A 288,358-nucleotide genomic window follows, 5' to 3' on the forward strand; every position below is an offset into this window, starting at 1 on the left:
GCTTTTCAGGGCAAGGAAGCCTGCACAGTGTGCCACAGGCTTCTCCTCACTCTGGTCTAGCCCTCTAACTAAGGAGATGTTTCCTATTCAACAGTCGGTGGTAACATAGGAGTTTCTAATCAGCGAGCGAAGCGTGCACCTGACCGTCAAGGTCTGTGCACATGGTGGAGCTCAGCAAGCATTTGTCTAATGTCCTCTGTCAAGTTCCTGAAACTGCATCAGCATGGTTTCTGCTCCATACTTCCTTTTATGGAGAGATCTACAGCTGCCTCACAGATCTCCTCATCACACTGCTAGTCCTTAAGTTACAAGTTGTTCTCCTGCTGAGAGGGGTGGGGGGAGCGGTTAGGCAAGTTTGTGACTAAATTTTCTGCCCTGAAAGTTGAGGGCTTGGCAGCAGGTTAGATCATCTAAAAAGATCTCCAGGATCAAGCAATCAGCCTTCAACCTAACAGTGCTACTTTGTCCTGCTTTTAAATTACCCCCCTTCTTCATTTTACTTTAGCTCATTCATTCATTCTCTCACTTTACATGTCTATTGCAGCCCCCTCTCCTTCATTCATTCACTCACTTTACATGTCTATTGCGGCCCCCTCTCCTCTCCCACCCAGTCCCACCCTCACACCCCCCCCCCCCATGGGTACTGAACCTACACTCACACATTAAGTCACAGCAGGACCGAGTGCTTGCTCTCCCACTGAGGCCAGACAAGGCAGCCCAGCTAGGGGAAAGGGATCCAAAGGCAGGCAGCAGAGTCAGGGACAGCTAGGGCTTCAGTTGTTAGGGGACCCATGTGAAGACAACTGCTACACATGTGTAGGAGCCTAGATGCAGCCCAAGCAAGCTCTATAAGTCCCACGAGCTTAGGCTTTTTGCAAGTATATAAAGCTTAGATTCTGTAGTGAGTTTAGTTTATGCTCAGGAGGAGGAGGAGACCTGTGTCCTGTCTGGAGGAGACCTGTGTCCTGTTCTAAGCCATTTCTCACTTCCCTTGATTTGGAGAAGGGCACCTTTTTTTTAAATTTTCCTGAGAAGTGGGTACAAAAATCCATATTGTTATATATGTCCTATTTGTGATGACTCTGTGATTTTCATATACTAAATATACCACGGTGTTCTTTGAGAGTCATGCATTATCCCATTGTTGGATAAAAGGGTTTGAAAAGAAAGCAAATAAAAATCATTATCTTGCTTTAAAAATATTTATACATATATAGCCATATACTCACATACGTGTGTATATGTGTGTATGTATGCGCACATACATGTGAATATGCATGTATGTACTACAGTGTGCATATGGAAGTCTGAGACAAATTGTGGGCTTCAGTTCTTTTATCACATGTGGGATCCAGGGTTCTGTCAGTGTTGGGGGCAAGACCCTGTACCACCTCTCTGCTCCCATATTCTGCTATTTGAAAGGCGCAGCTAGCTCTCTACTTCCCCTTTTACATCGCTGGATATGTTTTTCAGAATCAAAATTCCTCCCATAGAGTGGATTCTCTTAGTATTTATATCTTCAATAAGGAAATAAAATTTTGTTTATAAACCATACTTTACAATTATTTAGCACACTGCATTAATTATTCTGCCTGTAACATCATGTTCTCACTGGGTGACCAGGCCATGCCAAGACATTTTCTTGTTTAGGGATGAGGGCATTAAACCATAGGGGAGGGTCCATAAGTCATCTAGGCTGGGATAGGATAGTTATCTATGCATTGATTCCCAATTTTTAAATTATTTCTTATTAATTAGTTACTCTTCACCAAGTTAATGCCCTAACTGAAACACAGTCTCAGGTTAGCACCAGGAAGAACTGCCACATAAGGGAGCAACTCAGTTTGATTCTCTTGTAGAGTGATGCAAGTTCTGTTGTGGTGTTTATTAACACCTCATCGGTGGTGGTGGTGGTGGTGGTGGTGGTGGTGGTGGTATGCCTGCCTTTGTATGTGTGCACATTTGCCTTACAACACAGTACCAGAAAAAGTAAGCTATCTAATTTCATATAAACATAAAAATCTAGACCATTTCTTTTCCAAGCTACTGAAATTCCTTGTGTTCTGAATCAAAAGTCTTAGCTGATTTCTGGTTGAAGACATTTGTATCTGACAAAATCTTAGGATTAATTCTGACCTATGAAGTCGATTGTAGTTTGTTTTTTCATGATGGGAGTTTTATTTCAATAGTGTGAGAGTTGTATCCTTTGGCAGGTTAATCCATATTATCCCTTGACAATTTGATTTGTTAGCAATGGAGTGAAAAGTGTTGTAAAAAATTTTTTTAAGCCTGAAGTTGATGACACAGTTTTCCTGCATTCAGACTTCTTTATCTGGTGTGTCTTCTTGTTTAAACTTTGAAAATATAGAAAAACATGATTGTACAGATACATAGAAAAGCATAGTTCTTATCCAGTGAAGATCTAAGTGTCCTTTATATATTTTATTAGAAAAGGTATTAATTTGATGTGAATTCTCAGAAAGGCTTTAAAATATGATACATATATAAACAGATACATAAACATACAACCCACACATGCATGTATGCATATATATTATTTTTCATAAGCAAACTTTGTTAGAAAATATTGTGTAGAAGGCATAGTTTATACATCTACTCACAGATCTTTACTGTTTTCATTCACATGATGCCTCATATTTAAATCATAAACAAATTGCAAGTCTACTCAGAAGGAGACTTGCTGGGGTGTCTGCTGTGTTATGTTGCAGTGATAAAATATTCTCCCTTATACAGAAGGGGTGGAAAGAGCCTTCTAGGTATATGGTATGTGTCTGTTTTACTGTGTATGCTGCCGATAGATTGGTAAATGACTCTGCAAGTCAACAGATTAAAACAAATAGAAACTCAATTTTTTAATCCTTTGTTGACAGGTTAGAGTTCAAGGCACTTGTTATATGTGACAGGAAGTGAAGCTCGTTCAATGCCTTGCTGAGAAAGGTAAGGTTGTGGTAATTATTAAAGAGTTCAGGACACTTGATAGTTGGCATTATTGCCTTTTGACATTGACTTTATGGTCTTCTGAAATCAAATAGAAAGATATAATTTACACAATGACTGGAATGTGTGATTGTTCCTCTAATTATCACCAAAAGTACACAAGATAAGGGAAGCTGGTGTAAATCAGCATGTCAGCGTGGATGTGGACTTGTCCTGGAGGGAGCAAGAAGTTCATTTCTTTCCCTTGTAATGTTGGCTCACACACTTAGTCTGTACCTCAAACATTTACACTCTCAGTGATAACTTTCCTGCCATATTGACGACTTCCTATGATAACATTTTTCAGGTTAGTACAAACTAGCTTACACAATTATTCTTCCTTCCAGCAAACTTATTCCATCGCCCTTTTAGGGGTAATGGTTCTATTGGCTTTACTGACTTGAGAAGGAGATGTGAACTGGGTGGCACACGCTTCATGTGGAGTAGGATCTGCTGAGGAGCTGGAGGCTGAAGGAGCATGAATTTGAGGCCAGCTTGGGCTATACATTCAAAAGGGCTAAAGAGAAGGCTTACGATTAAGGGTTCTTGCGGCTCTTTTAGAGGACTTGGGTTCAATTCCCAGCACCCACATGATTCCTTACCACTGTCTAACTCTAGTTCTGGAGGATCTGATTCCCTCTCTGGGTACCAAGCACACGTGCAGGTAAAATACCCAGCATATAAAATAGAAGAAGAGAGAATGAAATAAAGTTAAATACAATCAATGATCAAAAACATAGCCCCTTGCCTTCGTTCTTTGTTTAACAACAGTAGCCATGGTGGACAACTCTGCAAGTCTGTTAGGGAGAGGAAATAAAAGGCTCAAGAAAGCTGCACATCTAAACCTCACACTTTCAACCAACTATACTACAGGTGAAAAAATATCTACAATGCAGTATAGTTTAAGAACAGGGCATGTAAATGTGAAACTTTGTAAGGATCTGGAAGCCAGAGTCAATTTAGAGGGGGTGCTTGATTTTTTTTTTCTCCAGGGAGAGAGGATTAGGGAATAAGTGAACTCTATTATGAGTCCCCTCCCCAAAAGAACCAAATAGAAAAATGCAAATATGTGCTTCAATGAGATTCAACCAGTCTGTGTTTCATTAAGAGAAATAGAAGTGAGGGAAAGAGGTCAGGAGCACGTCCACTGACTGAGGCGTGTTTTGTGTGAAGGCTGTGGGGTGACCTGGTTCACCATATTGAAATAAAAATGCACTTTCTATTTTTATTTAAATATCTATTACAAAAAGAAATAAGCAAGAACAAGAATAGAAGCCCCCCACTCCCCAAAAGTCCCATAAGCCCCCTTCCCTCCCCCTGTTTTCCCACCCAACCCTTCCCACTTCCCTGTTCTAGTTTTGCCGAATACTGCTTCACTGAGTCTTTCCAGAACAAGGGGCCACTCCTCCTTTCTTCTTGTACCTCATTTGATGTGTGGATTATGTTTTGGGTATTCCAGTTTTCTAGGTTAGTATCCACTTCGGTTTTTCAAATGTGGAAACTGTGGTACATGGAAGTTAGGAGGTTTGGCTAAAGTCTGAGAAAGTCAGAGCTGGCATTTGAACCATGTGGTCCCATTCCTATGCCATTTGACACTGTCCCATACTTCCGCAGAGTAGTGCATTTAAAAGATGCCTTAACATAATCCACACATCAAATGAGGTACAAGAAGAAAGGAGGAGTGGCCCCTTGTTCTGGAAAGACTCAGTGAAGTAGTATTCAGCAAAACCAGAACGGGGGAAGTGGGAAGGGGTGGGTGGGAGGACAGGGGGAGAGAAGGGGGCTTACGTGACTTTCAGGGAGTGGGGGGCTAGAAAAGGGGAAATCATTTGAAATGTAAATTAAAATATATCGAATAAAAAAAGTGGAAAAAAAAAGATGCCTTAAATATAAAACTTATCAATGGAAACCATCATGGAAAACACCTGATGCTTGCAATGCTTTCTTAAAATTTAGTTTAATCAAATCTATAATATTGATTCCCTCTTTATTACTCAGTTATCCTGTTCATCTGATGATTGGTCAGATGCTTTCCATCATTACAGACTCAGGCCAACATTTTGGGATTGTATTTTTGCCTAGCCATACATAGCTAACAGTATATGTCAAAGTCTTTGCACATGTGGGCAAGGCTATATTAAACAGTGAAAAGGTAGTTTTAAATATACTTTGATAGTGTTGTAGCTACTCTTGTCAGGATAGTCCCAGTTAGAGTCTCTATTGCTATGATAAAACATCATGACAAAAATCAGCTTGAAGGGGAAGAATGGGTTTATTTCATCTTACAGTTTATAGTTTATCACTCAGGGAATTCAGGATAGGCACTAAGGCAAGGACACATGCAGAGGTCCTGGACAAATGCCCGTTACTGGCTTGCTCATAGTCCTGTGTAGTTTGCTTTCTTCACACTCTCAGGACCACCACCAGCCTAGGGGTGGCAGCAGCCACTATGGGCTCAATCACCCTTACCGCAATCACCAATTAAGAAAAGGCATCAACAGGCTTGCCCACAGGTTCAGCTGATGGGAGCATTTTCTCCATTAAGGTTCCCTCTTCCCAAACGAATTTAGCATGTGTTAAGGTGACATAAAACTTTCCAGCACAGGGATTATTTCAACTTATTACACTAAGTGTAATAAATTGCAGATTTACTCCTTATGGTCTTTATCTAGTACCTAAGAGGAGGAATGTAACTGGAAGACAATTATCTTACTATATGACAAAACAATAAATATAATCATGTCAGTGTACTTGGACTTTTAGAGAAACATTTAAATTCTGTTTATATATATGTACACGTCTCACTCAGACAAAATTTTCCAAGCAGGAAATACACTTCTAAAGTTAGATGAATATCATATACCTTTTATTTATTCAAGAGCTATCAGAATATCAGAATACTTTCAAACTCATCTCTGGAGTGTTCACTCAAGGCTGAACAATTCGCCTCCGAAACAAAGAATTAAAAGGATACTGTAGCAAACATTTAAAGACAGCAGAATCTCACTTCCATGATTCAAGGGCTTTTGGTTGGAAAGTATACTGCATGAAGATTTGTTCACGAGAACAGTTGGGCACAATGTCCGGGTCTAGGCAAGTGTTTGACCCTTACTGAAGGAGTGAAACGTGGCTGTGGGGGATAACTTGAATGCAGGCTGCAGGAAAGCTCAACTCTAAAAGCAATCTCTGTAAAACAGGCTGATCTATGATGTGGCTTCAGTAAGTGAGAAGAAAATAGATGTCTTACTCTAAAGGATAAGTCAGTGGCTTAAGCCTGGCTGTTCATCTGAGTGAATTTGTAAGGCTTTGAAAAGTATGTTTCCTTCTCTAGAACATGGCTCAGCTCCAGGATATATTGCCAAGAAGCAGTGTAGTGGATTTAATGGATGTTCAGGTTTTGATACTGGTATGAAAAAAAAAAGGCCCCTGCCTTGCTGTCTTCTACTATATTCTCTACAAGGAAGATTTGGAGAAAGAATATTTTTTCCATCAATTAAATTTCAAAATGGCTTAGTCTCCTTTTCCATAAAGTATGGAAACATGGGAATATTCTGTATCTCCTTTTAACTTTAGGATTTACTAGCTGTTCCTTCATCAAATATATTTTAGGTTTCCATATGGAAACAGATATATGCCTGCTTTGTCTTTAAACAACAAAATAAAAGGTTACCCTCTTCATCAGAGAATTGGCAATAGGAGTGGAGACCACATAAATACTCAGCTGGCAAATTGCTCTGCTGGTCCTTTCCATTCTTGTCATTATTGTAGCTTCTTCCTGCAGTCTTGTCAAGTGCTGTACTGAACACTCAACATACTCTTTGGTAATTCTTCTTGAAAGCTCTACAGGAGAGCTATTTCATAGCCCTGATTTTACAGATTAGCGAACCGAGGATGTCAGGCTTTTCTGTACCTGGTCCAGGACACTCAGTCTAGAATAGGTAGGGTAGAGATGTGCACTGGGTTTGTACTGCAGATGCAGGGCATTTAAAAAAAGCTACATTGTTGTCTAGTTAGCTATAGCTATCAACTTGATATGGCTTGAAGTCATTTGAGGGAGATGAATTGGGGAATTGTCCACATCAGGTTAGCCTGTGGCCATGTCTACGAGGATTTGTCTTGATTAATGATTGGTGCAGGAGGACCTAGGCCACTGTGGGTGGTTCTAACCCTACACAGTGGTCCTGGGCTGTATATAATGCTCACTAACCAGAGAACCCAAGAGCCAGTAAGCAGCATTCCTCTGGTTCTGTTTTAGCTCCATGCAGGTAAGCTTTTCTTCAGATTCTCTTGATGCTGAACTAAGACCCCGTAAGGTAAAGTGAACCTTTGCCTCCCTAGTAATTTTCTTTGTCATGATGTGTATCATGACAACAGAAAACCAAACATAGCACATGCATAAATTTTCACATGGTGTTTAATTGCTGAGTAGTATTCCATTGTGTAAATATACCATGTTTTCTGTATCCATTCCTCCATTGAGGGACATCTGGGTTTTTTCCAGCTTCCGGCTATTATTAATAAGACTGCTATGAACATAGTGGAGCATGTGTCTTTATTGCATGCTGGGGAATCCTTTGGGTATATGCCCAGGAGTGGTATAGCAGGGTCCTCCGGAAGTATCATGTCCAGTTTTCTGAGGAACCGCCAGACTGATTTCCAAAGTGGTTGTACCATCTTACAGCCCCACCAGCAGTGGAGGAGTGTTCCTCTCTCTCTACATCCTCGCCAACACCTGCTGTCTCCTGAGTTTTTAACCTTAAATTAAAAACAATGAATTCACAAAATTTTTAGGCAAATGGTTGAATCTGGAAAATATCATCCTAAGTGAGGCAACCCAATCACAAAAGAATACATATGGAATGCAATCTCTGATAAGTGGATATTAATTAGCCCAGAATACCCAAGGCACAATTAGCATAACAAATGACTCCCATGAAGAAGTAAGGAGAGGGTCCTGATCCTGGAAAGGCTTGATGTAGCATTGGAGGGGAGTACCAGGACAGAGAAAAAGGAGAGAGGTGATTGGAGAATGAGTGGAGAGAAGAAGGTTTATGGGACATATGGGAAGGGGGGAACTGGGAAAGGGGAAATCATTTGGAATGTAAACAAAGAATATAGAAAATAAAAATATATAATTAAAAAAATAAATTTTCACATGGGATTCCGCAGATCTCTTCTACGGGCTTGAGGCAAAGGTAAAATTAATTGCGTTTCTAAAGAGCATTTACTAGATATCATGGTGATTGATATTAAATTATGATTGCCAGTATTGTTTTCCTTGCATTTTAGTGACTGGTACAAGTGCATAGTGTACTCTCAGAGAAACTTACAGCTAAGATCAGAGCTTTCTCTGGGCACACTTATGAAAGAGTGGGGCTGCCTCCACCACGCTCTGCAGGTCACCTTGTATTTTTAGCAGGTCCTCAGTGTGCAGTGTGCTGCTGTTTTCGTTTTCTTCCCTTTTTTGGTGAAATTTCACAGTCATTGAAAGTGTCTTCCCTGGATAAGGGAAGGGCCTCAGCTGGACTTCAACCCACAGCTCCTTGTTTTAAAAGGTGATTATGCATCTAAGGTAGCTCTTCTGGGAAAGGGTAGCTGTAGGCTGTGAAGTCGCACGCCATATTTGTGTGTGTGTGTGTGTGTGTATGTGTGTGTGTTTATGAATTTTCTCTCTGGTCCTTGACTTTGTCCAAGTCCCCGGGGAGACTATTTAAATATGATGCAGTGGTGTTTTGTACCCACAGCACAAGCACTCTAGGTTCTTTCATCTTAGTTTCTATCTCTGTTGTCAACCATTGCTGCTGCTGTAACTCATTCCTGAATGGCTTCTTAATCATTGGAATAATGTTCACTTATCTGTGGCTTACATTGTTCTCTTTTCACAAAGAATTTGAGGTTGTCAACACCAAATTACTGATGAGTAATTAAAAACATATCAATGCATTCATCTTTATCCAAAGGTAATACATTTCAATAGAACATGTATTAATGAATATGCGGTAGACGTCTGTTATTCTAACAGTGATTGCAATAGATTATGTAATATATATGTCATTGTATTTTGAGATGTAATATAATTATATAGTCACATTATAAGTAGATATTTCTTATATTTAATGCAATCTTTCTATATTTCATAACCATATTATATAGCTGGAAAGTTAGATGAAAGGTAGATGTAAAATTATTGGTTAGCTCTCACCAGTACATATAAAATACAGAAAACTGTAAGGTGTAGAATACAGTATGTGTGTTTACATTGATTTTTTTTCCTGCATAAAATATTTTAGCCTCATTGTTGTGATTGTAACAAGTTTTTATTTTCATTGCTTCTCAAATGTAGTGATTAAAATTTAAACTTGCCAACTTCTAATTCATCATACTCTGGTAATAGAGCAGTTAGGGAAATATAATAGGAATTAGGTGGAGTTATTTTATTATAGAAAATAATTACAATCATGTTGTAGCTCAACAGATATATACCTGTGTTCCCTGTTGTATGACTACAGACAATGTAAACACATTGGATGCCTTTGCAATGAAGTTAAAGACCTTGCGGAACTAACTTACCCCTGGGCAGAGCTCAAGGCTAACTACTAAATGTCTTTAGTTTATATAAGACATAGGCTCCAAGTTACTTAACTACAGCATTTCCTTCAAGAAGTGTTGCCATGACTCCAGTGGAATTTCAGAAACTGTACCTCATCTTCATTGGGTGTTACAGAATTTTCAGGTATAAAGACATTGACATTTTATGAAACAATACTGCAAATGTAAGTTTCACATGTGCTTATTATCGCATTGGCAAAACATTTTGGCCGTTGATCTCAACGTTTTGCAGTGTTACTTGTGTCTCTATTAAGATCTTGAATGCTCGTCGGACCTGTGATTTCTTTAGCCGGTAGGCTAGCATAAGTGATGGCCTGCCTGTTTCTAGGCCCCTAAAGATTCCATTGCTTCTGTTTCCTTTTGAAATTCTGCCACTGCCATGAAAGAACAAGACCAGGCTAGCCTGATACCGGCTCAACATCCAGGTGGAGCAGAGTCATGTTCATCCATTTGAGGTCAGCCTGAACAGAGCAGCCACCAGCCAGCTGACCACCAATCATCTAAGAGGACCTGGTGCGGGTACAGTCAGCAGCCTGCACCTCATTGAGGATGCTTGAGTGAACCCAGCTGGAACCCGAGATGACACCCAGCTGTTGTGGCTTTTTCCATTTGGTCTTTAAACAAATTCAGTAAAACCATCCAATTGAAGATATTTTATTTTGAAAGTCATAATTATTGATGTTCAAAAGCATTGAACTAGTTCTTCATTCCTAAGAACTCATAACTACTAGTTGTTGTTGAGAATTGTAAAGATTGAATATTTTTCTATTCTGAATTGTTTTAAATAGTTTTAGTGAGGGAAGGCAGTATATGTTTGTTTTTAAATAGAGATAACATTTATAATTTGGGAAAGAGCCTGGCTGTTTGAAGGAATTATGATATATATGTATATAAACATATATATATATATATATACACACACACACATATATGAACACAACCTAGATTTTTGACTTTATGTAGAGTGAGTTTTAAAATTTTTCCTGTGATTGAAAACATCTAAAGTAAAAGGTCAAATTAACATTAAATGTAATCTTAAATGTATTACTGAGCTGAAAAGATACCAAGGGAGGCCAAATATAAATTTAGAGGCCAAATATAAATAAGTGAGCAGTCCAGAGAAAAAGAGAATTTTGTATTGAGTGAGCTTTAGTGACACCACTCTGGAAATGTTCTCAAACTGAAAGGTTATAAGGAACCAATGCCTCCCCTACAGAGGAACCTAAGTATATCTTGAGGACTAGAGCACAGATCCATCTACTCAGTAAAACTCAGTAAAACCATCCACTTGAAGATATTTTATTTTGAAAGTCATAATTATTGATGTTCAAAAGCATTGAACTAGTTCTTCGTTCCCAACAACTCATAACTACTAGTTGTTGTCGAGAATTGTAAAGATTGAATATTTTTCTATTCTGAATTGTTTTAAGTGGGTATCATTGTAAGTAGGTATAAACATACCTGTGATCACAATAAACATTAGTGTGATTTTGGTTCAAAGACAAGGATTGTAAACTGAATAAAGAAAAATCAGTTATATGATGCATACAAGTTGAGTGCCTGAAATGTAAGTCCTCAAGTGGTTAAAAGCAAAAAAGAAAAAAAAATTACTAGCCTCTCTGTCAAAGATGAGAAAACATTTCTAGAGACTTAAAAAAGGTCACTGCAACTTGGAAAGGTATTTAAATATTCTAAGAGATACAAAAATTCCATATTTTATGTGCTCCAAAATATAGTTTAAAATTTTTGGAATAAAGTTAAAATTAATTGAATTAGAAGGTAAAAGTTAACAAATGAAGCTTACAGTGCATTTGAACATGATTGCCTTTTTCATTGATTAACCAGTAGCAGCCAGCATGCTGAGGATTTGAGCCACAGCTTGTAGAGGTAACAACTTTATGCTACATAGTATAACTCTTTTATTGAGTACACAAAGTCTTGAATATAATTTTTAAAAACTAAGGACGTACTTTCCACATAGATAATGCTGATTGTACCAAGAATTTTTTTTAAAAAAATGATATGATAGAAAATTACATTGAATAAAATTTAGTATACAACCTCTCTTATCATCATGAGAGACTCAGAATACCATCAACCCCTTTGTCCTCTCGCATCCTGCTGACAAGAGTGTACAGTGAAGAACACAGACAGGGGAATGGTGGGGAGGAGAACATCAGGTAGCACTGCAGTAATCCCAGCACAGGTCATATGTGTCAAACTCACAAAACACTGGGAAGGGAGCTGGGGAGCTGGGGGATTTCTTTAGGAGGAAAGATTCCAAGGTATGGTTAAACCAGAACAACAATTGACTCTATTATCCTTGCAAATACAGAGCTTCCCTTGAGAGGAGAGAGGAGGGGAGGGGAGGGGGGAGGGGAGGACAGGGGAAAGGAGGGGAGAGGGAGAAGGGGAAGGGAAAGAGAATTCTTGGCACTTGGATGGTGTTAATCCAGAATGTTCTCTAACAGCCCATGAGTAAAAAGCTTCCTGCCCAGATTGGTGCTATGTGGAGTAGCAGGGCCTGGTGAGAGGTCTTAGGTCTCGGGTACTGTCCTGAAAAGGGAACTGTGGGACCCTACCTAGTCTCTCCTCTCTACTGTTTGCTTTTGAGCGCCAGGAGGTGTGGACAGCTTGTTCTCTACATACTTCACAAATGAAAGTAATAGAGTCTTCAGGCCATGGGGGCGGGGGACCTGTCAATGGTGAACCCAAACTTTCCCCCTGTTAAGTGAATTAGCTCAGATATTTGTTATAGTATCAGAAACCTGACTAACACACAGCAAAGGAGAAAAGGGTGGAGCTAATTATAAGAAATTATAAGATTCTATAAAACAAAGGACAGCGACAACTCTTCTTGCAGCTAAGCAGTAGACCTGAACACCCACCAATGTCTCTTGACATTTCCTAGATGACCAGAAATGTGGGCCTTTAAACTATACATTTTGTCAAATACCCAACATCACAAACTGAACAACAAGAGTAGTGCCTTATAATGGAGTCATGAAGTTTCATACAAGTCAATGAAAAGAATATCCTACCCTGAAAAGTAGAAAGTAGGAAAAAAAAACAGTATTTACACTTTAAACAAAATGAAATATACTTAAACACTTGAGGAACAGGAACTTAATATTTAAATGAGAATTCAGAAGGGAAAAATGGAAAGGGTGGAAAAAGTCATGTGTAGACACTAAATTAATGAAAGAAAAACATGAAATTATTTGGGTAATGGAGATGTGTGGAGGACACAGGAGGAATAGACTCAAACTGAGTGATAGGCATCAAGGAAACCGGAACCTACTGCACACCACAGATCATAGCCACGCAACAAGCCACACACTGAAAAGAGGGATGAAAGACTAATGTCTGTATTGTTCGACTCTAAAGAAGGAAAAACAATTATGGAAGTAGTATTTGAAACTCTACCCCCCCCAACACCCTAAAAGTAGAAAAACCAAACCTCACATTTTGCATGAAAAATTAATTTGCTACTATCAGTTTACATATTTAGCCCATTTTAACAATAAATCCTCAAGGATGATGTAGTTTATGATCAAGGCATCTTTGAAGGCCAAACAGAGAATAGGATCCTATTTACCCATATTTGAGGCAAGGCAACCACAGAACCAAATCTGTGGCCATAATTTTCAGGGAAACATAGGATGCACTATTCAAGCCAGATGGCAACTCTAAGGCCTCAGAAAGCAGAGGTTAGCAGACAGGAGTATGGTGCATGTTACGGGTGTTTTTCAGGTGTCCACCTAGTTCTGAGCTAAATTCACTTGATGCCTGGAGACACTTCAGTTAAGGGATTGCTGGAGAGTGTTTAAATAAGTAAATGAATATGGCACGATTCAAAGGTAGTGATTAAATATCCCAACTAAACTAGCCCGATGAGAGACAAGAGCAAAGTGAGGAAAAGTGTTTGTCGTACAGCCAACAGAAATAAACAAGGCCAAAGCACTCGGTGAGTGTTCAGGACAACAGCAAGAGTCACGATTCTAAGCACTTCTGTGTGTCAGGCCCTGGTCGGAGTAACCCATGAAGTGCTTAAGTTCTCACAGTTGTGGTAGGATGCAAATGCTGTTCTTAATTGTGTTACAGAGAAGAGACTGGAGCTTAGAGAGACGGCGGAGTAACAGTCTGAAGTCGGCAAGAGGTGGGAGGGGAGAAGAGGAGGGCCATCTGCAAATATTTGCTTGTACCCATAAATCATGGAGCCCAGTGACCAAAATGTCCTAGGATTGTACTGACTCCAATTATTTCGTTGCAAGTCTATTTACGTGGGACTAAATTATCTTATTGGATTTTATCTTGACATGCAATAATGATCCGTCCTATTAAAAGGAAACCGTATTCCAAGGGAACCATTGTTTCTTAAACAGAAAACACAGGATGTTTTGTTAGCATTAAGACATTTTAAATTGTGTACCTGTAAAACTTGAAACGGGAGTAGTTTTAATATTTTTTCTTTTTTAATTGGTGTAAGAACATAAGCGCACGTGACTATGGCTGCAGGCATGCATGCAGAAACCAGGGCACAACTGTGTAGTTCTCTCCTTCCTCCTCTCTGGATTTTGGGGATCAAAGTCAGGTGTCAGGCCCTTGCAATGTCTTTACTCACTGAACTGAACTGCTGCCCCTAAACCTCTTTAGCTTTTTTTATTTTTTTCCCTCTTTTTTGGGAGGGTGATGGGGAGAAAATAGCCTTTAAAGAGAATAAAGTGTAGGTTTTGGGAGTCTTTTTTTTTCCTGTTGTAGTTATATACAAATCTTTGGAAAAGTTGTAAAATATTAATGTTTTAGGGTCCAGTACCAGAAATCTCTTGAAAGGGATCTGAGAGAAATAGCCTAAGACATCTTCACTGGAAATAGCACAGTAGTGGTATTCAAAATGTATTATGCAAAAGAAACTCAGTAGAGTTTTAATAAAGATATGTTCCCCAATCCTTTAAAATTTATTATAATTTACTTGTGACTAAAATATTCTTTATCTAGGTCCGCATATCATAATCAAAGATTTCCAAAATTAATGATCTTGTACATTCTCAAGCTATTTCACAGAAAAAGAATAGAGTTGCTAAGTAGCCAAATAAAAAGGAGATTGATACAGAGTTTTGGGCAACATCAAGCCACGCCCCCTACCCTCCAACAGGGCTATTGTTCTGATTATTTTCACTAACTGCGATCATTGAAAACCACTAGAAGGTTTGATTCTTTGCTGCGGCCTGAAAAGAGGAAGCACTCATTAATTCCGTACAGAGATGGTTTCCCACACAGTCACCATAATGTGCCACAGCCTTCATGTTCCAAAGCTGGAAACCTGAGAAGAAGCCTAGTCCTCCTGCCAGCAACAGATGGTTACTGTTTAAATGAGGGTAAACGCTGCCTCTCCTCTGTGAAGTGACTTCAGGTTGCGGTGGGGGTGAGGGACCGGGTCTGCAGGGTTAGAGCCAGAGAAAGAGCTAGTAGCCAGATGAAGCCTAGGGGGAAAGTAAGCCAAGGGTCCTGCTCTGTTTGTTCTTGTGCACTCCTTAATCACACTGCCATGACAGGTTGTGTTTTTTTCTGTCTCCTTCTCCACCTCATGGGGAGGGGGAGGGGGAGAGGTGTAAGGAGGAGGGCAGGGCCCACTGTGGAAATGTGTTGCGTGTTGGCATCTAGGAAGCACATTTTGCTGTGGGATAAGTTTGTGGCTTCTTTTCTGCTTGCTTGAATAGAGCCTTTCCCAGTTTGCCAAGACCAAAGTTAATGTGGTCAAGGGATTTATTACGAAATGTACTAAGTCTTGGCATGGAGCTAATTGCATAGAACAAGAAGCGTGTTAGAGGCCTGGGCCTGAGAAGGGACACATGCAGGAGGCCTTCTCTTTCTGATGCTGATGAAAGAGGTTTTGTGTGGGGGAATGTCTGCATGTCTGCACTTATTGCTAATGAGGTGGCCCCCGCCTCAAAGTGCATTTCTGAGTCACTTGTTAAAATAATTGTGGTGTTTTTTTTCTCTTTCTCTTTTGTATTTTTTGTCCATGACTGGCAGTTGAAAAATGAATATATACCAACTACTTCTAATCCTCTAACTGTATCCTAAATACTGTATGGTACACACACACACACACACACACACACACACACACACACACACATTACGATTTAGAATGATTCTTATAGAAAGATAAAGGCAACTATTGGAAAAGCTGTAGTATTTGCCTTGGATTGATAAAATAAATGGGATAGTTTAAAGAATAGAAATTTATTTTCTCACAGTTCTGGAATCCGGAAGGCCAAGATCAGGATGCAACCCAGCTGGCTTGTGGGGAAGGCTGCCTTTGTGGACACACATAGGAGAAGAGACAGAGGATGGGCTGTAGTGGTTACTCTTAGAAGGGCACCAATTCTGACCTGAGGACCCCACTCTCAGTATTTCACATAGACCTAAGCACTCATAAAAGGCTCCTTCCACAAGTGCCCTCCCCTAATGGGAAGGACCCTAGTTCCTGTTAGAGCGGAGGTATTTGAAGGACCAAGTGGTGTCTTCTTAAACCCAGTGCATGCTCCTACACCTTTTTTAAAAAATTCATTTCACAATTAATCTGGTTGAATAACTGATGATTTTTCTGGTACTGGTATTTTCTTGTCTGAGTTTTCCTAAGTTTGTTAGCATATTCAATATATACATTGTGCTGGGTAGGTGCTTAGTGCTCCGTCTATTATTCATCAACCATGTAATGAATGTTTGGTGCCAGGAATGTTTTCAGCACTTTCCAAGTCTACACACAACTTATAGCCTGTCACTCCTGTGTGCAGAGTAAAACTGAAGGGCCTGGTTTAGTGCAATGCCTACATGCTTGCTTGCTTGCTATGCAATTTCTGCTGAAAGCTTGCTTGGACTCTGGTAATAATAGTTTGTTAACAAGGTTCATTAAGGAAATAAATGCAGAGTTTCAGTGATGAAAACTATTCAATGATTCTCAGTTGAGTAGTTTTCCTGTGTACAGAAAGATAAATTTTCTGTGTACTTAAGTAGTAACTGGGAAAGGAAAGTTATTAAAGTGACCTCCACCACTTGGTTAACGCAAATGAATGAATATTTCTATTACTCGTGGTTTTGCAATAGTAATAATCCTGCACTTAAGACTGAACAGTAGTGGCCGCAAACTTCAGTCCTGACACAGCACGAAGGGCATGTGGGGATGAAAGTATGCAGTATTTGAGGGTAGCAAAAGGCAACATTAAAACCCAGCGTGCTTAAGAGTTTATCTGTGGGTCCTCTGCCCCATCACAGCAGATGCATTAACATCCCAGGCCTCCCACATCAGGTGGCACTGTCATCAGAAGCCAGGGCTTGGCACTGAGCAGGGCGGGAAGAAACCTGATACTTTTCAGAGGAAGCATTTGCTTGCTTGGTCCTTCCTTCTCTTTTTATTTACTCCAGTTCTCCTGTGTTGGGGGCACAGTGGCATATACCATGAAGGGAGAGAAAGGGGGAGGGGCAGAGGGAGGGAGGGAGGGAGGGAAGGAGAGAGGGGGTACAGACAAGAGGTGGGGATGGTTATTGCTATAGTCAATATGTAATTTTTGACTTACTCAATATTAAAATGAGCCCTTCCCCACTTTTCTGGCCTCTTAGGAATGAAGATGCTAACCTGCCAATGGGGCTTATTTGAATCAACTCTAATATTGGGAAAAGTCACATGAACACGTAATTGCCCTTAGGTGCCAAGTGTAGTAACTTGAGGTTTCATTCGGATCTGAATAAGGATTAATATACAAGGAACACATGCATTACTGAACAGTCATAAGAGCTCTCATGTCCTCGGAGAGTGTCACTGCCAGTACAAAGGTGGGCTGGGCATCAGGGCCCATGTAATTGGAGTTTCCATCCAGCACAACGGCATCTAAGTTTATACAAGTTCTACATAATTTCGATACATGTTGAAATTAGAGAAACTTCAATACCAAGGTTGGCTTGTGTTTATTTATATGGTGTGAGGCTTTACCTTTTCTCGTAGTTTTTATCGAGCATAAGGATTTATCATTTATGCACCATTCAGGGACCATTCTGAATGCAGAGCATGAATAAGCATAAGTAATTATTACTTATTAAGTAAGTAATATTTAAGCAGCTCCTATAACCCCATGAAGCAGGATTTGCATCAGTGGGGAAAGAAGACATTAGTTTTCAACCACTCCAAGAAAGGCTCACAAGGTTTAATGAGAGGCATCGGCAGGAAATGGCTTAGATTATTTTCTTGGTCTGTAACTTTTGAATAGATAAATTGCTAGAGATAGGCCATTGAAGGCCCAAATGATTTTCAGTAAATCCCTAATAAAGCCGTGGATGCTTTGGTTCATTCTGTTGTTGGTATGCAAGTATACTTTGTTTTAAGTGTGGAGTTCACTGTGTGTGGTTTTCTGTTCTAAGCCTTGGTTTCTTCATCTGGAAAGGGGGAGTGTTAGTCATGCAAAGTAAGATGACAAGAATACTAAAGCCAGCGTGATGATTTCCAAAAGTTTAGCGTTAGTGATTATAAGAACAAATTCATTTTTCTTGATTTGTTATTGCTAATTTAATAAAAGAAAAGCTTAGCAATGCGATTCATGCTTCAAACAAAAAAAAAATCTTTCTCTCTAATGAGTCCAAAGCATGAAGGGCTAAAAGAGAAAAAGTAATGTCATCATGTCCAGACTGAAAAAATATTTTTCCTTTCTTAAAAGAGGAAAATTTGCAAATGGATCATTCTTTTGGCTGCAGACTTTGCGCTGAGTTTACATCAACCCCAAGACAGGCCCTCTCTGTCCATGTAATGGGCCATTTTAGTCTGTAATGAGGCTTCAGCCCAATACCCTTTAATTGGAGGAGCAAGAAAGTTGTGAGATGTGGGGTCTTCACCACACTGTGTACGGGCTTCCTACCAATAAATCAGTGTCCTTCTGCTAGAGAAAACATGGCGTCCTAGTTCTGCTGTATTGTTATTTCCTAAATTCAAGAGCCATATTTCGGTATGCCACTAAGAAAGAGTGTCGACTCTTCTAAAAACAGAAATTAAAATTGGATTTCTCTAATCAGAGAAAAAGAAATGTGCTTTATTCAGGCCTCAGGAAATTGGTTCACTTGTTTTATAGCTGGAGTCTCACTTCAGGAAAAATTCCTTGGTGCCTTTCCATTCTTGTAAAATGGTGCTATGAGAAGCAGCGGCAGTGGAAGGCGCAGGGTAACATGGGAGGCGCTACAGGAAACAGCGTGGCGGGGAGAGCCCACCACCGTGTAGCCGTCAGAGCTGGGTGACAGAGATGTGCCACTCAAGGCAAACAGTCCACGTTTGTTGTCCTTGGCCATTCCCTACCACCTCATGATAATGTAGTTATTGAAACTGAATTTGGAAACGGTAATGTTGTTCTCGTATTTCATGTAAAATCTGGGCTGCCAGCTCCCACCTTGGAGGGATCGCAGACGTTCATAAGCAGGCCACTGCTGGTATTTTAGGAACCCTATAAGAAGGATCACGAAATGAAACCGTGTCAAAGCAAAACTAAGCCAAAACAACCCAGTCTGCATTTTCTTTTCCCGATTCTCAGTGAGATGTGTTATGTAAAAATAGCCCTCACCCCACATTTCCTCACCAATCCTCAGGTTGCACTCTGTGTGTGTGTGTGTGTGTGTGTGTGTGTGTGTGTTTGTGATATCACCCCGGTCTCTGTGACCCTGGCAACTCATCAGGGGTTAACAGTTTCACACAGATAACTGTGGTGGGCTGGGAAACACTTTTCCAGTGTACTGGCACAAACCAGCTTTCTTTCTTTCTTTCTTTTTCTTTTTTTCAATAGTAAGCATTTGTAACCTGTTCCTCCACTCTATTTCCCTCAACAAACATCTGTTATGGCAGATAACACCGTGAGGGTTGGGAGTGGGAAGTGAGAGAGCGCTGTTATGATTCTATGTTGGAATTTCAATAGTCTCAGTAAACGTGGTCCTGGTTAACTTGAGGGCTTGTTTTTTAAGTATCGATTCTCCTAAGAGTTTCCTTTTGACAATACTTGTTTTACATATTGGCCCCAGTGAAACAGTTTAAAAGTCTTCATAAAAATAAGAAGGCATTTTTAAAACTTTCAAATCCCTATTCCAATTTTTAACTCTCTTTAATCCAACATGGTAATCTTGCTCATTCGCTTCTGAGAGAACCCAACTCTTCAACACTAATATTGCTTATTTTTGTCCTTTCTAAATTCACATGCCCTCAAAGTAGCTGTGTAAAAAAAGTATGCTCCTTTGATAATTATCGGAATTTTTTTTTTTGAAAAATTTCATGATGAAGCGATTTTCTTCCTACATTGTCTCCAAGCATTAGGCAGAAAAGTTTTTCTCCAGGTACCATGATGCAGAGTAATAACAACAGAAAAGAAAACAGTTAAAATGAATATCCTAAGTTCTCGAAGGCACCTTCTCTTCTTCTCCCTTGAAAGGCTTGGTAATATCACGTTCAACATTTCCCATAAACGTGTATCACAAGATTCCCCTTTTCTGCTTGGTTTTACAGTTGTACATCTAGTCTGAAGTTGAAAATGTCTTTGTTCGTGAAAGAAAAATACCCAACGTTGCTTAGATTGATGGTACTTTAAGACATGTTTATTCAAAGATGGCAATGAGGGGAGGGAGGGCAAATGCTTCCCATTAGAGACCATTGTGTCTATGCAACAGAGGCAGGCAGTGAGCTGTTTATATAGCTGCCTTCAATTTGCGTTGATTTATAATCTATGAGAGAATTTAAATGCTTGCTCTGTAGTTTTTAAACAAATATGAAGATTTTAGACAAACATACGCATTCTAAAAACCAATTCATGAAGATGATTTAGTCTCCTACAAGTCAGCTCTACTATTGGATTATATGTTTGGATTCTTTCAGGATTTGATCCATGAGGATATTGAATCAAGTGAAATTGTTGAGATCTCAGACATAATCCATTGGTTAAATGAGTACATCTTGCTTCAAAGCAATGTTTGAGCCATTCTATGTGTATTCCAAAATATACCAAATTGACTCCACCATGTGTTTTACCGTTAAAATGTTATAGCAGAATGGAAATCTTATAAGGTTAGGAAATGAACTGTGACTATTTTGGGGATGTCCATAAGAAGCTACTGATTAACACTTGAATTGCATCTTTTAGGGACCAAAATATATTTTCAAAAAAATTATTTGTTTTGTCCATGTTCACCAATGTAACTTCTCAGATGGAAGGAACCAGCAATCCTCTAGCAAGGATAGAAGTTACAGACTTCTTTCATCTAGAAGTCTCCTTACATTCAATCATGCAGTCATAGGTAACAGTTCTTTGGGGATTTATAAAAATATCTCTTATTTCTAACTCTGTGGATAAAAATGAATAGTACCTTTTTCTTGGTGTTTATAAAGTGTTTATAAATGTTAAATGTCTTATTGCTTTGTTGAAGATGATGTAATTTATTAAATTACTAAGACAAAATTGTGAATGTGTAGTCTGTGAGTTCTCACTATTTTTGGCAGTTAAATCAAGGCTTGGCTATCAGAATATCTGGTACAGAGTATCTGTTCTTTACAGAAGTAATATTGTGAAAACGGAGATTTTTAAATCTTGCGCTTGAAAGATGATTGTATGTATCAAATCCCTTGATGTCCTGAATTTATTCTATTCAAATGTGAAAGCTAAAAATTAGCTCTATTTTGACTATGACTTTTCTTCAAGAAATATTTGTATACTTTCCTTGACTATAGTCCCACACTAGAAACTTCTCAAGTTCAAAATTGCTTCATGAGGTAAGTGTTTAAATATAGGCTGCTCATGAATTCATGTTAAAATCCTAAGTGAAAAAACCATTTTTAAAAAAAACTATGATAATCTTTTGTGGATTTTGAAGTGCTCGATCTTTACAGGAGCTGTTCTTTTCCTTTTTCCTTATAATGAAAATTATGGCCATAAGCACCTTTGTAGAAAATTGTTGACTTCTAGAACATTATAATATTCTAAGAAACAATTAGTTGGCCAAACTGAAACCATATGGTGATGTGAGTATCAGTTGTATGCTGCATGAAGCAAAACGTGGCACATATGGTGCATTAAAGATGATCTTGATCTTGAGTATGTTTTTTGAGCAGGCAGTATCTATGATAGTCTAATTCAGTACCTTGGTCTAGTCATAAATCTTGAAGTCTTAGAGGGAAACCTGAGGCATTTGACCTGATGAGCTCTGCAAAGTTACATATGAGCCAGTCACAGTGGGTTCCAGGCCTTCTCCTTGCTCCAAGATTGCTCATTGGAAGTAGTACCCGTTGCCCATGGCACCCCTGGGCTCCGCTGTTGGCTCCTCTGCCATGATAGAGCTGTTGATTGGAGTCTGTCCCAGATTTTCCAGCGCATGTAAAGTGATTGTAGCTGCCTTGGGTGCTCCCAGTTATAAGCTAATGGTAGTAAGGTCTGTTTCTGTGAGGTCCCTGACATGTAAAATCGTTGTAGAGAATGTGGTACCTTTGAAGACAAGGAGTTTTGGCTGGTAAGGTATTATTATGTCTTCCAATCACTGCGAAAGCTTTTATAACTGTCAGTTTTTGTAGCATATTTAAAGACATTAACATACACATTCTTTATTTGATGTTTTTTTACAAAGCACATTATTTTGTGTTTGTTTTGGAAATCATTTCTATAGATGTTTAAGACATCAAGTTAAGGAAACACTTGTTTTCTCTCCTCCTCTTTACTCGATAGTTTGATTATTTCTGTATTTTAATAAAGATAAGTGGTAGTGGGTCATCTAACAAATCTTCGAATCAAGTCTTAGTGGAGGAATTAATGTATGAAAGATGGGTATATTTTAAATGCTGTTGATAATTCCTAGCAACCTATTTCCTGGAAGACCTAAGGGTACTTTAAACTTGCCCTTTTGGACTAGAAGGTTTTCATACTTTAAACATTTTTTTTTACATTAATATCTTTCAAAACTACTTCCCAGACCTCCCAGCATATTCAAATGGAATCCTTGCGTTGATGACTCATTACACAAGTCTCTTCTCATGTCTCATATTCCTTCCAGTTCTGAGCATTCAATCTTCCCTGCTCCTCCATTTCAATAGACATATGAATGGCATTTAGGGTCCACCCAGGAAATTTTATAAATAACATTTCTGTGACTTCATCCTTAACCTCATCATACCAGTAAATATATCTTTAAAAATAAGGTTAAACTTATGGAATCCAGGATCAGGGTCTCTGTATACAGGTAAGATGCCATGACAGCTTGTTCATGATATCAGTTAAATTACGTCAAACAATCACTTGAGGTTTCCTTAAATTTTATCAGAAGAAAATAACTGATTAATTGAAGATAAAGTGATAATATGACCATAAATATCTTTGTTCTCTTTCAAACTCATTCTTATAAATATTATGTGATATTCTATTAAAGGTGGTTTGTAGAGAGACCGAAGTTTGTCTGAATGATAAATCCTGATTCTAGCATGTGAAGAACCCTGAAATGGATTAAAATAAAAATGTAGCATATTGGTGATACAATCAAAGGACAGACCCACCCATGGTTTGTTACATGTGTCTAGGAAGCTTTTTCTATTAGAAATGTGAGATTTTCTAATTTAAACTCATGGAAAAGGAAGAACCTTATTATGGTCTATCTCCCATTAAGTAAAGTATCAACCATTGTCCTTTAGAACTGAGAATTCATTACTGGAATTAAAATGAACATGTGTTCTTCCGCTGTTCCCTGTTTACCCTCACATGCACGGTACAGGCAGAGTTGCAGGGACATTTCTTTTTTCTGTACCTGGCCTGAATTGCTCTTGGAATGGCTGCTGTATGCTGGAGATAACAACAGGTTGTCTCTTCTGCATTCCCGGTGTGAAGAGGAACTCGGGAAAGGAGGAGAAAGGCAAGGGTGCGAACAACCTGAAAATTCTAATCTTCAGACACATTACATAAACAAGATTGGAATGAAAACAGTGTTGCTTTTTTAATTTAGAAATCTGTAACCCATCCAATCATAACATTCCACACCAAGGGCTACACACGTTTAGAAAGACAGCTCAGTGCAGGGCTCCAGGTCCCCGAATCCACTTCAGTGCTGGCTTTGTGTCTAACGTGAACTTAAGACGTCAGTTGGCTGGCTTGTATGTTTTTATATTGGACCCAGTAAAATGGAAATAAAGGACAAAACAACCAGTGAAAATTAGCACGGCTGCAATGCCATAGAACCCTGGCACATGTTAGCTGGATGCTCTGTTCTTTATTTTTAAATGGAAAATTGTAAAGTTTTAACTATTCACATATCTATCTATCTATCTATCTATCTATCTATCTATCTATCTATCTATCTATCTCTATCTCTATCTATCTATCTATATATATATATATATATATATATATATATATATATATCTGTTAATGATGATGTCATGCATTTTCAATGGTTAGGATCAACTAAATATAATAAAATGTGATAAAAGGACAGATGTCTCTGAAGAGAAAAGTTAACAAAAACAATGTAAAATGAGAATGTAATCCTGAACTATCTGTATGTATTCATATACTATTTGGGAAGCATTGAAACCACATGATCTGAAGAATAAGGATAACAGGTAATGTGTTAGTTGACTATTTTTCAGAGGAAAGAAAATTTTCTTATGGAAAATCCTGGGAACTCAAATACCTTACAAAGCAGTGTATGTTTCTTGGGAGATTAAAAATATTCTCCTGGCCTACTTGCCTCGAGAATCAGGTTTTATTTTCTATCAACAGAGCTTAAAAGAAGGTAAAGACAAAATGTCCCCAAGACCTAAAATAACCTTTAAAAATTTCCTGAGAGTTTCAGTTTTCTGTGAAGCTTTACTTTGTATATCCCAATGCAAATTAGACTGAGAGGCTGGTGGCTTTGTACAGGTGACTGCTTAGATAGGCTGACATCAGTACTCTAGGTAGCAGCCTCAGCTATGGGGTGAAAGGCAGAAGAACTGTGTCCTGAGCTTAAGAGAGAGCAAGTGCTGCCAGTGTTAGGAGAGCACTCATTCTTTCCACTTCAGTGTTCACCTAATTGTTTTCACCTAGCAGTGTCATTTGGAAGAAAAAAAAAAAAAGACAGTAGCAGTGTCATATATGAAGGTGACTGGGTTTGGTTCTTTTTGAAAAATTGATTCTTCTCTCATACAATACATTCCAACCACAGTTCTCCCCACCTCCCCACAACCCCTCTTAGCTTTTCTCTACACATGCTTTCTCCCCAAGAAGGAAAAATTTCCTTTTCCTTTTCAGAAAGGTCAGCCACCAAAAGACAACGAAACACAACAAAACAAGAAACAGTAAGGCAAGGCAAGATTCCTCAGATTGAGGCTGGATGGGGAAAACCCAATAGGAGGGAAAACATCTCAAGAGCAGGCAAAAGAGACCTACAAGACACCAGGGGAACAGATACAGCATAAATGTAGAGGGCCTGGTGCAGACCCATGTAGGCCCCTTGATGTCCGTGTCAGTGACTGAGAGCACATGCGAGCCCTGCTTAGTAGGTTCTGTGGGCCATGTTCTAATGGTGTCCTCCTTTAGGAGGTTTATTTTTATGTAGGTTTTATGAATCACACTTTAACATTCATTGCTTTTAAAAATAAGTTCTTTACTCTGGATACAGAAATAGAAGTTTAAACAACATTGAAATATCCCTTTATCGCCCCATCAGAGCCCTACAAATACAGAGGCAGATGCTAGCACCCAACCATTGGATTGGGCGTGGCATTCCCAATGGAGGAGCTGGAGGGGGGTTCAGAGGAGCTGAAGGTGTTTACAGCCCTATGAGAAGAATAATGAATTCATGAATTTGGCCATCCAGATGCCCCAGGACTCCCAGGGACTAAACCATCAACCAAGGGGTACACATGGTCCCAGCCATAAATGTGGCAGAGGAATGCCTTGTTGGGCATTAGTGAGAGGAATGGTCCTTGGTCAGGTAAAGGCTCAATAGATGCCCTAACAAAGGGAAATTGAGGGGGAGAGGTGGGAGTGGGTCAGATGGAGGGGCATATATGTGGAGGCAGGGGGTGGGAGGAAGGGTTGGGGGTCTTTGGAGAGGGGGGAAATCAGGAAAGGTTTTACCATTGGCAATATAAATGAAGATGATATTCAATTAAAAAAAAAAGAAATATCCCTTCATCACATCTATAAGATATATCTGATAGATACAACTGGGTTCAAAATGTGTCAAAAGAGAAATTATGTTCCTCTTCGAAAATACTTTAGAAGACATTTTGACAGCTCCTGGCAAAACAGGGAAACTTTATACATATACATATATATATACACACACACACATATGTATATATATGTGTATGTATATGTGTATGTATATATGTATATATACACATATGTATATATGTGTGTGTATATGTGTATGTATATATGTGTGTATATATATATATATGTATATGTGAAGTAGCTATGGGGCATATAAAACATCATGGATAGCTGACTGAGCTCTTTTCTGCTCTACTTTGATAGTAGAATGTTGGGGGGTTTTGCCAATTGTGTATGTTTTCAGGAATCAATTAACACTGAAAATGAATAACCACTTTCTTATACTATAAATACAGCAGCTGGAGAGAACACATTTTGCCTCTATCTGTACATTTTTGTCACATGGTGAAGTTAGAAATACTATACACTGATTCCTGCCAATATGGTGCTATTTATTAAGAATTTGTGAGCCATAAGACCAAATAATATCTTTTATGTGTTAGGCCTTCATTTATATTAAAAAAATCATTTGAGTACCAATACTCTGATTATTGGTGCTGGAGAGTGAAATACTAAGAATGTATATGGTGGGCATTTAGTGAAGGCATTTAGCTAATGACCATAACATTGAATTCTCAACAAAAAAAATCAGAATATTAAGTGTGGACCACAAAGAGAAAATATTAATATTTACTAGATATTTCTGAACATTTTTGTTTGAAATATTAATGACAGTAAAATATAGTCAATTTGTCAATTCTGTTTGCAAAAAAGACATTTAATCATCAAGTGACTATAAACACCTCTGTAGTAATTTGCATCTCTTTGGATACATTTCAGTTCATATTTAGTATTTGGTGGGAAAGAATGAACTTTATTAATCTTGATATCTTGATAATTTTACTTTTTCACTGCTGTGTTTCAGTGGAGGAATGGTTAAGAGTAACTTGAGTTTCTTTTTTTTCTTTTCTTGCCCATTTTCAATGTAAGTCTACAGACTACTGACTCTACTCTCTGTGCTTTTCAGTGTATGATTGAAGCTCCCTGAGCGCAGGGGTTTTCATTTCAACGGGATGTAGAATAATAAATTCTTGGCACATGGTAGAAGTATGTGTTGAAAGAATAAATAAATGCATAAAGGATCAAACCTTTATTAGTGCTGATCTCTAACGGCGTATTAGTAACTCTACATCATTGCTGTGTCATACCTTCTGGAAAATCAGGTATCACATTAGAGAATGAGAGGCTACTGTATTTTTCTTTCTTTCTTTGTTTTTTTCTCCTACCTACCCCCTAGAATGCCCTGCGACACAGTACTGTGGACTATTTGATGGCTCCCTGAATTCTAAGTCTGGAGCTCCGTTTGTCCCCTCCACTCCCTTCCTTTGCAATATCTCAGTGGTCATTGGATTCCTCTTAGGACCCATCTGTGTGCAGTGGGGTAGGTTGTCCATACCTGTCTCAATATTTGGTTCTTCTTATTTCCTTTTGGTTTTGTTCTTCCTGCTATTCCTTTTTTCTTTTAAATCACTATCTTTCATAATCTTACAAACTGCCTCAAAAATCTTTATGCATAACTTAAGAGGGCAAATGGCTTCTCTTCCAACATACTTGTTTTATCCAGCCCAACTGAAATCTCATACAACTATTGGCTTAAGGCACATCTTAAGTGATTTTGTGTATTGTTTAAGAGAAATAGATAACTTCACAGGAACATTATTTTCCATGAAAAAAAAATTTTTTACTAATTTGTTAGAAATCTTGATTGTTACCTGTCATTTATATCTTATGAAAATATAGCCTGCATATCAAGGAAACACAGAAGCCTTAGGTGCATATTCTGTATATAGTAATCTTTTACATTTGTTAATCTCTCTGCCTTGCATAATCATCATGTATCATGTATGATAACAGTCTGACAGTGACAATGTGCCTGTGGTGCTGGGGACTCCCAGGACAGTGAGCAGAACGGCTCCTGGCCTTGGAGGTTCAGAGCAATTGTGCTGAGGGTGACAATTTCAAAACCATTTCCCCTCCAGCACCCTGCCCCTTCAGTTAAACTTAATACTTTAAGAAGTGGAGAATAGCCCAGAAGTGGTGGCACAAGCCCTTAATCCCAGCCCTTGGGATGCAGAGGCAGGCAGATCTCTGTGAGTTCAACTCCAGCAATGTCTACAGAGTGAGGACCAGGAGAGACAGGGCTACCCAGAGAAACCCTGTCTCAAAAATCAAAAACAAACAAATAAAACAGTAGGGAATAATGTATATTAAGTGGTAACAGTGATTTAGATAAACAAATCTGATCAGCTTCTGTCTTTGTCAAAGTTTTTATTGTAGGTCAGTGTATTGACTCTAGTTAGTTTGTAGAAAAAAGTATCAGACTGAAAGTTGGACGTTAAGAAATATTCTTTAAAAAAAATATTCTCTAGCTTTTTTTTTTCTTTCAAAATGGACTATACTGCAAAACCTTTCCTCTGGCAATAAATGTGGAGATAGTAATTCTGTCATCTTTTAAAGTGTATTAGATTGTGAAGGACATAATCGTGTAAGAGGTTGGTTTTGAAATGACTTTTTAGCATTGACTTGCTTTATTTGTGTGCATAGTAAATGTCAGGGAAATGGTACTTGCATTATTTCAGACTTTTACATTTTTTTTCCTCCTTAAAATTCAATGAGAGGCACTGGGAGGTGGCTCAGTGGGTAATAGCACTTGCTGTGCAAGCAGAAGAACCTGACTTTGAACCCTGGGACCCACCTAAAGCCTAGGCATAGTAGAGGATGCTTGCAGACCTTGTGTTGGAGAGCAGAGGATCATGGGAGCTTGCTGCACAGCCAGGCCACCCAAAGCAGATGGCGAGCTTCTGGTCGACCAGACACCCTGTTTCACAGTAACAAGATGGAGGCAGATGCGACCATCCTCCTCTGGCCACTATATATGTGCAAGGGCAAGTGTATGCACATGCTCAAATGTACATATCACACACCACATGCAGACATACACAGACACAAACACACACACACACACACACAAACACACACACGTCTATTATGGGTCCTCGCTGAAAGAGAAGTTGAAGCAGTGTTTTACAGGACACATTCTACTCTAAGTTTAAAATAGTTTATTTTTAATAGCTTTCAGCTTGAAAAGCTTTGGAATTTTCAGTTCACATTTTGGCAGAGGCCATGTGAATTATTTCCGATAAATGATGCTAGGATAGATTTCTTTATTGAGTCATGCTATGCCTGTGAATCACTCTACACATATTGTTCAAAGATGGTGACAGTTTCTTTAGTCTAAGGTGATCATCTCTGTCACCATAAAGTCTCCATCTGAGGAAAATCACAGGCAGAAATAGCTTTTTTATTTCTTTATTAAATGGCAAATCCTTTTCTCCTGTTCCATTGTACTGCTTTGGACAGACATGGGGTGCTTAGTTTCAGTTGCATTTAGGACTTTCATTGCTGCTACTTCTGTGGTTAAGTGATTACTAATGTAGAGTGAGTTAGGATAGCTTGAAAAGTAGTTTTGTAGGTAAGTTGCAGTCTAAATTTTGTGCTAACTGTCCACATTATTTCACACTTAACTAGCAAACACCTCTTTCTGTTAGCTTGAGTTTTCTGAATATCCCTGTTTTTGACCAGCCAGATCCTACCTTTCTGTATCTTTCCTTGAGTTTCCTCTCTCTGCCCGTATGTTACCCTAAGGGCAGTCACTGTGGTTAAGTTGGGGATTCTGCACTCCTATGCCCAGCAGGTTCCGTGGTGAGGGCTCTTATACAGGACTGCAGGAATCCTGCCCCAATGGCCACCTCGCCTTACTGTTCGCTGACTCATCGTCTCTCGCAGGCTGAGTAGCCCCATTTGTGTATCTTTGAATTTGCCCTGTCTTGGTTTTAAATTTGGTAATGTTATATTTGCTGAGAGGATCTTGATCTGTTTTACCATTTAAACAAATTTTTAGTCTACGTTTTTGGTATTAATGACAGATGTTTATTCAGCTTTGGGGGAGGTCTGAATCATAAAGGAATACTTACTAAAGATAAGGAAAACCATGGTGATGTGTCTCTAAGAAGTGGTTCACAGTTGAGGTTTGTTCCTGTCTAGGATACTCAGTCTCTGTTCAGCCAAGATTTTTCTCTGCTGAATAGTGTTTGGATAGAATTCACATCCTTTGTAGTGACTCCACTTTTTCCTGGCTGAGAAAATCAAATAATTCCTTAGATTGATATTTTCTTTGTGTAGCCGTTTTGATAAATCTATCCCCTTTATGGTCAAGTCTGGTTGACTCAAGAGCCAAATGTCTTGTTAAAAAAAAAGCCTTGACAATACCCTTGAAGAGCAAATTAAAGTGAAAGCCCTTGTCTTGTTTGGTATTTGTTAAATAAAACAGGCCATTCCAAATACTGATAAATTTTAGACCAAACATTTGTCTATGTCTTTATGGGCAGAATTCACATAAACATTTATACTTCAGAGGCAACAAACCCATATAAGAGGATTTCATGATTCATGACCACACACCCTAGTCTTTCTAATTGTAATTATCTCTGGCCAGATAATGACTGTGAAGTACCAAGAGCAACCCTAGAGCCTTCATGGTTTCCTCAGTTGCCGAAGGCTATTCGTTTCCTCTGCTGTAACCTGGTCAGCTTCGTGGTTTTACAAAGCAGCTTTCATCTCTGCCAGGCATGTTCTGCTCTACTCCGCATGTACAGTTCAGACTGTTTCACAGCTGTCAGCCTTTGAGGACCTGTTGGAGAAGTGCTTGTACTCCAGCTGTTCATCACTGACTCTGGGATGTGTAATCTGTCACGCAGGGAGACTCTTCCTGAACGCACATGTCTGTGCTTCTGCCTCAGTGGACCACTTGAGAGCTGGAGGTGGGAGCAGGCTGAGCTTGGTAGAGCTGTTCAGTATCTTTTGGTGTCAGTAGACCTTAGTGAGTACATACTGACTATGACTACATCTATTCTAAATTAGAGGTGACTCTTGAAGCTTACCTATAAACCAGTGGTTGTCCTATGTAGTGTTCCTATCATAAATGACAGGAAAGTCTCTTTGATGGTATCTGACTGTGAATGGCGTTGCATGGTGCGATAAAAGGGAATTGCACTATGTTAACAGGAAATAAAATTACTTGTTCTTCATCCATTCATGTGCCAGTTGTGTGAGGAGCACTTAGGCCACTTATAAGGTGGTTGTCTCTGTATATGCTTGCCCCCCCTTTCATCCCTTCTTTTCCTTGCATCCATTAACATGTAAATTAGATGGCACACTAGAACATGAAGCTCAAAGTAGGGCTTACTTCTGTATATACTCTGGCATCCATGGCTCTTGTGTCATCTGTGTGTCGTCATGTATAATGTGCTGAAACACTTAAGATGACTTACTTGTCTCCCTTGATTCTTGGAACTCAGAGAAGAGCTATTTTTCCTACTAAGCTGAGCCACCTAGTTTATCCACATCACCTGTGCAGTGCTGCCTGTCTGTCCAATTATGCTTCATGGGAATACACATCCGAGCCCTTACAAATTAGAAGGTAAACAGGTTTGTGGGAACTGTCCTCTTGAAAAAGTGACAGAAACCTCAGTCCTGTAACAGGAAGTAAGGTAGGTTCCTTTTGTAAGAATTACATTCTCCCTATTGAAGTCCTTTGTCAAAATGCACTAGAATAAAGTTACCATTTCTCAGTGCGCGAATGATATTTCACACTGCATTTGAACTCCCCTACCAAGCCCTTTGCTGAGCATTGGTGAATCTGATCTGCTTTTGCTCTGCTCCTGGGGCTCTCTTCTCCTCCAGTTAGCTCCTCCCTCCTTTGTACGCATGCCCCTCAGCCCTGTGGCAGAACTCCTTAAGGTTTTCTTCAGATCCTCCATCCTTCTTTCTCTGTACTGTTATCTTTAATATCACCATTCTCTCCCAGGGCCTCTGTGCCATCCGCAAGTCACAGACCCCAACATTTTCATCTTCAGCTCCTGTCTTGAATATAGGTAGCGATTCATTTCAAAAGCTTGGTCATGAGGAGAGGTGACTGATGGGTCCCTGCGGTTGAATGTAAGACTTTTCATCACTCTCTGTGGTGCCTCATTAATACATTCCTGTCCGGAGTCTCTAAAAATGCTATGAAAGCCCCGCATTCTTTTCTTTATCAGCTGAGCTCGGCTCATAGCTCTTATCTGATCTTCGTGACCTTACTCTGTATTACAGTCATATGACTTCAGTGTGACCTTACCAAAAACGTGGAGGCCTAAGACAGACATGTTTTACAGTTTCAGAGTCTGGACGTATACAGTCCAGGTATCATCAGGGCCACCCTTCCTGTAGATACCCCAGGATAGATACCTTCTTGCCTTTCCTACCTTTGGTGGCTCTTACATGCCGCTGATTCTTCTTGCATTGTGCAAACAGTCTCTGCCTGTGTGTTCTCTTTCCTTTTCAAAAGATGATGCAAGCTTCACAGTATACAATATGACCTCAGCTGGGCTAACTGTATCTGCAGACACCACATTTCCATTGTCCTGTGTGGATACAACCTTGGGGAGAGGGGCATTGAATCTACTTTGTAAGTTAATGCTTGCCAAAATGCCCTCCATGTATTCCAAACACATTACAGTGTACACTAGTGTAAAACAACTACTAAATTCTATTTCCTGTGTGTGTGTGTGTGGTGTTGTATAAGTTAGTAATCACTCTATGCTGCAGTTTCCTCTAGACGAGAATGCCCATCTATTGAAATCAGTGTGAGGATTAAAGGAATTTCATGCATGTTGTATGCATAGCATGATGCCCGGCTATAGCACAGTCTGCTATCACAACCACCATGTTTGTTTACAATACACATGATAATGATTGAAAACTTTGTCCTTATTAGTCTCTTCCTGTTCCTTTTCCTGACTTTACATATTTCGTTCCTTGTTTTTCTCACTGTGATCATCTGTGATAGCTACAGGGAACATGGAGTGGTGGAGCAGATGGCCTTGTACGTACTGTCAGGTTCTGCACTGACCCACTCAGGAGCCTTCTATAGTGGAATGGCTATAGCGCACGGGGGCTCTAGTGACTCTTGACGATTGTCGGTGCCTGAAAACCTTGGCATCTTAGTTAATTTTCATATTTAAGCCCTCAAGTTGTAGTCTCATTTGTTAGTGCCCTGTACTTAAAAATCTCTTGTAATATTTACAAGCCTTTACAAAGCCGTCAGTGTCCATAAACCTGTTTTTAAAAAATCAGCTTGTGGCTGCTAGCATTGGAGCCTTTGGTGACTTTTTTACATTAATTCTTTTGGAATTGCTTTTAGGTTGTATGTTTTCCAATAACTACTAAGGTAGGTGTATTTCAGAGAAGCCTGAGGTAAGCAAAACCACTGGGTTGTATATTCTCTGAGTGTCTTCTGGTTTCATCAAAAGTTACTTTGCCTCAACGTATGTCCCATTTTATATTATTATCTGAAGTGTTTTCCCCTATGGTATAACCAGGCTATGTATCTCAGGTGATAGCAGCATTCAGCCGTTGCTTTGGGACTTCAGATGCATCCACGAAGGAACAGAAATCTATTGAGTGCTTTCCTGTTCTTTAATAACCCCTCCTGGTCCTGAATCTGTGGTCTTCTCCCTGCCCCAGTCTCACAAGTGCTGGACTGTATGCATGAACCACAGCCCCCAGCTCTTCTTCTCAGTTTAATAGAATTTGAATAGCTATATGTGCTTGGTGGAAATCTTATGGGGTAATGCAGACCTTCTGGGAAAATAAGCACATTACAGAAGTGTAAAGCTTCAAGTGTTATGAAGGGCTTGTATATGACATTTTTGAGTACCTGTAGTGGCTTATTTGGTTTTATGGGTAAGGCATCATTAAAGATGTAGAATGACAGAGATGGAGATAAATTGATGTTTAGAGGATAAATGCACATTAAAATGACATAGCAGTCATTTAACAGTGAGGTGGAGCTGGTGGGGGGGGGAGGGGGCTGAGAACATGGAAAAAGGGACCAGGCTTGCAGGTACAGCTTAAGTCTTGTCGCATTGGTTTGGTAGTTACAGGCCTAGCACTCAGGAGATACATCTTGGCCAGGCATAGGCTTTGACTAACCAGAGCTGTTAGCAATGTATGTTTACTTAGCTTTATTTAGTTGAGCAGAAGGCTCAGTAATGAACTAAGAAATATGAGTGCTTTGTGTTGGGTAAGTTCACAACAGGAGGGTGATTATGGATGCAGTGAGAGTTAGGTTCCAGGAAGCCATGGGTAGGCTTAGAGGAGACTTTTGGATGAGTGGGTTGAGATGAGAGTCGTTGGTGGCTTCTCTAATATATTTGAATAAGAAAAATATATCTAGTTTTTGTCTCGTGCAGGTGATGAGACATTGGAGTTGTTGGTGAGATTTAGATCTGATTATGAGAATGGGTGACCAGATAAAGTTTAGAGTATAGTGTGGAGATGAAGGACTGTGAAAACACAGGATAATTGAAGGGAAAATATAGTTAATCCTATTTTTAGAAAAAAAAAAGTAATTGATAATTGCCTATATGTCCAGTTAGAATTGTGAAGTGTTAAATGCTTTTCAGAGTTCACATATATTCATATATAGTGTGAAACTCTTTATGGTGCATAGTAGAACTCATGATCACATGATATGTCTTAGGAAGATTTTGATCACCCAGAACCAGAAGATTTGCTATAGAAAGTCACTTAAAATGACTATAAACTCTTACATTAAAAATGAATGTGAGTTCTTTACTTTGACAGTTTCCATAGTGAAATGTCCTGCCATTCACATTTGTAGCTTCAAAGGTGTCATTAGAAATTAAATCACCTACCATGCTTTGAAATTTCTAAAAACTACATATTTGAACCTTTGAAACTGTATTTGATTATGTATCCTTCACAATCTTCAACTTTTTCTAGTTGCTAGTGTTCCTTTTTATAATTAACTAAAATCATAACCTGGAAAGAACATGAATTATTTGACTTTTCAGTGGTACTGAAAAAACCACTGAGGATTAAATACCTGCCCGGAAACAGATAGTTATCACAATCATTTTCAGTCACTGTTGTTAACTAATTCATCTCCTTTCCTCTGTGGTGCTTGAAAGTATACCTAGAGTGACCTTTGATGTTTAGGACAAGTTTCAAAATTTATTCTAAAATTGAATAGAGTTATTCGATCTTAGACAGTTTGACAACTGTTATTACATCTTCTCCTTAAAGGCTAGGATACCTGTAAAATCATGCCATTTCCTCAACAATACGAAGATAATTAAAAGAATGATAGAAATGAAAAAGCCCAGTTCTCAGTTTTGACTGATTAGAAACTCTAGTACAAGCTGGGTGGTGGTGGCGCACACCTTTAATCCCAGCACTTGGGAGGCAGAGGCAGGTGGATTTCTGAGTTCGAGGCCAGCCTGGTCTATAGAAAGAGTTCTAGGACAGGCAGGCTATACAGGGCAATAATTCAAGAGAAATCCTGTATTGAAAAACCAAAAAAAAAAAAAAAAAAAAAAAAAAGAAAGAAAGAAAGAAACAAACAAAAGAAAAGAAACTCTAAACTCTAGTACATTGTTCCCACTTGATTGTGTCTCTGTGTCATCGCAGAGGATTATTTTCTCAGTAACCCACAAAAAGCAGCAGCAAAAGAACATTTCTAATCCAATTATTGTGGGAGGTCAGTTCCTATCCTTTTGAAGCAGTTTTATGAAAATTATCGAAATATATTTGCATCATGGTAGCAATAAGAAATCAAGCTCTTTATTCTCTTGTAAAGATTCATCTTAAATGGCTAGTATCACAAGAGTGGTTCCATTCTTTGAGACTTCTGTATTAATGAATTTAAGCTTCTCTCGAGCTCTCTATGTGGAATAATTCGTTAATAATTAAACCAATACCTTTACTGGTTAGGTGTCTTAGTCTTTTCAGGATTATGCCATCTTTGTGTGGTTAAGTTTCTTTGCTGCAGAATGCTCTTTCCATACTTTGTCTTAGCGTCTCTCCTGGCAGCTTGTGCTCTGACATCTGTACCTGTCCTAGGGAAATTCTATGGCAGCGAGTCCCTTCCCTGTTCATTCCTTCATGGCTTCTTGCTTTGGGGAGCCTGGCTTGATGGGAGCTTAGCTATGTCTGCTGCAGAGTGACTGGGCTTTTCTGGTCTTTGGAGCCATCATAAAGGGACATAGTACTGAAGCCCATGACGTTACTTCTTTGTGTTTAGTTTTGAAAACCTTAAAATAAAAAATCCCTTCTAGCTCTTGGGCCTCTGGGACCCGCCAGCTTTCTCATGCTTTGATATTCTTGGAGGCCACAGGAGATATTCTGAATCCTTTCAAGCCACACCCAAGTCACACTTTTAGATAGACTGTGTAAGATACTTTATCACTCTCTCTTCCAAGCAACCTGAGCATTTCCTGTCCTACAGGGAATGAATTAAACTGATACTCAGTCCTTTCTTAGGACAGTTATTTTCAGAGATGATTATAAGCAATAATAAACCCTCCCAGTTTCAATATAGTATGGTGGCCTTGTACATAACAGAAATAAATTAATCTCAGACTCATCCTTGCTACTTTCATATACCTTTATATTTTCTATTCTAATAATTTTTAAAAAGCTAGATATTTTTACAGGGACAGTCTTCTAGTTCCCACAGAGGTGTGGCTATGGCAAAAGAGCTTTGTGGGAAACACTTAAATTTGATCTCCTTTTCTGTCTGTGGTACTTTCCTATGGTCGCCTTCCTTCTTGCACATCCAGACTTCCATTCTCCACAAGGACGAGCAGTGTTTAGCACAGCATCTTTGCTACGGGGGTGGGGTTGGTATGACTTTAAACTATTATTTTCTAGAAATGCTACCCAAGAAAAATTTAAGATTGTGTTACTATACTAAGATTTCCTAAGTAATTTTTTCAACTCTGCAAAACATAGCTAATAAAAGTAGAGACAATGTTGTCATTTGTCTATTTGATTCTCTGACACCAATAGTCTTTTGTTCTAAGATATTAAAAGTTTCACCCATCTTATAGTATGGTGGAGTATGGCGCCCCTAGTGGAGAATGTATCCGCTTTCATGTTTTCACTGTTCATAGTTGGTAGATTATTCAATTTATGTTTAATAAGGAGTTTAAAACAGATGTGATGGATGTTAAGAAAAGAAGTATTTTTCTATGAGCCTTGTATGATATAAATAAATAGAAGCAAAACCCACTTCTTTTGTATATAAGAAAATCCTTAATTTTCAATGACTATTTGGTGTCTTTTACAAACATAAACATTGCCCAGAGTTTTTGAGGGGGGTTTTATTGGTTTTTGATTATTTTTAAGTGCTTATTGTGTCTTATCAACTACCCATAGTAATTGTCACACTAGTGCGTGTTTCCTCAGCCTTTTCAGAAGTCGTGGGTTTCCATTAAAGAGTTTTACAGGGGCTCCCCACATGTCAATTTTCACACAGTGCGCTATGCTGTTCTATAAAGATCTTTGAGAGCAGTGCCAAGGCCTCCCACTCATTGTTTTATGGGCTCCCTGTGGGATCGGCATCCCCGGCTAGGGAAGCCCTGTGTCCGAGGCGAGGAGCGAGGGGATGTCAGACACTGTGAGAGAAAGTTCCGGTGAATCCCAGAGAGCTCTAGAGCTGTTGCCAAGGAGAGCAAGCAGAGCCACAAAACTTGCCAGATGCCACCCGATCTTAACCAGTGACGCCACTTTCAGAGAAGACGCCCTGGCCTACAGTTCTGGGAGATACTCAAGTCAGAGACTGCTCAGGACTGGCAAGTCATTGTATTCCACATGGTCAAAAAAAAAAATACAACTATCTATAAATATTTTTATGTGTTCCCTCAGTGTGGTTATCAGTGAACATTTAGTCCTGGAACAATGTGTTTAAATTCATGTGTTCCCCTTATCTCTTTCCTTAGAGAAGGTTAAGGAAGCATTTTTTTTTTTTTGCATGTGTTCTCAGTAACCATTCCATTATACAAGTGCCTCCAAAAATAACTTTCTTGAACTTTTAAGGTACAGCTGTAGTGGTCAGTTTGAAATGGGTGCTCTTTGACTCAGCCTAACACTGCATTCCTTCAGGGTACCACGGCAATTATTGGCATTTTGAACCCACCGATGCTCTATGAACCCAGAACAGGTGTTCTCCGGGTGGGAAAGGATGGCACAGAGTGCTGTTGAAGTGTGACCAGAATTTGGGTGCTGCAGTGCAGTAGACCTGTGATAGTGGTGCTGCATCCCCTCAGGGGAGGGAAAACACATGGTCTCCTTATAGGATGCTTGAATTCAAACTAAATTACATCTTGACCCTTTTGTGTAAAGTTTGGTATATTATATGAGGACATTGGTAAAGAAAAAAAGTATAGTTTTATAGTAGCTGAACACTGGCTGGTCTTTACATAATTCTAATATTTCAAATAAATGTTGGATTAGTAGGTATTTATGAGGAAATACCTACAGTTGACATTTCGTTGCCATCCCTTTCATACCTGTATGCCACAGATTCTCTGGGGATATGTGCAGTGCCTTTTGGTTATTTGCCTGTCTACTGCTCTACAATACAACTAACACAATAGAATTGAGTGAGGTGTAAAGTGAACTATAAGTAAAACATATATGTGAAGGGCTAAATTAGTTTGATTCTTCAGACCATAGAACAGACTGAAAAGGTTGGTTACTGTTTCCTTAGCCTAAGTATCCTTTTTTGTCCTTGAAGTTGGTTATAAGATTGCAGGATCTGAACTAGGGAGAGAGCTGACAGTAATTGATGCATCTCTGTGCCCGAGGGAGACTTTCAGCTTAGTTACAGTATACAGCATAATCTCTGCTGTTTATAGAGTGTACTCTTCTTCACTGTATATATAGCAAATTAGTTTGAGAAGTCAAGACTTTATCCCTGGGTGATTCCTTGATATGGCTTTATTTGAATAAGAAGTAACCTCATAATCCAGCCCACAACATGAGATTTCAATAGTCTTTATTAGGATAAAAACTGAGCTTCTTTTCTGATATTTATTAACTTAAATTGGTAAATACCCAAATGTATACTGTCTTTTTTGAATTGTCAATGTGTCTTTTTTAGGCTGTGTTAAACTTTCCTCATTATATTGGATACTATAGGATATTTCAAGAATGCCTTAATGCTACAACTCTGTTGCTTTTGGCTCCATATTCGTGTGTGTGTGTGTGTGTGTGCATATATATATATATATATATATGCATGTATGTATGTATGTGTATAATCACAATGAGGTTAAATTACATGCTGTATCATTGATCCATTTCCAGCCATGCATATCTAGAGTACTATAGTCACACAACTTAGTTTTTTGTATAACTAATTTTATTTACTTTGATTTATAATTATTGACTGGATTTCTGTGCATTGTATGGACATGATGATGAAATTGTATGATGTTTACAAGATTTCATATTGTCAGTGTCTGGATGCATAAACATCTTTTTCAATTAAAATTACCAATTAGAAGAACACATGATATGAGTAATATGTACAAATGTATATGTATATGTCTATACATATAATATCAGGCATTTATTTTATATAGTGTGTTCTCTTAATACTGTATGGGTAGCATATGCTATTCCTATTTGCTAATGAGAAATCTGAGTTTTAAGAGAACTGAATACCTATGTTACAATCATATGTCAAGTCAGGAAAGTCAGCAGCTATTAACTGCTGAGCCAATCCTCTAGCCTGATAAAAAGTATTTAAATTGAAGACATTATTTAGAGACTGAGCTTGGTGACAATTGGGTTTTCAGAACTCACTCTAGGTGGTACCTCCTAATAGCAGGTGGTCAATAATTGTTGAATGAACTACAAAGTCTTGATTTAAAGTTATAAAATTCCACTGGATGAATGTACCTTCTTGGACTTGTTTTCTAATTGAATAATCAAGAGTTTAATTATTCTTTTAGTCTCAAAGCTGTTCAGATGAAGTCATTTGCCGAAGCTATGTATACATGGATAAAATCAGATGTGTTCTCCTTGGAGCTGGAATAGTGGGAGAGGATGTTTCTAGTTGCCACCCCTAGGCACAGTTTGACATGTGCTCGATTAGACTGTCAGTTAGCTTAAAGATAATTCTATGTTCTAGATTCTTAGTAATTGGTAAAGTTCTGGCTCCTGCTCAGACTTGGTCTACAGAAAATCCATAGCATAGAAGTTCCTATAATGATGAGTAAGCTCCTCTGGAGGCCTGCCTTTGGCACTGGGCTGCTGCCAGTTACGGGATCCAGTTTAAGGTTGTTTTGTCTTGACTAGCATATGTTGTTTTGGGGATTCTGGTATTTGCTTTCAGTTTTGGATGAAATCCCTTGCCTTTCTGAGAATGAATTTTCTGTTTCTTTCTGTCCTTAGGCACAGAACACATTTATTTGACATATATGAATTATTTCTATTTGGAAGTTCTAATTGTTTTATTTCATTTTTCGTGGGACACACAAGGTAAAATTAGAACTTTGACTGCACTGTGCCTTATACAGTGACTTCTTCTACCTAGGATTCTAGGCAGAACTGACTCTTATATTGGAGAAAACCAGTCTGAATAACAGGGTGTTTACATTATAATTATTTTCTCAACATTAGCATCTCCAAGAGACTGTGAAGAGTTGAGACTCTAAAGGAACATCTAGAGTCAACTCCCTTACTGTCGGATGAACAGTTCACTGTTTTTCACTCTGTTTCTAAGAAGTGCCTCTCATCACATCTATTAGATCAGAAATGTACCGTGCTTTTTCCTCTCTAGAACACCGCCATCAGGCAGACCCCAGTGAACTTAGGGATGTCTCTCCCTCCCATACCAACATCAGGAGTTGGATACATGTAGACACTTTCATAGTCTGTGTGTACCTTTTCCTTTAGTCCAGAAATACAATTATTGTGTGATTGTGTGTGTACACATGTGCATGAGCCACAAATGTGTGAGGTATGCTCACTCACATGGTCACATGGTCTGAGGTTGATGGCTGGCATATTGTCTTTGTCCTTTGCACCCTACCTTTTGAGATAGGGCTTTTCACTGAACTTGGGGCTGCTGTTTTAGCTAGACAGGATGGCTGTAGAGCTATGGGGGTCATCCTGTCTCTGTCCCATAGTCCTGGGATTACAGGTACATGATATTACACCTTTCTTTTATATGACTATTATGCTCTGAACTTGGGTTCACATTCTTGTGCATCAACCAAACCATATGCCCAACTCTGAGAAATATGATTTTTAATGATGGACATTTTGGGAAAAAAAAGACAAGGGAAAGCAGTACAGAGTAATCATTTTCTCATTGATCTGTAACAAGAAACAAGGCACAAATATAAATAGTATTGAAGATAATTGAAGATAAGTATTTATCTTGGTGAACATACCCCTGCAATTTGCTTTTAAATTTAGGTTTGTGTTCAGGCATGGACTAGCCAGGGCTTGCATGTAGAGAGGTTAGAGCAGAACGCTCTGTTTCCACCATGTGAGTTCTAGAGAGAAGACTCAGGTCAGGCAACAGGTGCCTGTTCTTACTGAGCCGTTTTTCTAGGCTTCAGTCTGATTTCTATTGACTGTATACCTAACGTTAGTCAGCCACATCCCATGTTTCATATGTAACAACATTGTCTGAGCTTAGTTTCAAAGACCAACCCAAAGTTTCGCCCAGTCTTAGAACAAATCAGAAAGGATGCTTTGAAAATTCTAAGCACATATCAAATTCAAATATAAAGAAAATCACAGAAGTGCTTTGCAATGTGGTCACCGCACCAGTGTTGTCTTAATGAGAGTCCAGGTATTTATAAGGACTCTCTATCTTTTCACAAAGATAAAAAATAAAACCCAAGGACTCAAGATTTTAAGAGGTGAACGTGTGTGAGAGTGATGGATGTTGGTGGAAAATAGCTTTTCTCGGTTGTTCCAGATGTTGATTGGCAGTATTCAGAACTACATAATAATTCTGTGACTGTAGCCAGCGGCAGTTTGATTTCGTGCAGCAGAGAGTTCCCTTTAGGCACAAATTCCTCCCTCTTCCCATCTGTGTTTCTGAAAATTACATCTGTGATAAGTATGGCTCAGTGACGAATGCTTGGATGTTCTACCGATGAAAGATAAGTGGGCTCCTTCAAGTTCATCACGTAGTGTGGCCTGTTTTCATCTACATAGATCTCTTATAGGCCTGCAAACTTTTAGCATATCTAGGCATTAGAATTTTCTAATTTTTTTCTTTTATGTTCGATGCCGGCATTATGAGAGGTAGTTTTCTACATTCTAGAGTATTACTTAAATAAGATACTTAAATGTTACAATTTTTATTTGGTGCCAAGCACAATATTAGCCTAGAGGAGTTTGCCCTTGAGTTCAGATACATCTGCCATCTTGAATGGATGCTCCAGGGACCTGTCTTATTTTGTTTCTCTCAGGAACACCTTGTTAAATTTGGTGATCATGTCCAAAGTCAGCAGTGCATGCTGAGTTTTGTGAGCTCTCTGGCTACATATTGGCTTGCATATTTTAAAGCTGTCACTATGTTCATTGAATCTTTTGGTGTTATATTGATTTATTGTGCTTCTCTGTTTATGTATGCATGTGAATTATAAATGGCTACCTTTGCTTTTTGCAGTTTTATAAACATAGTGAAAACAGTATCTTTAACTGGTGAGCCTAGGTGAAAATCCAGTAGATAACTTAAGGAAGACAGATTATCTCTAATTAATGTGCTGGCCCTTTTTTATTTACTTTTTAAAGCTGCAATATAAGCCATTTCATGTTGCTTAGAAAGATTACGGCTATTTTTTTTGCCTTTTTTTTTTTTTTTTTTTTTTTTTAGGATTGTAAGGGTTACTTTTCAAAATGTGTTTCTTTTCTCAAGATCAAAAGTTATTTATGTATAAACCATTTTCTCAGCATTCTTAAGCTACATCGACAATAATTGGTGAACACATATGATCTAGACACAGTACACACCATGGGCTTTGAATACAGAGAAGACAGATACAACTGTTGTGGGCAGACCAGTTTGTTCATTCCCAGTGGGTCACTGATGAATTGATTTGGCTGTAAACCTGCAGGAACACATTAACGTTTTAGTTAAACTCAACAAACACTGAGTGCTTGCCGTGATCAAATCCTCGGGCACGTCTGGATGAGAAATAACTGTGGCACATTTTTCTTCTGGTGGAGCCAACAGATTACTAATGCATAAGGCAACAGCAAAAATAAACAATATTCAAGACATAACACAGGGACCATATAAAGCACAGGCTGTGTGAGGATTCAGAGATGTGCAGAGCCTGAGATCAAACAGGAAAAATAAAACCATGAAGGAATCAGTGTCTGAGATTATGAAGGAACCCAAGTTTGACATTATTGTTGAGAGATGGGTAATCTGAAGGTGAGAATGGGCAGAGAAAGGACTGAGATAGCCTGGATGCTCTTAAGGTGGTCCAAGGATGGGAGGTGGTAGAGATAAACTCTGGAATAGCAGGCCTTGTATTTATACATAAAGAAAATTCTATGTAACCAGTGTTAATCACCTGGCCTGGGGTGTTTAATCTCTTTAATCTATCAGAAGATTCTTGGGACTGAGTTTTGAAGAGAGCATTGGGTACTACACTTCGGCCTACCTGGGATGCACACAGAGTGTGTAACACAGAAGTCTGGAAAGAGGAGGAGCAGTGCTCAGGCCATTAGCCGTGTAGAATCCATTATGTCCACCAGATCATGGGATATGGAGGATCCAGGAGGCTGGGGTTCAGTGATAATTCCAGGATTTGGAAGGGGGAATGTCTGAAATTTTAACAGAAATTAAGAAATCAGAGAGGATAGCTGGTTTGGAGAGGAACACGTGAGAAAGCCATCGCAGGTTCTGTCTTACCCACAGCTCTAGTAAGCACAAATCTCATTTGATGACTAAATGTGTGCTCAGTGCTAGCATCTGCAAGTCTTTCTAGTGACTACGGGAAGTTCACAGATTCCTTGGATTCTTGCAGACAAACTCATGCAGCAAGTCCTGCAGCCCCACAATCCAGGTTACTGTGTGTGTTGTATCGTGAAGTAAACGTATTTTCCTCTTCTCCGTCAGACTTCCTTCTCTTCTCGTGTCACATGATGAATAACCTGTAATGGTGATTTGTTATTTTCCATGATGCCTGAACAGGAGCCTGGACCCACCCAGAAATCTTTGATTACTTTCTGTTTCCCAGCTGGGGATTAGAGTCCTTCCTGTTATATCTCCTCCTCGGTATTTCTCAGGTGTGTTGGCCTTGTTCTCGGCTCCCAGCCAAGGGTGTGTAGGGTTCCGCTGCCCTCACTGGGATCACTGGAAAGTTTTCCTAGCACTGGTTCGTTTTCTTGTATTGTCCCAGTTTACCGCTGCTGTTTCACAGTTAAAATGAGTGTTCCGTACCTTGTTTTGGAGTGGCTAGTCAGAATGCAGCAGTATCCTCTCAGAAGTCTACGTGACTCTTAAACCTGTCACACCACTAGGATGTGCTGGATCTTCTACCCCATAGTCCACTGTTAAACCCAAGCACTGTCAGATGCTAGTGGAAGCTTCCATGGTAGCAGGAACCGTTGCCTGCTAGTGTGAGTGAGCCGGCTCTCAGATCTCCATCCTCCTGTGGACTGTTCCGGTGAACTCCCAAAACCCTCTACTTCAATAGTCTGTTTTCTTGTTCTTGTAATACATTTTTTTTTAATGGCTAGGGATCGTGACCTTTTCATAATATTTACTTAATTATGAGTCTTTAGCATAAAGCTACTTATCATTCTGTAGGAATGTTGAAGGAATTAATGAGTAAATAGAGCCTAGATTTTTATTCTAAGACAGACCCATTGCTTAGTAAAAAGTTTTACAAATAACCTTAAATATAAAGAGCTGTCAATAGACAATTGCAATATAGTGTAGTATAAACCATTAAAACTTATATTCCAGCAGGAAGTAATTAAAGGCTAGATAATATTGCAAAGCCTGTCCTTTGACTCTTTAAAACTAAACCCATTATTCTTTTAGTTTCATAAGAACCTAAAAGAAAAGTCAGGTGGCATGTATTGTGTTTCTGAACATTCACTTACCAGGTTATGAAATTTGGGGACTTTGTTACTTTTTCTTTTCAGTTATAAAATTCTCAAAACAACTTGTATGTCTAGTAATTCTAACTAATTTTTACCTCTTGATTTTCTCTTTTGTAACTGATTTGCAGAAAAGCTAACCACAAAACATATATTTTTTAACATTTAAAACAATTTAGGAGGAAAACCTAACAATTTAGGAGGAACAATTTAGGAGGAAAACATTTTAAGAACTTGAGCCTATAACTTTATGGTCTCGCAGCTATTAGGCACTATTGTAGGATACTTTTCTTCATAATCTAGTATCAAAACAATGTTGAAAATAGCGATTCCTGATTCTAAAGTTATAAAGTGTGATATAGCCTTCATAGTCATCCCTGAGCATTCACCCTGACTCAAGGACAGCCCCTCTTTAACTGTTTAACATTAAAAAAAATAAATATAATTGTAACATTTCACCCTTCCCTTTCCAAAGTTTCCCATATACCTCTCTCACTTTTTTTAAGTTCATGATCTCTTTTTTATTAATTGTAATTGCATACCCACACACACAGACACACACACACACACACACACATATCACCTGCTCAGTCTATACGATGTTATTTGTATGTATGCTCTCAGGTCTGATGGTTTTGTCCCTCAGGGTACTGGGGAGCTCTGCTGGGAAGCTGAGGAGCAGGTAGGTAGCCTCTTGCTGAAGCAGTGGGCATGTCTGCAGCTCTGTTCCAACCTAAGGGAGACACTAAAATTGTTTCCTTTTATAGCAATGAATTTTGAAAACCATTGATTTACATGATGCAGATATTCAAGCAAGTTCCCCTGTAGGCAATGAGGGAAACCTATGGACACAAAATGTGTATACATTAAAGATTATTGTTTATACATATACATATATATATATATATATATATATATATATATATATATATATATATATATATATATATTCTTTTGTCAAGGCTACTCTTCTTAACCTCCACATCACACTAACTGTGGTGTCATCCTTAAAGTCACCTGAGAGCCAAGGCTGCATGTGTTTGGCAGGTTGTATGTCCTATGCTCCATGCCATCTGTTTTCCATCAACACCTGAGTCCCTGCAGAATGGTACCCATGTAGGAACCAGAACCATCGAGGGCACAGCGAGGGAGTAGTGAGAGCAGAGATTTCACACTTGTTAGTGTCAGGGGGATGTTGGGGGTGTTTGCCAGTGTCATGGCAAATAGTGCCAATGACTGGAATGACAAGAAGTCTGAGTCAGGTCAGCGTTTTATAGATTTTGGCCAAAAGGCTGTTTCAGTTGAAACATAAATGTTTAACAGTGTTGACTATTGCTGTGACATCCTCCTGCATTCTTTAGGGCCCGACTCTCTCTCTCACCCTTAAGGAGGCTTAGCCCAGGGGCAAAATTCAGGTCACTACCATAGTAACCACAGAAATGGAGCACAAAGAGCTGTTTGCCCTGATTTCCTCAAGATAGAAGGGAAATGGGAGAACAGGTAACAGAGAGGGCGGTGCAGAAGCCTGTCACTGGAGGATAGGTAGCGTGGCCTTGGCTCAAGAAGCAGTTTGTTTCTTAAAGGCAGGCACAACAAAGCTTCTTGATCAGGGGACTTTAATGCATCTTTGAAATAGTTTAAAAAGTTGGTGGTGTTGATTCGGAACGCTATTTTAAAACTGACTTTCAAAATGACAGTTTTTTTAGAGCAACCATAACTGTCAACTTGAAGGATGGGATTCTATTCAAAAGAGCTAGTAAAAATACCCCTAGCCATATGTGAAACAGGCTTAGGGCAATTTGTCATAAATAAATGAGTCTGTCAAGTGTGCGCGTGCACACACACACACACACACACACACACACACACACGCGCGCACACACACACACACACACACACACACACACACACACACACACACGCACACACACACACACTTTATTTATTTTGCCTGGGAGGGAATCCAGATTCTTAGATAATGAAATGTTGGTATTTTAATAGAATATTTTATATATAAGAAGATGATGCATTAATATTTTTGTTAATAAGGAACTATAGTTTTAAAAGAGAGATTAGTTATACCTGAATGGAGAAATGTTTGTTTTCCTGGAGGTTATCAAGACTTGCTGGATTTGGGTAAGGTTAGGAGTCGTAGAGAGCAGTTAGTGTGAACAGTGGTCTATATTCTGTCACTGAGAACATAAGAAACCCTGTCTTCCATGATGGTTGTCTCATATCATCCATACCTGTGCAGATGTTGTGTTTATAATAGAGATAGCTACTGCTTCAGTTGTATTTAATTCTATATGTAGATAACATTTTCAGCCACTTGGTATAGTTTCTTTCTTTCTCTTTGTTCATATTACATACAAAAGTTTTCTATATAATATATATGTTAAAACAGGATTGTGCATAGTTTGTAAACTGTGCCTTCATTTTATTCCCACTTAACTGTTTTTTATGTATCTGGCATAATCTAGGAATTTGTTAATGTCTCTTAAGTATTTCTCAAAAACAATTGTGGACTAGAATATTAAGTAATTAAATAATATGCTTTTGGGAAATGTCTGCAAGTTCATCTACTTGGGATTTGATATTTCTCTCTTTTTGTAAGACAAGGATTCTCTGTGTATGTAGCCCTGACTGGCTGTCCTGAAACTCTCTCTGTAAACCAGGCTGATCTCACACTCAGTCATCTGCCTGCCTTTACCTCCAGGGTGCTGGATTAAAGGTGTGCGTCTCTGTGGCCTGGCGCTGTCTCTCTTCTTAGATGCCATTCCTTCCACTTTCCTTGTTTTCCTGGCAAAGACTCCTCCATTCATTCATTCATTCATTCATTCATTTATTTATTTATTTATTTATTTATTTATTTATTTGGGTTTTTCGAGACAGGGCTTCTCTATGTAGTCCAGGCTGTCCTAGAACTCACTCTGTAGACCAGGCTGGCCTCAAACTCAGAAATCTGCCTGCCTCTGCCTCCCAACTCACTCTGTAGACCAGGCTGGCCTCAAACTCAGAAATCTGCCTGCCTCTGCCTCCCAAGTGCTGGGATTAAAGGTGTGCACCACCACCACCTGGCAAGACTTCATTTATTGATTTTTCCTTCATAATTCTGTTTATCAGAACTTGCTCCTCCCTCTGTGATATTGTCCCTTAGTTGCTTCCTTGGTCTCCCCATAATTTCTGTAACACAGCTCCACTTTCTCAATAAACACCTTATGGCTTTGCTTCATTGCCCTCTTGCAGTGATTTCCAAACCCTTCATGGACAGACACTGCTTTCTGTTTTTCTCTCTATCCCTAGCTCTCCGCGGAGTAACTCATGGAGGGTGAATCATGATTGTATGAATGAAATGTCTCCTCTCTAAGTTTAGCCTCGTGCCATTTACATAATGAAGAACAATTAGAAAAAAATATGAATTTTCATTTTTTTGTGACACTTCTAGTGTTAAATGTCTTTGAAATTCTACTCTTTTTTTATTTTTGTGTCCCTGATGTAAACTTTAATGAAAATACCTCGTTAATTCATGCTTTAATAGTCTTCAAGATAATGGACCTCAATTTGAGGATTGCTCAATAAACCCAAGCTTTCAAGCCCCCAAATAGGTGGCTTAGGAGAAAGCTTGAGCTGGGGTCTTTGCATCTGCCTCTAGCATCCTTGCAGGTTAGGCGTGCAATCATGCACACTGGGTGGATTTCAAGTGGGATCACTCTATTGTACAGTCTTGCACTGTGTGACCACTGTAAGTATGTAACAGGTATTTGTTGACAGAGACGGTGCCATTGTAATCCAAGTTACTGTTTATTCTGTTATTTTTTTCTCATTGCTGCTTTTAGAGTCATCTGAGAACCCCTGAGCCTTCCATTTTTTTATGTGTAAACTGGCTTTGAACACATGATCCTTTGTGTACCTCTGGGACAGTGACACTCAGAAAACATATCAGTGTGCCATAGCTTTACTCAGTGAAGGAGAAGGGAAGCATTTAAGAGTAAATACAATGCCTACTGATGCAAAGACATTGTGTGGTATGATAGTCAGCAAACATTGCTTTTATTGACTTTTGAACTATGTTTGGTATGTGGTTCATTTTAGGTACATCCTGCAGGAGCTAGTAGTTGGTAAGAGATACCTGATAACTGAGTAACTTTCCTCTCTAAATTTTTTTTGGGTGGGTTGGTGAGGACATGTAGGTGTATGTGTATATAGGTACTTTTTAAACATATGATTTAGTCATCCATAACATCCACAAATATTTCAGTCAAGTGTGTAATCTTTCCGTGTAATGCTTCAGAGTTTGTTATATGAAATCATTTATTCTCCTTGGTGCTAATTCACAGCAAATTATATCATCCTTTTCAGGTTGATTTCATAGAGTGTTAAGTGCTATTTAAATCATTGGTAGATAGGAAGCCATTTATTTTGCCCTAATCACTTTAAACAGCATGAGCTTATCAAGAGGAGTTTTTCTCTATTTTATGTATAGAGCAGTCTGTTCTTGACTCACAGGCATGCTTCTGCCTTTAGGTCAGTGGGCGCTTGTCCCAGCCATGTTTTCTTTTTCCCTTCGTTCCTAATTTCTCTCAGGAACAAATGGCAGCACAGTTAGGCATTAGAAACATGTAGCTGAAGGTGCTAACCTAAACATCAGTGCCAGGATATGAACGAGACTTAATAGACTAATTAACTTGTCTACTGCACCCTGACCTGGGAATTACACACAACAGGCTGTACTTATAGAACCCAGAGCCTGGGACCCAGAGTAGGGAAAAGACAACTTTTGTGTGCTTTCTCTACCAACATACAATGAATACTGGGTTCCTTTTAGAAAACAGGTATTAAGAGTGGAGCCTCATTCCATTGCGTGCCTTTGACAGTACGATGCTGTATGGTTTTGGTTGTTGCTAGTTCCCTTGTTTTACTGGTTATGGTTTTAACAAATAAAACCTTCATGTTTCTGCTCCTAATATGGATAAGGTGCTGACCTCCAGAGGACCACGATCATTACCATGACACCATGGTTTCCATATTATCTGTTCTGATATGGTCTGTTCTCCTAACAATCACCGTAGCTCAGAAGAAAAGTGACTATGAATCTTGATTGACACTTCAAAACGTGTTTATGTTATGCTTTTCTCTCTATGAGATCTCGGAATTCACACTTCTGTCAGCAAGAGGATTGGTTTTGTTTCCTCTTGTGTTCTTTACCTCATTTCTCCATCATAGGAATAGTTCTAAAACTATAGTTCAAGGCAGTTTAACATTTGAGTACCATAGAATTCATGCCCCTGGATGGCAGCTGAATTGGACAAGTCTATTTTGTATCGGCCTGCCATCTTATGGAATCTGTATCTCCCTGTACTGACTAAATCCATTCCTGTTTGAATTTTACTTAGAACATCGACTTGACATTTTAGTAGCTTTGGGCATTGGAGGTGGTCACTAAACCACAGATGTTTCTTGAGCTAGGCACTCTTCCCAGGTATGGTTGATATGGTGGTTAAGGCTGGCATTTCCTGATCCTGCTGTGGCTTGCATAGTAGAAGCCACACACGAAGGAGAAACATAATTTATGATGCATAAGACAAGGCTATGAAGGAAGTAGTGCCATGGATTAAAGCTATAAAGCAATGGGTGTAGGGAATCCTGGAGGAGACAAGCTAGGTCAAATAGATCTGAGGTCTCAGTCAAGAGATGAGAACTCTAGAGATGTTGATCTATCTTATACTGGTGTTGTTAGTACCTTTACTTGAAGAAATACAGAAGAGGACTAGAGAGAGGGCTCAGCAGTTAAGAGGACTGACTGGTCATCTGAAGGTCCTAAGTTCAAATCCCAGCAACCACAGGGTGGCTCACAACCATCCGTAATGAGATCTGATGCCCTCTTCTGCCGTGTCTGAAGACATCTACAGTGTATTTACATATAATAGATAGATAGATGAATAAATCTTTAAAATAAAAGGAAATTCATATCCCTCTCACTATAGGATGAGCATAATATGTATATGGTTGATTTTCTAAATCATTGATGTGAGAATGTACATTAAAGATGTTGAATCATTGACATTAATAGAAATCCATAAATCCACTTTGCATGTGAAGTTTGCTGAAGCAGTTTGCTCATAAAAGTTAGGTAGGGCGTGAGAGCAGCAGTTGGGATGCACTCTGGGGTCAGGAATTTCAAGAGAAGGTAACCAGTTTAAATGCCACAGAAGCAGAGGGACTGAGATAGATTTTCGTTTACTGCTTTCAGATGAAATTTTTTTTTGTTCTTGTTTTTAAAGAAAGTGTGATGAGCAGCTAGATGTGTTTATACTCTTTTGCTTGGACTGGAGTTTTTGGGTGGTGGGGGGAAGAGGTTTCAGAAGATGATCTTTGCTTGTCTCAGATTATGTTTGAAAGACATTCCAAGATCCCTAAGTAGGTAAATGGTTTCTAGGTTGGTCCTTAAAATATTAATCTTGCCCTTTTTCTTCTTGTTAAGAATGGATTCCTCCTAGAGGCTGTTCATGGTGTTCTCATTCTTTGCTTCTTAGACCTTTATGGACAGACACTGTCTTCTCTTTTTCTCTTCACCTCTATCTCGCGGAACACCGGTGATGGGGTTTTATTTCCCATGCATTGAATAAATAAACTCTGTGCTCTGTAGGCTTACTAATTTGTAGTGTGAAAAACAATTATAAGAATATGAATTAGTTTCTATTCTCAGGTTGGTGTGTGAAATAACCTGGGGCCCCCAAACATAGCACAGTATATACCAGTAACTCATTTGAATCCGAACAGTTATATAGACATCTATACAGAAAAATACATTCTTAATGCGGGTGGGGAATGGCAAATAGGCCTTGTGGATTATGTAATGTTTCTGTGCGAGTTGGCAGGACTAAGGTCACCAGTGGTGCTATAGACTGAGGTGTGAGCAGAGTTAGTGCTGTGTGTTAGAAAGAGATTAACTTAGCATGATGAATGGTTCCGCCCTGAAGAAAAAGTCTACACAGGAAAGGGAATAAGGTGACCATTACAAGAACTTTGTATGACATCCAGACTTCTCTTTGACTGCTTTCCAAACAATAGCTGTAAGCAATATTGATTGAGATCAGAAATGCCCCAGCCAGCACATCACTTACTCCCTGGAGAGAGTGGAGAGACAAGCAGATGTAAGGTTAGCAGACACCAGCAGGATCAACGGGGTGTCTGAGGTGCTGTAGGAACAGCCTCCATGGAGTGCAGCATTGGGAAACAGTAGAGGCAAAGCCGTCTCTTTGGCATATTTCCTTTATACAGTTTCCATTTTTTTATTTTTAAATATACTTAGACATTCAAAATTAGAAAAAAAAGCACTTTGAGAGAATTATAGGTTATGTGGGCAATACAACAAATAAAAAGAAAGGTACCCTTTTTGGACACCTTTTAAACGTCAAATATTTTTTAATTACAATCATCCCCCCATTCTCTTTCCTCCCTCTACTCTCCCAGGTCACTTCCATGCCCTGCTATCTGTCAAATTTATGGCCTCCCCTTCTATAATTGTTGTTACATATATCTGAGTGTATTACACATATGTGAATCTGTATTTTGTGTTCTTCATAACACATACGTGTAATATATCTGTCTGTATAATGTTACTTGTATGTAAATGTTTTCAGGGCTAACCATTGGTATTGGATAACCAATTAGTGTACTCTTCCTCAGAGAAAATTATTTCTCCTTCTCTCTGCATTCATTAGTTCCTTGTAGTTCCTTCATAGAGACAAGGCTTAGCAAGATGTCCCCTTCTATGGCAGCCTGACTATTGGTGTCTTATGGGACTTTTTTTTTTTTTAACATAAGTGTGATTGTTGGGAAATGATATGTTTCTAAGGTCCTTTATTTTTTTAAAGGTTTATGTATTTTATGTCCAAGTGTGTTTTCCGCATGTATGTCTGCACACCAGAGGAGGACATCAGATCCTATTATAGATGCACATAAGCTGCCATGCAGTTGCTGGAAATCGATTTCAGGTCCTCTAGAATTGCAGAATGCCAGTACTACCCTTGATGCTGAGTCATCTCTCCAGTGCCTCAGGTCTTAACTTTTAATGGATGCTTTTGTGCTTTAGAGAAGAAAAACAAGATACATATCTAATTCTAATTTATTTTAATTAGTTATTGAAATAGATATTTTACTAATGGGAAACACACTGAAAGTTGCATTAACATTTGCTTCTAGAGTTTTGTGCCATAATCCTCACACTTGTATATAGTAGATCTCATGCCAATCCTGTCCAAATGATTTATTTCAATGGTTTTTGAGTCTTTTTCCAATGCTTGTTGTGTCTTTACTGTGGTTGTTTATGGCAGGAGTTCTCTAATTACATAGTTCTTAAGCATAAGGCAAAACCCAAGGGCAGATGACTGAGCACAACTTGAGCTTTTTCCTGAGCATTTTCAGTGTTTCTGTAGAGGTGTAGAGATGGCGTTGTATGTAGCACTGCTCCAATAAAAGGTTTTTAAAAAGAATTGTATATTCTGTCAGGAGTGTTTATGCTATGTCAAGGAATAATTTAAAATGGAGTCAGAATAATTTTCTTTTCACAGCTACATGAAGATACAATGAAAGACAGCTTGAACTGTCAGATATGTTAGAGGTATATGGTCTATTAAAAGGGAATAGAGATTTTTTCTGCTTTCTATCTTTGCTGAAATAAGCATGTAATGCATTTCCTGTCTGCAGAGTTATATGGCTTATAATCATAAAGGTTGGGAGGAAGTTGGAGGTTTTACGAATGTATCCTTCTTTTGTCGCAGTTTTTAAGCAGATGTCAGAGCTTCTGGGCATTTATGTTTCATGCTTCTGAGATAAAACTTTGTTGTTTGCTTGTAACTAATCAGCAGAGGAATTCTCTCCAGGAACCAAACAAACGTTGTTTCTCATTCTGGTAAAAGGGTTTTCCTTCAGCTCTAAATAAGTATACTTGAAACATTTCATTTTTAAGCTGCAGCTATATAGCCGAAGATGGCGAGAGCTGCCATGTTTAAATACCATCTTACCATGGGTTGGCTGTCAATGTCACCTGTGACATACTGGAATTAATCCGAATTCTGATGTGATCATTCTAAGTGACATTTCAGGTTAAACAATATTGTGTTATAATTACATGTAAAAGCTAGAGTTTACTCAGTCAGATTATTGGGGTCAGGTTTGAGAGTTGCAGAGATATTTGCATATTTGTACAGACTACAACAGGTTAGGATCTAGAGAATTGTCTCAAATCTTCTCTAGGTGTGTGTGTGTGTGTGTGTGTGTGTGTGTGTGTGTGTGTGTGTATGTGTGTGTATCTATTTTTGTAAAATAGCTAGTGGTCCCAAGGTAATACGTTATCCTCAATAGCAAGCTTTCACTGTCACATTTAGTCCCTTACTTTAAAACTTTAAGGTAGAAAGTTAAGGCAAACAATTTTCTCATTCCATTAATGGCTTTAGTATATTTATCTCTAATATGAAAATCTAAATCCTGAAACTTATTTTTTTATGACTCTAGGGCTAAACCCAGTGCTTTGGACATCAGCACATTGTTGATCTGTGGTCTGGTAAAAAGGAACACCCATAGTTTCTAAATCTGATAGCTTTTGAATACCATCAATTGGTAAAATCTATGCAAACATTACAAACCCTGAAAGCCTCCAAGAATAGCATCCATTCTGATCCCAAGCCTTTTGGGGATGTGTGTAGCTGTCATGTGTACTATCTAGTATCGTGTCAGGTTAGTAGGTCCCAGAACCAGCCGGTTACTTGTGGTGTCTTACTCTGCTTTCTGCTTTTGTGGCAGTGGGCGAACTCCAGCTATGAGGCGAATATCCATAGCCAGGGAATTTGTTTGCTTGAAGGTGAAATGGATTAGCATGTTTCTCCTCCTTAAAGCAGTGTCTCGCTTTGGCGAAGTGAAGCTCAGGCATGAACATCCTTTCTATAAAGTCAATACTTCTAATATTTCCAATACCCGCAGACTGGAACCACCAGGTATCCATTGCAATTACTATCATAGGATAGCAGGCATTTTTAACTTCTAAAAATGTTCTTTGTTTGAAGTTAAATGGAAATGGGATTCTATAATTAATTGACTCTTCATTCTCAATATGACCAAGTAATTTGATTTGTATTAAATGTGATTTCAAAATTTATCTTTAATTAATCATTAGATATTTATTGCAACAATACCCCAATAATCCTGACAGCTATACTTTATGTATTTGGCCATCAAATATTCTTTTTGATTCATATACCTGAAACTTTTTGAATTTGTATATAATAAAATAATTAGGGGATAGAGATGGCTCATTTGTTAAGAGTGTATACTGCAGAGACCCCAAGTATGGTTCCCAGCATCCCTAACAGGCTTACAACTGCCTGCAATTCCAGAACCAAGGTATTCTTTCCATTCCGTCATCTCGTCCCCATGGGCACACGCAATCATGGACTATGTATCTACTACATATACATGGAATATGTATCTACTCATGTATATACAAATACACATAAGTAATAGTAATTAAGTCTTCAAGAAATGAATAGTTGCATGTGATAAAGCCATTTAGGAACTCAGACAATAGTTTGTTATGGAAAAATCTAGAATTAGGAGACTAGATTCCTCTTCTACATCAGTATCTGTTCCATGATAGGCCTTTTTCAAAACCAGTAGATTTTTAATGCGTAGTTGTTAGCTCGTGAAATTAATAGTGCATGATTACCTTGCATTTCTTTGGAGATCATGGTTTACTTCATTATTTTTCTGTAGATTTATAATGAAATAATAACTTCCATTTATCCAGATGGCTGTAAACACTCATATTTCAATAGCTTAAGGATTTATATAGCAGTTTGGTTTATCTCTGATCATAGTAGATTATCGGACAATGGAAGTGATTTTTTTTTTTTTTTTTACTTTGAGGCAATAGTTGTGTCCAACTAACTGCAGAGCTATTGAGTGAACCAATTACTTGCTCACAGTGATTTTGAAATGAACTTATTAACTTATTGTATTGCAGCCATAATGTTTATGGTGCAACTTATAGACTTCCACTGACTGGAGGACTGAATGGCCTGACTGTCGGGACATGCAGTAGACTGGAGCCTTTTTCCATGACATCATTATTATAACAGGCAGCTGGCACTTATGTGCATTTTACAGTTTGAACCACAGCAACTTCTCCGCAAAAATAAATTGTAGGATAGCTTGATGCTTAACAAATGAAGCCAGATTCTGTGCTGTGTAAATGTTAACCTATCTAGTTGTATATGGCCCCATGCACGGACCGTATCACAGCACACCAATAGAAGTGGGCAGTGATCATTTAACACAGACCTTAAATCATTGGCTCACAGGTTTTTCCTTCTCTCCTGGTCAGTGTGCCTTCTTGAAAGAAGAGTAGATTATAATTTGTGCCCATGTTGTAATATACAAGTCTGAATGAAGTATATCTTCAGCTTAATTTTATTTGAAAATATTGATGAAGTACTCTATGTATTAATGCTCATTTTCCTTCCTGTAAGCAGAGTAGCAAGAATCGTGCCTTGCTCCATGCCAGTGGAGGCATATATATTCTTGCCATAAATATAATAATATATTCTGGTGATAGGAAAATTATCTTTTGGCTCAACACCTATGGATTGTTTAGATATGGAAGAAGAGACCTACCTTTTCCTGTTTTGCATTATATTAAAGCAAATATAATTTTTATTTTTGGATTTGGTTTTTTTGAGACAGGGTTTCTCTGTATAGCCCTGGCTGTCCTGGAACTCACTCTGTAGACCAGGCTGGCTTCAAACTCAGAAATCCGCCTGTCTCTGCCTCCCAGAGTGCTGGGATTACAGGCGTGCGCTGCCACCACCACCACCCGATACAAATATAAATATTTTAATCAAGAAATTTGTTTACTGGTTATAGACCTGCCTAGAGAGTTCTTTCCATACTAGGTCTGTCTCATCAAGCTTTTCTTTTAGAATAATACCATGATTTATGGTTTGAACTATATGTCATCTGTATGTGGAAAAACATCTAGTGGCAATTTTGTTGTATTAACACTTTTTTCCTGGGGCATTTTAAAATTATGCTGAATATTTTAAACAGATCAAAATTTCTAAGATGGAAAAAATTTTTAGAGGAATACTTTTTTTTGTAATTCCCAATTGAAATATAAATCTAGACTCTTGGAATAAAAGTGATCTTAGCCATCTTTATGTGAGTCCTTGAGGAAGGTCATAACTGTGGCTATGGAATGTTAGCTGAGTTCCTCTGTTGCCTCCAGTGGATCTATCAGAGTGAAGTCTGATTGACTCTTGTTGCTGTTTTTGTTGGGTGGGGATTACATCTTATTTGACAACATCTAAGAATATGAAATTCTTAGTTTCCTTTTTCAGATTTTCATGGAAAATAAAAGGAAACTTGTAAGTTTTAAAAGCATTAAATTTTAGGCAAAGCCACTCGGTGCCCTTGGGAGGCAGAGGCAGGAGGATCAGAAGGTTGAGGCCAGGAGATCTCAAGAATGTAAGGGAAGAGAAGGTCTAAACTTCTATTAGTTGTTCATCATTTTTTGTATGTCATTTGATTTGAAGTAGGGATATTATTTATAGATGAGACATCTAAAACAGAGGAAAAATATTCCAGAAAAAAATGTGCTATAAAAATAATGTCTTAAAAATTTTATAAATTTCATTTTCAGTTACTAATGGTTTATTCAATCAAGTGAAAGCTGACATTGGAAAACTAATGCTCATATTCAAATGATTTGTTTTGAAACTAGAAATTACAGTTTTGTCGTTATAATCAAAGGGGGAAATTCACAGGAAAGTACTAACATTAGTCAACAAGATACAAAGTCATAATTTAAGTGCCCGTGAAGTTAAAATTTAGGTGATCATCAATAAAAATTAGAGATTTCCTGATACATATACTGAGTAAATCTGGAGATAAATTCCAAATACAACAGTTGGGTGACTTCTTTTAATTTCCGATTTTCTTGGTGCTCTTTTCAAGCTTCTCCAGTGATTGATTACTAGGAAGTGATAACTAGGAAGTGATAACTAGGAAGCTTGTTAAGGGAACAGATTAGTGTAAGTTCTTAAGAGGATTGTGCGGAACATTCTCAAATTCATCTGGAATAACAAGAAACCCAGGATAGCTAAAACTATTCTCAACAACAAAAGAAATTCTGGGGGAATCAGTATCCCTGACTTCAAGCAATACTACAGAGCAATAGTGTTAAAAACTGCATGGTATTGGCACAGTGACAGACAAGTGGACCAATGGAATAGAACTGAAGATCCAGAAATGAATCCACACACCTATGGTCACTTGATCTTCGACAAAGGAGCCAAAAACATCCAGTGGAAGAAAGATAGCCTTTTCAACAAATGGTGCTGGATCAATTGGAGGTCAGAAGAATGCAAATTGATCCATTCTTATCTCCATGTACTAAACTTCACTCCAAGTGGATCAAGGACCTCCATGTAAAACCAGACACACTGAAACTAATAGAAAAGAAACTGGGGAAGACCCTTGAGGACATGGGCACAGGGGAAAAGTTCCTGAACAGATCACCAATAGCTTATGCTTTAAGATCAAGAATTGACAAATGGGATCTCATAAACTTACAAAGTTTCTGTAAGGCAAAGGACACTGTTAAAAGGACCATCAAATTGGGAAAGGATATTCACCAACCCCACATCTGATAGAGGGCTAATATCCAATATATACAAAGAACTCAAGAAGTTAGACCCCAGGGAACCAAATAACCCTATTAAAAATGGGGTACAGATCTTAACAAAGAATTTTCACCTGAAGAAATTCGGATGGCTGAGAGGCACCTTAAGAAGTGCTCAGCATCATTAGTCATTAGGGAAATGCAGATCAAAACAACCCTGAGATTTCACCTTACACCAGTCAGAATGGCTAAGGTCAAAAACTCAGGAGACAGCAGGTGTTGGCAAGGATGTGGAGAAAGAGGAACACTCCTCCACTGCTGGTGGGGCTGTAAGATGGTACAACCACTGTGGAAATCAGTCTGGAGGTTCCTCAGAAAATTGGACATGAGACTTCCAGAGGACCCTGCTATACCTTTCCTGGGCATATACCCAAAGGATTCCCCGGCATGCAATAAAGACACATGCTCCATTATGTTCATAGCAGCCTTATTTATAATAGCCAGAAGCTGGAAAGAACCCAGATGTCCCTCAAAGGAGGAATGGATACAGAAAATGTGGTATATTTACACAATGGAATACTACTCAGCAATTAGAAACAATGAATTCACAAAATTTTTAGGCAAATGGTTTGATCTGGAAAATATCATCCTAAGTGAGGTAACCCAATCACAAAAGAATACACATGGAATGCAATCTCTGATAAGTGGATATTAATTAGCCCAGAAGCCCTGAATACCCAAGGCACAAATTGCATAACAAGTGACTCCCATGAAGAAGTATGGAGAGGGTCCTGATCCTGGAAAGGATTGATCTAGCATGGGAAGGGAATATAAGGACAGAGAAAAAGGAGGGAGGTGATTGGAGAAGGGATGGAGAGAAGAAGGTTTATGGGACATATGGGGAGGGGGGAATCTGAGAAAGGGGAAATCATTTGGAATGTAAACAAAGAATATAAAAAATAAAAATATTTAAAAAAAAATCAGTCAGTGCTCACCTCTCAGATACCAGCTCCTTTGAGCTTTTCAGTGGCTATCATTTGTGTGTCCTGATCCTCTCTACTGAAGGGTTCTGAGGGCTTGATTTCCTCTTGTATTCATTACCTTTTGGGATTAAGTCTTACAATGTTAATTGAATAATGTGTTTGATGAGCAGCCAGGGTTTTAGACTAGTCACGCACCTTTGTTTGACAGGACCCACTGGAGGATCCAGGGATGGAATGGTAAGATTTAGTTAGTGCAGTTGTCTGTGGGCTCTGGTCCTTCAGGTTTCATTCATTCTTGCAGTTCATTCAGTAAAGCTAATTCTGTGTCTGTCAAGTGCTAGGCATAAGCATGTTACTTCTGAGACAAAATGACTTGATCTCTTTAGCAGTTGTTTTAGATGGAATGACTGAAACAGACCCGTTTGAATCAGGCAAAGGAAGACAGGTGCTGAGTTTTGTGTCTCTCCTCTTTTCTTATCTCCCGATTTCCCAGGATGTTGCTGAATTTGTCCAGGATGGTGTATTCTGCAGGGACCGGCTACTTTCAGTGATTTGAGTTAGAGATCGACCAGACGAGAGTATATAGAAACATAGTTTCTGCTTCTAAAACTTTCATAACTCGCTTGCTTGTTTCAGATTAACATACAAAACAGGTGCTACCCAGATGAGTCATCCTGGGATGTGTGGGCAGACTTTCAGGAGACAGCAGCTGAGGTCTCACTGTGTCTAAGAGCTAAAGTGATGACCTTCAGTGGCCTTAAGTGCACATGACATTTTGTATGAGCAGATGGAGGTAAACTGTCTTCAGACAGGCTGGTAATGTCAGTCTATATGTTAATTTAAATAGATCAGATGCTAACAGAAAGGATATGGTGTTGGATAATGATCTTGGCATTTTCCATATATTAACACACTTGATTCTCACAATAAGTCTGAGGTGGTAATTACTAATCTCTCCCTACTAGTTGAAATATGGCTGACCTGTCCAATAGATCTGAGTTATACTTATGATTACACATCTTTCCTAAATTCACAATTATATGAAAATCTTTAAATTCCTTGAGATCAATTAAATTGTGTTCTAATATATTTTACCATTGATACCTTAAAATTTTCATATTTAGTTTTAGAGTCTTAAAGATTCCTTTTAACATAAAATTTTAACACTAAACTTCTCCCCATAAATGTATTATAATGTGATTATCTAACACTAAAACATAAAAGGCTCACATGGTTTGTAATGTGGGATTGTTTTCTCTTTTGTATAACCTAGGTCAGTGTGTTAGATTTTAATGGTTTCTTGTTTGTATGATTAAAAATAGTTAATAACTCATCTCCAGATTAAATAGGATAAAATACTGATTTTGCAAATGTTTATATGATTATTTGTATCTGTTTGGATGCCAGCAACATATCTGAATTTCTTTTGTAATGATAAAAATTGAAGATAAAGTGTATTGTATACTTGTGTGAGCTATGACTAAGAAACCCGTTTTCTCCAATCATACTTGCAGCTAAATATAAAAATGCTAATGAATTACAAAACATTTAATGTGTGGGTTTTAAACTCTTCAAAGGGGCTATGTCAGTTTCAATTGGATTTGTATGATGGGGGATTTTTAAAATTATTTCAGGTATATTGGTGTTTTTGCCCACATCTGTACCTCTGTGAGGGTTTTGGATCTCTGGAACTGGAATTACTCAGTTGTATGCTGCCATATGGGTTCTGAGACTTGGACCTGAGTCTTTGGAAGAGCAGCCAGTGCTCTTCACTGCTAAGCCATCACTCTAGTGCCCCGGGAGATCTCTTTCTTATGAAATATATGCTCTACTCTGTATGACAAGAACTTCAAGACTCTGAAGAAGGAAATGGAAGAAGACCTCAAAAAACGGAAAAACCTCCCATGCTCATGGATCGGCAGGATTAATATAGTTAAAATGGCCATTTTGCCAAAAGCAATATACAAATTCAATGTAATACCCATCAAAATCCCAATTCAATTCTTCATAGAGTTAGAAAGAGCAATTCTTAAATTCATCTGGAATAACAAAAAAACCAGGATAGGTAAAACTATTCTCAACAACAAAAGAAATTCTGGGGGAATCAGTATCCCTGACCTCAAGCAATACTACATAGTGTTAAAAACTGCATGGTATTGGTACAGTGACAGGCAGGTGGGTCAATGGAACAGGATTGAAGATCCAGAAATGAACCCACACACCTATGGCCACTTGATCCTCGACAAAGGGGCTGAAAACATCCAATGGAAAAAAGATAGCCTTTTCAACAAATGGTGCTGGTTCAACTGTAGGTCAGCATGCAGGAGAATGCGAATTGATCCATCCTTGTCTCCTTGTACTAAGCTCAACTCCAAATGGATCAAGGACCTCCACATAAAGCCAGATACTCTGAAGCTAATAGAAAAGAAACTGGGGAAGACCCTTGAGGACATCGGTACAGGAGGAAAGTTCCTGAACAGAACACCAATAGTGTATGCTCTAAGATCAAGAATTGACAAGTGTGACCTCATAAAATTACAAAGTTTCTGTAAAGCAAAGCACACCATCAAAAGGACAAATCGGCAACCAACAAATTGGGAAAAGATCTTCACCAACCCTTCATCAGATAGAGGGCTAATATCCAATATATACAAAGAACTCAAGAAGTTAGACCCCAGAAAACCAAATAACCCTATTAAAAATGGGGTACAGAGTTAAACAAAGAATTCTCACCTGAAGAACTTCAGATGGTGGAGAAACATCTTAAAAAATGCTCAACTTCATTAGTCATCAGGGAAATGCACATCAAAACAACCCTGAGATTTCACCTTACACCAGTCAGAATGGCTAAGATTAAAAACTCAGGAGACAGCAGGTGTTGGCGAGGATGTGGAGAAAGAGGAACACTCCTTCACTGCTGGTGGGGTTGCAAATTGGTACAACCACTCTGGAAATCAGTCTGGCGGTTCCTCAGAAAACTGGGCACCTCACTTCCAGAAGATCCTGCTATACCACTCCTGGGCATATACCCAGAGGATTCCTCAGCATGTAATAAGGATATATGCTCCACTATGTTCATAGCATTCCTATTTATAATTGCCAGAAGCTGGAAAGAACCCAGGTATCCCTCAACAGAAGAATGGATGCAAAAAATGTGGTATATATACACAATGGAGTACTATTCAGCCATTAGAAACAATGAATTCATGAAATTCTTAGGCAAATGGATGGAGCTGGAGAACATCATACTAAGTGAGGTAACCCAGTCTCAAAAGATCAATCATGGTATGCACTCACTAATAAGTGGATATTAGCCTGGAAAACTGGAATACCCAAAACATAATTCACATATCAAATGAGGTACAAGAAGAATGGAGGAGTGGCCCCTGGTTCTGGAAAGACTCAGTGTAGCAGTATAAGGCACAACCAGAACAGGGAAGTGGGAAGGGGTGAGTGGGAGAATAGGGGGAGGGAAGGGGGCTTATGTGACTTTTGGGGAGTGGGGACCAAAAAAGGGGAAATCATTTGAAATTTAAATAAATATATATCAAATGAAAAAAATATAAAAAACCACTTAGGATATAATTGAAAAATAAAGTGGAAACATTTTCTGATTAAAAAAAAAGAAAACCACTGTTTCTGATAGAAATAAAAACTACTTAGAAATTATTGAATAATCAAAGATGAATGTTGACTTTAGCGATTAAAGTTGCTAGGCTTTTAAGGAATGGGTTTCTGTGTCTCTACACGCAACCATCTCTGGTTTTTACTGTAGTATTCATTTCACAGAACACCAGATAATCATCAGGGCAAGTGTGAGTTCTTTAACTGGGGCCTTACTGCATGTGGGTATTTGCTATCATTTTCCTTGCTCTTTCACAGATCTTTCTGTGGATTAGTGTTAACAATCTTGTATTTGAGGGTGGCTGTGAAACGTGATGCCTTGTCTAGGAGGCCTGCCCTCCATGGCGGTATATGAGGTGTGACTGTGAAGTGTGAGACTGATTCCACTTTATGGACACACTGTATGAAGTCTGTCTCCGGAGCAGTGCGATCTCATTTCACCGTTCATGGGTGAGAGTGTGTAGAATATCCCTTGTGTTCTCTCATCTTGCCTTTACTCTTAGAGGACTTTGGGATCTAGCTACTCCCTGAGACTTCACTTTTCCCTGGGTCCCTGATTTGGTTTTGCTCTTTAGTTTCTCTGTCTTGCCTGCCTAAGCCATGTTCTTTCATTCCTCACATGGGTGGTTCATGGATGAAATGTGATCACTCATGTGTACTTAAATCGACAAGGGAACACAGAACTTTAGTGAGTTCAATTACTATTAACTCTGCTGAAGATATCTTACAATTTCCCTAAGATTGTCAATGGTGTTACTAATTCTAAGATACCTCCTTTCAAAAGATGTTAAAATCTACAAAACTGAAGAGTTTTGCATCAGTAACTTATGGTAGCCTAAACTTAGCTAGATTCTGTTAATCATATTGATATTTGTAATGAAGTAATCATACTGTGTAATCATATTGATATTTGAAATGAAGTACAAATTATACTTAATATATATCTGGAGTCAAGATCAACACACATGTGTCAACACCCAGTAGCATTATGTTATGTAGCTACTACCTGTGTCCTTTAAAAAACATCTCTTTTATTTTTGAGATTATAATATACTTAGAGCATTTTTCCCTTCCCTTTTCTCCTTCCTTTTCTTGACATCGTTCTTTGCTCTGTTTCAAATTCATGGCCACTTTTCAAGTAATTAATATTTAATATAATATATCCACACACACACACATGTACACACATTCCTAAGTACACAAATACCGTCTGCTCAGTGTGTATTATGTTTCTTGTATATATGACGTCATAGCTGAGCATTTCCATTCATTGTGCTCTTCCCTGGAGAAGACTATTTCTACAACTCTAGGCATTCTTTAGCTGCCTCTAAAGTAAGTAGGGCTGAGGCCTCCTGGGCTTTTCCCAGTTGACATTAGCATGCCTGATGTCCTTGATCAGCCCCTGTTTAGACATGACACGTTGGTGACATTGTGAGTGTAGCTTCTGACATTCCTCCAAGACACAGTCTCACAGCAAGTTCTGGTTCCTGTGGCTCTTACAGTCTCTCCACCCATCCTCTTCCATGAGCCCTGAGCTCCTTGAACTCCTTGGGAACAGGAGTTGAATGGTAGATGTATCCCTGGAATGAGATTCAACAACTCTGCATTTTGCTTGGTTGTGATTTTCTCTCATGGTCTTTGTCTTCTGCAAAGCAAAATTTCCTGTATATGGCTACCTATCCATGATCTTAAAAACAGTTAAAAGGAAAAAAAAGATAGAAAATATTTGAAATTAACTATTACTCAGTAGTCTTCTAAAAGGCAGTATTGATAAGAGTATTAAGAATATTCTATTTGGGCCAATTGCATGTAATAAATCAAACATAACCTAGGTCTGAGATTTGCTTGTGAGATCTTGGACAAAATAAGTAAATTATTTCATTTTTCTCATCCTTTAACAACCATGCCATTCAGAGAACAATGTTGGGGATTAAATTATTTTAATATAAGAAAGAAGTCTTGTTTTTTAACTGTGGTTGATTGACTTGCTTATCATGTATGTGATCCTGGGTTTGATCCACAGATTCACACATATACCTCTGTGTAGACATATGCATACATATACATACACATAAATGCTGCACATGCCTCGACATACATACACACATATGCCATATATCTATGTCTGTCTGTCTCTCTCTCTATCTCTGTGTGTCTGAGTATATGGTGGGGTGTGTGTGTGTGTGTGTGTGTAGTGTGTATATTAGTTTATTGGGTCTGCTGTACTGCCATGAGAAAATGCTACAGATGTCAATTGGAGATAACTCCTTGGTTAGCGATGGGAGCCCAAGTCCTCTTTCCCCTTTCAGACTAAGATACTGTTTTACTTAACCCTGTATCAGCCCTGTGGATGCTAGCATAGTCTCTGTGTGCTCATGTGCTTTTAGGACTCAGCCATTTAGGGCTGGGTGTTCTCAAGTCTTTCACTCTCTGCACATTGTTCAGTTGTAAGTGGTTGGATGGGGAGGTATGGAGGATCTAGGGCAGGTGGCTGGCAGGGGTACAGGAAGCCATGACCAGAATATATGGTTTGAAAAAAATATGAAAACAATAGCAGTGATTTGAAAAAGAAATAAAATGTACAGAGTATGTAGCTTTAAAAATGATTTTTTTTTTACATTTGTGGAGGCTGGATGAGAATCTAGTATTATGATGTCGGGGGGACATATTTTTGTCATATAAAAGGAAGCTCCTTTCCTGCCTCCTGAGATGAGGTCTTCTATCGTTGCATGTGTGTCTCCCTAGCATCTCCAATGAGGTCCTTTCTTTATAGAGACACCAGTAATGTTACTGTGAGCCCATTGATCCTCATCTTAACTAATTACATTTAAAACATTTTCTCTCCAAACCCAATTACATTCTGAGGTAGTGAGGATGTCAATATAAGAATTTTAGGGGAAATTCAGCTTGTAACACTAGGTCATAACCACAGTGTTATTATTCTTTAAAACATGCTTATTAATTAACATGAAGATACTATGATGCTTTAGGTATCTAAATAAGTAATGTATGTAACAAACACCACCATTTCTGGGGGGGAAAAGGGTGGGGGCCGGACTCCAGCTCACATGGCAACATTAGAGGAAGTCACTTATGGTGGTCACATGAATTAAAAAATGGAGTATGGGTAAGGAATATAATGTGTTTCAAATAATGTGGGTGTAAAAGTGGACTGTGTGAAAACATGTGGGAGCAAAATTGGCTGCAAAGAAGTTTTCGCATCTTGAGAGGCTAAGCACCTATGAGATAGAGGACATGTATTCTAGAATGTTTCATAATCTGGGCTGGGCTATTCTGACCCCGAGAAGGACCCGTTGGAGATTATTAAATTATTCAAAAATTTGAGGATGTCACAGTTCCTTCATCCACGGGCTTCTGAGTGCTTGGCAAACTCTGCATTCATGCATTATTCACAAGATTAAAGCCAGTGACTGCCAGTGCACTTGAAATGGTCTTGTTGGTTGTCCATGCTAACAAGTGTGTTAGCATGTATTAGGAGTCTCAAGAGTCCCGGGGAGCCGCACATGTGGACTGTGCAGCCCAGATCACTACGTGCGGTTTGAGGATGCCTGCAGATGCTGTCCTCTGCACCTCAGTGCGCTGGAGAATCTGCAAACATTTTATGGAACCTCCTGAGGTTGTGATTTGGTGCATTAAAATATGTCTTACTTCTCACAGGTCTCTTCAGCGCTGTTGTCATCATTGTGTGTGCCACGTTGGCTATCTTTCTAAGGACAACATTCTTCCTTGAAATGGAATATAAAATTTCTCTAGAAAATATGCAGTTGGGTTCCATTTCATAAAGTTAATTTACTTCACAGAGTTTTGGAAATGTTTCGGCCAGTGAAGTTTTTGATCTTTGATTAAAATGTCAGGTAATAAAAATATTATGTGAGTTGGGCCTATCTGAAATAAAATCTAGACTACAGAGTATGGCTGTAGTTGCAGCTTGGAAAAGTTTTGTGAACTCATTATTTTTGAAGTTCTTCTAAGACTGAAAAAAAAGGGAAAAGGTCAAAATGAGAGATAATTTGAAAATTAATTTTCAAAGATTTAAATGTTAATTGAATTGTCTGTATGCTTTCCCCGTCAAAAGCTTAATAGTCTTTGAAGTAATCTTAACTGCAAGGTTAATGTCTACATGTTGAATTATTACATGGTTATAAAACCCAATAACCTCTTTTACCTCATTAAAATGGTCTGGAATGCTAAATTTGTATTTTCTTTTGCAAATATGAAGGGGTGGAAATGAGACAAATCATTAAGATGTCAGCTTTAGACTGGGGGTGTGGTGTGTGCCTTTGTGAGGCTGAGAGGAGGGGTTGTGAATGCAAGAACTCTGTTACACAGAGAGACCCTAACTCAAACACAGTACAATCACATAAAACCCAACACAGCAGGGGAAACCAACACAGATGGCACTTTTAGTCAGCATTGAGTGATTATTATTATTGTTATTATTATTATTACTACTACTACTCCTAGTAGAAGTAGTAATAGTGGTGCCATTGTGTGTCTCCATCTGAGAGTATATGTGTGTAGCAGCGTGCGTATCTGTGTGTGTGTGCACACAGAGGGCAGGAGAAGCTTTCAGGTGCCATCCTTTGTTATCCCCTGCCTTCATTTTGGGGCAAGATTTTTTTCCTGAACCTGGTACTTGTGGGATTTCTCTTCCCCTGGTTTCACTGAGTCCAGCAACCACCAGTAGTCCACGAGGGTTACAGAGATGTACTGGGTATGTTTCGTAGGGGCTGGGGAATGAAGCCTCCTGTGCCTGATGGCGTGGCATATGCTCTCTTTCTCGCCATTCCTCCATGTCATTTTTGTTTTTGAAAGTCAGATTATGGCTCAATAGAAGTTAACGTTATGTGGCTATTTACTAGATCTGAGTGAAACATCTCATAGCTGAAGTGTGTTAACTCTTGCTTTAGTATACACAATTATGTAGCATATATATACATACATATATATATATATATGTATATATATATATGGCTGTGACCTAGACTGTAGTTTTAAAAGTCTTTATCAATGGGCATGGTATTATGTCTCATTTCTTGTCAAAGGACCCTTTCTTGGGATGGCTTGGAGATGGTGCAATGCATGTCCCACGCAGCTTCACGTGTTTGTAATATGAGATGATCCTGCTAGAGTATAATGAAAGAAAAAATATCTGACATTTTGAGACAAATTAGGCTTTAGGGTATGCTCTGATTTTAACAAAAACAAAAGCTATACTGTTCATAGCCAGAAAACCACATATCTTGGAGTTAAACGTGGAAAATGTTTATAGTGTTGTATAGTTTTATTACTACAGACAGAAGGAAATACTTTATGAAGTACCTTCCAGCCAGTGAGAAACTTTATACAGGCCAACAATAAAGAGGCGTATGAAAATATTTCTTTCTTTAGTGAGAATGGCCGATACAACCTTGAGATACTGAGACATTCACTTTTTAACAAATGGGGTCTTTTTCTGGGTTTTATGTGGAAGCCGACAGCTGGGCGGTTGGGAAGGCTTTGTGAGTTCGAGTTGTCCTTGACCAGAGCTGGCTTGCTTTATTCCTTAACAATCTCCCTTGCTTGGTGCCAGGCTAAGGGAACTCAAGTCGACACCCTGCAACAGTGGCCAAGAAGCCACACAAATCAAGTCTTTGGGGGGACGAGGAAATGCCACAGCAAACCTGTGTGTTCCCTGCAGATTTTGGTTAGTAGGAGAGAGAGCTGAACCCCTCCCCGCCACCACTACAGAAGTACACACAACTTTTCCTTATTCCTGGGGTGGTCAACTGAGAGAGCTCATTTATTTTCCTTGAAAACGCCTCTGAGAGTGTTCCTTCTTTATCCGTGCTGTTTTCTTAGCAGGCTGTTTGTGTTTTTCACATTATACTTAAGCCGCTTCCACTGCCTTATTAAAAACCATTGGATGCCATTCATAATGTTATCACTGTTGATCTGAGAAACTGTAACATGTTAAACTTGCTCAAGCAGGGCTCACAGGATGTCACTGTTCCAGTAAAACCGAAGTGACTTCTGTTTCCTGTACCATTAGGTCACAGTATTCTTTTGCTTGCCTCTGTGATTCTCGGTAATTTGAATATTTTTTTTTAAATTAACACTATCGAGCAATCCCTATGTGTTCTTGGATTTGTGTGTGTGTGTGTGTGAGTGTGTGTGTGTTACTGTGTATATTACAGCACATGGACAACTTTGTAGAGTCAGGGTTTTCCACCTTCCCTTGGCTTCCAGGCACTGAACTCAAGTCACCAGACTTTCGTGGCAAATGCCTTTATTGCTGCGCTGACTGTGGTACAAACGCTCATTGGTATTTCTCTTATACTAGCATGCCAGTGTGATTCCTTCTTAGACTTGTAAGCTTATTTAATGCCTTTTAAATGCCAGTATGTGTTAGAAAATAGTAACATTTGTCTGCAAACTAGTAGCTTCAGACTGGTCATCGTGGACCCTTCTTCCCATCAGTGACCCCTGAAGGGTCTGTCATGCCACTCCTGTGAAGCCTTCGGTGACTCAGTCCTTAACCCTACACATTATGTGTATCAGTATCAGCTTATTGGCACACCCTACAAGCTGTTGTGTGATGAGGTAAACTCCTGTGACATCATTTCTTTTGTGAACTAGTCACGTTTTATTCTGTCCTTGAATAGATAATTTCTTAGCTGATACAGCCTTTTCCCTGACCCTCACATTTTTTGCCAAACCTCTTCTGTCATTATAAAGTGTCTTAAGGCATTTCTGGAAAATGCAAATGTCGATTTCACTTTGAGACAACCTGTCTCCTCTCAGTTCCTCAAGGGCCCTGCTATGTGGCCTCCGTGGTGGTGTTGGGCATTTACATTTATCATTATTTTTGGGTTTTGCTTCATGCAGTCACTTTGTCTCTCCTAGAACCAACTCTTCACACAATATAATTTGGGTCTTGTAACTAGTTCTTGTGCCAGTGAATGTGTGTGTGTATGTATGTGTGTGTTATATGTGTTATGTGTAAATATATGTGTGTATATGTGTGGTCTATGTGGTGTGTGCATGTTTGGTGTATGTGGTGTGTACGTGTGCATTGTATGTGTTGTGTGTGTTATATCTGTGTCTTTTATGTGTTGTGTGTGAGTATGCTGTGGTATGTGTGTGGTATGTGTGTGTGTGGTATGTTATATGTGTGTCATGTGTGGCATAGAGTGGTTATGTGCGTTGTGTGGTATGATATGTGTGATGTTTGTGTGGTATACATGGTATGTGTGTGTGGTGTGTATGTGATATATAGTATGTGTGTGGTATTTTACATTGTGGTGTGTGTGGTATATGTGGTGTATGTATGTTATATGTGTGATGTCTGTGGTGTGCGTGGTATATGTGTGTGTTGTATGATGTGTGTGTGTGGTATGTGTTGTGGTATATGTGTGGTATATGTGTGTTGTGTGTTGGTGTGTGTAATGTGTAAGGGGTGTGTGCATGTGTGTGTGTGTATGGTATGTATGGTGTGTATTAATAGTTGATTGATGACTTTCTACTTTCTAGTTTGCCTCCATCTAACCCTAGAACAGACTTGCATATTTTACTCACCTGATCTATATCTGGGTTTTTAGCCTATACTATTTATACTGAGCATCTGTTACTTGATAGTTGAATTAATTAATTCATTTGTTGAGGGCTTTCATCTTTTGTTATGTCAGTAATTTTGATTATCACTAACGTAGCCAGGAAGAATATTTATTTTTTTAATGTGGAAATATTATTTTCTTTAAAAAATGTCATCAGAGGTTGATTGCATAAAGTAACAGATCAGAAACTTCATATCTGACATCTATGTCCTGGCTTCACATGATGCTCTGAAGATGATGACTGACTTGCAGAACTTCTTAACACTGATGTCTAAAGGTGAATGGGAAATTACAGTGTAAATAGAACTGGTTGCAATGGTGGGAGCCACAAGCCCTGCCCTTGTTATTTGCATTTGTGCAAACCATTTAACCACTTTTGGAATTTGATTTTCCTAACTTTAGAAAGATAGATTCAGTCAGGAAGCAGGAGCTGATGCAGAGGCCATGGAGAAATGTTTCTTACTGGCTTGCTTCTCCTGGCTTGCTCAGCCTGCTCTTACAGAATCCAAGAATACCAGCCCAGGGATGGTACCACCCACAAGGGGCCCTCCCCCTTGATCACTAATTGAGAAAATGCCTCAGTTGGATTTCATAGAGGCACTTCCCCAACTGAAACTCCTTTCTCTGTGATAACGCCAGCCCGTGTCAAGTTGACACACAAAACCAGCCAGTACAAATGGATAAGTTGAATAAATTGTATGCTTAAAAAAAAGAAAGATAGATTCATTCCATACACTTCTTCCTCATTATGTAAGTATACATAATATTTCAAATTTATCTGGGCCTTGTTAACTGAAACTAGGCTACATATTTTTGTCAGCATGGTCTTGCCTCTGCGTCTTCTAATACTAAAATATTTCCTAAGACCAATCTAATTTCTATCTCACAAGAAGTCTTCAGGCCTCTGTTTATCCTTCCCAGCATTCATGTTCATTGTCCTAAGAACATAACTCATACCCTGCTGCACAGAGCTCCTTCATATTCTTCAACAGTTCACACTTTACAGGGCAAACCTCATCGTCTACATGTGGATACTGTAAGCTCCCAATGTCATTTCAAAACATTAAGGTATCCCCTCAGGTGTGTACTTACCTTCTGACAATTATTTGTGTTTTATAGCACTACCATGTTGTGGTCTTTTATTGATGGTTTTGATTAGCTTCCTCTGCTTAACTGTAGCAACCTCATCCTATGTTCAGTCCTAAGTACATCTTACCATTGACTGTTTACTCACTGATTGACTAGCTGAATGTTAAACACCATTTCAGTTGCTCGAATTATAAAAAGGAGAGGAAACTGTGCTTTCAGCTTTTGCTGTAAGATTGTAGTTCAAACCAAGTTGTGCAAGACAAGCAATCTGTTGAGGTCTGCATGCTTTTAGCAAGATCCCCTCCCCCACCCCATCTTTCCTAATAGGGTTTGCTATGTCACATTTGTGCCTGGGATTACAGCTGTGAACCAATTTAGACTCCTTATTTTCTTTCTTCCTTCCTTCCTTCCTTCCTTCCTTCCTTCCTTCCTTCCTTCCTTCCTTCCTTCCTTCCTTTCTTTCTTTCTTTCTTTCTTTTTTTCTTCCTTCCTTCCTTCCTTCCTTCCTTCCTTCCTTCCTTCCTTCCTTCCTTCCTTCCTTCCTTCCTTCCTTCCTTTCTTCTTCAGATAACTTATTGCTTGTAATTTTGACCAGCTCTTAGATTGTGATTCCTCTGCTTTAGTCTCCTAAGGAAGTCTTTGTTTTAAAATGGGGATAGAGACCCCTTTCTCAGAATCACTGTGAAGATTACTTAAGCTAACATACATTAGATGCCGGACCTATTCTAAGAAATTTATCAAAGTTAATTGTTTTAATGTTATCTCTTAAAGCACAAGAAATCTGGGGTGCACTTCCTAAGCTCAAGTATTGAGTATTGGGACAATAGATGTTCAGAGTCTATCCATTTATCTCCTGACCTGAGTTATGTAAGATATTTTTAATTGGATTTACAATTTATACGATGATTTTCTCCAATCCTACAAATTTTCCCCTAGCTCCAAGCACCAAAAGACATTGAAGAAAAAGAAACAAACAAAGATGTAGTGTCTTCAGTCAAAGCCACTCCACTTCTGAGAGGCTGACTTTTCTGGCTTTATCTGGTGGCACACTGGAGAAGTGTTCTTCTCGTTGAATGTGTTTCAAAGAAAACATATTCTGATTTAGTCTTTGGACTGAGAGAACAAATTGTGCATTTCTGTTTTCATGTTTATACATAAACTCACTGAAGTCTTGATACAGTAAACACCTGTTTTGGCACTCATCAACTCTGCCGAGTCCATAAGGAACAGCCTGTGCCCACCAACGAAACATCTGTGGAGCCGGGGAACACAGGAACAATGGGAAGCAAGTTCCTTGGCATGGAGGGACAGTGAGGGGAACACTCAGAGAGGAGAGCTGCAGTCATACAGCTGCAGAACAAACAGAAAACAACAGACAAACAACAAACCAAACAAACCTGAGTCTCTCAACACAAAAACATGGCTTTTTGGTTTGTTTTCTGTTTGTTTTGTTTTTTGTTTTCTTTCTTTGTTTTTAGTTTAAATATTGGTGTGGAAACAGGATGAAATTTGATCTGTGAAAGGTTGCAGTATCTTTCTCACCACATGTGATAACACAATACAACCTTTTGATTCACTAGTATGTGTTTTCCTGGTTTACTGCTACCTTTTCTTATTTGGGGCAAGCATTACATACGATACTTGTTGGAGGTAAAAAAAAAAAAAAGCTTCCAGCTTACCTAATAAGTATGATATTTTTATTTTAAAATTGCATTTAAATGCATATATTTGCCTGTTTTTTTTTTCTTTTCAGAAAATTGCAATCATAGGAAAAAAAAAAAAGACCAGGAGTAATTGTAAGACATGTCAATTAAGTTTATAAGAAAACACGATACTCACACACACACACACACACACACACACACACACACACACACACCCTGAAAACCTATGTCATCATATTTAAATTATAGAGAGAAATTCAGTTTAAATTAGTCATAATATGTTTTCAGTGGGAAATCATTCTTTATGCAGTAGGTATTCTTTGAGTACTGAACTACACAGAATGATGTGGAAAGTGTCCCATGACCTAGGTAATTTCAGAACCTTTACTTGCTGTGTATATGAGGCATAGGTGTCTTCAGTAGGATTTATGACTTGACTTTCATGCATGAAAAAGCACTACAGTTTATGAGTTAAATTTAAAGTGGACATAAAAGTTGAAACCTAAAAGTCTGACGATGACTAACTTCGTTATTTCTAGTTGCTGCAAATATTCAAGATGGCAGATTTATACTGGAAAATGTTCGTGAGCTGAGTCAGCTGTTCCCAAAGAGATAGTATAGGGGAGTTAAAGAGCTGAAGTCCCCTGAAGGGAGAGAGGGACTGTGGAGAGAAGTCAGCTTGTAATGGAAAGATGATTTTATCTGTTAAGGTGACAAGACAAGGCAGGAAGGCGCGAGAGTCAGTGCTGTAGTTTTGTATCTACACTGTGGGGAACTAGGGCCAGGTGATGGAAGTATCTCAGAATTGTCTTGTATGCAAAGTTTTGGGGCAACCACATTGACTGTTAAAGGACAGACCTAGATTATGTTTTTCACCAAGGCTAATTAAGCCTTTTAAGATACATCATATTTTCTTCAAAACTGTTAAACAGAGAATCACTGTTAACATCATCTTGTCTTAGAGTAATGAGGACACACATTTAAATAGGGAAGGCTTCAGAGAACAGGATGGGAAGCAGAGACCACTGCAAGCCAAGCTCTCTTTCTTCACCTGACAGACATCAGCCCTAGGCATTGCATAAAGTTGGAAATTGCCTTGCATTTCTGTGAGCATAGTTAAATCGCTGTTAAATCAGGAGGCATATGCTGATGTGCGCACAGCTCTGAGACCATGAGGGCACACGCATTCTTAAACAATCATTGTTTCCTGTGTGCCTCTGGAAGGACCAACAAGAGGTTGTGGTAATAGCATGCCAGTGTTTTTCATATGTTATCATTCATAGCTACCCACGTATCACCCACTCATGTGACTTTTCATTCTGGAAGCTTTCTTTCTGGAATACTGTGATTCTCTTAATCATATTTCCATAGTTTATTTGGTTTTATTTGCTCAGAAAGCACAAAAACTGACAGTGGAAGCAATTAGCAGTTACTGGCAATGGCGTGCACACATGGTCCTGGGTCCCTCTTTCTCTCCTTGATGAATGAGTCTCCACCTGGAGGAAGATGGGAAGACCCTGCCTCATGGTCTAGAGAGGAATGGTTTTAAAAACAATAAAATTCCAAGTCAACTGAAGATGGAAACAGTGTACTCATATATATGTATATATATAAACAATAAATAAATCTACTATTGAAAAAGAAAAATAATATCTTGAGTTTTGGACAATTTCTTTGTTGTTGTTTAAAATTTAGGCACCCTTCTTCATCAGGCATGTCAGTGCTGTAGTTTTGTATCTACACTGTGGGGAACTAAGGCCTGGTGATGGAATTATATCAGGGTTGTCTTGTATGCAAAGTTTCGGGGCAACCACATTGACTGTTAAAGGACAGACCTAGATTATGTTTTTCACCAAGGCTAATTAAGCCCTTTAAGATACATCATATTATCTTCAAAACTGTTAAATAGAGTTCCAGTAAGAAAATGAGACACACACTTTTTACACATTATTAGCAGAAGCAATAGCATACCCGTCTCTGCCTCCCATCACTGGTAGTTGGTGCCAAAGTAGGCAGCAGTTCATGGAGTTGGTAGTTGATTGACACAACCTGTGGACTGCTAGTGCTTGAGATCCCAGTCCATCCTGAGCTAAGTCAATGAAAGTGCACAAAGCAGGTTTAGTGCTTGTCACAGGCAGTGGTATTATCCTACCTCTTGAGTCCCTAGTAGCATAGAACTATAGCTGTTTGGTGGTCTCACGGTTTCTGTGGTTAGGAGTTGGTAGAGAGTTGGGCTGTTTGCATCTTGTCAGGGTTTTGTGTGCATTCATCTGACACTGAAATGGAGCAGATGAGGCAGGGCCTAGTTTGGAATCTTGTCTCTTCATAGAAACTTGGCTTTGTCTAGTGTGATAATTGAGTTTGCTACTTTGGGTTTCTTCATAGTTTAGGAGTCGGCAGCTATGCTGTGGTTGACTGTTTCAGGGAGAACACTGCAGTGAATGAGAAGAGAACTCTCTGCCTTTCAGGTTGTGTTTATGAAGTCAGAGCACTTCTCCTACACTATGGTCAAGAACTCCAGGCTGGGCAGTGCACATGTCAGGAGGGGAGCACATTATAAGACAGGGATATTACTGTGGTCATCTATGGATATGATAGTCTTCCCTCCTTGGATCACAGCTACTTACAGCACTGCAGACACAGGACTGTGATTGTTGCTCTCATTCCTTCATGAGATACATTTGCTACCCAGTGTCTTGTGTTTAAGGCAAGTATAGGGGCAGGCAAGAGGTAAGTGCCCTTGAATGCTGAAAAACTGAGCCAAAGGGTCTTCCAACAAAACAAGCATCCTGCTTTACACACACACACACACACACACACACACACACACACACACACACACACACACTCAGCATTGGAAAACTGTGGGACATCCCTAGTGCTCTTCCTGATCACAGAAGAACGGGGGCCAGAGCAGTAATCTGATGGCTGTGTAGCCATTCGCTTAACGAGGCTCAGTCCTTCCAGACAGTTGTTCCTGGTGACTCTTGGCTCCTGCCTTGGTCCTCCGGATCCATCCTTTGGGTTATCAATGCTTTCCCAGGTGTGGGCTGTGTTTACAACTGATGACTCCATTTCTTTCTATGCTCCAGTATCTGGGGGGTCCAAAGGGAACTTTTATTTTAACTGTTTTTTTTCTTTCAGTTCTAAATAATATTTTCCCTAACAGTTTCTAGGGTTTCTTATGTATCAATTTATAAGTCACTCTATTAGCTAGTGAGCTAGTGACTCACTCTATTAGCAAAAAGTGACAAGACCCCCCCCATTTAGAGATAATTACTTCTTTATCAGAAATTATTTACTGTGAGGGTGCTGAAGCGACGGCACTGTAGGATTCTGAGTAGACCTTTTCAGTACAGAAAGTCAGCTCTGTGTCTTTAAGAGTCATAGGAGACCTCGTAACTGCATTACAGCACCTGAGTCCAGACTCAAACATCCTCAGTGTAATAAACGCTGTTTTAGTTACTATTTCCCCTTTATTTGTCGTCTGTCGATGCCTAGCTCCAGCTAGTCGGAAACTCACTGTCATTCACAGACAGTTTCGTTTCTGATGTGATAGAGGATGCAGAAAAGTTTTGTTTTTAATCCAGTAAACATGGTCTTTATTTTAATTAGTCCTTTTAAGTTTTGCTAAAAACTATGCAGCTTTTTTTTTAATTTACCCACCTCTATCCATGATTTAACAAACTAAAAGGAGACAGATATTTTTCTTAAATTCTGCTTCAACATGTTTTCAGCAGGATACCTAGAGCCACTAGGTACATATGCTGTCTCAAATATCTCCGGGATGAAGTTATTACTAAATTTTCTTCTACTCTAAAAGATGCCTCACCTTCTAATGTCATAGTCAGGAGGCAGAGCCAGGAGGGGTTGAAGCAGCAAGGAGCTGTCCAGGCATACTGGGACTCAGGGTAGTTGCTGGTTTTTATACCTTGGTAGGTTGGTCTTTGTAATATCATAGTTTCCTCTGGAGGGGAAGGCTGTTCACATAGTAGCTAAAACTTTCCAGAGCTGGGTTATGTTGAATAAGGTGTGACATGAATCAAATTTTATGATCTAGTCTTGGAACTCATAGAATGTCACATTTGCCATGGTCATAAATTCCAAGATTGAATGAGAAGGGACTGACAGCCCCCCTCTGTGGGAGGAGTCTTCAAGGCACACTGTAGCTGTAAGAATGTTCTGGGTTGGAGAGATTGTTTTTTCCTACCTTTAAAAATTCTGCCACTGTTATGGGTTTAAAAAAATGACGATTGAGATTTGGGTGAGTATGGAAGAGGTCTGTAAGGAGTTAGGGAAGGGGAGTAAATATGATCAAATATATTAAATAAAATTCACAGGTGATAAGAATATTTTTAAAAATATGCTGCCTTTATATCCAAGTTTACAAATGAAAGTTTGTATAATGTTGGTACACTTAATTTTGTGTTAAAAGAGAAACCTCTTACATTTTTGCTTTTCACAATCAAATCTTGTTTAAATATTTAGCTTCTATTTATAGCATCTAGTGGTATCCTTCCTTTTATATTTTTCTCTTGCAAAATCTCAAATGATGATTGTGGGTGGCATATCTTTTAAGTTATATAAAGATCTTAGCCACACAGAATTTGTGAATGGTAATAGTTTTGTTTGACTAGGTACTGGAAAAAAAATTTAATAAAAGGGAGAAACTTTCACTTTAAGAATTACATCTCTTCCTAAAATTTACCTATGCATGGCTACTTTGTGAAGATTCCAGTGATTCTTAAAATGAGTCTGGTAAAGTATCAATAGGCATATGATTGAGTCTCGTGAGTGTGAGGCATGGAAACTCCATCTAGCTCACGAAGCTGTAACTGTGCTTTCTTTATTCTCGGCCACACCAGCCTAGCTGATCTTTTGTCCCTAGGGTTATGTGGGCCACGTGTGCTTTAGCAACTTTGGGGCTATTTTGGATGTTTAGTCTGCACAGGCTGGACCCTTCCATTGCATCTTATTGCCCTGGATGCTTCTTCACTTTTAGTAATGGCCTCAACTAGCTTGCTTTTGCGAGTCTGCCAGAATGTAGCAGCATTTATGATCTAAGAGCCAGAGAATGGCTATATGTGTGAAAGATGATCATGACTTCTCTGAGCTTGCAAGGGACTGTGCTCTGTGCAGCTCTCTGAAATGAATCACAGGCGACAGAAATGAATAGAGAAGCAAGGTAAATCACCTTAGCTCACAATAATGCTTGTACCTAAGAAGTCACATATCTTTGCTATTGGAGCGGCTCCTGACAATGAAAAATCCAGCCATCCCAGAAATGAATCACCGTCACCAGGGGAACTAAGGCTGTCAGCTGTAGTTTTAATGTATTCTATAGTTGGAGTGTTGTATAATCTAGTGCAGTACGTTAGGATGTAACTTAATTGTTTAGTCCATGTCATGCTCTGTGACATAATGAGAGCTCTAGGAATTAGTGAATGTAATATGAATGCTAGGAAAGTAGTTGGTGTGGTTTTGTTTATTAATTACTAACTGATTTTTAAGACTTCTGAATTATCTTCAAGCTTATAGGGAATTTGAGCAAAATGTGTTTTGGGTGGATGTCTATAAGATTATCATTGAGTTATCTTGTATTGCATTGACTGGATGAAATTTCAAGTAAGTTTCCTCAAGTAGTTATCTATGTTACCATGATAATAGGAGCTCTAAAAGCCGCTGCTCTGGGGACTTGCAATAGTGAAAGCAGATTTTAGTTGATAGGTCTGTTCCTTGGGATGTGAGCTGTACTTGATATATTTAATCTACGATGGCAGATTTACTCTAATCGGTTATGAACACTCAAAAGTATAGTGTCATGTGCAATCATGGTTCTGGATATTTGAGAAGTTGAGACTGGCCAGGCGATGGTGGCGCATGCCTTTAGTCCCAGCACTTGTGAGGCAAAGGCAGGCAGATTTCTGATGTTTGAGGCCAGCCTGGTCTACAGAGTGAGCTTCAGGACAGCCGGGGCTACACAGAGTATGATCCCATCTCTGAAAAAGTGAATCATAATAAGGAAAATGTATCTTATATTTTTTGTGTGTACTATTCTCATGAGAAAGTTATTTATGAGTTATAAGCCCATGTATTCTAGAACACCACAGAAAGACTACATAAAAGCCATGAGTCACTATACCGAGCATTCCAAAGGAATCAGTTCGCACCTAAATTATTTCATTGTTTTAGAAAAATAGTCAACGATTTATATCATTTTTATTCTGAATGACAAATTGGTTTAGAAAGAAATATATTCCTAAGGTATAATGTTAATTTCAAGCAAATGTCTAGAGAGAGTTTAAATAATTTGGTTACATAATAAATTTTAAGTGGAACTTTTATCTTTCAATGGACAGTTACGTCACTGACCTAAAATCTGAATTTCTTGTGCTGGCGTAAATTAGTATGTCTCAGCTGCACCATCTATCTGGATGCCCCCGGAGAGCTTCAGTGAAGGCTCACATCTGGGATCACTGCATTGACTCTGGGCCTGCTCAGTTAAGGACATGATTCAGATGTATACATTCGTGAGAACCTTCCAGGTGGTTTTAATGTGTTACACATTTAGGAGCCACTAGCTGGAAACGACATCATCTTTCAGCTTCATGCGTTGGACTTTTCCTGTGTTCTTCCACTGGACACCTCAGTGGGGAAGATCTTTTCCTAAATAAACTGTCCATGGGCAGTTGTGTCTGTTTGGAATGCTCTTTCTTGGTATCTTCACCTAGCTGATACCTTCTTGTGCCCTCATGGGTTCAGCTTGAGGTGAGGCTTTCAAAACACAGTATTGTGTTTGGCTTTTATTGTTTTGTGGTTTGCTATGAGCTATTATCATATTATTTGAATTTCTCTCTCTCCCATAATATAAACTCAACGAAACATGCAATCAACATCATTTTCTGAAATCTAAAAGCCACTTAGATTGCAGTTGACAATAAAGGCTTCTGGATAGCTGAATATAATTTCAGATAAGGGACTGGGTGGTGGTGGCACACACCTTTAATCCCAGCTCTTGGAAGGCAGATGCAGGTAGATCTCTGAGTTTGAGGGCAGTCTTGTTTACAAAGAGATTTATTCTGACAGCCAGAACTGCATAGAGAAACCCTGTCTTAAAAACTACTCCCAAACAAAATGTTACCTAAATAATAGCACTAGCATATATAATTGTATTTTTCATTCCTCCAAAACATGACACTTGAACATACTTTAAATGTTATGTAGATCTAGAATGAAATGAGCAGAAATGTGAATATGCAGAGAGCAGTAAGACCTAGAAAACAAGGATAATCTATCACTGGTGATGACCCTGGCTTAGTTACTACCTCTGGACTTTCTCCAATGACCCCATTTTGAATCTTCCCATCCCCTGTAGCATGCTTAATGTTTGAATGTTTCCCTGGCTTTCTCATTGGCTAATGCTGTTTTCAGAGCCTAGATAGTCACATTCTCTTTCAAAAAGTCACCTTAAGCTCTATCTCTAGCAATTTGGTCTTTTCTGTGTTACGCCTTTGCTTGTATTATGTGACATGCTGACTGTTCCGATTAACTCTCTATCTGTCTCCCTTACTGAACTCACTGAAACAGAAGAATGTATCTGTATGGCCAGTGCCATCACAGGCACTCAGGAGGGTTAACTAAATGAAAGCATGAAATAAATACAAGCTTTTTCATAAGAGCCATATTGGACTGCACTCCACTTATTTCCAAGAATTTGTGCTTAGCTCGTGTTATCCTTGATGGCTATAAAAAAAATTAAAAGAGGACACAAAGTTGGGGCTTGGTGGGTCTCCGGAGTTGGGGAAGGATGGTTATAATTAAAGTACAATGTAAGAAATTGTCAGAGAACTAATAAAAAATTTAAAAAAGAAGCATTAGAAGTGGTAATTAAGATTGGAGAAATGGGCTTGTCGGGAGTGTAAGTCAGTCAAAGTAGTTTTTAATAGGATAGTGCAATAAACAGGGTTTCCCAAGCCAAGGAGTCAAGTGTGATGTGTGCACTCTTAGGGAATTAAGGGAACAGTACTGGAGTCAACGAGTCTGCATCCTGGCTGCCAACTGATGGGCAACTTGTCATCCGAATAAGGGTTTCATCACTCACTTGGGGCTTCTTATATAGTATTTACTCTTTTTGATAAACTTTCAATAACTGCTCTTTGGACAGATGCATTTTCCAGTAACACCTGACAGAGGTTTTCAAATGTGGTTTTTCCACTGGTATTGATTGCGCAGAAACCCCACAACGATTTTCAGCACTGCGTTTCAACTTTGTTGCTCCACCTTGCTACTCACAGGCAGCAATATCTACATACATAAATCCTTAACCTTCTCTATAAAGGTGCTCTGAGAGTTTTATGGTATAGTTTTATTGTTTGGGGTATTTAAGTACATCTTAATGTCACCTCACAGTTGGTTTTGTGCCTCAAAATCTCAGAAGCACTGCCTTCATAATTCGAAGATTGCCATATGGCTGAAATGGCCATATTTTTATTGCCTTACTTTTTATACTACTGGGTCCCAGAAAGTCATACCGACAGATACAACTTTGTGAGGACTTCGCTGCTGTGAGCTGGTGAGATGTATGAACTTTCTATTTTTTTTTTTCTTTTGCTTTTGCTCAGGAGGAAATACACCGGGTCAAGTCAAGCAATTTGCCACATTCCTCAGAGGAAAGCAAGAAACCTTGGTAAGCCTTCAGAGCATCCAGGAAAATTAATTCCTCTAATTTCCATCTCTACTCATGCATATTTGAATCTAGTCTTATTCTAGCTTAAAACACAGCCCTAGGAGTGGAGATTAAGTAGGGGCTGTTGTAGGAAGAGTTCCAGAAGTGTGGAAGTGCTGTACATAGCGTTTCAAGTGAGTGTACGGTGGGGAGTGTTACACTGTACCATGGGAGTGATGTCATGGGCACCAAGCAATGAAGCCGAAACACTGGACTCACTTGTGATCCGGGAGAAGGACTTTATTCCACGCTGGCGATGCTCAAACCTCTTATCTTCAAGATGGTGCTTAGTGACAGAATAGAAGGTTGATGAAGAAAAAAGGCGTGCATTGACAGAGGGACCAGCCTGGGGTCATTTCAGTTGTTAAAATTATGGGAAAGTGAAGCCTGAATGTTAGAAATAGAAGTGAGAGAAGGTGGGCGGGGCGGGGGGGGGGCAAAATTCCAGGTAGCTTTTAACGCTTGAATTTTGACTGTTTGGCTAGTTTGAAGTTCAAAATACCCCAAATTGGATGATTTTGTTTTGTCCCCCAAGTATTAATATTGTACCATAAGAAAATACTTCTACTGAGATATTTTTTTCCTACATCAGAAGAATATTTGGGGCTCTATGTTTTTCAAGGTTACCTGAGTTGAGATTCTTTCAATCTTCGACACCATGGATTATTAGTTTGTCTTCTTTGAACTTCAGTTTCTCTCTGTATGAAGCAGAGGTCCGGGCAACTTTGCTTGCTTTGAACCTAAGATGAGATGATATTGGGGCTTACTGCTCTTAATCACATAAAGGGTGACAGATCAGTGGTACTCGAACTTCACACGCCACTTGGAGTTAGCCAGCGACAGAAAAGGTGTTATTCATTAACCTAACACCACACTGAGTTTTCTGGACTTAGAAATAGTTTCTCATATTGTCTCCTGGTATTTTTGAAGTGGCACGTGTGAATAGGACTTGTTTGCTTTCCCAAATGCAAACATTTCTCTAAAATAATTATTGTACTCAGTTATTGAATAAAAAAGGCCCGTAAAACGAACAAAGTGTGAACAAACTGGTTAATAATACGATGGGCTGTTTATTAACGTGATTTTTGTCTTTTGTTGGATCATGGAAAAATAACTATTCATTCTTACATCTGCTACTTCAGCCGAGTGTCAATACCAATCTTGTTGGTTGAGGCTGAAACTCACAGTGAAACCAAGCAAGGGGGGGGGGGTGGGGGGAGGGCCAGAGTGCCTTTGCCCATCATACACACCCTTTCCCATGGTATCTTATGAACATGTCCAGGTAATCTTAAGTGCCTTGAAAACTCAGGAGATCACTTCAGCTTACCTCTCACCCTAATTAGCACTAGAAAATATATCATACACGACATTATTATACGCAACAGTATTCAGCTCTAATGGCGTGTAGACCTATAAGACAGATTCTCCATTTTTACTCTTTTCATTATTCATTGGTCATCTTTAACTATACATCTTAAAGACAGTTTCAGCTTTTGATTGGGAGAGCTAATTTTAAGAAATAACATTTCTTTATGAACCAAAGACAGTCACTAAAAGATGGCTCATTCATTTCTTACTAAAATTGGTTTTCTCTGTTGTTTGGAGGATGCTGTTACCTCCTCTTCCTTTTTGGAGATATATTTTGATTGGAGAACACTGGCCTTGAAGGATGATGGGTCTCACGTTTGTGGTTTCAGTCCCCTCAAAGGAAAGCATTCTTATTATGAAGCAGTAAAATAAACGAGTGTTGTTTTTGTTTGATTTTTGCTCATGAATTATTAGAATTAATTTATGTTGCTGTTTCCACTGCCTAGTTGAATATAATCATCCACTGATATTTTTATGAGGTACTGCCAGATGATTAATAAATAATATTTTTAAAGTGAGCATACTTTGGGTTGATGAGCTTTCCCGAAGACCTGGTGTTATCACTCCTTCAGGGTTGGAGGAGGAAAGGCCAGCTTGGCTTAGGGAAGCCCTCATTGTTTTTCCTCCTTGAGCTGATACAGATCTTTTTCTGTGGGTGGTTTCAGGATGGCCTCAATGACCTTTCTGCTGTTGAAAGGGACACCTGTGGTTCTCCTGGTGTTGATTCCATTTCCTTGTAAAGTGCAGAATATTTTTTTTTTCTAAAAGTAAATACTCTTGTTAAGTTAATGGGTATTTGGCAGGGGCAAGATCTTGGTGGAGATGGGGGAAAGACTATGATCAAAATATACAGTATATTTTTTTAAATTAAAAATAGTAACAAAGATTAATGGTATGTTTCTAATGATGGGTGTTTAATATATGCATGAAAATATCTTCAAATGAGTCAATTCTAAAGAAACAGACATCAGGGTTGGAAGGATGGCTCAGTGGTTAAAAGTGCATGCTGCTTTTGTAGTGGAACTGAGTTAAGTTCCCTGCATACATATGAGGCAACTCAGAAATACCTATAACTCAAGCTTTAAGGGTTTTGATTCCTTTAGTATCCACTGATACCTAGACTCATATGCATAGTCAGTCTCTCTTTCTCTCTCTCTCTCTCCCTTTCCCCCTTTCCCCCCTTTCCCTTTCCTCCTTTTCCCTTTTTCCATTTTCCTTCTCCCTTTCTCTCCTCTGTCTGTCTGTCTGTCTGTCTCTGTTTCTCCCTATTTCTTTCTATCTTTCTCTCCCTCTACCACTCTCTCTCACACACACATCCACATAATTAAAAAATAATACAAACAAGTCTTTAAAAAAGAGCAGATATCAAGACTTGCACTGTAACTTTATGATAAAAAGCAATAGGTCCTCCACAGGCCAGGTCACAATCACCATCTGGACACTAAAACTCTTCCTAGAGACTTTCTCACACATGGACCTAATTTCTATTTTGCAATAGTAGTAGACAATATTCAATTATTTGGAATAATTTGAACAACTTTTTTGAAATGGCTACTTTAGGTAATATTATTTTAAAATTTTAAAATACGAAATGCAATTTTTTTTTAATTGTAGATAAGGGTTAGTATGCTTAACAACATGTTTTAAGACCGTCCTTCATGTTAGTACCATTTTATTCTATAAATTCACACTTTACATGAGAAAATTATATCATCTTGAAATTAGGGGGTGGTTAATAAGCAAGAAGAGAAGATAGTAGGGATACAGGGGTAACAGCAACTGTAATGGTGACAACAACAGTGTCCCTGACGCTCTTTCCCTCTGCAGACCTGCTAAGCTAAGTGCAGCTGAGCGCACTTTATTCTACTTCAGTTTGATCTCTCTACTGTGGAGTTCAGAACATTTTCTATCTGTTAGTGATAAGGTGCTTTATTTTGGTTTGGCATTAGTTTGTTGTGCTGTCACACGGAAAGTTAAAAGGGACACACTTTCTTTGCAATGGCTCGATTATTTAGGGAACTCTTTCATCTCCATTTACGTATGACACTGTTCCAGTTGAGAAGAACAAATGGCCTATTTACAAATTGCGCAGTCAATATTTCTAAAACTTATAATGGATTGGTGCTCAAATAAAGGGCAGCAGTAAAGGTTAGTAGACTTATGTGTGATTTTCCTGTGGGGTCCTGGGAACACAACGTGCTTATTACTTGAGAACAAAGAACCTTAGAGTTAAAGGTAAGTCACCATGTCTATGATTCGACTAATAATAGGTCCCCAAAGAAAAGAAAAGGAAGAAAACACGTCCATAGCTGAGTTTTTAACTAGGTGTATTGTGCATTTTCTTCTTCCTGTCATTTATATTAAAAGTCAAACACTCTCTCAGCTGTAAAATAAGTACGATCTTAGATTATTAATGCTCTGCCTGTAGCTGTTGGCTCCTGAGATATGTTTCATTCCTTTATAGGGTAGACAAATTTGTATTGTTCATATCCAACTAAGTTTGTCAGCAAAATAGTTCAAAATTATTCATTGTTTAGCTTTTCCAGTTTTTTGTTCTTTTTCTTTTTTTGCCTCTAGCTTCAAGGATACATTAAATTTAAGCATTAGTAAAGCCAGAGTGTAATTACCTGCTTCCAAACATTATCTCTTAGGGTATTAGTAAACCAAATGTGTCCATGTAGATGGTTATAGTCCTATAGAGGTAATTAACTCATTTTCTCCATATTTTTCTTTTTCAAAGCCCTTAAAATTGTCCATAAACTTTACTATGAAAAAGAAAACTTGAAAATAAATAAAAGCCACATCTTTGTCAAAGCTTTTTCTATTAAAATTTTTTATTAGATTGTAAATATGAGAGTTTTGAAGAAGATTGCATTCCCTTTTTGTTTTTTACAGAATAGTATATTGAACCTGTCGGTGAATATAAATTTAGTTTTAAACCTGTACAATGACACACAAGTAACAGTTCTAATTGTTGATTTGCCTACAAGTTTACTTATCAAGTGAGTGTTGATGTCTATGCAAAGTCAGCTTTACAAGATAAAAATCCACTTGTTTGGTCTGCATTTTCTGAACTATGCAGTGGATATCTAGTATAGCAAAAGATGCTTAATTATTATTAGCCACTATAGAAATGACAATGACCTTGGACTTCAAATTTACCAGTGTCACTATGTAAAAAGATAATTATGGATCTTTTAAGGATGGGCAAAATTTTAAACCTTTATACGTTTGCTGGTCATGCCGTGAAATGATACAGCCTAGTTTGAGAACAATTTGACATATTTCTAAAATGTTGCAATACAAGATGAGTTTATTCCCAAGCAATTTCACTCATTGGTATTCACCAAATATCAATGAAAATATAAGTTCAAGAAAAACATCTATGTGAATGTTTATAGCATCCATATTCATGATGGTTCCCAATTCAAAAGGAATCCAACTCAAAAGTCCATCAGGAATGGATATGCAAACTAAGCCATATAAGCAGAATGGAATGCTATTCTATAGCAAAATGCAATGATCTCGAAGACTCTCACATGATCTTAATCCCAGTTGAATAACAAGGAAGCAAAGGCATAGTCCCAGCTCACCCTTCACCTCGAGAAAGGAGCACAGGCTTGACACCTTCCCTCTGGTAAATTCTGCTTCTGTTGCTATGTTTGCTTGCTACTTTAAAGCATCAGCCACCCTCCTCTCTCTTTGATGTGGGTAAGGCTTTCAAAAGGATCATGTTGCTCTTGTCCGGTTTTGCACATTGACCTCTCTCCCATCCCTGGGGAAACAGCTTAGGCACCAATGCTTTCTCTTTGATCGCTCCTTCACTAAGGACAATTCATGTAGCATGTTCGTACCTTTTACGTTGCACATGCTGTGGCTGCACTGCCTCGAACCTCTCTGCTTCCTGTGGGGATCTCTCTTTAGTTCCTGCCATGCTTGCTTCTTCTGAAGCGCTTACTGCTGACTTCTCTCTCCTGCTTACTAGTCCAGGTCATGAGCTGTTCTTTTTCTCCTTGGGCTTTCGGTGTCTGTGGACGTCTCTTCCTTGGCAAACCCTTGAGATAGTGATTTTGGCTGACTTCTCACTGAGAGAGCTCTTGAGTATACAGCTGCCCACTGTCTTTTCAGCCATGTATCCAACAATTTCTGTGCATTTATTATAATTAAGGATCACTTTGGACACTTGAAACCCACGCTGTTATTGGGCGTGTTTTTTATTGGTCAGAGAACAAAGTTTAGCATTTTAGGGAGCATTGCAATGATAGGTTTTGCTGAGAAGGTATAGGAAAGACACTCAAAAAGGTGAAAGCAAGTAGACATTTATGGAGGGAAAACTTACCAAGGGAGAGGTGTGTAAGGAATATCCAGAGGGGTAAGTAAGTTGTTCAGTTGAGACAGAGAGGGGGTTGTAGTGGCTACTGTGTAAGGCATACTGGTGGAGAAGAAAAATGGATTTCAGACCATTGCTTCTTTTGAGTAAGATGAGGAGACAGTACAGATGTTTACCAGGAGATGAATACAATCTGGGTAGTGTTTTAAATAAATTCTATGGCTTCTGTCAGGAGATTATATGATCATGGTGTTTGTATAGCAAAAAACAGATGTTTTCTTGTATCAAGGGGTAGTATATTTTAACAATCTACTGAACATGTTCACTAGGGTTAAGCGCACTCCAAGCTCATTGTGTCTAAAACTAAAACTACCCACTCTTCCCAGGGCTCTGACATGAAGCTACTCCTTTTCCTGTAACCCAGCTTGACAAAGCCCAGGCTGTCTGAAGAAGAGCCAGTGTAGACTTTTCAGAGGCTTTCTACCCATTTGTTGGCCAAGTTGAAGAGAAGGCATTTTATTTAGTCCTTTTGAGCCGCCCCTAATCTGCTAGTCCCTCCTTCTATAGCACCTTTGACTACTCAATATTAAAATTCTCTTCATTCTCTGAGAGTAGTTCAGAAGGCTCATTTGGTCCTGCCTGGCATGACCCTTGTTCTTCCTGGTCTGGGTAGTAAGTGTTCTTAGTTAAACAAGTGATACCAAGGCAGCATGTGGTACTATAGTCCAGTCACAGACTGTGGCTCATTGCCAATTCTATGACTGATTTGTTATGTGACTTCCGTCAAATCAACTAATGACTTAGCTTTATTTTCTTTATGATAAAAATAGCAAAATCATTTAGGGCTGCCTTTACTGTTAAAATATTTCTAAATCTCTTGTTAGACAAACATTGCCCAATAAACAATGTCACCTCCAGGCTGCACACTTCAACAAGGTGTGCGCAAGAGGCTTCACACTGTTTATACTTTACATGGGAGTTTCTTCTTCTTTTTTGTTAAATGAAAAATTACATGTAGGTATGTGCCCGTATTTGTTCATGTGTGCATGTGTGTGTGAGTACAAATATTCCAGAAGACCAGCAATGTCAGTTTCCCCCCGGAGCTGGAGTTAGAGGTGATTATATGCACCAGAAATGGGTTTTATAAGCCAGAGTCTACTCATCTGCTAAGCCATCTCTCCAGGCCAGGGCTTCATTCTCTGTGGTATATAACTCTGGTCATTTGCCACACACATGCCGTCATGCCGTCATTCCAGCTTTCTAAGTGGTTGTGAATCCTCCTTGGTACCCTTTGTCCTCCTACCCCCCAAATCTGTAACCCAGGTAACTGTTTCCCATTCCCAGATGTCATGCAGCTGGAATCACATGCAGTGGCGCCTTTAACATGAGTTCTTTCCACTCAGCGGGTGAATGGATAGTTTTACTGGAGTGTCTGCCTCCTCCTTCTCTCTGTTACTATTGATCTTGCTAAGACAATGCTTTCTTAATGGCGGCATTTGTCTTGCAGAAGCAACTGCCCACCCTCAGCCATCCTAAATCATACTATACTGTTATGGAATGCTCACCACAGTCCTGGAATATTTAATAACTAAAAAAATAATCAATGCATTTAGTTTTATCAAAGTAACCAACAAAAATATGAAAGAACCATTAAAAAGTTTGCAGTGTGTGTCTTTCACAAAAGTTCTCTGAAGAAATGAGATAGGCAAAAGGTAAATAAAATATAAAACAATTTCCAGCTGTTAAATGGATGCTTATCTTTATATTTCTAAACAAGTAATGGTTACTTTAAATTACAATCAGTTATGTGTTGTTGCCGAATTTTATTTTTAAAATGTCAGGATTTCTAAAACAGTAAAATGTCAGTTTTCTGTGTGAACTTAGGCAATTACTGCCTAAAATTATAGATATAAGCTTGGTGATTGTGTGATGATTACAGAATTTGCCAAATTCTTTTCTTTGTGAAAAATATCAGAGGCCTGGTAGCCTCCATTGAACAGAAATCCCGAGCTTGCTAACATGAGTCCACACCTCTTCTTTCTCCATTGCCTGGTCTCCCTAAATGCTTTGTCATACCTGTTTGTAATCCAACCAGAAAGAGCAGATTGCAGGTGCAGGGGCGCGCTGTTCCTTTCCGGCCCTCCCTCACCTTGGTGTCCTGTCTGTGTGCCTCAGAAACCTCCTGGAGTCTCTCTCACAAGACAGGCTTGTAGTGCATGCTGACTGGGCTTCTGCTTCTTCCTGTTCCTCTCTGCCCTCCTCTCCGCTTCCTTGGCTAAGGAATGCACTACCTAGCGATTAACCACTCTTCCAATCCAACCTATACAATAAGGCCCTTGAGAGTTGCCTCTTCAGTATCTGTAAGTCTCTCCCAGCAATAAGTTAGCTTAGTGAAAATGTTAACTGCCGAATCAAGCACAGGGGATTTGTTTTCACCAGTTCAAAACCCAACTGTATCTAGCAATTTTAGGCATTTTACTCATAACAAATTTTCTCGTTTCCATTAATTTTCTGCCTGTGAATTTTTGGTTTGATTTGTGCTTTCGAGATAGGGTCCCACTAAGCCCTCTCTGGTTGCTTTGGAGCTCGCTGTGTAGTCCAGGCTAGAGTCAAATTCAGAGAGATCTGCCTCCCTCTGCCTCCTGAGGACTGGGACTAAAGGTGCGTGAGAATGTGTATTCTTATGGGTGAGGCGAGTTTGCACATGGAGCTGAAGCTGAGTATAAGGATCACTGTCCAGGAGGACGTTGCCCAGCCGCGGAGTGGTAAGGAAGGCTGGCAGTGTGGGTTTCGGCTCTGCTACAACAATGTCACCTGACCCCGAGTCATCTAACAGCAGAGCTAAGGGTGCATCTCTCAACTCCTGCACCAGATTATGTCCAAAGATTCCTTCACCTGATTCGATCAAAAAATACAATTTAATAAAGCAAACGTGTAATTACCATTGGCAAAAGCATGAAAATACAGAATAATATATTTTCTAAGCCTTTCTTATGTAAGTATTATAAAATACAGATAAGGGGAAATGTATGTTGCCTACAATCTACATATTGGGATGGCTTAGTTTATCCTTAATCTAAGAACCCAGATTAAACTAATTCAAGTTGTCAGGATTGTAAATCTCTAAGTTAATATAACATGTTGACTCATAATGCTTAGATTACATTTTAGTTACTTTCACCAAATACATAATTTATCTATTTAATATTATACATTCCAATGCATTTCTATCATTCTGCAAGTGAATATAGGTAAAAAAATAAATAAAAGTTCTCTGTGGCCAATTACTCATTCCCTGCAGCATTTTTAAAATAAGAAGCAATATTAAAACAATTATCAGACTGCTTTCCTATGATTTAGGTCATTCATAATATATATAACCAAGTTTTGCAAAGCTTAATGGGTTGGCATTTAGGTAGAAATTTTATAAAGGTTTGAGATGTCATTGTTTGGACAAAACAAAGACAGTATTTCCTCTCTTGCCTTCCCCTCCTCCTAGCCTACTTCTCTCCACCTGCTTGAGGAAAGCTGTATTTCTTCAGACAAGCCTCATAATTGCCCCTCTGTGCCTGACCAGGGGCTCAGGAAAGGCCCATAGCATCTGTAAAGCTGGCAGCGAAATGGTATTTCCAGGCAAGCACAGGGTTGCTGGGTAGCGAGCCAATCCACTGCTTTGTCCGAGCAGCTGAGAACCTCGCCGGAGTATTACCACGGTGTTCAGTAACAGACCTGTGCCATGGGCAAGGAGAGCTCTTAGCAAGTGTGAGGGTCAATATTTATAGACCACTACGTAGCTGCCTTGCAGAGACACACAGAGAAACACGCGCACAGAGCCAGGCAGGGAAGAAAACAGTGGCGAGAACTTTAATTTTGAGCGTTTGTTCTAAAAAAGAAATTTCTTTCTGTCAGGTTCAAACTTGGGCTGAATCGCAACCGTTTGGCGCCGAGCTATGACAAGAGAGCAAACAAAAGTTAAAGGAGCAACCCGGCCATAAGTGAAGAGGTAAGGGGATTAACCAGTTCAGGCTGGCTTTTACTTGTAAAGCCCACCTCCCTCCCGGTTGGCTGCTCTGCTTCAGTGGGCAGAGGGCTGTGCGGCTTGGTGCAGCTGTAAGGAGGGGCCGCCTGCTCCTGTGACTGTTCCTGGAGGCGGTGGAGGATTGTGGACTCCTGTGGAGAACGCCTGGACCTTCTTAGTGCCCCCGAGTGTGGGTGGGTGGCAGCCGCAGCCGCCCTCAGACACTGATTTCATGCTCTCTCGGCTATCAGACTGAAGCCTGCCTATTGGTAACTTCCTATTTAACTTGGTATAAATAGCAAGGCGCTAGTGTTAGTTAATTTTGTGATATAAAGATGGAATGTAGAAAGTTCACATCAACTTGTAGAGATGTGCTTACTAGGCGATATCAGAATGTGGGAACAGGGAATATGACCGATATAGAGTCTTTTTGACAAAACAAAACTTCACTGGGCAATAGACTGAAATAGTTACTACTACTTTGGGAAGGGATAAAGCTGGAGTGAGAAAACAGTGTTCTCTGTACAAGGATTCAAAGACAGAATTTAGGAGGCAGCCAGATAGATGCCTATGCTTGTCCAGATGACTAGCAGTTGGGTTTTTATGAACTATGTACCTTTTCTTAATATTAAACCCAAGTCAGCATCTCTGGCTGTGCACTGCATTGGTGTTTTCCTATCACTGCAGGTAGCAGGTCAAAGGCTTCTCTGTGTTCAAGCATTGCTGTGCTGTGCTCGACCCTGCCTATCTCTGATCATCCTAAAAGCAGTAACGCTGAAGGGCACAGAAACCACTCTCTGCTCTGTGTGCGTCCTTGTTTAGAATGCTCCCGAAACTTTTATTATTCATGTACTTTTATTAGTCATGTCTGCTGTATGTGATTTAGGAAGTCAGTATTTTGCTTACCTAGAAATAATGCATTAAGTACATGGAAACTGCCTAGCAAAAGAGAGTTAACTTGTTTGATGCTTCAATGATTGTGTGATATTCAAACATTTTAGGCTATGTTATAGGTGATTTTGCGTTCCAGAGTTTTCTGTACTACTGCTGTACGTATTTAAGTTGAAAACAAAACGTATTCTGCCATGGAATTTAAATGATGGTCCAGTAGCGATACAAGGGAAAGCTACTATGTGACACAGGTTTATATAGGGTTATCAAACAGAAAGGAATTAATTTTGAAATATGATATCAATATCAAAATTGCAGCTGGAATAGCTCTAAATGAAAAGCTCTTTGAACGAGGCCACAACTTACACAGAATCACTGAAATTGATTGATGTGTAATTTTTTGGGTGTGTGTGTTTGCTGGTATTGTTGATACTGGGTCTTTTATGTAGCCATGACTGATCTGGGACTCGGTGTTAATGCCACACTAATTTCCAACTCACTTCCTATATGAAGTGTCAGTGACTATACCCAAAGTGCATTATTTTGGTAGGGGTGACTAGATAGTGCTTCTCTATGTCACCCTGCTGTCCTAGAACTAGCTCCGTACACTAGGCTGACCTTAAACTCAGAGATCTGCCCGCCTCTGCCTCCCAGAGTGCTGGGATCAAGGCATTCTCTACCACTGCCTGGCTGTATGCATAATTTTAAAAAGATTTCAAAATCATCAGTTGCGGGATACATAGGCTGTTCCCATATTCTGCCTGTTGCGAGAAAGCATTCCTGAACATGAATTAACACATGTCTCTGTGGTAGGATACAGAGTCTCTTGGGAATATGCCCAGGGGTTGTGGGCCTGGATCATGTGACAAATGTCTTCCTTGCTCTTTGAGGAACCTCAGTACTGATTTCTACCATGGCGGCGCCAGTTGGCATTGCCGCTAACAGTGGACAGGTGTTTCCTTTTTCCACATTCTCACCAGCATTTTTTTAAGCTTGCTTAGCCATTCTGAATGGAGAAAGAGCAAATCTCCAAGTAGTTTTAATTTACATTTCCCTGATTGGTAAGGATTATGAATATTCAAAATATTCCGTAGCTATTTGTATTTCTTCCTTTGAAAACTATTAAGTGCCGCACCCTATATTTTAATTGGGTTGTTTGTCTTTGTGGTATTTAATTTTTGGGTTTTTTGGGGGGGGCGGTCGTTTCTTTGTTTAGTTTTGGGGGTTTGTTCGTTGTATATATCGCTAGCCCTTTGTTAGCTTTGTAGCAGGTAATGATTTTCCCAGTCTTGAGGCTGCCTCTTCAATTGAATTATGTTCTTTTCTCTACAGAAACTTTTGTTTCATGAGGTTCCATTTGTTGATTATTGGTCTTAATGCCTGTACTTCCAGAGCTCTGTTTATTGGTCCTTTATTAATTTTAAGGCTGAGCTAATCCACCTCTTTTCTTAAAGTTTATTTTGACATTTAATGCTTGTTTTGTTCTCAAAATCAGTGATTTTTGTTTTTTTTATTTGTTTGAGAATTTTCCTTTCAGTTTGAGAATTTGTTTCATTTATGTTTTATAGCATTGTTTACTTTGAAAACGTATCATGGTGGATCTAGACTGGACAAACAGAAACTGACTAAGTCTATTAATAATTTTTCCTTGCTACATGATGAAGGTTGTAATTTCCTGTGCGTTAAGTACTCTGTTTGTTTGTTTGTTTGTTGTTGCTGAATGCGTCATTTGTATTGATCCCTTGTTTACCAGTTTTCTTTTCATTTCTTTTTATAACTTTGTCTCTGAAGTTCCATGTCAATGCTTTATTGAAAAAAAAAAGCACAGCAAATAATTACAGAAAAATAAGTCAGAGAAGGATTTTCCTTCATGTTTAGGAGAAAGGAATAGAAATTTTGATACTGGGTGATACTGCCTAAAATGGGCTATATTTGTGTTGAAGACTTGAGTACTTTAAAATTTGAGATACTTTCTCAGTATTATTTTTGGCTTTTGATAAATCCTCCTTTTAGTTGCTAATCACATTTCTAAATACCACTTTTATTAGGAATATTATAAAATATTAAGAAATTCGGAGTCCTTTACATTATTCATCTACTGAAGCAATAATGAACTAAATAAGAACAGACACTTCTTGATGACCCCCACTCCTCCAGTCCTGTTTTTCATACTGTATATCACCTACCACAGCGTGCTTGTTGGGGACAGTCCACACTCTGATAAACAGCACATTCCTGCAGAGCTCCTCCCACCCGTCCTTTCAGTGCCCCATGAAAGGCCATGATTCTCTGAAACTTTGAGCTTTTCTGATCTTGTTAGCTCTTTTTTTCTGTACTCACCTTCTGCCATTCCTTCTGGAATGTTCCCTACATCTGTCCTGCTGACCCAGGAAAATATTCCTCTTTTTCTGTTTGTGGTTTGAGCAATAACTCTTGCATTTATCCCTATTGTTCACCCTGCGTTGTTTCTCTCAGGAGTTGCGTAGGCTGCCGCTCCCTCATGAAGGCCCTTTCCCAGGTTTTAGTCTCACTGGTGACATCCCCTTCCAGGAATCTCATGGGTTGCCCTAGCCTCCCATTGGCCTTGGGAGTGTCATAGCACTTGAGAAACCTCAAGTTACAATGTTTGTCTTTTGTGAGACTAGAGGAGTCGTGACTGGGATTTAAAATTTAATATAACAAGTATTCCACAATAAAAGGAAACAAAATATATTTATTTTACAAATATATTTTTGAATAGCTCTCTTGTATTAATACCGTTTAAAACATTGATTACTTTGATGGACAGAAAGTTCTTCAAGAAGGAATAAGTACTTTAAGAGTAGTAACAATATCATTAAAATATTTTGTTTACTTTTCTAGTATCAATTATATATGGGGGAGAGAGAGGTAGGGAAGAGAGAAATCAGTCATAAGTGATCATATACAGGGAACATATCTAGGCAAGTATGTATTTGTTGTGCAGAAGTACAGAATAACAATGGCTAGCAAATATATATCCACAATATATAGACCCCCAAGTGTTTGTTCAGTCATGTTGATCAAATCTGTCACAGTAATTGATAAATTGCTCTCAGTGCTGAATGCTGTGATTTAGTAAAGGATTTCCTTCATGAACAGTAGCCCCCTTCCCAAGGGCTCGGTGCTTCTGGGGAGAATAGGTCTGTCTTGTGTTTGGGAAAACTAGACTTGCAGGATGGAGTTGCTTTCAGTGATCGCAGGAGAGGCATTCCTTCAGTTCTATTTACTCTTGCAGAGATAGCTAGGGACTTAAGGATATAACACAAAAACATGGCTGAAGAATCCTCAAACACAAAAGGTGATACTACAGTGAAGTCAGAGGAAGAATTTACTTCTCAAAATAGAAATGTTGAAAGAAAAGGAAGTCAGTGTTTAAAAAAGTTGAGAAATAACAGCTGCTCCTTTAAGCTCTGAAATTCACTAAAAATAAAAATTACTTTGTTTTTAATTGTGTTTTGTTTACCCAGAAAGCACAAAGTGCTTGTTGTCTGAGCAACTTCAGGTATACCACTGACAAACATTGATCTTCATGGACAGTTTAGAACAATTGAGTTTTCCCAGTTCCGGGTATTTGTCCTGCTTAGTACTCTTGACAATTGTTTTCACTACCATTTTAGCCTTAAAAACCTCTCGCAGACATTGAATATGACTCTTGTTTGCTTAACCTTGACTTGTATCTGTCCGAGGAATGAAAACAATATTGGTATTTTCAAAGGAAAATGTAGTGACTTTTAAATTGCTTAAAATAGACGATAGTCGGTTGAAATTTCTTTTCAGATAAATTTTCTTCCACATAACTGTCCTGTGGGAAGCTTGAACTGGAACAAGTGCCATTTCTAAAAGTTTACTGGTATAAATTTTATAGCTCTGTCTGGCATATCAAATGATATGAGAAGACTAGGAGGAGAGAGGTTTCTTGGATCATGGGTGACATGTACCTGTCTGCTTCTCATTATTCAGTGAAGACAGAAACACAAGTTTGTCTTAATATAATCTCAAAGACTACAGCAAGACCAAATCACTAAATGCCACCCCTGCCACTGAGAAAAGTGCAGAGAACTTTGTGGTTGAAATGTGGCAGAAAGTTTCTTTGTTTTTTTTTTTTTTTTGTTTTTGCTTTTTGTTTCTTTTTCACTAGATGGAACACTGGTGAAACTGTGTTCTGTGAAACACTGGTTAGTTTTACTTTACTACATTGGCAGTTTGTATTACCAATCAATATTTTCTATAATTATACATGGTATACAATTCATAAAATGTAAGAAAAGTAAAATATGTTAACTTTTAAATTGGAAGCGTTTTATGTTAAAGATGGGCAAATGGTTGAGAAATTTTTACCAACCTTGACAAACATCATTTTAAGGTATATAATTACAATGTAAATCATAAATGAAAGAAATCCCTAAATTTAAAGATAGTATATGAATTTTTGGTCTGATTATACTTTTTATATATTTATTCTGTGTATTTTATTTAAAATTTAATTTGTGAAATTATGTTTGAACTGTATTAAACTTTGCATTCTTTCTTATTTCTGAATGTTAAGTCTTGTAATTTCTGCTCTCAGCTGAGCTAAAGTACTTTTCCACTTATAATACTTAAAATATTTTTGAGTGCCATTTTCTTCTTCTCTCTCCTGGTTTTCCCATTTTTCTGGGTAGTACATCCCACAAACATTTTTCTTGCTCCAAGAAAATATGGCAAATACATGTCAAACAAGAGTAATAAAATGAAAGTTCTGTATTTTTATTGTAGCTTAGAAAATCTAGTAGGGAGTGAATGGCTATATCATTTATAACTGCTTTGAAGTTGATTTGTTTATTGAACTTTTGGGAGGTGAAAGCTTTGAATAAGATTAAAAGCCATGTTTTCTAGAATAAAATGAATTCTATCTATAATTTAAAAGAAAATATTTTTCTAAATAATTAAGGCTTCATCAGTGCTTTAGCTTTCATTCCTTTTCAATTTCATGGAATAGTTAAGAATTATTAATATCAATAATATTTGATGGTAGGGAATGGTAGAGCAACAGTGAATCCATCTGGGCCTTTACTTTTATCTAAGACATTTTGAAAAAAAAAACTACTCAAATCTAATTCGTGGTTATAGATTTGTTTAAATTTTCTCACCTTGACTTAATTTGCTAAAGTTATACACATCTAGAAGTTCATCTGTTTCTTTCTTTGATTTTCCAAATTTGTGAAATATAAGTCTGATCAGTATGTCCTTAATATTTTCTGAATTGTGTTGGTATCTGTTGAAATACCATTTTCATTTTTAATTTTATTACTTTGGGTGGACTTCTTTTTATAAGTTTGGCTCAGGGTTTGGCAACTGTTTATCTTTAGAAGAATCAACACTTTTTTTTTTAAATTGATTCTTTGTAAATTCTGTATTTGTTTTGTTTCTGTTAAATTAATTCTGTCTTGATATTATTTCATTCTATCTACTGATTTGAAGTTAGGGTTTTTCTCAAGACTCTAAGGCATTATGTTATGTGATTTATTTGAGATGTCTCTGATATTTTAATTTAGACAGTGGAAGTTATAAACTCCCTTCTTAGATTGCTTTAGTTTTGGGGATGTTGGAGGGTGTCAAAGCCCTTTCTACATTTGCTAGGATAACCACGGGCTCTCCGTCCTGGAGTTCATCCATGTTAAGTATTACATTTGCTGACTCATTTATGATGAACCATGGCTGCATTTATTGGCAGGTTTTGAATGTGTTAATTTTCCTTTGTTTCTAGGATTTCTAAGTTTTAAAATTTTCCTTCTTCCTCTCTTTTATGATGTACTCACAATTCAATGGTGTACTGTTCAATCTCCCTCATACTAAAACCAGATAAAGATAAGAAAGAAACAACAACAGGAAAGATTCATCTCTTTTATGAACATAAATGGGAAAATCTCAGTAAAATAGTTGAAAATAGAATTTAGGAAGACATGAAAACACACTGTTAAGCATGGCTCTATTGACTTCCTTTCCCAAATGCTGGGATGTTTAACACACATTGTCCAGCAAATATAATTCTTCACATAAGTGAACTACAGCTAGCACATGATTATTTCAGTAAATGTAAGAAAGGCTTTTTACCACTCCAGTACCCTTTCATTATGAAGAAGCCCTGAAGTGAATATAAGGAACACATTTCAACATATCAAAGGCTGTATATTGCAAACCTATAGCCAACATTATCCTAAATTGGAAAAAAAACTCAAAGCATTTCCACTAATGTCAGATACAATGAAAGGTGTTCAGTTTGTCATTTGTTGTTTAATTTAAAGTTTTGGATTCTTCTCTAGAATACATACAAAAGATAAAAGTAAGTAAAGAAGGAAAATACACTCTTATTTGCAGTTGATACAGTTCTTTAAATAAGAGACTCTGCTAACAATCAAAAACCTCTTAGTTCTGATGAACACCTTCAGTAAAAGATGCTAAGACAGAAAATTAACTCCCTATAATCAGTATCCTTCCTGTACAGTGACAACATGCTGAGAAATAAGTCATGAAAGCAATACTATGCACAGTTGGCTCAGATAAAGTAAAGTGCCATAGAATAAATTTAACTAAAGATGCAAAAGTCCCATACAGTGAAAACTCTAAAACACCAAAGAAAGAATGTAAAGAAGATACAAGAAGATGGAAAGATCTCACATGTTTAAGGATCGGAAGATTCAGTGCTATGAAAATGACTATTTTCCCAAAGCAATCTATAGAATCAATGGAATCTCCACCAAAATCTCAGTGATATTCTTCACACACATAGACAAAGACAGAAAGAAAGGCAAACAAACAATAGTAACCTTAAGTTTTTGGCCCAAAACCCATTGGCTTATGGTCAGCACTGATTGAACTCTACCAATCGGAGACGATGATGATGACGATGATGATGACAATGGTGGCCATGGCGATTATTACTATGATGATGTCTGTGACTACTTTAGCTACTTAACAGTTGCATGAAGTTAACAGTTTCTCAGAGGGTATCAGAGGGAGGTAGTAGGAGGTTGATGTTATTAAAAAAAGATTGAAAGTATCAAATGCGATTGAACTTTTCTTTTTTTAGTAGTTGCTTGAGTGTTTTATTCAATATGTTTTAATTATATTTACCTTCTCCCCAACATTTTCTTCAGCTGGCACCCCTTCACTACACACCTGTCCTATGCCTTTTAAAGACCACCTGGTCTTTAAATATTCATGCATATGCAATCTTTTGCTGGAGAATGGTTGACTTACCAAGGGCTATACTTTTCAGAAACTCTTAACTCTCTCTCCCCACAGATAATAACTACCAATAGATCAAATTCATGGTGGAATTCTGTGCTCAGTTCTTGTCTCTGTGCTAGGATTTGGTCTGGCTTGGTTTGCACAGGTTTTGTGCATGATACCAAAATTTCTATGCGCATTTGCCCTACTGTGTCCAGAAATAATATTTCTTGATAATCATCTACCAATTCAGATTCTTATACACTTTCCACTTTCTCTTCTGAAGTTATTCCTGTGTCTTGGGAGAAGAGGTGAAGCTTATATATTCTTTAAGTCTGAGCTTTCTGCAGTCGATTAGTCTTTGCACAGTGGTTAGTTATGAGTCACTATGTGAGTCATCTTCTACTGTAAATAGAAGCTTCTCAGATGAGGGATAAGTGATTCACTAACCTATGGAGATAACAATACATCATTGCAAGTTTTGTAAGTTTTCCTCACTTCTATGACCTGTCAAGCCATAGAGTTTTTAGTCTAATATTGGTACCAGGTGTGACTCTTATCCTGTTTGACAGAACTGGTGTCCAGTCAGAAATATGGTTGGTTACCGACATGATGCTCATGTTACTGTTTCATAAGTGTGTGTATCTTGCTACGTTAGTCACTGTTTCCGCTTGCAGGGTTCACGACTGGTGGCTGCTTTCTTCTTCTAGTAACTTGCATAATACTTCCAAAGCACAGTGCAAGCTAACTATTAGAGAGAGAGCTCTCAGCTTTTTCCTAGCTTGACTTCATCATATTCTATGGGGTCTTCAACAAATGGATTGTACTGTGGAGGGTTTCCCTGTGTAGCCAGAGCCTTGGCATTGCTATCCTCTTACCTCAGCTCCCCCAGATGCTGGCATTACAATTCCACTATGCTGTACCCACCCATGGAGAAGCTGTTTCATGACTAACCGAATGTTCAGCCCAACCTCATCCTGTGCCTGTGCATTCTGCGCTTCTCCTTCCTGTACCTTTCAGATTACTCAAGAAAATTTCATGACCATTGAGTAAGCACACGCCACTGGATTGCTGACTTTTGCTCTGGGTTTAAACTACCCCCTTAAAAATATTTTTTCCCCTTAAGGTACTTATAATTCTTTTTGAAATCTGTACTAATAAAAGTTATATTCATTTTGATTTCTATCTTCATTACTGTTGAACTTGAATTTGAGGGGATTATTAGTAATGGTAGTTTTGTCTTGTGTATCTATTTATGCTTTTTGCAGAGGTTATATTTCTCTCTTTTGTTTACAGTAGTACTCTTTAAAAGATGAAATCAGATAATCCTGAGTCTGAGCAATCTTTGGAGCCCCTTTCTTAGCAACTGCATTCATGTGTTCTTCGTTACTCTAAAAATTCAGTTTCTCTGTTTTGAAATCAAAACACACCCTGGGATATCTTTATTTTCAGAAGTAATTAGAATTTTCTTCATCTCCATCGAAGCATAGAGAGCTCTTTTCTATCCAGAAATAGTAAAGTTGAATTTAATCACAGCCACTATGGTCCACAAGGACTTTATTAATTAAGTCTCTTTTGTAATTCTGGGATCATTCCCCATTCCCGCATTCTGTGTGAAGCCAGTTTTGCTTCAGGATCCTAAAATCCTGTTTTAAATTTCTGTGCTGCCTTTCAATCTGTATTGCATTTTCACTTTTATAAGTATGAACTAAAAATAATGTTTCTTATTAACTGATACCTAGGCATTAGAACGTGTTACACTAGTTGCATTGGCATGACCCTTGAAAAGATTGTAGACCAGAGAATTATGTATAATGCTCATGTTAAAGAATAGTTTTTCAGAAATATTATCTTTGTGAGAAATTATACATGAATAATAGCCACTATTAAGTGTCTCCCTGTAAGCCCAGGGTTAGGGAAGGAGGTTGGAGACCCCTGCATTTAGGTCTTTGAAATTGTTTCTGGAAGACGTAGTTATTTAGAATGACTTTCTGTTGCAGTCTGTTCTATCAGACTCTTTGTAAGTTTCACATGTGCAGGAGCAACTGTTTACATCATATTCATCTGGTAGTCAGGAAATGAAATATTGATAGTGACATGATTCCAGTTTCTTAATACTACATGCATTTTTCAAGATAGTAAGTCAATTAAAAGTTTGGGGAAGTTTTAATAAATTACTTTCATGAGACATTTTCCTGGTTACTGGTGGTAATTGATGCTCATAGCCAGAAAACTGATAGGAGATCAAAGTCCGATCCACAAATACATTTGGATGCATGTAGAACACATAGCTGGCCAACTATATATGACCATTTTTGCTGTAATACTGACGTACTTCATGTGTTTGGACATTTCTTTAGACACTTTTTTGGGGATAAGCAGTTACTAGCTCTGAATCATGTACCGGCTGGACAGTGCATGGTTATTCAGATATGAGGGTTCCTGTGTGCAGTTTAACCTTTACCTTGTTCTGCTCTCCAGGAACTTTATTTGAAATGATGTGAGGCAGCAAATGACATTAAAAATGAACTTTATTTCTACATCTAGTTCAATAGTCTCTTGCCCTTTTTGGAAATGAGTTAGGTATTGAAGAAATAAAAATAAGGATTACAATGAAGAAATGCTCTGTTGATTGTTACCATGATTGTTTTGGCCCCATATTCAAATGAAATAACTTAAGATGATTATCAATTGTAGCTTCTTTGGAATGTTAGTCATTGCAAAATCATTTTTACACAATTTCTCTTATTTCGCTGATCCAAATGGTTTGAAGTGAACATGTGTATGCATTTCATGCCCAAGAAAGGTACAGTACAACTGGTGAAGTAAGAGTTGTTTTTTTTTTTAAATCCCATAAGTTTTCACCTGACTGGTTAGTTCTAAAATTTTGTCATCTTATTCAAGATATATGAAACAATAAGTAAGTAAATATTCATTTAGATCAAGATATATTAGGAGAAATAATTGAGTAGCCAAAGGACATCATCAAAATGTTCTGAGAATATTACATAACCTCCTTTCTGCAAACTGAAAAACAATGTCATGATTTTAGTGGAAGAATGCTTGTATGGAATGTAGGGAATTGGTGGGAGTCTACTTGGAGGGCCACAGAGTTATCGCATAGAGATTTTAACTAGAGCGTAAGGTAGAACTAATACTCTCTTAGGTTTTTGCTTAGACTGTGTTAGTATGTAAGCAAAGAGTCTTCAGGGAACACAGGGCCATTCTAAGAAACTTCTGAAGATCTTAAACTCAGGGGGCGGGATAAAATCCTGATAGTGAGATGAGTAAATCTATATGAACTGTGTCAAAAATCCCAATTCTCTTTAGTCCTCTTTATCCAGCTGCCATATTATGCCGTCTGCTTCACCTGCCATGCCTCATCTATACAGGCCATCACCAGCCAACTAGGCCTTCCGTGAAGTCCCATGAGCCTTGAACGCAAATAGAAGACAAGATATTTTAACTCCATCTTTTTGCAAAACACAACATTTCAAGCTAAAACATGCTCCTTGTTTTTGTGTGGGTGTTCATGAGGTGGATTCTTGGAGTGTGTGTGTAGCTTGGCCCCTTGGTCATCTGTTTCTAAGATCCATTTGTATTTTATTAATTAGTAGTGACATCTTAGCATGCCCCGGCTTTGTTCCGGTAGCAGTGTGGTAAGATTGTGACTATGCCTGTCTGGCCCTTGATTCTTCATGAACTCAGCTTTCTTGAGCGCTTCACCTCTCATGAGTCCAGATGTAGGACATACCAGTCTACCTTTTCTTATGTCTTTTTGCCTATACTGTTTTGGGGAATATTCAGAGGGCTTCCCACCCCCACCCCCATCTCAGATGCAGCCAGGCCACCCCTGTGAGCCAGTCCTAACCTTCTCCCAGGCTCCTTTTGTTCACAGTGCCTGCCCCCCCCCCCCATTGCTATGGTCTACAGAGCCCCACACCCTTAAAGCTTCCCTGCTTCCAGTTAGGTTCCTTAATCTGAAAAGTGAGGAGACTTGGAATCATTATAGTTAACCAGTGTGCTCAAGTTTTTACTGTTGCTGCTGACAATCTTGTGGGCTAGAAGCCATGAGGGTTTTGTCCGGTACCCATCATTACTGTTTTATATGTGTGCCCCCGACAGTGCACAGTTCTGCAAAGTGAAAGTGGACACGTGCTTTCCCACCCACCTTCACTTTATGACTTGCTTTTGTTTTGAGACTCTCTAGTATAATAGAATCCTGTCTTCTAGTTATAACTCTTTTCTCTGGAGTCCTTTCTGCCAGCAAGGTTGATAAATCGGGTCAGACGAGGGGGGGGGGCTACCTGGATATTTATCAAGTTTTAATGAGAAACTTCAATGTCTGAGTCTCTAGTCCGGTTGCCAGGTGCAACTTGCCAAGTCTGTCTCCTTCCTCAAGAGCACATTCTTTTTTAAAGGTCTTATTTCCATCCTGAAAAACAAGCTTTAAAAATCTATGCAATTCATTTGCAGCTTCAGCCCATATGACAGTAATCAGTTATTCAGAGAATTTCAAGATCATCCTATCTGTTTCTTTCCTCTTCCTTCTATCCTTCCCTTCCTCCTTCTTTCTTCCCTTCCTCCTTCCTTCCTTCCTTCCTTCTTTCTTTCTTTCTTTCTTTCTTTCTTTCTTTCTTTCTTTCTTTCTTTCTTTCTTTCTTTCTTTCTTTCTTTCTTATATGCATATATGCCATACACCATAAATTTTACAGAGTTGGTCATGCTACATCATTAAGAACTATTACATGGATCAATTATGAATTATTTTTTAGATGGCTCCTCTACCTTTAAATAAGTCTGATTGTCTACTAGTCAGGTAGAGGGGTAGTGTTAATGTATGGGCCTCCCAAGTGATAATATTGTTGATATAAATACCATGACTGGCTTGCTTTTCTAGACAGTGGCCAGAACAGTTGTTAAAGTTCCAAAAATGCGAGTTTGTCCTAAACCTGGATGCCGTGATGGACCCAAGCTAACTTTGTTAAGTGTTGTTAGGTTGATAAGACACAGTTTCCATGTCACTAGTGGGCTATATTCGTTGTCACTTAATGATGGGGTGTGGTCTCAGGAGTTGAGAGACAGGTGGCTTGCCCGTATACAAACATGATGGAATGCATCTGCCTTGCCAGCTTGCTTTCCTGAAGGACTGTAATGGTGTGAATACCGTCTTCTGTGCCTTCCACCATTGATGAAATGGCTTCGTGAGGGTGTGTAACTGTAACTGATTACGGGCTGTCTAGATTCCTTTTCTAAGATGTGTTTATTCATATGTAATAATGTAAGCGATACTACCCAAGTGTCCACAGAGTCTGGTTTGGGCTCCCTTTCCCTTCCTTTAATGTTTTGATGTCCTTTGTATCTGGAAACATTCATATTGATTAAAAATAAAATAAATAAATGCCCAGTAGAGGTTGAACTTCAAAGCAAGTGGAGTTAAGTGCCTCTGCTCCTTGGGAAGTGGTTTGGTTCAGAGGAAGTTTTCTTTGTCTCCTCTTAGAATGGCTCCTTAAGCTTCAGGATTTGGGAAGAATGTTGTTAATTAGAAAATCAGAGTTCAGTCACACTTTAGCAAACTGGTGTGATTTATCTGGATTTTATTTTAAAGAAAGAATTCTACTCAGTGTTCAAACAATAGTGAAGAAAGACTTGTTCTAAGAGCCATATCTCCACACAGGTCCACAGAGATCAAATGCTTTAGCAGATCCCCTAATTAAATAATGTTCAGATCACTCTCACGAAACATGAGGACATAGTATAGATGTTTGACTTTTTGTATCCTGTAAATACACATGCTGTTGCATAGGAATTTACATTTAGATGGGAGCAGCACAAAGCAGAAGAAGTGATCATAGGATAAAACAGAAGCTTGCTTCCTTCACAGAGACACGTGTAGAGGAGAAAGGTTACACAGGTAGCTGTTCCACAGACGCCAGGAATCCACCCCCTCCTTCCTCTCTCTGTTATTCCTTACACTCGCCCATCTAATAGCAGTGTGATATTTCTGTGGCCATTTCATTGGCCAGCTTTTTAGCAATTAGTAACATTATGATTGTGTTTTTTTATTATTCAACTTGAAAACATTTTATTTCACATGCAATGATGTTTTGCCTGTGTGAGGGTGTCAGATTCCCTAGAACTGGATTTATAGGCATTTGTGATCTGCTGTGTGAGTGGTGGGAATTGAACCCAGGTCCTCTAGAAGAGAATCCACTGTTCTTAACCACTGAGCAATCTCTCTAGCACCCACATTATGGTCTTAACTGGAGTGATTGCTACCGTGAAAAGATCAGATTAAAGTTGCCGAGGAGAAGAGATGATTCGTCACAACTTTGCTGCACTGTTGCATTCTTTCTGCTTAGGATAGTGTAAGTCAGAAAAGGGAGCAGCATGTTTAGCCAGGAGTGCACTGTGAGTCTCCATACTAATACAATCCTTGCAGAATCCAGCTTGGTAACCATTTAAGGATATCTTCTAAGTCATTGCTGTTTCTTCTTCTTACTACATGGAGTTAACATACTAGTCCTAACTAGTCCTAACTATGGACACGGTTTGGATATCTGTTTCCTTGAATATCTTTGACAGTTGAACTAAGCAACCAATGAAAGGAGTCTGTGTCTGCATGCATAAAAATGCTTCAACCCTTCAGATTGTCAGAGAGGCGAATGCCTTAAACAAACCAAGAAAGTGAGGTGGCTGTTTGTCCAAGTTCACAGGTGAATAAATTGTGAATTATATCAGTAAGTCACAGTGTGACTAACTCTGGACAGAATGACTTGGCATGCATTTGAATGAGTCAGATCTCATCCTAAACTTGCGTACTTCACCTAGCCTCTATGAACTTTGATATAACTGCACCTATGCTGCTTATAATTAATATTGATTTGGGATTAATATTGGCAGAGAGACAGTTATTTTTGGTGCATGGCCAGCTGTGTAAATACCCTTATTGCATAAATTGACTAAATTTAATCACAAAATTTATAGTCTAGCAGTATTTACAACTTCATTGTGAACCCAATGTTTTAAACATCTGTCTTTCATTTACTATTTCTTAAATATAGACTTTTATAACTCAGACAGGGTTATAAGTATTTATACAAAATGCTATAATGAAATACTACTTGGAGGAAGGAATAAAATCTCTGAGAAGAGTTCTTAATAATTAACATGGTTTGAGTTAGTAACCCTTTCTCCCATGGAAAGGAATAGGTGCTTATCAGATAGAAGAAGAAAGAAGTTTTGCCAGAGTTCTTGGGAGGAAAATTTTAAAATATTTTTAAGGATCTCAAAAGTATCATTTTAGTATATGCAAAATTATTTATTTTTTTAAAAAATGTCTTTGTCTTGTGCTACATTATGGAATGTTGTAAGACAAACAACCCTTTCTAAAATGTTCCAAGTGAGTAAGGAGGACATTCAAGGTGGGGAAACAGAGTTAATAACTGAATTTCAAAGGCCATTTTGTTCCTAAACAGTTACTGTACATCAGTCCAATTTAATTATGTGAAAAGAAGTGTTTTTGTTTTAATAGTTAATTTTTTTTAAGCCCTAAGAGGCCAATTCCCAGTGTATTTACTCCAGCTGATTTTATATTGGATAAAAATATTTTTATCTGATTTTCCTTTGAGAAAACATGGACATTGGCTTCCTTGGCTGACTTACAGGTGCGGGTGAGTACTGAGAGACCCGCAGGAATAGCTTCACAGATGAGAGCCCACCCCATGCTGAGAGCCTTCCAGGCCAGCTCTGCCTGCTAGTCAGAGGCTGTGTTGCATGAGGAAACAGGTACTGAGACTGCCCTGGTTCTCAGGTCTCACACAGTCTTTATAGGGGTACACTGTGTTCTTGGAGATGGTAAGGAGAGATTAGAGACTACTCACGTCTCGAGTAGTACAGTTGGTACTTGAAATGGAAGAAACAGAAAGGACAAAACAGTATCGAGGTAGAAGATTCTGTGTAGAATTTTCGGTATGCGTCTGAGACAAGATGTCTGTTGCATTTATTTTATGTTGTTACATTAACATATCTTATACTCATTGCTTTATGTATGTGGTTAAAGCTCTTTCTTTGTAGAAACTACTCTCTTTGTCTTCAGCATTGAATATGTATCAGATACTTCCTAAGCCTCAGATGGAGATGTTCACCAGACCTAGGTAGCATATTTGATAAGGAATAGCTAATTACTATAGGGTTGAGAATTCTGCTGTTACATTTGTATTGTTTTTTTTAAAAAAAACTATTCTTATGGTTTAGGCAGGTACAGTATGTATGATCTTCATAGTGGTACCTGGCAAACTGTAAATACTAAATCTTTGTTCAAAGAATGAAAAATAATTTTGCAACAATTGAAAATACAAGTAAGTACAAGTATATTAGCTATCCCATCCCTATATCAATGTAATAGCCCCTCATACCTAATTAAATTCTGTAATTAGTATAAGTATTTCTTGATTCATTAACTAGTATCCCATCTCTATGTTCAGAAGCTAGGCTATCATACAGGTGATAAATTCTACCAAATACATTTAGAGTTAAAGCTATTAAGGAACAGTAAGTTTGAGAAAAAGATTTTTTTTCTGGAATTCAGTCACTAGTGTTTAAGAAACAATTTTAAAAATTCACTTATTGATGATTTTTTGCCAATTTTATTGTGTCAAATTAACTAACTAGTCAGAATTTCTCTTCAGTTCATGTTACAGGATATATAATATAAGAGTCCAGCAAGTAAGCTTTGGGGATGATTGAGTTCTCTGTTTCATGTAGGGATATACTATGAAGATTTGCCATTAGAATTCAAAAGGAGGCATACCTTCATTTTTCTGTTTGTTATAAGGAAGATTAGTTCTTAGTAGTGAACTTAGATTTGCAGGTTATTATTTCCAGGTATAATATAATACTGAGTTACTGATTTCAGTGCTAGTACTCTTGAAATGTTGTTATTTCTCTGTCGTATGATGAAGATTAATTCTTAGAAATAAAGTTAGATTGGTAGATTGTTATCACAGGGTCACAGGAATAATTTATCACCAGGTTCCTGATTTCAGTGCTGGTACTTTTGGAATGATGTCGTTTCTAGGTTGTCTTTCTGTCAAACACTGCAGAAGACATCCTACGGAGAGCAGGGGCATTGTGTACCATACAGGGGTATCCATTTGTTTTCCTGAGATTCTCAGTGTCTGTGGGGTAAGGCATCTGGAGAGAAGGCGCTGGCGGCTCACCTACCTATAAGAGTGTCTCAAAATGATTTAGGGATTTTTACTTTTAGCTTAAAGACTGTTTTTTTTTTTTTTTAATTTCAGTGATATTTAACTTTTCATTCTGTTGACACTTGCTTCAGTGGCTCCGAAATAGTACCCTGTTGAGTATGTTATCACAGCACTGACCAAAGCCATGTCTTCAAACCACACTGTATTCTATGGTATTCTACAGTTTAAATTAATAAAAGCAGAAATAAAAAATATTAGAGAATAGGCTTTTAATTTTAAATGTCCTTGATAAAATTATAAATGTCCAATTTCTTGTCTTTTCAATGTTCTGTGAACCGAAGTAGAACTAAACTTTCTCTTCTTGCTAGGCATTGAATAACAATGCTTGTAACTCAAAAAGTTCTTGCTAAACTAGTTCCTTCTCAATAGGACATTTTAAGTTGAAAAAAAAATGACTTGACAAACTATGACAATTTGTACTTTGATGCTGGGTAGATGGTTTTTGAAAATGAGGCTGACCTGATACTCCTCAAAGAAACATAAATGGCACCATCTCTGCTATTAAAAACAATATGAGACTTAAAGTAAAATCAGAATAAAGTTTTGAATGTGAATATTTGCAATAAGGACCTGAGAATACTCAGATATTTAAAAAAACTTCGTTTGATTTTTGTTGTTGCTTGTTGTTCTTGCTTTTCTTTTTGAGACAAATTTTCTCTTTGTAGCCTTTCCTACCTGTCCTGGAATCCACTGTGGAGTCCAGGCTGAACTCAGAGTTCCACCTGCTTCTGCCTCCCAAGTTCTTGGATTAGAGGCATTCATCACCACTGCCTGGCTTAAAATTGCTTTTTTTAATTGGATATTTCATTTATATTTTATCTATTTACATTTCAAATGTTAACCCCTTTCTGGGTTTCCCCTCTGCAAATCCCCTATCACATTGATACTGCCATTACCTGATGTGGCTTTTTGTTGTTGTTGTTGTTGTTGCATGAGGAAATACGTTTCTGCTTGGAAGCTCTTGACTCAGTAGCTGATATTTTCCAGATGATCAAACCATGACATTACAGCAGTAGTCACAGATCACTGATCCATTCAAAGTTTAAGATAGTTAAAAGGATTGTGATGTAACAGATTATAAATAGCCTGATAAGCTTTACATCCTACATCCTAAGGAGACTTTAAAAACTAGCACTTGCAGAATTGTGGAGTAGCATTAGAAGAAAATGCCCACACTGTCTGACCTGGTCTTAAAATACTGTTCCCCTTACACCTGTCCATTTGTGGGAGTGGAGATTTCTTCATTACCTAAACCCACAGTCTCACAGCATACTGAAGGTACAAATAGAATAGACTACACAGTCTCACAGCATACTGAAGGTACAAATAGAATAGACTACACAGTCTCAAAGCATACTGAAGGCAGAATAGAGTCTGTTTGCTGTAATGCTAGACAGTTCTGAAATGCTTTTCTGCAGAGTAAATCAATTTTCTGTGTATTTTCCACTTCTCCTTGTGGCCAGAGATTGGCACATATTTGAGCTAATATAACATTTTTCATGCCTGTTTTTTTTTTTTTTTTTTTTTTTGAATGAGGAAGGTGAAGTGAGCTAGGGAGATATACATGAAACATTTTAAATGTGTATAGTTAAACACACACACACATACACACAGAGATACACACACACACACACACATACAGAGAGAGAGAGAGACAGACAGACAGACAGACAAAGACACCATGTATAAGTGATCTCTTCAGTTTCATCAGGGTATGTGTTTCTTCTCCCTGGCAACAGTGAATTCTTCTTCTTCTTCTTCTTTTTTTTATAAATACTTTAAAATTTAAACGTAACCATGTGAATCACTGGGCTTTCTTATTGTACTTCAAGTCAGGCCTGGGAGTGTAGCTTCGTGGTAGAGGACATGCTTAGCACTCACAAAGCCCTGGGTTTAACACCAGCATCGTCAAAACCAGCACAACAAAGGCCTTTCATTTCTCCAAGACACACATCAGTATCTAAGTGCTTAGAGTGTAAGTTCTTGTTCCGTACTGTTTTTCTCAATGAATCTATCCAGAGTCTCTGTGACATATTGGGTTGGTACATGGAGTACTGAATGTCAAAAGATTCATATTTCAGCCACTTTCCTTTTTTCTTAAGTGCACATAACATGGGGTTTAGTCACATAACATTTTCCATTAATTAATTTAGTTATTCACTTTATATCCTGATCACTGTTGTCCCTCCTCCCAGTGCCCCCCATCCCCTCCCCTCCTCCTCCTCCTCCTCTGACAGGGTAGAGCCCCCTGCCTGGGTATCCCGCTACCCTGGCACATGAAGTCTTTGCAGAGCTAGGAGCATCTCTTCCTGCCGAGGACAAAGCAGCTCAGTTAAGGGACTGTATCTACAGACAGGCAACAGCTTTAGGGACAGTCCCCACTCTAGTTGTTGGGGGACCCTCATGGAGACTGAGCTGCACATTGGCTACATATGTGTAGGGGTGTAGGTCCAGCCTGTGTGTGATCTTTGGTTGGTGGTTCATTCCCTCAGCCATTCCTTCAGTCTCTGCTCTAGTTTTATACCTACATTTCTTTATTTAGGACCAATTTTGGGTCAAAAGTTTTGTAGGTGGGTGTCTGTCCCCATCCCTATACTGGTGGATCCTGTCTGGCTACTGTAGGGGGTCTCTTCCTGTTCCACATCCCCACTGTTGGGCAGGGCAAAGGTCACCCCTACACTGACTCCCAGAAGCTTCCCAGATTCCAGGTCTCTGGGACTTCTTACAGATTGACCCCCACCCCAACCTCCAGCAGCTGCAGATTTCCATTCATTCTCCTGGCCCTCTGGGACTCTCTCCTGTCTCTCCTCACACCTGATATGGAACATCGCCTGCCTCCCCATTACCCTCCCCATCCCCTCTCCTACCCAGGTCCCCCATCCCTCCTCCTCCTATGATTATTTTATTCCCATTTCTAGGTGAGATTCAAGCATCCTTACTTGGACCTTCTTTTTTGTTGAGCTTGTTTTGGGCCTTTAGAATATATCATGAGTATTCTCTACATTATGACTAATATTCATTTATCAGTGAGTACACACCATGCACAGTCTTTTGGGTTTGGGCTTGGGTCATTTTACTCAGTATGATCTTTTCCATCCATTTGCCTTCAGGTCTTTAACCTACTTGGACTTGAGTTTTGTGCAGGATGATAGATAAAGATCTATTTACATTCTTCTACATGCAGACATCAAGTTAGACCAGCACCAATTGTTGAAGATGCTTTCTTTTTGCTATTGTATAGTTTTTGGCCTCTTTGTTAAAAATCAAGTGTCCATAGGTATGTGGGTTTATTTCTGGGCTTTTTATTCAATTCTATTGATTATCTTGTTTTTTTCTATTCTAATACCATACAGTTTTTATTACTATTGTTCTGAGTACAGATTGAAATTAGGGATGATCATACATCCAGAAGGTTTTTATTATATAGAATTGTTTTAGCTATCCTGGGTTTTTTGCTGGTTTGTTTTTCCATATGAAGGTGAGAATTGTTCTTTCATGGTCTGCAAGGAATTGTGTTGGAATTTTAATGGGAATTGCATTGAATCTGCAAATTGCTTTTGGAAAGATGGCCATTTTTACCGTGTTAATTCTATAAATCCATGAGTATGGGAGATCTTTCCATCTTCTGGTGTCTTTTTTAGTTTCTTTCTTCAGAGACTTGAAGTTCTTGTCATACAAGTCTTTAACTTGCCTTTTTAGCATTACACTAAGATATTTTTATATTATTTGTGCCTATTGTGAGGGGTGTTTCCCCAATTTCTTTCTCAAGTCATGTATTGTTTGTATATAGAAGGGCTATTCATTATTTTGAGTTAATTCTATATACAGCTACTTTGCAGAAGATGTTTATCAGCTGTAGGAATTCGGGGGTAGATTTTTTTGGGGTCAGTTGTATATAGTATAATATTATCTACAGATCATGATTCTCTGACATCCTCCTTTCTTTTTTGTATCCCCTTGATGTCCTTTAGTTGTCTTATTGCTTTGACTAGAATTCAAGTACTTTATGGGATAAGAAGAGAATGGACAACTTTGTCTCATCCCTGATTTTATTGCAATTGCTTTTAAGTTTCTATCCATCTAATTTGATATTGGCTATTGATTTACTGTATATTGCTTTTATTGTGTTTAGGTATGTACTGTGTATCCATGATCTCTTCAAGACTTTTAACATGAAAGAGTGTTGGATTTTGTCAAAGCCTTTTTCAGTGGTAAATGTGTTTTTTCTTTTAATGTGTTTATATGGTGGATTTCATTAATATATTTTCATATATTGAACCACTCCTGTATCCCTGGGATGGTAGATGATGGTTTTGATATGTTCTTGGATTTGGTTTGTAGTATTTAAATGAGTATTTTTGTATCAATTTTCATAAGAGAATTCTGTCTGAATTTCTCTTTTTTTGCATCTTTGTATGGTTTAAGTATCAGGATGACTGTGTCCTCATAGAATGAGTTTGGCAGTGTTCTGTCTGCTTCTATTTTGTGAAATAGTTTAAGGAATATTAGTGTTAGCTCTTCTTTGAAAATCTGGTCGAATTTTGGGCTAAAACCATATCTAGCCATGATGATATAGACATAGACTTCTTTGATTGGGAGACTTTTAGTGACTGCATCTATTAGGGGTTATAGGACTATTTAAAGAGTTCATCTGATCTTGATTTAACTTAGTTAAGTGGTACCTATCTAGAAAATCATCCATTTCATTTAGATTTTCCAATTTTGTGGAGTACAGACTTTTGAAGTAAGACCAAGTGATTTTTTTCTAAATTTCCTCACTGTGTCCCTTTTCATTTCTGATTTTGTTAACTTGGATATTGTCTGTCTTTTAGTTAGCCTGTCTAAGGTTTTGTGTATCTTGTCAATTTTTCTCAAAGAACTAGCTTTTGGTTTTGTTGATTCTTTATATTGTTGTTTTTGTTTCTAATTGATTGATTTCAGTCCTGGGTTTGGTTATTTTCTGCCTTCTGCTCTTCTGTGTGTTTTCTTCCTTTAACTCTACAATTTATAGGTATTTTTTATGTCTTAGCATGAGAACTCTCCAATTTATTTATGAAGGTACTTAGTGTTATGGACCTTCCCCCAGGACTGTTTTCATGCTGTCCTATAAGTTTGTTTATGTTGTACCTTCATTTTTACTGAATTCTAGAAATCTTTCATTTCTTTCTTTACTACTTCTTTGACCCAGTAGTTATTGAGGAGAGAATTGTTCAGTTTCCATGAGTTCATTAGTTTTCTGTTGTTTCTGTTGTTGAAATCCAGCTTTAACCCAGGGTGATCTGATTAGATGCAAGGGGTTATTTCCATATTCTTATATCTATTCAGACTTTTTTTGTGACCCAATGATCAATATTGGAGAAGGTTCCTGAGGTGCTGAGAAGAATGTATATTCTTTGGCGTTTGGGTGAAATATTCTATAGATATCTCTTAGATCTGTTGATTCATAAACTCTGTTAGTTTCATTATTTCTTTTGCTAACTTCTGTCTCAACGACATGGCCATTGGTAATAGTGTTGAAGTCTCCCACTATTAATATGTGGAGTTCGATTTATTACTTAAGCTTTCGTTATGTTTCTTTTATGAATGGGGATACCCTTGCATTTGGGGCATAGCTCTTCATAATTGAGTTGTCATCTTGGTGGATTTTTCCTTTGATGAGTATCAAGGGTCCTTTGCCATCTCTTTTGATTACTTTTGGTTGACAGTCTATTTCATTAGATATTTAAATGGATACTCCAGGTTTTTTTCTTGGATCTATTTACTTGGAAAACTTTTTTCCAGCTCTTTACTCTATAGTAGTATCTATCTTCATTGCTGAGGTGTACTTCTTATGTGCAGCAGAACGATGGATCCTGTTTAGGTATCTACTGTACCTACTCTGTTAGTCTGTGCTTTTTCACTGGCAAATTAAGTCCATTGATTTTGAGAGACATTAATGGCCAATGATTGCTAGTTTTATTTTTCCACCAATGGTGGTCGTGGTGGTGGTGGTGGTGGTGGTGGTGGTGGTGGTGGTGGTCATGGTGATGGTGGTGATGGTGGTGGTGTGTGTGTGTGTGTGTGTGTGTGTGTTGTGTGTGTATTTCTATTCTTGTGGTTTTACTATGAAATTACTAATTTCTTGTGTTTTCTTGGCTCTAGTTACCATCCTCATGTTGGAGTTTTCCTTCTAGTATCATCTGTAGGGCTGGATTAATAGAAAGATATTGTTTAAATTTGGATTTGTCATGGAATATCTTGGTTTATCATCTATAGTGATTTAAAGTTTTGCTGGAAATAGTGGTCTGGGCTGACATCTGTGGTCTCTCAGGGTCTACAAGAAATCTGTGCAGGCCCTTTGGTCATTTAGAGTCTTGATGATAAGTTATGTATGATTCTGATAGGTCTGCCTTTATATGCTACTTGGCCTATTTCTCTTGAAGTTTTTAGTATTCTTTCTTTGTTCTGTAAATTTAGTTTTGATTATTATTGTGGCAGGAGGATTTTCTTTTTTGGTTGAATCCATTCGGTGTTCTGTAAGCTCTTTGTACATTTATAGCCAGTTCTTTCTTTAGGGAAATTTTCTTGTATGATTTTTCTTGAAGATATTTCTGTGACCTTTAATCTGGAAATCTTCTTCCTTTCCTATTATTCTTAGGTTTGGTCATAACATAGTCTCCAAATTTCCTGGATGTTTTGCGTTAGAAATTTTTTAGATTAGCATTTTCTTTAACTGATGTACCAATGTCTTTTATGCCTGAGATTTTCTCTTCCATCTCCTGTTTTCTGTTGGGGATCCTTGCACGTGCAGTTTCTGTTTTTCCCCTAGGTTTCCATCTCCAGGCTTGCCTCCATCTGTGTTTTCTTTATTCTATTTCCATTTTCGGGCCTTAGACAGTTTTATTCATTTTCTTCGCCAGTGTCTCAGTCAGGGTTTCTATTCCTGGAGAAAATATCATGACCAAGAAGCAAGTTGGGGAGGAAAGGGTTTATTCAGCTTACATTTCCACACTGCTCTTCATCACTAAAGGAAGTCAGGACTGGAACTCAAGCAGGCCAGGAAGCAGGAGCAGATGCAGAGGCAGTGGAGGGATGTTTCTTACTGGCTTGCTTCCCTTAGCTTGCTCAGCTTGCTTTCTTATAGAATCCAAGTCTATCACCTACAAGGGGCCCTTCCGCCTTGATCACTTATTGAAAAAATGCTCCACAACTGGATCTCATGGAGGTACTCCCAACTGAAGCTCCTTTCTCTGTGATGCCTTCAGCCTGTGTCAAGTTGACACACAAAACCAGCCAGTACAGTCAGTTTGACTGTATTTTCTTGCATTTGTCCATCTCTACTCATTTTGCCTTTTAAACTCCTCTACCTGACTCATCGTATTTTCCTGTATTTCTTTAAGGGATTTATTTCTTCTTTAAAGGCTCCTATCATCTTCATAAGATGCAATTTAAAGTCATGGTCTTGCTCTTGAGGTGTGTTAGGATATCCATGGCTTGCTGTAGTAGGAGAGCTGGGTGGTGATGGTGCCATATTGCTCTGGCTTTTATTGATTCTGCTTTTGCCATGTCTTTTAGCAATCTGGTTATCTCTGGTTTTGCCTGTCCCGGTAGTCCTTGGTGGTAGTAGCCCACTGGGACTGAAGCTAGAGATGGTAATCCCTACAGGCAGCAGGCCTCGGGTTGTCGTGGGTAGCAGCAGCAGGCCTCCAGGGAAGCAGGCAAAGCTGCTTGTCCTGATTGTCCCATGTGGCTTCAGACCTCCAGTGAGGTAGGCTGTGGTCCAGGGAGTGTAGTGTAGACCTGGAATTGTGGTAGAGGTGTGAGCACAGAGAGTGAACTTCAAGGCTGCTGGGCTTGCTGGAGTCCTACCAGGCCTATGGGATAGGTCATGAGTATCTCACCTGGTTGTCCAGGGGGACAGCAGGATTCCCAAGAGCTGGGCCAAGGTGTGGCCAGAGTTGTGGAGTGCAGTACAGGTCCAGGATTGTAGGTAGAGATCTGCCCATGTACCATTTTTTAAAGGTATGTATCAGTGACATTAAGTCCATTTGTGTGATTAGATACCATCACCACTGTCCATCTCTATAAGTCTTCAAGGAACAATTTTTGTCCATTCAACTACGACACATTTCCTCCTCTCTCCCCTTGGTAACTGCTCTTCTTTCTATGGCCTTGACTGTTCTAGGTACCCCACAGAGGTAGTCATATATTTGACTTTTGGGGTCCATTTACTACGCTTAACACTTCTTTTCTTTTACCTCACTCCCAACCTGGAAAATTCTATGCAGTGATGGGAATCAAAATCTAGGGCCGTACACATACCAGGGAAGTGCTGAACCAATGAACTCTACCCCCCACCTTAGCAGAAGCATCCATGCTGAAACACATAGTAAAGTTTCACTACTTTTAAAGGGTATTTATGTATATATATATATGGTATGTTCAAGTAATTTTAGACAATTTTTGTTTGACATTTTTGACCTTGTATTTGTTCTTTGTGAGTTTCACATGATGTACTTGAATCCCGGTCGTTTTCCCACTCTCATATCTGTGCATTGCCCTTGCAACCATCCCCCAAGGGAGCAGAAAACAACAAAACAAAAACAAAGCATAGAGAACATCTCATCGTGGAAGCTGTGATGTGTCACACTGTGTTCCACAGTACACCCCTCTGTCCACACATCTTCACTTGCAGATGATCATTGCGATGAGTCATTGGTTTGGTTTGAGAGCTCTGGATTCTGTTACTATATCAGTATTAGATCCTCATCAGAACTCCTTCTAGTTCTCCTGTTGTTGGCCTGCATCATGGAAACCCTGCAGCTTTGGAACAGCATGACTGGCCCTTCAGTATGTCCCAACCATTTGTGGATGATACAAATTTTAGGGTGAGGGGCAACTTGGAGCTCTGGATCTGGGACTAGGTAGTATCTGTGCTGGTCTGCCTACTGGCTTTCCCTTATCTGTACCATCAGGATAAGCTCTCCTGCACTGCTCAAGCTAGGCCACCCAATTACACCATCTATAGGAGGCAGAGTTCATTCACCTCCTCTCATGCCCTCGGGGCCTGCTCACCTGAACCCAAGTGTCTAGAGCCGGCTCCATTGTGCTACCCAGTTGAGGTTCAGGCCCACTTTCAAAACCAGCCTAGGAGGGGCTGGGCCAGCTTTTTCCTTCTCGCACACTCAGAGGTGGCTCACTCATGCCTTTGCCATCAGGGCCAGCTCAACTGTATTGCTCATGTGAGGCACAGGGCCTGCTCTCACAAGTAGCTGCATCTAGCAAGAGCAGGGCCAACTCTCATGAGTCCAGCTTCTCCAACTGCTAGAGGTGGTGAGAGGCAGGGGTCGACATGAACTTCTAAGTGCTGAGTGTCTCAAAGGAAAGTGACTTTTTTTTTTCACTCTTATATTTTTATTCGATATATTTTTTATTTACATTTCAAATGATTTCCCCTTTTCTGGCCCCCTACTCCCTGAAAGTCCCATAAGCACTCTTCCCTCCCCCTGTTCTCCCATCCACCCCTTCCCACTTCCATCTTCTGGTTTTGCCCTATACTGCTACACTGAGTCTTTCCAGAACCAGGCCACTCCTCCATTCTTCTTGTACATCATTTGATGTGTGGATTATGTTTTGGGTATTCCAATTTTCTAGGCTAATATCCACTTATTAGTGAGTGCATACCATGATTAATCTTTTGAGACTGGGTTACCTCACTTAGTATGATGTTCTCCAGCTCCATCCATTTGTCTAAGAATTTCATGAATTGATTGTTTCTAATGGCTGAATAGTACTCCAGTGTATATATACCATATTTTTTGCATCCATTCTTCTGTTGAGGGATACCTGGGTTCTTTCCAGGTTCTGGCTATTATAAATAGGGCTGCTATGAACATAGTGGAGCACGTATCCTTATTACCTGCTGGGGAATACTCTGGGTATATGCCCAGGAGTGGTATATCAGGATCTTTCGGAAGTGAGGTGCCCACTTTTCTGAGGAACCACCAGACTGATTTCCAGAGTGGTTGTACCATCTTGCAACCCCACCAGCAGTGGAGGAGTGTTCCTCTTTCTCCACATCCTCGCCAACACCTGCTATCTCCTGAATTTTTAATCTTAGCCATTTTGACTGGTATAATGTATATTCTCAGGGTTGTTTTGATTTGCATTTCCCTAATGACTAATGAAGTTGAGGATTTTAAAGGGCGGATACCACTTAGACTGAAATAGATGCTAGTCGTTACTACTGGTTATTCAGGAGAGATGATCTGACCGTGGTCCAGTGCCCTGGGTCTTTCTTATGCTTTCTTACTGAACCTCAAGAAGTTTCTTTTTGCATTGATGTGGACATTTTTTTCTCAGATGTCCATCAGTAAGTTTGCTTTGATGTATTTTGGGCTGTGGTTATAAGCTTTGGTTCTTGGGTGAGACAATTCTAGGCTTTCAGGCCAATGGAGAGTCTTTGAAAGGAAAAAGAGTACAGTCCAGAGAGGCAGAGTCCTTGATTCCATGGACCTAGTAGCTTGTCAGTCATTCAAAGAGGGTTAGATCCGTTATCTCAAAAATTCATACCTCAATATTGAGATTTTTTTTGACTGTAGCTAAGGCTAGTATTGGTTTGCATGAAATATAATTTGTGTTGTATTAGGCTCATCAACTGTGATTACTAAAAATTCAAGTTCCTGGGATTCCCCCTACCCCACAATTCTTGCCTAGAGAACATTGGCAAATGGGTTTTCTCTCTATCATCTGAATTAAAATACTCTTAAAAACATGTAATCTAAACCAAACTAATAGGCTATTCTTTGAGTTTGTTAGTTCCAGTTTCCAGAGCTCATGCTATACCTTATGTGGTGAACTGTGGGCTTGAGATGGCCCCAGAATAATTTTTCTGTAAGATAAAAGTTCTATATTATAACCATCAAGACTTGCATATAAATGTTGCCGTAGGGTACCTGTCACACAGTTTGGGAGCACTGTGTACAGCATGCACATAAAAATACTCTCCTGGAGGGGATGAACAAACACAGACGCCTTTTGTGGAAAGAAAAAAATCTCTAAATTCTGATTAAAATGCTTTCTTTTCAGTAAAGTCAATTCCAATTAAGTAATTTAAATGGCATTATATAAGTTAAACTTATGGACAAAATAATTATTAAAGAATAAAAGAAAGTTTCATGAACATAACAATGTTTGGAGTGTCACATTGTGATTTTCTAGTAGTTTACATTTTTAGTGGTTTTTTTTTTTTTTTTTTTTTTTTTTTTTTTTTAAGAATGTCATCTGAGTCTAGACAGATAATTGTAATAGTGATTCAGTAGATCAAACTAGGGATAACATAAAAGTACTTACATTGTTTTCAAAATTAATTCTTAAAAAGATTGAATGGTCAGACTTAAAAGTGACAATAGTTGCAAGAAACAAATAATTACTCACTTTAATGTGTGTTCTCAAATCCATAAAATTCTGTCCAGTAGCTACACAGTGCTCCAGTTATTCCCTAGAGTTTATTAACCACAGCAGATTTCTAATTTATAATGCAAAAATATTTTCTATAACTGAAAAGCCTTCCAAAAGCTATAGAACTTCTGTTTATAAAAGCTGCCAAGCGAGAAATCAAGGCAGTATAGATTAAAAGTGTGTCGGAACTGGAAGAGTTAATGCGCAGTTTCAGCTGGTGTCGCCTTTGCTTATGTTTTCTGGGGATGATTGTTAATTGGCACCTCGGACTCTGCACTAATTAATGGAATAGCAAGGGCAGGTGGCACCATTCTAGTCTGATAATCCTCTTCAGCAAGACCTGTGTAACCTTCTTGTTTAATTATAATGAAATGCACAGTTGCGGGGCATGAACTTCCCCGAGCTCTTTCACTGGAAGGAAGTTCACTGGGCAGGGGCAGTTTGACAACCGGCAGACACTGCTACACAGTTTCACTTTTTTAATTAATTATTATTTTTTGGACATCACGGATACTATCTCATAGATTCTCAAGTAACTAATGGATGAGACTGGTGCTTGTATAAAAGAAATAGACAGCAGCATCTCAACTCAGATAATTGAAACATACTCACTAAAGTTGTGTTTTTATTTATATTTTGAGAGAGAGAGAGAGAGAGAGAGAGAGAGAGAGAGAGAGAGAGAGAGAGAGAGAGAGAGAGAGAGAGAAATTTTGTTTGATTAAATTAAGAGTCCTTAAAGGATGAAAGTATTAAGAGGGATGTTTGTTCTGGAAGGAAGCACCTAGACAGGAAGTCAAAACAAACGGGACTGTTTTGCCTAAGAATTCACAGGATTGAGCTGTGAAATGAGTAGATAAAGGGTTCATGAGGAGTGGAGGTACCTACCTGAAGGGGCATAGTCTCATTTCCATTTTAAAGAGATCATTATGTTTTCAAGTGTAGGTATAGAATTAGGTGACATAAATTCATGATATTAATAGTTGTGAAATTTGCTAACTAGTCTTAGAATTGCCACCCAAACAATGCATAATTTATTTGTGGAGAATGGGAGAAAAGGAGGAGGAATTAAGAAAAACAACAAACCCCCTTTGGCTCTTAATATCTTGAAACTTAGTAGAAAGGAAATAACACTCAATTTATAAGGATTCCAGTGTAAACAAACAGGAGCTGTGATGGGAAATAGCACGAGGCCCCATTCATAAGACTTGGTCAATGTTCACTTGTCAGCTAAAAATCCCCTGTTCATTTTCATTTTGAGCTAGACTAAACTCAAAACAAATCCTTCACAAACAGGAAAGAACATTTTGATTGGATAATGTTTCTGTTAATCAGAAATAGTTACTTCTACTTGTGCTACTTGAATACTTTTTAAAAAAAATTCGATAATAAACAATATGTAAATTTAGATGCTGTGCACTTTTGCAATTTATCACATGGTAATGGAACATGATGTTGTGGGTAATTAAGCAAAGATTCTTGATAGGTATTGATTTACATCTATAATTAAAATGCAAATCCATTTCCCTAAGTCTGTGGTTTCAAGTCCAGAAAGTTTGCCATGCAAGGGATGCTGGGCATTGTCTGAAGATATTCTTTATTACTACCCTTGGGAGGGGGCTTTGCTGGATTGTGCTGAAGCAAAGGTACTGTTAACATGGTTCCCTTTCCAAAAATTATCCAGTGTTCTGGGATGACAAGCTCTCTTTAAGGGATGCTGCCTTCTGATAAAACCCTGGATCGCTGGGTTATACAAGACTCCCTGAAGACACGCTGTCCATGAAAAGAATGTCATGTGTGAGCACATGTTGGTCCCCGTGGAGCCATTCACAAGAGCATATTTAGAATCCCTTTTTGTTTTCCTTCTTGGAAGTTGTAGAAGAAAGAGTGATTCATAGAGGGGAGGATTCTCAGATAGCAGTTACAGATTCTTTTCAGGAAGTTTTTTCCTTTCCCCCTATATTCACATGCACAGTGGGGGAAAGCACCACGCTGGCTTGGTACAGGTGGAGTGGGGAAGAGGAGTTTAAATGCAGTGATGTGTCTTCTTGCAGGCCCTTGTGTTCCATGGAAAATTAGCTGTATGATAGGAACTTTTAAAAGGATTTTAAACTTGGTGACTGTTATGTTGGACAGAAATGCTATAAAAGTGATGGGGAAAAAAAACCAAGGTGCATAGTATTTTATGTGTACTATATATATCATGTCTATTAGAGATCATAAAAAATTTCTGAGTCTATATATAACACATGAGATTTTAGAATGAGCCCTCCCCCCCATTCCTACTGTAAGTCTGGGCTGAAAAGCTGGAGATGTTTGCTCCTTGGCTGGGTCACTTCTTTGGTGCTTTTGGCAAAGCGAGCTATTTTTAAGGACTTGTATAAGTGCTGGGGAGGGCTTCACTCACATACATGTTTCTGAAAATAACTCGTGAAGTAGTTAAGAACAACAGGTCAGAAAACAGCTTAGTGTGTTTTCGTGTTTTATCCCTGGGAGAGAAGAGGTCAGACATGTGCCAGGTTAGGGGAGCCCCTGAGAACTAGGATGTCAAGAAGCTTTGTTTCCCTAAACACCGGGCCTCATTCAGCTCTGTGGCCCTGGTGCATTTTATAGGGAAACCCATGTCTAAAAATAGATGCAGATTGAGCCTTCTTTTAGAGCACAGAGCCATATCTTTTTTTTTTTAAAGGACCACTTTGTTTAATGGGAAAGAAAATATGAAAACTCCCCTTTTGGATATAAAGCTTGATATTAAATTTTAGAAAATGTCTTTGGGGCACCATAACTAGGTGAATTTTCCAAATCAGGAGTTTTCTGAACATAGTAGATAAGTAACTACTTGAGTCTATTAATAATTCTTATAATATTTCCAGAACATGCTTCTCTGAATATTTTGGAGAGCATTTGTAATCCTTTGGCACAGAGGCTTTTTTCACTGTTGGTTTAGAAAGATGTTCAGTTTGAGACATAAGGTATAAACTTGAAGCATATTGTGAAATCTAAGTGACTTTGCTGTTCTTATGTTAATTCTTCTTTGAAGATTTGTCCTTAGTTTTGTGTATGCCTATGAGCCTGTGTGGCTTGCGTACATATGTGTTTTGCTTGCAGAGGGCAGAGAAGGGAGTTGGATAGGCAGTTGTGAGCAGCTCAAAGTGATTGCTGAGATGCCAACTTGGGTTCTCTGTAAGGTTAGTGTCTGCTTAACGACTGAGCCCTGTATATTACTTCTTTTAAAAGTTCACATAATATGGCTAGTCTACAACCTAAATGTTATGTTGTATGAGGGGAAAATTGTTTATATTTCTATGACATTAAAAAAACTCATGTACTAAGAGTTCATTCCATTAACATATTTTCTGAAATTTGAATTTAGAAAAAGACAGTTGTAATTAATTTTTAAATTAAAACTTCATTAAAGTGATGTTAAAATAGTATATGTCTTGAAACTTCTGTTAGCTTAAGTGACTGAGAAGGATGTATTATAAAGCATCCTACATTTTTGGTTGCAAGGAAGACTGTGCTATAGACCCAGGCTTTTTAAACTGGCTCTTGAACACATAAATGGTCATGTAACTGAATGTAGGGGTCATGAAACATTGGAAATGGAAAAAGATTTCTTAGTGTACGAGGCTTGAAATGAATTCAATATCAAATATGTAATGAATTCAAGGTATTTCTTGCAGAGGCTACCCGTATTGTCCTAACTTCACAGAAGCTGAAACAGACCATGTGAACACAGTACTGTGCATGCTGTCACGATGGTGGCAATGAACCCACCCTTCCCCAGCATGACTCAGATTCAAGACTTTCATGGACTTTGAATGGTGGGGTTTTTATATCTATGCAAAGTTTTTTCTCCTGTAGATATTCATTTTAATTAACAAATGTTTTAGTATTTCCTGATGTCATTAAGAGTCGGATGAATTTAATTAATCCAACTAAGTTTCAAAGCAACAATTTCTGAATCAACTCTAAGTGTACTTCTGTCACCCAGTGCTATATATTTCTGCAAAGTGGCTTTCTCAGCATCAACAATTATATAATTAAAATATTGACTAAGTCTGAAAAACATTGGAAGTGCTCTTTCCATACCCCGCAGTATCAGCCATTCAACCAATATTTAATTCATTATGCAAACATATCCAAGCATATTTATGTCATTAGTGTTCAGATTTGCTTTAATCTTTAACAGAAAGAAGATTTATATATACCTAAGAATTGCTTTAAAGTAAAACTCTTTGTGATTTGTCATCAGTAAATATTTGTTTTGTGATCCTGTTTTACAGTTTTCTATATACACATGGGCCATGTAAAAATTTCTCCAGAATATAAGGATTGCAAATGGAAAAATTTTGGAAAGTTTTGTTATATATTACCATCCATTTGTGAAAAGTCATGCTGGGTATAAGAGATGAAAACTTCCCTGTCATCAGGGTATGTGCTAAAATTACAAATGCTTACTTTTATTTTTTAAGTTCAGAGCAAGTTGAGTATTTCTTATCCAAGTGCTCATAACCAGGTTATGTTTCAGATTTCCTTTGGATTTTGGAATCTCTGTATATAGAAAATGACATATCTTGACTGTGAGAATCACGTCCCAGCATGAAATTTTAATTATGCTTTATGTGTACCTCATACACGTAGCCTGAAGGTAATTTTCTACTGTATTTCTTCCACACCTGCACTTTGACTGGAGCTGATCATAGGAGTTCATGTGTGGAATTTTCCACTTGTAGTGTCATGTCAGAGCTCAAAACAACGTTCAATGATGTAACATTTTGGGTTTGTGATTTTCATCTTACAACCTTACAGTACAACCTGTAAGTCTCGTGATTGCATATATGCTTCTTGTTGAAAATTTCCCCAATTTAATTCTTCTTAACATGAGAGTAGTTCCCACTGGTAACATGAAACTCATAGGTCTCAAAAATAAACATAACCAAGCAGTTTTCCAGTTTCAACTTGTATCCAGTAGAAAGACTTTCTGCATAATTTTCTTCCCTTTCCTCAGAGATGTCAGCCATCTGAAAGCACGTGCCTGCCAAAAAACCTTCTAGTATGGCGAAATATTTAATATTTATATGTTCTTTTCAACTGTTATGTCATAGAACCTTGAACGAAACTCAGATCTAGAAGCAATGCTGGCAAAGCGTCAGGGCTCACTCTTTAAAACTGTGTTTGTGTGCATTGTACAATGTATTTTTAGGATGTGGCTATGACGCATAGTCGTAAAGGAGACTTCTCACACCCTCTACATTTCAATATATGTAAATCTATACACATTTGTGAGCAAGTGTATAAGTTTAGCATGTGCACTTCTATTTTATGCAGCACCCAACAAATTACAAGCTTTGACAACTAACTCAGTGGTCCAGTGTGGCAGTAGAGTGAGGCATGAGAAGAGTTTGGTTTTGTGATAAGACCTGATACCAGGGGGAATTAAATGGCCTACTCATAATTTCAGTGGAATTTAGTTCTATGACCATAAATCAAGGGCATTTTTATGGTCATTTAGACACTATTTAGACATTATTAAATCATTAGACACTATCATATATATATATTAAAACCCAGTAGGATAATAGTCCTTAATAATAGTTTTGTTGACTTTAGAACTATTGATTCTATAACTATGTCTGAAGACAAAACACTTAACTACTTGTATAGCAATGATTTCAGTAGCTAACAAATTAGAATCCATATTTGTATGCTGCATATTTTGTATATTAAAGGCTCAAACAACTTTGTCTCTTTTGCTTTGAGAAGCACATTGTACCCAATGATGATTTGGTCTAGGGTTTTGCATTCTTGATTTAAGTACAGAACTAATTTTTGATATAGTGCTAGTAGATCTTGATACCTTAGCATGGCTATGAGACCTGAGGAAAATAAATGTAGTCAGTAAGCCCTAATAGACTCATGAAAGGAAAACATGCCTTGGTTATGATATTTATTGAGTTCTGAGCAATTACTCTATGACTGTGTTTCAGCACCAGTCAGGAGAATGAGACAAAGAATGTTTAGAGTTAACATTTATATTTTACACTGATCTTTCAAACGCATTACTGTCTTCATTAGGTACATGTGTCACTTATTAAAAAGTGTTTGTGGTAGAGCTTTTTTTGTTCATAAAAATGTGTTCTTAATTGTCCATCTATCACAAAATACATTATCAAGATAAAGAACATGATGTATAATTTTGCTCTGATTTTCCAAGACTTGATATGGTTTTAATAATGCTAAGATGTAAGGTATTTAATTTATTTCAAATTTGTTCACTTTCCCTTTTAGTTAGCATACAATTGTAGCGCCTTTATGTGATACAAGTAAACTTGTCATCCTGCCAGGATGCTTCTGCAATCCATGCGTACGACATGTCTTTGTTCATTGTATAGAACTTGGAACATAGCTTTAGTGTTTTGTATGGGAGACTATAATATCTTAATATCTTAATTTTTCATATTAAGTCATATGTATGACTCATATGATTCAATCGTAAATTACAGCATCCATATTAATCCTCCAATTATAGAAAGCTGAAGCCTCAGAATACATTTGTAAATCTCTTCCTCTTTCAAACCACCTTTGTGTCCTTACTGATTGCTCACGTTAAATATGAGTCCTACTACTTGGTGTCCTATGTTCTCAATATTATTACTGATATGTTTTATTTTTCTGAAGAAACCTTTCCCTTAATAGATCTTACGACTCTCAGGTTTTTCACCAGGTTTACATTGTTTTGGATCAAAGTTTGTAACTGTGAAAAGTATCTCTAGTCAAAATTTTTTTAAAATATTGTCAAATGTACTATAGTTATGTTTACATTTCAACCTTTTTTTTTTAAATAAAATGAGTGGTAGGGTTTTCCAAACTATGTTGATCATTTCTGTTTAGCCGACAGAAACAATTTAGTGGGAGGGATTGTGTATTTGGTTCATGGCTTCAAAGGTATCAGTCTATCTTGATGGGGAAATTATACAACAGAATACTTCACATTTGGAGCAAGGAGATGGAAAGGAAGGCACAAGGGGCAAGATACACTCAAGGGCCCATCCCTAGTTAGCTACTGCCTCTGTCTGTGTCCCAACTCTAAGGTATCCCTGGATATGTAATGCCAGCTGGGGACAAGGCCTTCAAGCCATCTTTCATTTATAAAGTTTTGAGACCAGTAGCATTTAAACTGTAGCATTAACATTCGGAGTTGCCTATATTCCGATTTAGTTTTTTTCTGCCTGCCCTTTAAGAAATTATACTATGTTCAGATCAGAAAGTAACTATGTTAAAACTAAGGATTTTCAAACCTAGAATGATCTGTTTCCTACTCTAATTTAGTGTTTTCGTTATTAAAATCAAAAGAAGAGGGGATATTAGAGTCCTGATGTTATGAAGGAAAAGGGAAAGTGAGCGGGGAGGGGGTTTTAACTGGGGAAGATGAAAGTGGGCAGGGTCTTTAGCTGGGGAAGATGAAATTAGGCAGGGGGCTTTAACTGGGGAAAGGGAGCAGAGGGATAAACAACACTAAGGATGTTTGAAAAAAATCTATGTAAAAACATAATTTTATAACATATATATTCTTGCAATGGCCTTATATCACATGGGGGTCTAATGCTGCCCAATGAGAACCATGGACTAACAAAGAAAAAACAAAAGCCCCCCACAAACATTTCAAGTCAGTTATTGGTCAAGACTTATTGCTAAAGAAATCACATACTTCAAAGATAAGATTACTGGAGGTAAAGACCCAAAACTGACCTGGATGGATCTTCCTTTGATTAGCTCTCATGGTATCAGAAGGTACCATTCATGCTGCCAAGACAGACATCAACAGAACTATCTAGTTGTAAAGCCTAGAAGCCAAACTGGTGATTGGCCTAGCAAGATAGCCTTAGCATTACAATAGTGGCACTTTTATCTTAGAGTAACCAACACCTGTCTAATTGGACCTATGATTCAATAAGTAGGAAAGTCATCATGTAAATAGAGCCAACTAGCATTGATTGGAGCACTCATAAGATCTCAGAGGAGAAGCATTACTGCCATTTTCTATGGTTTTTTTTTTTCCCAACAATTTTGAAATTCTTATTCTTCCACAGTTAGTGTAGCTTTCATTCCTCATCAAAGAACCTTGTTTGTATAGTAAATGGAGACGCTAACAAATACCCACAACTAGTCAAAATACAGAGACTAAGTGATGATGGGGTTCCCCAACCCCAACTGATGCATCTGTAATGTAACCCGCACACCTAAGCTGCTGGAAAAGTTGCAGAAAAGGAAATGGGATAATTGTAAAAGCTGGAGGACCAGGGTGACTGCAAATAGATAGTGTCTTCTAGACATGAGAGCATAACCGCATCCATGAAATCTCGACAATATGGCTGCCTAAAAAACAACAACCAAAGAAACCTGCATGATTGTGACATCAGTTGACATGCCTACAAGTCTGAGTAATTTCACAAGGTCTCATCCTGAAATGAAGAACTACAGTCAATTGATGGCTGCTAAGACAAAGCATCAATATTCTCCGAGGATAAGTTTCCTGATAGGTTATCTAATACCATGTGGTCAACCCTAAACATATATACATATGAGCAATACTAAATGGACCCAGTAGGTTGTATGTTGCATGTATACATGTTTCTATGTGTATGTATCAATAATAAAAGGTTATGCATATGAGATAGAGGAACATGTGAGGTATTTCAGGGAGGAAAGGAAGGTGTGAAAATTATGCCAATACAGTGTTGTAATGTATGAAATTATCAAAAAATATATTTAGCTTTAAAAATACTCAGGTAAATACCATTCTAAAGAAATCAAAATTTGGTGAGAAGTAGAAAAACGAATCATTTTTATGAGTTTCTTGGAGTATGGACTGTTAAAGTCACTACCAGATTAAGATATAGTGGAGGAAATGGATGTTTCTTATTAAGCTTCTCATACTGAATGTTTTTTTCTCTAGGGTGTGATATTGATGGGAGAACTCTGCTTGCTTTACTATTCACTTTCCTTTCTGAAATGGATGATAGACATTGAACCAAACTGAGGTACCTATTCTAAAAATGCCCATAGTACAATAACCTCTTTATGATGAAATCAGTACAGAGTGGCTATTTATAATATAATAACCCTGAGTTCAGTTATCACACATACCCAGTGTCCTTGGCACTTATAGATGGGGAAAAATGAGACAAAATTAATATCTTATGTAGTATATAATTCTTTTCACTCTCTGTCTTGTGATTTCATGCCCAGAGCCACAGACAATTAAGTTGGTAAGGTTAATGTCTTTGTTTCTGGACACACACATGTAATGTCTTTTGTAATCTACACTTGTTCTTGGTGTTAGTGTTCATGATCTTTGATGGGCCCATTACTATTTATTTGATAACATCAACGCCATAGAGTGTGATAAAGATTATTCTGTCCCAGAGTTAAAGCATGCTATTATTGAAATTATTTTTTCTTAATGAAGATTTTATTTTTAGTGGAGAGGCAACAGAAGGTCCAGGCCATTTCCCTGGGAGGCCAAACAGGATGGTGGAGAGACATTCCTAAAGACAATGCAGAGGTGACATTCTCCTAAAAGGGAGGCCCTTCCCCTTGGAGAGCACATGCTGGAAGTAACTGGTGTCATTTTGAAGGAGTGGTCTGCTAATTGGCATCTCCCAATTGGACATAACGTCAACACCTTTCTCCATTCTTTCCCATGTGCATTGCTGCTCAAGGGGAAACTGCCTGATAACATGTCCATGGCTCAGAGGAACTGTTGCAGTTTCATTAACTTCCAAAAGCCCTCTGTGAAGTTTAACAGTTGGCTGGTGTTATTTGTAGAATTTTTTTTTTTTTGAGGTTGGAAGCATTATGTTCATGTATTGTGGCAACGGCCTGCTGAGTAATTGCAAGGTTCATTATACCACCAAGACTGTCAAGAGGTATTCATGGATATTCATGTGCAGTGAACCATTGAACTTGAACTGGTCATTTGTGTCTCCTGTGGCTGGAATTGTGTTTATGCTAAGTAGCAGGAGAAACCTTAATTACCAAACAGGAAAGAAGCAATGTTATTGAAGTTGAAAGTGGTAGAAGGACTAAAGATCGGAGCCTCTACATGTTTACCCTCTACTATCAAATGATTGCGAATCTTCATTATCAAAAAAAAAAAAAGACTGACTGCAATTCTTTTGCCTTTTAAAAATGTTTTCTGGGTATTTATTTTCAAAAATTTCAGTTGAAAGTGACAGAAACCAAGCACTGTAGATTTATGTAGAAAGGGAATTTATTCAAAGAATATTTGCTAAGTCACAGAATTTTCAGAAAGATAAAAGAACCAAACTTGGGAGAGAAGAAGCCAAGAAGAATAACAAAACTTCATTCCCATAAGTGTTCCACAGTTTATGGAACGTTTCCTGGACATTCCAGTTGACGCCACTTGTATCAAGCTCATGTTGCTTCATGCTTATGTCATGCTCAGAACTAGTGTTTGTGTTCTCTCTAGGCACTGAGTGTGGCCACCTTTTCCACGCTCAGCAGTCAGAGTGAACACATTGGAGTCCTTGTTGGTGTGTTCCAAAGCCTAGGGCAGATGTATATTACTCAGAATCTCTGTCCTGTTTCCATGTTCTAGATCAGAAACGAGGACAATGATGGCTTGGCATGTTTAGTCTTTGTGTTTGCACAGTTGTGCCCTGATTGAAATGTATCTGGCATTTGGAAAGATGCTGTAAGGGACGACAGTAACTGCTTCCTAGCAGAGATTGGATTTGAACTGCAGAAGGAAAAATGGGGATATTTGGAAATAGGAAGTATTCTTTCACGAAAAGATTTAGCTCAGTAGTCAACATTATATAAACACAGAGCCAGATAGTATAAGGTAATACATTTAAGCGGAGAGCTTGTTGGGAAAGAAACCAAGTCCCTTGTGTTGTGGTGAATGAATGAAGAAACTTGAATAGACAGATCTTTCACCATGAAAATCCCAGGGAAACATTTCTGGGAGATGCCTAGCTCATGAGAGTTGTTCAGTTTACTTTAAAATGACTGAGGACCTTGAGGACAGAAGAAGACACTGTGCCCAGCATTAACTGGCTTGAAAAGGCTGAACATTAGAAAACGTGACTTCCTGATGCTATTAAGAAGTACTTTATTAGATGAGTAAGTGAAGAAACTAGAGGTTAAGTTGGAACTTGCAAGGAAAAGTCATAGAGATATGATTAGTCACTGGCAGAAAGGCGTGAGACTTAATAAAGAATGGCAGAGACCTTTCAAACACTGTCTATATCACTGTGTCTGGTGCTTATATGACAGCAGTTAGCACATTGGATGGGGATGAATATTGTTGGCTTCCCTTTCTTCCACTGAGACTGTGAGGAGATGTATTGCAAACAATAAAAATATCATAATAAATAAATGATGTAGTGATTAGAAGATGCTTCATGCTATGGCAAACGACAGCAAAACAGGTTTAATGTTTGGTTAGAGTATGCTTGTAGTAATGCATGGTAGTAGAGAGGTAGGCATTATTGAGAAGGCCTCATTGAAGCCAAGATTTGTCTGAGATGAGAAGAAAGCTAGAGGATCTGGAAGCGGAGTTTTTGTCTGTGGACTGAGACATCACAGACCTGTGGGCTACAAAGTGAGGGATGCATTTGATGAGAGAGAACATAGTGAGGCTTTCCTGGAGAGCAGTCCTAACAGGAATGTGGCAGTGTGCAGAGGACTTTACAGGGCATCAGAGGAAGCTGAGGCAGGATGGTAGCACTCTGATATTTTCTGTAGCTCAACATAAAGTTAATGTAAACACACAATTCAGAAAGGCTTCAAGCTCTGCTGTTTCTAGAATGTGATAGGGTGGAGACCAGCCCAGAGATGGTGTTCCAAGACCAGCAGGAAGCGTAGCCAGGGCCTGCAGCCTATGTCCATGGAGCAAAGCAAGCAGTTTTGACCTGTTGTCAGTTTCTGCTCCCTTCGACTTGACTCCAGCGATAAGGAACTACTTTTAAACAAAGGACTGGCAAGCAGCTGGCCCTGTGGAGCTTCCTAGCTATGCTTGTTTCTTCACACATCCTGGTGGAGGTGCTCATGAGACTTGCTAGCGCTTTGAGGAATTTCTACCACAAACCTCTGAGAGAAGCGATGGGGATGGATTAGGTCACGTGGCTATCTTAACAGGCCTGAAATCGTCTGCATAAATACAAGTTTTACTCATTTTGGTTAATATTTGAGTTTGAATGTTTCCTTTGGCGTAATCCTTAGGCTAGCTTACCTTTTGTCTACGTTTTCACTCTCTGGCTGGGCGTTGGGCCTTTGCAGTCTTAACCACACAGAGTGCTGACAGCAATGGAAGACAGACTGAGCTGATTTGATAATGGGCGTGCTGCAGGGTGCTTATGAGACAGGAACCGGAGCTCAGCCTCTTGTCTTCCCCCAGAACTACTAGAGACTGGATTTTATGTCAACATATCCCTAGTCGTATCTGATGTCATTGTCACTGTTCCTGTCCTTTAGTTCTATAATGTAAACAGTATGCTTCTACAATTTTGTGCATGCTGGATGCCTTCTGATATACCTGTAATGTCACTGACAGAATGAATTTCCATATCTCAGGTCAGTGCTTAGTTCTATGAACTTCAAAGTCTAGTTTTCCCCTCTACTGTAATATTCTGTGGTGGAATAAAATTTATACAACAAAACAAAAACAAAAACAAAACACAACCTTGCTCGGTAAATTCCATGACAAACCTCAGTCTTCAAAAACTTCTAAACCCTTATGTGGAAATTGGTAGAAAGGCATTAATGAGGTTATCAAGAATGGTTACATTTTATGAAGTCAGCAATTCAAAGTTGTATAAAGCTATGCTTTGAATCTGGAGACAGGTGAAGGGGAGCTAAGAGAGGGGGGTGTCAGCACGGCACATACATGCACACCTGCTAAAGAGATAGACACCATATGTTTTCAGGGATCATTTAGCTGTCAGCCATCTGCCATGAGGGAAATAGTTTAATATAGACAATCAACTGTGGGAATATTAAGAAATTTAGCATGTTGTAAATCTAAACCAAAATTATGACATCATTGCTGCCTTTACATGAGAATATTTTTACATGTTCTGAGTTTCAACATAATTTTCAATAAAAATTGGCTTTCTGAAACCCTTGTATTTTCTTAGCATTAATTTTTGAAGACTGTTTTAAGCCAAGTCTGCTAATAAATATATGACTTGAGTATTTCATTATTTAATAATACACAGTCAAGGTAATCTATAGAAAGAATAGTAAATGTTAAACAAGACCAAAATTTCATCATTAATGATGTCTTTAATTCTATCTTACAAACTTCTTGTGTTTGGATACATCTCAAATTGTAGAAACCAGGTTTTCTAGGTGATATCTTCCTATGGCGTATATATAGATATCTTGAGCACCTCCCTTGAGATGTTTAATCGAGTGCTGTACTATATTAGTGTACTGGATACCACTTCTCAAGTCCTACTAGAAGGCAATTTCAAGCAATGAAGAAGATAAAATGGAATTCTTTTAATAACGTCATCCCCATTTACATTTTATTTTACCTTACTTCTTTGGGGCACATTGGATCTCCATGCATATATGACTTTAGGTTGAGGGAAAGATGATCCTAGGAGACAGGATGGGACTTTACTCATCTTCTTTGTCATTGGGAGACATGCAGGTCTTATAAGTTTGGCTTGTAGAGACTGTGAACTTCTGTCCAAGGATGCTATGGCACAAATGTTGCAAGGAACACAAGGGCCTTGGAAATCCTTTAAAGTAGAGCTGCTAAAAGGCAATTTGTCACAGGGACTTGGGGATGACAGAGTGAGCCTATTCCAGAGTTCAGGTGCCAAGGTACTGAAAGTTACAGTACCATCTTATGCTTTTTAAACAGACAGACATACAGACGGCAGAAGTCATTTATGAGTCAGTTTTCTGTAAGTGAAGCAAAGTACATCTACAGAAACTATTTCTTAAACAAGAGAAAGCACTGCTTCCCTATTTCTGGAGACTCCATCTTGTTTCTTCTCCAAAGCCTACAATGCAACTCACTGCCTCTCACCACACACATGCACTCAAGATCTCCTCCATCCCAAGGCACCTCGTTCTCCTTTGAAAGTGGTCAAGAATGTTTATAGAACACATCATCTAGTTAAGATGCTAGAACTTTATGATAATTATTCTTATAAATGATTCACGTGCTGTTGAGAGAAGTTTCAGCTCTGAATGAATCTGACCCACCTGACCTGTTGTTTCACCACTGCGGATTCTAGGGGGATGGGTGTCAACCTTCTCTCCATTCATACAACTATCTAACCTTCCTCTTCCCCAGCTCTGTTTGCTATACTTCATTCTGGGATCTCACCAACCTCTAAGAAGATCTAAGGCCTTCAGCTACCAAAGGGACTATGTTTACCTCAGATAGTTTTACAGAATGAAGACATAGTGGTCCTTACCTATGAAGCATGGGTGACTACCCATAGCTCATTGACAGACCATATTTGTATTCTCCCAGTGGCCTCATCTGTATACAGAAGTGTGGTTAGCTACCACACAGGGTGAGGACTAGAGGTTGAAGTATATTAGGGATAAATTATGGGACCTACATGGGCTCCCCATAGAATATACACCATAGCCATTCCACCAATGTTCTCCTTTGCATTCCATTCATTGGGAAATTGTAAACTCATCTTGCCTGGGTTCTTTGCTCCAAGCTCATGTCAAGATTCCTTCCCCCCATTCGATTTCTCTTTCATATTTGGCAGGTGATCGTTTTACCCTAAGTTATTAGTGTCAGACTAATCTCAGATATTATTTCAGACATGACTAGAGTGGAAATTTGCTATTATACTCTCTCTATCCATAGAGTAACACTGGAAAGAAAGAGTAGATTAAATACCCGTATGTGGACTGTGTGGAGTGGAAACCTTCTGAAGCTTGGTGTGTTTTCTTAATTAGTTCAGCTAATTGTTTTTGGTAGTTTAATCATTTTTGTTGCTTTTAATTTTCTTCCCATTTTTCCAATGCCCATTGCTTTGATTACTCACATGTGGCTGTTTAAACACTTGAGTGTGCAGGTGTGTATGTGAGTGACACAGAGAGAAAGACAGAGAGAAAGAGGGAAAGAGGTAAGAGAGAGAAAAAAAGAGAGATTCATAGGTCATGTATATTCATAGCATAGTATTGGTTCTTTTTCTGTTTTTTTGTTTGTTTGTTTGTTTTGTTTTTTGAGGCAGGGTTTCTCTGTATAGCTCTGGCTGTCCTAGAACTCACACTGTAGACCAGGCTGGCCTCGAACTCAGAAATCCGCCTGCCTCTGCTTCCCAAGTGCTGGGATTAAAGGCGTGCACCACCACTGCCCAGCATTGGTTCTCAAAAACTAGTCTATGTTCTCTGGGTAAAGACCATTGATTTGAGATAGCGCTATGTCAATGACTTATTTGAAGCATCTTGCTTTGATACGTTTGCTTTGGCTGATGATGGGATTAGCCACTCCCAGTTCCTATACATTATGCCATTATATAACACAGTCTGGGGCTCATGCTTTTCAAAATTTATCTCAATTTATGTTTGTATTCTCTCTCTCTCTCTCTCTCTCTCTCTGTGTGTGTGTGTGTGTGTGTGTGTGTGTGGTGTATATGTGGTACAGGTGTAGAACAACGTTGCAGCGTGTGTCAGAAGATATGATATCTACTTCATACCACTAGAGTCCTGGTATATTAAAAACAGTGTGTATGTTAAATGGAAAACAATTCAGACTGTAGACTGCTTGTCTAGTTTACATTAAGATCTTCAATGTGTTTTCTATAAGTGTGGTTTTTCTGTTACCTATGTGAATGTCTCAGATAACTTTTACTTATATTGTTTTGTTTTATATGAAAATTTACATATTTAGTTTTTGAAATACATCCTTGGTAAATGTCTTCAGGGTGTGTGTGGGGGGGGGGAGCCATCTGCTAAGGCTGTTTAAACTTGGTTTACAGTAAAAGTTTTGAGATCTTTAAAGAAGGGACAAAGTCTGGTTGTTTATATTTGTATGAGGAGTTTTGCGTTGCTAGTGGTAACTACAGAGACTTATTTTAAACAGTACCCTTTTAATAACAATGGTCTTCCCAAATGTAGTGTGGCATAGCTTTAAAGTTTATTAAGTCTGCCTTTTCCCCCTTCCTCTCCCAGAGTAAATGGAAGAAAAGTTTCCAGGCTCCATGCTGTGAGTTTGATTGATGTCCAGGACATCTGAAGGACTTTTGTGTCCTGCCTGCTCTCCATGAGTTCATAATGTGTGAAGAATAAAGAAGGCCAGCCCTTATCACGTAACCAAGGCCTGAGAGCAGATCGGCCCTGACCGTCAGATCCTGTACAGAAGGGCACAAATCATTGCCTGCCCGGCCTAGGCAAGTTGTGGGATCTTTGCTCTCTCCTTTTACCGCTTCCCACTCAGGGGCACCTTGGCAAAGCAATGAAAGCCCAGCGGAGACGTGCTCAGAATAATGTGTCATTCTTGCGAGGGAGGAAGGGATTGTGTATTTGTCATGAGGTGACGGTCTTTCATTGAACAGCTGAAGGCAGCTCTGGGTTGTTAGTGTCTAGTGGTGTGGAATGCTGCACATTAGGACAGGGCAGGGAGGCGGGAGGCCTGAGAAACAGCCGAAGACGTGGTCTTTCCTGACTCCAAAGTCAGGGAAAATGTTTTTGTACCCTGAGTTACTTTCCACTTTCCTCTCAAGATAGAATATTAATGGTTCCTTTTAAAATGTGAATTGTTTATTTAAAAAATCAGACTAGTGTCATGGGTTATCAGCACTGTCCTGCAGACAACACATGTATGAGCTTAAAAATTATTGTAGCCCGAAACTCCATGGAGTAGCAGGGATCAAAATGCTCTAGCTTCTAAAGGGAAGATGGAAGTGTGAATCATCCTAATGGGCCTGTGCACTGGGACGGATACGTAAGCAAATCATATTGCAAGCATCATAAATAGAAATATTCAGATAATAATTACAGTAGCAGGGATCTTACAGTTCTTTCTAAGAATACCGAAAGATTTTTGCTACATTCTTATAGGTACAGAAGACCACATTATTTATGTTATTTCCAAATCTTTAGTGCTTTGCTTAAAACTATAAGCTAAAGGATGTAACACTTGCTTTCTGTTTGTGCAATAGAAAATTGGAGAGTGAGGCACACAGATGCCTGTGGGTACGGAAACATTCCCTTCGAAACACATAGGATGAAATCAAGGCTTCTATATAAGACCCTTCCTGGCTACTAATTTTGTTCGCAGCCTCCTAGTTGCTGTTCCTGAGACCCCAAGTCTCAGGATCTTTGGGCACACTTGATTTCTCATATCTCTTTCAAACATGACTCTTAACATTATTCATAACTGAAGGTGATAGCTTGTTTTCTCTGTACAGGAGTTCGTTACACTGGAAATTTCTTCAAAGCTATGGGTCTAATTTATTTTTTAATTTTACCTTATTTGTGAATGTGTGTGTGTGTGTGTGTGTGTGTGTGTTCATTCATTTAGGTATCTTTATGTGAGCGTGTGGAAGTGCATGTATCTATGTTTCTGCATGTAGAGATCAACGCTGGGTGTCTCCCTCTATTCTTGCCTGTCACTGAAGTTTAGATTTCAGCTGTCTCTGTCTTCCCTTCCATCGGAACCCATAGAGTTCCGATGCACACTAGCATGTCAGGCTGGGCATCAGAACTCGGGGCCTGATGCTTGCACAGTGCTGCAGACACTTTGCAAGCTTCACAGTTTCTGGGGACCTGGTTGTTATAAAGCCTCTCTCATGTGAATATACCTATCCTCAGGCCCCACTAATCTCTACTGGGTAGTCATTGTCTGTGTCTTCCCCTCTCACTATAGGATAAGGCAAGCTTTTTCCTGAAGGCTGGTATTACCTACTTTTAATTCTCATAGCAGAGTCACTAACACAGGCTTACCTCCCAACACACACACACATACACACACACACACACACACACACACACACACACACACGCACACGCACACGCACATGTACACACACACACACAAATACAAGTCCCCAGCAAAACCTGAGATGTCACATTATATCACGAATGTAAAAATCAGGAATATGGAATTTTCCGATGAAAATAAATCACAAATTGAAATCAGGAACAAGGTAATCTCAGTTTAGAAATACTTTTCTGCTTCAGATATATGAACACGTGATACATTCAGCCAAAATAGATGTACTCAAAGAGATCCCTCTCCAAATATAATAGTAATTATTTAAAAACCTGTTGTTTAAAATGATAGCATTACTTGTCACAGGAGTAGTGTGGCCAGTGCAACTTTGTGTCCTGTCCTATTAAAGAAGGGGAGTGGAGGTTCTCATGTCAGCAGGCAGGAGAATGATTACCAAGAGCTGTCAGCTCCTCTCTGATGTCCGCCTGCACACAATGGACCCCAGAATGCACTAATTCACCGGCTCACCGCACGTCACAGTCATCACAGCTGAGCCGCCTGGCCTGCTCACCGTGACAGAGTGTTTAAGCGGTTTGTCTGTGCTGTACAGGTAACCCAGTCATACCCTATGATTCTGCAGGCATGCACGATCTTCCCAGGTTGCCACTTGGCATCAGAACCCCACAGAGGTGTAGGCTAGCACCCCCTCACATTGGCAGTGCTGTTCACATGCTTCTCCCTGACCTTCTCTGAGATGCCCAGTGGCAAAATGAGACCTTAAAAAACAACAAAACCAAACCAAACCAAACAAAAAACAACTTCGGCTCTGCAGCATTTATCAAAACGTCAGTGTGTGATTTGATTACAGAGTAAAGTCACTTATGATCAATAGAAGCTGAAGAACACCTAAGACACAAGCCATAGCTGTTCTCTTTTCTTCTATTTCTCGTAGGTAAGAACCTTATCCTTTGTAAAGCTAAAGTAAAGGCTGAGAAAAAAAAAAACAGTTAGTTGTGACAGCTTCATAAGAAAGTATATAAAGAAGTCATCAAGTGCAAGCTGCCCTGTGGCTGTCAGTCAGCACTGCTCTTAGAGAAGAGAGTGCACAGGGTTCGTCTGTGAATAGACTGGCGTAGAAAAGGCTTAATTAGATTGGACTTTGGAAACTAAACTGTGAACTCTGGGGAAATGATATACATTAGGGAGAACAGGTTAAATTATATGTATATACCTGTTAAAAGATCTGGAAGTTTTGCTGAGCCCGATTTGTTAAGAAGCATGGGTATTTATTTCTCTGGATTTTTCTTTGATTCCAGTGACCTAGGACCTGATGGTGTGTTTTGAGGAACATCCTTGTTGCTGGCACAAAACATATGTAACAATGTAGAAGTCAATGGGGTCCATGCAGTGTGTGGCTTTTCTTTTTATATATATATATATTTCAAAGTAAAATCCACATTAGCAAAATCTTGATTAAATAGAAACTTCACATTTTAAATCTAATAATTTCTCCACACATAGTTAGAAACTGAGGGTATTCAACATCTAGAGTTCTAACATTGATACTCTATTCATCAATTGCTCAAAAGCCTGTAATATATAGACTCCACTTTGTGGCCTGTATTCAGAGTCCTGCACACTCTGGTTCCACTCAGTCTGGTGCTTTCCTCCAATCCCTTTGAATAGGAGCAGCCTGTTCCCGGAAGACTTGTTCCCATGCTGCTGCACAAACGAAAGAGTATTCTTAACGTGAGCCCGGCTCGTTCGATTCCTCCCTGTCCGGCTCCTCTTCTGCTACCCACAGTCTGTTCACCCATCAGGATCGAGCTCAGCGACCCTCAGCCCTCCCCGTCCACGCTCTGCTCCACGACTTGTCTGTGAATGTCATTTGGGGGGAGCGTCTTCCAATGCTTTGTTTTCCCCTTAATTTGCTGTCTAAATAGTTATTTAGAAAAAAATAGATCTTGTTTGCCTGTGGTGTTGAGTGCTCCTTCGGCTAGCATTTGGTTAAAAAAAAAAGTAAGAAATAGCTGCTTGTGTAAGTAGGTTTAACTCAAAAGTGGGATTCTGGGGAAGTGTGAGAAAGAACTGTTTATGCTCTGAAGAAGTCCTCTTTGCTCTTTTGGGGGGCATGTGACAGTGGAGCTGTCCCACATTTCAGCCATTCAGTCATTGCCCAAAGCTTAGGCTAAACTCCAAACTGGCAGCGAACCCACAAGGCTGTGTGGCTCTGAGCCCAGCAGAAGAGTTTTGAACACATTCCATGTTTGATTTTTTTTTTTTTTAATTTTGGTCTGCTTTCTCCCTGTTTCCTGATTGCCTCCATTAATTTGCATGTCCATGCTACATTCATGTGCTATGTTGTAGTTATTTTCATCCCCTATTGCCCTCTAGCACCCCCTTCATTTCCCCACAAACGCCTTCTTCCCACCTAGCCCCCCAGTAACCACATAATTAGAGAAAATGCCACCCCTCTTCCAACAAGTCATTAGTTCTCAGGAAGGGATGGAGAAGGTGGCAGCATTTTTTGTTCTAGAACTTTTTTTTCATTAAATATCAAACGAATGTATTGTGCTGATACATTGAACCATCTGGATGAAATGCATCCACTCTCACAGATCTTTGGTGTGTGCGGAGGCTGGAGGATGATGTCGGCTGCCCTCATCAGCCCTCCCCTTCTTCCTTTAGTAGGATCCATTCTCACTGGTCTGGACTTCTGCCAGCCTGCTCGGCCAGAGAGCACCAAGGATCTGATCTCTTGGCCGAGTTTCTGCCCACAATGCTGGACTACAGGTACCTGTGACCACACCTGGCTTTTCTCTGAGTTGAAGAGATTTGAACTCAGGTCTTCCTAGGTACACAGCAGTCACTCTTACCCACTGAGCCATTCCCCCCACCCCCAGCTCTTCTCAAACACCGTGATCAGGTAAAGTGATGAAGTTTAGTAAGTACCCAAAATAACACTGTAGTCTCCCTAGGTACTGACATCTTGGTAATGTCAGAACAGAAGAAAACATGAATGTCTTTTTTTCTTTTAAAAAACTTGTCTGTGGGAAGAGTTTATTCAGCCTCCTGGGAAAATGAATATTTATAAAGTATAATGCTCTGCAGTTAAAACGAAAGAGTTAGATTTTTTTTGTAAGTAAGCTTGATATTATTAAAAGCACTTTTTATTTTCTGTACAGGTAATGAAAGAATAGTTATTTAGACAAAAAAAAAAAAAAAAAAAGACAGGTCGCTGGGAGTGCAGTGTCAGCAATGGCTAAGATATTTTCGGCATGGGACTCCAACCTATCTGTGGGTTGGAACCAGTCATTTTCTCTGTTATTTAAATGTTGACACAGTGTGAGAACGCTCAGGGAAAGTGTCGCTTTGATGTGTTCAACTATCTCTGTGATTTCATCCAAGACAAGAACACCATCAGTTCTCCTTGTTCTCACATTTTTTTTTCAAAAGTGACAATTCTTAGGCACACACATACAAAGTCTGGCAGGAGAAGTAAACTGTTTTCTGACAGCAAAATGCTGGAATGGTGTCTCACTGCTGGCAGAGAGCAGGATTTGGGTGCTGAGAAAGCAGGGTGGAGCCTCTTGTTCACTGGCCCTGTGTGGGCGTCTAGGTCACACTCCTTTCTTTAGAAAACAATCCAGGGAGGGGTCCTCTCTGCCTTTGTTGTCCTCTCCAGGAGGTGATGCTGAAAGACTGTGGTGACAAAAGCAGTGTGTAATAGCCTTGTGTTTGGGTCTCCTCTCAGGCAGGCTCGCAGGGAAATCCTGGCATTGGTAGAGGAGGCCAGGCAAGGAGCTGCAGGCAGAGCCGCTGGTCTGGTCGCAGCGACTGCTCTCCTGCAGTGGGCTGGCTCCCAGGACCTGAGGAGCAGATTCTCAGTTCCTTGATGATTCTGCTTTTGCACAGGAGGGTAAGATCTAAGGCACACACCACAGTGCTGAGAGGGATTGAGTGCATGTGTGATTTGGGGGCTTTTATCACACAGAAGTTCAATGGCTAAAACTTCACTCCCATCTCCATCCTCCAACTGCTCTGGGTTTTTTTTTTTTTCCTGCTTTCTCTCACTGGCGTAACTCTCTAGGTAATTTGTTAGGATAATTGTAAAGTGATTTAAAATTTCTCGCCTTTTGTCCTAACAAGAGTTAATTTCAGTCCAGTTTGAAAGTTTCAGCATGAACTTTAATTTTCAGCAAATTGAAAATCTGTATGTAAAGAAATTATGACCATAACAAAGTTCTTTAACTTTGTTTTGACCAGTATAATTTGAATCCTATTAGAATCTGTAAGTTATTGCGTTAACTTTGTAAGCCAGGGTAAATTTTGTGTGGATACATTAAGCAAATGTGTTACTTTATAATTTCAATACTTAAGAGTTTGTGAATGTGTAAAATATTTTTCTGCATTTAAAAGCTGTGGTTTGATGTATAATAATTCAACCAGAGCTATGCTTACATCAAGGTGACCAAAATATAGTAATTTGTAAAGGTGTTTAATCATTCAGATGAAAGAATAATGATTTCAAGAGTGAATTAGCTACATTTTTAATGTAGAAGGGAGGCAACTTAATGGATATGAGATATTTCTTGTGGTAATGAATGGAGAGATGGATTTATGATGTTAGGAATAAGGAAATACTGGCTTTGTAAAACTAAACCAAAAGATAAAGGAACTGTGAACAAGATTGAAATGCATTTGAAGTTCAACTTTACTATTGAGTAGACTGCTCTTTGTAGGATTAATTTAGCTATACTGTTTATGATTTAAGTTTCTCTTATCAATTATCTTGTATCTTTAATAGGCATGTACAGGATCACTACTTTTAAAATCTCCAAGTTTTCATGTGTGTTAAAATACTGTATGACTTGACTTTAAGGAAAAATACTCTGAGATAAAATGATTGGATGATATAAGTCAAAACAGTCATTGCTATAAAGACTTGTTAGGTATATATCTGCCTAGTTGGTTAGCTCATTCTCCAAAAGCTGTTATACTCTGAGATCTCCTAGAAGAGAACATGAAATTTTTAAAGAAACATGCTGCTTATGACAATTTTGGAAAGCTCTGAGCATAATGCTTGGGAGGCAGAATTTTTGTTTCTCTATTTAAAAGAGAAATATTTCCAGCCTAAAGTTAATTTTTAATTTTCTTTTAATATTTTCCTCTAATTATAAATACCTGAATGTGGTATTAAATTATGCCAATAAAAGCAGAGAGCATGTAATGTAGACAGAATCCATGAACCATAAACTAATGTTCAGAATATAACTTAATGTATAAAAATGTTCTCTTATGGGGAAATAGAATCCTAGAGGTCCTTGTTGCCTTCCCAGACAGACGGCCTTCCCTGTCCAGGGTTCTTCCTGCCTGCACATGTGTGCATGTGTCTGTGATGTGCCTTTATGCATGTATGTTTCACAACTGTGCACATTTGAATGTGAATAAGCTTGTATCTGTGGACGTGTATGTGTGTGTGTGTGTGTGTGTGTGTGTGTGTGTGTGTGCTTCTATTCATTTTAGCACAGTCACTGAGAACCCTGTGGAGCATGCCTGGTTTCGAATCTTAGCTCTGCCACAGCCTAGCTATGCCTACTCAAAATAGCTAAGTCTGATATCTCAATTTTCGCTACTATAAAGTGGAGGTAATGATTATATTTTCCACAAGATTGATATAATTATTGAATGAGTGTGTATAATTATTTAGAGTAATGATGTGTAATAGTACCAGAAGTTTTATAATTACCAAATTCATCATTGATAATTAGTTAATACAAGAATCAAAAGTTAAGAAGTTGGCAATGTATCGAGGCTGAGCTGTGAAGAGTTCTTGTGTGGGTTACATGCCACATCCTGACTGATGTTTCCTGATTAGTCATCAATGAACATTAACTTCTTGTGACAGAATTTCTGTTAATAACATTGTATAAAATAAGCTTCATTTACTAATGGTTTTGTCTTGATGAATATAGATTGTGATGTGGGCTATAAATTTTGCTTTATAGTATTTTTGCAGTAGTTTGATGGTGAAGGTATTCTTTTAGACAGTCTGATATGAGCTCTGAAGCCAGCAATGGAATAAAAATATGCAGAGATCTGAAATCCTTACTTAAATAGTTGTTTACAAATAAAAAGAGATACATGAAGAATGTGAATAAGGAAAAATGTTGCACAGCCTTGCTGGTCTACCCACAGTGCTACTGATCATGTGACATCAGAGTGAGCCAAAGGAGGGCTCTTTTTTACTTGGGACAGTGGTGTGTTGTGTCTTGTGGGTGGCCTGTGTGTAGGGCGGCTCACCAACCTAAGCCTTTCCACCACCCAATTCTTATCACAAACATTTCCCTAGAGCAGACATAGGCTTAGAAAATGTGAAGCAAGAAAGGATCTTGGTGGAGATTTTGAATTCCATTGCTTTTATATTGGGACACTGCAACTATCTCAGAAGTGAAGTTTTCGAACCTTCCTAACAGTGAAAATATGACCTTTAGTGGAGAAAATCTATAGTGTTCATTAATTCTTCAAACGGATTTAGAGTTACACACACACACACACACACACACACACACACACACACACACGCACGCACACACACACACACACACACACCCCTTGACCTTTGTTGCCAAAACATACTGGAGAAATATCCACACTCTAAGGCATGATGCAGTGTATAAACAGTATTAAAATAGATTTTTGATCTCTGCCTCTCTAAAAGTTATGCTGAAGGGACTTCAGTGATATTAGAAGCATGTTGGATTCATTGACCTAAAAACTAACCATGGACTGTCGTTGATATTTTCACTCATGGAGGGAAAAGATGTGTTGTACCTGACAAGAATAGGGCTTACATTTTAACATTTAGCCAGGTAACATTTTCATTGAGAGCCCTGTTTAATGGATGTAAAAGAATCCTAACAGTTTCTGCCTATATAACCATGGCATGGTGACATTATCAGTGAAATTAAGCTAAAAATGCATATTTATATCTTATTGAAGAGTGTTATGGAGAAAAATAGAAGCAAGATAGGAAGTAGGAATAGCTCCCCGCTCCCCATCCCCCCAATTCCCAAACCCAATGAGCAAAAATAGATCTTGATCTCCAGGGTCCCTATAACTTTATATAACCCAGATTTTACATCCTGTCTCTTCACTATTCACATAATATTCAGGCAATATTATGCAGCTTTCCTGGTGTAAAATATTTATATCTGAACTGCTTGACATTGGTATATAGTCTGAAAATCTTTTATGAAACATTTAAGCAAAATTGGGGGAAATTGAAAGTCTAATAGTGGGAAGTCTAGAAGGTGGCCATGCACATGTGGTCTCTCAAACTAGGCTAGTATTCTGTTGAGCACCTAGTTTTGGTAATATTTTTAGTGAAAAATGATCCTTGTTACCATATGGCAAAATACAGTGCAAAATCTGAACTGTTAGACCGACACAGCTGTCGAATGCATACACGTGTTTAAAGTGTTCTCTACTGGAGCTATTATGCGGCATTTCCAGAGATTAATCTTGGGCGATTAATCGGCAGTAACTGCAAGTTGTGGTGAGCATCACAGATGGAAGTAACATGATCTGTGTGGTAATTTACCTGGGAGGAGAGGGACCAAACCAGAGTTTGCAACTTAGACTCTGCAGAGTAGATTGCTTAAAATCTACTAGATGCAGATTCAAAATATTTAGGTCCATCTTTTCAGGAGAAGCTACAGGATTTAAAAAGTCCTGATAATCATACATCCCTTATACATGTATGCATGTCTGGCATATATAATCTTAAATTTTAATTACAATGGTGTGAAGGCCTTTGGGAGATCAATATTATTAGGAACATCAGAGTACCATCTATTTAATTTCTGTCCCCTGTAAGCCAGGGAGTACAAAGTGACATTTTAAAATTCTTTTTATTTGTTGAGAACGCTAAGGAATGAGTCTGTAGAGATATTTTCCCCTCATTTCTTAAACAAATATTTATTTTAAAAACTCATGCAAGAACTTGAACAAGTCTTCAAGAAATAACTAACTATAGTGACAATAGCTAATTATAAGAAGACTGTCTTAATTTTCTGCAGGTCTGAATTTCTTCCTCTGAAGTCCAGGTAAATTCTTAATAACCTATTGGTTGCATCCCTAAGTAGTGACTTTGTAACCTTAATAAGTTTTCTCCTTTGAAAAATTCGTATTAATAAGCATAAAGTGATTTCATGATTCTGCACTAAGTATAGCTCTGTTCATGTTTGAAACTCCTCCACCAGTGCATTAACTATGAAAAATGGTGTGGTTTAGGAAGAACTAATTTTATGCAGATAATATATTCAGTCTCATTCTTAACTCTTCATATAACATCACATTATTGGGTTGGAGAGATGGTTTAGTAGGTCAAGAGCTTGCTGAGTGAGCTTGAGGTTCTGGACATGTTACAGCCCCAGAACCCATGTAAAAAGCTGAACGTGGTGGCACAGTTTTATGACACAGTACAGGGGAGGAAAGAAGAGGTAGGTCATGGGGCTTTCTGGCCAACCAGCCTAATCTATTGAGTTCCAGGACAGCAATACACCTGTCTCAAAAGACAGAACAGATGGTGCTTGTGGGAAACCCTGATATTGACCTCTACCCTCAGCATGTAATTAATTATACACATGTACACACATCTGTACCCACATGCCCACTTAGATACACAAACACACACATACACACACTCACACACACACACACCCTCTCACTTGCTTACTCCCCATTGTTTGTGTTGATGTTTTGGTTATAAAGAACAGACATTTTAGTAGAGAAGGAAAATTGAATGCAGACAAGGCAATGAACTAAGGGGAGCTCACAGGTCTGCAGGGGGACCAGAGGCCCACGCTTCATCTCACACTCTGCAGCTGTTTCCACTGGCATCGGGCACATAGACTTACTTTGCATACCTGCTCCCCAAATACTGAAAATCCAAGCCCCCTTCCCCCCTGAGGCATTTCTGATATACCGTTTCCATAACCTGGAACTCTGCCCCTTTCCTGCTCTGGCTATCCATATTTGCTTAAATGCCATTCAGTTAAACATTTCCATAATAGTCTAAATCAAATGAGTCCCTTGATATCATTCCTCACGGTCGGTTCTCATTTTCCTTTATATTACACATGATTTATCATTATATACACTACTGCCTAGGTGGAAGCTTACATCTCTGAGGAAAAGCTGTGTTCTGTGCTCATGGGCGTCTCCTGAGTGCACAGTGTCTGTGTGGTGTGCAGAGACATCTGTCCTACTGGCCATCCTCCTTTCTCATGTGGCCGATATTGTTGAGAGATACTGGTATTGCAAGCATTGTTTGTTTGTGTGTGTGTTTATTTGTGACTTGGATCTGCAGATTTGTAGTTAACTGATAAATATTTCATTGTCTTTTATTCTTAACTTCTGGAGAGAGAATTTGTTTAGCTACTGACCTTAAAATATTCAAATGAACCCAGATCGAATGTTTGTTCGGCCAATGCCAAGATGGCTGGCAGTAACTGGCACTGTGGGCAGATGTCGTTGTGAAGGAAATATCCCTTTTAAGTTAGAGTCAGAGACATTTGGGGCATAGAATATGGCTCAATGGGAGATCTTGCGCCTAACAGCTCTAGGCCTTAGCTCTATCTTCAGCATGACAAAAAATAATGTTTTCTGTAAGTGCTGTTGGCACTTACAGCCCTATGAATATCCCCAGAACCTCCTGGTTTATGAATAATTGCTGTTACCTATTAAATATTGTGTTTATTAGATATATTCTTAAATATCATTAATTCTTACTTGAACTCAATTATTAAGACATGACGACTACCATAATTAATGCTACCACAATTCAGTGGCTTCTACACAATTATCTTAACAGAAGTGTAGTAAGGTGGCTTTGTTGTTGTTTTTTCTTGAACAGGTAATTCTAGATGCCGAGGTGGTAGGAAGAATAACACAGGGCTGGTGAGATGGCTCAGCGGTTAAGAGCACAGACTGCTCTTCCAAAGGTCCTGAGTTCAAATCCCAGCAACCACATGGTGGCCCACAACCATCCCTAATGAGATCTGATGCCCTCTTCTGGTGTGGCTGAAGACAGTGATAGTATACTTACAAATAATAAGTAAATAAATAAATCTTAAAAAAAAAAAAAGAATAACACAGTAACACTGCGTCAAGGTGACTGTGAGAAACAGTGGTTAGGTCATGTTGTCTAAATCTAAAGTTCACATCTTGGTTAAAGTACTAGTTACACATCTAACATCTCAGGAAACATGTTATATATCTGACATTTATAATTCCTGAACAGCCTTTGAGTTTGAGGCTGGCCTTGAATGTAGCTCATTTGAGTGGCCACTAGGAACAGAGTGCCTGAAACTGCTTCTCATCTCCCTTTTAATTAACTTGAAAATTAGCATGTGTATCTAATTCACTTATTAAGTGTAGTATTATGGGTTAAGTATGTGTTGAAATGCCTCTTGAACATATTAATTACTCCTCTTCAGTATTTGTCCCACACGATATATCCATAAATATCTGGATAGTTTTAAATTTAAGTGCAAGTTTTATGTATGCTGAAATCCTAACGTGGACTACTCTATAATTAGCCGTGGGACCTCAGCAACGTGAGAGGGTCAGTAGGGAGCATTCCCCACATGCGACAGGACAAAGCATGACAGAATTAGATAAATTCATTTTTATTTCTGTTGACTCTCAAATACAAGGAAAAAGATTTTGCAAGCTCAAGGAATTAGCTTTCTGTTCATAGACCTATTCAATTATAAAACTGAATAATATAAGAACATTATATTCTCTCTAGTAATAACCTTTGGCCTCTCTCTACCAGATTATCTTTTTATACAAAATGAAAAAATGGATTAATATTTCAAAGAAATACTCTCATCAAGTCTAAAGGATAAAAACTTGCTGATTTGTGGTTATGTTTCATTGTAATGATTAGTCATTTCTGTGGGCCAATCTCAACAGCATATCTACCTTGGTTAAAGTTTGATATATGATTATTAATCCATTACGAAGTGACAGTATTATGTGTCCATTTTGAAAAAGAAAAAAAAAGCCCCAAAGTTGACATTTTATGTGTAACACACTCTATCTAACATTAAAACATTAAAGGATGTTTGGAGAGATCTTTGTAGGAATATTCGAGTTATTGGATATAAGTTTCCTATTCAAATCAGGGATCAGTGACCTGGAGAACGTCTTGAGAGGACCATCAGTGTGACAGTCACAGAAGGAAGGCAGATGGTCCTTTGCCGAGGTTTCTAACGTAATACCTTTTAACATCACACTCTATACATATCCATACACGTGTTTCTTATACATGTGTTTTTATAGGATTGCTGGAGCTTATTGAAATCAGACAATATCAGTAAATGTTTTCTACTTAATTTCCTGAGTGAAAACATGTTATGAGGCCTGGATGTAAAGAAATAAGAGCATAAATCACATCCATGATTTCTTCACAGATATATCACATTCCTTTGATTGTTTTTGGCTTGGGTTTTATGAGTATATACGAAGCAGTTGATTCCTAGCACAAGCAATTTACTTGCAATTATGTGTGCTGTTAATCTATACTACTTAGCCTTTCCAGTGAGAAATGTAATTTTCTGTGTTTTTTAAAAATAGACTTAATGACAAACATCTTGCAAATTAGATTTTCATATATTTCATCTCTCTCTTATGCTCAATTTACTCTATCAAAGCCACACATTGTTGAAGACATCTGGTATTGAGCTTAAGCAGCTGGATTTCATTTGTAAAGGTTTTAAGCAAATTTCGGGACTTGCCAACAATAATACAGCAGCTGGCCAATGTGTTTTCTCTGTGGCAGCTTTGTGCAAAGTGGCAGAGGAGCCCTGAGTTCAGAAGCAGGTGATTTTCTGCCCTTTCTGTCCTGACCAGAGGGAGGTGAAGGTTTCCTCAGGTGATTCTGGGTTTCTCTAGGAGCCATGCACACAATTACTGTACATAGACAAATTCAGCTGGGTATGTGTTTGTGTGTGTGTATGTATATATAATATACATGTATATATATGTATATTAAAAGAGGTTAGAGAAGGGTCACTAAATGCCTGGGATTGTCCGTCTTCTTCCATTGTTTCCTGGCCAAGGCTTGCCATACTGTTTTTGGAGAGGGAACCAGTGTAGAGCCATGGAAGCCAGCTGAGTAACTCGAGGAGTACAGAGTGTAGGTCTTCCCAGCAGGGCTACATACTTCTTGCCTCAAAATCACCACAGATCATTGATATATAGATGCCAACACTCCATCACATATCTCGGAAGCAAATATCTGAGCGGTAACTCCCGACAGCCCCATTGTAATAATCTCTTTTCAGGGGGTCTTTATACACACTGACACGAATCAGAAGATTTTGTTCATTCTTTCCTTCAGAGACAATCTCTAGATCCTCCTACTTCCCAAGACAAGTAACTTTTTTGCTTACATGTGTTTAAAAGGCACGGTGATTTTAATGACTAATAACAAATAATTTATTTGAAAGGCAGCTTATGTACCCAGGTTACAGTGGTTTTGTTTCTGTTTGTTTGTTTGTTTTGGTAAAACATAAGAATTACCCATTATTTGGTAAAACATCTGTTCACAAATCATGGAAATATCCACAACGATGTAGAAGGTGTAAGTAGCAAGCTTTAGTTTATTTGAAGCAGTTCATTATGATCTCAGGTATTTTTCTGAAATAGTGAAATCAAATGAGAATCCTAGATTTCTTATTCTTATTTCTTGCCTTGCCCGCCCTCTCTCTCTCTCTCTCTCTCTCTCTCTCTCTCCTTCTCCCCTCTCTCTCCCTCCTCTCTCTCTCACACACACAGAAACAGAGAGAGAGACAGACACAGAGAGAGAGTGAGTGTCTTTAGGACAACGTCTGAGGCAGAACAGAAATAAGTAACAGCCTAAATAGAAACTCATAGAGTTCTCTCATATGGATGCTCTCCACAACTGGTGGCTTCAGGCTGGGGTGGGGAAAATATATATATTTGTATGTATATTATGTATGTATATGTTCATTATATATACATATATGTATGTGTATGTAAAGTAATATATATGTATACATGTATACATGCATATAAATACATGTATAGATACATGTATATATGCATAAAGAAATACACACATATAGAAATATACAAAATTAGTTTTTCTCTGCTGATAACCATTAAGCATCTCTTTGGCTCCGTGAACTTACTTCCAAGTTTACAGAGTCCCGTGAGCTACCTTCGGAAAGCGCTGTGTTGTTGACTGCCTCTGGCTCTATGTTCACCCCTAGTCACATTAAACATGTTCCCAATGAAACTAATTTATGTGTTTGTCACTGTCTAGCAGAGGGGAGAACTGTTCTGGGAAGAAACCAAGTCATAACTCTCTTCTACTGGAAAAGTTCTGTGCCAGAATTCTTACTACCTTACTTTAGTATTGTTTTGCTCTTTCTGAGTAGAGAGTTGAGTTTTCCAGACAAACACTTCTGAGTTCCAGGGAAATATGGAAACACACCCAAGGAGTGTGTGTGTGTCTGTAGATGTGAGGTTTTTCTCTTTGAAGCTAATAGGTGGTGAATGTTGTTAAAATGTAATTAACTGCAAATGTGTTCCTTTTAACCTTATCTTGTTTTATAAATTAGCATTCAGGCATTTAGGGGAGATTCTGTTCCTTCAGGACCTATGCCTACAGCCCTTACTGTACTCAGACAAACAGGCTATATATATCAAATTCAAAGAGGGACGAGAAGGGGCAGTGAATGCGTTGGATTGTCTCAGTCTGTGATCCAGGTCATGCTTGAACCACATCTGCAGCTTTCTGAAGTTTTGCAGGAAGCTGAGCAATGCAGCTGTCTCTAATGTACTGTGAACCTTGAAAGGAATTTCCTTTCAAGTAAGAACGGAAGTAGTTTGTGTGTGGGATGAAGGAGTGAAGGGTTTTATTTAACAGACGATAAAGGACAACTATGTGTGTAAAACAACCACACATCCTAAAACAATCCTAGTAGGAAGGTATGTTAGAGGTACCCATGTGCATAATTGAAAGAGTCTTGTAAACTTTTCATATTCTGCTTCTATTTCCTAGGCTTTGGTAGAGGCAAGTGGTATGTATGTTTTTGATGACTTTAAAAGTCTCACTGTTAGTCTTAGAGGTAGACTAGAAGTTGGAATATCAATGTTAGTGCTAGTTTTTTAGAATTTACACATTTAGTTAGGGACTATGGCTGAAGCAGAACAGAAATAAGTAACAGCCTAGACAGAAACCATAGAAGGAATGCTCATAAATTATAATAAGGATGTTGAAGTTTAGCTGAAGTATCTCCACAACAGATGACTTCTGCCAGGGATGAGGAAATACTCAGTTTTCTTCAAGGGTCTGGCAACTGGGTATGCTCCAGTGTATATATAGGTAACACAAATTAGATAGCTTTCTTCTTGTTCCTCGTCCTCCTCATCCTCGTCCTCATCCTCCTCCTCGTCCTCCTCCTCCTCCTCCTCTCCCTCATTGGGAAGGGGAGGTTACAAGTTGAGGGGGACAGATCTGGGAAGACTGTGAAATAAGTATGATGGGAGTTCATGACATAAAATTCCCAAATCATCAAAAGTATTTTTTAAAAGAAAGAAATCTGAAGCAAGTGTTTGCTACACACACATATATCAACAAGTTACACCATCCCCGCCCCCCCCCAAAAAATGAAAAACAATATCACTGTCTCAGAGGACCGATTTGAATGCCCGAATGAAACAGAGCCAGGGATTTTGGTTTTGACTTTTTTCTTTATTCTGTTATATTCTACTTTATTAAAAGCATTTGTGTTCATGGAAAGGCACTTTTATGCTTGTTTGTTTACAATAAAATAAAAAAAAAAAACAACCGAGGACTACATTTAAGTTCTAAGGGAAAAAGAAATTACATACCACCTGGAAGAATAGACAGCTTTTCATTTTCTTCTTGAAATACTTATCTCATGAGGTAACTTGAAAAGTATCTCAAATAGCTCAGCCTGCAAAGAAGACATCTGATCTCCGTCTTAACTCCTGCAGAGTGAGTTTTAACACCTCTACAGATTCATTTCTTAATGCGAAAATTATGCGGTCATTGTTCCTTCCATTGCTGGACATCCCTTGTACAGTGTGCCTATAAATTTGCACACTGGGTTTTATGGCATTGGGCAGCTGAGATAGAAGGTTTGGGGGAAATTGATCTGCTGGCTTTAGTTGGTGAAGTTGCTATAGTACTTATCCTACTTCTCTACCTCTCTGTTGATTATTTTTCCAGTGAGCATAAGTGTACACGTTGGTTTTGAAAGCTGAATGAGAACACTTGTCCTTTGTCTATAGCTTGTTTTGATTCTTACATCTGCTCCAGAAAGGGTTTTAAAGGCCCATTGAAGATGCCATATCATCTGTTTTTATTTTATAAGACACATGGGCAAAATTATGCCCTAGAAGTTCTATAATGCCTTACTTTTTAGTCTTCAGATTGTTTTCTTATTCTTGTGCTTACATGAATCATTAAAGCATACTTATAGCTTTATTAAATATTAGTAATATAACAGGAAAATTGATATAATTTATTGGTATTTTTGCAACTTAAAGATACACATGTCAGTATTTTTTTAATATCACAATGCTTGCCATTTTTAGATGGTAGGCATAAAGAAAGAGAATATTTCATTTTGAGATGTAATAATACGTTAATTTTGTCTTTTATAGCTTTGCTAATTAACATAATTTGATTACAGCTTAAGATAAAGCACTGATGCTTCATTATATCATTGTGTAAATCATGAAGCAGGCTCAAAGGAGTTAAGTTACACATTGGGTCATAAAGTTAATATAAGGCAGTACCTAGATTAAGATGGTCTGACTCCTATGTCGCTTTTTTTATGCTTTTTTTATCTACACTGTAAATATCTGTTAAGGGAAAATATTTATATGGTTTCAATTTAAAAGAAGCTTCAAAAATATAAAGCATAATTATTTAGAATCTTACAATGGCAAACTTAATACTTCAGGGAACAAAACCACGCCAAAAAAAAAAAAAAAAAAAGCAGGGTAGTGCATACTCTTGGAAAATGCACTGCCATGGCTTATGGAGCAGTTATTGTCAGAAGTGGAAAGCTAAATGATATAAACATCAACAATAATGAACATGCTATTCACAGGAGAAGGACATAGATGCGACCAGCAGATAAATAAGAGAGTTATAAGCTCAGGTCATAGGAAGTGCCAAGTGCCAGTGAGCCATCTGACAAAATAATTAACAGTTTGGAATTACCAAGGTTTGGCAAGTGAGGAAGAAACAGAAACTCATAACTGCTGTTATAAATTTTTTTCCTAAGTTTGAACAGTGACCAACAATTCACAGATATTGAAGTTGTGTAGAATAGGCCAAGTTAGGAATCTTAAGACATGGCATTTAAAAGTACAAGCGACAATAAGAATTGATAGATGGAATTCATCAATTAAAATGAGGTTCTGTGCTTCAGAGCATATCACTAAGAAGGGAAAAAATAGTCCACAGAATAAAAGAAAGTGATGTAATGCATACATTGCGTAATAGACCTTTATTCAAGTGAAATGAAGAAAGCAACAAAGAATTGTTCTATGCAAAATTAGACAAGTATGGAAGGAGACATTTATATTATCTAAACAGACATTTATATAGTGAACCAAGCAGACGGTCAGTATGGTTATTTATTAATAGACTTTCAAATCAAAACCGCAGTGTGAGTCTGCTTTTACATCTACTACATATTGCTATCGTAATAAAAACTATAACTAATAAGTGATCAAGTAGTTTGCTGAAGAAGAATGTTATGTTCAGACATGTACTTCAATGTTTACATTGGCATTATTCAAAATAACTATGAAGCATAGACAACCTAAATATTCATCAAGTCGTGAGCAGATTAAATAATTCCAGGGATTTCATTATTGCACACTTGTATAATTTTATATACTAGAAAGAATCAGAAATGAAATTAAGTATGTATGTCTCCTATTCCATGTCAGCTAGAAAATATGGGTTTTATTTTTATTCCTCTTTTTTTCTTTCTATTAATTGAATGCTTGGTTCTAGCAAATGCTGTCTATGATTAATAAATACCGAACTAGGGTTCATACCTTGACTACTGTTTGCTTTTCATGATGTCAATTGCATGATTTCATATTTAAAATGTGAACTTCAGTGAGGTAGTTTGTCACTTCATTACTTTATTTATAATAAAAATCATTTATGATTAAATTATGTTAGACTTCGCTCAGACTGGGCTTATTTTCCTTCGCTAACATAACAAGAGTTAAGTCCACCTGCAACTGTCCATTTTTGCTCAGGTCAAGGGAATCAGTATTTCTCGGGACAGCTGCTAGATGTAACTGAGAGTCTACCCCTGTTAACTTGCTTATCATCCTTTAACATGGCTTCCCCCCCACCCCCACACACACACACATACACATTGAAACTGTTCTCTGCAGAAAGGCTTATCCCTAAAAACAAGTAACAAGTATTCACTCTTTTCTGGTGCTGATGGAGATGAATTTCATTTCCTACACATGGCATAGTGTGGACAGAACTCCTCCACAGTGACATGCCCATCTGCAATAGAGGATCTCATAGTCATAACAAAAACATATTTTCTAAAATATTACTTTTATCTTTTCCTCGTTCAGGGCCATGGCCGTAGATAGGGATGGAAATCAACCTTGGGCTTTCACTGTGTCAGATATTTCATATCATGCTTGGGAGTGGTCTCACTGTGAGTTATAATACAGGTCCAGCAGCACTTAGACACAGAACTGTAGTTTGTATTCTGTATGTACCCTGTATATTCTGTATGTACCCTGTAGTACCCTACGCAGAGAAAAGGGCACTCCTCCTAACTGCAGCATCTGTAGATGGTAGCTGGAATGATGGAACCATGCCTAAGCCATGAGAGGCTGAGCAGCTGGGTTTGTGTGGTGACGGGAACTGGAAACACCAATGCTAGATGGGGAAAAGACCTGACTTCTCAAATCATTTCCCTCATTCACCATTACATGGAAAGTTGTTGAGTTGACAGAAGACATTCTACTGTCCTAATCCACATCTATTGAGTCCCCAAAAGCCCAGAAGTGCATTTTTAAATAGGCTGGCAGGTGATTTTGATATGCAGTAGTATTAGAGAAGCCCCTGCCTTCATGTTGCTGGAATCTCAGTGTCAGGTACAGAGATGAATTCCCACAAGCAGTGGGAATTCAGGGAACATTGGTGAGCTGCTACAGAATGCTTCAGGAGGCTTCTAAGGGTCTTTTTATTAAATGATATTTGTATGACCATATGGGAATTTGGAAGTTTCAAGGGAGTAATTTTTATTGGTTATTAATTAAAGGCACTTTACTTTGTGTGCTGTTTTGTTTATTAAATGTAAATGACCGTATGTGTTTTTTTCAGACCTATTAGTGCTTTTAAAAACCTCAAGATATATTAGTAATTTTAGAAAATGGCTAAGGGTATTCCTCAGGTCATTTTAGTGTGTAACTTTTTTCCCAGGTATGTTTTACATTTTAGATATTTTCATTTCTCTGACAATCTTGTTATGTATCAAGAACACATGATCTGTTGGCATCTTCTGCAATAACACGTTTATTCCAAACACAAATGGCTAGACTCAGAAAACCTAGTCAGCCAGTAAGTTTACCCAACAGAAACCTATGCTGAAGTAAAGCTCATGGTCACAGTTTTCATCTGACTGAATGTCTTATTTTTGCTCTTACCAAGTGCACAGCATTAAGTGAATATTACTGCAGTTCATCATTTAGCCTTATAGATAAGAAACACTGTATGAAATGGGATTGTTTTTGGGGGGTAGTCCCATTGTCCTCAGTGTTCTCCACAGCCCCCAGACTGCATCAGGCGATCCCATGAAGGCAGTGGCCAGTTTTGCAAAGGGTAGACTGGACTGTCTTCCCTCCTGCCCTCCACCAATTTTCCCCTTTAATATAGCCTGTATAGCTCACACAGAAACCATACCAGGTCCATATAGTTCTGTCCGAAGTGACAGAAAATTGTCCTGGGACAGTTTGATTGAGAGTGTGAAGAGGTGAGAGGCGGCCATGGCTGGAAGAGCTGAGGCATTTCACGCTGCATTAGTTAGAGATGAACCAGATAGTAGCCCCCAATTCTACTTTGTTTTTTCTTCTGTTTCATACCCTAGTCATCCTGGGATGGCATCCACAAATAGGCTACCCCTGTGCAAGCACTTGGTTTAGCCCTTTTAGGAAACTAAGGTTATGGCAGTGGCTTCAAAGCGTGTTCTTGATAGAATCATTTCTCCTCGTCCCTTAACTACCACCTACATGTGCTTGCTTGCTTGCTTGCTTGCTTTAATGGTTGCAGTAGTCTCCTGGCTGCCTTGGCTTTGCTTTTGCTGTCTGTAGTCTTATCCTAACAGGCAGGGGAATGTTTCTCACAGGCCTTCTCCTATCAGGACTCCATGTCTGATCTCGTTCTTTCTCTTGCTGACTTGCTAGGCTCAGCCATTCCCTTATAACACAGGTGTGTCTGGGGCTGCTGCTTGTTACTCCTTCTCTCCAGGACATTTTTCCCTTGTCTTCATGGGTCCCCCTCTTCCTTATCTCTCTTGCAAAAATGACATAATAGTGAGAAAATTGTAGGTGTCCTCAGAAGTAACTGTTTCAAGCATGCCTTGTCTGCTTTTCCTCTTTGCACTACACTTAGGAAGTTGGGTGTGTGTTCATGCTATGTTGTCATCTCTTGTTTTGTAGTTACTGAAAGGGCTGTGTTGGCAGAGAATTGTACTGACAAGGACTAGCAGTATGTGGTCAGGGCCTGGTATCTCGACAGGGCTCAGTAAATAATTACCTACTGACTGGAGGAAGGCATACTTTAACAACTGTAATCCTAACTGGAGTATAAAGATGGTTATGGCAAGCAAGGTAGGGCTAAGGAAGAGACACTGAAATGCTAGTGATGACCAACAGAGCAAAAATCGTCAGGACCTCCTTGTGCACCTTTCATTGGAGTCAACAGAGAGGTGAGGAAGAACAGACATATATAGAAGATTATGATGAAATTATTTTATTCTAGCCAGGTTAATGAAAATGACAAGGGATTTTCTTTTTTTTTCTTTTTTCTTTTTCTTTTTGTTTTTTGGTTTTTTTCTATATTCTTTGTTTACTTTCCAAATGATTTTCCCTTTCCTGGTTTCCCCCTCCTCCTAAGTCCCACAAGTCCTATTCCCTCCACCAGTTCCCCAATCAACCCTCTCCCACACCTCTGTCCTGGCAATCCCCTACAATGCTGCATCAAGCCTTTCCAGGACCCAGGCCCTTTACTTCCTCCTTGGGAATGATATTTGGGTTGTGTTTTGGGTATTCTGAGCTTCTGGGCTAATATCCACTTATCAGTGAATGCATTCCATGTGTTTTCTTTTGTGAATGACTTACCTTACTTAGTATAATTTCCAGTTCCAACCATTTGCCTATGAATTTAATGAATTCATTGTTTTTAATTGCTGAGTAGTATTCCATTGTCTAAATATACCACATTTTCTGTATCCATTCCTCCAATGAGGGACATCTGGGTTCTTTCCAGTTTCTGGATTTTATAAATAAGGCTGCTATGAACATAGTAGAGCATGTGTCTTTATTGCATGCCAGGGAATCCTCTGGGTATATGCCCAGGGAGTGGTATAGCAGGATCCTCCGGAAGTGTCGTGTCCAGTTTTCTGAGGAACCCCCAGAAAGTTCTGCTCAGGAACTTTCCCCCTGTGCCCATGTCCTCAAGGGTCTTTCCCAGTTTCTTTTCTATTAGTTTCAGTGTGTCTGGTTTTATGTGGAGGTCCTTGATCCACATGGAGTTGAGCTTAGTACAAGGAGATAAGAATGTATCAATTTGCATTCTTCTGCATGCTGAACTCCAATTGAACCAGCACCATTTGTTGAAAAGGCTATATTTTTTCCACTGGATGTTTTCAGCTCCTTTGTTGAAAATCAAGTGACCATAGGTGTGTGGGTTCACTTCTGGATCTTCAATCCTATTCCATTGATCCTCCTGCCTGTCATTGTACCAATACCATGCAGTTTTTTTTTGTTTTTTTTGTTTGTTTGTTTGTTTTTAACACTATTGCTTTGTAGTACTGCTTGAGGTCTGGGATACTGATCTGTCCAGAAGTTCTTTTACTGTTGAGAATAGTTTTAGCTATCCTGGATTTTTTGTTATTCCAGATGAATTTGAGAATTGCTTTTTCTAACTCTATGAAGAACTGAGTTGGGATTTTGATGGGGATTGCATTGAATCTGTAGATTGCTTTTGGCAAGATGGCCATTTTAACTATATTAATCCTGCCAATCCACGAGGATGGAAGATTTTTCCATTTTCTGAGATCTTCTTCAATTTTGTTTTTCAGAGACCTGAAGTTCTTGTCATACAGATCTTTCACTTGTTTGGTTAGAGTCACACCAAGATACTTTATACTGTTTGTGGCTATTGTGAAGGGTGTCATTTCCCCAATTTCTTTCTCAGCTGCTTATCCTTTGAGTATAGGAAGGCTACTGATTTGCTTGAGTTGATTTTATAACCTGCCTCTTTGCTGAGTTGTTTATCAGCTGTAGGAGTTCTCTGGTGGAGTTTTTTGGGTCACTTAAGTATACTATCATATCATCTGCAAATAGTAATAGTTTGACTTCTTTCCAATTTGTATCCCTTTGACCTACTCATGTTGTCTAAATGCTCTAGCTAGTCCCTCAAGTACTATATTGAAAAGATATGGAGAGAAGGAGCAGTCTTATCTAGTCCCTGATTTTAGTGGTATTGCTTCCAGTTTCTCTCCATTTAGTTTGATGTTGGCTACCGGTTTGCTGTATATTGCTTTTACTATGTTTAGATATGGGCCTTGAATTCCTGTTCTTTCCAAGACTTTTTAGCATGAAAGGACACTGAATTTTGTCAAATGCTTTTTCAGCATCTAATGAAATGACCATGTGTTTTTTTTCTTTGAGTTTGTTTATATAGTGGATTGCATTGATGGATTTCTGTACATTGAACAATCCCTGCATCCCTGGGATGAAGCCTACTTGATCATGGTGAATGATTGTTTTGATGTGTTCTTGGATTCAGTTGGCAAGAATTTTATTGAGTATTTTTGTATCAATGTTTATAAGTAAAATTGGTCTGAAGTTCTCTTTCTTTGATGGATCTTTGTGTGGTTTTGGTATCAGCGTAATTGTGGCTTTGTAGAACGATTTGAGTAGTGTTCCTTCTGTTTCTATTTTGTGGAATAGTTTGAAGAGTATTGGTGTTATGTCTTCTTTGAAGGTCTGATCGAATTCTGCCCTAAAACCATCTGTTCCTATGCCTTTTTTGGTTGGAAGACTTTCTATGATTCTAAAGTTTTGGGGCTTTGCCAGCTGATGAGTGATAGCTTTCTCCACCAGAACATACTAAAGAAATAAGATTAAGTGGAGTGTGGTAGTATGTGCCTAAAATCCCAGCATTTGTAGTGCTGATGTAGGAGCATTGTGAATTTGACAGTAGTGTGGAGTAGTGTGTCTGGCTAGCCTTAAGCCCCATGTTTCGATTTTATAACCATCATCATCAACTGAAAACATGTTGGAGTACATTTTTCCTTTAGTCACCAGAAATGAGTAACTTCTTTAGCAAAACATTTGGAATACATGAAATTCTTAAAAGGTTAAAACGTGTTCAAGTAGGATTCTTGGCATGTATGTATGTTAACAATACCCAGTTATTAATAGTTGTATTCTTCACAAACACACTTTTATGTAATTTGGAACTGAGATTTTTGCCAGTAGTCTTCATGCCTCGAGTGATTATTTTTGTTACCTTATTTAGTAGAAGAGAGTAAAGCATCTTGAAGTGATCTTCAGTCTTGAAATTTATTAAATGATTTGATTTTTCAAAGGGACCATGTTATTGGAAAGGTTATTTGATACAGCTTGCTGGGCCAGAATAGCAACAGAAAAGTTTCTGGAAATTTATAGAAATGAAGACAAAATTACCTAGCCTAATCAATGATCATCCCTTAGTTGGCAAGAACATCTGCACTGAGTGCAATCCTTGACCCACCTGCCTATAATCGTTCTGTTATCTCATGCCCACAGTTTTCAGTGATCTCTGTTGTTAAGGATTTCTCTCTGCTTCTCTCACTGGAGACTCAGCAGGGTTCATAAGTCCCAGAGGCTAGTATGGAGAACTGTCAGGAGAGCCTGATTCTGGATATACATGACTTGCATTTGGTGCTAGCAGTGAAATCAGTTATTGCTTTCTTGTTGGAAGGAATTGTGAGTACCATAATTCAAAGACCCAACATAGCTCAGATTTATTAAAACTCAAAACAGCTGGCTATTTAACACACTTCATAAACTTAGAATAATTGTGTTTTTTGTGACTTCTCAGAGATATAGACAATGACATATGTGTGCATCTATAGCAAGAGATTGTAAGGAGCTGTGTCACATGATAAGAGAGGCTAACAAAACCCAGTCTTTGTGAATAGCAAATGGGAGACCCAGAAAGCCTGATTTTGTAGCCAGTAGGCTCTGGACCAGGAACACTAAGGTTTATGTTTGACCTTTTTAAAAAAAATTCATTATTTTTAATTATTTTATTAGGTGTTTACATTTATTATTATTATTATTATTATTATTATCATCATCATCATTAATGTGTGTGAGAGAGATTGGAATGTCTATGCTTGTGGGTGTAAATGATACAGATTGTATATGGAGATCACAGGGCAAATCTTTGCAGTTGGCACTCACTCCCTTTATACCCTTACCTTTGTTTTAACGGTCCAGCTGAGGTTACCTGGCTTGTTATACAAATGTCTTCAACCTCTTAATGCCCTTCAGTTTGATTTTGAAAGCTACCATTCTGAGGATATCTGCTTCCTTAAAGAGTGTAGACTTTATTCCTAACTATTCAAATATTAACACCCTCAGAGAGCACATGTAAGATGAGTCATTGTGTATAGTGTTTGGTATTTATGCAATGAATACATGAGTTTAGATCCCAGCACTCAAGCAGATAAGCACATCCTAGAGGTTTGGTCTCCAAATAGTAGAGCCAAACTGGTAAGCTCCAAGTTCAATGAGCAACCCTGTCTTATACGGTAATGTGGAGAACAATTTTAGAAGACAATTTTTATAAGAGATGCTCATCTCCTTCTTTGCACCAGTTGCACATAAACACATAGACAGTAATAACCCATAGAAATACTCAAAATCTCTGTCCCCTTGCTAAGTTTCTCTTAATGGATCTCAAAAAAAGTGACAGATTTTTTAATCATGTTGCTTCCTTTATGAATACTGATTAGAAAAAAAATTAAAAATTGCCCTATTAAATGGCCCACAAATATTCTCCTTTCAGATTTTATGCTACATTGTTATCATTAGACAGTCTGGGCTGGCAGGTGTTAGTAGTAATACTTATGTTTAGCTTTTGGAGCTTTTTGGCTCAGCCTGGCGATCTTGCAGCTCTGGCAGTCTTTTGTCTACTCCATAGTGATAACCTCAGTGATCTAGAATAATCAGAGCACATCTCAACACGCTGATACAGACATACTAATGTGAACAGCATTACAGGGTGTAAGAATTCAGGGCCATCCCCAGCTTCTTCCTAGCATACCCAACAGTGTTGGGGTCTATCTCTGAAACCTTCCATTGGAGGGTAAGCTATATGACAATCCAGTGAAAAGGCAGTACCAGGACTAGTTGGTTCTGGATGGTTCAGAGTAATTTGAGCAGTGAAACTGCTTACATTTATGAATCAGTTTAGAAAGACTTGTTCTCAACATTGAGGCCCATGTAGTTCCCAAGAAGAATTTTATTGCTTATTTTGTGGTACATTTCAGTCAATGTTTAACTTTATGATATTGGATAGTGGTATTGGATAGCCAGGTGACCACCATATTGTGTTGGAGAACTCTTGACTTCTACTCAGACCACAAAGGCCAGTGTCAGTATCATCAGTTTTGTAGCTACCCTCAAGGGAAAGACTCAAGAGTTCATCAGTTGGGTGAAATGATTGCTGAACACAACCCAGATGTTCACACAGTGTGTTTCTACTGTCATCGCAATATTTATGTGCCTTCCATCATCTGAGCTCGCTGTGGTAACGTGTGGCTGCATCATGCTGCTACAATTCCAGTCAGAACCTGCTGCAGGATCAGATGCATTGGATGTTTACCAGTTTTAATGTATGTAGTGAATTTCACAATCATTTATTTCTTCATATCCCTTCAGGTTAAGGGGTGAATCAATAGAATTCATTTTGTTAATGTAAACAATTAGGTTTGTTTTTCATGCCCCATTTATAAACCAGACAGATGTGGCTCAAGAGGGCTTAGTTGTTGTACTTTGCACCTTGAACTCCAGCAGCAATAACCAGGACTCTACAGCCAGCCTGGGATGTGTCTATGCTAATGGTTTTGAAAGTCTCTGTTCCCTCAGGAATCAAGTACAGTCCTTGATACTATCTAATCTCCAATTTCTATATGGAAACAACACTGACATCCTTGGCTTTCAGTTCATCTGATACTGTGATGTGCCTGAAGGAACCTGTCTCCACCAGCAGCCTTCTTGTCAAAGACTTCAAGCATTCTTTCATTGATCTTATGACACTTTTAGATCATTTTTATGAGTAATGGTAGACATGTGTGAACTACTTACACTTCCGCCTGGTGATTGTTAGGCCATGTGTTCTGGAATCAAACCTTGCCAAAGAAGTCATAATGGTTTTTAAGGTCTCTTTTTGCACTTCTGTCCCCAATCAGGTTGACCCATAAAATTAGTTTTCAAAATAATGTATTTTAACTTATTCCATTCATTTGGTACTTGGGTGTACACTGAGAGATCAGAGGACAACTTGAGTCCATGAGTTATTTTCTAAGACCATGCGGCTTCAAAGGATTTAATTCAAGTCATCAGACTTGACAAACAACATTTTCATGCACTGAACTATCTTGATAACCCTAAGTAACCTATTTAAAATTCATTCAAATTCATACAGAAAGAAAGTGTCCTGGGAAGGAATATCTAGGTTCAGCAGAGATATAGAACACATCAGATATTCTAAAGAAACAGACATGGGTAGGAGATGATTTAGTCATATTTGTCATGTGGCAGGAATACAGATGTGTGGATCCTTAGCACCCAAGTATATGCAAGAAGTGGGGAAATATATTTGTGACCCAGATTAGCTAGTTTGGCAAACTCCAGGTTCAATGAGAAACCCAGTTTTAAAAATAATATAGAGGGCTAGGGAGATAACTCAGATGAGTCAGAGACTAGAGTGCTTATGGGACAAGCAAGAGAATATGAGTTCAGATCCCCCAAACGTTGTGGTTGTGGTCATCTGCCATGATTCCAGACTTCTAAGACATAGAATCAATGGAACAAACTCACTTAGGAAGAATTGCAATGTATCTGAGCATTGCATTTGGTTGAGAGATCCTGCCTCAAAAGAATAAGGCAGAAGATGGAGTTCCCAACATTAATCTTGGGCTTCCACATGCAGGTGTACACTTGTTCAAAGGCACATGTATACACACACACACACACACACACACACACACACACACATACATTCATGTATGTACAAAGAAATGGAACAAAAAAATGTCAAACACCCCTTAATAAAGATAGTTTCATTAAAATAAAAAAAGAGGTATATGGCTATATCAAAAGTTTATCATATGCATATGTTTCTCAGTTTATAAGGAAGTTATATTCTAAGTACATTATAAATTGAAAATGTACGACATCTACCCATTATTTCAACTTAGTTTGGCCTATCTGTAGCATGCTTGGAGCTTTACGTCAGGCAAAGTCATCCCACATAAAATCCCATAGAGTATTGAATCTGTCATAATTCATTGAATACTGTAGTAAAAGTAAAGAATGAACGGGTTATATGAACATATTGCCACATTACTGAAAAGTAAAAAATACCCATAAAACTGTAGAAGGTCATTGTATAGAAAAGGTTAATATCTGGCATTAAAATTAAGTTTCATCTGAACTTTAAACTATTTTTTAAAATTTTTTATTGAATATAGTCTTCATTTACATTTCAAATGTTATACCCTTTCCCCGTTTCAAGTATATACTTTACAAAATCACCCTGTTTTGTTTATATAGTAGAAAATATTAATATTAATATTAGTGAGCCCTTAAGGCCTAGTTTCTGTCTTTGTTTTATGTTATTGCAAGAGAATATTACACATTAGATAATTGGAAACAAAAATAGCCTAGGGCTGAGGAATTCAGTGTCAGGTGCTAACTTCTAGACAGGGCTTTGGGGCTGAATGATAACATGGAGGTCATAGCAAAGGGAATATGTAAACAAAAGTTGAGTAAGTCACAGCAACCCATTGACTCTTGAGATAATGGTCTTAATGTGATATGAGGGAAGAGTCCTCATGATCTAATGACTTCTAAATCCTCACCCCTTTTATGGTACAATGGCAAATACATTTTGGAGGAAATATGTAAACTATTTTTTAAAGAAACATTACTATAACATTTATGCTGAGATCTATTTATTCTCTCCCTCGCCCCAGCACCCCGTCTCTATCTCCCTCCCTCTCTTGCTTCCTCACCCCTCCATCCCTTCCTTCCTTTCTTCCCTTCTTCCTTCCAAGACAGGGCCTCAAGTAGCACAGGATGGCCTTGAACTTGCTAAGTAGCCGATGACCTTGAACTTCTCATCCTCCTGCCCCTACCTCTAGCATTTAGTGCATGTTATACCATGTTGGCTGGTCTCTGTTTATAGTTTCTGAATATAAGCACCATAAAATGATCTTTTATTTAGTGGTTGTGTTTGATTTTATATTTTATTTGAGATCGTGGGTGGTGAACGGAAGCGCATTCCTGTAAGGCCAGCACTTAGGAGGCTGAGGTAATAGATGTTACTTGGGAGAAAGAAGGGAAAGGACTGGGAAAGGAAGGGAAGGGAATGGTAGGAATGGGAAGAGAAGGAAAGGGAAGAGAGAAAAGGGACTGGAGGGAGGGAAAGAAGAGAGGAGAGAAGGATAGCACTGAGAGAACCCCTTGTGAGTATAATGATTTAATCTTACTGGATTATCTCTACTGGCACACCTCTGCTTCTTTCTCTGGTGCTGCAATTCCATCCAGACTTATAGATGTGAAAAATAGAAGAACAACAAAATGTAAAGTATGTTTGGTTGATTCTAATCATTTTAGAGTAAAAGACAAATTAAACTTATTTGGTTAACAGCTTTATTTAAATTAAACATCCAAAGCCATAACAGACTAATATAATCTAGATTTGGTTATAATGGGAATTGTTATATGGATGTTGGAATATATTTGAAACAGCGTAATCACTATTATTTTACTGTTGAAAAATCTTAAATCTCAAATCCAGATCTCACTGAATATTTTTGATATTCCTGGTTACACGCTAATGGTGACCTGGTTCCTTTAGCAGTTCAGTCTTTTTTAGATCATACATTTATAGCAACCTGTCCTCAATATTTCTTGGTCAGGGAAACAAAATAATTCAGTTCTAGTCACTGCTGTTTAGCTAGAAGCCACAGGCATGGCTTCTGCTTTTCCAACTTCCTTTCAACAGTGAATCAGAGGTGGGAGAGCCACAGTGATTTGTTTGTATCAAGTGAATGTTGCTGATTTGTATTGCAACCACAGGCAGTCAGGCATTGCCAAGATACCTAGTGGCCATAACCTTCCCTTTGACAGCTAGAAATGTCCAGGGCTGTGACTCTACACAAGAGTTCTGTCTTCTGACTGCAGTGTTGGGTTTATGGAACATGGAACACTTGGATGAACACTTTCCCTGGAGATCCAGATCCAATATGGAAAAGTTTGTGAGCCTTTCATAATAGCAAGACTCACCTTGTTGATTTAGGTCCAATTTACGTTCTCCCAACACCATAACTATGGTACTATCCACTGTTTCAGAAGTCATTAGAAAGAGCTGGCCAAACATTTTAGACCATTCAGAACTGGGTGAGACATCAAATAAATGACCAACATCGCTGGAGAACAACTTTTAAAGGGAAAAGTCAGAGTATTTTCAGTGAGCATCTTTAAGGGTTCCAGATGCTGATGCTGTGAGTCACTGAGGCAAACATTGACTTTAAAACTGAATGTTCACAACCCCACTTTACATCAGCTCCGCCTCCTCGGAGCCTTGCTCTTTGTCTCTCACAGTGGAAAAAATGCTCTTAATGTCTAATGAATATTTATGTAGTCCTTTTGACAATTAAAGGCTCATTAAAATTCACTTCAAACGAAGAGATAAAGACACTTTTAAGACCGAAGAAGAATGCAGTGGTAAGTGGAAACTCAAATTCTTTTTCATGGGAAATTGTCAGGTCAGAAACACTCTGCAGATGTACTTTGAAAAAAATGCCTCTTGGTAGGAGGTGCTTCTCAATGCTGGGTCAGGTTCTGGACTCAGACTCTCTGTGTTTAAGTGTCAGTTTCTATTCTGTGACCTTTAACCCACCCCGAGTAGAGCAGGTCTTGCATGGCCATGTAGAGAGGACTGTGGACACAGCCACGCTCCCCATGTGAGCAGTGACCGCCATACCAGCCTCTCTGTCTTAAGAGAGCTTGCCTGTCACTTTAAACTGGCAGACAGATGCCCCATGCACACTCCAGCCCTTTAGAATAATCCTTATTTTCCTCTTTCTGAAGTGGTGCAAGGGCATGGATGAAGAACCCTCAGATGTGATGGGGAATGTCTTAGCTCGCTGCAGTTCATTTTTCCTCTGGTCTTATTCTCACTGTGATTTCAGCTGCCCTGGCTACAGCTCTGTCACGGCTCAAAACTGAACTACCAAACATATTCTGAGATGAATTCTGAGACGATGTCAACACCAAACTCCTTTATAATCAAAGTGTGCAGAAGCCAGAGGAGCTGCCTAGCTTTGTTACTGCATTGCATGCAAATAACGTATTTGGTAACAGAAATATAGAAATGCCTGAGCATGCAGATAGTGCCCTATACAGGTTATACATCGGCTTACTAATTAATATATGTGCTGCCGAAGCGAGCACCTGCTTACTAATTAACAAACAGTAATAAATTAGAAGTATGTATTGGTCTAAGCAAAGAAGTGACAGAGCCCTTATTTGATTATTTCTTTTTCTGTAAGGCTTTATACTGATATAAATAAACATGCCCTTTGTCACCAGCCAATCGTTGTTCTGTTTATAAATACATTTCTTTAAAAATTATACTACTTATTCTTAAGTAACTGGCCATTCAACCTTCCACAAGATAGGGTCGTGACATTATACTTGTAAAGTGTCACAAAGCTGTTATTGCACTCCAACTTTAAATTGTGGCTCATACATTAACACTAGCACAGTATCCACTGGGATATTTACTCTACTTACCACCTGACCTTCTGAGTCTCTAATCAAGGTATGGGATCTGTTTAACAGGAACTACGTAAATATTTCTTTCTATTAGTTTGTATTAAGAATGATACTCTAGTTATGAATTTCCAATCAATTTTATTACATTTCTATAACTTAGACATTGCTCTGTGGGGCGCCTCTCAGGGAAGCTGATGTCATCACATTATTGTTATATGTACATGATTCTCATGAGAGCTCAGTACACAATTCTTTCCTCATTTCACACTACTGGGTTATCACCCCACTTGTTGGGTATGGCTAAGTTTTACCTTCATATTAGAGAAAACAGCCAGTTTCCACCAACACATTTTCCAAATAAGTATTCAAATAGATTGACAATTGCCAGTCATCTGCTTTTATGCTGTGTTATGGCATCTCTTTGCCAGCTCAGCATGACACCTTGATCCCCTCTTTTGTCCAACTATTGATGTCACAGATTGATGTCCACTCCCATTTGAATACCAGCAGCAGAAAGGCCCGAGTTGTTGAGTACAGAGACAGAAAGAAACAAGGCTGATGTTGGTGTAATTTTTGGTGTAAATTATAAAAGTTCAGAAATCATAAAAACTGTTTGCCAAGTGTGTATGGAACCCCAAGTATGTACGGAAGTGGGAAACCTCAGTTAATGAGCTTAATTCTTTCCAAAATTCTACTTTGGAATATATTTCTTTATAGGAGGTAAAATTTTAGGGCAACCTGATGCTTCAGTCGGAGGGATCAGCTTATTTTGTGTCCTTCAGGAACCGATTTCAAATGGTCTTTAATGGTTTTATGCTATAGTTAGGTTATCTCTCCATCTACCTGAGTAGTAGATATATTGTTAATGTAAAACTCCTTTAAAATTTTTAGATATTTAAAAGTGTTAAGTCTTAAAATGCTTGCAGAGATTAAAATTATCACTGTACCCTTAAGTGGGCCAATTAACTTTGAACAATGCAAACAATTTGTTCACACATTGCCCCTAATGATATAATATGAACTGTCCCAATTTTTATGGAGCCAACAGAATCCATGTATTTACACATCCTAATTTACACATGGGGCACATATTCACTGTGGCTAAATAACTTGTTTGCAACTATAAAATAATTTAAATTAATAGTGACCTGAGAAGTAACTCATATTAAATAAATATAGTAACTTTAATAAGAGGCCCATGCCAGAAAAAGTGCAACTTTAAAATACCATTATAAAATAGATCATGGTATATTTCCATGGAACAATAGAAAACCTCATATGCCTGATTCACAACTGTACCATGAAGGGTGAAGGGAAAACAACAACAACATGAGAACATAAAAATCATGGTATATATGAGAAGGTATGGACAGAGAGCTGATTGTGGTAGATCTTGAATCGGTGTATAAAGACTGACTTTCTTCCTAACTTTGAATCGATTGGGGACTTTTTACATTTTTCTTTACCTACTTGTTGGTTTGTCAAACATATCCATGTGTGCTGTGAATTTTAAAAGGCATCAGTAGACTTGGGAGTGCAGAGAATACAAAGAGAGGCTGATTACAGACTGGGGCCAGAGTGTACAGAACGGAAGAGTGGGAGCTAATGAGCTAAGAGCTTGTGTTCTCTTTATTTCTTTATAAGGATGTGATTATTTGTTATTCTTACAAGACATGTTTCTGATCGGTCTTGGAGAACCTCCAACCCTTAGGAAAATGTTTGGGGAAACAGATCAAATATAGTAGTTATACCTCCTCCTGCTGCTGCTACAACATTGTTCTATTTTAGGATAGTTAAAACGGTAATATGGGTAGTAAGTATCTTGACATGAAGCCTTTATATGTGGGCCTCAGTTTTTTACAAAAAGACTGTTTGTGGGTTACCTTTATAAGCTGCAGAATGACGTGCAAACCCCTGGCAGCTCTTAGAACAATATTTCACCTGTGGTAGACACTTGGTCTCTAGTAGTTTTCATTCTTCATTTTTGGATCACTTCAGAGACTATTGTTTTCCTGCTTGAAGCATGCCAAACATAGTAGTCCTAATACAGCAGAAGGTACACCTATTGGTAACACATTTATTATATAAAAGTTTGAGATGATAGTCATATATCTTGGAGAGAAAAATCCATAATACCTGTATATTCCCTTCATACTTAAAAAGAGGAAGTTAGATGGAGCAAAATTATTCAACTGCATTGCCCAACTACTATACCAAAGGAAGAGCTAAGATACATGGCTAAATGAAGACAAGCTTTGAAATCTATTTCATGCTTTCTATAGCTGTGCTGTATCCACCCAAGTATGACTTCTGTATCTGTTTAATACACACATACACACATTCATGAGTTTCCTGCAAAGCATAAGATACTATGCAAATATTTAAATACTGTTTAAATTAGCAGCTAATGTTGTATAGAATTTACTAATGTCTTAACAGGTTATTGCATATAACATGTATCACTGCTTATAAACGTTGTTTATGGAAAGTACTCCAAAGACAAGTTGACATGACACACTAATGTGCCCTGAATGTAAGGGAATCATACTGGTATGTTTATGTGATACATAGTGCTCTACATTCCTTGCTGTTTCTTAGTCTGTGTCTGTCTGTCTGTCTGTCTCTCTCTGTCTCTCTCTCCCTCTCTCTCTCTGTTGCTCTCTGTCTCCATCCCTCCCTCCCTCTCTCCGCCCTCCATGTTTAGGCTAATGGTCAACCTTAGGAATCTTCCTCAGTCGCCCTCTGCCTTATTTTTTGAGGCGGTGTCTCTCACTGAACCTGGGGATTGGCAGTTTAGACTGTCTAGCAGTGAGTCCTAGATAGCCCCAAGCCCTGTCTTTGCCCCTGATGCTGCAGGATGACAGATGCTTCTCATGCAGCTTTTATGTGGGTGTGGGAGATTTAAATGCAGTTGACACAGAGAGCATTCTACTCAATGAGCCATCTCTACAGCTCTTGGTATTTGTTCCTCCAGAGCTATCACACTTACATGTCAGTAATAGTAGGAACCACAGCCATGGAGTTTACTCATTCCTTTCTGCAGTAAAGCACATTGGAACATGGCTAAAATTGGCTAAAAAATAGAATATATAAGGTATGTATTAATTTCCACCAATAATAAGTACAAAGAAGTAATTATTCCCATTCTATTGTTTGTTCTTCCCTGTGTGTATTTTTACCTCATGTGCCATTTTTAATTCACTCTGGATTTTTGTAATAGCTTTATGAACTTGCAGTGAAATTTGAATACTTTCCACTTGCACACCTTACAGTCAAAGTTTGCTGACAAATGTTAACCATGCATTTTCTGACAAGTGAAGTAACTGACATTTATTAGATATTCTTGTGTGTATAAGACCATGTCCTATATTTATCACTAGTGATAGACCTGTGATAAATATTCATCATTGTCCTTATTTTTAAGGTAGAAAAGTTAAGATTTAGAGAAACTAGTAAATTGCTCAGAATTCTACTTATGAGCTGAGTCTCCAACCTATGGGTTTTCTTTTGCAAGGTGCTGACTGGTCACATTGGCCTTAGAGACTGTTCAGAAACTTCTCTCAACTCAGGCTACAGTTTCTGGCCTTTTAGCTAAAATTTGATTTAATTGACCATCTCTTTCAAAACCTGTGGTTTTTAAATTTGGAAATTGTGTGCCAAGAGTGAGAATGGAGAAAAATCTAGCATGTGTTCTTATGTTCTGTTTTCAGTTTCATGAACCTGGAAACCTTACAAAGTCGCAGCTACAGAAGAATATCCCACCAGGCCATCAGAGGCAGGCATTAAAAAGTGGGTGTTAGTGCTGTCTCATTAGATGATCCATGACACCTTTATAATAGGAAATTATTCACACACCAAACCTATCCATAGAAATGTATTGTATGCCTCGGTACCTGGCACCTAGAGTGTGAGATTAAATACCATGGTTAAAACATCCTGTCAGGAAGGTACTTCTGTATACCTCAGACCTCCTCCATACAATATGGAAAAGGAAAACAAAATATAGGAAAAAGAAGTCTGCTTAATGTATCCCTTCTTAGGCTGTTATATGAGGCAGCATGTGATTTTTCTTTGGTCAGAATTAGCCATTTCCTGAGGCACAGTTGAAAGAGTAAATTGTGCTTAGAAATAAAGATTTAAACTAAGTGCAAGTCAAGACATAAACATAAATTTAGAAGAAAATCTGTCTCAACATCTCAGTCCTTTAGTGCTCAGATAGGGAAAAAAACATGCATAAGAAACAGAGGTGCTGGCTGTGGCAGCTTAAAACCCATCAGATAAACAAGCCCCCCTCCCCCCTCGCCATTACTGACTACCACATTTGAGAAGCGCTTCCTTTTTAAATTACTGTTAAGAATTGGAATGTTTTGTATGTTTCATTTATTCTCACATTATTGGTTCATTTTTTAAGTGTTTGTCAGCCTTTCATAACTTAAAGAAACTAAGTAGTGATGGATTGATTCTGGGTCTGTAGCTTCTTTTTAATATTTAAAGTCTGACTAAAAGCCTGAAAGAGTAGCTTTCCATTCATAATTTCTTCCTAGTGCATTTACTACACTTAGTACTTTTATCAGTGATCTGCTGTTTCTCAGTGGAAAGATAATAATTATATTTTAAGAAGGATCAATATTTTTATTTTCTTTTAAAGAAGGTTATTTTTTTTATATTTGTATGAGTATTTCACATGTGTATATGCACCATATGCGTGCAGTTCATGTGGCAGCCAGAAGAGGGCAGTGGATCTCTTGGATAGAGCTGGTTTTAAGAACACTTGTGATTCACCATGTAGGGTTGAAAAACCCAAGCTGACTCCATTGGGAGAGCAGCAGTGCTCCTAACCACTGAGCTATCTCTACAACCCCCAAATTTATATTTTCTTCATTGAATAAATATTGGCACTGTAGTTAACTCACTAGATAAAGTGTATGCTGAGCAAGCGTGAGACCCTAAGTGTAGACCTCTAGCACCCACATAAAAGCAGGGCAGGGCTGACTTCAAACTGTAACTCCAGTGCTGGGGTGGGGAAGAAGTTGGCAGAGAGATAAGTCCTGGGCTTCTTGGCTGGACAAAGTTACTGTAATGGTAAGCAGTTGGTTGATTAACAAAACTTGTCTAAAAAAAAAAAACTGAATAAAACCAACCCAAAACAACCCAAAACAATAACAAAACCCAAAAGCTAGAGATAGAAGAAAATACTTAACATTGACCCCTTACATATACATTCATATATGTCAGTGTAGTGGTATACATGCTCAAATCTTATTATATTTCTGAGTCTTCCAAAATTAGAATTCCTCAACTCATCATAAAATACAGGTAAATTTATATTTGTAATTCAGGAGACTAGTAGGAACTTGTTCTAGTCCTCACATCATGTTCACATGTATTATTGTTTTGAGTTGTGTTAACACTTGTAGTGCTGATAAGGCAGAAGACCAAATGTCATCATTGTTGGAGAAAATGTGTAATAATGACAGATAATCCAAACAAAACAGAAAACCTTTAAGACTGTCTTAAGTGAAGCAGTAAGTATTAATTTTCTTAAATTTCCACCTGAGTGAATGTTACCTTCTGTCAGCAGAGATATGGAATGTGTATGATGAAACCCTAGTGTATCAAAGAAACACTAGATCCAGTGTATCACAGATCGGGGTTTTCTTGAGATGAATTTCATGAGAAGAATTGTTTTCAGTGGAGAAGGACTGATGGTCAGTGGCCATGCTGGTCAGTGGTTATGGATGTATCTCCCAAAAGGAATAAAGTGAACCTGTGTCACTTCAGGGAAGACAACTGGCTTGATTGCCAGTGACAGAATGAAAAAAAAGATCAAGGGACAAACAGGATTTTGAGGGGACTGTGGTGATGGCTCAGTCAGTAAAGTGTTTCCTGCACAACCATGAGACTCTGAATCTGGATCTTTAGAACCTAAAAAACCAGGCCTGGTAGATGCATCAGTAATCCCAGCATGGAGAACATGAAAGTGGAAGGAAACCCCTGGGGTTTGCTGAGCAGCAAGTTTAGTCTAATCAGTGAGAGGCTCTGTCTCAAAAAATGAGAAGACCATCTGAGGAAAATACACAAAATCGACCTCGATCTTCCAGATGCATGTGCATGCCAACTCCCCCGTCAAAAAAGTTAGGATTCTGAGGGAGAGTGCACATAACTCAGCTGCACCACACAGCAAACCAGACATTATCAAAATCTAGACAAGCGTTGTCCTTCCACCACCATTCTTTATTGCAACCTAGGATTTTCCTTAGGGCTTTACATGTGAAAGGGAAATATTCTACTACTGAGCTATTTCTCCAGCCCTAACCTGAAACATGTTTAACATAATTGTTTTTTCTCTTCGCTTTTTTTTCTCCCAGTATCACTCAGAAATCATTGGCAAGGACCCCACTTGCCCATCACACAGAATGAAAATACACACAAGCCAAATTGCAACAAGTGCAGGAAGTTTCGGTAAATAGCCACGCATAGATAATCATGGCCTTCTGAAACCACAGGCTAATTTGTATGGTTTCTCTACTTTTCTCTTCAAGCTGCAGAAACTCTAATTTTTAGAAATCTTAATATAAGCTAAAATGGGAGTGGATTGCAAATCCCAAAACTGTAATTAGGAAGCAAAACAAACGGAGAATGTTTGGAATAGGAAGGAATATGTCATAATTAGGATCAACCTTTTTCTTCAGTGCATTTCAGAACAAAACACTGTTTCTCAGGGGTCTAAAGACTGGGGCACAGTACTATTTCTTCATGTTGAGACTTATTCTCTTTATCTAAAATCCAAATACCCGTTTGATGAATGCAGTTGAAGTTTTGGTTTACCACACTATAGTATTTCTCTCTTTATTTTCTGTTATGTCATAATCTGTTCCCAGCTACCTAGCAGAATTAAAAACACTATCACCAGAGCCAGTATCTATCAATATCTCTATCCAAATCTACATCTATATAAGATAACATATGATTTTTATTTAAATACATTGTATATAAATAATCTCAGACACATTATTTCTAGAGCACTCTAAGGTACTGCCCCGTACATATTTTTAATAAAAGCTTTCAGTTCATTTAATCCCTATCTCAGTAAGTTTATTAACGCAAACTCATAGGCATAAATAATTTGAAATGGGCATAATAACCTGTAAATACATAAATGTAGACTACAGCCTTAAAATCTGTTTGAATTTAAGCGGGCCAAGCAAGGGAATCAGACATACATCTATATCTAATATATACTAAGAACTCTATGTATTAGCAGGATCATACACACACACACACACACACACACACATACACATACACACACACACACACACACACACACTAGAAATGTTTTCCCGTGTTTTGGGCCACTTAGATTTTGATCTATATTCATTTTTCCTGCTTATGGACTAGTGATTTTAGGTGTTAGAAAGCATGCATTCTTCCTCTGAGTGCTCAAAGGTAGAGCTGGAAGTTGGGGAATTGTATGTTAGGATGTCAGTGGTTTCCTTCAGAGTCAACCATCAGCACCCTTTGTTTGCCCTGTCAGAGAACTAGGTCACTAGTTAAGTCAGCCTCACTTCTTGCACAGAAAAGTGCTAATGTAGACAGGTGTGTTTAGCCAAGTCTCCTCAGGTCAGGTAATGAAGTCAGTAAGAATTCCATAAACAAATACCTTCTCTTGTGTTCCCTGAGAATATGATGTTTGCGGCATATGCCTTAGTCAGCGTCATTGTACTGGGTTCCCCAAAACAGACACACCATAGATTCCCAGATCAGTGACATAGCTCAGGCAGAAATGACCATTCCTACACCTGCTCGGGGTCCAGTTACCCTGTTACACGTGTGACTTGGTCCATTGTAGGAGATGGTGCTTGGTTACGGGTTTTGTGTGTAAGTTTCCACATTGTGATATAAAGCTGTAAGCAAAACCTCTCAGGCTTTCCTTTCAGTGTCCCCTTGCCTTTTCCCCCCATCAACTCACATTCTCTTTGTCCTAAAGGCTTTTCTTCAGCGGGGCTGAGGGAGGCTGGGCCGATCCCTCTTTTGATGTAACCCAGGAAGGAGTAGAAGCTGGGAATCTGTGAGTGAGAAGAACTGGAGCTCAGAAGTGGCCGGCAGGGCAGCTCTGGAGATGGCACAGCCTGTGGCAAGGGAAGGTGGCTCCCTCACAAGGCGGAGTGGCTGTGGGCTGGATGGGGCAAGAGAGCATTGGGAGAGCATTTCGAACCTGGTGTTTCCTCACCTCCTGGACCAAGTGAGCGGAGGGCGTTTCTTAAAATATTCAAGAATATTTTACGTTTCTGAGGAGCCCTTTGGAACGGGATGACAAGTTGTAGAAAAACAGGGAAGGCTTAGAAAAAATATCTGAAGTTTAACGAATGTTCTTTAACTGTTCTGGAAAAAAGAAAAGACACCATCCACCCTCACCCCCACCCCACCGCCTCACTCCTTCTCTCCTGTGCCATGGAGGAGAAGTGGAGGCCTTGGAGTGTGCTGCCGCCGAGGGAAAGGTGGGACGGCTGTTTTAAGTATGGAGACTGGCAGATAGAGCTTAAGAGGCGCCGGCTGCCATTTTTCTGCACCAGGCTTTTGATGGCAGCCGTTGGGCCTTCTCCAGGACTGGCGGCCATCGGTACGAATCAGTTCTCAAGCATTTTGGACTTGGTTCTGTACAGTGTTTGTAGTCTTTGGCATAAAACAAAAATGTGTTCGCTGATAATATATTTTATTGTTCAGTTTTTGGGTACTGTTAGATAAATGACGCAAATGGTGACATTGGAAAAAGAAGAAACATTCTAGGTTTGTTTACAGCTGGCTGCAAGTTTGATGTTGGGGGCACAGGTGCTTTGAACCATACTCCATACTGCTCTGGAGGGGATCTTATGCTGTCCATGTTTTTTTTTTTTTTTTTTTTTTTTTATTAGCCTAAGTGTACTATTCTTTCAGAGAGAGTTTGTAATGCTCACATGAATGTGTCAGAGCCGGGATCAAATTCCACATTCGCCTTCAGGTCCTTTTGACATAACACACACCTGTGTGTTCTCTGCTCTGACCTCAGAATTATTTTGAAAAGCTTCTGACATCTAATGTGTGGAAACAACAGTCTTCTGACAAGAAATGTTCACACTGACCCTGCATGTGGTACTTTGGATAAGGTCCTTTATAGTAAACATTGTGCTAAAAATTGTGAAAAATCAAACATCAAGTGTTCTGGGGTTCTGTTTAACTGTGGAGTGTTTCCTTGAAGCATTGAGGGAACATGTCACTGATAGATAAATGAACTTAAACATATTTATAGTAAGATATAAAAGAGCTCTAATGGTTTTGCATTTTGTTTTTGAAGGAGCCTTTTTCAATGTCCTCTCTTATATGCTGTAGAGATGGTAATAAAGAATACAGACCAGTTAAATTTTACAGTTGACAGACAAAATAAGGAAAGCTTTGCTTGATGATATCTTGGTCAACATCTCTATTGCCCCAAATGTTGTCACATAAGAGAGAAAATCAAATTTCAGTAAATGTTCTCTGGGTATGAAGCCACTCTGAAATAATTTTCCTAGCTGAATTAATGCCCCCTTTGAAATAAAGCAGGTATTTTATATGTGCTTTTATGCTAGAAGATACAGTAGCTTTTTGTATTTCAGCATTCTGCATTGGGCTCTAAATTCTAAATTTACAGATTTCTCCTTTCACAATCAAGCTGCCTTTGTCTCAGCAGCAGCAGTCGATGCCTTGCAATCTGTTTAAATGAGTAGTTTCTGCTGTTTATCCTAAAATGCAGATAAATGGCTTTCTGCGCACTGTTTATAGTGGACTAGCTCCTGAAGAGAGTCAGCCTTATCAGCCAGAGTCTTCATGACATAACTAATGGTCGCTCTGCTTATACCTCCCTGCTAGAGAGAAGACATCACACTTTGCAGAGACAAGAAAGAACCTAGCACCACTGGGGCGGGGTGGGGCCGGGTGGGGCAGGTAGACTGGACGGAAATCTTACCCATGTTTTTCACATGTACAAAGCTACCATGTTCTGATAGCTAGGGTAAAGTAGCAGAAGGAAGTAACTGCAGAGATGTACTCTTTATTTCAAATTGCCTATTTAGTAGCCAATGTCATTTTAATACTTTCTAGGTCAATTAATATGAGGATAGAAAGAGACACACTTCATGCTATTGCCAAAGAGCTACTATGGTTCTAATGATGAAAGTAAATGATAAAAGTAAAATTTCCCTCTTATAAAAGGTAGAAAGAAAATAAATGTGTTCAGCCAGTCACTTACAATGATGTCTGTTCATTCCGAAGGTTGTCGTGGTCTTTCTGTAGAGAAACAAAAATCACTGTCCTACACAAACTACTTCAGATTTAGTGGTGCTCAGTAAGGTTAACTTGTCTAGGAGTTAAAGCTGATATCAGCCTCTATATCTTTTGTTGGTTTGTGTATGTGCATGTGTAAGGGTGTGTACTGAGGCATGACCGTGTGTGTGTGTGAGTGTGTGTGTAAGCTGGAGGGCAACCTTGCTTGTCATTCTTCAGGTACCTTGGCAGTGAAACGAAGGTCTTCCAACGCTGAAAGTAGGCTAGGAAGACCAAGGTCTTCCAACGCTGAAAGTAGGCTAGGAAGACCGGCCAGTGAGCCTTAGGCACCAGATCCCCCTCCCAGAGCACACAGATCCAAACATGGAGCACACAGGTTGAAACATGTGCTATCATATTAGGCTTCTCCCCCCAACCCCCATTTATGACGAGGCTTCTGGGAGACTGAACTCGGGTCCTTGTGCTTACAAGACATGTGCTCTCATCAGTGAGTCATCCCTCCAGCCCCCTTTTGCTTTGCTTTTGCATGGCGTACAGTTGTAGCCAAATGGAGGGACTGCGTTTTCATAGCTGAAGCATGCGCTAATCCATTTTGGCAGAAATTTTGCTCAACACTTCATGGCTTCAGCACTTCAACATTTCATGGCTGTGGAAGAACACTGGACTACAGTCGTGTTTGTGGACGGCCACGGTTCTCTGTGTTAGAACCATGATGGCTTCCAGCCACCTACTTCCATCATTCCCGTGTGCTAAGTGTGCATTTCCTTTCCATCCTTCATTTGGACTTTGATATTATATGAGCAATCTAGTCAGGGGGAAGTAATACAACACACATGTCATCTGCTTTAGGGAAGCGTCAGTCAAAATCACAAAGGTGGGAAAGAAACAATTGTGAAGGGCAGTTATTGTTCATGTACCGACTAACAGTCAATCTTGGGTTTTTTGGTGGTTTATCTATTATAATAACCCACATATTGATGATAATTCTAAAAAGGAGGAAGGAAACATCTTAAATTTAGAGTAAACTGTGTGAAGCTATTATTAGCATAAAAGGAGGTATAGGGATATAATAATGATAATAATAATGAAGATAATAATAAGCCCCCATGTGTGGTACCTCACTCCTGTAATTTCAGTATTTAAGACCCTAAGGCAGGAGGATTGACTTGGCTTTGAGGTCAGTATTGGCTACACAGTGCATTTCAAACTAGCCTAGACTGCAACATGAAATCTCGCCTCTAAAAATAAAACAACATATGACAAGTAGAAAAGGCAAGAAAAGTCAAGGAGTCTTTCAAAGACTAAACCCCCGAGGCAACGAGTGTTGGTGCAATCAAAAATAAATGAAAGTACTTTGGAAAATATTTTGAAAACCCAGATCATTTTTATCAAGAGAAGGACAGCTTGATCTGCATGAGGCCAGAATGTTCTAGTGTGTGCCTTACACAGATTTAAGATAGTGCAGTGTTTGTAATAACATAGTGTCACGTAAGATTGCTCCAAATTCTTTCTGCCCAGAATGCTGTACAAGTGTTGTTGGCAAACTTCTTCCTACAATTCAAAACGATGGTGGCGACAGTGGAGGTGGTGGTGGTGGTGGTGGTGTGTGTATATGTGTGTGTGTGTCTGTGTGTGTGTGTGTGTGTCTGTGTCTGTCTGTGTGTGTAGTGGGGTGATTCACAGCTTTTGAATCACTTTAGTAGCTAATTCAGTATAGTTAGCATGGACAAATGGTATTTTGTTTCCCTCTGACGTCATCAAACTTGAGTCTTCCTCCTCTATGACACTTTCTCACTTCACTCTGGACGTGGAGCACGGGTAAATGGAAGCCTTAGGAGAGAACTCACATTGGCATCACATGCCTTCCTGCAGGGTTGCTCGGCAATGATGATGTACCATTAGATGAGTATTCTAACAGTGCTACCTGCGTGTAAGGGAAAGCCACTGAGACCTGTCTAGTGCTGGTGACAGAATGTACTTATGGACATAGGGATCATTTCTACCTTAATTTTCTTCTATGAAGATGCCATGCATATACATAGATCTTTTCCTAATTTTAAAACAAAACATTAACTTATATCTTATAACAAAAATGGTTATCTAAAAGTCCAAAGCAACAAAAATGTTCTTTTAAATATATATATATGTTCTTTTAATTATATATAAATTATACTTACATTGTAGAGTTGATATAATTTTCTTAATTCAGGCTTTTATTGTGCCTTCAAATATTTTCATTTTTAGTTTTAATTTTATTTTATTTCAGTATTGATTTATTTTATTTCTTTTTATTTTTACTTTGTACGCATTGGTGTTTTGCCTGCATGTTTATCTGTGTGAGAGTGACAGATCTTGGAGTCATAGCCAGTTGTGAACTGCCATATGGGGGGCTGGGATTTGAACCAAGGCCTACTGAAAGAGCAGTCAGTGCTCCTAACCATTGAGCCATCTGTCCAGCCCCCCCAATGTTTGTTTGTTTGTTTGTTTGTTTGTTTTTGATTATTTGGTATTAGGAAAAAAAATGTATGGTTCCTAGACTAAGTAAAAAGCTGTTACATGTGGCCCAGAAGAGAGTCTCAAAAAAGATAGTGTGGCTCTTCTGCCACTGATAAAAGAAACCATGAAAGTTTTGGTGTGAGCAAATGGAACCAGGAGGAAGGGAAACTAACAGGCTTGGTGACTCATACTCCACTCTCTTATTGGCTCTTACTGCATTGGCTTTGTGAACACAGTGAGGGCCATTTCTTCTCCATCCTCTGAGGGAATTTGATGGGGTATACTTCAAAGATACTTCCCCTAACCTCGGCTTTTCTAGCATTCCTGTGGCGCTTGTTCTATTTTCTTCTGACTTCATCATGTCTTAATCACATCAGTAGGATGGCTGAGTCTCAAATATAACTTTTCATATCCCAAACCTTCAACAGGTCAACCCAAATGATACAGTACATTTGCTTTAAAAAAAAAAAAAGTAAAAAGACACAGGCAACTGCAAGCATTTGGTCTCTGCTTTTCCAACAGCATGAAAGGTTTGGAATTACAAAAGGGAATCTGTAAAAGATCCCTGAAAAAGGATCTAAATGTGAAATTATGCTGAAGCTATACTGGAGACACTGTATGCTGCAGGAGTCTCCCAGAGAGTGGCGTTATTAATGTAGGTTTTTAAATGATGAATTTCAAACTATTTTCTGACTTGCATAAAGTCAGAGAAAGCTTTTAACCATGTGATCTTCAAATGAGGCATAATAACACCCTGTAGTCATTCTCTCTCTCTCTCTCTCTCTCTCTCTCTCTCTCTGTCTGTCTCTCTCCCTCCCCCCCCCCCCCCCCCGATTCCAGGGTTTTCTTTTCTCTTTTACCTTTCTACTGTCAGACTTAGACACTGTGGATTCTGACCAGCCCGACTGTAGTAATCTCCCTGGCCAGCTCATAATCAAAGGCAGGACTGAGGGAAACAGCTGAGCTGTGTTCGGAGCCATAGACTGGGACACATTTCTTAACTGCTGAACAACACAGCACAGGTGCAGGATTAGCGCTGCCCACTGTGCTGGGCTTTTTAGTGGGAACCCTAGCAATTCTGTATCTGCTTTTCACATCTCTCATCCCAGGAAACCAGACATCAAGCACGCAGAAATCAAAAGTGGGTGGTGAGAGGACTTTCTATCTCACAGCTTTTCACGTTCTTCTCCTAGAAATGTGAGATCCACAAAGCTGCCAGTCCTTGCACATGCCCATGTGTGCACACGCATGTGTGCCCCCTTGTGCACACACAGACACAAGCATGTGTGCACACGCACACAGCTTTGACTTTTTTTCTGAATGAAAAAACTCTGAGGGCTAACACATCTGACACCCGAAACCCAAATGACAGGAAGGCACAGCGTCACTGCTCTGTCCAGACAGTGTAGAGTTTATTGTCCGTTGTGACAGTTGAAGCATCACGTACATTATTTAAGCGTTCATATTGAACGTATTGAACTCAGGCTGCCATTATACCAGCATTGTCCACAAATATTTAAAGTCGTGCTATGATTGTGTAAAGTCCTTGTGGCATCCTTTATTTACAGTTTTTGACAGTCTACATTTCTTTATCGGTATGGTATTCCATTCCCAATTTATAGATTATAAACATCAGAGTTACACTCTTACAACTCTCCTCTCCTCTCCTCTCCTCTCCTCTCTTCTTTCTTCTTCTCTCTTCTCTCCTCCTCCTCCTCCTCCTCCTCCTCCTCCTCCTCCTCCTCCTCCTTCTCCTCCTCCTCCTCTTCTTCTTCTTCTTCTTCTTCTTCTTCTTCTTCTTCTCTCTCCCTCCCTCCCTCTCTCTCCCCCCTCCCCCCCTCTCTCTGGCCAGGCTGACCTTGAATGCCTCCTTCTCATGTCGCTACTCCCTGAGAGCCAGGATCATAGACATATCTGATGCTAGAACTTCATGAATCCTAGACAAGTCTTGAACCAACTGAGCTATATCCCCAGCCTTCAAATGCTACTTTACAAAACAATGTTTAAAAGTATGAATACAATGGCTTAAATATGATTCTAAATGAAGGTTTTGAAAAAATAGTAAATAAGCCATTTTTATCTAGATGGTTATAATTAATTTTAATAAAAATTATATACCTTTGGAATAGCAAAAGAAATGTATTTTAGTAATTTTTGCCAATTTTGGTTTAGTTTCTAGAAAATTTTTCCATAAGATATAAAGTGTAAGAAAAAAATAAACAAACAAATAAATAGGCACCACCACCAACAGCAAAAACCAGAGCCGTATGCACAGTGTGCATATTCTAAGCAGTTTATTTATAGAGTTTTCTTGAGACTCTATGATGGGCTTTGGATATTTTAATTTCATTTCAGTTAATTTTGTCATCATAAATAAACTGTTAAGTGCACTGGTTATGATTGCAGTTAACAATTGAACTCTAAGATTAGTTTATATTACATATACATATCAATTTTATACTATATAGTTTTAGACATGTGGATTATCAATATATTTCTGTGTTTTGGTCAATACTCATGGTAACTAAATTGTCCTTTTGTAATTATGTAATTAAAGATTAGCAACACAAAGATCTTAAATGCCCTCAAGGGTTCATTTGTATTCGTGTAGGAAGGAATATATAAATATATATGTATGTATCAGGATGCCCTGGGCTTGGTTGGCAGTACCACAGAGTAAGTTCTGGTATGGTGGCAAGTTGAGCATCCACCTTGATTAGCCTCAGCACCCTCTAAAACAGAACTGAAGGTAACAGCACCTCACAAAACCACAGCTCCTGGTTTGGACATCGCCCTAGATGTAGTTGATTTTATGGTGTTATCTTCATAAACACCATGGCTCAGTTTCCTTTCCAACACTGTTGACCTGGCTGACCTATTAAATACTTTAAAATCCAGATACAAGTAAAAGCTCTTTATTTTCCTCAGCAGTCGTGGAGGTGTATACATGTGGTGTCGGCGTGAGGTTTAACGTCTGAAAACATCACGGTGACTCGCTAGCTGGCTCTTTCTCTTCTGTTGAAGATTTTACCAGAATGATTCTAACTACTTTATGTTCTAAAATAAATTTGCATAATGTTATATTGAAATAAATATTTTTTATTGAATCTCTGTAAATTCAAAAGCATTAGAAGGTCTGGGCAAAAGCCTAGCTGTTGTTTAAGATGTAGGCGTGATGGTACAATGCCTTTAAGTTCCTCTCATACCTTCTACACCGACTCGGGCTCATCATTCTGCGTCAGTTTCTTGTGAAATAAGAAAGTGTGAATGTAGGTCAGCGTTAATTGAACATCACAAACCAATGACGAGGGTCTTATTCCCAATCAGTTGCTTTGTGGCCTCTAGCAGGTTTAAATGTGATATTAAAACGTGGGCGTTTTGATCATTTAACAGCTAGAGTGGTGTGCTAACGTGAATGTGCATATATAGGGGAAGAGGCGTAATGGTCAGGAAGTAGGATATGCGCAGGCGTTTAATGACAAAGGCCCTGTTTCCTAACGCTTGTACATCCCTTACAGCTCTAGCCAATGGATACTGTCATTTGCCACACCCTTGATGGAGGCTTAGTTAGTCACTAAGGCCAATTAGTAAGGGGGTAGCCGAGCTGAGCGGGCGAGCGCATTTGTCAGGTTCCACTGGTCAGTGGCCACACCTGCCGCTTGACCTTCCCCAAGCAGCAGCACAGCCGGGAACCAAGCCTGAACATTGTGCTTTCCTCTGGCATTTTGCAATAAAAAATTCCATTTGTCAGTTTTCCAAAATCTTAGACAAATAACTAACTATTCAAAGAAATAAACAGGTATTTAAACCGCCGACTGGGAAGAAAAAGGAAATTTATTGATATTGTTAAATTATGAATGGGAACAAGGATTGTTAGCAAATGTCAACAATTCAGTGCTTTAGCTTATTCTCCCACTTCCTTGCCTTTGACAACGGGCAAACCTTTGATTTCCACTTCTTGCTCCTGCCTGCCCTCTAGTGGAGGATTGTTGAACAGAAAAGACAGCCAACATTTCAAGACCTTAACAATAACAGAGTCAACATCCTAATGTGCAAAGTGAAAAAAATCACAGGGTCCAACTCCTAGTCAAAAACTACGGGCAACTAATGACCGCTGAGATGTTCTTTTTAATGAAGCATCTGATATTTATGCTGTTTTCATTGTTTCTTATGTGTTTATCTTGATATTCACATATTTAGCCTTCTGTTTCCTATTTCAGCATTATTACCATTGTTAAAAATGTATTACATTTTAAACAAAGTGATTATTCTCTGTAAATGCATGTAGTCAATTGCTATTTTCAGGCAATAGTGATATACACTATTTTGCTTATAGCCTGTGTTTTGCTTCTTTCTGTGAGGTTGGATTTTATTTGAGTTCAGTATAATGTGATATATAAAACCAACCCTTTTTAAAAATCATGTCTCACAGTTATAACTTTAAAGCTACACAGCTTCTAATCAGCTGTTCTGCACCACTGTGGAGAGGCTATTCAGGGACTGCACAGCGTTTCTTTGAAATGCTTAGCCTGTGATGGGCCCAATCAGTCTGTTCATTGTATTGATGATCTAAATTCTCATATCTCCTCTCTTCCATATTCCTTTTTGGATTTGTCCTGCGTTCTCTGGTGACTGTAAACTATGATCTGACTTTCACTCCTAGTTAATTAGCTATGGACTAATAAATAGCAGCTGCATACATGCCTATAAATGATTTCCTTGATCTGATTATCCTGACGAGAACAAGACACTCCTCCCTAGTTCTGCCAGACTGACAGCTCGCTGTTTAATCAATGGTAAATCCAGTCAGAAGGAGTTGCTTTCTCATCTCTCTGCCTTCATTTACTTAGGTCACGTTACATGAACACTGCCCTGTATGTTCACTCAGGGTGGTTGAATGCTACCTATGCTTAAGTAATTATTGAATTATTGTCTCGATTATGAGTTAGTGATAGTTATCTATCTTTTTGGTGCTGTTAATATCTTTATGGTTTAAGACAGCTTGTATTCTGTCTGCATAAAGATTAAATTCAATAATACATCTTCATCATCTTTATATGAGGAGGAACTTTTACTTGATTTTTCCAGGGTTTCTAAGTTGGCTTTTGATTTTAAAAAAAAATCCTTGGATTTACAACAATTGGATATTTGTCTTTTGTAACTAAAGTACTTGACCTAAGGTTGTCTGTAAAATATCACAGTCTAAGTATTCATTATCCATAGTACTTGAGAATAGAAGTGTATGTGGTCTAGAGTGTTTTTGTTGTTGTTGTTGTTTGTTTTGTTTTTAATTTCAGGATATTTGGTTCTGTATAATGAGCTACCTTTGGGGTGAAACTGAAGCTTAAATGCAGAATTAATCTGTTTCATTTTTCTATAGACACTATAAATTGCCTTATAATGTCTATTAGTAAACTTATGAGATATTTTAAAACAACCTTACATAAAAGTTTATAGACATTGAACTATGTGACTTAGTATTTAAACATTAAAAAGATTAGGGGGAGGACTGGAAAGATGGCTCATCAGTTAAGAGTACTGTTGCTCTGTCAGAGGTCCTGAGTTCAATTCCCAGCAGCCGCATGGTGGCTCATAACCATCTGTAATGGGGTCCCATGCCCTCTTCTGGTGTGTCTGAAGACAGCTACACATGTGTATGCGTACTTACATACACAAAATAAATAAATCTTTGAAAGAAAGGATTTCAGGTGTGAGGATATTTCAGATTTGGGGTTGTTGGGAATGTTTAACCTATAATAAATAGCTTGTTGACAACCAACAATATAGAATGAAGTATGCTTATTTTCCAAAAACGTTCACAAGCATGCACATAAACACAGTATCGTGAGTCAGGAGATTTTCAAGCTGAAGACGGTTTTAACTACAAAGAGAATTCAAGGCCAGCCTGGGCTATATAATGAGACATCACCTTGAAAGAAAAGAGAAAACCAAACCAGAGCCAAGCTTGCCATTAAACCATTAGCATGCGTAACGTTGCTGCTGGCAAGCAGCCATTCCTGTGGCTCCCACGTGGCTCCCACGTGGCTCCCACATGTGATGAGGAGCCGAGGAGCATGGTCATCTTTAATGGAAAGCTTCTGTTTGTCTGGTTTGTTTTTCATTGATACTTTTCAAACCGGATTAGGGCGTGAAAACTATCTCTTCCCCATTTTGAACAGAAAAGCAGTTTGTAAATTCACTTAGAAAAGTACTTTTTAATCACGATCCATTCCGATTCGCTAGCTCATGGATAAATTCAGATGTAGAAACAGAAGTTATGGTCACTTAAGTATACGATCATATCATCTGCAAATAGTGATAAAAAACTGCATGGTATTGGTACAATATCAGGCAAGTGGATCAATGAAATAGGATTGAAGACCCTGAAATGAACCAACACACCTATGGTCACTTGGTCTTCGACAAAGGAGCTGAAAGCATCCAGTGGAAAAAAGATAGTCTTTTCAACAAATGGTGCTGGTTCAATTGGAGGTCAGCATGCAGAAGAATGAGCATCAATCCATTCTTATCTCCTTGTACCAAGCTCAACTCCAAATGGATCAAGGACCTCCACATAAAACCTGACACACTGAAACTAATAGAAAAGAAACTGGGGAAGACCCTGGAGGACATGGGCACAGGGGAAAGGTTCCTGAATAGAATACCAATAGTTTACGCTCTAAGATCAAGAATTGACAAATGGGACCTCATAAAACTACAAAGTTTCTGTAAGGCAAAGGACACCGTCAAAAGGACAAAACGTCAACCAACAGACTGGGAAAGGATCTTCACCAACCCTAAATCCAACAGAGGGCTAATATCTAATATATACAAAGAACTCAAGGAAGTAGAACCCAGCGAACCAAATAACCCCATTAAAAAGTGGGGTACGGAGCTAAACAAAGAATTTTCACATGAAGAACTTCGGAGAGGTGAGAAACACCTTAAGAAATGTTCAACATCATTAATCATTAGGGAAATGCAAATCAAAACAACCCTGAGATTTCACCTCACACCAGTCAGAATGGCTAAGGTCAAAAACTCAGGAGACAGCAGGTGTTGGCGAGGATATGGAGAAAGCGGAACACTCCTCCACTGCTGGTGGGATTGCAAGATGGTGCAACGACTTTGGAAATCAGTCTGGCGGTTCCTCAGAAAACTGGGCATGACACTTCCTGAGGACCCTGTTATACCACTCCTGGGCATATATCCAGAGGATTCTTCAGCATGCAATAAAGACACATGCTCCACTATGTTCATAGCAGCCCTATTTGTAGTAGCCAGAAGCTGGAAAGAACCTAGGTGTCCTTCAGCGGAGGAATGGATACAAAAAATGTGCTATATTTACACAATGGAGTACTATTCAGCCATTAGAAACAATGAATTCATGAAATTCTTAGACAAATGGATGGAGCTGGAGAACATCATACTAAGTGAGGTAACCCAGTCTCAAAAGATCAATCATGGTATTCACTCACTGATAAGTGGATATTAGCCTAGAAACTTTGAATACCCAGGACATAATCCACAAATTAAATGATGTCCAAAAAGAATGGAGGAGTGGCCCCTGGTTCTGGAAAGACTCAGTGCAAGAGTATAGGGGAATTCCAGAACAGGGAAGTGGGAAGGGGTGGATGGAAGAACAGGGGGACGGAAGAGGGCTTATGGGACTTGCGGGGAGTGGGGACCCAGAAAAGGGGAAATCATTTGAAATGTAAATAAAAAAATATATCAATAAAAAAAAAGAAACAGAAGTTACAGCCCATTTGGATGCAAAGAGAAGATTTCATGATGTAAAATTCTTCCCTCATAGATAATTTTTCTTCAACAAGTCAGATGTATGCATAATAGTGTGAGGAATTCCAGCCGTGTCTCTCATGTACTTGTTTTAATACAATGTAGAAATATTTACATTTCAAATAGTGTTTTCCAGTTTTTTCTCTCCAGTCACAATGACATATATACCTGTTTTCATTTTTCTTTTAAAAGTCCCCTCAATATCTCTAAATTCACACTCATTTACTGATACCCATCGTTTTTAGGCTTCCCACACTGGAAAGGATGATTGGATTCCTTCTCTAAACCTTCACTCCCATTGTCTACACACACACCCTTATCTGTTCATATGTGCTAGAAGAATAGAAATATCAGTTCCCGTATATTCTTATGTTCCTATCACACTCATTTTAATACCTCACAATCAGCACAAATACAAAATGCAGGTGTCATTCTGTTACCAATGCATCATAACTATCTCCATTTCACAGTCTTGTAACCTGCCTTTAAGGAGGTATTAGATTGCATCCTACTGACTTACAGTATGGGGAATATTCACCTTCCTTGAAAGTTGGGTTTCCACTTGCCAAAGGCTCATTCCTTTATCGAGATACTCACAGGGACAGACTGTCTCTTCCAGTAGAGTTTTGATAAAGGTGTATAGAAAGTACTTTGATACCTTGAATATTAAGGTACATTTTACTACCTTTACATTTGATTTATATTTTGCCCACATGTTGACCTTCACATTTTGTATAATTCTCACCCAAATTTTATTACCACTCTCTTATTCATGTGTGCAGTTTTAGTTTTAATTATGTAGGAATACAATGCCATTTTAATTTTAATTTTTTTAATTGAAAATTATATATATATATATATATATCACATTCACACACACACACACACACACACACACACACACATCCTGATTATGGATTTCCCTCCCTCTTCTTCTTCTAAATCCTCCCCAACTATCCTGATCCCCTTTCTGTCTCATTAGAAAACAAACAGGATTCTCAGGGATAATAGGATGATATAATATGATATGACATATGGAATGATATGATGTGATATGATAAACTGAACTGGGCAAAACAAAGAAACATAAGGAAAAGCACACAAGAGAAGTCACAAGAAACAGAGACCCAGTCATTTGCACACTCAATAATCCCATCTTTAAAACCCACAAAAATTGAAGACATAATATACACATAAAGGATGCTTTTGCAGCCTGCTTTTCTACAGGGTTCTCTGAGCTCTAAAGGGAAGGATTTGATAGACACAACTCCTTGAAAAATGAGTTCCAAGGGCTCTCTCTCTTTACACAGTGTCTGAATTTGGTCTCTTTGTTTGTTCTCATCTGCTTCTGGAGGAAGCTTCTCTCATGATGGATGAGCAAGGTGCTGGAGTATGAGTATAACAGAGTGCCATTAGGAATTATTTTATTCCACCTTTAAAATCTGAAAACAAAGAAAAAACCAAATACTATTTGATTTACCCTGGATCCCCAGGCTATCTAGTCTCAGGTTGTTGGTCACTGAAGTAGTGTTGGGTATGGATTCCATCTCATGGAGTGGACCATAAGTTAATCAAATATTGGCTGGTCACTCTCACAGGCTTTGTGCCACCATTGCAGTAGCATATCTTACAGGTGAGACATCATAGATGGTATAGTTTTAACATTCATGATAGTTTTAGCTATCTTTGTTTTTCTTTTTGTTGTTGTTTCCTTATGAAGCTGAGACTTTTTTCTTTATAATCTGTGAAAAATTAAATTGTAATTTGGTGGGAATTGTGTTGACTCTAGATTGTTTTTGGTAAGAGTGACAGAGGAGATATTTCCATCTTCTGATATCTTCTATTATTCTGATATCTCAATGACTTGAAGGTTTTTATCATAGAAGTCTTTCACTTATTTGGATAGAATTACCCCAACATATTTTATACTATTTATACTATATGAGGTTATCATTTCCTTGATTTATTTCTTAGACTGATGTCATTTGTATATAAGAGGGTTACTGAATTTTGTGAGCTAATTTTGTATCCAGCTAAATTGTTGAAAGTGTTTATCAGCTGTATGGGTTTCTTGGTGGGATTTTTAGGGTCACTCATATATGTTATCTTATCATCTGTGAATAAAGATTCTTTGACATATTCCTTTATGATTTGTATTCCCTTAGTCTACTTCAGTTGTCTTATTGCTCTAACTAAGACTTCAAGTACTATACTGAATAGATATGGGGAGAGTAGACAGTCTAGTCTTATTCCCAATTTTAGTGTAATTGCTTTAAGTTTTTGGGTTTTTGTTTGTTTTATATAGGCACTTACTGCTATGAACTTTCCTCTTAGGACAGACTTCATTGTGTCCCATTAGCTTGAGTATACTCTAAATTCTTTTTCATTCAATTCTAAGAGTTTTAATGTCTTTCTTAATTTCTACCTTGACCCATTTTTCATTCACTAGTGAGTGGTTCAGTTTCCATGAGTCTGTAAGCTTTCTCCTCTTTCTGTTGTTGATATCCAGCTTAATTTTGTGGTGGCCAGTTGGGATGCAGGTTCTATTGCAATGTACTAATTATCTGGTGAGAGTTGCTTTGTGTCTGAGTATGTGTAGTCAGTTTTGGAGAAAGTTTCATGAGCTTTGGAGAAAAAAGTTAAATTATTATGTTCAGTTGAAATGTTCTGTAAATATCTGCTAGGTCCATTTGGTTTATAATAGCAATTATTGCCAGCATTTATTTCTGCAATTGCCATTTCGATCTTATTTTTATTTCTTTTGCTCTTGACTCTGATTCTTTACAAACTTAAGGTCTTCTTAATTCTGAAATTTTGCATACTGGAATGCAGGTCTTTGCTGAGTAGTTTTATATCAACTTGGCAAAAGCTTCATCTGAGAGGATGGAGCTTAGATGGAAAAAATGCCTTTAGAAGTTCATACTGTAGGCAAGCCTGGAAGGCATTTTCTTGATTTTTGATTACTTTGCAAGAGCACAGCCCATTGTAGATGGTACCATCCCTGGTCTGATGGTCCTGGATACTATAGGAAAGCAGGCTGAGCAAGCCAAGATGGACAAGCCAGTGCCAACATCCCTCCATGGCCTCTTTATCTCTTTTTGCTTCCAAGTTTCTGCCCTGACTTCCCTGGATAGTGTCATAAGCTGTAAGGTGAAATAAACTCTTTCCCTCCAAAATTGTGTTCCTACGTTGGTTGTTTACTACCCGGAGGTACTGGGAATTGAACCAAAGTCCTGTGTAAAACAGCAAATATTCTTAAGCTCTGAGCTATCATTCCAGTCCCATCCTTCTGATTCTTGTACTTTGCCTTTTAAAACTAGAAGCTCATGATAATTCAGTGTGTGGTTTACTGGTTCGATTATCAACTATTTTCTCAAGTCTCTCTAAGGAGACTCCTGTGCTGACTTTCGCATACTGATGTCCATGAAGGCCCCCAGCCTCTTCCTGGTGTGCGTGTCTCTTCGTACAGCTTGTCTTTCAATCCATCCGCTGAGATTTTCATCTATGGAGTCATATGTTTGGAGTTCCTCACTTTTCACAGCAATGCGTCTTTGTTTTTCTGGTGTGCCTCTGAATAAGCTGAGAGTGTTGATAACAGTTGCCTTTGGTTGTTTTCTCTGTATGTGTGCTTTGTCTTCAGTCTCTAATGTTTGAGGTTTTTCTTCAAATATCTTCTGCCCTGAACTAGTGACTCATGTGTGGGAGCATGGCATACTGAAAGAGCTGATTGGAAGCTTCCAGAAAGAACTCCTCACCAGTAGGCCTCCTTATAGGGTAACAGTGGAGTAGAGCTGTTTTTCTATTCCTTTCTTTAGCCTTTGGCTTGCTCTCAACCCCCTTAGAGGGAAACAGGCAATAAGTTAAAGCCTTGTGAGAAAAAAGAACAGGAAGGTAATCAGTACCCATTGTGAATTGGTAGGAGTACTCCTGATTTCTTTATGCTTGTTTTTGAAGTCCTTGACCTGAAGGGAAGAAAAGGAAAATAAAATATCTAGCACTGTAAGCATAGGATAAGAGAGAAGGGTTATTAGCCTGCAGGACATCTGAATAATAAATGAACATTAATTGTTTGTTTTTAAACTTCAGGGAAGAAGCAGGAAGTAATAGCTTTGCATGAGCTTTTTCATCATACTATCCCCAGAGGCAACTCAGGTCATCAAGTTGGTACAATTCAAGCCAAATTTACAAAGAAAGGATTTACTATGGCAGGGTGATATGTGGGCATACCTACATGTACTGTTTTAAACAGGTGTTCACACTCTGCTGTGAACAGACTTATAACAAATGGCTGGCGAGAGAAGAGACTAGGACAACATGTTTAATGTCTCTGTATCCTGTTAACTTATGGATGACAACTCTATCATGTAGATGAGTGTGGACATACTGGAATCTGGAGTATGGATGGATTACAGAAATGTTGGCCAGCAAGCCCTGGCAATCTCTGCATCTCTGCTTCCCTGGCACTGAGATTATGGCCACAGCTACGATCACCTCTTTGATATAGGTGCTTGGGATAAAACTTAGGTGCTCAAGCTTGCCCTGTGAGCACTTTATCAACTCAACCATCTACCCTGGTTAGGCTCATCAATGTTTTTTGCATAAATTAATCACTAAAATTTGACTAATTTGCTTAATACATAGAAGGTCCAAGAAAGGTTATCACAGATATGTTTTCTTAATTTTCTCATTTTCTGTTTCAATCTGTGACTATAATCACTTATATAAAAACATAATAAATGTAGTCTGTATAATATTGAGTTTATTTCTTCTGATATATAACTTTAGTTTTTTTAACCAAACAAACTATAATCAAATATTTTGTTGAAATTTGTTATAGTCCAGTTAGATGTGGTTTGAGAGAAATTTTTAACTGGATGTTTATAATCATGATTTTAAGAATAATGTTACAGAGTATTATAAATTTATTCAAGGCAACTTTGATGTTCATTTGGAAGACAGAAATGCCTGTTATTAAACCTAGGCCACCTGCCTTTAGGAGATCATTCCTGCATAATGTCTCCCATCAAAGATGGTAGAGGCATCACAGATAAACACAACTCCCTGTAAAAGCTGGTGGAAAAGAAACATCTTTTGAAATATGTGGTTTCTAATTTTTTTATTTCTACAATTTTTTTTGCAGATCAAATGTGCACTGTTATACTGGTTAGTTTTTGTCAACTTGTCATAAACTAGACTTACCTGGGAAGAGAGAACCTAAACTGTGGAATTATCTTCATCAGATTGTTCAGTGGGCATGTCTATGGGACATTTCTCAGTTGCTAATTTATGTAGGAGTTACTGGGCCACTGTGGGTGGTTCTTTCCCTATGAACATGGTCCATTCTGGGTCGTAGAAGAAAAGTAGCTGAGCCAGCCAGAGGAATTAAGGATCATTTTTCCATGGATACTGTTTTAGTTTCTATTCCCAGGTTTCTCCCTGTTATCCCTCAGTTATAGATTGTGATTCAGGAGGCATACAATTAAATAAACTTTTCCTTTCCAAGTTGGTTTTGCCTAGTGTTTTATCACAACAATAGAAAGGAAATTAGTATAATGATCTACCTCAAATCAACTTAGTGATATACTAATAACAGATAGTGTTAGGTTTTAGACAATCTGAGTTCAAAATTCTGCTCCATTATTTGACTATGTGCAGATTAATTAGTTAAAATTCAAGTCTCAAATTTAGTATCTGAAAAATGAGACTGATACCATTTATTCTAATGAAATCATCAAAATATACATCTTTTGTTTGAATCTTTATCACAAATTATTTTTACTCAGTGACATACTGTCTCTTCCACAGAAGGCTAGAAGGCTGTCCTAACCCTTATTCATTATTCTTTACAGAGAAGTTCATTGATAACATGCTCTTACGAAGCTCTGGAAAATTAAATGTGGGCACCAAGAAGGAGGATGGAGAGAGTACAGCCCCCACCCCTCGGCCCAAGATCCTGCGTTGTAAATGCCACCACCACTGTCCCGAAGACTCAGTCAACAATATCTGCAGGTTTGTGATAGAAACAGTTCTAATGTCACTTTCACAAGTGGTTGCATGCCATTTTAAACATACATTGTTTCCAAGAATATGATCTGGTGATGATACTGTACATAGAGAAATATCAAATCATGTTTTACCTTGAACTGGTATTTGAGTACTCTTTTTCCCTAGTCACTAAACAGAACACAGATCTCAGGCTCCTTGGCAATAAACAAAAACTATTATGTTCTTCAAAAACCTTTTCATAATCATGAAACTGATTCCATGTATATATGTTGATCTTGTCTTAACCACTCAGCATACTGAGATTGTTTAAGTATTTTGCACTGGTAAGAGATTGATTAATAAACTATTTCTAGAAAGACGTTCTCTGGTGGAGTTCAGAAGAATCTAACACATGATAGTAGAGAGTTTGTCACAGTAATAAAACTATGAAGTTGGAAATAATGTTTTATAAAGACAAAGAGTTCAGTTTTAAATCATCTAAAGTATTTTTCTTTGTATACATCTCTAAACAGCTACATCATTTTGATGATCCATTCTGATGATCTGTTTGTTACCTAGAACAAGGGAAGGGTACAAAACCATAGCTTCTTGAGACAGGACCAGGACAAGAGAGGGTGCTAACTGCCTACAGCATCATGGCTCCTGGGAGTGACAATGTCAAAGATGCAGAGTATGCATTAAGAGGGGTCAGGACGCCAATGGGGAGAGGAACTACTAGTTTCCATGTCCTGGAAGAATATATGGGTAACTGTTTAGACTGTCATCAGCCAAAAGATCACATCAAACTGAATCAAATGTTTTTATAATGCTTATCATGATGGGGAGTCTGATACAGGTAATTGTACTAGTATCCCTACTCCAAAAATGACAAATTTAAAATCTTCCCAAAGCGAGATGCAATTCCACCAGTGGAAATTTCCCTACCTGACTTTGTGCGATGGGTCACAAGCACAATGCAGGCACACTAAAAATATTGTGTAAAATTATGTTCCTGCTCTGTTTGCGTAAGACATAAATAAACTTCACGGTTGGGTGTAAGTTCCATCCCCAAGATATCACATTAAGCATATACAAATATCTTAAAAATCTAAAAAGAATAACAAAATAGAGCAGTGGCCAGTGTTAGCTAGGGAACACACTCCTTAAGAATTTGCAGACTTAAAAAAAGAAGTGTTTGTTTTTCACTTAGGCATGCCGAGCTCTGCTGCCTTGGTTGACTGTGGCTTGAGGGTGATTTTTGGACTCAGCCTTGCCATAACTCCCTTCTTTCTTTGGGGGACAGTAGCTGCCTAGGGCATACTCTCTGAGTATAAGAGCCACATCCTACAGCCTCTGCTGGCTTCCTGTGCTCTGATGCTTCACTAACCAGATCAAGTGGTGGAGTGAAGCTCAAAGTTGAAGGGAAGCCATAGCTATGGTAAAACAGGGCCGGGGTCAGTTGTAGATCACTGTTCACTAGAGTAGGGCAGAACCTTGAGACATTGCATACTTAGGTCAAGGAGAATATCTAAGGGGACAAACAGAATTAAGTGTCATGGAAACTAATGCTAATGAGGAAGATAGTTAGGTGATCTGCACTAGATACAACTTAAGGTGGAATAGGTCAAGGACTGAAAGTAGAAATCAGAACCAATAACATTAATTAGAGTAATCCAGAGATATTTAAGGTAGTAGAGATGGCAACCAGATTGGGAAGAGATTCTAATCATGGTGTGGTCAACCTTTAACTTATTGTGGTAAGGAAAACAGAGATAAAACCCACAATAATAGCAACAAAATCCCTCAAAAGGACATGAATATGCCACTCAGTATTGATGTGTTGACTTACAGAAGTCAACAGGAAACTAGTATTTAGTGAAATGATTATATGATTACCCTCACCTATCTAATTAATACATTCTTGTGAAGAATGCAATAGTTCCTGTGTATACCCAGGTAAGAATGTGAGGCTCTGAAAGGTTATGTTATCCTTAGTCACTATGATGATATGATTAAAGAAAATTGGCCAGAACTCCAAGTTATGAATTCTTGATCAGCAGCCAAGCCTGTCGGGTTCTCTGAGGACATTCTCTTTTGTGTCTGATGCTCATTTTGCTAGTGAGGAACTTATTCCAGTTGAGTTTTCTCATGTAGGGATCACAAGGACAGCCTTTGATTTTTACTCTGAGACAATGGTTCTCAACCTATGGACCACGATCCCCAAAGATCATTAGAAAACATTGATATTTCAATTACAGTTCTTAACAGTAGCAAAATTACAGTTGTGGGATAGCAACAAAAAATATTATGATTTTCACAACACGAGGAATTGTTTTTTAAAGGGTTGCAACATTAGGAAGGTTGAGAGCCACTGCTAAGACTTAGAGGAATCACATGACACTGTCTCATTTCTACAAGGCTGTTCTCTATTCCTTCCCTCAAAACCAATAGGTTTCAAGCTCTTTCTGTTAAAAAAAAAAGCCCTCCACATACATAAAGCTGTGTATGAGTATATTCCTAAAGTACACTCAGGATTAATTATTAAAGCCATTCATTTAGAAGCTTGCAAATTATTTTTCCTTTTTAATTATTTAGTAAGTTTTAGCAGACATGAATTTATTATTGCGAATTGCTATACAAGTTTCAGTTTCTGCTTTAATACCTTTACAGACCAGCACTGAGCAGTTCTGGCTCTTGTACTCATAGGCAAAGCAGCTTTAAGGTCAAGAGTCCACTTTTTCATGGTTTACCTGAGATCTGGCATATGTTGTTGACTTAGGAGTCTGTACCAGGCAAAAAAGTCTCACAAACTAAATGTCCCAAGTAGGTTTCTTATTCAGTACCACTTCCACCTCCCTTGAGAAAGCAATCTAGTAGTAAGACAACAACCAAGATTGTTTCATACTTATAGTCATTGTGAAATCTCACTGGTTAAGTCAGAAAACATAGGTGGAGTTTAGGGATTTGCCATTCTTCAGTTCTCTCGGTTCCTTTACTAGCCATCCACAAGTTATCATTATTGAGCCAGATGTGTGGCGAACATCTTTAATCCCAGAACTAAAGAAGTAAATACAGATGGTTGGTTGCAAGTTCAAGACCAACCTGGCCTTTTTAGCAAAAGAATACAACCATGACTGATTACATCACTGTGAGTACAGTGTTTGCATCTGTAATCACAAGTAAAGCCATTGTGACTTCTGCCCTAAGACAGTAGCTAGATGTCTGTCTTCTAAATATGCTTCCACGTGTCATGTTGCGTTGTAGTCCTTCCATTTCCTGACTTTGCTCTGTGGACTGCAGATCACCACTGCAGCCTTCGGCACAAATCCCTTATCTTCTTAGATAAGAGTCTTTGATAGACATTTTTTTTTTTTTAATGTGCTTGTTTCATGACCATCCTCTGGTCTACCCATTTGTAATAACTTCTGTTTGTTCATCTTTCAGGGATGATTTTAATACTTCCTCATTTAAATTATTGATTTCTGATCAGAAATTCTCCTGCATGGGTAGTTATCTAAGCATAATAAGTTGATATGCTTGTCTGTATAAAGAATGTGCAAATTAATACTATCTCATTCTCTGACATGAGACAAAATGGGATCAACTTGCTATCTGGTTTAATTGAAACTGAATAGTTTTAGGTTTCTTTAGAAGAGGAATTCCTTTAAAAGAGGAATTAGATAGGTCTCCAGCTGTGGTTGTCTTTGCTGCTATTTTTTCATTCTCCTCCTCCCTCTCCTCCTCTCCATCATTCTCTTCTTCCTCCTCCTCCTTCTTCTTCTCCTTCTACATTATCATCCTCTTTCTTCTGCTTTTCTTCCTCCCTTCCCCCTCCTCCTTCTCCTTCTCCCCTTTTAATACAAGTTCTCATTATGTAACCCTTTCTGGCGTGGAAGTCTCTTTGTAGATCAGGCTGGCCTTGAGCTTGCAACCTACCTACTTCTGCCTCCTAATTGCTGGATAACTGTATGTCTTGAAACACTGGCGTGAAAGAAAAAGCTAATGGGTATGCTAAATGTCACTAGAGCCATCCAATTTTTCTAGTGTTGGCCAGTCCAACTGAACACCAAGTCTTGTGAGTTTTTCTTTTCTAGTTGGATGAGGTATTGATTTCAAACAATTTTACTTAAGAGAACACTGACTCTTCCACTAGAACCTGTGATTTAGTCATTACTCTGATATTTCAAAGTCAGCTTTTATAAAAGTGGAGGCTTTTATAAGGAGTAATTATTTTCATATATCTCATTCTCAGATATGAGACAAAATGGGATCAACTTGTTATCTGGTTTAATTGAAACTGAATAGTTTTGGGTTTCTTTAGATTATCCAGAAAAGATTTCAAAGCAGAAATAGAAAATGTCGATTTTCTCAGGCAATACTATTAAAATACAGATTGGTCAAGACAAGGGATAAGAGAAAGGAGTCTTTTTAAAGGACTATTAGAAATTGTAATGGTCTGCAAAGGGTTGTAAGAGTAAAAATCTATACATAAAGATCTACAGATACTTAGTGAATGTTAAATTGGTCCAGTATTTTAAAAGGTTTGCTTCATAGAAAAACAAGCCATAGAAAAATAAATCAGTCAGTAGGAATGGCATTGAAAGATGCTGGCTAGAGAGAGACATTGTTCTTAAAGTCAGAGTCAAAGGCAAGTTACATGCAGGGACTTTGTCATCAGTGCTGTTAACTTCATGCCCTCCTCCTCATATAGTGACCCAAAATAGAAAAGGACAGAGAAACACGAAGTAACAGTTCTGCATTTCCTTCTGCCTATGGACATCCACTTATCTCACAGGCTAGCGAGAGATGATAAACCCTTAGGGATCTGCAGCTTTGGAAACCTCCACTGCCCATCCTTCCCTGCGCTTCCATAGCCAGTTGATGAAAACCCTAGCTAGCTTATGATTTCTATCCCTGATGCTTGGAGATGTTGTTTGTCTTCTCCCTAGAATCAGAGTCTGTATAGTCTATGTACTCCTCAAATCCAGACTGCCTTTTCCTCGTGCTACCTCCTTTGGCCTCTGATGCTTGAGTATGATCAATATATGAAAAAAAAAAAAAGAACTGCCCTGGAGAAAGCTACTGTGTGTGGCTGATAAAAATCTACAAAATCAAACAGCAACTGTACAAATTGTGTGTACCATCAGATTACTTGTGCTGGAAAATTTGAAAACTTACCATGCTCCCTTGAAAGTGAAGCAGGTATTTTCAAGGACATGATCTTCTCAGTCAGCTCTTTAAAATGGATTATGATCGAAACTTAAACTCAAAGGAAATTCAAAGATTCAAGAATCTGGTACGACTTTGAAAATGTGCAGGGTTACTTATTGATCATTGGGAGGCATGCAAGAGTGGGGTTCACCCATAACCTCTAAGCTATCTTTCTAGTCCTATTTCCCTCCCTTTAAATAAAGGTGTTGTTGATGTCATTGTATATGACTTGTGAAACTGTTTTCTATACCTCAACAATAACTCATGAAGGAACTGGATCCCAGAAGGCTGTTGTAAATCCAATTGACCAGAAGTGAGAAGAAGTAAAATCTTTGCAGTCTCTAAATGTATAGCAGCCTATACAGACCCCCTCTTGCTGGTATGGGTGCACTAGGGGCCACTAAAAGTCCTCTAAAGCAGTCAGTCTCCTTCCCTCTTTCTGGGTATTTCAAACTTTCCTTTGCTTTTGGAACAATGGACACATTAAAAAAATAAAACTTGAACCAGAAGAAGAGCTATCTATCCAGGGATTATAACAAATATTACTACTTTGATATCATGTCACCTTTAACTTGTCAAGTGTTTTGCATTTTTATTGAGTAACTACAGAAACACTGAGAATCCACGACTGATTTTCTTGGTACACTCCCAATTCTCAGTCCATTTGTCACTGGCTCTTCCCTGCCTGTGACCCTGAGGGACAGCACATTCATTGACAGTTCTATTAATTGACTGTGTGTCACTGTCCACATTTATAATCATTACTGTGACCAAATGATTCATCTTGTATCCATCTATGGATTTCATTTCATAACATTATTCCTCTTTTGACTTCCTTTTTGGTTCTTTGCCTCATCAGCTCCTACATTTTAGGAATGGCGGCACAAGCTTGGATGCTTGAGCAGCAGAATAGTTTTAAAAAACTGATATCAGGGAGTAACTGTCCTTTATGATGCCCATAGCCATCTTGGTGGTCGGAATAGTTGGCCAGCTTGGACTCAAGAGCATTGTGCTTACTACAGAGTTAAAGGATTTCAAGTAATGCCTCGGCTTCTGTAATTGTTCTGCTAGTGACCAGTTAGTGTCCACTGTTGGACACTCCAGTGTGACATTTGCTGTGTTGTTGGTAATCAACAATGGAATCTCTCTCCTCCTCCTCCTCTCTTGGTCTCCACATATTTGTATTTCTTTCTAAGTTTATGACATTGTATAGTGATCCTTTTCTCCAGGTTGTCTCTTTCTTTCTCTCTGTCCCTAACATATGAAATCATGCATGCATACATACATACACCACACACACATTTATGTATATTAGGTTTGTTTTATTTGTATCAGTATTTTGCCTGCACATGTGTATGTGGACCATACCCATTAGCAGACCCTGGAGAAACAAGGTGCTGGATGTTTGGAACTGAAGTTATAGATGGTTTTTAGCCATTGTATGGGTGTTAGGAATTCCAATCAGGTCTTCTGGAAGAGAAACTAGTTGCTTTTAATTTCTGAGCAGTATCTTCATCCCCTTCTTCTTTGCATTTCTAGCTTTCAGATCTACAAACAGGTTTTTATAGTTTTAAAGCTTAATTTATTCTCCATTGTGTTGTATTATAAGAGGCCAATTAATTTATTTGCTCCTTCTCTCCCTTTAGTTATTTTGGTGGAGGGTTCTTATGAATTCCCTTGATGCCCCTTTCTATAAAACTTTGATTTTGAGTAATGCACTATATCACCTCAGATTGAATGCCTTTTGTCGACTGCTCTACTGCCTAGGAATTCCAACTAAGAAATACTTTATATCAATAGTCTGAACACAGAGAAAATCACATGAATAGTATTCATTTAGATAGTTTGTGGTGAAGGTCCATCCTACATATTGCCTTCAGTACTGTGTGTTTTACACTCCCGCTGAGGTTTCAGCCAGTTGAGTAAAGAGCTCCAAAGAATTTGAACGTGGGCTGTTCAGAGGCAGTTTTTCTTCTACAACAACATGCATACATTTGACTGTTGTCAAGCACAGATTTATCACTGGCTCTTCCTAGCCATTCGTTAGTATGTTCCTGCTCTGCCCTTCAAGGTTTTATAAACAGAAACATGTTGAATCACTTGAGACCTAAAAACTAAGTAAACAGTTGTAAGGATGTTGATGGTAACTCAAGGGCTAATGCATGACAGAACGCTGCTCCCACTAATGTGAGCAGACAGACCTACAAATCATGGCTAATACAGCTCTCACGGCTTTGTTCCCATGACCTTTAGAACTCCATTGTTATACACCTTGGAATACTGCACATGCATATGGATGAGAACAGGATGGAAGATGTGGGCTCCATACTTTCTTTCTAGGGACACGTATATTAGCTTGTGACTTACTATTGGGAACCCAGAATATAAGTCCTGATTTATGAGAACATATCTCTTTGTACACAGCCCCATATATACAAGTTATTCTTTTCAGTTTACTCCCAGGATAATGAGTGGGAACAAATAAGACTTCCAATTCAAGGCCCGATGCTGTAACTGCTTCTATTGAACCTTATGTATATATTCATACTTTCTCACAAAGTCAATTCCACCATATGTAAAACAGAAATGTTATCATCTTCAAATTATTGATAAGAAGACTAAATGTCATATAACAACTGAAAGTCATTTTTATTTAGGAAATATTAAATTTGACTTAAATCAAGATCATTCTGTATATTCTATTTTTACCCATGCCCAATACTGTTTGCAGCCATGCTTTATGTCTTGCTGTGCCATGCCAACCCAAAGAGAGAGTGTACTAAGAACCATAGCCTTCATTGCCTCTGCTGCGTTTGGTTGACCCCTCTTCTGCCCATCTTCAAGCACCATGCCTTAGATGGGTGGATTTCACTGCCTCCAATGAGAGCCAATCCCTGCACTCGCAGGCACAGCTTTGCTTTTCCTTCCTCTCTTTCTCAGCGACTTTGTGATATTTTAGAAACCATTAATGTTCTCTGACCCTTAGTCTCCTCACATAAAGGATGAGGATGGTATTATGTCCCTCAAGTTGTCTGTCTGGAAAGGTGATAGGGACAAGATAAGTCCACCGAGAATATAAATACTTTTTAACGGTAATTAATGATACATAGAAATTTCACTCCTCTCTTTCCTGAGTTACTAAGTGAAGAGAAAATGACTTTAATGATCAGTGCATATCCTTTCATAGATGAAGATGTTGGGATGTCCTCAACAGTTTATAGGGAAAAAAAGAGGGGGCAGGGCTTTTCCCTGTGTGTGATGAAGCCTATGGAATTAGTTTCACTTTAATTTTATGAGTCATGCGTTCTCCTCCCACACTCACTTGCTTGTCCTTTTTGGCCTTCAGCACAGATGGGTACTGCTTCACAATGATAGAAGAAGATGACTCTGGAACACCTGTTGTCACCTCTGGATGTCTAGGACTAGAAGGGTCAGATTTTCAATGTCGCGTAAGGAAAATAACTTAAATTTACTTTGTAACTTACATTGGCACAATAAAGCAATCCTTTTGTCATTGCTATCCCATGTTGAATAATTTGCAAAATAACTGAAAATTCTCAATAGTCAATTCTTTCTTTGTTTTCAAACCATGTCTTTTAAAAATAGCTGTTAACATATTGTTTAGTTTCCAATTAGACTATCATTAAAATCCAGATTATTTATTGATTAAATAGAGACTTCATTATTTGTTTATTCCATGTACTCTAGTTGTCACAAGTACAATGCTATTTTATTGAAATGGAAATGCTACATTATAAATGGTACATTATAAGTTGAAATAAGTTTTCTGGTGGAAACTAACCTTTTCAAGATTTTGAGGAAAATTATTAGATATTAAATGGGTTCTTCAGTGGCAATCTAAATTTTAGGTAGTCTGACATTTAAATATAGAGGACACTCACTAATAGCTATTGGCATTTCATTTTAGGATACTCCCATTCCTCATCAAAGAAGATCAATTGAATGTTGTACAGAAAGAAACGAGTGTAATAAAGACCTACACCCTACTCTGCCTCCCCTCAAGGACAGAGGTAAGAGGGTTTGTGTGGGGGGGGACTTTGCTTTCTGAGAATGAGCACTGGACTCTTTTCCTTTTCCAAATTCATTGGTACCTTGACAAGGTTTGTTTTTAATTGCTCTCATTACCCACTGCTGGAGTAGAGTGCTGACATCATGACAATCAACAAATGTGTGAAGATCATGGCTTAGTGGCTGTATAGAACTGTGTTCTTAAGATCCTTGTTGGCTTTTCCCCACTCTCTCCAGATAGCTCCAGCTTGGAGAGCTGACAGTGAGCTGCTAGGAGGTAGAGAAAATAAATAGTGCTGAATATTTACTCCTTAAAATTACTCAGAATTGGGACTTAATAAAATCTACTGTGCCATAATGTGCATTTGAAAAAATAAAGACCTTATAAATGACTAAATGAAAGATTGTTTGGTCTACCACATTTTATTTTATCTCCATAACAAACTGGTTTTATTAAATTAATAGTGTATTTCTAAAATGGGTCATGTGTTTAAATGTTTTAATTTCAATGCTTACATACTTAGGTATATTTAAAATGATAACTATGGCATACTTAAAGACATTTTTTGGCATGGCTTTTGACAGCAGCCTCTAGATTTTCTTTCCTTTTCTTAAGCTCATCACAAATAAATGATTTATAAGTACTATAGATTCCTAATTTTTATGTGCATAATTTAAAATGAAACTTCAAGATTGACATTATTTCTTGAGAGTATAGTAGCTGAAAAAAAGTGGTGTTTCATAGTTTTGACAATGTTTCATAAATATATTCCCATTACAGCATTGAAGATTTTCAGATTTATTCTAGAAATTCATATAAGAAGTTCACAGTTTTCCTTATTTCTTTTTGAAAGAACCATCCTAAGTGTTAGAGATACAGAAATTGAAGAGGAAAATACTGCTTGCAAAAATGGTACACTAAGTTGTAAAAATTACCATGAAAAAACTTAATTTACATTTGGTCATGATTATCTCATTAGTAGAGATAGTTTACAAATTATATTAAGGATGGTTTAGTAACTTTTCTGTTTGCTGTAATAAAATACTCTGACAAAAAAAGCAACTTTGAATATAGGGTTTAGTTTGACTTAGTTCCAGAAATCACACACACACACACACACACACACACACACATACACAGACACACACACACACACACACACATACACACACATACACTCAGAGAAAGAGAGAGAGAGAGAGAGAGAGAGAGAGAGAGAGAAAGAAAAGAAGGAGGAGGAGGAGGGAGGGAGGGAGGGAGGAGGGAGGGAGGGAGGGAGGAAGGAAGGGAATGGTGACAGAGACACAGAGACACAGACAAAGAAAAAAAGAAAAGAAAATGGAGTCAGGCCATCAAAACTCAAAGTCCAACACCTACCCCCATGATATATTTATTCTAGCAAGGCTTTACCTCATAAGGATCCCTTAACCTTCCCAAACATCACTACCAGCTGAGAATGGAGTGCTCAAATCCTTGAGCCTATGAGGGCATTTCTCACTCAAATAGCACTGTCACATCCCTGGCCCCCAGAGGCTTATGGCCATTTCATGACACAAAATGCAGTTAGTCCAACTTCAAAGGTTTACATATTCTTTAACAGCCCAACACTGTTCAAAAGGGCAAAATCTCTTCTAATACCCAAGGGTATCTTTTCACTGTCACCTGATATTAGAAACGAACAACCAACCAACCAACCAACCAAACAAACAAACAAACCCACATTCTATGCTTTCCAATGTCCAAGGCATAGAGTATGCGTACTCATTCAGAAATGAATGAATGGGGCCATAGTAAACACAATTTTTAACAAAGCAAAGTGATAACCCAGTAGTGCAAAGACCACCAGACTTCTTTTCAAATGGCTTAGATGACTCTATCCCTCTACCTTTGCGATATACAGCACAATTCTCTTTCTTGGCTGGTTCTATTCCCCTATGCAAACTTCCTAGGCAGGTATCCCACTGTTCTGGCATCTCCAATAACTTGGGGGGGGGTTGTTCTCCATCTAAACATAGACTTTATTTTTATACCCTTATGTAATGGCCATTGGAGCCCCTTCACAGGACTTTCACTCTGCTATGGTACTTAGTCTTAGACACTCTCTGAGATCATGATGGAAGGTCCCATAACATCCTCAATATTATATATTTCGGGCAACCAAAAGTAGTATAGTGTGGACAAGAAGCTTATCTACCAACCAAGGATGAAGCATGGGACTGTGTTTATAAGCAGGTTTTATATGCTGAATCCACACAAAAGTGTCCCTAGATATTTGCTTTCTTGGAGTAGGAAGTCCCTTGGGATATCTCCTTTCACAAATTGGAACTTTAAGTGGCAGTATGTTGTTTTCAGGGCACCTTTCCTGGTAGTCAGTGTAGCCCAAGAAGGATCTTGTCAATAGTTGTAATCTTGTAATTACACTCTTCAGTCCATGGCTTGGCTGGAATCTCAAGCCTCCTAGTCCTCCTTTCCTCCCTAAACTGCACTTTTTAAAGTTTCTTTAAAACATAAGAGTAATGCATAAGAGTAATCAAGAATAACCATGCCACAGCATCCACATCATGCTGCCTGAAATGTCCTCGGCCATAGAAATTAGTCCATTTTTTAATTTCAAACTCAAATACGTTTTCACCCTTTATGTAGAATGCAACTATATTGCTTGCCAAAATTTCACGTGAATGGCCACTAGCTGAGTTGCCATTTGAGACGCATTGAAGAGATTTGTCTCCAGTGTCTCAGGTTACTCAAAACTCCTGTCTTACTAGCATACACAAGAATGGCCCACTAAGCTCTGCCCACAGCACATTCCAGCCTGAAGTACACACTCTTCCACAATCCTGCAGAAAGCATCATGGTCAGGTTCTCTACGGAACCAACCCTACTTTTCTGTTGACAGATTCTGTATGAGTTATTTTTCTGTGCTGTGGTAGAATATCCTGACAAATGGCAGATTTGGAGAGAAATAGCTTGTTTTAGCTCCCAGGGTACTTATAGTCCACCATGATGTAGAAGGATGACTGATGGAGTTGTTGGCTGAGCATGAGCACATCACAGAGCTAGTTCTGTGTCAAATGGCAGGACAGCACAGTAGCCATAGAGAAGTGACATCTAAACAAGAGTCAAGGATGAGCAGGCATTTACTAAATGGGTAAAATGAAATGTCAAATGAAAATTAAAATGACTAATGCAAGCCAGATATTATACACTAACTCAAACATTTGAATCATATAACCCCAGGAGGTATTTGGGGGGAATATTCCCATCTAAAGATGAAAATTTGCAGTATGAAGGCTGTGACAGAATTAAGTTTTTTATGAAACAGCTGGTGATTCCTACTTGTCTCTCAGAGGGATTGTCACTTGCCTGCAGAGTTTCCATTTTTCTTCCTCCCTGTGAAGTTGGTGTTGGTGGTGGTTGGGGCGGCATAGGTAGAAAGGTGTTATGACAAAAGGGCCCCAGATACTGTTCTCTTCATGTGTGTCTGGAAGTGTTTCCTTCCGGGGATATTCACGTTGCGTTCCCAAGCAGGCAATGACAGAATAACACAGGACCGATATGAAGAACAGACATGGGTTGATTGATAAGGATCATCATCTCTTCCTGAGCCAACACAAGCAAGCAGCCTATTTGACTGCAAGAGAGGGTTACTGGGGAATAGAAAGGGGAAATACTGAATAACGCTAACCTTAGGTACAGCACTGGATGGTAAAGAAGTCCCTTGGGTCCTTGAGGATTTGTTCCTGCCATAAGTGAGAAATGTAATGAGTAATGAGAGCACGGTCGGCAGTTCACAGTCTGAGCTCTGCATCTACACGAGAAGGGAGAGAGAAGCAGAGTTTTAGCAGAATTATAGCATAGAAGTGAGAAAGAATTCTGGGCTCATGTACTGAAAATTCACAGTGATCCTGAGGTTAGATTTAATCTTAGCAGAGGAACATTCCTTTAGGATTCCTAAACATGTAGAGCTGTCCTTAAAATTGGAAATGATAGTATCAGCTGTGTTTTCCACCAAGGTTCCATCCTTTAGATATATATGTAGGGCAGAGAAGATAGAAGCTTAGTAAAGTAACACATCACATCATATACACTTGTAGACTTTTACTTTTAAGAACATATAAGTAATTTTAACATTTATCAAGCAATATTTTCCAAACAATGTACGTGTAAATTGTTACTCCTTATTGTAATGGCTTTTTGATTGGTATTTCAGTAGTTGAAGTTTTCTTTCCCTGGGCCACTTACAACAGTTCTGAACTGGATAATTAAACCAAAAACTACTAATTACTGATAGTTTTCATTTAGTCTTCTGAGATGAAGGCTACTTTCATTCATATTTGCAGGTAATATGAATCATAAGTTAGTGTTAAATACACATTTTAGACTGCTGAATATGTTGTATCAGTTTATCAGATTTGTTGAGAGAAAGTGTAAAGATCCACAGGTTAGAGTTTGCATTCTGTGCAGCACTGCAAACTAGGTTTACTTTCAACTAACCTGTTAGTGTCCCAGTTCTTACAATTATATAACTATTTGTGACATAGTATCCTTGTTCATATTATTTGTAATAAAAACTCTGAATTATTTAAAAGTGGATAGCATAGCAACATTGTCCTACAACCTCAAATACTCTAAACTAATACAGGCACATACAATTTTAAAAAATGTGAATACAAGTGTTTATGCATGTGTATGCCTGAGTGTACATCTATGAGGATTGTTTTCTGTAAGGGGTGATCAGAGAACAAGAGAATTATGTCACACTTGATAAAATATAAATGAGAACTGTGGGTCAAGAACATACTGGAATGCTTTATTCAAGTTTTTGTCAAATAATTAAAACAAACACTGATAATGAATTGGAAATTGTTTTAGTGTTTTTAAGGGGCATTTGGTAGTATCCATGAGAAGATTTGTAATGTCTGTCCTCTGATATAATAGTTTTACATCTAAGAATGTTATTTAGACAGTTATCATCAAAGATGGGTATGTTAATTGCATAATTGTATGTATTATAGAAATTCTGCATTATAGCAAAATATCTTAAATGTATCACAACAGAAGATTAATTTCTAATTAGGATGTTTCTATGCAAAATGCCATCTCATCTTTGAAAATAACTTGTGGGAAATGTTCACAATATATAAACAAAACTATCTGCCAACATAGTGCCAATCTTGTCATCACAACCCTTGTGAGGCTAAAACAGAATGGGTTGAAGTTTGAAACAGTCTGGGTTACATGGTGATTCCTCCCCTATCAAAGAGAGAGGGAAGAATCTAATTACAAGATGATATAGTATCCTTTATAAAACTCATTTTTGTTTACTGAAGTGATACAATAATGCCACCACGTGTGGCTTTGGTCAGTAAATTGCTAAGGATGTAATAATTTCATCCAGTTTGGTCAATTGGTCCTTTTAAAATTTTCTTTCATGGAACGTATCCTACTGTTTATTGTGTAAGTGAAAAAATATCCTGCCAAAATTTGAATATGTCTTATATATGTAGGGGAATAGCTGGGAAACAATCTTCTTGTACTGTCTGAAGCCATATCTTCTAGTCCTCCCGTTCACAGATACGTGAACAATACCCATCACTTTAGCCAAGGTCATGCTGTACCTTTAATAAGGTGGCTAATTCTGCTACTGCAAGGCTGTTTAAATAGCTCTCAGCTACTGCACAATCCCCCCCTCCAATCACCTGGGATGACTGGTTTTAAAAAAGATGATAGTGAAGATATTGTAAATAAATATTTCTGGGTTTGGTCTCTCAAAACATTCTAATCCCCGTGAAGCTTGAGTAAGCTTGCTTTAAGCCGATCTGATTTGTCAAGAACTTAAGTTCACACCAACAATGCCTATATCCTCATCTTTTACAGGACTTGAGGGCTCCTCATGCTTTGCATCTATCAGAAAGCAACTGTGGATATAATGACTATAGAGTTGCTTTTCTCTCGGATGCCGGCTGAGAAGAGCCTACACACCCAGCTCCTGACTCTGGGCTACACAGCAGCTCATGCCCTCATGTTAGGCTCGGGGACACATTTGCTCCCCTTGTATTCTTTCTGTGGCTTTCTTCTGTGTCAGGTCAATTCCTTCCATACAGGAGACTGGTGCCATTGAAACAAACATCTAGCTAACTGGATGCATCTACATCTGAGGGTATTATCAACAGCCAAGCATGCTGTTTTGAGTACATATGTGTTTTTTTAAAAACACATTATAATTTCCCCCTATTTTGTATCCCCCTATTTAATACACTTTTGGAAAAAGAGTTCATCCCTTTTAAGTAAAAATATAAGTTGTTCTGTGGCTTTCTTTTTCAGATTTTGTTGATGGACCCATACACCACAAGGCCTTACTTATATCTGTGACTGTCTGTAGTTTACTTTTGGTCCTCATTATTTTATTCTGTTACTTCAGGTAAGTATTAGATGCATACATGGAGTTTCGTGCTCTTAGTGAGATCCCTATATTAATATTTTTTAGCTGTTCCTGCCTGTCAACTTTTTGCAGCATGGCTTTCTTTGTCCCTAGATCTTAGGTTGATCTGAAAATATCTGCTGCTGTTGATAGAGATTCACCCCAACAGAGCTATAAATAGATGCCTGTCTCATTTCTGTTTCAGACATTACTCAGTTAAGATTTTCATCTCTAAGGAAACACAGATAATTGGAAAATTTAGTGACTAGTTATGCCTTAGGTTTGATGCTAATTAAATTAAAAAAACATATGGGAGTCAGAGTGATTTTAGTAATTCCTTATTTCCTGACTGCAAATTTCTCTAGGATTATAACTTTTATAGAGTAAATATTAAAATGAACTGAGTTTAGTTATATTTAAGCTTTTTGTAAAGAACTTGTTTTCTACTTTGTGAAATATAGAGGTTTAAGTGTTCATACTATTTGAGCATCTAACTAGTCAACTGTAACATTCTACAATAAATCAATTAGTTAACTAAGATAAGTTATAGAAGACATTATATGTTAAACATTACCATGCCTTAAGGTTTTATTTTTATGTCATGGTCATTGTATTGTTTTCCACATCATTTTATGTGAAAGAATTCCCTGACATACTTTGTTAAAATGCATTTATTTATCTAGTTTTGTGCATCAGTGTTTTGCCTGTAAGGATGTCTATATAAGAGGATTGGATACCCTGGAATTGGAGTTACAGACAGTTGTGAACTGCAATATTTGTGCTGGGAATTGAACTGAAGTTCTCTGGAAATGCAACCAGTGCTCCTAACTGCTGAGCCATTTCTCCAGGGTCCCTGACATACTTTAATAAACAAAAGGGGGAAAAAAACTCCGAATATTTAAGTACTTAGGGAACTTAAAGGAAATGTTTCTTGGAAATGGATATTGGAGCTATTTGGAAAGGCTAACAGAATATAGTCTGCTTATATATAACATTTAAAGGACACAGAGAAAAAAATTGCACATGACTGAATGAGAAACATCCCAAGGGCTAGCAAATAGCATTTCATCTTGTGTTTATTGCTAAATTCCACGATTAATGTTTGTCTGCAATGTTTTATATCTGACATTGCATTTAGGTTTTTAAACTTATCTCCTTTGTCCATGCTTAGGTATAAAAGACAAGAAGCCCGACCTCGATACAGCATTGGGCTGGAGCAGGAGGAGACTTACATTCCTCCTGGAGAGTCCCTGAGAGACTTGATTGAGCAATCTCAGAGCTCGGGAAGTGGATCAGGCCTCCCTCTGCTGGTAGGAGAAGAATATAGCATGGATTCCAAGGACATTTGTTCTCAGATTGTCAGTTTCCCTTTACTTAAATAGACAGCAGTAGAAAAGAAGGCTCAGAGACTGTCCAGTGTCAGATCTTAGATGTGGGGCTTTTAGATAACATTTGATATGTTGGGGGTGAGATTATTGTTTTCTTTTTAATGTAAGCATCTGTTTACCAGCCAGACCCTAAGTCATCCTGATCAAAATTCGATTAGAAAACAATACATGTGGGGCCTCTGCCCTCTGTTTTTGTTGAGGATTGATTGCAGTTCTGTACTTTGACCTGACTTTCTAAGGCGAAAGCATTATTATCACCCTTTGCGAAGGAAGAAGGCTGCATATCAGCAGTATGGAGAGAGTTCAGGCTGAGGTCGGTCTTTTCCATCTAGGAGAGGCTAAATTTCTGATAGCCAGTACTTCCAACTTTGACAAGAACACATTCCTTATCAAGACACTTGCTTGGCCAAGAAATGTGTTTGATTCTTTTATAGACCACAAAGTAAGGTGGTTGGAATTAAGGATACAAGTAATTTCAACGAAAACTAATTTCCTCAATGAGCTTTAGTATTTTAGCAAGAGAGGCAGAGAGAAAGCATATATGTGTGTGTGGGGGTGCATACACATGCCATGGCTTGCAGGAACTGGTTCTTCACCTTGTGGTGATGGAGGATTGAACTCAGGCTTGATGACAAGTGCTTTCAATTTTGGGGTATCATACTGGCCCCTTAGAAAGTCATGAAATTGACTCTGAGACTTTCGGCTCTGGTTCTGACTTGTGTGTCTTGACTTGTTTCATCTGGCAATCTTCTATTTGCCTTTGTAGTTAACAGTTTAAGACCAAACAGAAAACAACCTGTGATTGTGCAGCCATTTCACTCATTATAAATAGAATGATAATACTTAGGGCTTTAAAAATTTGTCCCAATAATCAAATAGGTGTTTTTTAATTTTTATACTTCAATTTGTATGAAGCAATCATAATTATTGTTATTTGTATCTCTGTAGCATTGTATTTTATTTGTAAAGAAAAGTACAACTAGTGAAATCTACTTGGTACTAATGAGTCAGATGCTTCTGCTCTTGGGATTCTGACTAATTTGACCTGAGTTTCTCCCAACTCATCTCATAGAGCTGCAGTCATCTTTCTATATTCTTGGCTACTGCTTTTCATCTTCGCAGGGCAATCGTTAGCTTAGCCTCTCCTGTCTTCTGTAGATCATCTCTCCAGGCTTCATGCGGATAACATTTAAACTCCACCGGGCCCCGGTCCTTTGTTGCTGCTCTCCTGTCTCTGGCCTGAGCCCTGCGTCAGGTCTGAGCAGTTAGTTATTCTCAAAATAAAACATGGCCCTTGTCTTCACACATGTAATTGTTGAGTGGAACAGTCCCCTAGTTTATTCCTCAAGGTCTCTTTCACACAGGGTGGAGGGTTGAGATTCCAGGCTGAGGTCCTCTTACCATTTCTCAGTTAGGTAGGCCTAGAGTCTGGGTATCCTGCAACATAACATAGTCTGTTTACTGCTAATGTTTCAACTTCAATGATGTGCCTTATGGCGATGGGGTATACTCCATTGTATCCACGTCTTCTCCTTCTGACATCTATTCTGTTAAAAAGTTGGCCAGTCCTGGGAGTAAAAAGTTTTACCGTGGGATTTTTTACCATCTTCTGGGATCCTTTCTGTTTCTATATTCTAAATCCCAGCCCAATGCCAATGCTTGGCTTTTCTCTGGACGAGCTTTGTATCGCTACAGCAAAATACTAGAGAGATGAATTCAATATTTTATTTAAAATTTTTCATTTCTGCTTTGACACACAACTCCTCTCAGTTTCTTCCCTCCTTCCTACTAGCCATACTTCATGTTCTTTGTTTTGTTCTTGTTCTCTTTCAAACACAAAACAAAAACCAAAAAATACATGAAAAAGCTAATAATACAAAATACCCAAACAAAACAAAATTCCACCAAAAAAAAAAAATCATGGACATTGTTCATTTGTTGGCCAACTCTCCTAGGCATGACTGAAGTATGGGTCATGTACCCAGTGATGTTCATTAGACAAAAGTCAATTTTCCTTTTTCCAATAGCTATCAGTTGCTAATAGTTTCTTGGTTAGGGGTGGAACCCTGTATCAGCTCCCTCCTATTAGTGCTAGGATTTTGTCTGGCTTGAACTTGCACAGGCCCTGTGCATATTACCATGGTTTCTGTGAGTTTATACATCCTGCTGTGTCTGGAAGATGCTCTCTTTGGACTCATTCACCACCTCTGGCCCTACAGTCAAACCACAGACAACCAAACTCTCTAACCTTGTAAAGCTCCAACATAGAAAAATGAACAAAGAATATCTGTGATATTTAATTACTATAACGTGACTCTAAAAAGAAAATTATTTCATGTGCACACATACATGCACAAACACAAATATATACAAATATTTTGCTTAATTAGAGCAAATAAATATATATGGGAAAGATTGTTCTAGACTTTGTTCAAGAGCATTAACATTGGGCTGGGAAGATGCTCAGTACTTGGAAGTACTTCTGCTCAGGACTAATGTTCTTAGTTCTATCTCCAGATCAGTAAAAAGGCAGGAGAGGACTCACTCCTCAGAGGTATCTTCTGACCATTACATAAACATCATAGCATATATGCATTGTGACACATGAGTTATCTTCTAACCAACTCTGTTTTGGGGGTTATGGTTGCACACTGAGGTGAAAGTGCATGGTACAATAGGACTGTTCATCTCCTGGAAAGAATGGGAAACAAGAAATTTAGAGTCCTATACTCCCCTTTGGGGGCACATTCCCTGTAACCTACAGAGCTCTGACTAGACCTTATCTCTTAACTCCTCACATTTGAAACAAGCTAGAGACCAGACTTTGAACATATAGATGTTTAGGGGAAAACTAAGAGATAGAAATAATAGCAAATTGTTGTTAATTTTTTCTACACATTCAACTTTTTTTCTCAAAAATGTATCAGTGTAATTGAGATTGAAAACATGCATGCAGAAAGTGCAGGAACATTGGTAATATCAAAAGCTGAAATCGGTGTTTAAATTTTAAATGTACGTTCAGGTTCGTTGGTGATATAATCTCAAAAAGCAAGTTAAATTTTGTTCCTCAGTCTAGCTTGATGGCAGACTTTCTTGGAGGTCTGCTGTGTCTGTCCCATGCAGCACTGCCATTGCCGTCAGGCAGGACATTCATTAGGGAAGACATCTGGTTTCTAGAAAAGCAGCAGAGCTGTTTTCTAGGCTAGATTTAGCGATTCACAGAGCAATGCTTGTAGCCTCTGTAATTTGGATGCACTATTTCTTTAGTAATGGTGCCATTTTTCTTCCAAGTGGCAGGTTTAACTGTTTGGTGTCTGGCTCGCAGCTAGTTCATTCTCAATGCTCCTATCTTCTTGTCTGGGTAGTAGACATATTGCCTACCAAAGGTCACCTCATAGGGAACGCCTAGCTCTGAGAGGGAGGAGCTGCTTTATGGATGGATGTGTCTGGTTGTTTCCTCCTCACGTCCTGCTTCCTGGACTGCTAGTACTTCCTTCTGTCTTGGCATCTTAATTTAGGGAGAGTGCTGCTTTCTTTTTCTTGTTCATGGCATTAGCAGCCTTAAGAAGAAACTCAGAACATCTTTAGTTGATAATATCACTCATCCTGGAACCACAGAAAAAATCTTAATTAAGGGATCTACAGAATAATGTTCATATCCTAATTCTTTGACTCTGTTATGGTGTCAGGCAGGAGGGATTTAGGTTGCCAGCCCATGAACTAGGAAACGCAAGTGGTTATGTGTGTTGCGTTTCCACCATTGAATGTTCCTAACAAATACAAAAACAGAAAGTAAGGCTTTAAGCCTATATTTGTTATATAGCTTTGTATTTATTACAGTAAGATTTTATTAGCATTATGTTCTAGTTCTCGTGTTTGAGGGAGATTATATCCTAAGTAGACCAGGCTGGCCTCCAACTAACAATCTATGTACTTAGTTTCCTGGGTTCTGGGATTATAGGTTTGGGTCCCAAGATCTGGATTCTTTCTACTTTCTGAATTTTATGAATAGCCTACAGGGGTTAGTCCTCTCAGCCAGGAGACCATTGATTCAGTTCACATCATGCAGACAGTCAATTACATTCTACACCACTTAATTAAAAGGTTTCACCATGTTTTTATAAACTCTTTGTAATTCTTCAGATTTCTTTATAAATTATTAAATGAGCTTTCTCTTTTTTTCCACCATTTTTTTATTTTCTAAATTCTTTGTTTACATTCCAAACGCTTTCCCCTTTCCCAGTTCCCCCCTCCCCATATGTCCCATAAGCCTTCTCTCCACCCATTCTCCAATCACCTCCCTCCTTTTTCTCTGTCCTGGTACTCAATTGTCCTACTTCTGCTGTTTGAACTACTGTTTTCTGTCCCTAGTTTGTATTTTTTTTTTTTTACTGTGACAAGTATCTCTTTCTCTTCAAATACGGAATTTTCAACTATCTTACCATGCCTGCTTGGTCTTCGTTTAGTTTCTGTTTCTTAAACAGTCCCTGTGGCTATTTGGCGTTCTTCTATTACAGAATTGTAAAAATCCCACTAAAAATCTGAAGGGATGCAGGTCAGTGGTGTTCTTCTTTTGTTTTGAATGAACTCTCATTTCCCTCCACCCCCTCAGTTTTTGTCTTTCTCTGCTCTTCTTCGCTTTAGGTGTTTGTTGTTGCTTTTGTTTTAGTTTTGTTTTCTGTTTTTCTTTTTAATTTTTGGTTTTTGGTTTTTAAAGACAGGATTTCTCTGTATAACAATTCAGGCTGTTCTGGAGCTCAGTTTGTACATCAGGCTGGCCTCAAACTCACGGAGATTCCTCTGCCAATGCCTCCCAAGTGCTAGGGTTAAAGGGTTGTACCACCATGCCTGACCACTTTAGGAGGGAGTTTTTATAAATTTCCTTGTGTTCAATAATTGTCTTATTTAATGGATCTATGATTTGTCATGTGGGGGCAAGACTTCCTTCAGAATACTTAAAATTTAAAATTGACAGTCATCCATCTGAAATACATGTAAAAGAAAACAGTAAAGCTTAATAAATATAAGTAAGTTATGAATATAAGGAATAATATTGACTACATATTTTTACATGCAGTCATTCCTTCTTCCTACTCTGGAGGAAAGCTTAAACAGCTCTGTAGTTCTGTAAATATACCAATGAAGTGTTTTGATCCGTACCAGGTCCAAAGGACAATAGCTAAGCAAATTCAGATGGTGAAGCAGATTGGAAAAGGTCGCTACGGCGAAGTGTGGATGGGAAAGTGGCGTGGAGAAAAGGTAGCTGTGAAGGTGTTCTTCACCACGGAGGAAGCCAGCTGGTTCCGAGAGACTGAGATATACCAGACGGTTCTGATGAGGCACGAGAACATTCTGGGTGAGTCACAGTCTACGCTGCGATATCTGGGGGTTTCCTCACATTCTTCTGTCTTTCTCTTCACATCTGCATATGAACTCATCTGTCTAGACCTGTTACGAAACTTACGCTTTCTTTCTGGCATGAGCCCCAGAGCTCATAAGCCTCTGACGAGGACCTCACAGGAGGCATGACTAAGGTGCTTCTGTGGATGGGTCATGGGATGGAAATGTTATACTCTCCAATGATATTTATTTTTTTTCTCCAGAAGCAGTAAGTGCAAATGAAATACTAGAATTTCTTAAGGTTTCTTAGGGAGTTGAAGGAGCATATTTGGATTTAAATGTTGTGAAAAGTTATAGGCATTTTATTTGCAGACTTTATTTGTAGCTTGAGTTTATATTGAGACTCGGGCTCCCTTTCCTTCCCTCAGCTATATGGGAACTGCCTGCGTAATTTGAGGAGGAGTGGACCCAGCCAGTGACCAAGTCTTCCGTTCACCATGCCTTGCTTGTAACTGTAATACCAAAGAGTGGCTTCAGATCGAAAATCTTAGGTTTTTTTTCCTCTCCCTCCAATTTTATCCCCTCTGCATGGTATTAGTACTTTAACACTATCAAGGGCATATTCAGAAAACTGGGAAAGAGGCTAAACCAAAGATATCTGGAAAAGGAAGACCGAATATTTGAGCACATGAATGATTCCTCATTCTGTCCAGGAAACACACCCAATCCTCTTTTCCTCTTTTGCCTTTCAGGTTTCATTGCTGCAGATATCAAAGGGACTGGGTCCTGGACTCAGTTATACCTCATCACAGACTATCACGAGAATGGTTCTCTTTATGACTATCTGAAATCCACTACCCTGGATGCAAAGTCTATGCTGAAACTAGCCCACTCGTCCGTCAGTGGCCTGTGCCATTTACACACGGAAATCTTCAGCACTCAAGGCAAACCAGCGATTGCCCATCGAGACCTGAAAAGTAAAAACATCCTGGTGAAGAAAAATGGCACCTGCTGCATAGCAGACCTGGGCCTAGCTGTCAAGTTCATTAGGTTAGTACATGGGTCAAGAGACACCCATTTTGAGGTTATTTTTGAGTATTCTAGCTACTTTCCACAGCTCTGTCCTATGATAATTCAGTGGTTGATGACTCATAGATTTCAACTTTATTGAAGAGAAACATGCCATGATTTTCTTGGTAAAGATGGTATGTTTGGGTCAGTCCTCTTGTTTCCATCCTTATCAGTGCCCTGGCTTATCAATTGTTCTATACAGCAACACAGCTGTATAGAAAAGAGGGGGTTAATGCCCGTGCTGGGTGTTTTTGTGTCAAGTTAACACAAGCTACAGTCATTTTGGAAGAAGGAACCTAAATTGAGAAAAATGCTTCAACAGAATTGACTTGTGGTCCAATTCTTTTCTTTCTTTGGTTGATGTTTGATGTGGAAGGGTCTAGCTCACTGTGGGTGGTGTCACCCCTGGGCTGGTTTTCTTAGGCACTATAGTACTGAAGAAGCAGGCTGAGCAAGCCTTGGTGAGAAAGCCAGTAAACAGTACTCTTCCGTGGCTTCTGCATCAACTTTTGCCTCTAGGTTCCTAACTTGACTTCCTGACTTGACTTTTGATTGGTCTTATAAACTGTAAGGTGGAATAAGCCCTTTCCTCCTAGAGTTGCTTTGGGTCAGTGATGTTTTATAACAACAATAGAGAGTCTACGGAAGACAATGCCCTGAGAAACTACATCAGAATTCTGCATGGCATTTGTAAACATGGGGAGGATTCGAGAAGAACCAGCAGCTGAATGGTGGCAAAGACCATGTTTTGTGTGTGGTACAGGATTACTTTATAAATGTTTGTGGGAAATACTGTACACCAAGGAACAAAGCAGAAGATATTCAATGATGTTAGAGACTATTGCCTCCGGACACAGCTACTTGGACTTACTTGTGTCAGTGTGCAGAACATGCAGGCTCCTTGGTATGTTGGTAGCCCCTGCACAGTAAAGAGCGTTTTACATTCAGGAGCTGCAACTCTGTCTCTCTTTAATCAGTGTATCTTCTTTTATCTAGGAAGCACATCCAACCAAGGAACCAACACAAAATCAGAACTGAAAGCATTATTGTTTGTAATTGCAATTTTGTTTTTGTAACTCAGTTGCTAAAGTCTCTAGTGTGAACTTTGCAGATTACAACACCTTGTTGCAATGGGAAAAGGTTAGGTATAGCAGGTGGGGATGATTTAGAGAAAATGGCTTCTCTAGTCTGAAAAGAAAGGAAGGTTTATTTGGGTGAATAAATCCTTGCATAACTACCTTTAGAATACTCAGTCTAGGCTAACCCATTAGCACAGCTCTGCCCATACTTGTGAATATTTTCCACAAAAGGATCTACAGTATGTAGAGAAGCACACAAAGAAGAGCTGGGGTGAGGATCACAAGAAAGGACTAATGGGTTTCCATTTCCTCCCGAATGTAAAATCTGAGATGTGATTTAGTAATAAACTTAGGTAACTGGAGGTCTTCTCCAATTATAGATGACAAATGTGAAGTTAAACAAAGAAAGCAAACTGTGCTATAAATTTACATTTGATAATGTAAAGTATCAAATCTAGTTTCTCTTCAGAAATCTTTTTTTTTTTTTTTTTTTTTTTTTTTTTGTGAAAGGCAATTCTTTTCAAGTCTCGTCTACCAGAAGGGAACAAACATAAGTAATTCGTCTGGCGTGCCTCTCACTATCAAACTCCACTCTCCTATTTAAATTTCCTCAGAACAGTTCCAGAGTCTTTCTCATCTTTTGTCAGTTGTCTTCTGCCTTCTCATCCCCTGATCTGCTTTCTAGAGAAGCCATAGCCGTGTGCACCAGATGCCTTGTCTTATTGTGACCCCACTGTCCCTGGTGTGACCCAGTGCTTCAGGTTCTTTCTCCATCCTTAACTCTCCACTTCATCCTTAACTATTTATGTTTGTGAGATTTCTAGCCTTATCTGATGTTTCCTCTTACGTCTGAGTTTGGCTGAACCAGATTAAAACATGGAGAACCTAATTTTTGATTTGTGCAGTCAGATGAGTTTTATCTTTACCTCAACGTGTTTTCCTCATCCTCTTTCACATCTAGATCCTTGGGTAAAACCTTGTACAGTTGCTTCCTTTCTGACTTTCTGCTTTCCAGACTTTTCTTCATGCTGCAGAATTTATATTCTTGAAGTGCAGTCTGGATGTTATCATAATTTCACAGTTTCTCATGGCCTTGGGTTAAAATGCAGTTAGGGTCCTTGGCTGCAGTGAACTCTTTACTGACTTCGGGCTGTTCTTGAGATTCATTCCCATCACGCTGCTTACCTTTCCCTGTCCAACCTGAACACATTCTGCGTCCCACACCCATAAGAGTTTAGAGTGTGCTTTTCTTATTATCTGTATAGCGTGCATCCCCTTGTCTAATGAACCACCACCAATCTCCAGAGTGAAGGGACAGCTCTTGGTCCTCACTAGTGGCCCTATACAAAGTCTCAAGGTGTTTTTAGCACCACCACAGTGATCCCTGGATTCTTATCTCTCCCTCCTGATGGAGAGTAAACAGAGCACATGTCTGTCAAATTTCCATCCTCACTATCTTTGCCATGACTCTGGAGATGTTTTCTGTTCTGCAAACTGGATAATAGAATTATATATGGGCTATACAAGGAAGAACAGCATGTTGTCCTAGCTTCAGAGAATCACCACATTCTTCATAACTTTATATTGTACCCACATTCTGATTTGCACGTCTTTTACGGTATTGAATGGCTGTGTTTTCTCCTTGTATAGCCCATGGTGGCTGATGTCTTGCTTTCACTTCTTTTTTTTTTTTAATTTTTTTATTCGATATAATTTATTTACATTTCAAATGATTTCCCCTTTTCTAGCCCCCCAACTCCCCGAAAGTCCCATAAGCCCCCTTCTCTTCCCCTGTCCTCCCACCCACCCCTTCCCACTTCCCTGTTCTGGTTTTGCCGAATACTGTTTCACTGAGTCTTTCCAGAACCAGGGGCCACTCCTCCTTTCTTCTTGTACCTCATTTGATGTGTGAATTATGTTTTGGGTATTCCAGTTTTCTAGGTTAATATCCACTTATTAGTGAGTGCATACCATGATTCACCTTTTGAGTCTGGGTTACCTCACTTAGTATGATATTCTCTAGCTCCATCCATTTGCCTAAGAATTTCATGAATTCATTGTTTCTAATGGCTGAATAGTACTCCATTGTGTAGATATACCACATTTTTTGCATCCACTCTTCTGTTGAGGGATACCTGGGTTCTTTCCAGCATCTGGCAATTATAAATAGGGCTGCTATGAACATAGTAGAACATGTATCCTTATTACATGGTGGGGAGTCTTCTGGGTATATGCCCAGGAGTGGTATAGCAGGAAACCAAACAACCCTATTAAAAATGGGGTACAGAGTTAAACAAAGAATTCTCACCTGAAGAACTTCGGATGGCGGAGAAGCATCTTAAAAAATGCTCAACTTCATTAGTCATTAGGGAAATGCAAATCAAAACAACCCTAAGATTTCATCTTACACCAGTCAGAATGGCTACGATTAAAAATTCAGGAGACAGCAGGTATTGGAGAGGGTGTGGAGAAAGAGGAACACTCCTCCACTGCTGGTGGGGTTGCAAATTGGTACAACCACTCTGGAAAGCAGTGTGGCGGTTCCTCCGAAAACTGGGCACCTCACTTCCAGAAGATCTTGCTTTCACTTCTAAAGACCCGAGCTTGGACCACCCCAGCCTTTCCATGTGCACTTCCCTAATTTCAGAATCGTTTCTCCTCATATTCATCCACACCTACGGAAGAAGACAGCACCTTCTGTGATAATAATTTAATGGATAGTATGTGTCTGTAGTTACCATTGTTTTCTGGTGTGATTCAGTTCTATGGATACTCAGTGGGGACCTCGGGAGCAAAAGTCAATCTACAGTGTGAATCCCTTTCAACTTGACATAGTTACAAATATCAAATACTGCTACTGCTTTACTTCAGCAAATGCAGGGACAAGAAAGGTGAGCCAAAACTTTCCTTGGGGGATTTTAATTAAAGTGAGTTTTCATTTCTGAAATTTACTTCTCTTTAAGGGGAATGAATATGTCAGAATTTTGACATCTTCCACTTTTAGCCTAGGCTTTAAACCTTGCTTTACCCATTTCTCTGATGTTCACCCTTCATGATGATTTATGTTGTGTGTCTGTGCACGTGCAGCTGTATAGAATGTTCTATTTCAGATGGAATCATAGCTAACCCATGTCCATATGTGAATTTCCTGTAAGAACTTAATCTCACCTGCGTAGGTGGTAATTGTCTCTTAGGTAATTTCTGGAAGGTTCCCAGGGAACTTGAGAATCACAGAGAGCACCACTGGTCCCTTAGGGACTTGCTGTGCATGCAACACTTTTGCTCTCCTTGGCTCCTTTTGCTGATACATTTCCTGCTCAAATGAGATTTAATCCAGATGATGTCAGGAGAACCCTCCTGCTCCCAAGGACAGGGAAAGCAACCCCGTATGGAGTTTCTTGAGGGAATGCACACAGCCTTCAGGGCTCGCTCACTCAAGCAGCTTTCCAGTGCATCAGTGTCCAAATAAAACACGTTCTATAGGAGACATAAATCCTGGATCAGGGCAGCTTAGGTGTTGAATCTTAAACAGCAGGCCTACAGAGACAAGACTGGATGGTTGTAGCTCTCCCCACTGATGGCTGTGAATTGTCCAAATGCAGGAAAGGGCTGGCTCCACATAGCAGAAACTAAATTTCCTGAGTCCTTCTGATGTCAGTTTCTGTACTGGTGTGTGTGTGTGTGTGTATACATATACTGTACCTTTTTAAATACCAACATTAAATTCATAGAGCTAAGCTCATTAGTGACAGGTCAATACTCCTGGTTAAAGTTTTTACAGGTGTCTCCATCTTTGATGAAAGAGATTTATTACTGAAGTACCAGAATACATTGAGATTCTTAGGAATTTGATTTTTGCAACCTTGTCTTAGTTCCTTTCCTTGCTGCTGCCCTACAGTACCAGACACAAGGAAGCTTAAAGCTCATTTTGAAGGTGCAGTCTACCATGGCTACCATGGAACAGAAAGGAGGTGCCCAGCTGGGCATGCTCACACCACTGTCAGGAGGCAGAGAGGAGCGCTGCCTCCTCGTTATTCTGTCCAGGACTCCAGTCCATAAAATGGTGCTACCTACATGTAGTTTGAGGTCATCCTGCCTTAATCAACCCACTCTAGAACTTTCCCACAGATGTTTTCCTTCTGGGTAATTTGAGATCCTGTCATTTTGTTAATGAATTGCAACCATCACAAACATTGAGCTCTGGTGACGGGCTCACCAGAAAATGCTCTGCGCCCAGGGAGCTTATGAGCGTGCAGAGGTCAGCAGATTGGTTCCACAGCCACTGGGGAAATAATTCTGGAGACACAAATGGAGTGTACGTACCCCTGTGTAAGCTCTCCATGTCACACCGCTGATATATCTGACATGACAAGAGATTTACTATTCCTTCTAGTAGTGTTTAGAGTTTCAAATGTCAATTTTATGTCTTACCTATCCAGTACCCCATTTATACACTGTCGTTTTCACAGTTCTTTCACATGTCCAATCAAACAGCCATCCTTCATTTTCAAAAGCTTTGTAGCTTATTTATCCAAGAAGCTCAGTGTCTTGGATTCTGTCTTTCTCTACCTGCTAGCTTTCTCTCACCCTGACTTCGCTCCTTCTTTCCTCTGTCTCGGGCCATCAGTGGTTTTCAGTGGGAAGCCCACCCTGAGGTGCAGAAGCCAGGAACTGGACCCCCTGCTGGTTTCCTCTGTTCCTGACAGACTCTCATTTCTACAGTGGGTTCTGCTCATGCCTTAAGGAAACACATGTCCCGCATCTTGCCCTGGAGAATATGCACTATGCTGAGCAAACTTAAGTTGAGTAGAACTTTCTACTTAACTTTGCTAATTCTTCTTGCCAGAATTCCTGGGACAGATGTGCGATTGGAAACCTTAATTAAATCAAGAGATAAAATGAGTGGCAAGGCTAGCAGAGGTATTATTAAAAACCCCCTTAGTCTCCACTTTCAAACTACAAACATTTTATCTGCGCTTAAGCAGTTCACTGAGCACATAGGACACAGGCTCCTAACTAGGCCTGTGGGTGTTCAGGGATGCCAGACAGGTGGTATAACTAGGGATTGAATCAGTTTGGTAAAGGCGTGCTCTGGCTCCCCTGAGAAAATGAGGCCAGGTAAGATTTCAATCTTTATTTTCCCCATGTGACAGCATTCTGAATGAAGCTGGCGGTAACATGCGTTTCCCAGCTGTGTGAATTATAGGCTTCTATTTTTCAAATCCTACTTTAATAAGTGTACTTAAATGCTTTAACCTCTCTTCTAACCCACCACCCACCAGAGGTAGTGGAAGGAAAGGTTAACAGGGCAAAGGAGGATGTGGGCCTGCTTAGAAACAGTTCTCTGGAGCAAATCCAATCTGTGTTGTCAGGATAGCAACAGTTCAGTTCACATGAATCAGCAGCGGGAGCTTGATCCACTCACAAACACCATTTGTGAATGAGCACCAACAGTTCCATTGAGAAGAAACCTTGAGGTTCTGCCAATCATCTGGAGTCCACGGAAGCAGCAAAAAGCCCCCGAACACCACCAGAAGTTCTTCGGTGTGTTTCTCTCTATAAAGTCATGACAAATGATGACCAGCAAAGACTGTCAAGACAAACCAATACCACACAATGTTGTCCACTGTCTATTGGGTTATATTTATACACTTTCCAAACATCACCTGTTTTCTCAAGTGTCTGCTGAAGCAAAGCATCACATGTCCTTTTTCCAGGATGCATCCAGAAAAACACCACATGTCTGGTCTCAGAAAAACATCCTCTCATAAGACAGTTCCTAGTAAAACATCACATGGCACAACTGAGTCTCCAAAGAAGTGAGAAATTTGCACTTCAGTGCACGGTTCCCTTGATCCCCTCTTGGCACAGTCCTGCCTGGCACCTTTAGGGGATAGGGTGGCCTTACTCCACTGCTCCTATCTATCATTGCCTTTCTCCTCTGTGTCTCTGTCATGCACTCACCTTACATCAAGTTATCCACCTTGACTTTGTACTTATGAGAAGCAGTAGCCAGGAGAATTCATACTTACTCTACATCATCCTGGTCTGAGCTAGAAGTATCGCTTGATCTCAGATAGGATACCCTTTGACATCCCTCTGAATCTCTCATCTCTCATCTCTCTCTCTCTCTCTCTCTCTCTCTCTCTCTCTCTCTCTCTCTCTCTCTATATATATATATATATATATATATATATATATACACACACTTACTGTCATAGCACTGCTAGCCAGTGACAGGTCATAGATACAGGCTTGAAGTTCAAATACAAGGAAGCATTATATATCCCACAGAGATTGGGGTATTAAAGTAGAAAGTGAGAAATTATAAAGTGGCTGGCAGAAATGAAGCTCTTCCTAAGAGAAATTTGTATCTCTATTTTTTAAATTTATCTTTAATCTTTTTTTACAGTCCAGTCACCCTGACAATTCTTCATCACATTCCTCCTTCCCTGTCTCTGGGAGGATGTCCCCACCCCCTCTCACAGCACCTGCCAGGCCTCTCCTCTCACTGGGGCCTCAAGTCTTTCAAGGGTTAGATGCATCTTCTCTCACTGAGGCCAGACCAGGCAGTCCTCTGCTGTGTATGTACCGTGGGCCTCGGACCAGCTGGGTGAGCCTGCCTGGTTGGGGGCTCAGTGTCTGAGAGATTCTTGGGGGTTTTAGAGACACATTTCTTGGGATCCATCTCAAGGGGAAATCTCTGAGAAATTTGTATCTCTAAACCTATCAGAATATTGAAACAATGAAACCCAAAGACATGGGAATTTCTCTGAGAATCTTGTGCTAGAAAAAGAAAAAGGCTACAGCCAGAGGAGAATTTGGCCTCCAGAAGGAGATGTCAAAGATTTTAACTCGTCGTCAGCATGCAACCCGGACAAGGATGGGTCGGTAGTGGATGAGAGCACACCTTGAAGAGTTACATATATGCATATCCTTGACCCTGTATTGAAATTAGATCTCTCTGTGGGTCCCTGTGTTGGCCTTGGGGATTCTCTGGATCTCTGTCCTTTCTAGGGTGTCCACCTTGCATGTAGTTCCTTTTCCAATTACATGATGAATCTTTACCCTCTGCATTCTTGCCAGCCATAGCCTGTCAGGGTTCTCAGGAGCCTGTTTTCTCTCTGGTATACCTTCTTTACATTTCTTGCACACCTATAGAAATGTTTCCCTCCTCTTGCTGTATATAACTCTCTCTTTGACATTTTTGCCAATGTATTTTAAACTTGTCTGGACTTATGCCTTTCTTTGTTCTACAAAATCTATAACATTTTTATGAAACAACTTGTACATTGGAACATAGTTTGGTATTAGCCTAAGTCTTTGTTCCCTCAAAATTCTTCCAGAATAAACTACTCCCTGTTCCCTTTGAGATGAGATCAATGGTTTTAGCATTGGTATTATTAATCCTCAAATTACATGTATTTTCTAATTCTACCTAAGTTTATAACCCTTTGGCATACACCCTAAGAACAAAAGCTTGATTAGGTCTAGTGGGAATATTAATTATGAAATTATAATTGAAGAAGACAATCTGTTCCTGTAATTCTCTAGAGCCTCTACCTCTGCCACCAGTTTCTGATTATTAAACCTGACTCTTTTCCACAGGAAAAGAGGACCTCCACACTTTGGCCACAGGAAAGATAAAGAGCTCATATTTCCTTGATATTTAATGCAGAAACCACATTTATGACAAGAGTATTTTCAGTTCTTAGCAGAAATCCATTTTTTTGCTAATTTTATCAAGTTTATAAATGACTTTTTAATTTCATGCTCTTATGCCTGTAGCTTTCCTTAGTCTTTGAAATATATACTTTCCAGTCATTGATACTTGCATATATTTAATAATGTATATTTATATACATTTTATTTATGATCTATTATAAACACTCATAAGGCATTTCAGAGGACAGTTGTGTTATGGTTGAATATTAACAGATGATTACAGTTTGCCTCCTTTTTCTCTAGTCTTTTCAACAGAAATAAGATGTTGAATATAATCTTGTTCCCTTACCCATTTTTGTTGCTTTTTATGTCTCCTAGAACCCTAGAAGTCACCAGCATCCTGTTGATAGCTCCTGTGCACAACCTTATGATTTGGTAGTTTACTTGTGTAGCCCTTATAACATCTGCACTGGCTCTGTGTGGTTGGAGTTACTCTGTCCTTCTCCATGCATCTTTTATAATATAGATATTTTCTGCCAACTTTGTCTCTCACTGTTTTGCACTTCTGCGTGGAGAAGGAGGCTGGGATAGGCTGAAGACCCTCACCCTGTCTGCTCCCTTCTCTTGTTGACTTTCTTCAGTGACCCTCTCTCTATCCTTTTCTTATGATAGCTTTTGAATCCACTGTCTCCCTTAATTCTTGTATACCCGCATTCAATTTAATTTCCATTTTTGGTCTTGAAGATTAATAGAAGCTCGTTTTTATCCCTGCTGTTACTTGAGAACAGGCATGATACTGTTGAACATCAAAGAGAAGTTCCTTAATTACTTACTTTTTGTTTATTTTTGAGATTATAATTCAACTACAGCATTTCTTCCCTTTCTTTCCTCCTTCCAAACCTTTCTATATACCCTATCTACTCTCCTACAAATTCTTAGGCTTTTTTCTACTGCATTTAAGTACACGAATATATTTGTGTGTGTGTGTGTGTGTGTGTATGTTTGTGTGTGTATGTATATATACATATATACATATATATATATATATGTATATATACATATTCATTCCTGATATAACTATTGAGTCCATACAATGTTACTTGTATGTTTGCATTCAGGACTGACAGTTTGAAGTAGGTGACCAGTTGGTGTGCTGTATCCTGAGACCCACCTCTCCTGCTTCCAGCTTCACTAAGTTCCCTATGCACTTTGTATATGGTTAAGGCTTCATTGACTGCCCGGTTTAGCATGTTTCTTGGTATCTTCTTGCTCAGCTAATGCTTGGGAGGGACACCATCTCATCTCATCTCATCTCATCTCATCTCATTTTAGAGAATATGAAACCTGGTAGTACCCAGTAGTTACTAATTAGCATTTTTGTTTGTTTTTTTTTTTAAATGTAGTACTTGAGACATTTCCCCTTAGGTTAATACTAATTTTTACAAAATTAGTTTTTCCAACAAAATGTAACCTGTCTGTCTAGATCACCTTCATTTTGTCTTTTACATAACAGCTTTACATTTCTCTTTAAGGGCTGCTGTCAGCAGGCTTTGTCCTTCCCACTTTTTTTTTTTTCTTTTTCCTACTTGGTGCAAGCTATGTGATGAATGAAGACAAACTGAGGCATTTGCTGTTAGGGTCAGACCAAAATACTATGACATGTATTTAGGAGCTTAAAATCTTTACATTGCCAGATACTTCTAGGGGAAGATGTTTCCTGCCACTCATAGGTAAGATGCTTTTCAGGTACTGTTGGGAAACGCAGGTGTCAAAGGAAAGGGAGAGGGAACGGCTGTCATCGGTGTGCATGTGGGAGGAGGACCACTGTCTTTGCAGTTGATCGATCTTGAAAACCTTGGGTAGTTTCTTCCGCACTCCCTGAGAGGGAAAGAGATTAAAGAGGAGGGAAGGAGTCTAGAGACAAATCTTCCTAGTGTCATTTGGTAACAGTTACCTTTCAGTTCTCCAGCAGAGAGGTAGCTTTACCACACATTCCACAACCACTGCCTGGCCTCTCAGATTCCAATAGGCACAAAGGATCTAAGAGTTGAACTGTCAATAAAATCTCCATCAACTCTGGCCAGAATGTATCTTCAGTTTTCTTGATACTTTTTTGGGTATCATAATCTAAGATGATTCTTGTTTTCCTTTCTCAGTGTATATTCTTGAATGTAATTAGAGCCTATAATTATCATTTTTTCTATATTATTTTTGTGAGTCTGGAACCTAAGATTCCATAATTGGGATGGCCACTGCATTCTTCAAATAATTAAAAATTGTAACATGTTCAGATAACATGTCAATGGAATACCTCCTTTGTCCACACATAATATGTATCAGCAGGTGTAGTAGGAGGGGAAAAGCTTTTCTTTATTGTTCCTTTGAGATTTATCAATTTTATCCAATGTGTTAGGTAGTGTTTTCTGTCTGAAAATTTTCTAGCTTCCCTTTAAGCTTATCCCTGGCATGGTTTTCTGTTATAAATTATTCCTGAGACTATTCCTGAACTTGATATTTGTACTTACCAGTTACAAGAACAAATCAATTATATTTAATTAATAGAAGGAAGATACATTTTAGATATTTACTTGATAGTGCTTATTTTATGTTCGGAGACAGCTTTTATGCCATTCAGTCTGGCCTCAAATTCATTACACAGTTGAGGCTGGCCTCAAACTCTTTATCCTCTCCCTCTACATCCTAGGGATTTGGATTGCCTGTGTGAACTACTATGCATAGCTTTATTAGATATTTAGCAATAATTGACAGTTTAATTTTAATTTTATAGTAATATAATTTTATACATTGGGGCTTCATTCTCATTTTGTTACACACGGTCTGGGTGTTTAAACTGTGGATGTTTAATTTTTGCCAAGAAATCTTTTTATGAGGAAATGTTTCGTTCCCTGACAGCGCCTCTCTTTGAATTGCCGCTGACACGCTCACTCCGAGAGCGAGCCACAGCAGTCTCCGGTGCTGACAATGGCTCATCTCTTTCCCTTAGTGACACAAATGAGGTTGACATTCCACCCAACACCCGTGTCGGCACCAAACGCTACATGCCTCCAGAAGTGCTGGACGAGAGCTTGAATAGAAACCATTTCCAGTCCTACATTATGGCTGACATGTACAGTTTCGGGCTCATCCTCTGGGAGATCGCGAGGAGATGTGTTTCTGGAGGTAAGAAAGAAACATCTTTGAAAAGCTACTCATGGGAGATGTTTGCAAATCCTTTCTGATCAGAAAGGATTAAAGTTGGCACATTATATACAATATCAGATTTTCTTTCCTTCCCCGCCTTCATTTCTGTTGATGTAGTCATAATCCTTCCAGGAAATGCTTGACATATTAGAACCGTCTCTGCTGACTGCCTTCTCTCTTCCTCTGGCCAGTGAATGTGCTCTTCCAGGTTCACTGCCAGCTTCCTCTGCCTTGTCACGTGACACCCTCTGCCTCTTGTTCTATCTTCTCACTTCTCTTAGAGGTTCCCCAGCAGTTACTCCCACACCTTCCCCTACCCATCCAGCTTCTCCTCATCTACCTGTTGGACCTCATTCCCAACCCCCTGCTTCAGTCTCCATACTTCCTGTGCAGAGGTAATCTGGAGACACAGGAGAGTGGGGCACCCATTCCTGAACACTCATTTCCTTCCTTCCTTCCTTCTTTCTTTCCTTCCTTCCTTCCTTCCTTCCTTCCTTCCTTCCTTCCTTCCTTCCTTCCTTCCTTCCTTCCTTCCTTCCTTCTTGCTCTTTCTTTTTCTCTTTCTCTTTCTTTCTCCTTTTTGTTAAAATGAAAAGTTAAATGAAGTTAAAGCTTAAAAATCTTGTTTTTGTTCAAGATCTTTTTTCGCATAAGCATAAGAAATCCTAATAAGGCCAACTGCTTGGCATGGGTTCTGGGAACCAAATTCTGCTCCTCTATAAGAGCAGCACGTGCTTGTAAGCATTCACCCATCTCTTCGGACCCTTGTTCTATCTGTGTCTCATGTAGTGTGTTTACCTAGTTTGCCTTCTCATCCCTCAGTCCATCCATGTGATGAGTTCGCTAGAGGCAGTCTATACTGTCGAGATGTATGCGGGTCAATGTCTCTAGAGTTAGAAAGAAAACGCTCAAATGGAGTGACATCTGGTATAAGCTGGGCCTGGTATTTCATTATTTGTGCACTGAGAGCACAGAGAATCACAGTTGAAGAATAGCAAACACAGATAAGACAAGTAATAATGCTATGCAGTCATAGCTTGTCCACAAATGACAAACAGGCAATGCATTTGAACTGCTTAAAGAAAAGTTTTGAATCATTGGGTCCCTTAGATTTTATATGAGCTTGAATTTACAAAAAAGAATATAACACAAACTCTAGAGTTTGCCTGAATAAATCCTCAGTGAAATATGATTATAGTTGATGTTTGGTTTTGAGACAGATTTGATTTTGAGACAGACTCTACCGGGGTAGAGTCTGGGAGGTTGTTCAGAAACCCTCTCCATCACTTGAGGACAGGGGTTACTTAGAATTACCATCATCAGACAGTGTTAAAAAGAGCATACTAAAAATAGCCTACCTTCTTAAAGGACAGGACAAAAAATAGTAAAATTAGCTATTAGACTGGATTAGATATGTAAGCTAGGAAATTTAAAGAAGAAAATGAAAATCAGATAATATGCAAACCTAAGATGAATCATGGCTACCATTTTTGGATACATAACTTTTCAATATTGAATGTGCGAAACCTCTCATAATTAAACACAAATAAGTGAATCTGACATTTGTTTAAGTAGGATACTCTTCCAAACTTACGATGTTCTCAGTCTCACATGCCAGGAATAGAAGCAGTTACATGGGATTTGGCATCAGTTCAAGACGTGCCTTCTAATTTTACATTGCGACTTAATATGGACGTTAAAAATATAACTAGCTCTTACAAACTGAAGATGCTTGTTTTACCAGCTTTTGGAATGCCACTGGGTGAGGGAGGGAATGCTTGGTGACCTATGATATCATGAAGCATTGTTCACCTTATTTTTTTTTTAAATTAAATTGTTATTTGGGTAAACACTTTTCAAGACTTAACTTCGTTGTTAACCAGAACCTGTGTTTGATAGCTGTAGATTTTTTTTTTAGTTGAGGAAATTTATATGTTAGGCATATTTTACCAGTTCATAGAAAATAATATTATTAATAAACACATCTTCAGGTATAGTGGAAGAATATCAGCTTCCCTATCACGACCTGGTGCCCAGTGACCCTTCTTATGAGGACATGAGAGAAATTGTGTGCATGAAGAAGCTACGGCCTTCATTCCCTAATCGATGGAGCAGTGACGAGGTAAGGCCAGCTAAGGCAAGGGATGGATGACTTCTAAATATGCACTGTGATTCTATTTTACTGTTATTATCCTTGACATGTCTAAACCCTTCTTTCCAGAAGTTGATAAACAACATAAGACTGGAGTTTCTATACAGTGACATGATATAGGTGCCCTCTGCTGACATACCTCAGGGTGCTGGCCTCTTCATCAACAAAATGCTTAGGCCATGGGGTGAAAGAGAAGGCTTATTGGTTAAGAGGGTGCACTCTGTCTGAAATGGACCTGATTTTGGTTCCCAGCTCAAAACCGCCTGTAACTGTAGCTCTAGGCAATCTGATACCCTCTTTTGGCATCTCTGGGTACCTGAGTTCCCAGATATGTGTGCTCATACATGCACATACAAAATGCAAAATTAAAACAAAAATATTTTTAATTTTTGAAATTGAAATATAATTGTATTATTTTCCTTTTCTCCCCAAACCCTTCCCGTGAACCCTGTGCTCTTTCTCAAATTTATAGCCCCCATTTCTCTCTTTCTAAAAAGAATTATTTATTTTATGTATATGAGTATATCATTGTTCTCTTCAGACACACCAGAAGAGGGCATCAGATCCCATTTCAGATGGTTGTGAGCCATCATGTTTGCTGGGAACTGAACTCAGGACCTCTGAAAGAGCAGTCAGTGCTCTTAACTGCTGAGCCATCTCTCCAGCCCCAGCCTCCATTTCTCAAATTGTTACACACACACACACACACACACACACACACACACACACACACACTTGTATATGTATTCCTAACTATATAAATACAACCTGCTCAGGCTGAATAAAGTACATATATGATTTTAGGTCTGTCCATGATGAGAGTGGGAAATAGTCTTTATCAGGGAAGAACCCCTCAATTGGTTATCAAATTATTTATACATATACATATACATATACATATATATATATATATATACACACACACACATAATACATATGCTATATATATACACAATATATGTTATATATAAAATTGTGTATGTATGTATAAATGTATATTTATATATATAAATATACTTTTATGTATTTGATATATATTTGCTTAAATTACAAATCTATTTATTATAAGGGTTTAAATGTAAATCCCAATAAGTGGGAAAGGCTGCTGCCAGGCTAGACAAAGTGAGTGGAACAGACCAGGGTTTGTTTTCTGCTCTAGTGTCTTTCCATCCACCTTTCCACATTCACTCACCCACAACCAAGTCTCTGGCATGTTGGAAAGTTCAAAATGAGTTGAAGCACATTCTGGGCCCATCAAAGACAGGCAAATAGAACACTGTTCCTAAAGAAGGTGTCCATGTAAATTCAGTTAACTGGTTCATTGGCCTGGTGTGTAATTCTTGCATTGCTACTTAGTATATGCTTTCTAAGAAGTCACGCAGAGAGCATCGTGAGGTGCTGGAGTTACAGTCTTCTATGGTAGACTGTGGGTATTGGTATCATTTGAAAGCTCTTCACTGATGATTTGTAATGAAGGGAAATTGTGCCTTGCAGCAAGAGCAATGGATAGACTACAGATAAATCCAGGAGAAAGTTTTAGCAAACCTATCCACAGATCATTAATCTTGTTAAGTGGTACAGCACTGTGCTACTGTTAGAGCAGACTGTTGTGATTTAGAAATACCAATGTTTCTTTGAGCAGCATAGAATTAGATAGAATATTGAGATATATTATGTGTTGTAAACAATCTAGGGAGGAGAATTCAGATCCACTGAGTATCATGTTTGCTCAACACTGTCTTTGAAGTCATCCTTCTCTCTCCCCAAAGACTCTTGTTTTCTCCTGTCACAAGGGAAATATGAGAGTCTGTGTGAGTCATGATCAGTTCACATGAAAAAGTTTGAGTAAAATTTGGTGTTCATACTTCATTGGTGCCTTAAAAATAGCTTCAGACCTCATGAACACCAATTAAAAGCCAAATTCTGAGTTCCATATAAAGAGTACATGTCTCTGATTTCACTCCAATGTTCCTTTCTCTTTCAGTGTCTCAGGCAGATGGGAAAGCTTATGACAGAGTGCTGGGCACACAATCCTGCCTCTAGGCTGACAGCCCTGAGAGTTAAGAAAACACTTGCCAAAATGTCAGAGTCCCAGGACATTAAACTCTGACATCGGATACTTGTGGACAGAGCAAGAAATTTCACAGAAGCATCCTTAGCCCAAGCCTTGAACGTTGGTTGGCCTACTGCCCAGAGAGTTCAGACTTTCCTCTAAGAGAGCAAGCTGGACAGACTCAGAGGAACCCCAAAACAGGGATTCATCATGGCTTTCTGAGGAGGGGGAAACTGTGTGGGTAACTTGTTCAAGATATGATGCATGCTGCTTTCTAAGAAAGCCCTGTATTTTGAATTACCATTTTTTAAAAGAAAGATACTTTAATTTTTACCAAAATAAAACAAATATTGTAGATGTTTTAAGGTTTATAGAGTTATAGTTTAAATAATAGCAAAAAGTTCTTCCTAGAAATGCTCCTGGAAGTCAAAATGTTTTCCTCCCCATTGGCAAAATACTCTTGCACTCTAGAAAACAGAACAGCCTGTGAACATAAATTAGAATTCAACTTTCTTGCTTCCCTGCCCCAGGTACCTCAGACTGTTTGAGCCAGCCCTGCTCTGGGCTGCCAGTGCAGTGTGATAGTGTACACACACAAGCCCCACCTGCCTGGGACCACAGCTTGGAATCCTCTTGCAGCTTCAGCTAGAGTGGAACAAATGAAGGTTTATGTCACTACTGAGATGATGTGTTGATGGGTTCTTCAGAGTCACTCCTGCCCCAGGGTGTGTCAGGGTGTGTCAGGGTGTGTCAGGGAACTCTTTCAGGCCATGACTCCTCTGCTTCCATCAAACACCAGCAAAACTTTTTCATGAGCAGAGAATTGACACGTGCCTGCTTTTGTTCTCATAAATCAGAAGATCAATATTAAATAAAACTGTCACAAAGTGTGGTGGAGAGAGACAAGGGACTTTAAAATGGAAGTGATTTGGGCTTGTATTACAAGAAGGATGTGCCAGTGAGGCAGAGCAGAGACTGAAGGAGCAGCAGATAGATGGCTTGTTTCTTCTATGTGCATAAGAACCCATCACAACAGCGCAGGAAAGAAGTATGACATCACAGTTTGTATAGATATGGATAGTATGTTGTTGTGTTTTCTAAATCTCTGACTCCTCCGAGACAGAGAGGAGGCATCAGGTTAACATCACTAAATTTTAAATTAAAAATAAATAGAGGAAAGTTGATGAGGTCATCAAACATTATGGCTGTTGTGCTTTCTTCTAGAATAGAGATATGGGTGTGGTATGGACCTCTTACACGGTCATTTCAACCTTAGGTACAACTCATTCTCATGTGCATTTCACTACTAACTTAGTCCGTTTCTCTAGTATAGTACGTGTACAAAACATCTTGTGATTCAGTCCTGTGAGGTCTTGACTTTTGACTATTTGTGCAAAATCACTGATACAACCAGTATTCCTTAGAAACGGGACTGAAATAAAATGTAAAATGACACACAACCCTCTCAACTTTCTTCACATAGTTTCTTACTGTGTTTCTTCCATAATGATTAGAAATTGCCTACTGGTTATTAAGACAGGTACTTCCTTTGCCTTAGAAAATGACATTCCTTCCAGAATGCTCCAGGAGGCAGTGTTTTCCTATGCATCTCACCGCTGGGTGCTTGAAAGATGGAGAAAAATTGACAACTGCAGGAGAAATGAGGAAATGTTTCACTCTTTTTCTGGAGTAGACGTTCAGCTGGAAAAAAAAAAAAATCCTAGAGCTCAATGTCTCTGAGCTGTACCTGGAGTTTAGGAAAACTGTAAAGAGAAGCGCCCCTGTGTTCTAATTCACTAAACAGTACTGCAGGGCCATGACTTATATTCCACCAAGACAGGTGATTTTCTCAGTTATTGAATTTGACAAATAAAAACAACTGGTTGTTAATTTAGCAGTCATCACATTTTGCTCTTACTGAGGCCAGTGCAAGCTAAACCATGGAAGAGGCCTTTCTCTGTTAAATTATATTTTCTACAGTTTCCCTATATTTCTAAGTATGCAGTCATCTGGGCCTGGGAGGAAAACCTATTGCCTCTAGACAGTTCCATCTGCAAACACCTAGGGAAGCATTTTGCCAGTTAAGTGGGTACATTTTGATTTTTATTTTCTGAGTTTTTCTTAGGTTTAAGTGAGGTTGTGAGGACCTCTTAGGTCAAACTGTGTTCTCTTATTGGTAGAATTTAAAATGTGGGCAACTTTAAATCAGAATGTTTTTTGATGAAGCTGTTGATGATGTAAAGTGTTCTAGGTTTCCAGGGTTCCTGTGAAGAACGGGGAGAAATTTAAGTGTCCAAATTTCATTTATATGGTTCATTTTATTGCTTTGGGAAAAATCAACTGATTATTTGCTAATTATCAGCTTTATTTATTCAGTATGAAAAATTTGAAATTATTGAGATCCTTTAAAAGATCTACTCAGTTATTATGAATTTTTCAATAAGAATTTATAATTTATTTATGAATATAATTTCTGTCTTATGAAAACCTAATTGATACAACTAAGTTGTTAAGGACTACCTGTTGACTTCCAGGTAATCCATGATAACCTTTAAACTTCTAGCATCTCAGAAAATACATTTCTTTTATCCTTTGCTTCAACTTCCTGCAAATTAATAATATCATTGACTGCTGCTTAACCTCAGGACTCTTTTAAAGAGCAAGATTTCTTTCTAATTCCTCTTCCCCAAAGGAATCCTAAATTATTAATTGTTAGATACACTTTGTATGTCCAAGATTATGGTTGATGTGTGTGTGTGTATATATAGTATATAAATATAGATGTATATGTAAATATGTCCATTCTGGAGTCTGGCACAACTCTAGTATGTAGATTAGAAAGTAAAATATTATGGATGATAAAGTCCTAAATGAAACATAATATTTATTTATGGAAACGTGTACATTGTGAACTCACAAATGAAGAGCAGTAGGCGGTACGTATGACTCGGACAGTGCGCCCCGACGGCACTGCTGGCCAGCCTTTATATTCCCCCAGCAGAAAGCTTCTTAGGTGCATGCTGGGACTTTACTTCCAGGGAGCTCATTGGCTCATTCCGTGGGTGTGTAGTCCAGGCTCACAAGTGCAAACTCATGACCGGCTTTCCCGTTCCTCAGGCCAACCAGACTCAGCAGGAGCATTCTGGGCTCCGTGTCCTCGCACTTCGTGGGTTGTGGATGGAAAGGCGGTGAGAATACACTTTTTTCTTAAACTTCAACATGGTGGTTACACCATCTCAGAAACAAACCCCCGTCCCATAAAGAGTGAGAAGGAAAGGGGTCAAAAATGGTACAATTTAACACTTCGAACTAATTGTTACCGAAACTAATGCCATAGATTTTAAGAGAAAAATTGGTAATATTTAGGGGATGTTATTCCTGTCTGTTTTAAAACAAGACTCATTTGTGTTCTTTCGGGGAACCAGTGCCTTATTGAATTTGTATATACTGTAATTATCCAGTGTTAGGGAACAAACTGTTGTATTTGTTACAAATTGTGTATGACTTGTTTTCTTATTTCCCTCAATAAAACGGTGTCATTCCCCCCATATAAAACCTATGGCTGACGTCTCATAGTTGGTCCTTTTCTTTGTTGTTGGAATGACCTCATGACAGCAGGTGGGAAGGGCAGAGCTAAGAGGCAGAGCAGGCAAGCTCTGAGGTAAGCTTACCTGAGGTAAGAGGGAACAGGTGTGTTCCACGTCTCTCTGTTTAGGAAACGCTGTCATCTCCTGGGGGTGAGTAGTTGGTAGTTTGAAAGAGATGAAAAAAGTGTAAAGTTTCACTGTGGAAAATAACAGCTTGCTTGGAGATTCAGCCCACTGACTGGAGGCAACGCTCAGGACCAGGAGAGGGTGCTGATATTAAAAGTGGGGCCCCAGAGACCAGAACTGCTTGAGGACCAAGGCACACTCCTATGTGGGTGCTGGGATTATAGTGTATGGTCAGAACTTTTCATGTCTGCTTTCTGCCCCATGCAGATTAGGCCCATGGTAACACCAAATGCAAGGGGTGTTTCAGAGGATGAAATGAAGTGTGTCCCGGCCAACCTTAAGCACCAGCTATTCTATCAGCATGTATACAAGCCCTTGCTGCCTCTTGGTTTTGTTGTTTTGTTTTTCTTTTAATCACAGACCATCTACATCCTAGAGTTTAATCTATCATGGAAATCAGTGTTCCAGGAAAAGTAAGAATTACTATTAAAGCACTGTTTGTCATGAGCCTCCAGAGTATAGCATAAGACACCACAAAGAGAAAGAGAGAAACTAGATCAAGAGAGAGAGAAATTAGGCCATAAGACAGACTCCAGACAGTGACAGTGCTTGAGTGGCTACTGAGAGGTTTGTGACTGAAATCCAGATTTGCGGGCAGGGTGGGCAGGGTGGGGGGGGGGGCGCAAGACCAAGGAGAGCTAGAGGGCGTCATCAGAGGCAGTACGCTTGGATTAGTGGACACGATTGTTGGTGATGAGAACCCACATGCTGGGTTTGGCACTTGTTCTTGTGTATTTTGAATTCCTCAGCATGGTGGCAGCGTCACGAAGACTGTGAGAGCAAATTCTCCAAGGACCATGGGAGGATGAGTAGGAAATTAGTGGAGGAAGGATTACATTAGGAGATGGACTTGAAGGACCTAGTGATCTGAAGGGCAAGAAATAAGGGTGACAGCAAAGGAGCCTCATGATATGAGAGGAACTGGCTCTTTCGAGGGCCAGGGGGAGGAATGAAACTCTTACTCATACCACAGAAGCATCCCTCAACCTGAAACCAGAACCAGAAAGCCCTCTGCAGAGAGAAAATGGGGTGGGGGGAGGGGCAAGGCTATATTTTCACTGAGTGTGGGTCTGGAGGACAGCTTGGGAAGCTTGTGTCCTGAGTGACTCTATTTGAGATTGGAAAGAAAGAGAGGAAAGAGAGAGGACAGAGATTGAAAAGAGAGATTGCATTGGGCAGTTAGGTTTGTATCATAGTAACAGTGGTTGAAAGGCATGGCATTTGGATTTTAGTCTCTTACACTTGTGCCAAGAAAGTACACCACAGTATTTGGGTTTCGGATGAACTTAAGTCTGTTCTCTCAGTTTTCCTTTTACTATTCTTCAGGAATATATAATCTGTGAGCTCTCAATATTTCCAAACGTACCTTGAGATAAAATGCTCTTCCACTCCTCCCAACAGACTCTTAAAACTAGGATGAATATATATATTCAAGGCCGAGGAGACGTCCTATTGGAAGTCACAGTTCCCATTCTCCATCTTCTGAATGCTGTGGCTCAGGCCACACTTTTCATAGGACATAGGTGCGTCACTTTACATGTGGCTGGTTTATTTTCTCACTGGAAATAGCAGCAAAGTACAAAGTACAAGGAAGTCTCCTTATTTAGGGGAAACATCTAGGCTCTGTAATTCCTACTCAAGCTTCTGATATTTACACAGTTGGAAAGTCTCTGGGACTGAAGAGGATTCAATTGACAGTGAGGAATAGATTCAGGGCAAGGTCAGTCTCAGAACTCTAATGGCCATGCTTTTGGGGGTGAGACCTTACTGATTTGACCTTGAAAAACATTTGCCTATTATCCAAAGTGTGGGTCACAGCATCAGTGAAACTTGTAACTCCTAAATCTCAAAGAGAGAAGAGGCTGAGGCCAGACTCTGTTGTGGAACATGGGTTGTATTTGCTTTGTGGCTAACTGGCTTTATTTGCTTCCTACTATAATTTCGTTTTATCCACAGACATCCTACGAATGCAAGACATCTATGCATGCAAGATGCACAGACATCTATGCATGCAAGGCCCCTTTGCATATTTTCATTACTTCTTTTTCCCTAGAAAAAAACGTGAGTTTGTCACCATTTTGTAGGTCCTGAAAGGAAAAGTTCTCTTCACTATCATAGTGGCTTACCTTTGTTGGTAAGTCAAGATAAGCAAAATGGTCAAGGGGCAGATGGCAGTCAATTTACAGTATTTCTCTGAGTCAGTGTGTTATTAAGCTGACTCTGGTCTTCCCCCCCAGAGGTATAGCTGCTTTTCACGTCCAATTTGGAAACTTTCTGCTTGCTCACCTGAGTAACTGAGGTCCTGCACTAAGGCAGACATATCTTCCGGGATTCATGATAGCTCTGGTCTGCCTCACGAGGCTTGTCTTTTGTTTCCTGTTAATTGTAGTTACTTACAAACTCCACTTGAGATCAGATCTTTGAGTGTAGCACATGGCCATCTTTATAATAGGCTCCAGAAATGTTGATACAGGTGCTGGGATGTGCTTCTGTATTAACTGCTCCCCGCAAGCTTGTCCACATTCACCACCTTGCATCCAGAGCAAGGAAGCCAGAACCTCTAGAGGTAGGTCAAGCCATTGGCCCAGAGATTGCTATGTGTGATGTTTCTGGAGAAGCATCCTTCTAGAACTTCACCCTACCATGGAGGAAGTTTGTGATTCCCATTTACACAAGACCCAAAGGTTTTTCTTTTGTTTGTTTTTGTTTTTTTGTTTGTTTTTTTGTTTTGTTTTGTTTTGTCTTACTGGAAAAAAAAACCCAATAACTTCTGAACACAAAGCATCTCTGTGTTATAAAGAAACAGAGCCTCTATTGCTTATAAATATAATTTATTACCTGTTTAAAAATTCTTTCTTACATTTGTACATATTGGCTGACAGAGTAAATGCAGGCAATTTACAAACCAAGGGGACTGCAGGAAAATTGGGTGAGGCAACCAGAGAGAGAAAAGAGGCACAACCAAAGCTGGTACCCCTCACCTCCACCACACAGCAAGGCGATGAACGGGAGTGCTGGATAGCGCTCCGCAGCCACTGGGGAATCACTAGAAAAGGAGTTGCATAGAAGATACAGCAGGACAGAATTCCATAACAAGGAAGAAGTGTTCCACATCCGAGAAGCCAAGGTTGCGTTGTTTTGCTAAAAAAAAAAGAAAAAAACTGACAAAGCATAAAATTTCAACCTGATACTTCTGAAGTTGAACTGGTCCAAAGAAGACAGCAGGAGGGTGACCCAGCCTCTTTTTTTAGCAGAAAGCTGGGGGTTGTTCTCTCATGAATATGGGTTTTCTTCTTTAGAACAAGGAGGAAGATTACTGGTTCCTTACAGCTCAACATTAAGCTTAATACACACAAAACTGTGACATCTTACACATACACATGCACACACACACACACACATACATACATACACACACAGAGTATACATACAATAATGATATTCCCTGCAACTTGGCTGAATACATTGTCTGAAGGGTAAGGGCATCAATACCCACAGTAGGACTAGGAACAAGTGAAAGAAAGAATGCAAGTCATGTGTTCAACTGGCTCCTCTTTCTTTCCAATAATCCGAAGAAAAATATATCTGAATCCATATGTGAGCAGTTAGTTGTAGGTGCCATGAATGACTTTCGGAACATAGAAAAGGGCAAAGGCATTCTCTCCTAGCTGTGGATTTTAACACAGCGTAGAGCTCGTCATGATGCTTTGATGTCGCCACATCATCACTGAGTGAAGATCAAAGGCCTCAGAGAGCTCATCCCTTAGGCCGCTGAGAGGGACAACCAGCCCACAGTTCACAGTCACTGTGGCTGGGTGTCATCAGGCTCCATGGCATTAGGCCTTTGGCATATAAAGATGACATGGGTTTATGCTTATTTAAAATGGGTCTCACAGTACTATGACCTGCAATTTATGATTCTTCCATAGCACAGGTTCCCAAATGATATATAAAAAGCTGGTATACCATAGCAAATAACATGGCTGGTGGACAGCTGATTGTATTTCAGGACACTCCCTGGTTTTCTGCTTAACAACTAGTGGGCTTGGCCATAACCAGCCTGATATATGGCAGGGACTTCCACTTTAGGATTCTGGTACCCTTGGGACAGATTCCTTCATATAAAGTTTAGTATTCTGAACACTTGCAGGTAACCTCTTACATCTCTGGATTTGCCTGCTAGTATGTTTATGGAGTATATCTATTTGTCCTGAGGATACCCCAGCCACACTTATATAGGACTCTGAAAATACCTTTGGTTGAATAAGCTTGTTAATATCCCACCACAGATCAATAGAGGAAGCAGCCGAGCCCACTGGACTTTCTGAAGACTGTTGCAGTAAGTTTTCAGAAAAAAGGGCAGCCATTTGGCCAAAAGAACTAAAGGATCCACAATGACACTGTTAGTCTGAAGAGATACTCCACCCAGGTACACGCAGGCCATCTCCACTCATTAAGCCAATAAGCTTAAGTGGCAGATGTTTGGAAACATGTATGACTTCATATTTATCCTATATGACCATAAATTAGTATTGGTTATAATAAGTGTATTCTTCATAGTCCTATCCCATCAAAAAATTATTGGGTGACGGTCAAAGTGGTCAGTGTAACCAGAGGTGACACAATCAGATCTCTTGGGGCAGGGAAACAGTATTTTGTTGTATAGACGACAGAGTTATAAGGTTTTTAGTCAATGTCAGCTCAGTATGCTTTAAAAATACAAAAACAATACAAAGCTAAAGGAATAAGATAGTTGGTCCCACGAGGCACTCAGAAGGCAAAACCAGTTTTTATTTTCTTGAGAATAATAATAAAAATATTTTTCTTTTTGGATCTATAAAATAAGATGCTCACTGGCCATTATCACCTTTACAAATGATTTGAACAATGATGTTCTGATTTACAAAGCTTCTCAGAAAAGGTGTCTCGAGCCTAATTCCACCAATACTGTGTTTCTGTAAATCCTCTTTTGCCACTACTGGCCTTGGTCCTGCACCAGCATCTATCTGAATAGATTAATTTTCCAGAGCAATTACTCAGCTCAAATTCGTGTTCCTCTTAAAGAGTGGGAACAAGTTAATCTTTTCTACTTTGTTTCTCATATTCTCCAACATCCTTCTACATTGATTAGCTCCAGAGCACAGATTGTAGGGAGGATATGTATGGATTCTGGGGCACAACATTATCCTTATAAACTCTCTTTGTCCTGTGGCTATGGAGATGCGAATGACTGAGGACCAGAGCTGCTGGGTCCACATCAGAGACACATAGAGATATAGGCAACTATCTGCTCTCCTTCAGGTGTCAACTGTCTAAATCTTACCCTCTGAATGTTTCCATTTCAATCACTTTTAGGAGAAATGTCTTTAAAACCTAGTTTTAATACCTATTTTCTAGAGGATCCTAAATATAGTTATTGTAACTTTCCCCTAAAGAATGTCTCTACTCTTTGATAGTGGAATAATTAAAATCTGTAGAATCTTATCATATATGAAAATAACTAATGGAATACTTTGATCTTGGACCTCTCATCCCCCAAATTATCCTTTCCCCAAAGAGATTAATTTGCTCAGGTCAGGATGAAATTCTTTATATAGCAGAGACGATGTGTCTGCTTTGAAGATGTTTGGCTGTGACTTTCTTGACACATGCTTGTACTCAAGCCAATTTTAATTAATGTCAATAAGAAGAGAACATGAAACTTTAGATTCCTAGTTTCAGAAGGTCTACTTCATCTAAAGATCATTTGTCTTCACAGCCACAACTTCCATGTCCATAGACACAGGATTCTCATTTACAAATGCAGAACGGATTTAAGTAGGTATTGTAGTACATACTTCAACTCTCACCACTTGAGAGACTGTGGAAATAGGGTCATGGATTTGAGGATGTTCTGGGATACCTAGCAAGAATATATATCAAAAGATTAAATCAAATAATAAAATCCCCAAGGGTATGCCATGTGTTTATATATGTGTGTGGAGTTGTTGAGCAGGGAGGCTTCCTTCTTTGTGGATACAATTTGTTTCTAAAAGTCAGTATTTTGGAATTAAATGGTTTCAAATATGCAAAGCCCAATGATGACTTTAAGAGATTTCTTTTATATAGATTCCATATATGTCTATTATAAGAAAGTAACTTAAGATATGTCTGAATAAGTGGATGATGGGTTATACCCAGAAAATTGCGAAATGGATAATTTAACTGCAGAATACGAGAGTAAGAGAGGTACACACTTGAAGGGTAAATTTCCCCATGCCTGTTGGTCACAAATGTCTTGTCAAACTCCACAGGTACTTAACTCTCTTTGTCAACTTTTTAAAGCTGTTTATGAAATTGAGTAACTATGTAGCAGGCCACTAGATGGCACCATGCACAAATAATTAGTTATTCTAGCCTCCCACAGAAAGCCAGGCTTCCCTCAGCAGCTGTATAGAAGTCAGATGTACCCCAGGGGTGATGACAAAGCTCCCTCTAAAATGAACCATGGCAGGTTAACCTTGTGTGTTGGAAGGCAGCGATCTAACAACGATCATTTTCTTCCAAAGGAGAAAGAGCAGATTGCTTAGTGAAAATGATTTGATGTATGGTATGTTCTAGTTTGGAAACTGTCATTCACATGATAGAAAGTAGTTTTGTGACAAACGACTCTTTCGTATGACATCAGTCATTTTTCCTTTTCCTGTTGTCAGAGTCTGGATAGAAAAGCAAGTATCTCTAGATGCTTGAGTATGAGGACTCTCAAATGATTCAACAATGTTGCTTGATTATATTCAGTGTTTCTGTGCTGGTTACTCATCAGATCTTTTGTTTTTTTTTAGGATAAATGAACCAGAATAGAAACATATTTTTCCTCTGGACTTAGCACAAAGTATTGGAGTTACATAGATCATCCAGTCCAGATCTCTCAGTTTGGATTTCTTTGATGGTTCCAAAACCAAAGCAGTGAAGAGGAACCTTCACACTTGTTTCAAGAAGCAGCCATGTATAAGTCTTTCTTCCTCTTGCTTTTTAAGAATACCAGGCAAACTCTTAAAGGTTTGAACAAACTCATGGTTATAGACATCAGCCAATGAATCTGCTTAGGAGTACAGAATTCCCCATCTATAGTCAGTGCCACCAGGATTTTTACATATGAATATGATTAGAGAAAGAGAATACATCTCTGAAAGAGAAGAAAAACAGCATGAAGGAAGAGTCTCCACAACTGTATCCACAGTTCTTTAATGGCTAAGATGGAAGAGTCAGAGTATCAGGAAGGAACAGAATCGGGGGTATTAGGCAAAATGATTCCCAATGGAATCCATTCAGCAACCTGGATACTTCTAGCCCCAAAGTACACCACAGCCACATTTGGAAGGTTCTGACTTAAGGGCATGGGTGTTTCCTAGGTAACTGTGTCTGTGACTGTGAGGCAGCTAAGTTTTCATTTACTATCTGCTGAATGGAGTTCCTATATCAAAAAACCAAACCAACCAACTAAACAAACAAAAACCAGGATGGTCCCAAGGAGAACTCATAATATGCACAACTAACATTTTCTAGGATTAAAGAGCTAATCTCTGTAAATACAACTGACTATTATTAAAGCAAAGATTAATAAAGAAAAAAAAATGGTACCAAATTTCTTCAGCTGCATGGGCTTTTTGTAGAAATGGTCTTGAGATCTTGAGATCAATAAATGAGTAAAGCAGAACTTAAAATTAGTTGGAAGGCTGGAGGCTAGGGCCCCACCAGGGGTCAAGACAATGGTAAGAAAAGGATGCCATCTCTCAGCAAACAACATCATGCAACAATCATACAAAGATAAAGCCAAACAAATAAATGCACGTTGAAGTAATCCCTGTTCAAGTCAATCCTGTCTGCAAGATTTAAAAAGCTGATGGTATCCCAAAGGGAGATCAGCATGCTAGAACCTTGAGATGAACTGGTCTCACCCCATAGTTTACAAAGAAGTACAATGAGCTCCAGTGGGTTTCTCCCCAAAGTCACACAGCCAGACAAGGACCAAGTCCACAAGGATAACTGGGTTTCTTCAGACACTGTTACCCACAACTACACTGCCTCCCAGAGAGCCACAAGAGTAAGTGAACTTTATGTAGAGAACTCTCCTCATGAAAAGGGCAAGGACAGAAAGACTCTGCCCGAGCAAGCTGAAAGAGCAGGCAGAGCCAGTGAGCATGTCTGTCTTTTCCACCACAGAATGGTAGATCAGAGGTCAAGGAAGCAAAATCTATTGAACTAAACTGGTGACCATGGCCACCTCCTTAGGCAGGAAAGGGAGGCAGGTCTAGTCAACACCAAACACTAACAGTATTGCTAACTAAAACAAAAGGAAAATCTTTTTACTAGAATATTTGTAATAATCATCAATAATAATGATAATATTTTTTAAAAAACACTTGAAATTGCTTATTACAAACACACATGTAGTACAGACATGTTTGTGTGGAGGAAATGAATCGCTACCTCCCCTGTAATGCTACAGCTCTGTTCCCAAAGAACACCAACTGGGTTCCCCCAGGATGTAAGACATTTTAGCAATTTCTCTTTTACATTTAGATTCTCTACTTCCCTGATACCAATGCCAATACTGGTCCGACAAGTTTCAGAAACAGAACACTGATGGGAAGATTATCTGAGACACTTGATGTACACGATTTTTAGCAAAAGTCTGTGATTTCTCTGTAAATTACTAATCTGAAATAGACACAATAAACCGTCCACAGCTTCAACTTCAAATGATCGGAACAAAAATAGAACGAGCTATGGACAGTGTCTGCATCCCTGTCCAAATTGATGTAAACAACATTTGTAGAAACTGGGTTTGTTAAGAAAGTTTATCCATACATCTGGATAGCAATAAAAAGCGTTTCCTAGGAAACTGTAAGATCCTGTACCATACAGCATACAGCCCAACGAAGAGAAAATTAGATTGGTTTTTAAATTCAAGGTACAAATTTACACAATTTTTCTTAACTCCCGCGGTGGTGCTGTCCGAATGAAGTGGGCGTGTACCTTGGTGGTTATATCTGTCCCCCACGTTTCCTGTTGCCATCTTGCCTGTAAAGCGCCTTGGTCCTATCTGGATTTCCTCCTCAGATGTGGTTCCCCTGAACACAGACTCCCTGTGTAATTTTGTCCTTCAGTGTCAGTTCCAGTGTGGTCAATACTGTCCTTCTGCTGCCAAGGACACTACTGTCTCATGTCTGCCCATCTCTTCCAGCACAGCTGCCAGCAGGCTCAGGTTTCCATCTGGGAAGTTTTGTGCTTCCCAAAGATCCAGGATTACGCCAGTTGGGCTCGATTTGGTGGCAAAGTAATTCAAGTACCTGCAATCAGGAATGGGGAAAATATGCTTAAGAGGTGTGATTTACAGGTCTATTTACAGTATTATCTTGTCTGCGTCTGCGCTAAACCTGTATGTCTTGAAGTATTTCAGTCCCACTGTGGATTCTACTGAACTCCACTTAATGATTGCTCCATTCCTAATTAGATCAGCCCCAGACAGGACATGTGCTGTTTAACTTTGTTAACCTCAACTCTGAATAGGATAATTTAAGAGACTATGTGTCTATGGGTTTTGTCCGAAACAGGAAATCAAGAGGCTTATGTTTGCTGTTCAGCCCAGGCTCGGATGATCTTTGACAGGTCATGCCACATCTCTTCCTTGGAGGTGACAGATACATTCTACAAAGCAGAGGCTCTCAGGGTCTCTTCATAACGTAATACAAGTGCTTGTGTGAGCATGTAAATTATTCATCACACATTACGTCTTATTCAACTGGCGGTGAATGGACAATAATAATTGCTTCAGTGAATAGACATCCTATTTAGGAGGTCTTAGCACATGAGCTAGACAAAGCAGATCACAAATCCTGACAATGATAAATGTCATATAACCCAGACATTCTCTTGGAACTGTTTAGAAGCTCATGACACAAGGTCAACATGAGCTTGATACATACGTTCAGAATGAAAGTGTAAACAAATATGTAGGAAGAAACAAAATGCTACTTTCTACCTCGTAGGTCCTGGGGGACCTCTGCTAAATGAATGCAGTAGGTTCCGAAGCCTGGGCACACTCACCTGTCCAGGTTGAGTTTATGAGCCAGCATCCTCCAGTCATGTCCTCTTGTTTGAGGGGCATCCAGGCTGCTGCACAGCTTCTGCCGGATTGGGAGAGGGATGCTGAAAGCACTTGGTCCAGTGACAGTGGTGATGGTGCTAGCAGGGTCCAGGAGAGGCCAATCGATGCCAGTAGGTTCCTGTAGGAACGGCACAACGTTATTTTCAGCAGACAAATGTAATCCCTGTTGTCTCAGCCAGCATAATGCTTGACTCTCAGCTGGATATTCTCTGTATCCAACTTGAGATGGATACAAAGAATAAGTTCTGTTCTCTTCAAGAAGGACGGTTTCTTCCTGGCCTGGAAGTAGTGGGTTAGTATAGGCAGGACATTGGGAGATAGATTTGTGTAGCCCATGCTCAGGAGTCCTAGGTCAGGACCGGGCAGGACAGTAAGCTCTGGTGAGATTCTGTAGTGGCTTCCCTAATGAGACACTCCAAGGCAGCCATTCTCAAACTGTGGGTCACAGCCGCTGGAAAACATGAACTTCTAGTGGCCTTATGAACTGAGATACTTCTCAGTATCAAACTTACAGATATGAAAGCAGCAACATAAGTAAGTTTATGGTTGGGAATTCCTAAGACCATCAGAAATCTGTGTTTTCTGATGGTCTCAGCCCACAGGTTGAGAACTACGGCTTTGGGAAGGGAGTGTGGAGGGGACGTCCACTTTCCCCAAAGTTTAGATGTTGGATATGCTCAAAAGGGAAGTTCTTTCTGAAGGCATAATTAGCTCTGAGATAAATAAGATCTGCTAGAAGTCTTCTAGCCCTAAAGGCATCCTCTCTCTAAACACATAGGAAACTCCAGCTAGCCCTGTGAAGGTGGCTCCCTCCGTCTCTTGCTTGATAAAATGGGCTGATGCTAAGAGATATCAAATTAAGACAAGCTAAGAAAAAGAAAATAGTAAACACAGAATATTGCCTTAGGGCAAGCCACTAATGGTATCCTCTAATTGCTGAATGTCCTTGCTTATATATTTTTTTAAATCCAATTTTAGTAGAGAAAACTATAAATTGGCTCTTAACATAGTTTCAGCTCATAAAGCAGCACAAATGCAAAATCTAAATTTCATCTGCAAGAGAAACTCTAATCATTTTCTGATCACTTCTGCTGGTATGAAAGCAAGAGGAAACGTTGCTTGGGAACCATTAAAGCAATAACAAGAAATCATTTTGATCTGCTTTGAATGTCACCTCTTTTTTTTAAGGCAGGTAATGCCATAGAGTGCACAAGTAGTTGCTGGAGGAGAAACTAGGCTCAGAGCCCAGGTCATCCTGAAGTCTGTGATGTCCTTCTAAGCACTCAGCTACTTAGAAGCCCCCATGTCCTGCCCTGATTCTGAGGTCTCTGCAGACTTGGGATCACAGGAGCTTTGAGGGGCAGGTGGGGTCTCTCAGCTGCCTGATTCCCAAGTGTGACCCACAGGATGGTCTGCTTTTGGGGGATCAGTGGCCAATGCTGATTTTCAACTTCTATAATCCCTCTGGATGAGACCCATTGAGGAGTTGGGGGACATGTTAGAGAAATTTGTTTTTCTGGTTTTTTTTTATTGTTTTGTTGCTTTTTAAATTATAGAATACATATACAATAGTCTTGGCTTTGATCAAAGTATCAGGGCTCAGAAGCAATGGCTTGGCAAAGAGATGGTCCTGGCCCTAGTATATTAGCTCTGGCTCCATGGCTAGACTTTGGGCTGCCAGTCAGAAGCCTCCAACAGGATTAGAGAGCTCTGATGGGACTCAAATCCTGTAGCTCTTTCCCCTTAGGCGCAGAACTCTGCCAAAAAGCATGAGTTTATAACCTCCAGGGTCACAGGGCTTCAAACAGGCAAGCAGTGAGTCATTCAAGGGCACACATTGATGCTTATGAGTGGATTCACATTGGAAATGTTAGGACTCAAGAGTTGCAGTGTTTATATTGGGCACAGCAATATTCACGACTGCATTGTTATGGGGGAGCAGAAAAGTTCCACACTATCACTACATTTTAGTGACTTCACCCCAGTTCAAGTCCTCTTTCTTCTTTATGGGAAATCACAATTGTGACTACTCTTTAGGCCCAGAAGGAAATCTTATATCCCCTCTTTGATTGTCCTTGGGTGGGAGTGTAGGTTAAAGTCTGCACAGGGAGGAATTGTCATGTGAAGCATGGTTTCCTGTGCAAAGAGTTTCCTTAGCATGGTTGGCAACAGTATCTCCCTGCTGCTTGCCTGTTCTCCACCCTGCACTCCTGCCAGCCGGCCTGTCTTCCCACATCTCTCTCCATGGGCTCCATGCTTTCTTGACCCTCTCTCCTATTCATTCATTCAAGGGAGTGTTTAATATCCTTCTGCATGACATTTCAATCTTGCAATCTTACAATTTTGAACCTGTGTGTATATGTGTGTGTGCATGTGTGAGTGTGCACTGTTATATATGTGTCTGTGCCATCTTTTAGAGGCCAGAGGACAACTATGAGTATCGTTCCTCAGGTACCGTAGCTCTTTAGTTTTTGGGTTCAGATCTCACCTAGAAGGCTAGGCTGTCTCTATATTGAGTACGGGCATTCCTCTGTTTCCTCCCCTCCTCAGTACTGGGATTATCAATGCACATTGTACCATGTCTACTGTTTTTACTTTTATTTGTTGTATGGGCTCCAGAGATCAAAATCAAGTTCTCCAACTTGATCAACCAAGCCGTCTCCCCAGTCCTAATATTTTAACATGTATGTAACTGTATGGTTAATGTTCCAACTTCATAGAAGCATAAAGGGTGAGGTGAATGAATCTCATCACTCTTTTCCTTAACCCCTATTTTTTTTTCAGTCTCCAGTTCTTGGTATGTGACTTTCAGGTCAGTGTCTTATTTCTGTTCTTTGTCTGAGAGAGAGAAATGGGATGAGGGACACATACACACTTGGATTTACTCTTCCGTGGTTTGGCTTATTTTACCTAACAAAATGACCTCCATCCAGTTCTAGCTATTTCATGGCAAATTACAGGAGTCTATTATTCTTTATGACTGAGTAATGCTCCATTGTTATATACATACAGCATATTCATTTTGTAGAGGGTGGCCCAGCTGAATCTGTGATTAACTATTTGAATTTTGCTATAAAACACAAGGGCAGATAGGCATGTTTGATTAAGCATGCTAGTTCAATTTCCTCTGGTAATATACTTAGAAGTGGGATAGTTGGATCACACAGTGGACTGTTTTTAGTATTTTTAGTACCTTTCTAATGACTGTGCTAATTTACATTCCCATCAACAATGCGAGAGTCCCCTTTGGCCACATGCTCATTAGCATTTATTGTTTGTCACTTTGATCACAACCCTACTAACTGGGGTGAATGACATCACACAGTGGCTTTGATTTGTACTCCCTGATGGCTAACTGAGCAATTTTTCCCACGTATGTTGGCCATTCATATTCTTCGGAGAAGGGCCTTTGTCATGATTTGCTCATTTTAAAAGTTAAATTAATTTTTTTAGTTCTTTCTAGTTTCTGGATAGGAATCAGTCCCATTAAAGTTATCATGTGTTTTCTCCTATCTTGTAGCTCTTTCTCTCCATGTACTCGTCATTTCTTTTGCTGTGCAAAAGCTTTGTAATTTGAGGTGATTGTAGCTGTCCATTTTTTCTCTATTTCCTGATGTTTGGTTTTCCTATCCAGAAAATCATTACCTTTAGCAAGGTTTTTGAGGTGTTTTCATTGGGCTTTTTTTCCCCCAGGAGTTTCCAAGTTTCAGGTTTGGTTTTGTGTGTAGGGTGAGGAGGATTATGTCTCAGTCTTCTGCATTTGCTGATTTTCCCCAACATTTGCTTAGGAGGCTGTCCTCAGTCCAGTGTGCAGCCTTCGTGCCTCCATTGAAAACGTCAAGATGTACATGCATACATTTATTTCTAGGATGTAGCATGGCTGACTTTATACATCTATGTTGTTTGGAATGCTATTGCTCCACAGTGTTAGAATCATGAATCAGGTATTTTAATGACCCCCCATTGTGCTGATTTTACCCAGGACTGTTCTAGTCCTAACCCTAACCCTAACCCTAACCCTAACCCTAACCCTAACCCCTAACCCTAACCTAAATATATTTTAAGACATATACTTTAATCCTTATGAATTTTAGGTTTACATTGAACCTGAAGCTAACTCTAGGTAATATAGTCATTTTAAATTATTAATTTTTGTAATTCATAGATATGGGTGTTTTTTCCATCTTGTATGTGTGTGTGCTATTCAATATTTTTCATGAGTGGCTTGTTCTTCTCATTGCAGAATTTTTCTGCATCCATTAAGTTTTTCCAAGATACATTTTCCTTCTCTGACTACTATAAAAAGCATTGTAGTCATGACTTCTCTCAACAATTCATCTTTATATATTTATTTATATAAATAAGTTAATGACTTTTGCAAGTTGAGTTTGCATGTAATCAATTATTATACTCTTTGGGGTCTGTTTCTTTATGGATAGATCATAGCGTGTGCATAAAGAGAAGCTTTAATTTTTCCTTTCCCATTTGTTCATCTTTCCTTTCTCTTGTGAAATTGCTCTGTATATTTGTATTATTTTTAGTAAGAGATACGAGGATGTATCCTTATATATGTGCCTCTGTCTTAAAGGAAAATACCTTCAGCTTTTCCCTACTCAGTATGATAAAGTTGTGGGTTTACCATACATTACATTTTATGTTCATGTATGCTCCTTCAATATATAATCTTGTCAAGGTTGTTAACATCTAGAGTTGAATTGTGTTATGCTTTTCCTACATCAGGTTTGCTCATATAACTTATATCCTTCATTCTGTACATATGATACATGATGTTTTGTTTGCATGTATTAAACCACCCTTTCATGCTTGGGATAAAACCTCTTGATCAGAATTTGGTTGAGAGTTTTTGTGTCTGTTTTGTCATAGGTATTGGACTTTAGCAGTTGCATGTCTAATTTTCATAAAAAGCAATGCTGACATCATAGATTCAGCTTCAAAAACTGCCTTCTGGTGAAAACCGTGGAATAGTGTCAAAAGAATTGGACTTAGTTCTTCTTTAAAAGTTTGGCCCCAGTTTTGTTTACTCAGTGAGGGATATGTACAGCCCTCACCTAGGCCTGTGCGGGGCTCTACAGGAGATGGAGGAAGCTGAGCTCCAGTTCCAACTTGGAGAAGGGAACCTCTACAACACTGTTCCCCTCACTTCTCAGTCTGGCCCCAACCCTTCTCAGGTTGCCATCTTAGTGTTACTTGCCCCAGTCGAGTGTTGGCACGATCTCCTGCTTTTCATTTGTACTACCACTTCTAGAAGCAGCCCTCTGACATTTCTTTTCCTTTAGTATCTATGCACATGCCTTAAAATTTGGCCCAAAGGGCATGTGCTACAACACCCCTCTTCATATATACCAAGACACCCTAACTGGAGGCCAGGCAGGACATGGCCATAGCTCTTCAGTAGTCCTCAGGTGGACTGACTGGATGGACTGCAAATTCCTTTGCTCTCTTAATTTCTCTGTAGGCAGAATATTGAATTTGTTGTTTTATCAATAGATTGCCCCGTACTACTCATATGGCGCTCTGTACATTGAAGCTACGCAAATTACTCTTTGCCTAAATGGGAGCAGGTGTTTTTTGTTTGTTTGTTTGCTCTTTGTTTTGCTTGTTTGTTTTGCTGTGATGGGGAGACAGTGAAACCTATTCCTGATAAATTCCACTTGCAGAGTGGAGTGTTCTGCCTCCTTCTAACTAAGTGTGAATGAGGGCTTGAGTCTTCTCATTGGTAAACCCTGAGGTTAAGAAAGGCTAGTTTAAAATAGATATATAATAGTCTCAGGAAAGCCTCACACACTCAGCTTGTCCCTTCCTGTTGAGAAAGGAACCAGCACCATTTTATGTGGGCATTGCCCTAACTCTTAACTTGGTTACTTTGCCTATGTCTCTGCAATCTATGAAACAAGCTTTGTACTACACTTTTTGGATGGGTGATAGTATACTTTAATACATTGAAGGTAATCAGAGAAAATGCACATATACATTTATGTTAAAATTTCATGTAGCAATTTTCAGTTTCTACTGGCTCTTCCTTTACTTCCAGGTAAAAGGAGAGATTACTTTCACAGAATGTTTATTACAATAATCTTTTATGATAGTGGAACCATCTGCTTTTGATGTTATAATTTTCTTAGTTAAGCATATGATTTTTCAGCATTAACCAAACATCTGTTCTGGGTGATCAACCCACAATTTTAGTTGGGTGGTAGTTTTCTTTATATAGTTTATGGAAGCCATAAACCCCCTTTATATCTTAAGAGCTTTCTTTCCTTCCTTCCTTCCTTCCTTCCTTCCTTCCTTCCTTCCTTCCTTCCTTCATTCCTTCCTTCCTTCCTTTCATCCTTCCTTCCTTCCTTCCACCCTTCCTTTCTTCCACCCTTCCTTCCTTCCTTCCTTCCCTCCTTCCTTCCTTCTTTCCCTCCTTCCTTCCTTCTTCCCTCCCTCCCTAGGTCTCAGTCACTCTGTCTCTCCTTCCCTCTTTCTTTCTTTTCTTCTTTCTTTCTGGCTTTTTAAGAAAGGGTTTCTCTGTGTAGCCCTGGCTATCCAAGAACTCACTCTCTATACCAGACTGACCTTGAAGTCAGATAGTTGTGATCTGCAATGTGGATACTGGAGCTATACCCAGGTCTTGTACAAGAACAGAAAGTGCTCTGAACCATCTGTACAATCTGAGCTTTATCTTGCATTTTTGAGAACAGGACATGTGATACTTAAACTGGCAATGGATTCCATTGATGAGAGAGGCAATGCTTGCTAAAGCCAGTTATTCCAATAGAAGAATAGTGGATATGATTATGTGCTGTGGAGCAAGTTCTACTCATGGCACTTCTTAAATGTTCAGGTATTGAATTTTCTCAACAGTCCTAAGAAATAATGATATACCAGGTTAAGCATAAAGAAATGATAAGGGGAAGATAATTGGGTATATTCCTAGTGAACTATTCTCTTAGAAATTTATTAGGATTGGTCTTTGGCTACTGCTAAAATGACAACAAAGCCTAAGACAACATTTCAAGTTTTCCTTCCTTCTCTGTACCATATTTTTACTTTGGACAAATTTCTTACCCCAACCCTATCTAAAGAAGCAAACAAACAAAAAAAGAAATATCTTCCATCATTTTCATCTTGACATCCATTCACACCAACATTTTAGTTTTCTAGGTATTTTTCCTTCTTAGATCTCTTCTCTTTAGTGAGATGCATCTTTAGGAGCGTCTGGTAGAGGGGACAGAAGAACAGGTGGTGGCTCCTAAGTATGCATGCTTGGTCCAGACTGGTCCCTGTGGTGGTCAAAGGTTCTACCCCTGGCTCTAGAGGCCCTGAGTTGTGTGATTTTATAAATGACTGCTAGGAAATGACCTTCATTAGTAGGTCACTAGAGGGAAAAGGAAAAGACAATGTATTCTAAACAAGACAGATAATTCTCCAGGGATTTGTCTTTGGAATTAGAACCCTTAGACTCTGTTAGCTTGCCGTGTGATGGAAGGAGCAGGGCTCAGAAGAAACTACAAATGAAGCCTCTTTTTCTATTTATACCAACTTCTGAATCATACTGGGCCAATTCTCAGTTCTTGATAAGAGCTTGGGTCCCTGGACTCCTCAGAGCCCATTATTCTGCCTAGAGTCTCACATTGCTTCAGCATCAGCATCAGTACCAGAAACCTGCTCCCTCTTCCAAAACCCAACCTGTATTCAAATAATAATAATAATAATAATAATAATTATTATTATTATTATTATTATTATTAAAATATTGAATAACCTGTATTCAAACCACAATGATGGGGTACTGGGACCCAGAAGTACAAGCAGTAGAGTGCTCCTGAATCCCCAGCATTTTTCCTAGTCTGGTCATTTTTTCCAGTCTGAGATTCATGTGCTTGTCTGTCACACGTGGGCAAATGCCTGCCTCGTGACTACAGGGCTGGCCTCTGAGCAGACTGCCAAGTTGCAAAAGCAATAATCTTTTCTCTGTGTTGGCACCAGAAAGGAGTCCTTAAGTTGTGATCACACTTTGCAAAACTGCCCTTTCTGTGTGAGGAGCTAGCAGGCCTCGCTGGTGGGGGAGAACTCAGAGCAGCTCTTATTTCTTTGTGGCTGCATCTGATCCACCTTTTCAGGGAGCAGCAAATGTTCATGCTGAACAGAAAGCGTGCATCAAAGGGCCAGACTCCTCACCCCCCCTCCAAAATTCCACAGCCTTTGTTGTGACAGGAGCTGGGTGGTTATTGAACTTTGCAGACCTGCTGGGCCAGGAAAGTGAAAACACCCTCCGAAGCCAGCAGGGGTGGTGCTGTGTGCCTGGGAGATAGGGCTGTGCATCCAAAGGCCTGGCGGTTGCCATGGCACCCTGACACAGAGATCATTCCTTATGAATGTCACCGAGGTCTGTGACTAAAGTTGTTTATGAGTCAAAAGTCTCATGAAACTACAGGAGGAGAGGATGGCCGCGCCTCACAGGCTGTGGGAAAGAAGATCGGGGCTTCCGTGAGCTCGCATGCTCCCCCCACCCACCTCTGCCTCGTTTGCTAAGGAAGATCATCTTTAAATAGGACATGTGGCACAAAACAGGCTGAACAGACTGACATTGCAGTCATCTTCAAGCAGAAGACAAAAAAAGTGTTTTAAATCACACTCCGCTGGCTGTAGTAGTTTTCACAGGCTTTGTAGCTCACACAGCAGTATGGAGCTGGGCTCCAAGGGGCCTCAAGGGGCAGCTTTCTGAGCAAATGGCGTATTCACCCTCCTTTGTTCCTCCAACATGAAGGTTTACCGCTTTTCAAACCCATAGTCTTTGCATCCAAAGGGGACAGAGAAGGTCATGGGTACCTCCTATTTCCTTACAGAGAGGTTTGAAATAACAGCAACTATTGTTACTGCTGGAATATGAATGTATAAAACTGCCCAGATGTGTGTGTGTGTGTGTGTGTGTGTGTGTGTGTGTGTGTGTGTGCGAAAATCATCAGGGACAAAAGCAAAACTGACCGCTATGGGGAGTATGGATTTTCTTCTATTCCTGGAGTATCTCCCCCACTCTGCAGTAAAGGACATCTTCTCTGATATTTGGAGGTTAGAGAAAGAAAGGAGACCTAAAAGTTTCTCCTTTCAATATGAGAGCAAAGTGGGCTAGCAGGCATCCCTCTTTTCCTTCATTCCACTCAGTAGCACATGATTACGACAAAATGATAGAAGTCCCTGTGAGAGAAAGGTGGGCAGAGGAAGGACACTGGTGGAAGGTGCCATGCATGTGCTACTAAAGCCTTTCACTTGAAGTTCAGATCTCAACTGTGTTTCTCTCGTAGTGTGTTAGAATGTGGTCTCACTATTTGGCCATGGCTGGCCTACAAATCACAATTTAGGCTCAGCTAGCCTTGGATTTGAAGCAATTCTCAGGAGTGTTGGGGATTGCCAGGATTTACTGTCATGTCTTGTTCTCTTTTTATAAGTCATAGTATGAATATTAAATGGATGGCATAAGAAAACTTCGTTTGGAAAAAGTGATTCCTTTTCCAGTTGCATTAAAGTCATAGGAATGGTTTGGGAAGTCTTCCATGTTGCTTACACGGGGAAAGCTTTGCCCCCCCCCCAACCATTCTTTCCCAGGACCCTCTCCAGGATCTTAAGAGTGTCTTACCTCTGACACAGTACAGTTGAGCTGGAAGATCTGCCCTTCTCCTTCAACCTGCCGCACACAGAGTTTGCAAACCAGCTCCACTGTGTTTAGGCTGAGTCTTTCCAGAGTGAAGGTGCAGTGGAGGTTTCTTTGAGAGCCACTCCAGATATGGTAAAATGGAATTTCCTGCAAGGCAAGGGGTGGTAGCCATAAACAAGAGATGCTGGGTGTATCCATCAAACACTACAGCTTTTCCTTTCTCCACCTCATCCAACTTCATGACTGCTCTCTGCACAAATATAGCCTTACCTCTCTTCACAGAAAAAGACAGAGGTGCAGAGAGGTTAAGAAACAGCTAATATTGAACAGTGAGGAGACTGGAACCCACGGAATCAACTCTGGAAACCACACCGAAGCAGAGTATCTGCCTCTCATTTAGAAAAGCAGCCATTGTCAATGAGGTGATTAAAGAGCTTAGGAAGATCCTAAACTAAACCTCCCACACTCTTACCATGTCTCATTAAAAAGAAATCCCTGGTGTGGCACACTAGAGAAGAGCTAACCACAGGACATTGTGATGGCCCCACATCTTTTCATGCCTTTACCTTTGCCCATGGCAGGGGCAGCTAAAGATCACTCAAATTGGAAATGAGTCCTCACAAAACAGTCCTTACTTAGCCTGAGAGGCATGAAGCCCATGCCAGATCCTCACTTGTCACTGTCAAAATTACTGTACAGAGTCAATCCTATACACTTGTGACAGTTAAGCCAAGGAAAGGATTCACAAATGAATATGGTATTTAGGCTGAAGTTCTGGTGCGAAATCCAGAAACAGTGAGTGACAGTGATATTCACTAACTAGCCATGTCAGCCACCAAACTCTGATTCCTGCAAAGTGCAGAACTATGCTAGCTACCAAGATGGAAAACCAATGTGTGTTAGATCAGGTCACAGTGCCCCACTTCCTTCTTGGGATGCACTTGAGGCTGTTTCTACTAATGAAGTAAATGCTGAAAACTAGCTTACTGAAATAACAATACAGTTATCATAAGAATACTTTAAAAACTATTCCTTTAAGTATGTTTATTGGATATTTTTCAGAACCTGGACCCATACTGTTTGGGAGAAATAAGTGTTGGCCTGGGAGACAATGGCAGTGTCTCCAAGAAAAGAGATATCTATGACCATTACATCTCAATCATCTCTCTTATATCCATATCCAAGTAGTGAGTGTCTCTTGGTAGCCTCACCTGATACTTAGCCAGCAATTTGCTCTTCCAGAGGGAATGGGCGATGTCATGAATTGACAGGCGCAGGTTATGGATGCTACCTTTAAAATGAAGAGCCTTGGGTTCTTCTAGAAGCTGTCCTCCCATTTGTCTCTCCAGTTGTAGAACTTCCTATAAGGACACACCCCAAAGCAAGGTATATTATTGACAGAACTGCCTAATTTCCATCAGACCTCTCATCAAGTCGATAAGTTTCTTCAGCATGTCTGTTGGATAAAGTACTGCACTTCACTAATGCCATGAATACTACCACCTGTGGGACCGGGACCTTTAGTATGAAATACTGACCATTTTGCATGGTCTTAAGCCACATTGGCAAGCAGCCTATGGAATTTGTGTCATACCACATGTGAGAAAATGCAACAGTTTTTTTTTTTTTTTTGTAGTTGGCAACAAAAAGAGACTGACACTGAGAATGGGAAGTAATATGAATATAAGAAAAATATTGATAGAAATAGAGGTAAACCAATAAGAAAGTAGATTTTTCAAAAGAAAATTAAAAAAAGAAAGTAGATTCATTGAAATTTGAGAGAAAGGAGCTGATAATTAAAAGGTGACTTCCTTTGTTACATTTGATAAAACTAACCAACAACAACCAAAAATGTGGATTATTTTAGATACTTAGTGCAGTTGTTTATGGTTTAGTTATATACAGAAATGTATAAAGTACCTAAGTCATAGTTACTAAAATTTCATGTGTATGTGTGTGTATGTGTGTGTGTATGTGTGTGTATGTGTATGTGTGTGCATGCACATGCACAAATAAAAACATTGAGTGACATTCATTTGATGTCCACCTTTGTTCATAGATAGCGTTTCTCACAATCCTGGACCTCTTCAAATAGACTAGGCAGTGGACCTCAGAGGGTGACTCTTCTCTATCCCTGGTATTGAAATTACAAGTTTATGCTATCATTCATATGCAATATTTTTTGTAAAATAGGTTCTTGGATTTCATGGCCAGAACTTTACCAACTGAGCCTAAAGGAGGATCTATCTATCTATCTATCTATCTATCTATCTATCTATCTATCTCCTCTTAGAGAAAAACCTTTGGATACAGATAGGGAATATTAAAAACAAAAGTTTCTGAACCAAACAGCTACCCAGATTAGATTTTAAAAAAGACTGCCCCATCTCTAAAAAATTCTAGGTGAAATAACCCCACTCCATCCTTCATTTACAGTATAGAGATGTAACAGGAAGACAAAGTCTATATTCACTTCCACTCTTCAAGCTGCTTAATGGGACTTAATGAAGCATTTCCAACTACAGCTGAAATTATCCAAACAGCAGCTTACTGTAAGTTATTAATATCAATGCATGAAATGAACATCCCTTGTACTGTTCTCATGTTACCAAAGTTTTAATGATTAAAATACTGTGTAATTCATGACCTTTTAAAAGTGGGGATTCAGGAAAATAACTATAATTGTAAATAAAATAAAGCAAAATATGGTTGTCTTTGGAGGTGGTATTTCTGTCAACAAGAGGAAATTCAAGAATACAGTTGTTCATTCAAAATGCTATCTGCATGCACTGAAGATCAACCAAAGTATGAAATATAGAGGGACCACAAGGGACAAGTTGGGTCTATGTTGGGAGATACCCAAAGAAGCATGTGCTTTGCATTTGTTGAGTCACTCTCTGGCCGTCTAGTCACTACTGAGTTCTACAACATCATGGATAAGATGCAAACAGCCCAGTGAAACTGCTGCTTCCTGGGTTCTTAGCTTCCATCACCAACTGCTGAAAGGTCCTTTGAGGCATAGAAAATACTAGGATAATGGGGAACATAGTCTCAGATAGGGAGTCCTCTAATTAGTGTCTAATGGAAACCATGAGGCAAGGTCCCTCTGGCACAAATGCCTGTGTGGTCCAGATGTCTGATAGTATTGACCTGCTCTCCTCCATGGCTGCCAAAGAGATGAGTAGCTATTACTTGTGACAGGAACTGAGCAGGCAGCTAGCCACACTGACACAGAATCCATGTCACTATGCCCTAGGTCTGCTGTGCTTACCTCAGCAGACTCCCAGGGTCCCCAGTAGGACCTACAGATCTAGCAAGCCTACTATCACACATAGCCACCCTCCCTGACACCACACACCCCATTCACTGACAAGAATCTTCTGTCAGCCTGTGAAACCAGGAAGAGATGTGAGGGTTAATTGCAGTTGCTTCTGCTTCAGCAGGAACACATAATGAGCTTATGTTGATCATGTTCAGTGTCTAGTTAGCATAATAGAGAAAGCTGATGTTCCCAGTGAACCTGGCACCTGACAAATTCTAAAGCTAAAATGATGTTTGTTTATAAGCCATTAGAAGAAAGGAAACATAATTAGAAATCTTTGAGATTACAGTCATGCCAATCAATCAGTTCTAGCTTCTTTCCAGTATGCCCTAATTACCTCATCAAGACATCTAAAGAGCAATCGATAGTAATTATCTGATTACTATAGATCTTCATTACATCCAAATTATCTCCCTGGGATGTCTGAAAGAAGATGCATTGTATTCTGGGAGGTAATTGTACCCAACAATGTAGAATGCACACCCCATCCCTACAGTCAACATAGAATGCCAGAAGGCAGCACCTTATCATTATCAGTTTTCTTGGCAGGACAGACAACATAACAAAATCTGAGCTGCCTATTGGCTGTGACCTTGATGTCAAGAAATTTTGAAAACCAAGTCTGGGTTGGAGTCAGTCCAAGACTAAGGCTCAGTGTTTAATTTCTCAGAAGTCATGCTAAGGAGTTTTCGTTCATGAAGAGTGCGCCTAGAGTGGCTTGGGGAGCCCCTTTCAAAGAGAGAGAAGTAAACAATCAACAAAGTACCACTTAGTAGCAGTGGGGGCAGAGAACTCTCTCTCTCTCTCTCTCTCTCTCTCTCTCTCTTTCTCCACTAATCAGGAATCCCATAATAAACTGCTGTGCAGAGCTAGAACATGAGCTATTGACTATTTCTATCAGTAAAACAATAGGATGTATCATCTACCAATAAATACCTGATTGCGAATTTTATTTTAATTTATTCTCAAATTATAAACCCATATTAACACATTAATATATCAATGTTGTATTATAAAAAACAAAGGTATAAGAAGCTGGGTTTAATAAGTGCAGAATGTTGTCTTTTGTTAGCCAATGGTGCACTAGGCTGAGGTGTGTGAACTTGTTCTCTGTCCTAAAGAGAGTTGGTATAAGCAGCTGTTCTCACAACAATATCTGGGTGAGGAATCAACTCAGGAATAATACTCAAATTTAACACAGTTTTTCCTGAAAAAATAACAACTAGTGCTACTACAATTAAGATTTTCAACTTGACAAAAAAAGACCATGATTTACAGGAGACAAGAACCAAAGCACTGACTGGATATGGGGGCATACACCTTTAACCCAGCACTCTTGGGGGCAAAGCCAAATGGATCTTTGTGAATTCAAGGACAGCCTATACAGAGAGTTACAGGACAGCTACATATTCAGAACCTGTTTCAAAAAAATAAATAAAATAAAAACACAAAGCAACAACAATAGCAATAAACCAACCAAAGCACTAAAGGCAGTTAAGCACAAATTATTTCAAGGAGTAAGTGGAACTCGTTGGTAATAAAAATCATGTAAATCCTCCTGTGAGTCAAAATGGCAGTCACACTCAGTGGCTCAGTGGGTGCCACCTATAACCTTTTGTGTCAAAATAGGCATCAACCCACAGGACATGCTACTCAGGCTATTTGCATATAGTTAGTGTTCAGTGCTCTGATCTGAGATATGCTATGGCTGTTTCAACTTAAAAATACACTGTGACTAGTATCTAACTTCCTCCATGAAATCATGTTAGTTAATATATGTGATATGGATACAATGGTGAAAGAAAAATAACTGACATACTCATCAATGAAACACGACTTTACAGCTAAATAAATGCTTTCCTCTCCTGGCCTTCTTGGAAACAGTCACTCAGTGTCATCAAAATATGTGTCTTATGTCAGGAAGTATGTGGCTTGGGTGCTACTTCTCTTCTGCATGGTATGGAGACCATGTGAACGCATAACCAGACTGAAAAGAGATCTACTCTAAAATAGTGTTTTGACAGAATGTTTTTGAGTCACAAAGGTTAGGTTATTTCATATACCTTAATGGAGAATCAGAACCAAAGGTCAAAAGATTTAGGAAGATTTAACAAAATATCGTGACCTTGGCAATAAATGTCATAATAAACATTAGGATCATCTAGGTTGTTTGTGCTTAGAAATATAAAGGTCACCGTCCTTTGTTGAGGTTGTCTTTCTTATTGGCAGCCAGACTCACCTCTAACGGTTAGTGTCCTGTACAAGCCTACTCAGTGCTCTGATAAACTGTCATTGCCATGTGTTTTACTTTGAAAAGTATCTCAAAAATGACATAAGAGTGATTGACACCGGATCTCTGTCACATTTCTTCATGGGAGCACACATGTCTACATGTACATGAATCCTAGAGCAATGTCACCAGGAACTCTACCTGGGACCCGAGAAGCTGCTTGCTACAGCATCTGCTTCCAACAGGGAGCTGGAGGAGGCCTGAATTGATTCTAGAAGCCTATGAAAGACTGCAGCAAAGGCAGCAACATGGGATTCCACCATAGAAACAAGCAGCTTGCACAATAACCAATTACACCAAGGCATTAGCCATGCCAAGCCATTAGCCTGGGCCACTTAAGAGGCATAATAAATCCAAGATCCTTTAAAGGCCTATGTGGAAAAATAAAGCAGCTCTGGTCTGGGCTTAGGCCTCTCACAGGCTCGCAGCTAGTAAGATATATCCACATTGGGCCAGCAGAGGAAGGGGAACAGAGGCATACGTGAGAACACGTGGCTCTTACGTTCTTTCTATATGACCAGAAACTCTCATTCTTCAGGACTGTCCAGCCATGTGGAATTTGCCTTCGCTTCCCTCCCTGCCCCCTTTTCTCCTATTAGGACTTCCAACCATGGCAAACGTCCCTCTAGAGAAGGCTCACAATTAGGGTTCCTGGTTAAATTTCAGGGTTTTTTTTTTATCACTAAAGATCACAAAATCACTTATCACTGATCACTAGAGAGGGTAGGAAGGAGAGAAAACCACCTCTTTGTTTTACTGGTCTACTTGGAATTATCTGTCTCCTTACTCAAAAATAAAAAAAAAAGAATATTTCTGTGTACTCTATTTCCAGCAGAAACAGAAATATGGATGGACTCCATCTACTTCTGCTAAGGAGGTGAATCTTCCTTACCAGGTCCACTAGTGGGTGTAAGGAGCTACTGTAGAGAAATCATGGAGGCCCAAAGATATGAAAGTCATAGAAGCTAGCCTCCTCCTCCAGAAGTTTTTCTGCTTGCCTTAGCTTAAGGAGCTAGGAGCTTCCCTTTGCTCTGTCCCTGGTGCTGACCCAGTCCAGGGCTTTGTGAGGGCATTATCTTCACAGAACTCTATTAGGTGAGAATAACTTAGCACATGGTCAGCACACCAAGCACACTAAGACTCAGACCAGCCCTTAGTGATTGTGTTGACTGTACTAAATCTGCCTTCAGATTCAGTGAAACCTGTCCTGTTTTTATGTAGTCTTTATTCCTGTGTTGAAACATGCCCTGGTCATTTAGTAATGAGAAGTTTCTTTCTGCTGCTGTGACTATTTCCACAGCCCCTGTCACAGCAGTGTGCCTGCACTCTACCAAAGCAGAGGCCAAAAAGAGCAGCAGTCTCTCTCTCCTGTTCCCTGCCAGCTTTGCAGCAGGCAGCTCTCAGCCCTGTGCCTGCTGTCCCCGCCTCTGGCCTTCAGGCCCCTGGCTGCTAAGCTGGGCCATGGGGAATAGCTGACAGTCAGCCAGCCTCTTCCACCTGCTCAGGTCAATGTCACCTCATGCTGCTATTTTCCTTTCCAGTGTTCACACTGGGGTGCTCTGCCCTCCCCTAAGTCTGCCTGCCTGCCTTCATTCTTAATAATAATAAGGCTAGACGCCAGTGACCACGTGCAAACATTCCCCGTCAAAGTCCCTTCATTTCTAGGGCTCTGCCTGCTGTTCCAGCAGCTGCTGCTGCCACAGATGCTTGGGCTGAGCTGCCACTTTCAGCCTGCCTAGTCAAGGAAGTTGGTGATGCTCTCAAAGCAATGAGCCAAGGGTCCAACTCAACAGAAAACCCATGTCACTTTTCTCCCCTGGATATTCTTCTAATGTGAACAAGGATGTTTCACACAGTATCATGGAACAGGGACTTTAGGATCACTCTAGTACATGTGACTTCATGTTGAACTTCTGTTTACCCTTTAACATGTTATTATTCAAATTCCATGAGCAATTACCAAAAAATTGAAGACAATACAAACTTACTATCTTGGGCTATATAGGCTTGCAGGGAGAGGAGTTTGCTTCCTTTTCTTTTTCTTTTTTCAGGCTGCTTGCTTTCCTTCTTGTGATTTGTTCTTCAGTCTTCATATCCAACAATGAAACATATACCGTATCTCCCTTCCATCCTTCTAACACATACCGACCACAGGTAAGGGAAGTTCGCTACACTATTCAACAGTTATTATTGTTTTATATCTTCCCTGTCAAGGGAGAATGCCAAATTTGTGAAGTCCTTTTGCTGTAGATATATTTATACCTTTACATATTTATCTTGTAGGTATTGTCAGAGAAGTATTAAGGTTAGCACAACTTTTCCTTTCTTATGCCCCCTAGAGAAGAGTCATTTTATCAAGTAAGTCATTTGCACAATATAGGATAGGGCTAAGTCCAAGTCTCATAAGAAGATGATAATGAGAATATGAATTCTGAGACATCATAGAGATCCCTATGACAATACCTGGCCAGCTAGACTGCCACCAAAGAGGAAACATCCTAAAACTAGAACTCAGATAAATCTAACATCTTTGTTGATTTAATCACATTTCAAATACCATCATAATCTCAATGCCTATGTAGGAACATTAATAGGATCTAGTCCTAATTTTGTGCCAAATTCCATAATGTTGTCCTTGAACCTTCCAGGGGTCCTGGAGGTAGACACAGTCATTGGAACCTGTGGCATATTTTCTTGTTTTTTATCTGATATATGTGTAATATGCATGGATAGATTAATGTCAGAAACCAGGACCCTGTCAGTTTACTAGACAAGTTAGTTTTGAGGTCACCTGCTGCTGGCCATGAGGCAGTAGCAGATGGACAACAGTGGAGCTGACAACAGGTGGCAGGATGGAAATGAAGCCACCTACCCCTTTAACATGTTGCCTAGCAATCTCAGCCCAGGAGGGCATCTCACCCTTGGCAACAGAACATCATCAAAACCATTTTGTTTTCCCTCCTTTTCAGTGTTTCATTCCTTTCTTTTTGTATCTTATTTTTATAGAGTTACTGTTCTCTCCTGGAGCCTACATTAGGGTATTTGAGAATTAGATTAATCTAAGGGAAAGCTTTCTCTGTACCCAGAGATCCCAAAGAGAAAACCAGATTGTGGTAATGTATATGATTTACTCTGGATCACAAATACATCTGTCAGAAACTCAATAAACATGCATACAGAATAAATGCACAGAAAAATAACTCTTTTTAAGTTTTAGATTTCAGGATTTATTTAGGGTCTTTATTATGAGAAGGCATGGCTAATAGGGAGTAGAATTACTTATTTCTACATAGACGTATTTTTCTCTCTGGGAGTTTTAAGACTTATTCCAAATATAACCTTGTTCTCTATTAATTTCTAGACTATTTATATTAGGATTTAAGGCTTTACAAATAATGAAAAGAAAACATCATTTTTATTACTTTAATCACCCAAGGAGGAGGAGAAAAAAAGAAACAGTGATACTCCAAACTTCATCTTTTCAATATACTTGACCTCTCTATTTGAGTTTATTCTAGACTATTCTCACAGTTTCCAGCATCTTTATCTCCTTGTGTGAACTCAACCTCAGCTTTGCTCCCACTGGTCCTTCATGCGCGTGCACAGGAAGAAAGCATCCTGAAAGGCATATAAAAGATGCCTGCTGTCTTCCGTCGGCCTTGACTTTTACCCCGGCAGTCACTGCTGGCATTCTGATTCTACATCAGTGCTTCCAAATTGCTAAGTGAAGCTTTTAAGTTTCAGGTGACCATTTTTTTGCTCCAGGGCTTAACAAAACTCAGGAAAATTGTTACAAAAGCTGCCAAACTCAGAGAGGTAGGCAGAGAGATGAAAGGATGCTTCAGGGCTTCTTGAGCTGACTGATAGGGAGCCTGCTTTTCTTTGTCTAGCCACCCATAATAATATAACTAGATTAAAAATATTTTTAATATACCCAGAATTTATTTTAAAAAATAAAAATTAATAGTCTTGGTACATTCAAACAATGATCTTTTCTAATAACTTGCAAGGACTAAGTAGTTGTATTCATTGAAAATGAGCACTTCTTTGGACACCCACCATAGTCTCATGATTCTGTTTTCCACAACCCAGAAAGACTATTACTATCAAACTGCAACTTTATGGGAAGGTCAAGTCCTTGGAGACACTAATGGTCATCCAGTGTTAGCGGTAAGGAGTTAGCTTTAAGCATAAAGCAGGAAGATTTCCTTCTTTCTAGGGTTCAGATTTAGAGAGAAGAGACTACATCAAAGACAAGACAGCATAAAGGGCCAATATTATAGAGTATCCATGGAGAGGGGAGATTACTGTTAGCCATGCAGATGGTTGTGATATGATCAGGATATGGAGGATAAATAAGAAGTTCCAAACCAAACAAATGCTGTGTGAAATATGATGCTTTAGGATGAGATCAATAAAAGAACAAGGGGAGCAGGAGAGGCCCTGCCCAGATTAGTCATCTTGGGATTGTAATGAGCCTAATTGGAAATGGGCATGAACAAAAAATAAAGAATTTGTTAATGTGTATGCATCATTGGTGATGGGATTGGTGTCGCTTGCTACGGCTCAATGGGAGAATGTGTTTGAGATGAGTTCTCTCCAAAGATGAATAAAGAGAGAAGAGAATTTTTGGATCAGGAGACTAGGGAAGGTTGAGGACTTTTAGTCTAATACTAGGAGACATGCTCAGATTGGAGATCCTGACAAAGAAGACGTTACTACTGAGACTAGAATATGAACACATCTACATGGATGGATGAATGACTAGAGTGGGAAGAAGACTAAACACATACCTAGAATGGCCAATGTGGGGTTAACATTGAATCTGAGAGAAAACTTGGAGTTGAAAGACTACAAATAGGCCCTGATGGGGCTGGTAGAAGCAGTGGTTTGCACTTAAGAAAATACATAAGGAAATAAGGTAGCAATGAACACAATGAGAAAAATCCAACCCACCAGTGGAGAGAAGTCCCAGAGAAGATATGGAGTGTGAGAATGAGTAGAGATTTCTTTCCCACCTTGTGGTGAATTAAGAGAGCGGGGCTTCCATGTGGGTTCTAAGAGAGCTGAAGAGCTGCCTGCAAGGTCCAGTAGTGGCTAAGATGAGTAAGTGAAGGAATGGGGGAATGGATAACTTGAGGACTCAATATGTTTGTCCTTAATGGACTCACACAGTGATGTGTAATCATGTTTAAGATACTAGTTTAAAATACTAGTCCTTAAGTGACTGTACTATATGCAGAAATCATTGTGGTAAGACCACAATGTCCAAGTCCCAGCCAATATAGAACAGAGCCTTTGTAGTAGGACCCTGAAACAAATCTCTGAAAGCCAAGTAGATTTTGTACATGTACTGTGATAAAGAATCACTAAATAAGAATTACTGAGAAGGGAAATGAGAAGGAAAGGAGAAGGAAGGATGCCAAAGGGTGATGGGCAGAACTTGGAAATGTAAAGACTATGAGATGAGCCTGGAGATGCCAGACTGCCAGTGAGAAAGAGCAGGAAGTATGCCAAGAAGGATGATTTTGGTACTGGAGGGCCGTTTTGAGCTAATGAGCCTCTGCGTTCCTATTCAAGTTATGGGTAAGGTAGTGGCTGTCCCTGAACCGTGAACATGGCTGAACCGTCTCTTCAGAGTGTTGAGTAGACCATTTACTTATTACCAGGGTTTTGGTATTCCTGCATCATTAAAAAGCCAAGAGGTGTAAGAATGTCTCATCCATAATTCACATTTCTTTCCTGCTAAGTGCTGGATCCCTAGATGCTGAGGGTGTATAAATGTCTATCTGGAAAGCATTGACCATGATACAAACCGCTCTTGGGCTGCTTTCACGGCTGAGAGCAATTTACTGGTCTTTTTTTTTTTTTTTTTTTTGCATTGACTATTTCTATCCCAATTCTGTAATTAACATACTCAAAATTTTTTTAAAGTATAACATTTTTGCATAATTTTTGTGTGTCTGTTTGGAAGGCAGGTTAGGAGATTCTGAGTATGTAAGTTATGTGTATAAAACATTTTAGAAGCCATTCAATGTCTTTGGCTGTGTGCTTCTTGAAGCAATTTTTCATGGAATTGTTCAGAAGATTCACTTTAATCAGACCCCATGGCTCTCCAACAACTGTAGTTTTGTTTTCCGGGAAGAATTTCAATCTAGCATGATTTGTATTCTGATCGTGTCTTAGAAGTATTACATATATCTGCAAGGAGGATATAGAAAACAACCTGAAGCCTTACACAGGGCTACATTCAAGATCATTTACTTCCACATCAGAAAAACCAACAAACACTGTCATTAAGAATATATACAGTGTCCAACAAGGTTCTTTTCTTCTCCCTGGAAACATGGGTGGCCATTTCCACCATGAGAACTGCACAGTTTCCTATGGCTGTTCATTTTTCCCATGCATGATCTTTGAGGTGGCTTCCTAGGATCCCTGTTTTATAACCACCATTTTTTCACAATCCCAAATTATTCTTTGGACAGAAACTGCCAAAAGAAATACCCTGATAGTCAAAAATGTTCTTCCCTTGGCTTTCTCGACTCTTTTTACTGATTTTCCTCCCCTGGTACTGTAATTTCCTTTGGCTGGCTGGCCTTCCTGCTTCCATATCATGTCAACCACTGTTTACTCCCCATCTGGCATTTCATTCAAGGTAATTCTGTAGGTCAACTATAGTTAACTGCCCATACCTGAGATTTGCTTCCTCAAATACTATTGCTATGTGACCTAGAGTCACTTAAAGTTTCCTGACTTTTGGAGTCAACATCTATTAAAAGAATAATAATATTTTCTTGGAATATTGTAAAGATTGAATGAGTTAATAAAAAATATGTAGAATTTTGACTGATAAATTGAAGTACCCAGTAATAGTCATTATTTTCATGAGTCTACTCTTCTCTTTGGATATTTTTCCTTCAAAGAGCAGTAGAGAAATATCATGATATCATTAAAGCCTGGATCTACACATTGGGATCTATTGTCTGTTCAGAAAAATCAACCCCATATATGATTGTTTGAAATGTGTATGTTACTTTAGAACTGTTGCATCACATAATAGTTCTACATATTTATACATATGTATAATATCTACATATTATGTGTAGAACACATAATAATTCTACAATCAAAATTGTCCCTTGAATATCTTTAGATGCCAGATTTATACCCCTAACTCAATAGTCCATTAAATAAAATTATTTTGTCATCAAATGTTTGTGTCATTCAAAATTAATAGCTGATAATTCTCATCCACATGGTGAGAGTTTTAAGAGACTGGATTTTGGAAGATAATTAGATGGTGAGGGTAAGGCTCTTCTGAATGAGATAGATGTCATTATAAAGGGGCCTCCACATCTTCCCAACCATCTCTACCTTGTGAAGACTCAGCAAAAGACTGCCTGTCTGAAACCTGGAAGAGCCCAACCCGTTGACACCCTCACACTGGACTTCCAGCCTCCAACATGATAGGAATAAATATCCACATTTAGGTCTCTTCTCCCATGGAATTAGTAATAGTACTGTAAATTGGCAAATTTCACAGAGCAACCCACCCTAGATTTGCCATTGTTAGAGATGGAAGTTTGATCTTCTATCCACTACTTGAGTGAATCACTATGCTGCCTGCTCAAGACCTCTTATCACTGTTTCCTTCTCTTCCCCCTGGTATCATCACAGCTCTGCCACATTTTTTTATTAACCTGACTCTGTCCATTGAAATCAGAGTCATGTGTCTAATGTGTATTTCCAACCACACCTAGCTTCTGTTTAAACTGTTGTAGACTCCACAGACTCTCTTTGATAAGTAAGGTCCATCTTATACAAAGATGCTATTACCCTCAGCTTACTGGTATAATACATCTGCATAAAGGCATCACTTACTATTCAGTTTTGTGTGTTTTTATCCTAGGCATCTTTATCTAGCATATTTAATGATTTTTCCTATCAGTGACGCTTAAAACCTTACCTTCCATTACAACAAGACTCAAATGTTAACTCTTGTTCAGATTTTCTTAAAATACTCTGTAGCTTATCTTCCTGAACTCTCAGAGAATGTTGCATCTCAGCTGTGACATTCATCATGTTCTGGCTTATCTCCTCAACCCTGGCACACTTCCTTTATTCCTCCTTCTAGATCATAACTTCTTCAAAGGCACTTATTATATCCCTTGAAGCTTCAAATGGGATAAAACGGATGGCAATAATCACACCAGGAATTAAGCTCATTTATTCTGCAAAGCAGCAGCCTGTTGTCAAATGCTAACCCTCTCCCTCACAGCCCTCGTAAAAAGAATGGGAAAGCATATAAATGAAGTAGCACACTAGAGGAACATACAGTGTGAGCAATTACGCCAATTTCTTTTATAGGAAGAACGCAGCTGAGATAAACATGGAAGTAGATTATTTACCATCCATGGGCTTCGTTGCCAAATTCTCCTACATTTTTCATTAAAAGAGCTCAAGTAAGGTAAACAAAAGTAGCCCTTGGGAGGAATTAACACAAAGAAAACATCTTATTTATCAGCATGGCCTCTGAGATATATCTATTTGTGTAACTGCTTCCTCTGGGACCCAATGCGTGTGTTTGCACACATGCCCAGAGCCACCACCAGGTGTTTAAGGTCACTCCAATCCTTAGCTTCCAGTTAAGGGTGAAGAGGGTTGGTTGAGTGGGAAATGCTTACCTTCAGGGCATCCTGTGTGTCATCCAGGCAGTAGACTCTGATGCTGTACTCCAGGGAAGAGCAGCAGAGGGGCCCAAAGATCGCTAGTTTCAGACGCTTGGCAGCTGCTTTGGTAGTGGACTGCCCAACCAGGGCGTACGTACTGAGATTCTCTGTGAGGATATGGCAAGCCTCTGCATCCAGCTGAATGTAACAGGGGGTTGTGAAGTTTTCCTCCCCAACCACCACCACATCCTGGGAATGAGGGGGAAGGGAACATGGTTATGCCAACGAGGACATGAGCCAGCCACCATGGATGGTGGCAGATAAAACAGAAATATGTCTCTGAGTTCTAGTTCATCTTTCACAAACTTTGGGGTACCTATTTTTATTCTCTAGCGTCAGCTCTTTCTATTCCTGCCTATACATGGATGCAATTATTGACATAAGTATCCTGGAATCTACATGAAAAGACAAAAGATAATAATAAATTATCCCTTTTAGTATAGTATACCTGAGTTCATTAACTGCTTCTGAGGATTTGGTGTTTTAATCTTTAAATGTCTTATTTAATCTTTAAGTATAAGGTACCACCATAGACTGTCAACCTTTCCCCAACAAGCCATATTTAAAAATAGAGGAATTAAGACATTATATTGTACCACTGTACTTTCTCTTGCAAAATTTATACTACAGTAACTTCATCAGAATAGTATACTTTCTCCTAAATAATCTCAGCTCTCAGAAACTCCCCAAGGCGTTCTGTAGCAGGTATGCATGACCTTTTACATGCCTGTCTCATATTTTTTGTATGTAGTCCATTAAATAGTTCATTATTTTAGATGCAAAAATATTTAGTATAGAATTAATGTAAGTGATGATTTTTGTAAAATAATAGTTGCTAATTCAGTCATATTTTGACTTATTGGCATATAACTAAATGGTTTAACTTATATACTAACAAAGAGGGAGGTCATTTTTCCAAGAGTCAACATTTCACCTGTTTCCAGTAGGCAGGGTAGTAGGGGATAAGACATACTAGAGACTGGGTACACAGAGCATGAGGCTGGGTTAAGAGTCTAGTTCCCTCTGAGGTCAGCCAATAAGATGGCAGGTACAAGGCCCTCAGAGCCATGGTTTACTCTTGGTTTACCAAGTACAAATCCTGAATTTTATCTAGTCTCCCAACCTTTAAGTAATTAGGATTGAGAATGATTGTGGAAGATAAAACACATGCATGAACACAACTCAGTCTCTGAATTAGGTCATTTTGTCAGCACAGAGAGTGAGTCAGTTCTACAATGCTTTCTTCCAGGTGACTCTAACTCATGGTGACTGCCGACTATTAAAATGTTAGTGAATGAAATTTAGTCTCCAGGTCTGGATAAAGATATGAATGTAGTAGGTGATAGCTCACTACTACCTCAGGTAATAGTTTATTGCTTAGGCCTTATCATATCAGCTGACATAGAATGAGCCATATTTTAACAAAATCAATGAAATCATAATTTGAAGTGAATATAAAGGAATCTTACATCGATGAGAGAAGCAGATCAGGGACTCTAAGGTTATTCTAGGTCTCATAACACTGGAGACAGAAGGACCTGAGTGGGTATTGTTCAGGAAGTCTATGACTGACAATGGACACCACGGCCCAAGCTTATCATTGTAATTTCCTAGACTCTTGAGTTCACCCCTATGTCAATGAGATCATTATTTAGCCACAGAAATTGAAAGAGCACTTAGCACAGTATCTTGCAAACATTTATGATAGAGCTTTAGATATTTTTGCTTGTTTTGATGGTTGTTGACTCTGTGTATGTGTATTATGTATGTTTGTATGTATGTATGTATGTATGTATGCATGCATGCATGTATGTGTATGTATATATATATATATATATATATATATATATATGCCTATAGATATATTTAAAGCTTAAATGACGTTAAAGTTAGGAGTTAGGCCTGTCTAAATCTATTTATAGATTACAGTTAAAGTATAACTCCAATCTCAATCCTAGATTTGAGGTACTCTAATAAAGAATAATTCCTTCATATGGCCAAATGTAGCTAATGTTCATAGAAAGGGAAAAAATGTAGTTAATCCCAGAATATTGTGCTTTGCTGCTAAGTCAGTTTTCCTAAAATATTATAGCTTTAAACTTTCATGCATATCTTTGTAAATTTTTTTTTGGCTAAAAATACCATGTGATTATATTGTAACTTCACATTTTGCATATGTAATTTTTAATTCATATATATTTATACTATCATTTACATATGTATTTGATAAAGATATTCTTGAGAGACAGATGCTAAGTGAAGAGTTCTGATGTAAGTTCTGATGATCCCTCCTTTCCTTCTCTCCCAACATGGGGTGCCTATACTCCTAGTGGGTTACCAGAGACTTCAGAGTATCCTTTATTCTGTGAGCTGATTGTGAACATCCCTTTTCTGGTGTACATCAGTCAGAAGATAAGGAAGTAATTACTAGTCTTCTGTCTCTCATTTTGAGTGTGAGCTAAAGGCTGTCCTTCTTTGATTTAAAAATAAAGGTCTCCCCTCCTTGTATCAGTGATGGACAATGGGTACCATGTTTCTCCCACAGACATTCCACTCACCTCCCACTGTCCCTGCACAGCCTGGTTTTTGAGCTGGATCTTCCAGTCCTCAGTGCTGGGGTCTGCACAGTGATGCAGTGTGAGGATGACAGGGCGGGTCAACAGAGCTCCAGGAGGCCCACAGCTTACCACAGGGGTCAGTAGCGTCTGAGAGTCTTCCATGGAGGGCCTGCATGGAGAGCAGAGGACCATACTTGTGACATTTCCATGGTATGAATGCACTGTGTCATCTCCAAGATCTAAAGTTGGACAAACAGTTCAAATCACTTCCTCAAAACACTTGAGCAGGGTAGGTACTGGGTGGTAAGACAGATATAAATGGAAGCCATGTTCTGTATAGACAGGCTTTCATCTTGTAAGACAGGAGGTTTTTCTGACAGTGGAACATTTGCCAGCATCTCTTTGATCACCATCCTCAGACACAGGGCTGCCTTGGGTAGCTTCCTCTGAATTCCTGCTCTGATACTTTCAGGATGGAATGAGACAGAACAGAATCCTTATGATGTTACATAACCAGCTTTTCTGATAACGCTCACCACTGGTCTCACAGTGGTTTAATACTTTTGTGTTTTCAGGGCCTAACTTGAAAAATACTTCAAAAAACTCACTTCAGAATGAGGACACCCTAGAGCTAAACTTAGTCGAAGTGACTTTCAGGCATAATTCAGGCGAGTATAGCAGATTCATTCTTTCATATGTGAGCAGAAAGAATATAGAATGGCATTTCTGCAGCAAGTTAAAAAGAGATCACATCACTTATGTATTTCACACACAAAAAATCTGGCCATAAGGGACTCAAAGATGCAAATTATCCTTCCTTCTTTCCTTCCGTGTTCCTTCTCTCTCTCTCTCTCTCTCTCTCTCTCTCTCTCTCTCTGTCTCTGTCTCTTTTTCCTCTCTCTCTCTCCCCCTCTCTCTCCTAAACTCTGTCAATATCTTTCATGTGTATAACAAACAAAAGTAAGTTGATTAATTAATCCAATCTGCTAATTAATATGTGAGGCAGTCATTGCAAAATTCTTGAGGTATTTTGTGGTATTTTGTAATTAGACTAAAGGCATGCTTCTCAACAGTTCTCACACTGGCTGCTGGAAAAAACATGGCAACTAAAATCACAGGCCCAGGAAATTTTAGGAGGGTCTTCAAACTTTGTCCCTTCCTAGAACAAGGGGTTCAGGATAACACAGCTGACATGTGGTAAGTGTTTTAGACACATGCAAAGTTATAGATCATGGTTACCAGAGCACCATTCATTATCATTTATTATTATTAACTAAAATGAACATGATCTGTCTTCTAGTCATTTCTTTCCATATATCCTTGACCTGCGAACTAGGCCACTTTATATGATGTATTTCGAGAGATTATTTTGATATCTTCTCCATTACAAATCACCGTCATTTTTTTCCAATATCATCTGGCAAGCAAGGATTCTACCTCTCTCCTTGTGTTTCCTTCCTGTTCATGAGGCAGTTGTCAGTAACTTGGTGTCTCATTAAATTGAGAATCCTAAAATCAATCTGAAATTTAAGGGTATAGCACATAAGGATGGCTATTTTCTTTAACTTAGAATATGAAGATACAGTCTCATCACAAAATCATTGTATTGGATTATTCTCAATCAATAACACAAATATTCTATACCAGGCTCTAGTTAATAGGGGAGGATGGCAATATCATTATTAAACATCTCCTTTATAAAGTAGCCAGTGAGAGCCACTGGAAGCTAAATAGTTTGTTAAAACTGAGCCCTCAGATATTCCTAGCGTAAGTCTTCTTAGGCTACACCAAGCCTGTAGAGTTTTGTGTTTGTTAGACACCTTTCGAACCTCAACATATTTATAAATTTACTTTAGTAAATTTAGTATACAGTACTTAATGCTATGTCATTCCTCCAGATATTATTTATCTTCCACATTCTTTTGACCTTCATGAATTGGATATGTCTACCATTTTCGTGGTCATTATAATAATCCCTGCCAAGACTGTAACACAAGAATAAGAAAGGGCTAAGACCTTCGCGCGGTCACCACTTCAAGCATTTCTCTCATCGGACATCAATACCTCCAAGACATTTAGCTCAACCAAATATAACCCCATTAAAATGCACATCTTAGTGACATCCTCCTGTCTTATTCATGTGGACATTTAAACGGACATCTCAGATTCTTCCATAATTGCAGTGGCTACATGAAATTGATTTGTCTCTTTGTATTACCTATAGTTTATGTATTATTTATCACATCATCTAGACGTTAGTGTCTATGCCCTACTCTTATCTAATGCTGACCAATGAACAGAGTTGACTGAAGGATGGCAACTATGATTATTTTTAACATTGTTAGAAGATAATTCTTTATAGATTGTGATAATTGATGTTCTTAGTGGTCTTCAAGGAAGCTTGTCTGCTGTTTCCTTGGTACATAAAGATGTCTACATCTACAGGGAAAGAGAGGTAGGGCTGTCACTCATTAAGAAAGGCTCAGTTTCTCCATATATGGTGGTACTTAACTGAAACTATATAGATATCACCTGATACTCTTCAAAATATTCCTGAGCTTCAGCTCAGAAAACTAACACAAAACTGATTATGATCTAGAACATACAGTATTGTGACTGATGCACTTTTGGACTGAAAATTTGTGCCATTATCAGTACTGACGTGACAAGACAGCTAACCTGAGAGCTCATATGTGGGGCCAGACATGAAAACCTTCACAGTTTCCAGTTAATCATCATCCCTAAAGCTTACAGTTTGGTCTCTATTGCCTTAAGATTCTTGACCCTCACTGCTCCCTCCTTCTCCTGAAGTTGTACCAGGATCTCACTAACTTCAGTCTCTCCCTTCTGTCTTATTCTTTCACATGGAAACCTCAAACAAGTGTTGCTTATGTCCAGTCCTTTAATATCCTGCATAACACGTTTTCTTTATTAAATCTGCAGTTTTCTAGGCACCTGAGGGTTGTACATCTATTTGGCATTGGTTTATGGCAATAGCTTGAGACTTCAATATTATCCCTCTACCACCTTGGTTTTCATTTTATCTTAACACATTTTGTCTTCTTCCCTTTGTCTAGTCTCCCCCCATCCTCATATCACATCAGTGAAGCTTTGCTTTCATTTTGTCATGATTAATATTACACTGTATGCCTTTGGCAGTGACTTTATTGTTGCCTAATATCACTTTTCCTACTAGGAGAGGAATAACCCTGCAGTGCTGGTGCTTTCCTGAGGCCTTACCCTACCTTTCAGTTACAAGTGTACCTTGAGAGATAAGCAATCAATTTTACAGGGAATGGCCTCACGTGGATCCATGTCAGGTGGCCCTAGCAGAGAGTTGAGGTCTGTCTCTCAGGCTGGTGTCAGCAATGTGTACTTGGAGAAGGGAAGGAGGGGCTTCCTATCACTGCCAGTGAACATAAGGGAGAAATGAAATCCCACTGCTGGCTTGGAAAATCGTCAGCTGGGCACTGTCTGAGAACACCCTTGGCATGCAGTAGTGGTGGGCTGTACTCTCGGAGGAGGGAAACCAAGTGGAGGATGGTGGGGGGAGGGGCAAGTGAATGTCAAATGAGTGTCAAAAGAATTTATTAACTCAGTGAGGCGTGGAAATGTGATGAATAGGGAAGTGAGGAAGATGATGGTAGAATATGTAATGGAATGAAAAAGAAGTAAGATTTTCATTCACTTCTAAGGGAAGCAGTTTCTACTGTATATGAAATGAGAGACTTAGGTAAAAGTTAATTATATTAAACCAAAGGTCAGAAGTGTCTAAAGTCACAGAGCCTTTGTTTACATAAAGGGAGGTTATTCATAGTGCATAGAGGCAAATAGTTGAAATTACATGTAAACCTCACTTATGATTTTGTATGTCCTATGAGCTTTTGGATGCCCCATGAGCTATCTGAGTTACTTAAGCAAACAGTCTGTAGAGATTAATTGCAGATGACAAGGAAATGATCACAGTATAAAACTTATGTACAGAAGCAGCAACTAAGTAGAAACTCAGAATGTTTAAAGTGTATAAAAAACAACCAAATAAAAACTTAACAAGGATAAAACCAGGTTAATAGCTGGACAGGTCCTTGTGCCCTTTGGGCAAAGTACATAAGGAAAAGAAGCTGGTTTTCAGAGAGAATTGCTTCCAGCTCCTGCTGGCCATTACCAGTGAGAAGACCATCCAAAGGGCGTTATGGACAACTCTCATATGTAGCTGGATTAACTGCTCATGAATTCCTGCAAAGCAAGGTAATCATGGGACCCCTTTCCAGAGGAGGGAACCTGAGACACTAACACACTTCCAAGGGATGCTGGGATAACTATTAGCATCAAGAGATCTCATACGGAAATCATTTCACTTCTTTCTCACTGGTGAATCCAGGTTTACTGGCCATGAGCTTAGGGACATTTTGCACAGGATCTGCCTCCATCTACCTCTGGCTGGACATAAGGTGCTTTCTGTAAATGCATGTCTTTCTGTCAGGTCCCATAGGATAATAATCTCACCCCAGGCTCAGGTGTCTTTTAAAGCACATGTCTTCCCATATAACTGGCGACTAGAAGTATTTGCATTCTGTGTTCATGACAGGAAATGTCTAACTCACTTCTTATCAAAAGCTCAATAGAGGGAAAAATAAATAAAAAGTCACTCTGAATGGCATGCTTCCATTTTCCCAGACAGGTGGAGTCTATCTTCAGATGAAGTTAGAACGGCTAAGGAATACGCTCCGGGGTTTACCCTTGTGGAATTATTTTACTCGGTGTATACTTTGGGTCCCTACAATTTGCTTCCCTTGAGGATCATTAACACAGAGAGTCTTTAAACTCGTTGCCATTGTCATTTTATCTTAGGATCTTAATGACTCAAAACGTGTTTTTTATGAGGAAGCAGAGAGAAGAGAAATGTTCTCCTTCCAGTCGTATTGTTCATGTGGATCTTAAGAATTAGGGAAGACTTTCTTTTCCCTCCTTTTCCTTCTTTCATTCTTTTGCAACAAAATCTGTCTGTTATTAGTACTGGACTTAAATTCTAAAACGTCCTCTCTCAGTGTTCTGAGTGTTAGAGTTTCAGACATGTGCTACTGCACCTGGCTACCTTTTCCTCTGGAAGCTATGAAATAACCAATTTATTATATATCCCCAGGAAATGTGCTTCATTATGCTACTACTTTATAATCCTCCTGCTCATCTGACTTTATATATAACTATATGTATTTAATTTATAACCATAAATATATTTACTAATTTATTTACTAATACTAATATATTTCAATATATAATAGTATAAATATATACACACACTGACATACAACATATATTAGTATACATATATAATATATATCAGTACATATATCAGAATATATTATATATATCATGTATTTCTATAATACATCTCTCTATGTATCTATGTATCTATGTATCAATGTATCAATGTATCTATGTATCTGTCTATGTATCTATGTATCTATGTATCTATGTATCTATGTATCTATGTATCTATCTATCTATCTATCCATCTATCTATCTATCTAAATATCTATAGAAACTTAAGGACCTGTGAATGTTACTCTGCACTAGGGGTAATAAAAATATTCAACACAAGTAAATACAAACCATTTGTAGAAAGAATAATTACTTTTTATACACAGAAAAATGATTAACGACCCCTGAGACTGATTGATTTTATTTTGTTTTGTCTTGTCCTAAGCCAAGGTGAACAGCCGCTGCCCACCAAGTGTTTTACCAGAAGTATGAACTGGCTGGTACTGTTTGCTACAATGACATGCAGTGTTCATGGCCCTCTGAATTCACCCAGCTGCTATCCTCTACAGCTGAAGCTCAAACTGTATTGGGGTGCTGCCACAGCATGGGGTGCCCTCTGCCACTCTCCCATAAATTTCCTTTCCATCCTTTCACGGTATCCTAGTCAGAGAAGTGATTGTACATTTTGGATAGAGGGAAGAAAATAGAATATTGATAAGGTCAAAGATCTCTTCCTTAAGATTCCAAAGCCTTTGGCTTTAAATAAAATTTATGAAGTTACTCTACTGAATTTGATTCACATCAAGAAAGTTGTGTTTGTGAAGAAAGCTTAAGATCTCAAAAAATATGGTGGGGGGGGCATGGCTCAGGGTGTAAAGTGATTGCAACAAAAGCATAGGGACCTTAATTTGATATTGAGCATGCACATAAAACTACTATATCACATATACATAATCTTAGCAATGGGATGATAGTGACAGAATGGTCCCAAGGGCTTGCCAGCAAGTCAGTTTGACAGACTGACTAGTACCTGTGTCAGTAAGAGATTCTGTCACAGAAAAAAAAAACCATATAGAGACATTGAGGAAGAAACCTAAAGTCTACTTTTAACTCCCATGGATGAATGCATACACCCTAAAAGAAAATGCACATCAGAGAATATTAATGAAAGCTAGAACACAAGATGACCTCTCAGATACATGAGAGGACCTCACAACATTAGCATTCTATAACAACAACAATGTATTTTCCCTGTAAAAGCACAAACATGTACTTCAGAATGAGTATTAATACAAACTATCACTGATTTAATTCTGCAGGGTCTTACATGTGTTTCTATGTTAGTGAGACTCTATATACCTCATGATGAATCCCACTTTAAAGGTGAGGGAACACATTTCTGGGGAATCAAGTCTCAGCAACACATCTTACTCAGTGATCAAGGAGAGCTAAATATAAGCCGAGCACATCTGACCCCAGAACTCTTCTGTTTTCCAAGGTGACATTGCTCCTGTGTACACCACTCCATAGACCCCGCCTCCACCTTCTCATTTTCTCACTTCCTGGCTGCATTTGCCACTGCTCAGTGAAGACCTTAACAGTCTTTATGTAATACATGTCAGAGAAGCCAGGGCAACGCGACCAGATGCGTGCCACTTGACGTGCCATTTGCAGCAGAACCGGGAAACGTTATTTTATTTTATTTCTTTCTCGCTGATTCCTTTCATGGCATCCAGAACTGGGTGTGTTTCCAGCTGGATGGCACCCAGCTGGTCATCTGCTGATGTGAGTTGTCTGAAGGGAGGCGTGAACTTAATTACATGTGGCCTAGTGAATGTGACAAATGGGGCCTTATCATTACTGAATGTTCTCTACACAAAGCACAGGCTGGCAGATGCCTGACCTAAATGAGCCAGAGATGGGACAAATCATGTCTGACCAAAGGAGATGAAGAACTACAAGGCCTGGATTTACAAGCATTTCTTTCTTTCCAACTTTTTAGAGCTCTGGAAAAAATTACAAAGTCTCAATTTCCCCATGAATACAATTTCTCTGGCTTGTATAGAAATGTGACCCCTTTTTCTTGTTTCTAGAATGAATTCTTAAATATCTCATTGAGACCAAAACATTATCCCTTATCAATTCTTGTGGACACAATAGATTGAGATCTGAAAGTCAAGTCCCTGCCCCCCCCTTTTTTCTGTATCCTGTACTGGCCTTGCAATTTCTTCAATCAGCCACCCAAAAGGATCCATCAATTCAAAATTCCCAAATGTGAAAGCACATAGGACTCTATTTATAATCTATAGGGAGCCAGAGGACGTTTATGAACAACTTAATGATACGGGACACTTCTTTTTAAAGAGAGATGTGGTGTCTGGTGGTGTGGCATGCTGGAAGAGGGAACAGTGAGCCTTCCTGAAGGTCTGAGTTGGGCTGCAGAGAGGCCAGAGAGGAGTGTTCCAGGGTTGAAGGCAGGGGAATAATAGGTGGAAACTATAACAGAGCAAAAAGAATTTCTTAGCTGGCCAGACGTCTTACAGATGAGTACATAGGCCACGAGGCTGGGAAGTGGGCACATGGAAAGCACTCTCGTGCTTGTTTATGTTGAAAGGAAGCTAAACTTGAAGGGATAAACTAGGCACATGGCTTGTATCTGAAACATGGGTAATATATAATGAGTGTCCATTGAGTATGTTTGAACTAAAGAAGGAATATGTATAAGGATACATAAGCCAGAGTACAAGAAAATCTTAAAAAATCAAAGGTAAAGAGGTGTTTAACAAGGATGATAGTAGAATTGAGATGTAAATAATGAGGAAGAACCATTTGAAACCGACTGGGTTTGTTAGCTATGGCATATAGGACATTGGGGTTCTTTAGCATCCTTTTATTGGTAAAATTGTCTATAGAACTAGTCTAAAGTGAGTTAATGGTGAAGGAATGAAACAACATATATATGTGTATGTATATGTACACACACACACACACACACACACACTGATTTTCTATAGTTTGAATTAAAGACATGAATAATGCCCAAGTATTCCTTGTCTTTTTTTTTTTTAAGTGTCTTGGTCTCGCTGTTGTCTGTGTAGATGGAAGAACACTACCAGAGGGGAAAATGTTCTGGGTCATACTGTTATAAATACCTGCATCTCCACCTGGGTGCATAACAAAAGAGCTTTTAGGCCACCAAAGTCGGGGACCAAAAAGAGCAGACTTCCTGAGGATGAGCATGAGGGTAGGAAGTGACTACGCATGAGTCACCTGGTCTGTGTTTGTCACTCTGACTCTGCTCACAGCCAGACCTGAGGATGTTTTCCTTGGGGCCAGTGGTGGTCCTTACACAATGAGCATCTCCATTTCGAAAATATCTTTTGTTTTAAGATCTCAATGTGGTTTTGAAAGCAATAACCATCCAAGTTTCTAGTACACAGCTACATACACACACACACACACATACACACACACACACACACACTCAGAGACAGACAAAGATAGCATGGCAGAGAGAAACAGAGATACAGACAAACAGAAAGAGACAGATAAACAAAGATGCAGCACAAACACACACACACACACACACCCCCCCACACACACGAGAGAGAGAGAGAGAGAGAGAGAGAGAGAGAGAGAGAGAGAGAGTTTATGTAAGTAATAAAGAAGTCCATCTTTGCTGTCAGAAGTTAAACTGAAAATTGAATTTTGATCATCTCACCTGTGATTATTTTTACTTAAAATAGCTCATATTGATGAAGATGACACATTTTAAATAGAAAATTTAGATTCAGTCTAGTTTTAAGCAACTTTAAGCTCATCTTGTAAGGTCCAAATTATAAAGGCTAAGCATAAGAAGTTTGATGACTCTTTAGCCAGAGAATTACAAAGAGAAGAATTACAAAGGATGTGTGCCAGGCTGAGGTGGGAGGGGCATGTCCGGAGCTGTGCTAGGTTGAGGTGGGAGGGGCAAGTCAGGGACTGTGCTAGTTTGATGTGGGAGGGGCATGTCAGGGCTGTGCCAGGCTGAGGTGGGAGGGGCATGTCAGGGGCTGTCCTAGGTTGAGGTGGGAGGGGCATGTCGGGGGCTGTCCTAGGTTGAGGTGGGGGGGGGGGGCATGTCAGGGACTGTGCTAGGCTAGGTGGGAGGAGCAAGTCAGGGGCTGTGCTAGGCTGAGGTGGGAGGAGCATGTGGAGGTGTGTCTTTTTGTTTTTACAGTGGTGAGATTCTTGACCTAGGTCACAAGAAGCGAGAGTATCTTTGTAAATTTACACATATCTTTGGATAATCTACGAATTATGTTTTTGGCCATACTTTTTCTGCTAAAGGATCATGTGTTGCTTACTCATAGATACTCAGAAAATATTGCTAGAATTCGATAGGATATGTAGAACCAGAAGCTTCAAAGAGAAGAAGTAAAATTTGACAATTTTTTTATAGGTCTAGAGTCAAATGTATATCACTCTAAGGTTTCTAGTGTACAATTCTCCAAGTTAGACACTGGTAAGGAAAAAAAATATCAGAAAAAACATATTTACCTCATATTTTCTTTCCTGTGTACAGTCACATACATTTCATAGACTCTCCCCTGAGGAATGGCCCCAGCGGGAATCAGCAAGCTTACTCCTGAATAGCAAAAAGAGAAAAGTACTGTGTCAGACATATGAAGCAAAAGGAAACTTCTAGAATGCCTTTGCAGCATGCAGAAAGGACTGAGATTTTGTGCCTGTGTAGCACTGGTCTTTACATTCTCCCTAAAGACATGTAAAGGTCTGTAGCTGCCCTCTCTTCCCACTGGCCTTGAATTCTTCAGCAGCTCCCTTTGAACTGTTATGGAATTACTTAAGAGAGTGATGTCATTTTGAAAGTTCGTGTTTTATTTAAGGAATCGACAGATGGTTCCACTGTTGTTTTCCTCGTAAATTGAGGGAAACCAAAAACTGCTATTAAATTTTTAAACAGCTGCAAAGATGCATTGTTTTTGATTAAAAAAAAAAATTCCCCATGAAATCCAAAGTCAGGGGAATGCTAACCTCAGCCATATCAGAAAACTAAAAATATCTGGTGAGCATCAGTGTTATTTCACAGCAGAGTTAGAGATAAGAATGATTTATTATACACAACTTACAATTCTAGGAAATCAGCAACAATGTCTTACTTAGCTTCAGCAGGCCGCGGCACCTCTCATTTGTTGCTAAGTGTGCCCATGAGAAGGACTATGGGTATGAAAGTTTGGTCTCGGACAGTACTGTGACAGTGGAGTTGGTGTCAAGACCACCTGGAAACCCTCATTTCAAAAGCATGGTGGAAATTTTTGTTTATAGAATTTTGTGTGTGTGTGTGTGCTTGTATGTGTTTGTGTGTGTGCCTGTGTGTATAATACATAAATTTACATGACATTAACACAATAGGTTGGTGAAGTTATTTTTGTTATTTTACTGAATAATACTTCCAGACTTGTCCAAAATAGTCAGGCTGTACTGTGAAATTAAACATTAGCTGTGTTACAACCTATGACTGTAAGTCCATCAGTACTGCTAAAAATAAACTTCAACTTTTAACACTGGCAGCCTCTAACTTAAATTCTTTATGGAAGACCACTGTGCTTTTCATTCTTTAGATATTTCTAAACTACAAAATAAACTTAAAAACAAATAAAACCACAAATGGACATTGGATAAAACTGAAATTGTAGATCAATATAGCACAGACTAGAATAAATACTTTAGATACTCTCTGGTTGGATGATAAACTAGATAATTAATAAATGAAGATTTTATATCTATTATATTTCTAATCATTTATAAAACAGTTTTCTGAAATATAACTTCCTGGAGAACATTGGACTGAACCAACTGACTGCATTTTCTAACTAGTTATTTTGGAGTACAGGAAATACACCGAGGGTTGTGTTATATGCCTTTAAGGTAGTTGGTGCCAATCCTGAACTACATCTCAGCAGGAAGTTCTTTCTGGAGCAACTAAATTCAGAGCTAGTTGGATGGGATTAAAATGTTTTGCAGATTTGATGGGAAGTAATGCTTGAGATATACTGAACGGCACTTTGAGGTAGACTACATAACATTTCAGATTCAATATGAGCAAAGGGAGATAAGATTATAGAGACTCCAATATGACTCCAAGCTGCATCTTTGTCATTTAAACTTTCAGGAATTACCTGAATTTGGAATGATGAGGTGACCCCCGAGGGAGTTGAAGGTGCCGAATGCTGTGCAGGATGGGTCAGTCTGTCTGGCGAGACTCTGGTTCTTCAGGTTAAGGGCCTCATTCTCTAGCAAGGATTGGGTCATCTGTGGTGACAGCTTGGATGAGAACTCAGTCAGGTCATCCTGGGGAGTGACAGCACCTGAGCTGTTGTACACTTTGATTTTCAAGTTGGGCAGTGGGTCCAGAATTGGAGAATTGGTCATTGGAATTTTGTCCGAGACATCATGCAGAGCATACACAGGTCCCCTGTACATGGCTGCAGCTGAGGTGAGATCCGGGGGGACAGCCAGGAGATCTGAGGCAAAAAGGAAAAGGAATTCCGTTTGCATTTTCCATTCTGACCAAGCTAGATTAGCAGAAACTACTTCACAGCTTTAATGCAAAGCAAAGCTGCTCTACTAATAGTGCAGGTGGACAGATCAAAGGCTCCGGAACACAGGACAAGCCTAGTGTCAGTATCCTTCTTGTCATGAGCCATCAATAGTTATCTTGGCACCTATAGTTTGCCTTGGGGTCTAATCATGACATTTAAGGTATTTGGCTATTTCAACAGAGTAGAAAGAACGGTATGAGCTCCTGACTCACTATTTTGTAATGGCTTTGCTTGCATTTGCTGAATTTGGATTCATCTGTAAATCACATTGCATTAAAAGCATTATAAGAAGGAAAACAGGGACCAGAAAAATCAATGAATCAATGTACTTATTCTTTCAAATAGAAGTTAAAAAGTAGGACAGAGGTACTTATCAGAAAAGCAACCCAGAAATGATCTGCACCTCTCAATAACTCTGACTGATCGTATAGAACGATTTCATTCCTATAATGAATGAAGCCAACATCTCTGCTTTTCGCTCAGCTTATATTCCGGCTCACCTGGATATGCCACCGAGCTCGTAGGTATGGGGACACACTGCCCACTCCCATGGAGATCTCCTAGTGCAGAAACCCACTGACCTTGTCTGGCAGCCTTGATGTTCACAGGTTGAAAGCCTCCATTGA

At 38.9% G+C, this 288,358-nt stretch overlaps 2 protein-coding genes across 2 annotated transcripts in view; one reads left to right on the top strand and one right to left on the bottom strand.

The window, feature by feature from the left end:
• The first annotated feature begins 91,913 nt into the window (after positions 1–91,913).
• Positions 91,914–235,663, top strand: Bmpr1b (bone morphogenetic protein receptor type 1B). Its single transcript, XM_052178486.1, has 11 exons — positions 91,914–91,992; positions 195,636–195,795; positions 204,329–204,431; positions 204,911–205,013; positions 211,337–211,433; positions 212,605–212,743; positions 217,985–218,177; positions 218,914–219,211; positions 230,981–231,156; positions 233,169–233,299; positions 235,314–235,663. Exons 2-11 carry the CDS (start codon positions 195,653–195,655, stop codon positions 235,437–235,439), a joined length of 1,509 nt encoding a protein of 502 aa, XP_052034446.1. The 5' UTR covers positions 91,914–91,992; positions 195,636–195,652; the 3' UTR covers positions 235,440–235,663.
• An 11,825-nt stretch (positions 235,664–247,488) lies between these two features.
• The window catches only part of Unc5c (unc-5 netrin receptor C), a 197,347-nt gene continuing 156,477 nt past the window's right edge, over positions 247,489–288,358 (bottom strand). Inside the window, exons 9-17 of the mRNA XM_052178827.1 lie at positions 288,314–288,358; positions 287,310–287,654; positions 285,670–285,757; positions 275,869–276,037; positions 273,266–273,499; positions 260,178–260,327; positions 258,949–259,113; positions 249,245–249,423; positions 247,489–248,487 (exon numbers count right to left, since the gene is read on the bottom strand). The exon at positions 288,314–288,358 is cut by the window's right edge and continues 147 nt beyond it. Of these exons, the coding sequence (XP_052034787.1) occupies positions 248,322–248,487; positions 249,245–249,423; positions 258,949–259,113; positions 260,178–260,327; positions 273,266–273,499; positions 275,869–276,037; positions 285,670–285,757; positions 287,310–287,654; positions 288,314–288,358 (1,541 nt within the window). The 3' untranslated portion in view covers positions 247,489–248,321. The remainder of the gene's footprint in view (positions 248,488–249,244; positions 249,424–258,948; positions 259,114–260,177; positions 260,328–273,265; positions 273,500–275,868; positions 276,038–285,669; positions 285,758–287,309; positions 287,655–288,313) is intronic.

Source organism: Apodemus sylvaticus, chromosome 4, assembly GCF_947179515.1.
Source record: "Apodemus sylvaticus chromosome 4, mApoSyl1.1, whole genome shotgun sequence".
NCBI classification, from domain to species: Eukaryota; Metazoa; Chordata; class Mammalia; order Rodentia; family Muridae; genus Apodemus; species Apodemus sylvaticus.

Bases quoted from the DNA above. Each gene is read 5' to 3' on its own strand.
- Bmpr1b (XM_052178486.1), top strand. From the start codon at position 195,653: ATGCTCTTACGAAGCTCTGGAAAATTAAATGTGGGCACCAAGAAGGAG. The intron at 205,014-211,336 runs GTAAGAGGGTTT...TTTCTTTTTCAG, and splicing joins GCCTCCCCTCAAGGACAGAG to ATTTTGTTGATGGACCCATA. The intron at 211,434-212,604 runs GTAAGTATTAGA...GTCCATGCTTAG, and splicing joins ATTTTATTCTGTTACTTCAG to GTATAAAAGACAAGAAGCCC.